At 41.9% G+C, this 288,358-nt stretch overlaps 1 protein-coding gene across 3 annotated transcripts; it reads left to right on the forward strand.

The window, feature by feature from the left end:
• The first annotated feature begins 19,039 nt into the window (after positions 1 to 19,039).
• Positions 19,040 to 171,834, forward strand: ZFAT (zinc finger and AT-hook domain containing). 3 transcript variants are annotated; one of them, XM_038389444.2, is made up of 16 exons: positions 19,124 to 19,282; positions 43,168 to 43,338; positions 53,535 to 53,798; positions 70,968 to 71,141; positions 90,944 to 91,097; positions 91,949 to 93,417; positions 94,789 to 95,021; positions 107,602 to 107,689; positions 110,584 to 110,733; positions 112,894 to 113,067; positions 119,023 to 119,111; positions 134,648 to 134,786; positions 140,945 to 141,063; positions 150,081 to 150,204; positions 155,196 to 155,326; positions 169,577 to 171,834. In XM_038389444.2, the coding sequence occupies exons 1-16, from the start codon at positions 19,264 to 19,266 to the stop codon at positions 169,814 to 169,816; spliced, it is 3,738 nt and encodes a 1,245-aa protein (XP_038245372.1). In that variant the 5' UTR covers positions 19,124 to 19,263; the 3' UTR covers positions 169,817 to 171,834. The 3 variants fall into 3 exon arrangements, with proteins under 3 accessions (XP_043363244.1, XP_038245372.1, XP_038245373.1); XM_038389445.2 differs by lacking the exon at positions 19,124 to 19,282 and adding an exon at positions 20,750 to 20,773; XM_043507309.1 differs by lacking the exons at positions 150,081 to 150,204; positions 155,196 to 155,326; positions 169,577 to 171,834 and adding an exon at positions 149,460 to 149,612 and having other exon boundaries at positions 19,040 to 19,282.
• Positions 171,835 to 288,358: the final 116,524 nt, after the last annotated feature.

A 288,358-nucleotide genomic window follows, 5' to 3' on the forward strand; every position in this document is an offset into this window, starting at 1 on the left:
CTACTCTTTAGTATACAATTAGGTAAGTGCATCATTACTAATACTTTCATTTTTACAGTATCTATCTTCCGAGGATCTCACTTCAACTGACAAAGTAATTATTATCCCAGTTTTATAGCTAATGAGAATAAGCACAAAAGTTTCATAGGGCTTCATAGATTTTTACAGTAAGAAGGATCCATTATGATAATCTAGTCCATTTTCTTTTATAATAAAGGCAAATGAAGAGCCCAGTCAGATCTTTGAGATAGGAACTAGCTTTACTTTTGTTCTGCATTGATCTTCAACAAATAATAGTGAAAATAATTCTAATCCTGCAATCCTTCACTTCCTCCAGGGTCCTTATTCAGGTTAAGAGTGTAACTGAAGCAGGCACAGTCAAAGTCCCCACCACAGAAATTGTCCTAACATGAGATTGAGATAGATCAAGTGCCTCATTGCTGAAGCAGCAGTTCCACCAGCCTGGAGCCAGAGGAAAGTTCCAGTCTTAGACATAAAAATTCCAATTCCCATCTTTAGAGGGTGTCAAATCAGACAAAACCCTCCTCTGTGTATGAAAGGGAATGGGGTCCTGATGAACCAAGAACTGATGTGAGGGTCAAGGTCAAAGGTACATCATCATGAAGAAGGCCTAGAACCAAGAGCCTGCCATAAAGATCTGGTAAATAGAACAGTGATCTGAGGAAATGAATTTTCCTGTAGAACTCTTGGCAGCAGTATATGCACCTAACACCAATAAAACAGAGGATTATGAAATATTCCACTTTCAACCTAGTATTTTCTGAGTTGCAATGGTCTGTAGTTGACAGGATGCCCTGAAACAGAGCCAAAGAAAGCCCAGAAATTGCATCACCTCTTATAACTTTGGTTCCAAATATTAGATGCTGTGAGAGGACATTTATGTTGGGTCAACAGGCAATGGTTTTCTAGAAGGTTCCTAAAGTTCAGCAGCTGTGGGGATGTGAAGCGTGCATCCCAGAAAAGGGAATATGCAAAGACCACTCTGAAGAACTAGCAGTTATGCTGACTGAGTGTTTATGCAACAGCCTGGAAGCAATCGTAAAAAGAAATCCATCAAGTACTGCTTATGCCAAAGTAAGATATGTTGTAACTACATGAAAGGGCAAAAACTTTGAATAGAAACATTTTACAGTATATTAATTAAAGAATAACATGACCAAATTATGCCCCAGCCATTAATCAGACTAATTCACGTGCTTATCTAGCAAAGCAAAAAATAGTTCTGTATAAAAATAGTCCCATTCATTAAGATTTTCCTTCCACATTTATCTGATCTGGATCATAGCTGCTTCACGCTTCAATGCCCTTTGTCAAGAAAGCAGATGGAAAAGTCCTAAAATCAAAGCAATAAAGCGTCCATTTCTGTTCAGAAAAGGCACATCTCAGTTCTCAGTAATCTGACCTTCCATCCCGCACCCTCCCCCAAGAATCACAAGGCCTCATTCTGACATATGAGAGAATTGTGCAATTACACCCAAAGAACTGTGTGTTCACAACTGAGTACAGAACATGTTTAGTAGAATTGCTTGGGCTGGGAACTGTAGGTGGCCATCATTCATACATGTTTTTTGTCCCTAAACTGTCCAGTAGGCATAGCTCAAACTAATTTGAAGATGTTCTGGTGATTTGTATTCCACCAGTTCTTTTGGAAACTCCTTCCATGTTCTAGTTTACTAGTAAAATGGTTTTGTATTTGGATATTTAAAACTGATTTTCTCTTACTTCAATTAAAATCTTATGTCTAGTCTTATCTTTGCTAAGTAGTAAGACCAGTTTCTCCCCTTCTTGGTGGTATCCACATATGTAGTAATATGCCAGAATTACCCTTTCTTCCTACCTCAACAGTCTCCAGTTTTCAGGTTATATGTATTTAATTAACTCAAGCTTTCCCCATAAAACATTCTCTTCAAACTATCTTAGCTGTTTTCCTGGGAACTCTACATAGTATTTTTATATTTTTCTATACAATAGTGGTCTGCACTGAACACACTTTCTAGTGGTGGTCTAACCAAAAATGTATAAACAGGAAGAAAATATCCTTGTGATACTTCTCTTAATATGTCCCAAGATTTTATTTGTTTTGGTGTTTTTTTAGCTGCAGTATCAAACTGAATATTCTTTACTTTTTGCTCCTCTTTTGTGCCCAAGATCTATTTCTGCATTACTACTTTATTGTATTAATATTTATTTGCATATAATTTACACTTGTTAATTTTAATTCCCCTCTGCATACTTCTCTAATTTGACCAGAACAGACTAGATCATTGCTGCTGCAATATCTTCTAAATGAACAGCTATTTCTCCAGGTCTTGTATTTGTTGAAAATTTCATAAAAGCATTTTCAACTTCTTCCTCATGACGACTTCTTAGTTTAGTCGTACAAAGAACAGTTGCTTCCATTCATAGGGTGGAAAAGGCTTGCTTTTAAAGATAAGTATTCACACTAATTTGGCTTAGGTTTGGGGGCGGGGGGAACAAAAAAAAAACAAAACAGTTTCTTTCCACTACTGAATATAATCTTTTTAAATTTTCACACACAACTGCTGAAGCACTGTTTTGGTTCAGACGTTCACACACTTGTGTTTGGAAACCGATCTCTCCTCATTCCAGGTCACCCTTTTGACATAAACAAATACAGGATTTTCCAATAGCTCTAATACGAGTATCCTTGAGAGCCACATTTTTTAAAAGGACTATTACTCCAAACCTCTTTGCCTGCAGAAATGCCTGAAAAATATTAACACTGTGGACCTGATTACTCATACAACACTCCTATTAAATCAGCAGAGCATTGGACTGGGACTCAGGTGATCTGAGTTCTATTCCTGGGTTGGCCACCAGTCTGCTGAATGATCTTGGACAAGTCACTTCATCTCCCTATGCCTCAGTTTCCCCATTCCAGGGCAGGATCCCAGGCTTGCTCTTCCCCTGGATCTCCTCCTTGTCCCTGGCCAACCCACTTTCCCTCTAGGGAATGACTACAGACCTCATTGTAACCCTCTTTTGTGTTCATCTTCCTGCCTTTATACTAACCAGTCTGTTCCTGCCCAACTGGACTTCATGATCAGTTGAGCCTTGCTCTCCCTGCAAGTACAGCCAGGTACCATAATTGGCCTTATAGGCCCATATTAACCCCTTCAAGGCATGGGTGGGAGTCCATCAAGAGGCCAAGAAGGGTGAAGTAGCCAAAGGGAGCAGAAAAATCTCTGGTGGCAAACACAGAAATAGGGATAGAGAGGGGGAGTAGAAAGGAGCTTAAGGAAATAGCAACAAGGTCTGAGACCGAGCAGATCTTGTTTGTCTAGTGATACTCCTGGTTCCAGCCCAGGGACCCTAGCAGGCGAGCCCAGATTCCCCTACCAGCCACTGGGAAAGTGGCACAGGACCTGGAGACTTGGAAGATTGTCTGAGACAACATCCAGGCAGATTGTCTGGTGGGACTGTGTTACCCTGCAATGAGAGGAGTAAATAGTGACCTGGGTGGAGGGCTGAATCACGAAGAGGAAGTACCCCATGTCCCAAAGAGAGAGTGGTACCATAGTGTGAGCACCTGATGGAAAGGGGTACCAGGCTATACGAGAGATCCAGCTATGAGGGGTGCCCCAGCAGTAGTCTACCACATTACACTGTCTTCAAAGAGTCTACGTTTGACAAGAAATGCAGAACGTAGTCACAGCTTCCAAGGGCAGAAGGGACCATTGTGAGCATTGTCTGACCTCCTATATAAAAAGCCACAGAATTTCCCCAAAATAAATTCCCAGAGCAGATCTTCTATAAAAAACAACCAGTCTTGATTTAAAAATGGCCAGTGATGGAAAAATTCACCATGACCCTTGGTAAATTGTTCCAATGTTTAATTACCCTCACTGTTAAAAATGTATACCTTATTTCCACTCCGAATTTGTCTAGCTTCAATGTTCAGCCATTGGATCATGTTCTACATTTCTCTGTTAGATTGAAGAGGCCATTATCAAATATTTTTCCCCATGTAGGTACTTATCCTATACTCAAGTCACCCCTTAAACCTTCTCTGTTAAGTTAAATAGAGCTCTTTGAGTCTATCATTATAAAGCATCTTTTAATAATGTTCATGGCTCTTCTCTGAACTCTCTCCAATTTATCAACGCCCATTTGAAATGCTGACACCAGGACTGGACACAACATTCCAGCAGTAGTTGCAACAGTAACAAATACATAAGTAAAATGACCTATCTACTCCTACTTAAGATTCCCTATTTATGCATCCAAGAATCACATTAGCCCTTTTGGCCACAGTGTTGCCACTGAGAGTTCATCTTCAGCTGATTATTCACAACCCCCAAATCTTTTTCAGAGTCACTGCTTCCCAGGATAGAATCCCCCACTCTGTATGTATGGCCTATGTTCTTTATTCCTAGTTGATGCAAGCAGACAATATAAATTTACGTTTAGATATATTAAAATGCATCTAGCTTATCGAGCAATGAAATTCACTCTGTATCATTGACCTGTCCTCTTCATTATTTATCACCCCCCCTATATTTGGGCCATCTGTAAACTTTATCAGTGATGATTCTGTTTTCATTAGGTCATTGATAAAATGTTAAATAGTGTAGGGCCAGGAACCGATCCCTGAGGGATCCCACTGGAAACACACCAGCTCAATGACAAATGTTCTGTTTACATTTTGAGATTGAATGTTTTCTAAAAGGTGTCTTTTTAAAAAATGAAAGTAAACCTCTGAAGTGTGGTTATGGTCAGAAAAGTAACTCTCAAAATGGCACCTTTTTACTCAGACTAGATACTTGTGTGAATTCAGCATCACAACTGCTTGCTTTAGTTTTCAGTAATTTTAATTTTGTTAGCACTGCAGAGCCAGTACAATTAGGTGGATTTCATTCTGGCCAAAGTTGAGTAATCTGAGTTGTAAATTCTCTGAATGTTGCAATTTTCTTTATTTGCCACATAATTTCTAGGAAGTATTGGTCTTCAGCTTATTTGAGAGCAATTTGTTGTAAGCATTCAATATGGGAACTAACAACAGGGAACAAAAATTCACATCCCCCCCCCCACACACACACTCCGCTTTGTTTAGTGCAATTCTCAGACTCATGTTGCTGCTGCAAATACTTGAAATTATAAACTTGACATTTGCTTTGTAATATTTGCTAAGACTAGCTGTTTTGGCAAATATTTCTGCAACTAAACTCATTTGCTAGAATATTTGCAAAAAGGGAACCCAAAAAGTGTGTGTACAGTTTTCCCCTATGGGTGCTTCACTGCAGGATGAGAGAGAGCCCGTGCATGCTTGATGGGAAATAGTAAATAGCAGTGTCCACACCTGAGCATAGCAGCACCCCATATTCCCAGGTGAGGGCATATAAGGAGGCACAAAGCAGACCTGCTGCCACTCCAGCTCCTTTTCAACCTCTTGTAACTTGATATGGAGCAACTGCGGTGTCTGCTGCTTTCAGCCACTCCCTGCCTTTATTTTCTTTCCTTATTTAATGTATTTAGCTTTTATTTTACTAAGTTTTTTTTTAAAAGTTGAAATGCAACTTGTGCTTGGGGTCTTTCCGCATCCTCCCGCCTGTCTGAACTAGTTGCCTCACCCTTTGTGGTCTATAGCACTTCCCGGGTTATGCCTAAGACCCTGGGGTTCAAGCACCAGACCTGCCACAGGTTTTTTCCCTGTAGCGAAAGGCACTCTAGCCATCTCCCATGTCTCGGAGAAACTCATGTTCCGTCCAAACAGTTCCTGCTAGAGCTAAGGAGAGCTCTGTTATGAGGAGTGTCAGACTAGCCTTTCTACCTTTCCAAGACCTTCCTTTAAACCTTGTGCAAACTTTACACCCCGCAGTACACTGGCCTCAATGTTTCAGGCCATGCCAGGAACTTCGAGAGTTCCAGGGGCAGTTCCAGAGATGACATTCTCTAAAAGACTCCTACTACAGACTTTAGAAAGAGGGGTAAGTCACATCACAGAGCCAACTCTCATGATCTATGCACCCACGATGAGTACAGCCAAGGCTGCGACAGATGCTGGTACCACCTAAGAAGTCCCAATCAGAAAGGTCTTCAGTTAAACAGCACTGTAAGGCCCCTATCTCAGAACCATCTGACACAGAGATGCATCCCTGATTTTAGACTCTTTTTAAGACTACCTCCAGGGCTCAACCCCTCAAAGCCATAGACACCACAAAGACCAGAGACTCTCTCTCTGATATGGTCCTCCTTGGGGCATCAGCACTCCTAGCAGAGAAACACTCGTCTGCTCCTCCGGTACTGCAAGCAGCATCCCCACTCCTGCATGAATCTTTGTTCTGAGGCCCAGTACCACCTCTGGCTTCTACTGCTCATTATCATGGCCCTTCAGATTCCTTTCCTCTAAGTATCTTATCTGAGGAACTAGAGTCTTCTCTCCTAAGGATACCATAAAAGCCCGTTCACTAGTACCACTTTGACAACTGGTGATGGAACCTTTTCCCACCAGGACAGGATCTGATCCACTGCCTCCTGTACTGGCACTGATGCTCAAAGCCCCTTTTCAACTTGGGGGATGACATCCTCACTCAGATTTTTGTACAGGGCTCTGTCTCAGCACTGTGTCATCACATTCCTCTATGGATGAATCCTGAGGACTTTTCAGAGACCAGCAAATGTCCTAGGTTCCCTGGGCACAAATACCTTGGGGACTCTTCCCCTATCCATTTGCACAGTGGGCCTACTGAAACCCCTTGACACATTATGGCTACCAATTTTATAGGGTACCTGCATGGAAGAAACACTCATCAGTAGTGCAATGGCTCCTGCCATCCCAAGATCGCTCGCTGGTACCACATGTTCCCTCTGTACCTGAAGAGCCCAAGAGGAGCGAGATCCACCAAACACAGAAGAGTCTCCACCTTCAGCCAAGTCTTTCTCTTCCCCAATGAGGCAGTAATTCCACCACCACCCTCTTATGCAGATGACTTTAGGGCCTTCCAGAACTTACTGAGGTATCTAGCCAAATCCCTCCAGATTCCACTGGAGAAGTCCAGGAGTCTCAACATTCCCTGGTGGACATTTTATACATTAACCTTCAAGGTAAGATCTCCCGACCCATCAATGAGGCACCAGCTCATGCTCTATAGCTCAGATACTTGCCACTATTTCACCCCTTGCAAATGGACAGACAGAAAAAAATATTACATTCCAGCCAAGGGAAGGTTGGATGGGAGAAGCATTACTCCAACTCCCTGAAGTCAACAAAAGAAACCATCAAGCACACTTCAGACCATCTCCTAAGAAGGAGTCTAAACACCTTGATCTCCTGGGCAAGAAAAGTTACTCATTGGCTGCCCTTCAATTTCAAATTGCAAACTACCAGGCCTTAATGACAAAATATGATTTTAATAACTACTCAACGTTTACTCATTTTATTGAGCTTCACAGGCTTCATAGTCCTTAGCCACTGCAGTAGTTATGTGACTAGCATCTTGGCTCCAATCTTCTGGCACTCAAGGGAGGTGCAAAATACTGCGGCGGACCTTCCCTTTGAATGACTCAAGCTCTAGCAGCAATACAGATTCCTCAGTCCATTCCCTCAAAGATTCAAGGGCAACACTGCTGTTGCTGGGAATATGTGTGCCTGCAACAGAGAGATATTTTAGCAAGTCTCAAACAGCACAATGCTCCTGGCTATTCCAATACCACCCACAAAAGGTCTACACTAAATCTACAGAGCCCCCAGAAGGAGATTCAGACCCCAGAAAAGGGGACCACCATCTTCCATGACTGCGCAACCTGCACCTTCCTCTAAGAAACCATATTGACAACCTGGTCAAGGGCTTTAAACAATTTCTTCCTCTAGATCTTCTGCTGCATGATTCTGCTATCCACCCTCCTTTTGGAGGACACCTATCCCACTTTCTGTCTTCCTGAGAGCTCATTACGTCAGACAAGTGGATCTTAGATGTGGTCAATATGAGATATTCCATCCATTTTCCATTCTACCCTCTCCCTGTCCCTCTTCAGGGACCCTTCTCACAAGGATCTCCTCAAGCAGGAAGTCCAATCACTCCTGCATCTGGGGGCAATTGAGCCAGTTCCCCCTGAATTCATCAGAAGAGAGTTCTACTCCAAATATTTCCTGGTTCCCAAAAGAAGCGGTGGCTGGAGGACAACATTAGATCTCAGGAACTCTACACCTATGTCCTATTGTAGCACTTCAGAATGGTGATGTTAGCTACCATAATCCCATCCATAGATCCAGAAGACATCCGGGGGACTGACTCAATTCCCTTTACATCCAAGAAACCTACTTTCATATTGCTATTCATCCCTCTGCATTTCCACTAGTAGGCTGGAACACTACTAGTAATGTGTCCTTTCGTTTGGGCTCTCCATGGTCCCAAGGGTCTTTACAAAGTTTGTCCTCATCTATGTCAATGGGGCATTGTAGTCTTTCCATATTTGGATGACTGGGTTCTCTGAGGTCGCTCTACCCAACAGACCCAGTTAGCAACAACCAGGGCCCTAACCCTATTTCAGTCTCTGGGCCAATGCATCAATCTAAAAAAGTCTTCATGCCAATTAACTTAATCAGGACTATGCAGTACTCCCTAACCACCAGGGCTTACCTTCCCAAGGACAGGTTCTCCAATATGTCCAGCCTCATCTGTATTCTCCAGCACAGCCCCCAGACAACTGCAAGGACCTGCCTGCAACTCCGGGACCACAAGTCAGCTCCCACATTCACTATGCCGCATGTGAGACTACACCTCAGGTGTCTTCAGGCATGGCTAATGACTATGTACAACTCAACAGTTTTTTCCAAACAAATCACTCTGCCTATACAACTCTCAGATAGTGCCAAGACCCACTACAGGTCTGTATGGGAACACCATTTTCATGTCCAACACCTCAAAATGTCTCATGACACATGCCTCTCTCTGAGCTAGGGGACACATCTATGAGGTGCCACAACACAGGGTAAATAGTCCTCACAAGAGACTCTGCGTTCAATATTCTGGAACTAAGGCCAGTCAACTACCTGTTTCAGCACTTCCTTTACAACACAGAGGGCCATTCTGTAAGGGTAATGTTAGACAACAATGGACTATAAAAGGATTGGGATCTTACTCCCCCTTGTTGGTTTATGTGAAGAATCATTAATGCTGCGGCACTGGTGCATTTTCCATCACAGAAATTTGACAAGGTCCTACACCAAAGGGTCTTAAGCAAAGTAAGCAGTCATGAGATAAGAGGGAAGGCCCTCTCACGGATCAGTAAGTGGTTAAAAGATAGGAAATAAAGGTCAGGAATAAATGATCAGTTTTCACAATGAAGAAAGGCAAAAAGCAGAATCACCCAGGAATATGTACTGGGGCCTGTGCTATTCAATATATTCATAAATGATCTGGAAGAAGGAGTGAAAAATTAGGTTGCAAAATTTGCAGATACAAAATTATTCAAAATAGTTAAATCCAAAGCTGACTGCAAAGACTTAAAAAGATATGGGGGACTGGGAGATAAAAATGGTGGGTGAAATGCAATGGTGATAAATGCAAGTAATGCATGTTGGGAAAAAATAATCCCAACTATACATATAAAACTAATTTAAACACCATTTTTGTTATCACTAAAGAAAGATCTTGAAGTCATTGTGGAAAGTTCTCTAAAAACATCTGCTTAATGTGCATCAGCAGTCAAAAAAAGCTAACAATGTTAGAAACCATTAGGAAACGGATAGTTAATAAAACATAAAATACCATAATCCCCTCATATAAATCCATGGTATGCCCACACCTTGAATACAGCATATAGTTCTGATCGCCTTATCCCAAAAGATGTTTTGGAACTGGAAAAAATACAGAGAAGGGCAACAAAAATAATTAGGGGAATGGAACAGCTTCCATATGAGGCGAGATTAAGATAACTTGGACTGTTCATTTTAGAAAAGAGACAATTAAGGGACAAATGTGGTAGATGTCTAAGAAGTTATGAATGTTGTGGAGAAAGTGAATAATTATTATTTACCCCTTTGCATAACTCAAACTAGTAGTCACCCAATGAAATTAATAGGTGCCAGGTTTAAAATAAACATATGGAAGTACTTCTTTCCACAGGTTAACTGTGCATTGTGTAATTTGTTGCCAGGAGATGCTGTGAAGGCCAAAAGTATAATTGGGTTAAAAAAGAATTAGATAAGTTCATGGAGAATAGGTCCATCAATGGCTATTAGGCAAGATGGGCAGGGACACAACCCCATGCTCCAGGTGTGTCTAAGTATGACAAGAGATTTTGCCTAAATTGTTCAAATTACCTTAAATTGGAGGTTTGCAGAAAAACATTGGAAGGGGGGTTAAAATTGTAAAATTATAACTTGCTTAATTAAACAGAGTCGTGGTAGTGTCAGGATACTTTGAGATGCTTAGACTAGTAATTAGTTTTAAGAATATTTAATAGATAGAAATTAATAGCAGTTTAAATTAGAAAAATCCAGTAAATTTTTTCCCACCAGCTATAGTGTGATGTATCTGAAGATTCCATTTCTAAGACACATACAGGTCCATTACCTATGATGTAATAATTTCACTTCCTGTGACATAATGGCAAATTCCACTTCCAGTGGGGAATGACTCAGCAAAATCCCACAGTGACACATTATAGCCTATAGGAATACATGGGGCTTCCAAACAGGAAGTAGCTGGGGTCATCCACAGATCAGCTGGAACCCTCCCTCCCCCACAGGAATATATTATAGCCCATAAGACTACATGGGACTTCCGGTGAAGAGCCGCTGCTATTTGGTGCGTGTGACAATTAGCATATGCAAATATGAAATTAGAATACACTAATGATTAGAAGCCGATTGGTTGAGCCTGAGCATCATACAGCAGTACACATGCTAATTTCTGAAAGCTGATTGGCTGAATCAGTAAGTGAATATGTTGATAAGTGGACCAAATCGTATACAAGGGCAACAGCCAGCAGCTAAACCCTGTAGCGGGATTGGGGACCCTGAAGAGAAAAGATGGTACAGGACACTTAGGAAGGAAAAGACGCACAATAAGCAGCGACAATAGCATTGACAAAACTCTGCAAAGCATAAGCTATCTGAAAATCAGTTACTACAGCAGCAGCTCCTCCAAGGTTGTGTCAAGCAATGGCTGTTTCTGCTACTCAGCCAACAGGGGGGCCCCACAGCAGCTACCAAGCAGGCCTCCGTCTCTCCAACCTGAGGAGCCGCTTTACCTCAGTAGGCAGCTGTTCAGCACAGCAGCTACTGGAGACTGCATCAGCAACAGCCATCGCTCACAAAGTGTGACAGAGCAGAAGGGCCTTTTTGTTGAGACAGTTTAGAGGGATTTTCTAAGAAAATTCTTGTAAGTTTAACCTTCTTCTATTTACTATCCAAGAGCATATGGGTTTTGTCCGTAAATAAAGCTGGGTGTCTGGTCTGAATGAGATCTTCCCCTACCCATCTAGTAACTGCCCGGCCAGCACTTACTGGATGTTAGGTTTTAAGTATTCAGTATTAATGTTTGAGATATTGTTATATGCTATAGACTAGAGTTAACTAAGTTATTATATTAGTGTGTTTTTTATTTGTTGCACTGCTTCATTTCCTCCTTAACTGTAACCATTATTTTATCTATTTCTATTCTTTTACTGTAACCACTAATTTCTAAATAAACATTATTTTTGTTTTCAAACATTTGCTGCTTACTTGTCTATCCTCGATCGGAGGGTTGTATCTTGTGTCCTTTCAAGGGCCAGAAAGGGTAGCTCATTTCCCCGGCAATTCCTTTAGGTTGGGCCACAACCTTGGTTACCAGTTTAGAGAAATGAAAAGTTAAGGTTTTAAATTAAAAGCAGTGTTTTTAGGCAGCATCATTGGTATAAGATAAACTGAATTCAAATCCTCCAGTAACATACACTTCTGACAGCAAGATGCTGACTAGATGACAGAGGATGGATCACCTGTAATTGCCCTGTTCATTGCCCCCCAAGCATCTTGTACTGGCTAGTGTAAGTAGATAGCATACTGGACTAGCTGGACCATTGGTCTGACTCATTATGGCCATTTTTATTTTCTTAACACATGCTAATAAGCTGACCAGAGATCACCCCCAACTCCAAATCCGCATGAAGGCTCTGCTCAGCGTCACTCCTTCCAACTCTACCCTAAGGATTGGGGCCCTCAATGTACACACAGCCTGTCCATTTGTTCGATCAGAACAAAAAGTCCTGAGCCTGTTTAAGGCTAGGTATTTATCCAAAAATCCTTTCTTTGTCTGTTGGTGTCTGGAGAATAGAGTCTTTGAACTGTCCTGTAACTGGTGATCAGTGGTGAAAAGCCTTCCCCACTCTCACCCCCACTTCCGTGCGAAGCTTCAAAGATTGAGTCCGTTGGTAGGAGTTTGAAATCACCTCCTCCCCAATACTTCCTAGGAATTCCACTTCACACGTTGTCCCAAATGATCATGTGGGTCTCCTATATGGTTCAACAGAGTCTTAATTCCCAGAGATTGCATTAAGTCTTCTCCCTCTTCAAAAAATTCCATAAAATCCCACAACAATACACAAATATTTGAATTTTCAATTAAATGGACCCCAAAGACATTTAACTTAATTCCATAAGATTTAGCCAGGATATTGCAGGATACTGCCAGATCTTTCACATGAGCATCTAGAGCTGATATTACCTTTGGTGACAGTCACACAGATGGCACACGCCTCTATGTTGAGATATGGCTTTGGAGTCTCTTATGTTGAAGTACCCATAGGGACATATATTCAAAAAGGAGATTACTCAGCTGTACAGTAGCTGGATTTCTTTAAGTTGTTTTGTTCATATGGGTGCTCCACCTCCCATTCCCCTCTGCTGCAGTCTTCCAGGCTTCATAGTCAAGAAAGAACTGGAGAGGTAGTAGATACATGCCTCCCAATATGCCCTGACTTGGGAGCACAAGGTGCTACTCTGTGCAAACCCGGAACCTCAGAAGCTGGTCTTTACAATCTCTGGTAGAGTTCGCATGGGCATGTACACATTCTGCCCATAGGGACAAAACATCCTGAAGAACTCAATACTGCACATGTAACTAACTTTACAATTCGGAATATTCACTGAATGATTTTTGCAGTAGCTGCCCAACTTAATTCCATTTCATGTATCAGAGCTGTGAACTAAGTTTCAGCTGTAGGGCCAAATTTTGCAATCAGTGCCATCCTACTTAGTGGCATAAGAGTAAATCAGGGCAGAATATGAAAAGCAAAATCTTTACTACTGATGTTTATGAAACATGTAGGGAAGAACACAGTTTGTTATTCACAGGTCAAGTTTACAGAGCCTGGCAGTCAGAGAAAACATCCCTTTACTTGTATACTGTGAAAACTGTCCATGAAGGTCATTAAGGCACAAATGCAGAACCGCTTTTCAGAGTATATCTTCCCTCTAAGGCCCCGATCCTACAAAGACTTGATTGAAAGGGATTAACTGCATGGTTAAAGTTAAGCACATGTGTTTAAGTCCCCATATGGACCCTTCAGCTGAAGTGGACACCTGTTTACATAGTCTTATTCCAATTAGTTGTCAAGATAAGTGAAAAAAAAATGGTGGTCACTTGAAGGCTAACACAAAGGGTTGACAGCATTGACAAGGACTTGAATGTCTCTTTTTAACTGTATGAACTTTCAATAAAAAGAAAAGGCACCTTAGAGACTAACAAATTTATTAGAGCATAAGCTTTTGTGAGTTACAGCTCATTTCATCGGATACATACAGTGGAAAATATAGTGGGGAGATTTTATATACACAGAGAACATGAAACAGGTGTTACCATACAGACTGTAACAAGAGTGATCAGGAAAGGTGAACTATTACCAGCAGAAGAGCGCAAGGGGGAGGGGGGAGAGAGGGGGAACCTTTTGTAGTGATAATAAAGGTGGGCCATTTCCAGCAGTTGACAAGAACAGTAGGGGGGAAACAAACAAGGGAAAATAATTTTACTCTGTGTAATGACACATCCATTCCCAGTCTTTATTCAAACCTAAGGCAATTGTATCCAGTTTGCAAATTAATTCAAATTCAGCAGTCTCTCATTGGAGTCTGTTTTTGAAGTTTTTTTTGTTGAAGTATTGCCACTTTTAGGTCTGAAATTGAGTGACCAAAGAAATTAAAGTGTTCTCCGACTGGTTTTTGAATGTTATAATTCACGACATCTGATTTGTGTCCATTTATTCTTTTACGTAGAGACTGTCCAGTTTGGCCAATGTACATGGCAGAGGGGCACTGCTGGCACATGATGGCATATATTACATTGGTAGATGTGCGGGTGAACGAGCCTCTGATAGCATGGCTGATGTGATTAGGCCCTATGATGGTGTCCCCTGAATAGATATGTGGACACAGTTGGCAACGGGCTTTGTTGCAAGGATAGGTTCCTGGATTAGTGGTTCTGCTGTGTGGTGGCTGGTGAGTATTTGGTTCAGGTTGGGGGGCTGTCTGTAAGCAAGGACTGGTCTGTCTCCCAAGATCTGAGAGAGTGATGGGTCGTCCTTCAGGATAGGTTGTAGCTCCTTGATGATGTGTTGGAGAGGTTTTAGTTGGGGGCTGAAGGTGATGGCTAGTGGCGTTCTGTTATTTTCTTAGTTGGGCCTGTCCTGTAGTAGGTAACTTCTGGGTACTCTTCTGTCTCCCTTCAATCTGTTTCTTCACTTCAGCAGGTGGGTATGGTAGTTGTAAGAACGCTTGATAGAGATCTTGTAGGTGTTTGTCTCTGTCTGAGGGGTTGGAGCAAATGCGGTTGTATCTTAGAGCTTGGCTGTAGACAATGGATCGTGTAGTGTGGTCTGGATGAAAGCTGGAGGCATGTAGGTAAGTATAGCGATCAGTAGGTTTCTGGTATAGGGTGGTGTTTATGTGACCATCGCTTATTAGCGCCATAGTGTCCAGGGAGTGGCTCTCTTGTGTGGACTGGTCCAGGCTGAGGTTGATGGTGGGATGGAAATTGTTGAAATCATGGTGGAATTCCTCAAGGGCTTCTTTTCCATGGGTCCAGATGATGATGATGTCATCAATGTAGCACAAGTGAAGTTGGCGTACTGTGGGGCCATGCGGGTACCCATATCAATGCTGCTGATTTGAAGGTATACATTGTCTCCAAATGTGAAATAGTTATGGGTGAGGACAAAGTCACAAAGTTCAGCCACCAGGTTTGCCGTGACATTATCGGGGATACTGTTCCTGACGGCTTGTAGCCCATCTTTGTGTGGAATGTTGGTGTAGAGGGCTTCTACATCCATAGTGGCCAGGATGGTGTTTTCAGGAAGATCACCGATGGATTGTAGTTTCCTCAGGAAGTCAGTGGTGTCTCGAAGATAGCTGGGAGTGCTGGTAGCATAGGGCCTGAGGAGGGAGTCTACATAGCCAGACAATCCTGCTGTCAGGGTGCCAATGCCTGAGATGATGGGGCGTCCAGGATTTCCAGGTTTATGGATCTTGGGTAGCAGGTAGAATACCCCTGCTCGGGGTTCTAGGGGTGTGTCTGTGCGGATTTGTTCTTGTGCTTTTTCAGGGAGTTTCTTGAGCAGATGGTGTAGTTTCTTTTGGTAACCCTCAGTGGGATCAGAGGGTAATGGCTTGTAGAAAGTGGTGCTGGAGAGCTGCCTAGCAGCCTCTTGTTTATATTCCGACCTATTCCTGATGATGACAGCACCTTCCTTTGTCAGCCTTTTTGAGTATGATGTCAGAGTTGTTTCTGAGGCTGTGGATGGCATTGTGTTCTGCAAGGCTGAGGTTATGGGGCAAGTGATGTTGCTTTTCCACAATTTCAGCCTATGCACGTCAGCAGAAGCACTCCATGTAGAAATCCAGTCTGTTGTTTCGACCTTCAGGAAGAGTCCACCCAGAATCCTTCTTTTTGTAGTGTTGGTAGGAAGGTCTCTGTGGGTTAGTATGTTGTTCAGAGATGTGTTGGAAATATTCCTTGAGTCAGCGACGTCGAAAATAAGATTCTAGGTCACCACAGAACTGTATCATGTTCATGGCGGTGGAGGGGCAGAAGGAGATGCCCTGAGATAGGAAAGTTTCTTCTGCTGGGCTAAGAGTATAGTTGGATAGATAAACAATATTGCTGGGTGGGTTAAGGGAATCATTTGTTAGTCTCTAAGGTGCCACAAGTACTCCTTTTCTTTTTGCGGATACAGACTAACACGGCTGCTACTCTGAAACCTGAACTTTCAATAGTCAGATTTGATACCAAATTCAAATAGCTCCCTTAAAAAAAAAGCCATCCTTGCTGTATTATCGATAGTATTCACAAAAATATTATGAACCAACCATTCCATCAACTAATCAATAGAGCCTTCTTTGTTTTTGTAAGAAAAAATCAACAGCAGGAGGCAAGCTTTTTCAGCTCAATTGCCTAGTAGTGACTTCCAGATTCAAAATCAAACCAAAACAGTACAGTTTTGCTGGAAAATAATCATAGATCTATTTCAGGATATTCAATGAAAAGTAATTACATCAATGCTAATAATTATTTTTGATTTCTTCTGCTTACGATGAAAGAACCTGACAAGATAATTCTAGTAAAGTAATATGGATTGGTATAGATTCCTATAAGTTTATAACAAAAGGCTGAAATGACAGTAACCTTAAGTGCTTTGCTAAAAAAGAATGGATTTGAGCACATACTTATGTATTTTGTTGGAGCCTGAGGCCTAGCTCCTACAATGAGCTCTGTGCAGGTGGATCCCTGTAGCTCACAGAAAGTCCCACTGATGACCCACTGCAGAAATCAGGGTTTGTGTTCATAGGTGTTACCTGTCCTTTAGAAAGCACATGCTTTTTCCTGATTTTGATAACTTATTTGTTCTAAAATGCTGTATTTATTATTTTAACTCAGTGTTATTCCCTTACAAAAAATTAAGAGGTTGGGGGAGAAAGGGATGTGGAGAACAATTAAAGATTCTGCAGCACCATAACAGAAGCCCATGTAAGATCCATCCCCCAGATTCATGCACTGGGAGGAACTCTTACACACAGTCCTCTCTCACAAAATTGGGTCTCAGCTTCCTCCGTAACACTGTCCTCATTTGTAGCACTGTACAGAGGGCTCCACACAAGATTGGGATCCACAAAGACAGAGGATAAAGACAGACAGTGGATGGAGAGTGGGAAGCCCCATTGGCATTCCCTCCCTCCTCAGCATTATGGAGCCAATCGAGAAAGAGTAATGTAGCATTTAATATAGTTAGGAATAAATACTTAATATACGTACAGTACTTTGAAAATAAAGGGCAAGTATTATTAATCTGGTCCTTATAGAGAACATTTTATTATATGTATCTATAACTGTTTTGAACATTATAAAAAAAAACAAAACCCCAAACCAACAACAACTGCTTAAAACAAGAGTTGGATAAGCTCGTTTTATAAGGATATGTGGTGAAGCAAGAAATGAAGCAGAGAGAGACTAAGTGATTTGCCCAAGGTCACACAGGAAGTATGTGGTACAGCAGGGAACTGAACCTCTATCTCCTAAGTCACAAGCTAATAAATTAACATGAAGATGTTAGCTATGGCTGCTCAGTGCCTCAAACTCAGGGAATTTTAGTTGAGGCAAAAGAATCCACATGTATATACACCTAACTTTGCCATTTCTCTATTTAAGTCTACAGAAAAAAAAGAAGTTCCTACCTGAGCTCCAAGGTGCTGTTAACATAAAATCATAGAATATCACGGTTGGAAGGGACCTCAGGAGATCTAGCCCAACCCGCTGCTCAAAGCAGGGCCAATCCCCAATTTTTGCCCCAGATCCCTAAACGGCCCCCTCAAGGACTGAACTCACAACCCTGGGTTTAGCGGGCCAATGCTCAAACCACTGAGCTATCCCACCCCATAGTACATCATTTGGGAGCCAGCAGCTTCCTCAAAACTCACCAACTACAACCACCATCAAACTCAAGCAATATCTTACCACTACAAACACCACCTCCCCCAGAAAATGAGCAGAGACGAACTTTGTAGTTTTCAGAGTAGCAGCCGTGTTAGTCTGTATTCTCAAAAAGAAAAGGAGTACTTGTGGCACCTTAGAGACTAACAAATTTATTAGAGCATAAGCTTTCGTGAGCATCCGATGAAGTGAGCTGTAGCTCACGAAAGCTTATGCTCTAATAAATTTGTTAGTCTCTAAGGTGCCACAAGTACTCCTTTTCTTTTTGAGAACTTTGTAGTGTGACCTGAAGATCAGATTCTAGCCCCAGGGGAGAGAGCAGCAACCTTGCCTTACTCCCGGCTCCCTTCTGTTATAAAGGGGGGGGGGGGGCTCCAGCACTTCCCCAACCTCCCCAACGTCAGTATGAGGGAAAGGGAAGCAGCGTCTCAGGGCCCGTCTGCACGGCCCTGGGAGGTGTGACTGCAGCCTGGGAATGCCTGTGCGGGCTGTAACCTAGCCCGCACGGCGACCGACAGCAGTACATATGTAGCGCCGTACAGGCTGTACCCGCCCACCCAGGAACCCTTCACCGTGGTATTTAGCAAGCTACCTCGAGTAAAGCTTGCACAGGTGGGCGCAGGGGAGCCGCAATCATACCTCCCACTGCAGTGCGGGCATCCTCTGACTGGCACCGCTGCCCGAGTTCTCTCCCGTCGCTACTGACAGGGCGGGAAACTGAGGCAGGGCCAGCTTCACCCCCGTCCCCGGCCTCCCCACAGGTGCACGGTGAACGCGAGGCTCCCTCCTCCCCGGGGCTCTCTCCGCTCCCGCAGCCCCCGAGCCTGGGAGAAAGGGCCGGAGAGCCCGCCGCTTTACTGCGCGGCCAGGGCGGCTGGGACCCCGCGCGACCCCAGCTGGGGCTGCAGCCTCCCCCGCGGCGCCCGGCTGGGGCGGCCGCGCGACGCCCCGGCGCTGCGTGAGAAAGGAGGAGCGAGCGGCCGGGGCTCAAGGGCCGGAAAGAGACGCGCACGCGCCACTCAACGGCCGCTCGCACGGCAGGGGTTGGGCGGCGCGCGCGCCTCCTCCTGGCCCTTCCCCCTCCCCTCTGCCCTCGCGTTCTCCATGCGACGTCGCTGAGCAAGAAGCCGCCGTGTCGGACGCGGCAGATTCGCCATAATCCGCCACCTCGCTTTTCTGACCCCCATTAAAAATAATAATTTCACGAGGCGCGGGGAAGCCAGCGGGGCGCCCGGGTGGCCTAGTCCACTGGGGGGCGAGTGCTTTAAAAACCCCCACCGTGGCCTTAGTTCACTGCTACCCACTCCCGCCACCGACTATGGAGGCTCCGGCTGCAGGTGAGCGGGGCGGCCCGGGTCTAAATGTGAGCAGCGGGGGAGGGGAAGGCGCACGCGGAGGGATTCTATCCTGAGAGGGGGAGGAGGAGAAAGCGGGGGGGGGGGGGGGAAGCATAAAAAGTAGTCCCGTCTTGCATCCCGTGATGTTATGATCTATCCGCCTATGAAGTAGTTCCCGCACGTATTATTCCCAGCGCCGGCATGGCCCCTCTTTCCTCAGCCACCGACCTCCCGGGAACTCCTCCAGTCCCCCCCTCCCTCCGGGCCGGCCTCAGCTGGGGAGGGAAACCGGCACCCCAGAACCAACGAACCCTTGGGGGAGCTGCTGCCCCCCCCCGCTAGTCAGCTGACCTCCTGCTCCGAGCCCCCCATCGCGCCAGAGCCTTTGGGGAGAGCCTGCTCGCCACGGCGTTTTTTGTTTTTTTTTTTTTCCTTTTTTTTTGGGGGGGGGCGGCGGGTGAAGGGGGCAGCCGAGAGTCTCCATGCACCCCCCCCCCGTGCCCCTCGTTGGGGCGGGAAAGGACAGGCCCTTGCCGGAGCCCTGGGGCCTTTGCCTTTCCTGGGCAGGGGCCGGGGGAAGGCCCGCCCCCAGCAGGGGTGGGGCTTCTTTCTGCGGCGGGAAATCCGCATATGGGCAGGGGGAATCGCCCGCCGGGGGGGGGGGGGGGGGGAGGGGAGCGAGCCTTTCCCGTGTGCGACTTCCAAGCCCTGGCTTCAGTTCCCCCCCCACGCCCCCCTCTCTGCCCATCGGAGCGAGCTGGGCCAGGAAGGGTGGGTTGAAGTGGGGTCCTGAGTACTTCCCCGCTGCCTGGAGATGGGGGCCAGGAGTCCCTCCACTCCTCCCCACGGCATTGTGTGCCCCACCATATAGGGGGAAGGGGTGGACGGACTCAGATGGCCTAGTAGGGTTTTTTAGCATATAATTTACTCTTAAGGAAGAAGTGCTGCTAAATCTTTATAAGGAAGCTTCTGTGCTGCTAGAAAGTATTTAGAGACAGCCCCGCATTGCTTACATTGAGATTCCTAAGGGTACCCTTATCTACCAAAGCCAGTGGTCTAAACCAGAGGAGCGCAAACTATGGCCCATCGACCAGATCTGGCCTGTCGGGGCTTTCAGTCTGGCCCCCGGGATTGCCAGCCCCATGGCACAGCGGGGCTAAGGCAGCCTCCCTGGCCCTGCGCTGCAGCTGGCACCACCTCCCAGTGGCCCCTGGAGGACGGGGGGGCAGAGGGCTCCATGCGCTGCCCTTGCCTGAAGGTATCGCCCCTCCCCCCCAGCTTCCATTGGCCAGGAATGGGGAACCGTGGCCAATGGGATCTTCGGGAGTGGTACCCGCAGACGAAGGCAGTGCGTGGCAGAGCCGTCTTCCTCAGCCCACCCCCAGGAGTCACTGCCGGACATGCTGGCTTCTGGAGCGGCATGGGGCTAAGGCAGGCAGGGAGCCTGTATTAGCCCCGCTGAATGCTGCTGGCCCCCTGGAGCGACTCGAGGTAAGCAGTGCCTGGCTGGAGCCCACACCCCAAACCCCTCTTGCATCCTAACCCCTGCCCTGAGCTCCCTAGCCCCCTGCCACACCCCTCCTGCACCCCTGCCCTGAGCCCCCTGCTGCACTCTGCACCCCCACCCCCTGCCCTGAGCCCCCTGCCACACCCCTCCTGCACCCCAACATCCTGCCATGAGCCCCCTCCTGCGCATGGTACCCCCTCCCACACCCCACACTTCCTCCCGCACCCTAAACCCCTGCTCCAGCCCTACGTTCATGGCCCTGCATACAGTTTCCCCATCCAAAAAAGTTTGCCCACCCCTGGTCTAAACTGCTTAGAAGGGTGCCAGAAAAAAGCAAAAAGTGGTTTCTAATGTTCATGTGTGAAAATAACTTACAAAGGGGAATAACTATAAAATGTCCTGCTAATGTGCACTAAACTAGTGTCATTTTTTGTATTTCATATGTCTATAAAAAAGCATATTATGGCTATCTTCTGTAAATAGCAGAATCAATCTACATAATGTTACGTGAGGGCATAGATTAAAATTGGAGACATGTCCTGCGTTATGATCGCAGTTCATTTGGGTGCCTTGAACTTGACTTTGGCCAACTGTTGTGCAGAATGCCTACAGTTCCAGGCGATTTCAAGTAGAATTATGGATACTCTGCACTTCAAAAAGTCAGGTTCAAGGCATCTCAAGTAGGGTACCCAAAAATCAGTGGCCAGTTTTGAGGATGTTGGTTTATATTCTGATGAGTGTCTTGCTTCCGGACATAGTATCTTGCAGGATAGGGTCCCTAAAGTGTAGAATGCAGCACCTATGTTTAGCCACAAGAGGTTGCAACTAGAACATGGAATCTAAGTTTTGTTGTCTATGAATATATTGTCTAAGATAACTATGGCCTTATAGAACACTTAGTTAGATGGTGCATGTTTTTAAAAAAATTATGTGAGAAAAGATACATATAATATAAACCAGATATTTATATCGTAGTGTAGATATTTTGTAGGCTCTTTTAGACAGTTGTCATAACAATAGGATCTCTACCACCATTATAATCAGCTATCCTATATACTAAGAACTTAACTGTTGGTTATATCCCTTGATAAGTAATGGATCTCTTTAAACTGCAGCAGTGTGCATATAGACTTGATTTTCTTCTATGAATTTTGTCATCTGTGTCAATTTCAGCCGTTTTTAAATGAAAGTTTGCTACATTTGATTCCTACCTAAATTGTTTCATGGTCAGATGAAAGCAAGTACCAAGCATCAATTTGCTTTGCCATCTTGACAGGCAAAAGCCTCACTTTCTGTATGTGATGAATAGGCCACATAAGCTTTTCATTGTTTAAATTTCCTGTTGACAAGGTATATTGTAATGCTGATTTTGAGATGTGGCATTGGAGTTTTTAGACTTGAGTCATCCTGTCTAGACTAAACAAGTAATTAATTTTTTTTTCCATCCAGTTCTGAAGTCTGTATAGTTCAGGCAGAATGTTTTTTAGGTTTTTTTTTTTTTTTTTTAATATGAGAGAGAATGTACTAACTCTTGGGCTACAAGGTACCTATGGGTTTTTCTTTGTTCCTCCTGCTGAAACTGTTCCACTTCATATAAAACACTTTGTATAAAACATTGATTGCAGCAGGGATTGGAACCTAGATATCCCAGGTGAGCATGTTAACCACTAGGGTATAGAATCATTTTCACTTTCTCTAACCCAGACACCTCACCACCTCCTCTCAGGTCTCCCACATTCCAAGGAGGATTAAGTCACAGTGAGCTAAGGTCACTTCAAGTGAGAGCATCTAAGACTTTTTGTACCTTTAGTTGATTTGTTATAATTTTCCTGAGAGTCCCTGTGTAGATAAGCCTTAGGACTCCCAGTGTTGCAACTAAATGTAATGTAGACCATGCTTTTGTAAGAATCAACAGAAAATATTGCACCATTTAGTATCCTACAGGATGCGTAGCATCTTGTGCGGAGCTTACTGATTAGAAACAATGAAATGATGATTTTCACCACACCAAAGAAAGAGAACTAAAATTAGTTAATGCCAGTATTTTTCCTCAACTTAACTCTAAAATGTTAATGGGTGGTGGTGGAGAGAAAAGGCCTGACGATCAAATCTTTGGCTAAGTGTCTGCTCTTGAGGCAAATGTATGGGTAACTGAAAATCATACTTGTGCCAATTGCATTTTTCCATCCTTCAAAACAGGAGCTTGGAACAATTAGTTGAATTTCATCAAGATTATGAAATGCTGCAGATTGTCTGAAGGTATAAAAATAAGTGCATTAGCATATTTCACAATATTTTGAAGAAAGTCTGACTTTTCTTTGTGTATCTATTTTAACCTGCTTATTTTCTATGTGGAATACCCTGACTACACAATGACTCAGCAGCAAGCCAACAAAACCCACAGCTACATAGTAACACATATTTGAATACAGATTGCAAATATGCAGCACAGTAGTGCTGCTGTCTGACAAGCCAAGAATGGTTTGCTGCCGTTTTTCTATGTCACTTTTGTTAATGCGTTCAGAGTTGAAAAGGAGTAGCATATGTGATACTACATATATTATAATTCTGTATATGTGCAGTTCAAAATATGTCTATTTACTTAATGCATCACAAAATTGTTCAGTTCTTTTTATGTTCAACTAAAATTATTGGCTTGCTACTTGTTACTCCTGTTAAATATTAGCATGAAACTTGAATATTTCTTGTTTGAGCTAAAGTAGTTACACCAAAGAAAAAATTGTATATATTCATGTGCGAGTCCCTCTCCCCCTTTTCTGGAAAACCCTGTAACGCTGCCTGCAGTGACTCAAGACCGCGAGTACCAACGTCAGGGTAGACATTAAGAGCAAGGCCGCAAACCCCAAATTAGTTATGAGTTCTATACTTTGCACAGTTTTGTCGTCAAAAGGCAGCTTTTGCTGACAGAACAGTGGAGGTGTACACATTATGAAGCTACTATTGGCAGCAAAACTCTGCTGTTTTGCCGACAGAATAAAACCATCTTGAGAAGAGGCATAGAGCTTTCTGCGGCAAAGTTAAAGTGACAAAGCATCAGTGTGGAGGTTGCTGTTACTAATGTCGCCATAACTGGCCTCCCCTAGTATCCCACAATGCCCACCACCGTGACCGCTCTGCTCACTGTTTTGAACTTGGCTGCCCTGCAGGCATGCACCCCTCACCTTCCAAAGCTCCAGTAAGCTTTGACATTCCTCACTGTGGAGAGCTCTCAGCGGTGCTGAAGATGCTGGTTATGGTGGCTGAGAAGGCTGTGGGAGAACTCGGAGGGAATCCCAGAACCATCAGTATGGAATTGGCAGGCAGAGCAGACTGTTGCTGCAGGAGTGACGGGGGGGGGGGAAGACTGCTGTACTGTGTAGAGCCAGGGGATGATGTGGGGGGGGGTGTTCCCCTCCCCCAGGATTGGTTGCCCAGGCTACTGTCTGAATTTAGAGACAGCATGCTGACACACTGTCTTTCTAACAGATGCACTCTCCCCACTATAATCTCTCACATACTTCCCCAATACATACTCTGTTTCTGTGTCTTTCCCCTCCACTCAACCAACACACACACACACACACACACACACACACACTCCTTCCCTCCCTCCACACTTCAGTTGAAAAGCAGCTGGCAATCTAGTAGGATGCCCATGAAACGATGGGATTGAGAAACCTGTATCATGTGATGCTGTCCCTGGCGCATGAGGCATTGCAAACCCTTTCCAAAGAACCCTGCAGCCAGCTGCATAATGGGATAGCTACCCACAGTGCACTGCTCTTTGTGTTGATGCAAGAGCTGCTAGTGTGGATACGCTCTGCTTGCACAAGGAACATAGTGTGGACATGCAACAGTGGTTTAATTAAAGCGGCATAACTTTTGTCAACAAAACTCTAATATAGACAAGGCCTGAGATGTTCCCCGCCAATCATCAAGTGTGAGCTCCTCAGGCACGATAACCATCTTAATATGGAGTCACAGACAGTCCCCTTGGGTACTTCAATCTATCTTGCCATCCACATGAACGTACCTTTGTGATAGATGGTCTCTTACACCAAGAATAAGAGAAATATTCAGGCTACTCCCAGTCCTCAAGGACCAATCGTGTCTCCCAAGTCAGTTGCACCTTGGATCTTACCTCAAACATAATGCTTGTAGCCAATCCTATAATAAACTATATAAAGATTTATTAAATAGGAAAAGATTTATTAAATAGAGATTTACAAAGTTAAAACAGGTAAACATAGATACACAAATGAGTTGCAATCTTGCATTTAAAGAGGTAATAAAAGCTGCTTTAATCAGATTCTGTATGTCCTTTAGGGCTAATTCAGGCTAAACTGTTGGGGATCTTTCTCTTATGCTGAGAAACATTTTGCCCCACAGAGTCCAAGCAGCACACAAATACCAACTTCCTTTTCTTTGTCGTTTTATCCCCCTTCTGCTGAGCTGAGCTGCAAACTCAGCTGATGGGAGGAGTCCACTTGCATGACTCACTTTCACAGGGAGGAGAGCAGAACAACAGAAGTCTTTTGTCCTCTTGTTGATGGTATGTAGGGAGAGACCAGTTGCAGTGTGCCAATAGTCTTTATGGTATCAAAAAATCTTTGATTTTGGAAAGGGTGTAACACTTTCTATTGAAGATCAGCCTTTTTTACTAATTAATATCTCTCTCCTGTGTAGTGATTTACCTGGTCACAGAGGCTCACAATACAGCTGTTCAAATATTACCTGAGGGATACAGATGTTGTGAGATTATAGAATGTCTGTGAGTTGCTGCATGCATTAGAGTCTAAACACATTCTTATAATTCAATTCCTTTTTTTAACTATCTAACACGCAAGTGAGCCAGACTGTTCCAGCTACATATTTGTCAGTGCCCAATTGAGACATGGGGAGCTTGGCATGAACTGGCACTGGTCTGCCAGTGTCACAAACCCCAAAATTGTTATTCTAGGTGTTTGGAGCTGAAAAGTCTCCTTTTTGTGTGTAAGTAGTTGTTACTAAAAGCATAATTTTGCAAGGAGAGCTATGTGTTGACCTTTTGATATAATGAAAGCATCAGTAGTTATACTGCACATGAGTTTTGAACATCAATCCTTTTCCGTTTATTTGCTCAAACAGTGATCTTTGTTAGTGTATTATCATTTTTTCTGTTACAGTGCAAAACTGCAATATGAATAATAATTCTAGCCTTGTTATATTGTGTTCAACCAGCTGCAGATTTTAGGTCAGCAGCGGTGGGTGTGTATAGGAAGCAATGCCAAAATAGCAAAGTTTTGTATTTTTGTAGCATGATGCAACAAAGTTTAGAAAGAAATTGATCACTTAGGGTATGTCTACACAGCAAATCAAAACCTGTGGCTGGCCCATTCCAGAAGACTTGGGCTGTGGGGCTGTTTCATTTCTGCGTAGACTTCTGGGCTTGGCTGGAGCCTGGGCTCTTGGCAACTGGTGGGAGGGTCTCAGAGCTCAGGCTCCAGCCTGAGCCTGGAATTCTACACAGCAATGAAACAGCCCCACAGCTTGAGCCTCACGAGCCCGAGTTGGCTGGCACAGGCCAGTTGTGGATTTTTCTTTAGACCCACCCTTAGTGTTTTTACAGCTAGGCTTGCCAGAGGCTGCATTGGCATGCCCTGCTGGTAGATGAGTTATAACTGGACCATGTTGCACAGGGCAGTATTGGTAAAGAATTCATGAGAACACTGATCTAGTTGCAGATATTTTCAGTAATATATAGGTGTTTGCAGAATATTTAAAATCCCTGCTTAGTTGTCATACTGTGAGTTCTCTGTGCAGTACAGTTCACGTGCTAAAATGTATTGTGGTGAAACTTTGTGGGATCTGAGTAGCAGCCGTGTTAGTCTGTATTCGCGAAAAGGAATACTTGTGGCCACCTTAGAGACTAACAAATTTATTTGAGCATAAGCTTTTGTGAGCTACAGCTCACTTCATCGGATGCATTTGATACATTTGATGCATCCGATGATCAAATGCATCGGATGAAGTGAGCTGTAGCTCACGAAAGCTTATGCTCAAATAAATTTGTTAGTCTCTAAAGTGCCACAAGTACTCCTTTTCTTTCTGTGGGATCTGTTCTTCACTCAGTCCACAATCATAGCTGCTTTTACAGGTGTGAGCACTGAGCGAGATTTGGAGCTGTAGCTCACGTTGAGGAACTTAAACCTGTTGGAGGAGGGATAGCAAGAACATTGTTGCCAAAAAAAGTTATTTCCAATTATTTTGTGTTTGTGATTAACATTTATTAAGCTCAGAAGCATCTCTTCACATTCTTGGCTAATCCCACATTATTTTTAGGCTGTACTCCAAGGATGTGCATGAAAGCAAAAAGGAATTTGCGTGCAGTGGTTTTAAGGGTTTTCAAACAGGAAATCTAATAGTATTTTTATAGGTCATTTATCTAATGATTGAATTATTGAGTGTTGTGTTTTATGTCATTTAATATGTGCTCGAAATGACTGGAGTACAGTCATGGATGGTTATAAACTGTTCAGGAAGGACAGGCAGGGCAGAAAAGGTGGGGGAGTAGCACTGTATGTAAGGGAGCAGTATGACTGCTCAGAGCTCCGGTACGAAACTGTGGAAAAACCTGAGTGTCTCTGGATTAAGTTTAGAAGTGTGTGCAACAAGAGTGATGTCATGGTGGGAGTCTGCTATAGACCACCGGACCAGGGGGATGAGGTGGATGAGGCTTTCTTCCGGCAACTCACGGAAGCTACTAGATCGCATGCCCTGATTCTCATGGGTGACTTTAATTTTCCTGATATCTGCTGGGAGAGCAATACAGCGGTGCATAGACAATCCAGGAAGTTTTTGGAAAGCGTAGGGGACAATTTCCTGGTGCAAGTGCTAGGGGAGCCAACTAGGGGGAGCGCTTTTCTTGACCTGCTGCTCACAAACCGGGTAGAATTAGTGGGGGAAGCAAAAGTGGATGGGAATCTGGGAGGCAGTGACCATGAGTTGGTTGAGTTCAGGATCCTGACGCAGGGAAGAAAGGTAAGCAGCAGGATACGGACCCTGGACTTCAGGAAAGCAGACTTTGACTCCCTCAGGGAACAGATGGCCAGGATCCCCTGGGGGACTAACATGAAAGGGAAGGGAGTCCAGGAGAGCTGGCTGTATTTCAAGGAATCCCTGTTGAGGTTACAGGGACAAACCATCCCGATGAGTCGAAAGAATAGTAAATATGGCAGGCGACCAGCTTGGCTTAATGGTGAAATCCTAGCGGATCTTAAACATAAAAAAGAAGCTTACAAGAAGTGGAAGCTTGGACATATGACCAGGGAAGAGTATAAAAATATTGCTCGGGCATGTAGGAAAGATATCAGGAGGGCCAAATCGCACCTGGAGCTGCAGCTAGCAAGAGATGTCAAGAGTAACAAGAAGGGTTTCTTCAGGTATGTTGGCAACAAGAAGAAAGCCAAGGAAAGTGTGGGCCCCTTACTGAATGAGGGAGGCAAGCTAGTGACAGAGGATGTGGAAAAAGCTAATGTACTCAATGCTTTTTTGCCTCTGTTTTCACTAACAAGGTCAGCTCCCAGACTGCTGTGCTGGGCATCACAAAATGGGGAAGAGATGGCCAGCCCTCTGTAGAGATAGAGGTGGTTAGGGACTATTTAGAAAAGCTGGACGTGCACAAGTCCATGGGGCCGGACGAATTGCATCCGAGAGCGCTGAGGGAATTGGCGGCTGTGATTGCAGAGCCCTTGGCCATTATCTTTGAAAACTTGTGGCGAACGGGGGAAGTCCCGGATGACTGGAAAAAGGCTAATGTAGTGCCCATCTTTAAAAAAGGGAAGAAGGAGGATCCTGGGAACTACAGGCCGGTCAGCCTCACCTCAGTCCCTGGAAAAATCATGGAGCAGGTCCTCAAAGAATCAATCCTGAAGCACTTAGAGGAGAGGAAAGTGATCAGGAACAGTCAGCATGGATTCACCAAGGGAAGGTCATGCCTGACTAATCTAATCGCCTTTTATGATGAGATTACTGGTTCTGTGGATGAAGGGAAAGCAGTGGATGTATTGTTTCTTGACTTTAGCAAAGCTTTTGACACGGTCTCCCACAGCATTCTTGTCAGCAAGTTAAGGAAGTATGGGCTGGATGAATGCACTATAAGGTGGGTAGAAAGCTGGCTAGATTGTCGGGCTCAACGGGTAGTGATCAATGGCTCCATGTCTAGTTGGCAGCCGGTGTCAAGTGGAGTGCCCCAGGGGTCGGTCCTGGGGCCCGTTTTGTTCAATATCTTCATAAATGATCTGGAGGATGGTGTGGATTGCACTCTCAGCAAATTTGCGGATGATACTAAACTGGGAGGAGTGGTAGATACGCTGGAGGGGAGGGATAGGATACAGAAGGACCTAGACAAATTGGAAGATTGGGCCAAAAGAAATCTAATGAGGTTCAATAAGGATAAGTGCAGGGTCCTGCACTTAGGATGGAAGAATCCAATGCACCGCTACAGACTAGGGACCGAATGGCTCGGCAGCAGTTCTGCGGAAAAGGACCTAGGGGTGACAGTGGACGAGAAGCTGGATATGAGTCAGCAGTGTGCCCTTGTTGCCAAGAAGGCCAATGGCATTTTGGGATGTATAAGTAGGGGCATAGCGAGCAGATCGAGGGACGTGATCGTTCCCCTCTATTCGACACTGGTGAGGCCTCATCTGGAGTACTGTGTCCAGTTTTGGGCCCCACACTACAAGAAGGATGTGGATAAATTGGAAAGAGTACAACGAAGGGCAACGAAAATGATTAGGGGTCTAGAGCACATGACTTATGAGGAGAGGCTGAGGGAGCTGGGATTGTTTAGTCTGCAGAAGAGAAGAATGAGGGGGGATTTGATAGCTGCTTTCAACTACCTGAAAGGGGGTTTCAAAGAGGATGGCTCTAGACTGTTCTCAATGGTAGCAGATGACAGAACGAGGAGTAATGGTCTCAAGTTGCAATGGGGGAGGTTTAGATTGGATATTAGGAAAAACTTTTTCACTAAGAGGGTGGTGAAACACTGGAATGCGTTACCTAGGGAGGTGGTAGAATCTCCTTCCTTAGAGGTTTTTAAGGTCAGGCTTGACAAAGCCCTGGCTGGGATGATTTAACTGGGACTTGGTCCTGCTTTGAGCAGGGGGTTGGACTAGATGACCTTCTGGGGTCCCTTCCAACCCTGATATTCTATGAAAACCCTGGAATAGAGCAAGTAGGGGTGTTGTGTCCATGCTAGGTAGCACAAGTACTTGCCTGCCTATCTCTGCAGGCTGCTGAAGGAGTGAGAAAACTGGGAGGAGCTGATTTTGGGGAATTAGGGAGGAGTAGAATGGCAGAGGAGTGGGGAGCTAGGAGGATCTGGAAAGAAGCAAAGGGAAGCTAGGAAACAAGGTATGGGGAACTGAACCAGAGACATGGCTGTGGGATTCAATGGGAAGTTGGGAGATGCTGAAGCTGGAGAGCTGCCAGCTGTGTTGCTGGAGCAGAGATCGTTGATCTGTGACTAAAACCTTGTTTACACTATGGCTTAGTTTTCACTGCCAAAAAGGTGTATGTTTACAGTGACATAACTATCTCACTGTGAAATCCTAGGGGAGACAAGGCACTATAGCTTTTACTGTGATGTGATTAGGCAGGCTCACCTATGAGAGAGGCATAGTGTTGACCTTGCCTGCATATATCATGGTAAAAAGTACCAAGTTGTGTCCACTAAGATTTTTCCAGCAAGATAGCTAATACAGGTTAATTATCACACTATAAAATACAAACTGAAAAGCCACCGTTTTTGACACTGAAGACAATGTCTAACCTTTTAAGTCGACCTGCTAACTCGTATGAAAACTACAAACTGTTTTGTCTTCACTAGGATTTTAACTTGAATAAAGAACACACTTTTTGCACACTAAAGCCAAGGCATAAATGGAAGAATGGAGAAGCAGGGTTGTGGGAGGTGCAAGAAAACAAGTATCCCGTGGCAGAGTAGATCTGTAGGTGAGTGAGCATAGAGGTGTGTACATGTAATTTAGGAGTATGTGGTCAGGTATAGAGAGGGAAGAGTAAGATAATTTGGTAGAGGGTATAACAGACATTGGGGAGGGGAAAGAAAGGGAAATGGCATGCATATATATATATATATATATATATATATATGGTAGAAAGCAAACAAAACAGTGGAACTGAAGAATGGTGTAAATTAAGGAAGGAAAGAGTTACTAAAGAGAGAAGAAAATATGGACTGAAGGAACTACAGTAGAACCTCAAAGATATGAACAACAGAGTTACAGACTGACTGGTGAACCGGACACCATGTGGAATGGGAAGTAAGCAATCGGGCAGCAGCAGAGACCAACAAACAGTAAATACTATATTGTGCCTGTATTGCATCTTAAAGGTAGGCACATCTGCGTTGCCTGTCCCCGCCCCCTACTCGCTACATGGAGGGCAGCCACTTACAGGTAGGAGGTGAAGACGCTGAATTTCACAGGCACAGCTGTGAGCCCTGGAGCAGGCAGAGCAGGGTTAATGCTGGGGATGGGTCTGCAGCTTTCCTGTAAACTGGGGCGCAGTTCCTTCCCATGAAAGAAACTTCACAAACTCCTGCTGGAACCTGGCCTGGAATCTTTGCTGCTGGAGCTGGAGCCCAAGCTCCTGCTTTCATGCTCCACTCTGGAGGAGCAGCTCAGTTTTAAAAGGCCCCAGCCTTCACCGGGTGCCCACTGATGCCATGGTGCCCCAGGGTGCCTCACTCATCACCCTTGCAGCCAGGGGGTAGAACCAGCTGCCTGTGCACACCCCCTATTGCCAGGCAGCCACTTACAGGTAATAGGTGAAGATGCTGAAGTCTGCAGGCACAGCAGGGAGCCCCCATTCCAAGCAGCCTGTCCTGAGGAGCATAAATGTCTTGTTCAGAGTTGGGAACGTTTCAGAGTCATGAACAATCTCCATTCCTGAGGCATCCATAACTCTGAGGTTCTACTGTATACGATACAATTGGGAGGAAAGACACAAAGGTATAATGTGATCTTGGGCATATTCATAAGTTTAAGCTTGTGCCTAAGTGCATGCAGGATCAGGCTCTTAATCCTGAGGTTAGCTTTGCATTTAATTAAGGAGTTACAGTTGCTTTTGACTCCTACAGAACTGCAAGAAGTGTTGTTAGATATATAAGTTTTAAAATATTGGCTGTGTTAATTTTAGGGAATTGCTTCGGATACATATTCCCATGATTTGTTTGATGTATTGGTATGTGTGCAGGGCCAGCCTTACGGAAAATGGCACCCTGGGTGAGGCTGGACATGGAGCAGAGTTGGGGGGTGGAGCTTGGCTGGGGGTAGAGTGAGGCAGGGAAGCGGGGGCTAGGAGCAGGCGTGTGGAGCAGAGGTGCAGATGGAGTGGGTGATGGGGGCGGACTGGGGCTAGAGGTGGAGCTGGGGGTGAAGCTGCAGGGAGGGGGATGGAGCAGAGATGCAAGCAGCGAAGAGAATGGGGGCGGAGCAGGGCTGGGGATGGACTGTGGCAGTGAGCTCGGGGGCAGAGCCAGATAAGGGCATCAGGGAGGGAGGGTTGTTATTGTAACACTCTCTTGACAGCACAACCCCCCCCCACCATGGTGCCCACATTGACTACTAAGGCTGTTCTTGTATGTATGTGTACGTATATATAGAGATAATATACCTCTTTCTTTCTGCCAAGCAACAGCCCTGGAAGGGTTTAATTTCAGTGAGTTTTTTCCCATATAAAATATTTTAAAATGATTACAGTTTGGTTGAAAAAAAATTTCTGGACTGTTCCCATCACACAATCACCGTGACAGTCTAAAAGCATATTTTGTGATCTTATCTCAACCATGTTTTTTAAAATTAAGCTCTGTTGTAGCTTTGAAAAGTGTCGAGTGTTACATGTTTGAGACCATTTTTTTTGTGGTGCTTTAAATCAAAAGGTAGGGAAGTTGTTTTGAGGTTAGTGGAGGGGACTGGGAGACGGAAAGCCTGGGTTCTGTGCCAGGGTATGCAACTTGCTGTATAACCTTGGGAAAGTCACTTAATCTCCCTGTGGCTTATGCTTGATCAGTAAAATGGAGATATTTTTCAGACATTAACTAATTAAGCCTCACCACATCCCTGGGAGTTAGGAAAGTGCTTGAGATATTTAGAGTAATATGAAGACAGAGTATAGAAACAGCTTGTTTATAAATTGTATTTGTTACTTGCTTAATTTGTAATGTTGGGTTTTTTGGAGGAAGGTTGTTTTTGTTTAATTCATTTTGGCAGTTTTTTCATTTAAAATTATATTAATTTAGGTTTACATCACTTGAAGCTTATTGATTATTAAAATAACACCTATCAAATATATTTAGCAAACTGAATATTTCTTAGTATTTTTGGCTGATATTCATATTATTTGTTTACCGGCCTACTTAATTGATTTACGGTTTCTTTGATTCTCTGCATACTTAATTTCTGTCTAATTGCTCTGTTGACTTCCCACCTAATTAATTATCCACTGCTTAATCATTAATTCTGTGCAGACTTAATTGACTTACTGCTTATTTGATGCATTACACTTAATTGACTATTTAATTCATAGATACTAAGGTCAGAAGGGACCACTCTGATCATCTAGTCCGACCTCCTGCACAGCGCAGGCCACAGAATGTCACCCACCACTCTTATGAAAAACCTTACCCATGTCTGAGCTATTGAAGTCCTCAAATCATGGTTCAAAACTTCAAGGAGCAGAGAAGCCTCCCTCCAGTCAACCATGCCCCATGCTACAGAGGAAGGCAAAAAAACCTCCAGGGCCTCTCCAATCTGCCCTGGAGGAAAACTCCCTCCTGACCCCAAACATGGCAATCAGCCAAACCCTGAGCACATGGGCAAGATTCACCAGCCAGATACCCAGGAAAGAATTTTCTATAGTAAATCGATCCCATCCATCTAATATCCCATCTCAGGGGATTTGGCCTATTTACCCTGAATATTTAAAGATAAATTACTTACCAAAATCCCATTATCCCATCATACCATCTCCTCCATAAACTTATCGAGTAGAAGCTAAAAACCAGATAGATCTTTTGCCCCCACTGCTTCCCTTGGAAGGTTATTCCAAAACTTCACTCCTCTGATGGTTAAAAACCTTCGTCTGATTTCAAGTCTAAACTTCCTGGTGGCCAGTTTATACCCATTTGTTCTTGTGTCCACATTGGTGCTGAGCTTAAATAATTCCTCTCCCTCTCCTGTATTTATCCCTCTGATATATTTATAGAGAGCAATCATATCTCCCCTCAACCTTCTTTTAGTTAGGCTAAACAAGCCAAGCTCCTTAAGTCTCCTTTCATAGGACAAGTTTTCCATTCCTCGGATCATCCGAGTAGCCCTTCTCTGTACCTGTTCCAGTTTGAATTCATCCTTCTTAAACATGGGAGACCAGAACTGCACACAGTATTCTAGGTGAGGTCTCACCAGTGCCTTGTATAACGGTACTAAAACCTCCTTATCCCTACTGGAAATGCCTCTCCTGATGCATCCCAAAACCGCATTGGCTTTTTTCACAGCCGTATCACATTGGCAGCTCATAGTCATCCTATGATCAACCAATACTCCAAGGTCCTTCTCCTCTTCCGTTACTTCTAATTGATGCGTCCCCAACTTATAACTAAAATTCTTGTTATTAATCCCTAAATGCATAACCTTACACTTCTCACTATTAAATTTCATCCTATTACTATTACTCCAGTTTACAAGGTCATCCAGATCCTCCTGTATATCCCGATCCTTCTCTGAATTGGCAATACCTCCCAGCTTGGTATCATCTGCAAACTTTATTAGCACACTCCCACTTTTTGTGCCAAGGTCAGTAATAAAAAGATTAAATAAGATTGGTCCCAAAACTGATCCCTGAGGAACTCCACTGGTAACCTCCCTCCAACCTGACAGTTCGCCTTTCAGTAGGACCCGTTGCAGTCTCCCCTTTAACCAATTCCTTATCCACCTTCTGATGTTCATATTGATCCCCATCTTCTCCAATGTAACTAATAATTCCCCATGTGGCACGGTATCAAATGCCTTACTGAAATCTAGGTAAATTAGATCCACTGCATTTCCTTTATCTAAAAAATGTTACTTTTTCAAAAAAGGAGATTAGGTTGGTTTGGCACGATCTACCTTTTGTAAAACCATGTTGTATTTTGTCCCATTTACCATTGACTTCAATGTCCTTAACTAATTTCTCCTTCAAAATTTTTTCCAGGACCTTGCATACTACAGATGTCAAACTAACTGGCCTGTAGTTACCTGGATCACTTTTTTTTCCTTTCTTAAAAATAGGAACTATATTAGCAATTCTCCAATCATTCGGTACTATTCCTGAGTTTACAGATTCATTAAAAATTCTTGCTAATGGGCTTGCAATTTCAGGTGCCAATTCCTTTAATCTTCTTGGATGAAGATTATCTGGGCCCCCCGATTTAGTCCCATTAAGCTGTTTCAGTTTCGCTTCTACCTCTGATATGGTAATATCTACCTCTATATCCTCCTTCCCATTTGTCATGCTACCATTATCCCCAAGATCCTCTTTAGCCTTATTAAAGACTGAGGCAAAGTATTTGTTTAGATATTGGGCCATGCCTAGATTATCTTTAACCTCCGCTCCATCCTCAGTGTTAAGCGGCCCCACTTCTTCCTTCTTAGTTTTCTTCTTATTTATATGGCTATAGAACCTTTTACTATTGGTTTTAATTCCCTTTGCAAGGTCCAACTCTACTCGACTTTTAGCCTCTCCGACTTTATCCCTACATCTTCTGACCTCAATTAGGTAGCTTTCCTTGCTGATCCCTCCCATCTTCCACTCCCTGTATGCTTTCTGCTTCTTCATAATCACCTCTCTAAGATGCTTGCTCATCCAGCTTGGTCTACAACTCCTTCCTATGAATTTTTTCCCCTTTCTTGGGATACAGGCTTCCGATAGCTTCTGCAGTTTTGATTTAAAGTAATCCCAGGCCTCAACTGCCTTTAGATCCATAAGTTCTTCAGTCCAATCCACTTCCCTAAATAATTGCCTTAATTTTTGAAAGTCAGCCCTTTTGAAATCAAAAACCCTAGTTGCAGATTTATTTTTGTTAATCCTTCCATTTAGTTTGAACTGAATTAGCTCATGATCACTTGAGCCAAGATTGTCCCCTACAACCATTTCTTCTATGAGGTCCTCGCTCCTCACCAAAATTAAATCTAAAATGGCATCCCCTCTAGTCGGTTCAGCAACTACTTGATGAAGGAATCCATCAGCTATCGCATCTAGGAAAATCTGAGCCCTATTATTATTACTAGCACTGGTCCTCCAGTCTATATCTGGGAAGTTAAAGTCTCCCATGATCACGCAGTTTCCATTAGTATTTACTTTATTAAAGACATTAAAAAGGGCTCTATCCATAACCAAATTAGATCCCGGAGGTCTATAGCACACCCCAAGCACTATCGCAGGAGAGGCTTTACTAGTTTTCTTCCCCAATGTAATTTTTGCCCAGACAGACTCTGTCTTATCCATTGCATCGCTTCTTATTTCTTTACATTCTAACTCATCGTTGATATACAATGCTACTCCACCCCCTTTACCTTTGTTTCTGTCTTTCCTAAAGAGCACATACCCTTCAATACCTGTAGTCCAGTCATGACTACTATTCCACCATGTTTCTGTTATCCCTATAATATCTGGTTTCACTTCCTGCACCAGTAGCTCTAGTTCCTCCATTTTGTTACCTAGACTCCTCGCATTGGTGTATAAACATCTTAATTTTGCTGTTTGGCCTCGCTCACATTTTGTACCCTATTAGGCACAGTCATTCTACAGCCAGTATAACCTATTAGACTAGTATCCACACCGCCCTCGCTCCTTATATACATTCTCCTACCCATGGCTGTATCCTTTCTTACTTCATCTTCTTCCCTCTCAATGCTAAAATCTGGCGTGGAGATTTTCTGGACATCTCCCATCCATCTCCCCCCAATTCCTAGTTTAAAGCTCTCTTTATCAGTTGTGCCAGCCTCGATCCTAGAAGTCTATTTCCTTCCCTACTCAGATGAAGTCCATCCCGAGAGAACTGACCTCTGTCCATGAATGCCTCCCAGTGGCCATACATCCCAAAGCCCTCCTTATAGCACCACTGCCTAAGCCATCTGTTGACAGTCATAATCTTGTCACACCTTTGTTGCCCTTCTCTAGGAACAGGAAGGATCCCGCTAAAGATCACCTGAGCCTCAATTTCCTTAAGCGTCTTCCCCAGCCTAGCATAGTCTCCCTTGATACTTTCCAGCGAGAATCTGGCTGTATCATTTGATCCCACATGAAGGATAATTAGGGGATTCTTTCCCGCTCCCTTGAGGATCCTTTTCAACCTCAGGTCTACATCCCGTATCTTAGCACCCGGAAGACAGCATACCCTTCTATTCTCAGGATCAGCTCTAGTTACAGGCCTGTCTATTCTTCTCAATAAAGAGTCCCCGATCACATAGACCTGCCTTTTCCTGGTGACAGTGCTATTCTCCAGTCTCTCCCCTGTTCCCTCTGGCTGCAAGTTCTTTCCATTCCTATTTTCCCTTACAATTCTCTTCAACCCATCCTGTATCCTCCTGGGGCTCATATTTGGTGTAGTCTCCCTTGACTCTTCCCCTTTTTCTATAGGGCTAGCCTCTCTTCTCTTCTTCCTTACCCTTCCACCTTCAGCAACTACCTGCTGAGCCCCTTCATTTTCCAACTCTGCAAACCTGTTCCTAAGCTCTATTTCTCCTTCACTAGCCCATTTTTTCCTCTGCCTGGTTCTTTGAGTCACATGTTTCCACTGACCACTTTCCTCATCCAGTCTCTCCTCAAAATTCCCCAGCCCTGCTTCCATCCGTGAGTCTGAGCTTTTCCCTTCAGATACCTCATATCTTTGCTCCATCATCTGCTCAAACCCCTTCCTAAACTCAACCAGACTTTCCACCTGCATCTCCAAACCTCGGATCTTTTCCTCCATCAGCTCTATCAGACAGCATTTCATGCAGACAAAACTCTTACCGGTTCCCCCCTCCAGGATCATGTACATACCACAGCTTCCACATCCAGTCATCCTCAATGTGTCTTTCACTGCAGGAGTCACTCCCACAGCTTCCTCTGTATCTGTCATCTCCTTCCCACCTAAATCCTGTTAATCTGGGAAACACAAGCCACACCAAAAAGACCACCCCCCCAGCAAAAGCAAACCCCAAACAAGCACAATCCAAACTCCCCTGTTTAGAGCTCTGTGTGCTAGCTCCTGTGCCACTGCAGCTGTCTGTGCCGCTGCCTGACTGGCTGGCTACCTTTATAGGGCCCCTAGTCAGAAGCCCCACCCCCTAGGCAGGGCTCAGCTGCTCTCTCAGCACAAAGCCCCACCCCCTAATCAGGCTCAGCTGCTCTCCCAGCACAAAACCCCTACACACACACACAAATACAAATACAAATACTAAAAATACAAAACCAAGTACAACTACCTTCTCCTCCAACAGAACTCCAACAGAATTAATCGCCCTGTTTCTTCACCACCTAATTAGCACCTGGTTGATCAACTGTCTGTTGCTTACTCATGACCTAATTGTTTAAGAACTATGATCAGCGTACTTATTCTCCTGCTGCCTGGACCCCGCCCTCCTCCTCTGCCCATTCTTCCTGACATTCTCCTTGTTTTCACTTCTCTACTCCAGTTTTATTGCCTTATATTTCCCTTCCTCCCTTCACATCCTGCCTCTTCATTCTACTCTCAGAGGGGTAGCCGTGCTATTCTGTATCCACAAAAAGAACAAGGAGTTCGGTGGCACTTTAAAGAATAATACGTTTATTTGGGCATAAGCTTTTGTGGGTAAAAAATCCAGATGCATCTGAAGAAGTGGGCTTTTTACCCATGAAAGCTTATGCCCAAATAAATTTGTTAGTCTGTAAGGTGCCACCGGACTCCTCATCATTCTACTCTGACATTTCCCCATTACCACAATCCACATTCTTCATTGCCACCCTTTCTGTCCTTTGGCTCCATATATTCCAACTTTTCCTTCACTTTATGGTGTTGGTACATTTTTTATTATATCATGTCTGATATCATCTTGTAAGCTCCTTCGGAGAAACCCTGGTTTTTTTTATTATTGCCAGACACTTATTTCACTTTTGGGTTCTGTAAAAAATAATAATAATAAAAAAAATTAATATTATTTGACTGTGTTTTTTGCATAAAAACATCATTAGTCTTCTACTAGCAGCTGGTCACTCTTCCTCTAGGACTCTTGCTGTTAAAAGTGAGAGGGGAAAAAGATGACCCCAAAGACACTTACCAGGAAAATGTAAGAAGGGATGAGGAGGCAGCAGAAAGTGGGCCAATCAGTCAGTTTTTCCTTTCCCCAAAGATTCAGGAAGAGGAGAGCAGACCAAATGGAATTCGAGTATCAACTAGAAGATAATAAGACTCCAGAAAGTGAATGTCATCTGAATACTGGAGCATTCATCTCTCTCTAGTAGCCACTGCATATTAACTTTTTCATTTTTGTTTAATGTTCGTAGGTATTTTTACTCTGCATAGCACGAATCTTAAATACATATTTACATTTAGAAAGAACAGTTTTGACCTGCTGAGTAAATAATATGCTTCATCTTATAAAATGAATACATACTAAGCAAGTAGAGTGGAATCTATTCAAGGAGCATTTCTGTCATGTACCTAATATGCATTTTTAAAAATTTCCATAATATGTATGTGCCCAAGACTGCAGAATGGCTGGGAAGGAGCCATACTGATCTTTTGAGAACACATTATGCGCTTTAAATAACAGCTTACATACATAATTTAATGAAACATAATTTTAAGAGTTTTCCTGCAACATATGATATTAAAGAAGTTGTAGATGTATGCTCTGTGCATTAGTTTGAGAATAATGCAACTATCTCCAAAGACAAAATGAGAGGATGCTGTCATTTTAAAAAAACAAAACAAAACGAAAACCCACACACACAGACAAAACAAACAGAACCCCCCCCCGCCAGAGTAAAAATCATGCACACGAGTCCAGCAGCAGAGGGGAGGCTATCAAGTTTATTGCACTGAATGCAGCATGTATGATACTCCTGGGGGAATTCTGTGCCACTGTGCAATGCAGAATTTTACAGAAATTATTGTTTTTGGCCCATTATTTCCTTTCTGTGACATAAATGGGCTGCAATGCTACTGGCTACCACTAGGGTCCGCTGGACCCAGGAGAGTGCAGCATCTACATAGAAGACATTGCGGGGGGTGGGGGGGAGACGGCGTGAGAGTAGAGAGTAGCTGTAGTTACCCACATGCCCTGAGGGAAGGGAGATGATGGTGGGCAGGAAACTCCACACAAGCCTGGGACTCAGCAACAGGCTGTTTCTCCCTCTGGATCTCTGGGTGGTAGGGGAATGGGTGTCTGGGTTGGGGGTGGGGGTCACGGCTGGGCTTGCGGGGGGCGGAAGAGGGTTGTTGTCTGGCTTGGGGAGCCAAGGAGGGAGGGAGGCTGGTGTTTGGGCTGGGGGACCACAACTGGGCTCGGGAGGGAGGGGGTGGCTGTCTGGCCTGGGGGGGCCACGTATGGGCTCTGTAGGGGTTGGGGCTGCTTGTCTTGTCGGGGGGGAGGCTGTGGGTAGAGTCAGGTGGAGGGGTTGTGGGTATTTGACCCCCTGGCTGGGCTCAATGGGCGGGGGGAGGAGGAGGAGGAGGGAGAGAAACAAGAACTGGGGTGTCGTAGTGGTTTCTTTAACTCTCTACTCCTGGGGGAATTTTTCTGTTTGTTTGTACTGTTACAGGCATACTTGCTAAAAGGTATTTTTTGAAATGAATTACCAAAATAATTGAAACTGACATGATTATGTAGTGTTATTTTGACAAATAAAATTTGCAGAATTTTTAAATATTGGGTGCAGAATTTTTAATTTTTTGGCACAGAATTCCCCCTGGAGTAGTACAGTTATTTGCCTTGTGGGCAGGTGGCATACATGTGCATTTGTGCAAGTAGTTCATGGCCCTAAGAGACTGAGTATGGGCTCTTGAGACCAGAGTGATGGAACTGACAGAATTAAGGGAGACAGAGAAATACATAGGGGAGACTTTCTGGGACACAGCAGAGCAGTTCCACCCCAATCTGATGTTCTCTCTGCTTTTGAAAAGGATGAAAGTCTTGGGGAAGGAGAACATCAAGCTAGAGTGGAGGGAAATGATCCCATAGTTGGGACCCTCCTTCCAGATGATTTTGTGGTCCTCGCACTGAAGATACCTCTCCAGGGGAGGGAACTCCTGTTATTAGGAAGAGCCAGGTAATAGTAATGGGGGATTCAGTTGTTAGAAATATAGATAGTTGGGTTTTTGATGACCAGGAGAACCACATGGTGAATTGCCTGCTAGGTGCAAAGGTTGCAGACCTCTTGAGACATCTAGACAGGCTTATGTACAGTGCTGGGAAGGAACTAGTGGTCGTGGTACATGTAGGACCAGTGACATAGAGAGAGGTAGGAGAGCGGTTCTGGAAATCAATTTTAGGCTGCTAGATAAGAGATTAAAGTCCAGGACTGCCATGATAGCATTCTCTGAAAGGCTTCCATTTCCATGCGCTGGGCCAGTTAGATAGGCAGAACTGCAGATCTCGATGTGTGGATGAGACGATGGTGATCAGAGGAGGGATTTATGTTGATTAGGAAGTGGGGAACCTTTTGGGAAAGAGGAGCTGATACAGGAAGGCTTGGCTCCACCTAAATCAAAATAGAACCAGATTGCTGGCATGTAAAGTTTAAAAGGTCATAGATAGGACCCTACCCAATTCACGGTCCATTTTGGTCAATTTCATGGTAAGAGGATTTTAAAAATTAGTAAATTTCATGATTTCAGCTATTTAAATCTGAAATTTCCCGCTGTTGTAATTTTAGGGGTCCTGACCCACAAAGGAGTTGTCAGGGGGGTTGCAAGATTATTGTAGGGGGAGTTGTGGTACTGCTACCCTTACTTCTGCGCCGCTTCTGGCGGCGGCGCTGCCTTCAGAGCTGGGCAGCTGGAGAGCGGTGGCTACTGGCCGGGAGCCTAGCTCTGAAGGCAGCGCCACCGCCAGCAGCAGCGCAGAAGTAAGGACAGCATGGTATGGTATTACACCTTTACTTCTGCGCTGCTGCCTGCAGAGCTGGGCCCTCAGACAGCAGCTGACGCTCTCTGGCCGCCCAGCCCAGAAGGCAGAAGTGCAGAAATAAGGGTGGCATGGTATGGCATTGCCACCCTTCTGCTCTGCTAATGGCAGGGCACTGCCTTCAGAGCTGGGCACCTGGCCAACAGTCGCTACTCTCTGGCCACCCAGCTCTGAAGGTAGCGCAGAAGTCAGGGTGATAATACCATGATCCCTTCTAAAATAACATTGTGACCCTCTGCAACTCCATTTTGGGTCAGGACCCACAATTTGAGAAACACTGGTCTCCCCCGAGAAATCGGTATAGTATAGGGTAAAAGCACACAAAAGACCAGATTTCACTGGGGGAGACTAGATTTCATGGTCCGTGATGTGTTTTTTCATGGCCGTGAATTTGGTAGGGCCCTAGTCATAGAGGAATTTTAAAAATAACAGCTAGGGGAAAGCTGAGTGGTATGGAGAACTCTTGGGATGATCAATGGGACATGATAATACCAGGGTATAAAATATATAGGAAAGACAGAGTAGGTCGCACGGGAGGTGGATGGGGAGTGACACTGTATGTGAAAGAAAACATAGTCAAATATGGTAAAAATCTGAAATGAATCACACAAAACCATAGAGGTTGAAAAATGTACCAAACACCTACCAATTGGAAGGTGAGACCTACTAGTTAGAGGCAGATACAAAGAATAAGTGAGTGGGAGGTGAGGTCCAGGTGCATAAACCCGGTGTGATGCTCAGCTTCCCTTGCCATACAGAGCTGTTAACAGAGCGTAAGATGCTGGGATATTTATCAGGGTGCTGTCGCTGGAATCTGTTCAGGACACCGTCTTGTATCATCTTTTGACTAGTAGATGTCTGATAAGCTTGAAGTGGAATCTCACAGTGATACTGAAAAAGAAAAGGAGCTTTTAATTCTTTTGCCTCTTGGAAAGCTTCTCTGTGTGTGTCCATCCATATCTCTCTCCTGGCTGTGAGGAGATGGAGGGGAGGAAGTGTTCTCCTTTACTTTGCTCTTGACCTACCTAATGTTGTTTTCTATAGAAAACGCTCATTTAAAACTATAATGTAGTCCTTCTCGCAGTTGGTGATTAGCTGGTTTGGGTAAAAAAATTAATCTGGGTGACTAGTAGGTTTTTAAGTAAACAGCTGATGTCAGAAATGTTAATGATTCTCTCTCTATTTTTCAGGAATCAATTCCATCTTCATGTGTAAACTTTGTAACTTATTTTCACCGAATCAGTCAGAACTGTTGTCTCATGTCTCTGAGAAGCATGCAGAAGACGGGATTAATGTGGATGACATTGTTATTCCTCTCAGACCACTTACAGCACCCGCAAATACAAGCAAAAGTGGAGAAGGTACTGGCACAAACTGACAGGGATGCAATTTCCAATTACTAATTTAATTTAAAAAAATGTGCTGTAATGACTAAACTGTATAATTACATGATTTGTTTCTGTAGAGATCAGTTTTCAGTACTTAAAACTGAGTTTTGTTCAGTACGAAATGGATAGGAAAAGGGACTTGGAAAAACTCAACATGTGCTACAGAATGATTATATTGGTTTATTGATTTTAAATGTCAGGTGTTTCTGAGCCTTCTTCCTGGAGCTTTAATTTGGAGCTTTGTGACTAACATTGTCTAGCACTAACAGTGGAAACAGTTAAGTTTACCTAGACAATCAGCCAGCACATCAGAAAAAAAGCATCTACAGACTTTGCCAAGGTGGCTGATTGAATGTTGCCTCAATATGTCTAACTCTGTGTGAGTTCCATTTCAGATATCATCACTCTATGCAAAGATGGAAATAGCATGATTCATAATTTATAATTGTGCATAGACACTAGTACTATTAAATTAAGCCATCCAATAGTCAAAGGTTGAATTAGTTTTACACAAAATAATTATCATCAGCTACCCGTGGTAATAAATGTAATTTCCTCCACTGCTGAGAGTAATTGCAAATCTTTGTGATAATATGGGGGTTAAAATAATTCAGATTTCATGATAGCACGTTCTTTCTTGAGCCCTTGTGTACAACTGTTCTATATTTTTGGCTAATCCTTTATTTTACAGAACTACCAAGATTTTGTGAATACCTGGTCATGTGATTGCTAAATTCTATCCAGAGTATATAAAAACATATTTAAAAAAAAAAAAACTGAAGCCAGTTTAAATAATACTTTTTATATCTATAGTATATGCACATTGTAGGTCTTCATTTATTAATTAGCAGTCTGGATTGATGGCTTTATAATTGGGTTAAATCTATACAGAATGAAGATCTCAGGCATGCAGAATACATCTTCCTTTGTCATAGTTTTGTTCCCAGTAACTCTTCACAAATTGTGGATAGTATCTCTGAACACAGTGAAACTTACTTCCATTTTACAATATGTATGTATTTTTTAATATTTAGTTTTGTGAACACTTTTTTGCATGTGTGGCAGGGACTGTCTGCATTTTGTGTCTTGTAAGGAGCTAAAGACACTGTCAGTGCTTAACAAATAATAAATAAATAAAGAGGTATCAGACTTACGCAGCTTTACTTAAGAAATGTTGCCATCACTACTTTGCATATCTAATTATGATGAAAAGTAACAGCTGTGCTATTTTTTTAAAGTTGTCTTCTCATAAAGCTGTCTGAATAATTCTTTTCTGTTAGCCTTAATTTGCTTTATCTAGACCATATGGCTGCAGCTTTTTCAAATGGCATATAACAACTCCTACCACCCATAAGAATATTTCAGACTTATTAACTGAGTTCCCCACAACTTAAAGATTTTCAACCCATATAAGTATTTGCTATTTTACAACAAGCTTTTTGTTGTAGTTTTCAGTAGTCTGTTGGAAAATGTAGGATATTTATAGCACTCTTCACTGGAGTGAGGTAAGGGATTTTGTGGGAAATATTCCTTCATGACATTACATTTTCCTTTTCTGTAGTGAAATCTACAGTGGGCAAATGGGGTGAACATCTTTTTTCTTATAAAATTCTGCTCAATCAGCCCAGATGTGCTTCTCTTCTGTGTACTTCAGCCAGGTTAATACTATAACAGATGTGACTGGGTATGACTGAGGGCTGGTCATCTAGAAATGACAATGTCTTTTAAGTGCTGGTTGAGTGGTATACAACAACATTGTACTTTGCTAGACAGAGTGGTCTGCATTGTAAGAACAGGAAAAAGCCAAGGTTATTACAGGTGCCTGAGTTGGTGAATGTTGAGGTTTTATTGGAGCCTTCTCTGGAGTATGTACCTTTTAGGAGTTCTAGCTGAGGAATAATTTAATGTTTTTGTAGCATTATGAAACTGTAAAAACTAGGTAAGTATTAAATGTTGTTGTTGTTGTTGTTGTTCCTCCCTATCTCAGTTTTATAAGATATACATGCTTTTAGTAGTTAGATCATGCTGCCTTCAACAATTAGTTTATCTTAAACATTTTTATCTTCAGTAATACTGATTTTACATTTTTTATATTACCTCTTGTTCAAATGGGTCCCAATACCCTTTGACAAATGTTGCTACTGATAATACAGATTACTCATAAATATTGCTGTGTCCAACACTGAAGTACAGACATCTCTGACATGGAAAATGGCAGCTATTTAAGTAAGCCTGCATGACAGATTAGGATACACTGCTTCTTTTGAATGCACCACTCTCACTAAACTTTACTTTAAGGCCAGCATCTTCTAGCTCAGTAATTCTTAAACTTTTGTACTGGTGATCCCTTTCACATAGCAAGCCTCTGAGTGTGACTCCTCCCCCCTTATAAATTAAAAACTTTTTTTATATATTCAACACCATTATAAATGCTAGATGCAAAGCGGAGTTTGGGTGGAGGCTGACAGCTCATGACCCCCCATGTAATAACCTCATGACCCCCTGAGGGGTCCCAACCCCCAGTTAGAGAACCTTGTCTAGCTCTATGGGAGAAGTATCATGTATGTATTTGCTGGTGCTATGGGGCCTCTGTTCTTCTGCAAATATAAATATTAAGTTATAAGAAGAAGACAAGCTTTTCCAGTTGAAACTCCAGGGGGAATTTAGATGAGACAGAACACATACTGCCCACATTGGAATTTAGCCAGGATTCTTGAGTTAACACTAATAAACTTACAAAAAGTGCAGTGCAATCTTCTTCTAGCAAAAAGTCAGGGCCCCTTATTTTTTGTCTCATTTGAAAGACACCCTCAGCCCTTCTAACACCATGCTGAGGTGTTTGTTCATACCAACTCAAGAAAGAATGCCATCTCATGAATCACCAGGATCATTTTCTACGCTACCTAACCCTGGTTAGGCTGAGATCCTTGAACTGCCACTGCATCAGCATGGTTGGTGGTGTAAGGAGATGCAGGGTCAGATTGTCACTACATAATCTACATATTACATAGGATTGAAAGAGGGGTGAGAGGTAGAGAGAAAGAAGGAATGAAGAATAAACTGATGCACCTAAAATGCACAATCTTTTCATCCATTCGTTAAACTGTCCCCCACAGAATAAAAAAACAAAACTTTTCTCCCAAGGCTTCTGCTCTTTGATGTACAACTGATTTTTCGTTAAACTTTCCTGTTAAGTTGTATGGTACCATGTAATTCTGTGCTAAAATAATACACGTCTATGTACAAATTTGCCACATATATGTAGTCAGCTGCATAGCCAGGTGGAGGGAACAGGGGGAGCAATCCAAAAAAAAGGCACCACCCACTGCGGCACTTTTACTCACCCGGCGGTGGGCCCTCACTCGCTCCGGGTGTCTTCGGTGGCATTGAAGGTTCTGCCGCTGAGGTGCCGTCGAAGACCCGGAGCGCTGCCGGGTGAGTACATCCAAAATATTTCACTATTGAGTGGGTTGGGGGTAGGGGTAGGGCTAGTCTTGGAGGTAGTCAGGAGGGCACGTTGGTGTCTTTTTGGATTATTTATTGCAATACAACACAAATAATTCCTGGATTTTTTACAGTGCTCTGTATAATTCAACATCACACTTAGACAATAATAACTCATACTGGGTAACTTTTTGAAATACAGCCTTTTCAGGAAACAGTAAAGTGGAAAGGGAGAAGAGGAAAGCTCTTACAGACATCTAAAGCCTCTCAAAATTTCCAGGTAATGATTAATTCATTTAAACCAAAATTTGTGTGAGCCCTCATGTTCCAGGGTATTCTGCTACCAAGAAATTATCAACAAGCCCCATAAAAATATTTGGGAATCTCTGCAAATCAAACCCTATCTCCCTTGATGGGGAAGGGACGTTGCAGCCTCATTTGGAGGGAGAGTGCTTGAATTTATCCACAAATGCCTTGTCTCATGTATCAGATCATTACCTTAAAGGCAGCCCTGCATTCCAGAGGCAGAAACTACTACCAGACCTCTAAAGAGTTAGACTGTTTAGTATCTTAACTGTTGTTTCATTTTTTTAAAGTAAATGTAAATTTAAAGAAAGCAGAGAGAATAAAATACATCTCTTAAAATGTTAGTCATCCAAAAGAGTTGTCCCTCTTCTACGTACTGCTTGTCTCACTTGATTTTTTTTGGATAACATGCTTAATAAGGTTTTGTATAATATCCTGAAGGTGGTGACTGTTATGGAAGAACAGTAAAAGCCTTATGGAAAGAGAGAAATGTAGCTTTATTAACATATTAAATCTCTGGACTTACTTATTTCATAGTAACCTGAGCTTTATCCAAATCTATATTCAGTGTGTTAGGTTTGACACATTAGGCCCATGAAGACCTTTTTATCAATAGATACAAGGAGAAATCTTTTTCTTTCTTTTTTTTTTTTTTTGGGCAGCATGTTAACTCAAGGGGCCAAATACTGATTGCTACACTTGTCTCAACTGACATGAGCATTAAAGGCTGTATGTGGAGGTATACAGAAAATTTTGAGGGCCTCCAAACTGCCTGTCTTTTCTTGACTGGTCATTTTTAATGATTGGAAAAGCTGTATTTTCACTTGATTTGGATAACCTAAACCTTCAGAACACAGATGGTCAAGGGCTGTTGAAGGTAATGTGCAAAAGTAATTTTTTGTCCTATTTACAAGGAGGTTTTCTGGGCTGTGCTTAACAGCTAATGCTTGAGGTACTCAGTGAAAACTTTACTGTATTCCTTAAACAGTCAAAACTGCAGCTAGACACAATGTTTTCCTCTTCCCTTGAAAATAGTAAAATGATTACTGCTACACTGTATTTCTTTCCTGCTCTTTTGGATTTTGAATAAATCCTCATTTTTCTTCCATATTTTCTTGTTCTTTCTTTCCCTCTTCTCTTCCCCCACTCCCTCCCATTCTATGTGACTTCATTTATTAATTATTTTTCATATGGCCTAGATTAACCTACTTCATGAAGTTTTTGCCCCATGTATTTGAAAATCATCATGACTGTCCTTTTAGCATCTCCTTTTTATGTCATTTAAGAATTTTACATTTACATGTCAGTCTCAATTTTTCACATAGAGGAAGGGCTTTGGCTTAAACAAATACTTGATAAAGAGCTTTAGACACTCATCTTAATTATTAATACCACTTTGTGAAAGCTCTTGGAAGGAGAGCAGTGGAAATCGAAATTTCTCTGTAATGAGCTCAGTTCAGATTTAACTTTTGGAATGTATTTTAGTTTGAATGATACTCAAAATGTCCTAATTAAAACCATTGGAATGGCAGTAACTGACTACTTTGCACTTCTCCTTCTGCAACCACAAAACTTCTATTTTATGGCTTTTCCCTCTGTTTTGATTATGTACAGCTTTTAGAAGAGGTGGAAAGAGAAATAGCAGTATATGGGTAAAATTCCAAGCAGAATAATCTAACAGATTATTCCTTTTTTTCTACAACAGTATGAAGAGAATAGTAAGGTTTTGAAACATATCTAATTTAGACGCTTAGAATTAAAGGACCTCTCCAGTATTGCCTCCATAAATGTATCTTAAAATCCTGCATGCATCTTTTTTGTTTGCTTGCTTTCCCTGAACGCTTAAAGTAAGATTATTGGCACAATATAAGATTTTTTTGGGTTCTGGTTCATTGTTCTCTTCTCTGTGATATTTTAAAGATCACTGGCTGTGCTTTTATGCCACCTTCATTGCATTTGTCACAAATCAAAGTTACTGTGTGCTATAATAAAACTCTGAATACTCTTCTAACCCTTCCATTAATTCCAAAGTGCTGAAGAAGGCTCCACCTGTTGTAATGTTGATTTTAAATTGCACAAGGTGAACTCTTCCAGACACATGCACTGATTTTTCTATAACTCCCAAGAACCTTTCTTGTCTGGTCCATGAATCCTGCTGAGAAGTACAGTAGAGAGGGTTTTTTGAGTCTGATTATTTTCCAGATGCTCCTGCCCTTCTATCCAGAGTCCTCTGAAGATCCAGATGGGATATAGCACCCTATCATATGCTCCTCCTCTCTCACTTAGTGTCAAGCTAGCCCCACTATTCTGGGAAAAGAAATAGACAACCTAAAAATATAAGTGCTGCTATACTGGGTCAGATCATGGTCCATCTTGCCCAGTATCCTGTCTCTGACAGTGGTCTGTACCAGAGCTTCAGGGGGAGTGTACAGAACAGGATAATAACCGAGTGCTTTACCACTGTCGTCTTCTCCTTCAGGGAGTCAGAGGTTTAGAGTTGCCCTGAGAATGGGATGGCTTTGCTGACCATCTTGGGTAATTGACCTATCCTCCATGAATTTAGCTATGCTTAGTTTTTTAACCCAGTTATACTTTTGGCCATCACAACATCCCATGGCAATGAGTTCCACAGGTTAGTTGTGTGAAAAAGTACTTCCTCTTGTTTCTATTATACCTGCTGCCTGTTAATTTCGTTGGGTGACCCCTGATTTTTGTGTTGTGGAAAAAAGGGTAAATAACATTTCTATATTCACTTTTTCCACACCATTCATAATTTTACAGAACTCTGTTGTATCCACCCTTAGTTGTGTCTTTTCTAAGCTGAACAGCACTAATCCTTTTAGTATCTCTTTGTATGGAAGCCTTTCCTTAACTTTAACCATCTTTGTTGCCCTGGTGTGAACCTTTTCCAGTTCCACTATCTCCTTTTTGAGATAGTGGAACAGGACACAGTATTCAAGGTATGGGTGCACTGTGGATTTACATAGTGGCGTTTTCTATGTATTTCTATGTATTTCTATGTATCCCCTTCCTAGTAGTTCCTAGAATTCTGTTAGCTTTTTTTGACTGCTGCTTTTTTGACACTGTGGATATGTGGTCAGAGAACTGTTCACGATGACTTCAAGATCTTTCTAGTGTGGCAACAGCTAATTTAGACCCCATTGTTTTGTATGTATAGTTGGGATTATTTTGTCAAACATGCAATACTTGCACTTATCAACATTGCATTTCATCTGCATTTTGTTGCCCAGTCATCCAGTTCTGTTAGATCCTTTTTAACTCTTTTCAGTGAGTTTTGGATTTAACTATCTTGAATAATTTTGTACTGCGGCAAGTTTTGCCAATTCACTGTTTACCCACATTTCCAGACCATTAGTGAATATGTTGAATAGGACTGGTCCCAGCACAGATTCTTGGGGGACCCCATTGTTCACCTCTCTCCATTGTGAAAGCCAGTCATTTATTCCTATCCTTTGTTTCCTATCTTTCATCCTTGAGAGGACCATCCCTGTTATCCCATGACTGCTTAGTTTGCTTAAGAGTCTTTGGTGAGGGACTGTGTCAAAGGCTTTCTGAAAATCTGAGTTCGCTGTATCAACTGTATCACCCTTATCCACATGCTTGTTGACATCTTCAAAGAATTTTAATAGATTGATGAGGCATAGCTTTCCTTTACAGAGGCCATGTTGACTCTTCTTCAATAAATTGTGTTGATCTATGTGTCTGATTCTTTTTTTTATGATAGTTTCAGCTAATTTCCCTGGTACTGAAGTTAAGCTCACCAGCCTGCAATCACCAGGATCTCCTCTGGACACCTTTTAAAATAATCGGTGTTACACTAACTACGTTCCAGTCATTTGGTACAGAGGCTGAGTTCAGTGATAGGTCACATACTAGAGCTAGTAGTTCTACAGTTTCATATTTGAGTTCCTTTAGAACTCTTGAGTGAATACCTTCTGGTCCTGGTGACTTATTACTGTTCAGTTTATTAGTTTGTTCAAAAATGTCTTCTATTGACAGATCAATTTGGGATAGTACTTTGGATTTATTGCCCAAAAAGAATAGTTTTGATCTGTGTATCTCCCACACACCCCCTACAGTGAAGACCAATGCAAAGAATTCTTTCAACTTCTCTGCCGCGGCCTTGTCTTTCTTGAGTGTTCCCTTAACACCTTTGTCATCTAGTAGCCACACTGCCTGTTTGGCAGGCTTTCTGCTTGTGATATACTTACAAAAATTAACAATAAGAATTTTTTATCTTCAGCAAGTTGATTCTCAGATTCTTTTTAGGCCTGCCTTACAATAGTTTACATGTTATTTGCCAGAGTTCGTGCTGCTTTCTATTTTCCTCATTAAGATTTGACTTCCAAATTTTAAAGGATGCCTTTTTTACCTCTAATGGCCTCTATTACTTCGCTGTTTAGCTATGGTGGTGGTCTTTTGGTTTTCCTACTGTCTTTTTTGATTTGGGGTCTACTTTTAATTTGAGCCTCTGTTATGGTGTTTTTAGTAGTCCCTGTGCTGCTTGCAGGCATTTTACTCTTGTGACTGCTCTTTTTAACTTCCATCTCACTAGCATCTTCATTCTTGTATATTTCGCCTTTTTAAAGTTAAATGCTACTGTGGTAGGCTCTTCTGGTATTATCCCCTCTACAAGGATGCTAACTTAAATTACATTATGGTCACTATTACTGAGCATTTTGGCTATAGTTACCTCTTGGACAAGATCCTGTGGTTCATTTAGGACTAAATCAAGAATTGCCTCTCCCCCTTGTGGGTTCCAGGGCTAGGTGCTCCAAAAAGCAGCCATTTATGGTGTCTAGACATTTTATCTTTGCATCACATCTTGCAGTGGCATTTGCTCGATCCATATGGGGATAGTTGAAATCACCCATTATTATTTTGGTTTCTGGTTGTGTAGCCTCTCTAACTTCCCTTAGCATTTCGCAATCACTGTCACCATCCCGGTCAAGTGGTCGGTAGTATATTCCTGCTGCTATATCTTCTTATTCAAGCATGGAATTTCTGTCCATAGTGATTTTGTGCTTCAGTTTGATTCATTTAAGTTTTTCACTTTATTTGACTATTCTTTTTTAAACATATAGAGCCACTCCCTCACTAGCATGATGGACTCCGTCAGTCCGATATACTTTGTACCCTGGTATTACCATGTCCCATTGATTATCCTCATTCCACCAAGTTCCTGTGATGCCTATTATAACAATATCTTGCCTATTCTTCCCCAGACAGTACTGTATGTAGAACTGGTAGGGCTATAAAACCACATCCAGCAGGGGAGATGTAGATCCATGTCTTTTATAGTGTGAAAGAGGGGATATGATGGCTAGCGTGAAAGAAATCCCCTTAAAGTAGTACCTGAGTGCCCCCACCACTCAATGGATTACCAGACATTTTCCCTTCACAGTGGAGTACCTAGTTTCACTAGATAAAATTTCCTATTGAGGATATGGGTGCTTCTGGTCTGCTCAGACTATAACAGGATGGCTCCAAATGTCCTCTTGAGGTGACCAGAATGGTGAATGAAGAAATCTAAGCAGTAAATATGATTTCAGTGAGAGGAGGGGTTCCTTTTATATCTCGCTCTTTTCCAGGGCTAATATTTCTCATTCATGTATCTTACTTCAAAAATAAAAGGGTACTCAGGAAGCCTAAATTATATAGTAGTTATTTAGCTTTGTGAAGGGCTTCGGGTTTTAACACTTTCCAGTGTTCACTAAGAAAAGCGTATGGGGGGGGGGAGGAAATAAATTTTAATCTCATTGCCAACAAGATTTTTTTTTTTCACTTCTTCCCTGCAAGTTTGGTAATAATTATGAATCATGAGAGTAATCAAGGAATAGTTGTTATAAAGCAACTTGTTATATTTTCTACAATTTGTTATAAAGCCATCAGCTTTTGATTAAAAAAAATTGACTTACAGTTAAGTTGCCTTTCTTTTTCTCAACACTTTTCAAAGAAATACTTAAGCAATTTTTTCGAACTAATCTAAATTAAAATGAGATTTAAGCAAGGACTAGAACTTGTGATCTGTGAAGTGCCAGTCAGAAAACACAGAGCAGAAAGTCTTTCTAGAAGGAATGCACACACTGATAAAATAATGTGCTGTAATTTAAAAGAATGCCTACATTTTAATTTTTGATGAATGTATAGTAATTTGAATTTGGTATCAATAATACAAAGTGTTATTGCTTTGCAGCTGGCAGAAATACTATCAAATGTCACTCCTAAAAAAGAAAAGTCTGAGAGTGAAACTTTAACAGTACTTTAGCATTTCAAAAGGAGAAGCTCTTGAACTTTATTTAGCATTTTCCATTTTCAAGAAGCTGTACATACATTAATTAATCCTCCCAATAACCAGCAAAATTGCATTACAGCTTCTTTTTAATTTTCCTATATAGAGCTTCTTGTAGTGAAGAGAAAAAGGGGCAGACCAAAAGGGTCAACTAAGAAGTTCTGTGCAGATGAAGAATCAGCAGAAAACAATAACTGCATTCCAAGCGAGGAAACACAGCAAGGGCCAGAGGAAGGAACAGAATTGGCTGAAGTTTTACCAGGCAACTTGGAATGCCGGAAATGTAGTCGGAAGTTCTCTAACCCACGTCAGCTAAGAAAACACATCTGCATTATTGTTTCAAATGAAGGAGAGGAAGAAGGAGATCCAGGTAAGCAAATGTCTTACAAAAGGACATGTAACCATGTGGACCAATCTTCTTCCCTTTGAATATGATATGGTAGATAAAACTCCTAATACTAGATTGTATTGTTTTTAAATTAGAGCGGAATACTAGGTGTAGATTTTGTTTTACATTTAGATATATATCTACTTAAAATGACAGCTTGATAATCCCTTCAAGTCATAGTGTGGTGGGCACGTGCTGATGATGACCGAAACAAAAATTCTTCAAGTCGTTGCACATGTCCATTCCACCTTAGGTATATGCTCCAGTGCACCGAGTAACTATCGGGCTAACTATCACAGTCGCACCTGCGCCCTCTGCATGCTCGTGCTGCTAGCTGAGGGCAAAAAGGGGCAGAGCCATCCTGATTCCCTCAGCTCCTTCTCATCACCCATGATTGGAGTGCAAGTGTATGCTTGCTGCACTCTTTTATCTATCTTCTTTTAAAGAAAGTTTTTCTACTCCTTATTGTACATAGTTTGTTAGTCCAGTGAATTTTTGTGATAGCAGTACTCATTTTAGACATTTGTTTCATTTTATATATATATTTCTTTGGGCTTTAAGCTTAGTACCAGGGCATGTCTTTGTCCTGGGATTTAAGTGCTGTTTTGATGTAACAAATTTATGCCAGTCATTCTAGCTATTTAAAGGGTTTAGGAGAGGGTCACGTAAGGCATAAGTACCCTATCTATAGAGGGTTTAAGACCAGGTCTAAGAAGTTGAGGGAAATTTGACTTTGGCATATCCTGATGGAGGCAGCTTTGCATCCCCACTTGGAACCCAGCCGCTCAGTAGCAGGGGTTCAGACTCCATCTCAGAGTGCACTATCAGACTTGGTGGGTTCCGCTCATCAGAAGGAACTAGGGAGAAGGTGTGATCCTTTTCCAGTTTCATTAAATGCTAGAAGTCAGGTATTTCGAGTTCCTCTAGCCAGAAGTCCACTTCTTCTTTGAGAGTGAGGTGCCTAATGGAGACTCGTAGAAAGAAGTCTGGTACTGAGGTTAGAGCTAAATCAGACCCAGCTAGCTGCTCCCTGGTACTATAGTCATCTAGCAATGTAGAGGTGTAGATTCTGGCACTTCTTTCGGTATCGTTGAGACAGACTCTATTGCCAGAACCTTCTACAGCTTCAGCTTAGTCTGTGGTACATTCTATGCTCTTGGTACCAACAACACCCGAGTCTTACATGGTGACCGGGGACCATCTTTGACTTTTGGTTCTGGATTCATTGCTGATGCAGGAGGAGGTTCAGGTGCCTGTCCCTGTTGTACAAGCCCCGGTACTGGGATAATCTTTGGCACTCACACTTTCAGTGCCATGAGGGTCTGGACGCTAGCTGGATGCTCAGTGGTGCAGCAAAGCTTCTGTGTAAAGCCTCCAGTAGTGTCCACATCTCGTTGGTCTGTTTAAGTCCTGGTCCCTTGCCACTCCACCGTACCACCTTGGCCTTTGGACTATGCTTACTCCTCTTCAGAGTCAGAGGTGGGATTCATGCATCAGGAGCCCATTAAAGAAGGTCTACATCCTCTCCTCTTTTTGCAAGTCAAGATCTCAGTAGCGTCATTCTTATAGAAGCAAGTCCAGGAACAAGATGCATTGGTGTTAGGACCGGGTATTACATCAAGTCCAACAGTGACCCTTTTAGACTCCTTGGAGATTTTCTCTGGACTTTAGGTCCTCATTGTGTAGACTGCAGACATTTTATAGAACAAAGTATGGAATGCAAAGCACCTCTTGTGGTGATTTGTACAGATTTCCAGAAGGCTTTTGACAATGTACTAAGAGAAAGTCTTGGAAGAATTGTGGCGTATTATGGAATACTTGCAAAAATAATTAGCATAATCAAGGATATATAATAATACTACATGTGCAGTCAGAAATGGTGACAGCATCACCTAATGGTTTGCAGTGTCAAGTGAACTAAGACAAGGGTGTATTATGTCCCCAATATGGTTTGGACTAGTCATTAACTATATCATGAGAAAAGTAACTGCAGAAGGCAACCAAGGAATTTTATGGACAAATGATAAAGCACAATAGGATGACCTGATTTTTGCTGATGACATTGTTTTTCTTAGTTCAACACATTGCTTAATGGAAGAAAAGACACAGCATATACAGCAAAATAAGTAGGTTTGTTCATCAACAAGGGAAAGACAAAATGTATGGATATCAATGTCCCAAAAGTAACCATTAGTGTGGCTGAAGAAACATTCAACGAAATAAGTCATTTTCTCTATGTAGGGAGTGAGATGTACAATGATAATGACATCATGCTAGAGTCAGGCAATGAACATCAAAAGCAGCAAATAACTTCCATAAACTTGAGAAGATTTGGAAAAGTAGCATGATTGGCACTAGCACAAAAATAGGAATTTTTAACACCAGCATCATGTGTGCCCTTCTTTATGGAGCACAGTCAAGAAAATCTGCACCAGAAATTGATGAGAAGATCAAGTCGCTTCAAAGTAAATGCCCACGGAAGATCTTCAGAGACTATTGGAAAGAGTTTCTTGCAACATCAGAAATTCTAAGTTGAGCAAACCTATCTAAAGCATCAAAGGTGGTAAGAAGACATCAGTGGGTTTTTAAGGGTGCTACCAACTCGACTTCTACCACAAGTGATAATATAGACACCACCTGGAAAGAAAAAAGAGGGTGACCTAGAGAAACATTACACAGAATAATAGAAAAAGAAGCCAGATCCATCAACATGACATTCAGAAGCCTGAACAGACTGGCACAGGATGAAAATAAATGGCAGAAACTGGTGGACACCCTATGCACCTGTGGTATGGGAGGGTAAAGAAGAAGGTGCGGCAGTCCTAATTAGCATGCAGTAGCTTAGTATGTGTCAATTCTATGTGCAACCATTTCAATTTTATATGGCAGTTCAAAATTTCGCTATTTTAGTCTTAAAAAATAAAAGCACCAAAAAACTTAAAAAGCCCAAAACACTAGTTGAGAACTTGCACGCACACAAAAGCCAGTTAATTCAGTTATGGTTTCCATAGCAACTGTAACTCTGCATATTGTCATTTATTAAGGCTTAAATTAAAAAGTGTATTCAGTAATATTAAAAAACCCTACATACACTCTCTCTGGTGCCAAATTATGATTGCTGTGGCAACCATATCTTTGAACTTCCTTATTTCTGTGTATGGAATGGTATAATACTATTCTACTTTTAGTTGATAATTTCAGCTGTTATTCTTATGAAAATAAGCTCATGATTATAAAGTGCACTTACTGGTTAAAAAAGTGGTAAAGCTAACATATACCTTTTTGTGTGATTCCTGGGTTGAAACCAGGTAATAAAAACACATTATTCACTTGCTCACTGAGGAAAAATTATTTTGGTTAAGATATGATTAAGGGGGTTATGATAAATTTACAATTATTTAAAATGTGTAAACTCAACTGTGATGGGCATTATTGAAGTAAAAGGGAAAATATCAAGAAACTTCTAGGCAGTAAGATGCATTAGGCTGTGGAGCAGTCTCTTGAGTGAAGTGTCGGACATATGGGACCTTTTAAAACTAAACTGGACAAAACATTGCCATATTGTACTGGAGACAGTTCTATGCATTGTTCACAAGGAAATGAACTGAGAGACCTAACAGGTCTCTATCATTTCTCACATCTATAATTCTGTGATCCAGATGGACCTCTCAAAAATCTCTTGATGCCCTGCCATTGTTTCACAGCTGATAATCACGTGGTCACCAGAAGCTGTGGTGGTGCAATAACATTGCCAACAATGGACATAGACTGAATATCCAGCCAGACCACTTTAAGGCCTAGCTAGAGATTGATCTGGGTGGTGCTTTATCTGCAAGGAAGCTACATTCCTTTGCATTTGTGATGATTATGATTGTTTCAGATGTGAACAGCCACTCTCCTCTCTCCCCCCAGCAGGAACACAATTGCAGAGGCGGGGTCCAACTCCATGTGGCCCTGTCCATGGCCAGCACCAGCAGCGAAATAGCAGAGAATCCCGCGAGTCCTTAAAGGAGCCGAGTCCCTGCTCCCCCAGCCACTTCTCTTACCCCTTGGAAGAGACACAGCTCCAGCACAGCAGCTGAGTCTAGCTCTAGCTGCCCCTTCATGCAGCCCACACTTGGGGGAGAGACGTGGGAGAACCTTCTGGCACTCTTCACCTTCATCCACTTCTCACTTTTCAGAAAATTTGTGTCAATTCTCAAAAGGTTCAGTGGGGCTGTGATTCCCCTCTCTGTCCCTCCCTCAGCTCAAAAACCACCACTGGGAAGGAAGCTTCCCAAGGGCTCTGTTTTTCTACAAGGGAGCAGTCCCAGCCCTGCACCTCCAGTCTTCACTGCCACCCACTTTTTAGCTCTGGCTCAGAAACAAGATTAAATAAATAGTAGGTGCTACTTCTCTTCCTCTCTCCTCTCCACCTCCGCCACAAAGCAGGTAAGAATAACAGGGACATCATGACAACAGAGACAGCTTACTTCAAGGAAGTGGATGTGTGAAGCGATTTACACTTCCTCTTGAGGGGCTCAGACCTACATTTATTACTATTTCTACTGTTGTTCCATCATGCTTCCAGCACACATACCAGTACTCCAGAACACACTGTTCCCGGTCCACCCATTCCAAGGACTCGGCCAGGTTATGGCTCCAAAAGATATCCAACCAGACCTGCCTTTCCTTGGGCATATGGCAAACTAGGTAACTATTTTTCCACTTGGAACATCTAATGGCAACATTTACTTCATCTCCTGTCACAGTTCAAATTGAGAGGAACTGTCCAAAGAAACAGAAAAAGCAGAAATAAGAAACCAGATTCTGACACTTTGGTTTACTTCCCCAGAACAGAGGATCTCTCTGAGGCTTGAAAACTTGTGCCTTCCACCAGCAGAAGTTGGTCCAATAAAAGATATTACCTCACCTTCCTGATGTGTCTCAGACCAGATTCTAGACATCTAACATCTGTACACGCTGCACAGGTCCACTGGGTAGGCACAGGTCAGAAGTAGACAGCAGAAAGTATCACAAACTAAAGTTGGTGCTGATTAATGCAAGATCTGCTGCTAAGAAACAAAAAACAACACACAACATTATCAGTTATGAAGTACCTGATATATTCTGCATCCCTGAGACCTGGCTAGATAATCCTGCAAACACTATGCTAGCCCCCCTCATCTCCCCAAGGGTACTCAGCACACCACAGATACAGAGAAGCAGGTGGTACTGTATTCATCTTCTCTGCAAACATCAAAGATAGGAGAGATGCCTCAGTAAGACAACTTCATTCTGTTGACAGTGGAAACCAGAGCCAATGCCAACATAGATTTTGATGATTATTTACAGGCCACTACAGACATAAGGATACAGAAAAGTGCTCACTGACACTTTGTCAGTAATGGTGGTGAAATACCCCAGACTCGTTGTTCTGGGAGATTTTACCAATCAAATCGATATGGCTTCACTTTCTTCCCTAGGACTTTCACAGATTATCTCTGGTCCACCCCACACAGCTGGTGATTGCTTGGTCCTGATATTAGGCTTAGATATCAAGATAAAGAACATTACAACCTAGTCACTGTCTTATCAGACCATCACCTCATTAAGACAGTGGTCAGAAACCTTCCAGCACTCAGGCAACAATAAAGACCAATGATCCTGATTTGACTATGAAGGCTCATGGACTCCAACACATTCGAAAGCCTGCTAAAAGGACAACAGCACGCCACGCAGAGGACAAGGAGTCTGAGAATAGGTGAATCGTTGTCATTCTACACTGGCCTTGGCCATTGGCACACTTGCCTCTAAACAGTCCCTTCCTTCGCATCACCCACACAGAACTTCTTGATTTTCCGACAGTCTGCACTGGATGAAGAGAGGGTGTGGAAACTTGAGTGTTGATGGTAGAAAACAAAGGCCGATTTAGACAGGATGAAACATGATACATTCTTCAGAGCCTACGGTCAAGCTGTATTACCAGACAAAATACCTTCCTATGAGCCTCCCCTGGGGTTGCCAAATCCTACCTTAAGGTGCTGTCGAGGGTGGTAAATTGTTTCATCAATCCCGAGTGCCTACAACCTGCATCAGAGCCAAGCACCACACGCTGTGAAGAACTATCCTACTTTGCTGAAAAGATCACACATTTGGGAAGCCTTCTCAAACAGCATAGATTTGCTCCACCTGCACCCACCAACCCACAGCTCACCTGCATTTCCCAGAGTTCATGCATCAAGAAATTTTGAATACCCAAAAAGAGTCCCAACCCCAAATTTATGAATCTAGCTCATGCCCTTCTTTGCTTGTGAGAGAGAGAGAGAGAGAGAGTCATGAATACCTGGTGCCACTTCTGACCAAGATAAGCTATTCTTAAGCCAAAATAAGTGTCTATGCAGGAGGCTGTACCAGTTTAAATAAATCAGATTAAAATTCAATTTAAGTTAAACAGGTACAATTTTCTTATGTAGACAAGGGATAACATTTTCAAAGATTCTAAGTCACTTAGGAACCTAAATCATTTTTGAAAACTACTTGCTATCTTAAGTCACTTTGGTGCTTTTGAAAAGTTTACTCATGACTGTCGACAGATAATTCTCACTTCTCACTCAAAAAGTGTTTTATGCAAGTGTAATCCCATCGGTGTTTAGAGAGCTCGGCTCCTTTAAAACCTCATCCTGAGGCAGAGGAAGTGTTGGTTGCTCCAGGAAGAGGAAGTGCTGGTTGTTTCTGGGGGAGGAGAGTTGAGGTAGGGAGAGTGACAAGGGTAGGTATGTGTCTGTAGCTCCAAACAAGAGGCCTACAGCAAACAGGTCCTTCTCTGGCGAAGCAGCTGAGCCAGCCCAAAGCCCAGGAAGGCAGAGTGGTTGACCCGGGACTTCCTGGGACAGCAGCCAGGAGGAGCACTGTTCCAGGAAGGAATCACCTGAGATGGACAAACTGGAGCCAGACCCAGTATCCCATTTACCCAGAGCTGTACGGGGCTGTGAGTACTGGGTCTTGTGACTGCATTGGGAATAAGGAGGGAGGCTGTAGTTAGCTAAGTGGGGAGGTTGTCGCTCTCTGAGGGTTTGCAGATTGTGGCAGAAGAGGGCACCCAAGGGGTTTGCTGGGGAAAGTATCTTGGTGCCGAAGACGACTATGAGTGCCAAAGACTCACTGCCAGATGGGAACTCTCTAGGATTCCTGAACTCTGAGTCTAGATGCATAGGTCATTGTCTCTCCTTTTATATTGTGCCACTGGGCACATGGGTCTCCGTGTTGGTTGTAATCTTGTTTTATCGCCTCCCGCTCCATCCCTGTTGTTTTTCTCCATTCATCCCTCTGATTTGTGTGAGTGAGAGTGTGTGTGTGTGTGTGTGTGTGTGTTTAGTCCAGGGGGGTTAGAAAAGGACCCCTTGGGGTAGAAAGGAGTTTACCTGCTGTGTTTCTGCACGCGCCTTTTCTTGGCCAGAGTGGCCCTGCAGAGCAGACTCCATTTTGGTGACAAAGACGCTATAGCAGGTGTGGCCAAACTGTGGCTCGTCTTTTTACAGTTAAAGTGCAGCTCGCAGAGCCCCCCACGCACCCGACCCTATTCTCCACCTACCAGACTGGGTGCGGGGGAGCGGAGCTTGGGGCTTCAGCCCTCTGGCAGGGTGGTGGGACTAGGGGCTTTAGCCCTACTGGGAGCATTGGGGCAGATGCCCCATTCCCTGGCAGGCACCGCCCCGTGGGGCAGGTTGTGCACATCTTGCAGCTCTTGAATTCCTGAAGATTATTGCATGCGGCTCAGAGGGTCAGTAAGTTTGGCCGCTCCTGTGCTATACTTACTGATTGTAATTACTGATTTCACATAACATTTTTGCATGGCCAGTTTTGAAAATTTACAAGAGGAATTTCCCCTCCTCTTGGAGCAGTGCAACACCAGCATCCTGTAGAGGCCTCGTGGAATAAAGAAACCCTTTATGAATAGCACTCCGGCATGCCATTTAGGGACTGGTAGTGGTGCCTTGAGGATGCACCAGGCATACCTCCAATTAAGGCTGCACGTGGCAGCACCTCCAATTAGGGACTCTGTTCAACCATCCCAATTTTCTGATCAATCTAGTTTGAAATAACATTGAAAATATTGATACTTATGGATTTGACAGTAGCCTTCCTCATCACCACCAATGTGAACATTCCTTAGATGAGGTATAAAGATCTGGCACTGCATTCTATTACTTGTACAAGCACAACTGGGATTTAAAATGCCTGTCACTGGATAGGGAAGGTCAATTTATTAGTCTGTTTGACTCCAAGGGCCAGTTGTTCAGACTCACGGCGTGATGTGCCTTAGCAAGGGGGAGCTGAAGTGAGGACCTTCATTTAAATAAAGCTGTTATGAACAAGAAAACACTTTTTTGCTTATCATTTGGCAAAACTTTGTTTGGACCTTCTAAGCTGAATGCATTTCATTTTCTCTTAAATCAACTTAAACCCACTCATGAAGCTTCATTTATAATACACTTGGAGTAATATGGGATGAGGTGTCCTATTTGGAGAAAACAGAAAACACTGCTGCTAGAATGCATAAACTACAACAGTGAAGGCAGAGTTGTTTATTCCAATGAGAGAACTAAATTATTGCTGAGGTAATCTCATATTAAAGAGAGCCAGTATCCTCTCCCTAGTTAACTTCGAGACTGGCTGTCCATTGTAAAGCTGTTTCCCACACACCACCCCAGTATCCACGAAACAGGTCACTTCCATTTCAGATTTGTACGTGTGGAGGGTCTCAGAAAAAATAGGCATTAGTTATGTTTTGAAATTTTTTGTCATGCATTTTTGTCAGGTCTCAACTCAGAAATAGCATGGCCTTGGAAATTGAAATTGAGGTTTAGTCTAAAGATCTTGGCGGGATCATTCTCCACTCTTTAGTTCCTGACCTTGGGGACCCTGGAGCAATTGGAACTCCCATTAAAGTCAATGAGACTGTGCAAATGAGTGAGGATTGCTTATGTGAGTAAAGGCTGCAGGATGGGACATGAGAAGTTTTGTAGGACTTGGCTGAGACCAAACATTGTCTAGATACAGAAGTTTATCATATACACATTGTTTCAGGCTTGCCTCATCAATGATCACAACACTGATATTCAGCATTAACTGTAGCTTTTAAATTACTGATCCATCACATTTTACCTCTTACCAATTCTTGACCCCTAGTTGGATCTTTTTTGATGACAGCATTTCTATAGCATTTAACATATTCTAAGTACCTTTGCAAATACTTCGTCTAGTTCTGCAAGGTGGTGAGCATCCCCAGCTTCCACTGAATACAATGGGAATTGAGGTGCAAGACCTTGTTTGAGGCACTTGACACATTTCAGGATTGGGCCCACTATTGAGTAAAAGTTATTTTTCACTTTATAATTATTTCGTCATGTTTAGCTTTTAGCAGCCTGCTGCAACTTTTTTACATACTGCATTTAAAATGAGATTTTGATAAAGCACTATTGTTACCCTGAGAAATTCTATAAGAATTCTATATAGTATTAAATTGATCTACTCTATGCTGGTCTAAGTTAATTCTTTACTTCTGCACACCCATTTTTAAGACTGTCCTAATTTACGGAGGTTCAGAGGTGAACTGTCACCTTGATCACCTTGACTGATACGTCCTTCAGCCCTCATATAGATTGCGCGGATCACAACACATTTTCCATTTTTCTCGTATCCTGGCCTTCCTTCTCCATGTGCGGCCATATCTTTTCATGATAAAATCTTCCCGTCTCTTTGGAGGTTGGCTGAGTGGTTGTTTCAGTTCCTGTGGGCACCATTCAGTGACAGCTGCAGTCCATCGATTCAGTCTCACCTTATGCCTGGCCCATTGCATTTTACTGTGCTTGCTCTCACCATGTCCTGCACTCCACTCTGCTGTCTGATCACTTCACTGAGGATTCGGTCACAGATTGAAATTCCCAGAATTCTTCTTTACATTGCCCTCTCTGTGAAGACAGAGGAGCAGCAACTGTCTGTCGTCAGAACCCATGTTTCGCTGCCTTACAACATTGCTGGCAGTACTGTTGAAAAGGCTGGCGCATGTTGCCTTGTTGATTTTTTTCCTTGGAGGACATCCTTGATAGAATTGAATGCACACCAACCTGCTTTCTTTCTTCGTAAGAGTTCACGTTCCTGATCATGGCACATGTTAATTTCTTGGTCCAAATAGACCTATTACTCAGCTTCTTCTATTTGTTCTCCCTTGATTGTTGTTTGGACTTCTGGGAAGGTTTCAGACTGCATAAATGACCGCAGGTGAACTGTATATAACATAATGCATGTATTCTTCTTTGATCTTTTCTTGTGTATGAACTGAAGGAACTGCTGAGTTTCTTCAGACTACAATTATTGTATTTTTCCAATTAAAAACCTCTTTGAGTTCATTGCTTTCTTTCCGAATAGTGTTTGGTCACCTTCCTCACTTCCTATTCATTGATTGGAGCTTTATTGAATTTTGTACTATCTTGTCAAGCTATTTTAAATTCCTAACAGATTTCTGGTCACTGACTTACTGAATCTGTCAGTATTGTCCCATCTGTTAATTACATTTTTTTCCGGTTAGAAGACTAATATTTTTTCACTCTTATGTTAGCTATAGCCCACATTAATGCGTTGTGCTAGCTTTCTCCATCCTTTGTATCTAGACCTGAGTAGGAGCCCAGGGAAGGATTTGTGCCTCAGAGAGGAGACTGCATTTACTATATGAGCCTTAAACAGGGTGCAGCCGCTGTTCTCCATGCTCCCCAGCCTCCAGGGATTCTAGTGACAGATGTTTGACAGTTGTTGTGCTCAGCCCTTCCATGAACAGGATGGATCCTTACGCCCTCCCTTAGGGAGAGTTTTATTTAATGAATTTAGCTCTATAAAATGAGACCAAAATGGTGCCTTGCCTGAAAACCGAACCAGACAGATCAAATCAATAGTGAAACTCCACCATATGTAGCAGTAACTAATCAGATTTCACAGCATATGGAAAAGTTTCACCTTTCCTGAAAGTTACCCAATCAAGCGCTCAGTGGTTTGAGCATTGGCCTGCTAAACCCAGGGTTGTGAGTTCAATCCTTGAGGAGGCCATTTAGAAATCTGGGGCAAAAATTGGGGATCGGTCCTGCTTTGAGCAGGGGGTTGGACTAGATGACCTGAGGTCCCTTCCAACCCTGATATTCTGATTCTGTGACATTACTTCTGTAAAAGCCCCCCATAAGATGAAATTACAGGGACTTTGCATTGAATTGCAATGTGTCCAAAGATCTGAGGACATTTCAGCCCTACCCAGGCTTACTCCTACTGTTCTCTGACTCCGTGAAGGGGTTTAGGAATGAAGGGACCCTCTGCCTCAAACTTAGTAACAGCAGTGGCTCTGCAGCTGTGTTAGAGTAAGAGATGATTTGCTAATATCTTTGACCCTGTGTACAAGTGAGCTCCTCTCAGAGCAATGTATGATGATATTCTGCTATTGAACGAGACAAAAAGAGCATCTGACTGTAATAATTAATAATAAAAAGAGACATCTACATATATTGAAAAATAGGGGGAAACAATCACCTCTTTCAGTTATAATTATCGTAGGTATTACTTGTTGGCTGTGTAACCCTGTAAACTTTTGTGATTTTACAGTCACATTTTCACTTTTTTAAAATTCCCTCCCCTGGCCACTCTCTATAGCTGTATAAAAAGTGCGGAGGAAAACTGACTATACCAGGCAGAGGCCAGTGAAAATAACTATATACAAAATGGTTTAAAATGCACAAAGTAGGGTTGTCAAGCTATTAAAAAAATTAATCGCGATGTTAAACAATAATAGAATACCATTTATTTAAATATTTTTGGATATTTTCTACATTTTCAAATCTATTGATTTCAATTACAACACCGAATACAAAGTGTACAGTGCTCACTTTATATTTATTTTTTATTACAAATATTTGCATTATAAAAAAACAAAGGAAGTAGTATTTTTCAGTTTACCTAATACAAGTACTGTAGTGCAGTCTCTTTATCATGAAAGTTGAACTTACTTTTTTGTACATAATTCTACATTTGTAACTGCATTCAAAAATAAAACAATGTAAAACTTTAGAGCCTACAACTCCACTCAGTTCTGCTTCAGCTAATCTTTCAGACAAACAACTTTTGGTTACAATTTACTGGAGATAATACTGCCTGCTTCTTGTTTTCAGTGTCCTTTGAAAGTGAGAACAGGCGTTTGCATGGCGCTGTTGTAGCTGTTGTCTCAAGATATTTACATGCCAGATGCAGTAAAGATTCATATGTCCCTTCATGTTTCAACCCCAATTCCAGAGGACATGCATCCATGCTGATGACAGGTTCTGCTCGATAATGATCCAAAGCAGAGCGGACTGACGCATGGTCATTTTTATCATCTGAGTTAGATGCCGGCAGCAGAAGGTTGATTTTCTTTTCTTCGGGTTCTGTAGTGGAAGAGTGTTGCTCTCTTAAGACTTATGAAAGCATGCTCCACACCTTGTTCCTCTCAGATTTTGGACAGCACTTCAGATTCTTAAACCTTGGGTCGAGTGCTGTGGTTATTTTTGGAAATCTCACATTAGTACCTTCTTCACGTTTTGTCAAATCTGCTGTGAAAGTGTTCTTAAAATGAACATGTGCTGGATCATCATCTGAGTTTGCTATAACATGAAATATATGTCAAAATGCCAGTAAAACAGAACATGAGAGATACAATTCTGCCCCAATACAATTCAGTCACAAATTTAATTAACACATTATTTTTTTAACAAGTATCATCAGCATGGAAGCATGTCCCTTGGAAAGGTGGCCAAAGCATGAAGGGGCATGAAGGGAATGTTTAGCATATCTGGCAGGTACATATCTTGCAACACCAGCTACAAAAGTGCCATGAGAATGCCTGTTCTCACTTTCAGGTGACATTGAAATAAGAAGCAGGCAGCATTATCTCCCATAAATGTAAACAAACTTGTTTGTCTTAAGCAATTGGCTGAACAAGAAGTAGGACTGAGTGGACTTGTAGGCTTTCAAGTTTTACATTGTTTTGTTTTTGAGTGCAGTTTTGTAACCAAAAAAAAAAATCTACATTTGTAAATTACACTTTCACTGTATAGAGATTACACTACAGTACTTGTGGGAGGTGAATTGAAAAATACTATTTCTTTTTTTATCATTTTTACGGTGCAGATATTTGGAATAAAAATATGAAGTGAGCACTGTACACTTTGTATTCTGTGTTGTAATAGAAATCAATATATCTGAAAATGTAGAAAGATATCCATATACATTTAATACATTTAAATTAGTATTCTATTGTTTAACAGTGTGATTAATTGTGATTAATTTTTTTAGTTAATCGCGTGAGTTAACTGCGATTAATCAACAGCACTAGCACAAAGTAAATTTTAAAATGAAGACTTACCTTTCAGTTATCATAATCTTAGTTATTTGTAACCATAGTTCGTGGTGTGTGTGTGTGGGTGGCACCTATCATCATGGGGGTCCTGGTCCAGGGCTAGGGCTCCTAAGTGGTACTGCAATACAAATAATAATTAATAATAAAAATTCCACACAGAAGCCTGAATTTTAACTTCATGTCCCTTTAAATGTTTACTTTCTTTCAATAATAATAATAATTGTTTGGGTCACTTACCTTTTTGTTTCAGAGTAGCAGCCGTGTTAGTCTGTATTCGCAAAAAGAAAAGGAGTACTTGTGGCACCTTAGAGACTAACAAATTTATTAGAGCATAAGCTTTCGTGAGCTACAGCTCACTTCATCGGATGCATTTGGTGGAAAAAACAGAGGAGAGATTTATATACACACACACACACACACACACACACACACACACACACACAGAACATGAAACAATGGGTTTATCATACACACTGTAAGGAGAATGATCACTTAAGATAAGCCATCACCAGCAGCAGGGGGGGAAAGGAGGAAAACCTTTCATGGTGACAAGCAAGGTAGGCTAATTCCAGCAGTTAACAAGAATATCAGAGGAACAGTGGGGGATCATAGAATCATAGAATCATAGAATATCAGGGTTGGAAGGGACCCCAGAAGGTCATCTAGTCCAACCCCCTGCTCAAAGCAGGACCAAGTCCCAGTTAAATCATCCCAGCCAGGGCTTTGTCAAGCCTGACCTTAAAAACCTCTAAGGAAGGAGATTCTACCACCTCCCTAGGTAACGCATTCCAGTGTTTCACCACCCTCTTAGTGAAAAAGTTTTTCCTAATATCCAATCTAAACCTCCCCCATTGCAACTTGAGACCATTACTCCTCGTTCTGTCATCTGCTACCATTGAGAACAGTCTAGAGCCATCCTCTTTGAAACCCCCTTTCAGGTAGTTGAAAGCAGCTATCAAATCCCCCCTCATTCTTCTCTTCTGCAGACTAAACAATCCCAGCTCCCTCAGCCTCTCCTCATAAGTCATGTGCTCTAGACCCCTAATCATTTTCGTTGCCCTTCGTTGTACTCTTTCCAATTTATCCACATCCTTCCTGTAGTGTGGGGCCCAAAACTGGACACAGTACTCCAGATGAGGCCTCACCAGTGTCGAATAGAGGGGAACGATCACGTCCCTCGATCTGCTCGCTATGCCCCTACTTATACATCCCAAAATGCCATTGGCCTTCTTGGCAACAAGGGCACACTGCTGACTCATATCCAGCTTCTCGTCCACTGTCACCCCTAGGTCCTTTTCCGCAGAACTGCTGCCGAGCCATTCGGTCCCTAGTCTGTAGCGGTGCATTGGATTCTTCCATCCTAAGTGCAGGACCCTGCACTTATCCTTATTGAACCTCATTAGATTTCTTTTGGCCCAATCCTCCAATTTGTCTAGGGTGGGGTAGGAGGGAGAAATACCATGGGGAAATAGTTTTACTTTGTGTTTACCTTTTTGTGTGTGGCTTTTGATAAATAAAGCTTTAAGTAAAGTACCTTAAATTGCCAGAGAAGCATGAGTATTCTTGTGTAATCTTAAGTCTTGAGGTGTGGTTTAGGTTTATGTTTCTTTATGCATTTTTTTTTAAATAAAATATTTTCATATAATGAATGCAGTGAAGTAAACTGTCAGGGTTCCTTCCCCACTCTGAACTCTGGGATACGGATGTGGGGACCGGCATGCAAGATCCCTTAAACTTATTTTTACCAGCTTAGGTTAAAAACTTTCCCAAGGCACAAATTCCACCTTGTCCTTGAACAGTATGCTGCCACCACCAAGTGATTCTGACAAAGAATCAGGGAAAGGACCACTTGGAATTCTATTCCCCCAAGCCCTACACCCCCTTTCCTGGGGAAAGTAATATCGAGTAATATCCTCACCAGTTGGTACAGGTGTACAGAGACCCACACTTTGATTTTTCATTGTTCTTAAGATCAAATTTAGAATTGAAATTAGATGAAGGTTTCTAACCATCAGAGGAGTGAAGTTTTGGAATAGCCTTCCAAGGGAAGCAGTGGGGGCAAAAGATCTATCTGGCTTTAAGATTAAACTTGATAAGTTTATGGAGGAGATGGTATGATGGGATAATGTGATTTTGGTAATTAATTGATCTTTAAATATTCATGGTAAATGGGCCTAATCCCCTGTGATGGGATATTAGATGGGTGGGATCTGAGTTACCCAGGAAAGAATTTTCTATAGTATCTGGCTGGTCAGTCTTGCCCATATGCTTAGGGTTTAGCTGATCGCCATATTTGGGGTTGGGAAGGAATTTTCCTCCAGGGCAGATTGGAAGAGGCCCTGGAGGTTTTTCGCCTTCCTCTGTAGCATGGAGCACGGGTCACTTGATGGAGGCTTCTCTGTTCCTTGAAGTCTTTAAACCACGATTTGAGGACTTCAATAGCTCAGACATAGGTAATGTTTTTCGCAGTAGTGGGTGGGTGAGATTCTGTGGCCTTCGTTGTGCAGGAGGTCAGACTAGATGATCAGAATGGTCCCTTCTGACCTGAGTATCTATGAATCTATCCATCAGCTTCTTAAAATAAATTCTTATTTAAAAAAAAGATAAAAGAATCACCTCTGTAAAATCAGGATGGAAGATAACTTTACAGGGTAACAGAGATTCAAAACACAGAGGATTTCCCCTCCAGGCAAAACTTTAAAGTTACTAAAACAGGGATAAACCTCCCTCTTAGCACAGGGACAATTCACAAGTTAAAACAAAAGATACTCTAAGGCATTTCCTTGCTATTACTTACTATTTCTGTAATATTAGATGTATCATTTCAGTGGGAGCTGGATTATTTGCTTGGTCTCTCCCTTTGTCTCCGGGGAGGACACACACAGAGCACCAAACAAAGCCTCTCCCCTTCCCCCAGATTTGAAAGTGTCTTCTTTCCCCATTGGTCCTTCTGGTCAGGGGCCAACCAGGTTATCTGAGCTTCTTACCCCTTTACAGGTAAGGAGGGATTTTATGGTACCCCAGCTGTATATTTATGACACAAATGTTTGACTGTTCTGGGTCCAATATAAATAGTACCCGAAGAACCCATATTCCCTGGCAACCAATAAAGCTCTTCTCTTCTTTCAATGTATTTTTCTAAAGCAAACAAGTTAGCAGTGGAGGAGGACATTTTTTATACTGGCTGCTGACTGCACAGTTAATATCATGGCCAATAAGGGCCTGATCCAATAAGGGCTTGACTTTGATGGACAATGGATCAAGCCCTTGAGAAATTAAGCAAAGGTCATCAAGATAGTTATGCACAGAAAGGGAGAAATGGTCTTCAGCACCAATGAAAAAAACACATCAAGTTGCAGAACCCTTTTGGTGGAAAAAGTGCATCTGTGATTTAAGAATACACATGATTCCAAGAGGGACTTGTGCTCCTAAATCACTCGTGCTTTTGAAAATCCACCTTTTATTTTTAAATCTACTTTCCCTAATACATATATTCCTTATGCCACTCTACATATATTTTTATGCTGCCTGTTTTTTTTTTTTTTTGCATTACAATTGGCTAATGCATGGGGGAGGGGGAGATTGTCTTGAGGACTGATGCAACATTGCCCCATTTTTAAAAACAATTTTTTTTTTCTTCTACAAAGGCATTAAGTATCTCCCCATTCTTTCCAGGGTGTAAATATATAACAACATTTCACTTGTACATAGTTATGTTCTTTTTGATGTTTGCTCTTTAGGTAATGATTCTGACGTTGACCTTGACAGGAAGGAAGATGAGCGAGAAAAAACTCCGAAGAGGCCACGGATACAGAAAACGGAGAAGACTCTATCCGCAAAGGAAGGCGACCAGATTTCAGGAGCTAAAAATCCTATTATAAGTGTGGTTTTGACAGCACATGAAGCTATTCCAGGTAACCATAATTATTTACTACTATGTAATCAGATTTGTTTTTAGTTCCTGGGTATTATTTAATGCTTACAAAATATAAATAAAGTAATTGGAATAAGATTAATAAATGTTCAGAATATTTGTGATCTGAATATCAGCAATATTTAGCATCCTTTGGTCATTTCTTATAAAGGCGCTCTCCTCATCTGGCAGTTACATAACATTCAAAGCTGTCCTCAGATTTCTTTAAGGGTCTGATGTAAAGGTATGAAAGGGAGTTTGGGGACTTTGGAAAAATAGCTGAGTTTATATAGAGTAATAAAAGCACATAAAGGATACTAAAGAAGGAGCTGAAGATATGAATTATAAATCAATAGAAGAGTAGAAAACCACTCTTCTCCCCCCCCCATCAGGTCCTAAAAATATGATGCTGCTATTAATGTGTACAGCTACCTTAAATGACAGGTTCCAGAGTAGCAGGCATGTTAGTCTGTATTCGTAAAAAGAACAGGAGTACTTGTGGCACCTTAGAGACTAACAAATTTAATAGAGAATAAGCTTTTGTGAGCTACAGCTCACTTCATCGGATGCATAGAATGGAACATATAGTAAAATCTATCAATCCTAATCTAATCTAATCTATCTATACACACACATACAGATAAGTTAGAAGTTACCATACACACTGGGAGAAGCTAATTAATTAAGATGAGCTATTATCAGCAGGAGAAAAAAACTTTTATAGTGATAATCAAGATGGCCCATTAAGACAGTTGACAAGAAGGTGTGAGCATACTTAACTTAAGGAAATAGATTCAATATGTGTAATGACCCAGCCACTCCCAGTCTGTATTCAAACCCAAGTTAATGGTATCTAGTTTGCATATTAATTCAAGCTCAGCACTTTTTCCCTGGTGTCTGTTTTTGAAGCTTTTCTGTTGCAAAATTGCCACCCTTAGATCTTTTACTGAGTGGCCACAGAGGTTGAAGTGTTCTTCTACTGGTTTTTGAATGTTATGATTCTTGATGTCAGATTTGTGTCCATTTATTCTTTTGTGTAGAGACTGTCCAGTTTGGCCAATGTACATGGCCGAGGGGCATTTCTGGCACATGATGGCATATATCACGTTGGTAGATGTGCAGGTGAACGAGCCCCTGATAGCGTGGCTAATGTGATTAGGTCCTATGATGGTGTCTGTTGAATAAATATGTGGACAGATTTCAGAGTAGCAGCCATGTTAGTCTGTATTCGCAAAAAGAAAAGGAGTACTTGTGGCACCTTAGAGACTAACAAATTTATTAGAGCATAAGCTTTCGTGAGCTACAGCTCACTTCATCGGATGCATTCAGTGGACAAGGTTGGCATCAGGCTTTGTTGCAAGGATAGGTTCTTGGGTTAGTGTTTTTGTTGTGTAGTGTGTGGTTGCTGGTGAGTATTTGCTTCAGCTTGGGGGGCTGTCTGTAAGCGAGGATTGGTCTGTCTCCCAAGATCTGTGAGAGTGAGGGATCATTTTTCAGGATAGGTAGTTAATCTTTGATGATGCGCTGAAGAGGTTTTAGTTGGGGGCTGAAGGTTACTGGGAGTGGCTGGGTCATTACACGTATTGAATCTATTTTGTTAAGTATCCTCACACCTTCTTGTCAACTGTGTAAATGGGCCATCTTGACTATCACTACAGAAGTTTTTTTTTCTTCTGCTAATAATAGCTCATCTTAACTAATTAGCCTCTCACAGTTTGCATGGTAACTTAGATTCATAGATACTAAGGTCAGAAGGGACCATTCTGATCATCTAGTCTGACCTCCTGCACAACGCAGGCCACAGAATCTCACCCACCCACTCCTGTGAAAAACCTCTCACCTATGTCTGAGCTATTGAAGTCCTCAAATCGTGGTTTAAAGATTTCAAGGAGCAGAAAATCCTCCAGCAAGTGACCTCTGCCCCATGCCTCTTCCAATCTGCCCTGGAGGAAAATTCCTTCCCAACCCCAAATATGGCGATCAGCTAAACCCTGAGCATATGGGCAAGATTCACCAGCCAGATACCCAGGAAAGAATTTTCTGTAGTAACTCAGATCTCACCCCATCTAGCATCTCATCACAGGCCATTGGGCCTATTTACGATGAATATTTAAAGATCAATTAACTTGTGTGTGTGTGTGTGTGTGTATATAATCTTTCTATATGTTCCATTCTATGCATCCGATGAAGTGGGATGTAGCTCTCGAAAGCTTATGCTCTAATAAATTTGTTAGTCTCTAAGATGCCACAAGTACTCCTGTTCTTTTGGCAGCTACCTTAAATGTGAGTGCAAATCAGATATTTTCAAGCACATATGGTTAGTTAGGTATCTAATTGGACATTTATGCATACAGATAATGTACACATGCAGTATTTGAGTGTACAAATTAGGAGTGCAATAACAAATATTTTTATGACCCTCAGACAGCAGACACCACTCTCCAGCTGCCCAGCTCTGAAGGCATGCAGAAGTAAGGGTGGTAATACTGCAACCCACCTAAAATAAACTTGTGACCCCCCCAGCCCCCCGCAACTCCATTTTTGGATCGGACCCCCTATTTGAGAAACCCTGGTCTCCCCCATGAAAACTGTATAGTACAGGGTAAAAGTACACAAAAGACTAGAATTCATGGCGGGAGACCAGATTTCATGGTCCGTGACGCATTTTTCATGGCCGTGAATTTGGTAGAGCTCTAGATATGAATGTTAGGATTGTATACATAGGATTGTGGCTCTGTTTACATGCTTCGGGTTGTGTGAGAATATAGGACATATGGGAGAGAGAGAATGTAGGGATAAGAAAGAATAGGAAGGGAAAGTAGACTGTTACTGAATTGTGATTTTTATTGTACATATTGTCATTTTTCTTCACAACCCAGCTACTATAGTGAAGTGATTTTTGTGAGAGTTTTGGGTGTGTGTGTGTGTGTGTGTGTGTGTGTGTGTGTGTTTGTTTAAAGTAAATTTTAGGCTTCATATTTGCAGAGAAAACCCTGAAAAGGTGACACGAATATACCCTAATGGCTCAGAAGCAAATAAAACAAACCTAATATTTTATTATTTTTAAGCCAAATTTGTAATTTTGAGGTCTGACTACTGATTTTTTAAGGTTTGCAGTTGGCAATATTTTAAGTATGAAAAAATTAGGAAGAATGCAGAGTTAAAGAGAAGTGAAAGGAGAAGAAATTAGACTAAGGGAAAACATACTTTTAAAAAGATGGAAGCAGTGATGCCCAATATAGAAGGAAAGGAAAGAGGGACAGAAAAGGGAAAAGGTAAGTAAGAAAAGCAAGAGTGACTGACTGTTACTTTATTTTTATTTGATAATCTTTAATGCCAAAATTTTACAATAAATAAAAAGGCAAATGTTTGTTATACACATACATGATCCTTTGAATGATCCATAAAATTTTAACGTAACTTGCTTCAGCTTACCTGAGATGTTTACGTATAATATCCCCTAGATAGAAAGAGCTCAATAAATTGAAAGGAGTTATGGTAATATATTATTCTTCAGATAGATTTGAAGGTGTCATTTACATGAATAAAAATTAGCATTTGCATGAACCTGAAGGTCCTAGCTATAATATATGTAATAAAAATAGAATCACTGCCATTGGAGGCAATTGTGGATTATTATCCTTGCTCATGATCCTTACTCATTGTTAAAAGAAAAGGAGTACTTGTGGCACCTTAGAGACTAACAAATTTATTTGAGCATAAGCTTTCGTGAGCTACAGCTCACTTCATCGGATGCATTTGGTGGAAAATACAGTGGAGAGATTTTTATATACACACACACACAGAGAACATGAAACAATGGGTTTTATCATACACACTGTAAGGAGAGTGATCACTTAAGATGAGCCCTCACCAGCAGCAGGGGGGGGGAAAGGAGGAAAACCGTTCATGGTGACAAGCAAGGTAGGCTATTTCCAGCAGTTAACAAGAACATCTGAAGAACAGTGGGGGGTTGGGTGGTGGGGAGAAATAACATGGGGAAATAGTTTTACTTTGTGTAATGACTTATCCATTCCCAGTCTCTATTCAAGCCTAAGTTAATTGTATCCAGTTTGCAAATTAATTCCAATTCAGCAGTCTCTCGTTGGAGTCTGTTTTTGAAGCTTTTTTGTTGAAGTATAGCCACTCTTAGGTCTGTGATCGAGTGACCAGAGAGATTGAAGTGTTCTCCAACTGGTTTTTGAATGTTATAATTCTTGACGTCTGATTTGTGTCCATTCATTCTTTTACGTAGAGACTGTCCAGTTTGGCCAATGTACATGGCAGAGGGGCATTGCTGGCACATGATGGCATATATCACATTGGTAGATGCGCAGGTGAACGAGCCTCTGATAGTGTGGCTGATGTGATTAGGCCCTATGATGGTGTCCCCTGAATAGATATGTGGACAAAGTTGACAACAGGCTTTGTTGCAAGGATAGGTTCCTGGGTTAGTGGTTCTGTTGTGTGGTGTGTGGTTGCTGGTGAGTATTTGCTTCAGGTTGGGGGGCTGTCTGTAAGCAAGGACTGGCCTGTCTCCCAAGATCTGTGAGAGTGATGGGTCGTCCTTCAGGATGAGTTGTAGCTCCTTGATGATGCGTTGGAGAGGTTTTAGTTGGGGGCTGAAGGTGATGGCTAGTGGCGTTCTGTTATTTTCTTTGTTGGGCCTGTCCTGTAGTAGGTAACTTCTGGGTACTCTTCTGGCTCTGTCAATCTGTTTCTTCACTTCAGCAGGTGGGTATTGTAGTTGTAGGAATGCATGATAGAGATCTTGTAGGTGTTTGTCTCTGTCTGAGGGGTCGGAGCAAATGCGGTTATATCGTAGAGCTTGGCTGTAGACAATGGATCGTGTAGTATGGTCTGGATGAAAGCTAGAGGCATGTAGGTAGGAATAGCGATCAGTAGGTTTCCGATATAGGGTGGTGGTTATGTGACCATCGCGTATTAGCTTTGTTAAGCCTCACTCGTGATCTTACGATAGAACTCTCAAATGTGTGTCAAACATTTGAGAGTTCTATCCCAAGATCATGAGTGAGGCTTAATTTAATCTAGAAATCGCTGTCAGCCCCGGGCAGCGGGACTCTGGCTGTCAAGCATTTAAGAGTTTTGGCAGGTATTAGAAAGGTATTACATCTGTAACATTCACAGGAAAAATATTTCATTTGATAAAATTGTTTTACTTTATTTTTCTTACAGTGCATTACATTTATGGTCTTTCCTTCTATATTTTACTCCTGAGGGAATTATGCGCCAAAAATTAAAAATTATGCACACAATATTGTAAAATTCCGCAAATTTTATTTGTCAATAAATAAATGTGGCTCCAGCATGGCAGTAGGGAACACAGGCCACTGGCTGCATGGAGGTGGGAGATCACCCTAAAGCCCACCACCCCCAGTACAGGGACTCGGCAGTGAGCCTGCACCTGACAAGTGCAAGGGCTCGGCCTGCCCCAAAAACACTCCAGAGTCCTGCCCCTCTGTGCCAAGCGCACCAGGTGTGGGTAAGCAGGCTCAGCCCAGCAGGATCCAAGTGTGGAGGGGCTTAATTTGGCGGAATTCATATGTGGAGTGAGAAGTTTCTGTGTGGGGCAATCTGGGTGTGAGCAGCTCAGGGGAGATCTGGATGCACAGGGGCTCTTTTGGGGGTTCCGGGTGCAGGGGCAATGGGACTCTGCAGGGAATCTGGGTGATGGTGGTTGGGTTCAGCGGGGGGCGGAAGGGGTCTGGGTGTGGGGAGATGGGGCTTGGCGGGGGGGTCTGGATGTGAGGGTTTGGGGGGATCCGGGTGCTGGGGGAGTGGGGCTTGATTGGGTGGGGTTGCAGGTGCAGCTGGTTGGGGCTCAGTTGAGTGGGGGTCTGGGTGTGGGGGGCTTGTTGGATGGGTCCAGGTGTAGGGGGTAGGGATTGTCAGGGTGAGGGTTTGATGAGCCTGCTTATTGGGGGAACCCCAGCTGCTGCTGCTGAGGGGATGCTGCATGCCAGGATCCCGCTTTCCCCACGATTCCCCATCCCCTTTTTCTTCTCCATCCCCACTCTGATATTCCCCTCCCCCTGCCCTATTCCACCCTCCTTTCTTTCCCCACTGTCTCTCTTCCCCCCCTCCAACCCCTCACTTACCCATTCACCCCACCCCCTTGCCCAGTCCCACTGCGAGCACTCACTGTTCCACAGAAAATAGGAAGGCTCCCAAAACAGAGAAGTGGAACACAACTGGCAATAGGACTCAGGAGGCTGCGTTCAGCTGCAGAGTCAGCCTTCCAGCTGGGCAGCTCTGCTTTTGCGGGGAGCGGGGGAGAGGGGGGGCAGTGGAATGTAACCCCCCATGCCTCACCTCTGTTTGGGGGGTAATCCCCCCCAAATCTTGACACATGGCTTCCCTTCTCTCCCCCCCGCCCCCCAGCTTCCCTGCTGTTTTCTGCAGGTAAAAGCAGGAAATGTGTGGGGGTGTTTTCTGCTGTAGGCGCCGAGTCCCGCAGAATCCCCCCAGAAGTAAGTCACTGGCACGCATGTACACTTAGCCCAGCCCCAGGCTCCCAATGCAGGAACACATGCCCAACTTGCCTCCCCTGTCTCTGAGGCTGCTCCAGGCACGCTGGAACAGACGCACTGCTGGGGAAGATGCGCATGTCCCCCGGCAGCTCTTTTTTTGGTTTTCTGCACAGGGGGCCATATGAATCCCCCCAGGAGTAATAGTTGTCATTCATTTACGTTTCTGAGCTATTTTGATGTCTCTGTAAATTCTTAGGTCATTCCTTTTCTCATAAATGCTTTTATGTGTACAATACCATAAAGATGGCTTTTAAAGCCTTTCCTTTCATTTCTGGAGATCTTTCTTTAGTAGAAAGTTAGTTTATTGCTGCAGACTGTTGCTGAAGAATTACAAAAAATGTTTTTCCCCCTCTGCCTACATTATATCAGTGGTTCTCAACCTTTCCAGACTACTGTATCCCTTTCAGGAGTCAGCTTTGTCTTGCGTACCCCAAGTTCCATCTCACTTAAAAACTACTTGCTTACAAAATCAGACATAAAAATACAAAAGTATCACAGCACACTATTACTGAAAAATTGTTTACTTTCTCATTTTTACCATATAATTATACAATTAATTGATTGGAATGTAAATATTGTACTTGCATTTCAGTGTGATACTTGAGCTTATTTTTCACTTGTGAGACTTGTCTAAAGCCTGAGCCCCAGGCAGCGCGGCTGAATCATGTAATGTAGCTTTGCTGGGCCCCTGTGATGTGGAACCTCAGACATTTGCCCTACTTGCCATCCCCTAATGCTAGCCCTGCACTTGCGACTCCCCCCCCCCCCAAACCTGTCCCATGACACCACTTGGGGCTGCAAACCCCAGGTTGAGAAACACTATCTAGATGAGGTGATGTACCCCCTGGAAGACCTCTGAGTACTCCCAGGGGTACACATACCCCTGGTTGAGAAACACTGAATTAGATCATGTCAAGTTCAACACTGTTTAAGTGCTGTCACTGCAGCATTTTCATCAAGCATTAGCACTCTATAGCCACCTGTCATCTAAGCTGAGAACTTTGTATAGATACCCCTTTTTTCTTAATGTGCAGTGTTATAAAATCCTTGTTGAAGATGCTAGATAAGCTTTCTACCAGTTATAAAAATGGAAACTCAAGAATTAGTAGGTTTCAGAGTAGCAGCCGTGTTAGTCTGTATTCGCAAAAAAAGAAAAGGCTATAGCCCATGAAAGCTTATGCTCAAATAAATTTGTTAGTCTCTAAGGTGCCACAAGTACTCCTTTTCTTTTTTCAAGAATTAGTAGGGTTTCATCTATAGTTTTGAGAAAGTAATCATACTCATGGCTTTTCTAACTTTGAAATGCTACAGTGGCACAGCTACATCTTGTTACCCGGGGTTCTCTCAACCGAAAGCTCTTGGTAACTTTTACTCTGTGCGAGGTGGCGGCAGGAAATAAATCAGGGGAGACACGGCTGTCCGACCAGTAGATGGCTGGTAGAAACAGGACAACACAAGAATGCTTTCACTTAAAGCTAAACTTTACTTAGTCTCAAGCACTTACACACGTTCGCAAAAGGTTAGTAAAACACCCCCCAACCCTCGATAATTACCGAAGCTGAGTGTGGCTCTCGAATGGCACAGTGGCAGCCCATCTGCCGGTGGAGAACACAAGATGCATCCAGAGGGAGAGTCCAGTCCTGAAGAGTCCCACTACCTCAAACTTTCCGCCTTATTTATGCATTAGTAATAGAATGACGTGTCCCTTAAAGAAAACTTGTTAAGCAAGCCGTTTCAATGGTCAAGCAAGAGGTTCCTTCTGATTATTGATTAATCAGGTGTGGGTTTTTCCAGAGTTTGCAGCCTTTAGGCCCCAATAGACATTCCTGGGTCACATCCTGCTCTTCTAAAATGCATGTCTCAGCAACTTCAACACAATTCTTATCAGGAAGGATGCAGGGTTAAGCTGCCCTTTCTGTGGCACCCAAAACCCCTTCCCCTCCTTCCTTGGTCAAGCTGAGTTTGCTACATGGCCACTTCATGGCCTGCTGGCTTGGCTGCTTTTAGCAATAAACCATAGTGGTTTCAGGCACTTTACTGGTTTGCTGACATCTCCCCGTTCAATCTCTGCAGTTGTGTCAGTGTAATTCCTCAGTGTAGACACTACTTACAGTAGTGGGGAGGAGTTCTCCTGTCAACATAAGTAATTGCACCTCTCTCAGAGGTGGAAGAATTCTTCCATCAATTTAGCCCTGCTACACTGGGGTTAGGTTAGCTTAATACATTGCTCAGGGATGTGGATTTTTCACACCCCTGAGTGACATAGCTGGGTCAGCCTAACCTTTTAGTGTAAACCAGGCCTCAAACGGTGTGTCTCCTTTTTCTAATGCAAGATGCTTTCAAAATTGTTTTATTAGCTGTTCAATAAACTTTTATTCTGCACTATTTAGGATGCTGTTTTATATCGTGTGTACTGTAGAATATAGCTAAACTGATCTTTGACAATCCCTTTAGAACAGATCAGGGGAATTCTAATTTTCCTACAAGGACAGCTAGACAAGGTTTGATTAATTTTTCTTTCATAGAATGAATTTAGAGCTCAGGAAAGGTAATGGATTGACAGCCGTAGAAACTTGAAAGCTTATATTAACCAACAGAATAAGTATAGCTTGAGCAACAGCATTGCAAATGCCTCTTCCCATGGCACTGAAGGACCTTATTCGTTAGTAGGAGGGACCCCATGTTCGCAGAGGTGAGAAGGAAGGTTAATCAGTCCTTGACCTCTGCTTAAATTGACTAGTAGGCGTTTGTTGTTGTTAGCATTTCTCCACTAGAAATTGCACTGACAACACACAGTTATGCTTTCAGTTAAAAGTATTTACTCTTAAACGTGACTGACTGGTGTTTTTCTTTGATAGTGTGTTCGAATGTGTTAATGGCCGCCACTGGGTAAATAAAGTGTCAACTCCTCAGTCTTCTATTTTCTGTTAATTTAATTTTCCCCTGTATCATTCCTCCAGCCTGAAGGGGCATGTATAGTTTCTCTGGCCACTGCTAATGCTAGGCCCTGTAGGCTTAGGGTACATCTACAGTATGAAATTATTTCGAAATTATTCTATTTGAATTTTCAGAAGCTATTTTATACATTCAGTCTTCTGTGTCCCCACTAAAGCGCGTGAATTCGGCAGATTGCATCCACAGTACCAAGGCTAGCATCGGATGTCAGAGTGGTGCACTGTGGGTAGCTTTCCCACAGTCCCTGCTGCCCATTGGAATTCTGGGTTAAGCTCCCAGTGCATGATGGAGCAAAAACATTCTCGTGGGTGTTTCTGGGTGTGTGTTGTCAGAAAGCTATGGCAGATAATCATTTTGCGCCTTTTTGGCGTGCAGACACCATACTGCTTTTAGCAGATGGTGCACCGCTGCTCTCCTGCTACTATGAATCCAACCTTCCAACTCAACTCTGCTCAGCCATCGTGAACCGAGCAGCACAGCTTCCGCCGCCCACTCTGCTCTCCCACTATTGCCATGCTTCCGAGCTTCTCGGCATGTCGTCTGTCCTGGGTTCCCACCTCCGTGAAAGCCACAGAAGACGACCATTTTCTGCCGTTGTTCAGCTACCGTGAACCGAACAGCACAGCTTCCGCCACCAACTATGTTCTCCTGCTATTGCCACTCTTCTGAGCTTCTCCATGTTGTCTGTCCTCGGCACCCGCCTCCGTGAAAGCCACAGAAGACAACCATTTTCAGCCTTTGTTCGGCTACCGTGAACAAAACAGCACATCTTCCGCTGCCACTCTGCTCTCCTACGTTTTGCGCCCTTTTTTCAGGATTACCCGTGCAGGCGCCATAGCCATGGAGTTCGATCAGATCTCCGCTGCAGTTTTGACCATTGTAAATATCTCACGCATTATCCAGCAGTATGTGCAGTACCTGCAAAACCGGGCAAGGAAGGAACAACAGCACGATTACTTTAGTGATGAGAACATGGACACAGACGGCCGATTCTGGGCCCAGGAAACAATCACAGACTGGTGGGACCGCATAGTGTTGCAGATATGGGATGATTCCCAGTGACTGAGAAACTTTCGTATGCGTAGGGCCGCTTTTATGGAAATTTGTGACTTGTTGTCCCCTGCCCTGAAGTGCAAAGACACCAGAATGAGAGCAGCCCTCACAGTTGAGAAGCAAGTGTCCATAGTCCTGTGGAAGCTTGCAATGCCTGGCAGCTACCGGTAAGTCCGGAATCAGTGGGGAAATCTACTGTGGGGGCTGCTGTGCTGCAAGTAGCCAACACAGTCATTGACCAGCTGCTGTCAAGGGTAGTGACTGTCAAGGTTCCTTCCCCACTCTGAATTCTAGCGTGCAGATGTGGGGACCTGCATGAAACCTCCTAAGGTTACTTTTACCAGCTTAGGTTAAAACTTCCCCAAGGTACAAACTATTTTACCCTTTGCCCTTGGACTTCCACTGCCACCACCAAATGTCCGGGTTTATTTTTTGAGAAAGAGTTGTTTGGAAATGTCTTTCCCCCCAAAATCCTCACCAAAATTTTGCACCCCCCTGCCTGGGGAAGGCTTGATAAAAATCCTCACCAATTTGCATAGGTGACCACAGACCCAAACCCTTGGATCTTAAGAACAATGAAAAAAGCATTCAGTTTCTTACAAGAAGAATTTTAATATAAGAAAAGGTAAAAAGAATCACCTCTGTAAAATCAGGATGGTAAATACCTTACAGGGTAATTAGATTCAAAACATAGAGAATCCCTCTAGGCAAAACCTTAAGTTACAAGAAAGACACAAAGACAAGAATATTCATTCTATTCAGCACAGTCTAATTTCTCAGCCATTTAAAGAAATCATAATCTATCACATATCTAGCTAGATTACTTACTAAGTTCTAAGACTCCATTCCTGTTCTGTCCCTGGCAAAAGCATCACACAGACAGACCCTTTGTTTCTCCCTCCCGCCAGCTTTGAAAGTATTTTGTCTTCTCATTGGTCATTGTGGTCAGGTGCCAGCGAGGTTATCCTAGCTTCTTAACCCTTTACAGGTGAAAGGATTTTTCCTCTGGCCAGGAGGGATTTTAAAGGTGTTTACCCTTCCCTTTATATTTTATGAGAGTGACTTTGGGAAATGTGCAGACCATTGTGGATGGCTTTAATGCGCTGGGGTTCCCTAACCTTGGTGGGGCGATAGACGGAATGCATATCCCCCCTATCTTGGCCCCGGAACACCGGGGCGGCCAGTACATAAACCGCAAGGGGTACTTTTCCATGGTGCTGCAAGCACTGGTGGATCACAAGGGACGTTTCACTGATATCAACATGGGATGGCCAGGAAAGATGCATGATGCTCGCATCTTCAGGAACTCTGGTCAGTTTGAACAGCTGCAGAAAGGAACTTACTTTCCAGACCAGAAAATTGTTGGGGATGTTGAAATGCCTATAGTTATCCTCGGGGACCCAGCCTATGCCTTAATGCCATGGCTTATGAAGCCATACACAGGCACCTTGGACAGTACTAAGGAGCAGTTCAACTATAGGCAGAGCAAGTGCAGAATGGTGGTAGAATGTGCGTTTGGACGTTTGAAAGCGCGCTGGCGCAGTTTACTGACTCGGTTAGATCTCAGCACAACCAGTATTCCAATTAAGTTTCAGAGTAGCAGCCGTGTTAGTCTGTATTCGGAAAAAGAAAAGGAGTACTTGTGGCACCTTAGAGACTAACGAATTTATTTTATTATTATATTATTTATTATTTTTATTATTTTATTCCAATTGTAATTGCTGCTTATTGTGTGCGCCACAATATCTGTGGGAGGTTGAGGCAACTCTCCAGTTCACACAATCAGATAACAGGGTGATTAGAAGAGCGCAGCAGGGCGCGCTGCACTTCAGAGAAGTTTTGAAAGCCAGTTTCATGACTGGCCAGGGTACAGTGTGAGAGTTGTGAGAAGGGATGAGCCCTTTAAACTAAACGTGAACAGCCCAGCGCGGCTGGGTTTCCCCTCCACCCCCACCGCATGGCTCTGATCAAGCTCTTACTAACCAGAAGTGCTTTCTCCAAGGTCATGGTCCAGGAGCATGCTTTGGGAGTAGGGGGAGGCTATTGGCTCCAGCGTTAAGAATAGTTCCTGGCTAGGGGGGAAAACAGATTCCCCACTTGCCGCCTGTGCACTGTCCTCCTCCTCGTCCTCCAAAAATTCATCTTCCTCGCTCCGTGCTACTCCCCCTTTGCAGGTGTCCACAGATGGTGGGGTAGTGGTGTCGTCACCCCAATAATTGCATGCAGCTCATGGTAGAAGCAGCATGTATGGGGATGTGACCCAGAGTGCCTGTTCGCCTCCCTGACTTTTTGGTACGCTTGCCTGAACTCCTTGATTTTTGTACGACACTGTTTTTGTGTCCCTGGAGTAGCCTCTTTCCGTTATGACCCTGGAGACTTTAGTGGATGTATTTGCGTTCCTTTTTTTGGAACATAGTTCTGCCATAACAGATTCGTCTCCCCAACATGCAGTGAGATCCAGTACCTCCCGTTCGAACCATGCTGGAGCTCGTCTGTGAATCCGGGACTGTGTGGTCTCTTGAGCTAGTGGACTCTGCATGGTCGCCTGTGATGGTGGACTGTGCTGAAGGTCACCTGTGCTGATGGTGACCAAACAGGAAATTCAAAAGTTCCTGGGGCTTTGACTGCCTACCTGGCTAGTGCATTGGGGTTCAGGGTATTTTCCAGAGCGGTCACAAGGGAGCATTCTGGGATAGCTCCCGGAGGCCAATATCGTCGAATTGCGTCCACAGTACCTGTAACCTGGAACTGCGATCTTGATTTTAGCGCTACTCCACTTGCCGAGGTTGAGTACAGTAATCGGAGAAAGAGCCCTTTAAATCAAAAAAACTGGTTTGGTTGTGTGGACGGAACCAGTTTTATTTCGAGGTAACTCAGCTAATTCCGAAATAACCGCGTACTGTAGACCAGGCCTGAGTGTTTCCATCTTCCACACCCATGGGTTGGGTTGGGTTTTTTTTTTAGTAATCTGGCCCTGAAACTGACATCATAGTTTATCCCTGCTAGGCTGATGGTAGAAAGCACCTTCAGCACAAGGGACTATCTGACTTACAGGTCACAGGAAAGGTTTCTAAACAGGGAAAGAAGCTTTCATGCTTGGCAACCTATTGGACTACCACAGACTATCCAAAAGTCCCCTTTACCATTGAAAACAAGAACTGCTAGCCAAACAAAAAGTAATGTAGTACACAAGAAATTAGCTACAGTAGATAAATACCATGTCAGGAATTACAATATTAATAACAGCATATCCCAGCAGACAGAATCTGTCTAGAACCAAGAATATGATATCCCCCAGGAACTATCTATAATGTAAAAAGATAACAAATTCACACCTTTTATTCCCTACTTGATCCACATTCCAATTGGTTTTGAGAAGCCACAAGACAAAAAAATCCTGAATCAGGAAAGGCCACAGCAACTTGTTTAGAGGTTTGCTACATAACCATACAATACCAATCCTTCACACCCACCCAGGCAAAGGAAACAGGGACCACCTCAGCAGTCTGTTTGAAATTACAAAACATGTTGGAGCCATAGCTGAGTCATTTTAGGTGAAGGATGCCTTCTACCACAGAAGATCAAGATGAACTCAGATCTTGTCTCTCTTAGAGACCATCCACACACTTGCTATTTAGTGTTAGACTTTTTTCAATAGACCTTGTGACATTGGCTGGCGAGAAGGGATAAATAAAATCTAAGAATCTAAAATCTTTTCTGAGGTTGAAGCAGAGAATATAGCCCTACTAGGCTTAATGAAAATTAAACTTCCTGTATTTGGCACCAAGATAGTATACTGATTAGTGCAGTTAACCAGCATCTGATCAGTAACTGCAAGAAATCAGCCAATATGTGATGGTTCAACTGAGAGACAGGAATGTTGAAATTTCTTTTATGTAATGCCAATTTTTTTCTTAAATGGTAAGCATATATAAAATATGTTTGTCTGTCATTCTACTTTCCTTCATATGCTGCTTTTCTTCTTTGATGGTAAGGTTTTTGGGACTGTGGCAAACATGGAGCTGCTATATAATAATCTAAAAGAGTACTAAGATACAAACATTTTATGACAAGGAGTCCAAAGAAGTGGAGTTTTTACCTACAAAAGCTTACGCTCAAATAAATCTGTTAGTCTTTAAGGTGCCACCGGACTCCTTGTTGTTTTTGTGGATACAGACTGGCACGGCTACCCTCTGATACTTGAAATCATTTTATGAACACTGTACGTGACCTGGTCAGTGTGGTGAAGTTCTTGTATAGCTGGTTATAGACTTTCCTATATGAATGTATTGATCTAGCTCAATAGAGGGCTGTCAGAAAAAAACAAGCAGAAAAGCAACATGACAGCTATAAATAAACAAACCTCCCAACAAATGCTGGGGGGAAATAACAGGACAGTGACATACTGCCAGGTTCCAACATGAAGTGGCTGGAGCCTAGAGATCATAAGGACACTAAACCCTTATAAAGCCCTCTCAAAAGAGGAAGGGGGATCAGTTCCCAGGGGCTCTCCAGGGAGACAAGCCGACAGAGAGAGACACTGTAGCAGGAGTCTGGGGAAGTTGGGTCTTACCCTTACCATTCCCTGGATCTGGGAAAGAAGAACCCTGCACAGATATAAAATTTGGATCTGCATCTATCCGCAAACATGGTCCACAGATGTCCGCATCCATGGATAGAAAGCATATTTCCGCAGATTTGTAAGGCTCTAATGGTAAGCCTTGATATCACAGTCCTGGCAAAGCTCCCCCTACTGGACACTCACCAGGCTGCTGTGATTAGGTCCCACCTCAATGAGCCCTATGCACGTTAAGCTTCCTGAATGAGTAGGCTCCAGGATTGTCTCATTTTAGGCCTCTCTGGCACACTCCCTGGGCACAAGCTCTCTATCTACCCCTTCAAGAAAATGGAACCTGGCAGTCCAGCTGCCCTATGCTCCGAGGAGCTGTGCTGATCTTCTTCACATTAAGACGCACCTACACACCATTCCCTGCCTCAGTTTCTTCACCATTCTGGAGCATTTTATGGGCTTAGGTTAGGCTACTTTAGGGTGTCCAGTATCCTCCTCCTGCAGCTAATGGTTCTTCTCCGAATCATGGAATGTATGTCTCTTTCTCTCCCCCGCCCCCACCCAGCCAGCTTCCTTTGACCTTTGCTGGTCCTGCAGTCAGAAATCCCCTCTGCTACAAAAGCATGCCTCTTGTACCTCTCCCTTGCACTAATTTTCCTCTCTCCCTCTAACTGACCCAGTCTCTGTTTTAAAGGGCTCATCTTTTTGTTCCTCCTTCTGGGGAAATACTACTGCTTCAAACCCCAGCCCTCTACAGAGAAATTGGGGCGGAGGGGAAATGGTTCTCCTAGCTTCAACCAACCCATTGTGCTAAGGTGCTACCATTTTAATTGGGCGACCATCAAGATAAATTAAGAAGAATGAATGGTCTGGGAGATGTGTGGCACAGCTCTGATAGCAGACGGTGGATTCTTCATATACTGAGGCATTCAATGAAGCAGCAATTTTAGAAAATCAACTCATATTCATAAGTTGGTTACATATAGATTGATTCCCCAAGTTGTTACAGTTGGGAATAGCAAGATATGTTTTCTCTTTGGTTCTAAATAAGTAGTACTTTGCTTTAAGAAGGCTATTTAGCCACTGTATTAACCATTGGTCACTGCTTCCCACGCAACAGAACTGCAGGGTCTGAGTCCAAGTCAGACCTGCTGAGATAATCATGGTTAGTACCAGGGGATGTCAGCTCAAACCCAGGTCTGAGAGTGGGAGAATCGTATAATTCCTCCCAGGTCTGAGACCTGAGTGGGTTGCACTTGAGATCAAGAGGGAGTCTGAGATACAGATAGTTTATGTTCCCAGTAGACACAGTCCTTGGACAAGTTAGTAGGCTATCTGGCACAATGGGGCCCCTATTCCGATCAGGGCTTTTGAGTGCTACTATTCTCTAAATGTGGTGTGCATTGCAGCTATTAGAGAGCTGGTCAGAATTTTTTTATTTTCTGTGCTCTGGGCTCCCTGGCTAAACTACTTCTCTCATGATGCACTACTATCTCACCTCTTCGTGAGCAACCTCAGTGCATCATAGGAGTTCCTGGCCACGATACATCATGGAACATGTAGTCTTGCTGGGAAACCTGGCCCATAGAAGAGAATATGGGTAGAGCCTGCAAATCTGTGGATATCTACTGTGATGCAGCATGGCCAGAGGGCAGCAGGAGAGTATTAGAAGGGAGCCTTATTCCCGGTAGAGGGAAGAAAGTTTGCTATAAATTAATTAAAGCACCTGAAGCCAGTCACAGGATAAAAACTCCCTGCTTCAGTCAGACAAGAGGAGTTGAAGCAGAGTGGATTGGTGTTGGAGCAGAGAGCAGTTTGGAGGGAAGCAGAGGAGAGTTTGGAGAAGTGCTGTGGTGGGCTAAGAAGACCAAGACCTTAGGTAAAGGGACACCTGGTTTGTGCAGAGGGAGGGCAGGAGACCCCACAAGCTGAAGGGCAGGAGAGGGAAGTAGCCCAGGGGAAGGAGCCGCTAGTTCTAGTGGTTTACTGCTCTCCCTAGGGCCCCTGGATTGGGACCCAGAGTAGAGGGCAGGTCCAGGTCCCTCCCTCTCCACTCCCCCTCCTGTAGTACACTACTGGGGCAGTTAATACCGCAGTTCAGGGCAAGAAATGGTGCCCTGAACCCCCACCCAAGAAGAGAAAGCACGAGACCCATCATAGTAGTGCTGGCAATTTGCCACACTACTTTGTATCTGCGGATATCCATATCCAAATTTTGTATCCGCGCAGAGCTCTAAGTATGGGCATAAGGATTCTGATTTCATACTCCTAGGAATTGCTGTGGTGATATTTGGATTTTTTTGATTTTTGGAAGTTCGTTTTTTCAATTAAAAGTCAGAATTTTCCTGTGGAAAGCAAACACTGGAAAAAAACCCAAACAAAAAACCCCAAACCTTCCCTCCATTAAAAAAACATTTTTGATGGAAAATTTTTGACCAGCACTAGTTATTTGCCTACAGCCTAGCTTTCCTTCACTCATAGAGTATCTAAGATTTAATCTTGGGCTTTTTACAGTTTATTTTTCAACTAAGTTCCCCCCCCCCTTTTTTTTTAAAAAAAAAGTATTGCTTATTTTTTTGTAAAGGATAATTTTTTTTAAAACCAGCTGCTTGATGGGTGGGAAGATAATTACCTTAATTTTGTTCCTTCATGATGAAAGGAATAGTTCATATGCATCGTTTTGTTTCTTTCTCTCTCTCTCTCATATAACATAGTGGGAGTCTAGATTTACAAAAAAAATCGTTCTTCTTACTTTATCTAAACTGGGCTATGTGACTTTACCTTTTAATTTTGTTCTCTGTGCTTTATTCTATTATTTCCAAAATATATTCACATTTCATTTCATCTGTGTTCTTCCTTTTGCCACAAAAAGAAACAAGCTTCTGTCGTCTTTCTCGGTTAGATCTTTCTTAGTTTCTAATGCTGTAAATCAAAATGTGATCAAATGCTGACATAAACAAACAAAATCTTTGAGACTTAATATAGCCAACTGTGCATGAAGTAACTTTATTTCAGCTAAGCTGTTTTAGGTCTAAGGTCTCTCTCTCTCACACACACACACACGCGCACGTGCGCTGTTAAAAGGATATTAAGTTTGCAAAGTCAAGCACTCAAAAGTTAGGAAATGTGAGACTTAAGGTTGCACAGGTAACCTTAATTTGTCCCTCTTGTGCATATGCATTATGATACAGTCTTTAATTACATGATCATATGCTACTTTTTTTCATAGGACCATTACCTTATTCAGTGCATGGAATGGACAGGACTCACTGAATAAGCAACTATTCAATATTTATTTTCTCCTTATTGTACATTGTGTGTCTTCATGCTTTATTTACTGCCCACTGTTCAAACCCACTAAAGACAGAATTATTAAATTTCTCATGGGCTTTTCTGTGGTGCTCCTCACTATTGTTTGAGTTCTTCACAAACTTTTTTTTTTTGTCTTCCCAATGCCCCTGTGAAGTGAGGAGGTGGTATTGTCCCAATTTACAGATGGGGAGCTGAGGCAAAGAGATTTTCTTCATGCAGTCCCCTTGCCTCATTCACTGCACAGCTTCCAACTTCCGCAACAAATGTGTTAAGGGTCATACAGACATCAGCCTCCTTTACTGTGCAGTCCTGATTCATTCGCAGAGCAGGTCCATTCTGTGCACTGAATGAGTTAAAACAGAATGTGACCATTTCCCGCACCAGCTTCCAGTCCTGGTCAACTTGCGCAGCCAGTCCCAGGCTCCTCTTTCTATTCTTTCCCACGTTCCTGGTCCGGCTTTTGTCCCCTCTGCATTTTATTTGGACAGCTTCCTCCTCCTTGCTGACTGTTATCCCTCTGCTGGCACTAGAGCACTGGAGACACAGGCTCCCTGCTCCTAGTTTCAGTGTCCAACCCTACCCCATTTGAGAAATCATTACAGGGAAAGTTCAGCTTTGCTTCTGTAGCACTGAGCTGGAGCATTCTCAGTTGCACTGTGGGGGTGGTGCATATGCAATCTGATCAGCTATTGGGTCTGTAAGAGGCTGGAGCATGCTCAGCAAGCAAGTATGGGATATTCAGAGGTCTCAGCTGCTAAACTCAGTCTCTACTGAGCATGTGCAAAATATGATCTTTAAAAAGGTTTACAACTTGTCCACATTTGGGATGATTTTTGCCCAAAGATACATCTCTGACAAAAACACACTTTTCCCCCTTCAGCCTCACATTTTAATTATGTTAAAAGCAGGAGGGGTCTAGAGCTGTTGGTTTGTTTTTGTTTTTTTTTAAATAGTTGTTTGTTTGTTTATTTTTTAATACTGGTAAAAGTTATTTTTCTCTAGCCTCATTCTTGGAAATGGTTGTATCATTTTGGCTGAAATTCTCCCAAAAACTTCAGCCTGAGGCAGATACCCTGTCATGTAAAATTTCAGTTCAAATGGTTAAAGTCTAGCAAAGATCTAAGCAACTGAAAACAGGATCTTATAATAGAAGTGTCAGGCAGCCTTAACTGGCATCACTATGCCCACCTACAATACAACAAAGATCTGCAATGTTTTACTGTAAGTCTCTCTACTATTACATGCAAATAAGTAGAACAAACCAAAGTAAAATAGCATAATAGTCACAGGACAACTGCATTTTAATATCACTATTTTCATAAGCATTATTATGTTTTATTTTATGTTTTATTTTAATTTTAGGAGCTACAAAAATTGTTCCAGTTGAGGCTGCTCCCCCAGAAACCGAATCAGCAACAAATCCTGAGACAGCAGTACCAGACACAGCTCAACGAAGAGGGTATCAAGAATATGCCATTCAACAAACTCCATATGAACAGCCAATGAAATCAAGCAGGTAATTTTAAAGTACTTGAGTTCATGTTAAACTTAGGAGTGAAATGTTTCCTTATCCAGCATCATGTAAATGGAAATTCCTCCATTTGTTTCCGTTATTTCAGCAAACAGAAACAGATTATACATCAGGTGAGTCAGAGTAGCTAGACCATTAGAGTCTGTCAAATATTAAGAGTTACAACAGTATAAGAAAATAAAAATAGGTAAACAATCATCATAACCTAAAATAGCACCTTTGTCTATTGGAATTTACCCCTTTCTTTCATTATCTTTAAATGGTTTAATATCTTCTCCTTCAGCAACTTCGTGAGGCAGATGTTAGCTTTCTCTCAAGACAACCAATCTTGTTGTTATAAATTGAATAGCTACAAGTTCAATGAAGTAAACTATTACTGCTACCAAAACTGAGTCTCCCGAATGTCATATTTCCACAGCTGAGACTGTAAAATTTAACTGAGTTACTGTAAACATATTTGCAGAATTTGCCCCTTAATTTTTCTAATAGTAATAGTTCAGCACAATAAGGTTAGAAACGTAAACTTTAGAATGGGTTAGTCCTGAATTTAAAAAAAAAAAAAAAAAAAAAAGATACAGGGTTTTAAAAAAAAATTTTGATGTGCAACATATGACAGTTAGTTTGTCTGAGTTGTGGGGGGGGAAGTAGCGGGGGAGCAGGTGTGGTGTGTGAGGCATATCTGCTAATTAAAAAATTAGCATCTCCTCCCATCCATAAAATGAAGACTTTTATATGCCTTAGTCGATAATGCACGGCAAGGCTGCTTTGGCATATTTTGCAACTATATATCAGAATTCTAAAGATAACTATATTCTGGTTGTTTGGCTTCTTTCTAGGTTAGGTCCTACTCAGCTAAAAATTTTTACATGTGAATATTGCAACAAGGTGTTCAAATTTAAACACTCTCTTCAGGCTCATTTGAGGATTCACACAAACGAAAAGCCTTACAAATGTTCTTACTGCAGCTATGCCAGTGCTATAAAAGCCAACCTCAATGTCCACATGCGGAAACACACAGGAGAGAAGTTTAGTTGTGATTACTGTGCATTCACCTGTCTCAGCAAAGGCCATCTCAAAGTCCATATTGAGAGAGTCCACAAGAAAATTAAGCAACATTGCCGCTTCTGCAAAAAGAAATACTCAGATGTTAAAAATCTAATTAAACATATCAAGGAAACACACGACTTGCAAGACAAAAAAGTGAAAGATGTATTTGATGAGCTCCGCTTGATGACCCGAGAAGGCAAGAGACAACTGCTCTATGACTGCCATATTTGCGAACGTAAATTCAAAAATGAACTGGATCGAGACCGACACATGCTAGTCCACGGTGATGAAAGGCCCTTTGCTTGTGAGCTATGCGGCCATGGAGCCACAAAATATCAAGCACTCGAACTTCATGTCCGAAAACATCCATTTGTGTATGTTTGTTCTGTGTGTTCGAAGAAATTTGTCAGTTCTGTAAGGCTCCGTGCACATATCAAAGAACTGCATGGACATTTACAAGAGACTTCTGTTTTTAACAGTTCTATCAATCAAAGTTTCTGCCTTCTGGAACCAGGAGGTGATATCCAACAGGAAGCACTTGGAGAACAGTTATCACAGAGTGCAGATGAGTTCACTCCCCTAAGTGCTAATGCTCTTAGCGTACCAAAGCAATCTACTTGTAAAGATGAATCAAATACCATAGATGGAAGCCATAATGATCTGCCGGGTAGTCTTCTGAAAATTGAGACTGCCCCTTCTTTAGAATTTGAAAACTTCCCGGTGGAGAATGTACCAGAAACACCACATCAACCATCAACAGACCTAGCAGCACCAGACTCTCAATCAGAACTGGCTTCAGATTGTTTCTTACTGAAAAATGATACCTGTGCTTCTAATGAGCTAAAGGCTTCTAATGAAAATGTACAGAAAGTCAGTCATGATAGTTCAGTGAATATGCAGGGTGAAGAAATTCAGCTGTTGTTGTCTGGAGGCAAAAGCTCTAATATAAGTCAGAAAAATATAGACATTGAGAACCTTTCAGCTTCCAAAGAGAAAGTTCAACCCTTTTGTCTTAATGAATTAGAAACTAGCAAGTCACCAAATCAAAACAAAGATGAGTCCACAAACCCTCCTACAGCATCAGATTCCAATACAGTCATCAGTCCACAGCTGGACTCTCATAATATGGCTTCTGATAATCGAAGTGGAGCTGTTGCCTTTATGCAGATATTGGACAGTTTACAAAAGAGACAAATGAACACAGACTTGTGTGAGAAGATCAGGAAGGTGTATGGAGACTTGGAATGTGAATACTGTGGTAAGGAGCAGTGGAATACTGTGAGTTAGTTCAAATAAGTCAAATAGCTGTACTTTTTTCATTGCATTCTGGTTTATAGTTTGGTGCATTTGTCTCTCTCCATTTGTAGCAATAGTAATTTCTGACTTAAGTACAAAGATTCTGGGCTGAGTTCTGGTTCACTGAAATTATTTTGTGCTGTATAAGAAGTGCAAAATTAACTTAAATCTGCCAAGGAAACCTTGGAAAAGGGAGAAGGCATGGCAAAGTGAGGTTCTGCCTGATTCTCTACTGGGGTAACATCCGTCTGGGATGGTATGTTTGCAACTTAAGTTAAAGCTGCTGTTTTCTCTTCCTTTCCCGTGCCCCTTGTTGCTTTAACTTTTTTGCTGGGGCCAGGAAGAGCAGAACCAAGGAGTTGCAATCAGCTCACCATCAGCCCATGCTCTCCATAGTGCTCAAGCTCTGTATGGACCATAGTGGAGAATTCAGCCTTCCATGTTTCTGTAGTATGTAGAGATGTGTGTGTATATATACACCAGACATGTCTGATGACCTCTTCTGATAGCAAATAATGTAATGTTAAATTACTGAGGTGGTTTCCCTTTGTCATAACTTTCTCAAACAAATTCCTTTTGGGGTAGAAATTTTCATTACTTAGTTTGAGACCAAAGTTGTTGTTGTTGTTTTTGTTTTGATGGAAGTTACAAAAGTGGAGAGTAGCATACACTTGTCACCGATGTTCTGACGGAAAGTTTTGTGCTTGCATAATTCAAAAATGGAGAAAGTAAGAAATTCTGAACTTGTCTTGTTATACTGTTCATCGCTGAGAAGGGAAAGGAATTCAAGTTTGAAGACATTCAATAATTAAATGTAGAGTTATTCTTTAAAGTCAGCATATTTGTACAGGCATGTTCAAAGATTTTCTAATCACTTTTTTTCCTGGAGTCCTTATTTTAGAACAGTTTGGAACAGAGGGGCAAGCGTCAACAAAGCCTCCTGACTTATGGTTGGTTCAGCTAAACCATATTTACTACGAATTCCTGCATTTTCATGTTTTAATTAGGGGCACACCTTTTAAAGAACTTCCTCATTAGGAACACATTTGTTATGACATCCTGCATGATGGGGTCCCTTGTTAAGATTTCTTTCTTTAGCACATGTCAATTAAGGAGGTGCCACAATTGTTGCTTCTAAATATATTTGCATCAGTGAGATGTCTTAAGATAATTTTAACAGCTAACCTTTCATTAAATACAAAAGGAAAGGATTCAGATGTTGTGGTTTGAATTGAAATTAAATATGTATTTGAATTCTTTACAATATCAATTTAAAAAAATTCTTCAGAAAAAAAACTTGTTTTCATGTTTGATTGTTTAATCTTATTTTTAGGCAAATTGTTTTGGTACCAGGTGCATTATGACATGCATGTTCGTACTCACACTCGAGAGCATTTGTATTACTGTTCCCAGTGCAATTATTCCTCCATCACCAAAAATTGCCTTAAGCGTCATGTCATTCAGAAGCATAGTAACATTTTGCTGAAATGTCCCACTGAAGACTGTGACTACTCCACTCCAGATAAATACAAGCTCCAGGCACATCTTAAAGTTCACACCGAGCTGGTAAGTACAAATGAAATAGTATTTTTTTAATCTAAGTTCTATGTCATCACCATAATTTTCAAAATCAAATGACAATATTACATGACGTGGATAGTTTATTTCAAGTGCAATTGGCTATAATAATAATACAATACCTTACCTGGACCCACATTTGTAAAATATTATTTATGCTTGAGAAATGATATATGTATTAAATAAATACTGATATAATTCAGGGTAATGCCATTGAGACTGGTTTGGCAGTCAGTCTTCTGGTATGCTACCTCCAAGTTTGGGTTCCTTCAGTTGTGGTCATGGAGTTTTTTTTTTTAATTTTTAGTAACTTTAGAAAACTTTTTAAAATGTTAGTTTCTTGTTCCCTTTGAAGATTCAGTGTAGATACCCACTTTTGGATTCCACAGGTACCCAGGTTGTTGAGATGTAACCTTCTAGTAAGCCGTAGTTGTTAGGGCAGAATGCAATTCCTTTGTGGTGCCAAACATCAGACATGAAACCGTAAAAGGGATTGTAACCCTAACGGTCCCATAGTGTATTTTTATTGTCATTAGCCTTTAGAAAGACACCACACAATTGTGCAGTTTCCAGGATCTGTGTCTTATTTATTTACATAGTTCTTATCACTTATGGCACATCTATGTCCAATTCAGTGCAGGCTTGTCAGCCCTATTCTTTGGCTTTATTGGGCATGAATATACCATTGAGCATGGTGGATCCCATGAGAAGTTCCCATATTTGTGAGAAGTGGGTGTTTGAAGCTTAGGGTCCTCTTGCTTGCAAAGGCATTTCAGGCACCTGCTTCGTAAGGACCTGGCGTTTCAGAACCTGGAATGTCATTTGTGTGAAGGTTGAAGACTGGCTCCAAAAAGTCTTCAGATTCCAAGAATTGAGTTTGACACAGACTACTTCCTCCTGTGCGTCAAAGAAGAAGGAAGCGGAGATGTGACTGTTCCACTCACCTTCACCTATACCCCCATAAGAAGTTAGCGATGAAGCTTGCATGAGATGTAGATTGGTGCAGGAGAGAATTTCGTTGTCAAGGGAATTGGCACTTGGAGATTCTTTCTTGTCGGGGATACTTTTATACTGTCTGATTCCCTTTTGGTTACCTTATCACCTACCTCAGAGTTGTTTGGGTTTACAGCACCAGTGCTGCTGAGTAGCCAAAGAGAGCTTAATCTAGCATTGTCTTCTCTCCAGTTTTCTTTTTGAGCCTGTAGTCAGGATCCATTCCTGATCATGTCTCAATTTGATATCAGACATTTAGAAGCTACTTTGGTTCTGAGGCTTAAGGCCTGAGAGCTTTGCCATGTTGCCAATGGGACGGAATTGTAGGCCCATTCCAGGGAGTCCTTAGGCCTTCAAATCTCCTGTACAGTATACTTTTTGCTTGCAGCTTCCTTTTAAAAGGCTGAGGCATTCAGAAAGTGCCTTTGTCCTGCAGGTCATATGGTTATTCCTCCTTTGGCTTCATATTCTTCCTGATGTTCTATGATGGGTCTCTTATATGGAGTATAGTCTTGCTGGCCTGTGTAACTAACACATAATTGAATTTGCTGTTTCAATGAAAAATTCCCCAGAGGGATCTTGAGTAGTTTTTTTTTTTTTCTTTTTTCTTTTTTCCTCCCCTCCCCAACTGAATCAGTCTGTTAACATCCTTCTGTTTCCGGGAGACTTGAATCTCCGGTACTTCACATCTGTCCTAGGGAAAATTCCAAGGGAAAATAAAAATATAAGGGTTAAGTTGAAGAGGATTCTTTGAATCAATTGACTGGCCCTGCCTCTTCCTCCTCTGATGAGGCTATGGGTGCTTCATATTCTTTTTCTGAAGGATTTCAGAAGCTTTAAACTTGACCACCAGGATGGAAGAAGCTCCAAGTACAGAGTTATTCAAAAGTACGTGAGAAGTCCCTTTACTTGCTTGATATTTTAGAGTAGCAGAGGAAGGGCAGCTAGCTTTTTCTATTAATCTTCTGAAGCTGATAAGATACTTCTTGCTGACTTCTGCCTCTGTTCCCAAAACATATCTAATCTGTCTAACCTCTGTTCTTGTATGACACCCATATAAGGTGGTTCTTCAAGTGTTGGTCCCTAGGTGTATTCCACTGAGGGTGTGCATGCGCTCTGCTACTGAGATTAGAAGATTTTTACAGGCAGCGTCCATTGGTCCATGCCTGAGCCCTTTTTCCTCTTTGTGCTCCAAATCGAAGGTATAAGGTACAGGATGGATTGGCTTCCTCTCCAGTTCCTTTCTACCATCCTTAGTTTGTGACAGAACTTCTTCAATGACTGCAGTGATATCTTGCTCGACACGCCTCAGTCGATGTGGTGTATATGGCCTTCTGTTCGATGGTGACAGCTATAGTCATATGGAGGGCTTTGTGGCTCCTATCCTCTGGGTTCCCTGGGAAGGTACAAGTTACAGTTGAAGACTAATCCTGTGAGGAAGACAACCTGTTCTGTGAAAAGACGGATAATTCATTAGATTCATTGAAAAACTCAAGGGCAACCCTTGGTCCACTGGGAGTCTCCACTTCAGCACCAGAAAGTAAGTACCACAGGCCTCAGCCATATATTTGGAGACCAGCACCTCAAACATTTTAACCAAAGGGGATATGAACCACCAAGAAAACAGCCCAGTGTTCAATGTAGCAAACCTAACATTCCCCCGCATCCTCCTTCCAGCCCTCACCTCCGCATAAGAAACTTCTGACATGACTTTGAGGGCTGCCAAATTGTAATCTATCCAGATGTGCCTGTGAATTAAACTTCATAACTCTGCTAGACACCAAAGCTCTGAACAGAGAGACTGGTTTTATGGCTCATTACAACAATTTGTAAAAAGAAAAGGAGTACTTGTAGCCCCTTAGAGACTAACAAATTTATTTGAGCATAAGCTTTCGTGAGCTACAGCTCACTTCATCGGATTCTCACGAAAGCTTATGCTCTAATAAATGTGTTAGTCTCTAAGGTGCCACAAGTACTCCTTTTCTTTTTGCGAATACAGAATAACAGGGCTGCTACTCTGAAACAATTTGTAAAACACCCTGCTGCTGCTAACCCTCCTTTTGTCCTACGACTGTAAAGGTGTTAATTGCCCATTTCATTTTAAGTGGTCCCCTACAACATGTGTTAATTCCTTATACTTAACAATCAGTCCTGCCTTGTATTTAGCTGTGACACACTGGTTACCTTCTATAGACAGGAAGAAGAACTCTGTGAAGCTCAAAAGCTTGTCCCTTCCAGTCCACCAACAGAAATTGGTCTAATAAAATATATTTCCTCATCCACCTTCTCTCTCTAAATACAAAAAAGTCCATTGTAGCTCCCACAGAGTTTATTGGGACAACATGCGTGTTTTCCTCAGGACAGGTTCCAATCCATAAAGGAATTTGTCACTTAGCTCCAACTGAGCCCACAGATATCAGTCCATTCATGTCTCATTCTTCTAGGTTACATCTCTTCCTGTAGATATGTGACATCCTTTTGTGAAACTTCACCTTCATTGCCTGCAGGCTTGACTTCAGGTGGTTTACTTGCCAAGCAGACAGTCTGGACAAACTAGTCTTGCTTCCCCTACAGAGTTCGAGCTTCTCTGACTTGGTGGGGGAGCAAGTGTGTGTGTGTGTGTGTGTGTGTGTGTGTGTGTGTGTGTGTGTGTGTGTGTGTGTGGTCCCCTTCATTCCTCACCCGAGAAGACCATAATCGTGGATGCCTGCTTATTGGGATGGGGCAGCCATCTAGACGAGAGTGCAGCCCAAAGGACTTAGAGTCCTGGTTGCATATAAACCTCAGAGAACTGTGTGCAAGTCTGCAAGCCCTGCAAGTGATTCTCACGTTTCATACAAATGCTACATGTTTGAGTGATGTCAGTCAACATGACAAGACTGTTCTATATCAGAAAACATAGAGAAAGATCCAGCCCTCTGTGTATAGAAGCTGTCAATCTTTGGAACTGAGATAGTCACCATCAAAACACTATGTCAGCAGTTCACCTTCTAGGGATACATAACATGCTGGCAGACAGCCTCCGCAGATCACGAATGGCAGCTACATGTAGCTGTAGTGCAGAGCATATTTCGCCAGTGGTGGTTTCCATCTTGGGATCTGTTTTTCCATCTCAGTAGAACTAAAAATGCATAATCAACTGCTCCAATGGAGCTGAAGGTTAGGGCTCCAGAGAAGAGACACTTCTAGTCCCTTGGTTGAGACAATTGGTGTAGGCCTTCCTGATGAGCAAGACAGAGCAGTGGTCATCCTGATTGCTCCCAGATTGTCCAGATCCAGACAGTTCCTCAACATTCTTCAGATGTCAGCATGCCATACATTAGTATCCAGTCCTTCCCAGACCTATTGACCCAGGACAGTAGCAAGGACAGGCATCCTAATCTTGCTTTCCTCCCCCTGACAGCTGGGTATTTTGATGAGTGTTGAACCTAGACATGATACATTCAGAAGCTGTTCAGGCTATCCTGAACAATAGTAGGAAGGAATCCATTAGAGAGTACTACAAAACTAAGTGGAAAAGGTTCCATGTTTACGGTTATTTGGCTATAATGACATTAGATAATTTTGACACCCCACCATATCAGAATACCTTATTTCTTTAAAGTCTTCAGGTCTTTCCCTTCACTACCTATGAGTACACTTAGCAGGTATTTCCACCTGTCATGTTCCTATTGACAACCACTCCATCTGCATCCATCTTTTGACTGTATGGTGTTTGAAATGTCTGGTCAGAACCTTCCTTCCTGTGACGAATCCTACTCCATCATGGGACCTCAATCTGGTTATCTCAGCATTAAAAAGGCTTCTGTTTGCTCTCCTTGCCTCATGCTCTTTGACCCACTTATCTATGAAGCTTGCCTTTCTGGTCTGTATCACCTCAGCTGGATGGCTAGGTGAGCTGGGGGCCCTTATGGCTGATCCACCATACACAGTCTTCTATAAAGACAAAGTTTCTCCAAATTTACTCCCAAAGTAATCTGTTTTCAGAGTAGCAGCTGTGTTAGTTTGTATCCGCAAAAAGAGAAGGAGTACTTGTGGCATCTTAGAGACACATTATTTGGGCATAAGGTCTGTAATCGAGTGACCAGGGAGTTGAAGTGTTCTCTGACTGGTTTTTGAATGTTATAATTCTTGATGTCTGATTTGTGTCCATATTGTCTTTTATGTAGAGACTGTCCAGTTTGGCCAATGTACATGGCAGAGGGGCATTGCTGGCACATGATGGCATATATCACATTGGTAGATGCGCAGGTGAACGAGCCTCTGATAGTGTGGCTGATGTAATTAGGCCCTATAATGGTGTCCCCTGAATAGATATGTGGACAGAGTTGGCAACGGGCTTTGTTGCAAGGATAGGTTCCTGGGGTGGTGTGTGGTTGCTGGTGAGTATTTGCTTCAGGTTGGGAGGCTGTTTGTAAGCAAGGACTGGTCTGTCCCCCAAGATCTGTGAGAGTGATGGGTCATCCTTCAGGATAGGTTGTAGCTCCTTGATGATGCGTTGGAGAGGTTTTAGTTGGGGGCTGAAGGTGATGGCTAGTGGTGTTCTGTTGTTTTCTTTGTTGGGCCTGTCCTGTAGTAGGTGACTTCTGGGTACTCTTCTGGCTCTGTCAATCTGTTTCTTCACTTCAGCAGGTGGGTATTATAGTTGTAAGAATGCTTGATAGAGATCTTGCAGGTGTTTGTCTCTGTCTGAGGGGTTGGAGCAAATGCAGTTGTATCTTAGAGCTTGGCTGTAGACAATGTATCGTGTGGTTTGGTCTGGATGAAACCTGGAGGCATGTAGGTAGGAATAGCGGTCAGTAGGTTTATGGGATAGGGTGGTGTTTATGTGACCATTGCTTATTAGCACCATAGCGTCCAGGAAGTGGATCTCTTGTGTGGACTGGTCCAGGCTGAGGCTGATCGTGGGATGGAAATTGTTGAAATCCTGGTGGAATTCCTCAAGGGCTTCTTTTCCATGGGTCCAGATGATGAAGATGTCATCAATGTAGCGCAAGTAGAGTAGGGACATTAGGGGCTGAGAGCTGAGGAAGCATTGTTCTAAGTCAGCCATAAAAATGTTGGCCTACTGTGGGGCCATGCGGGTACCCATTGCAGTGCCACTGATTTGAAGGTATACATTGTCCCCAAATGTGAAATAGTTATGGGTGAGGACAAAGTCACAAAGTTCAGCCACCAGGTTTGCCGTGACATTATTGGAGATACTATTCCTAACAGCTTGTAGTCTATCTTTGTGTGGAAGAACACTTCAACCACCTTAATCACTCGATTTCAGACCTAAAAGTGGCAATACTTCAACAAAAAAACTTCAAAAACAGACTCCAATGAGAGACTGCTGAATTGGAATTAGTTTGCAAACTGGATACAATTAACTTAGGCTTGAATAAAGACTGGGAGTGGATGTGTCATTACACAGTGTAAAACTATTTCCCCATGTTTATTTCCCCCCGTACTGGTCCTCATGTTCTTGTCAACTGCTGGAAATGGCCCACCTTGATTATCACTACAAAAGGTTTCCTCCCCCCACCGCCCTGTGCACCCTCCTCTGCAATTAATACTGCTTCACAGTCACCCACAGAGGAATACAATAAGGACCAGCATATGAAGAAGTTACTTACCTTGTACAGTAACTGGAGTTCTTCGAGATGTGTGGTTCCTACCCAACTACCTGTATTCCATGACCCGCCGTCTTCCCCTCTGCTTCAGAGCCTTGCATATGATACACAGTAGAGAAGGAACTGGAGAGTTGGTCAGCCCCTTTTATCTTCGGTTCAGAGTGCGAGGAGAGGAAGGGCTCAGGCACAAACCAACAGACACTGCTAGCAAAGGTCTTCTGGTCTCAAGTACATGGAGTGCACATACTCCCACAGTGGAATACAGACAGGGACCACATATCTTGAAGAACTCTAATTACTATATAAAGTAAGCAACTTCTCTTGTTCATTCCCTTGTGGTGGCACCTGCTGCATCTAACCAGGCTGCCATTATCTACCAGGTAACATCTCAAGGCTTCGAATGTATATTTAAGGCTTCAAGTATATTTTTTTTTACTTGCCTGGTAACTGATTTTTTTTGTAGTTCCTGCAGCTAAGGAGAGATCAGAGAGGAAAAGGATGTTGGGATAAGGAGTCTAGAAGGATGACCTGCTTGTTGGTAAAACGTGATTTCTTCTCCTGGGGTGGAGGGTTGGTACTAGAAAAATACCTTTCATCAGGGCTAGAACAGCTTCTGTGGCATATGAGAGAAATGTTTCCGTGTATGAGACATACAAGGCTGCTACCTTCAGTTAACTTCACACATTTGTACTACATTAGTCTCTTCATTTGACAGCTTCAGGAGATGCCTACTTCAGAACAGTCGTGCCCTCCTCAGATCCACCTTGTTAGATGGTGGTTGTTGCTAGTAACAAGTGTGAAGTTTTATGCTGACAATTCTTGAAAGAGACAAAAACTTATTTACCTATTAACTCTGGTTCTTTGAGTAGACTGTCAATATAGATCTACAATCCCTTCCCATTCCTTCCATGTCTTCATAATTTGTATAGTTTTTGAGTAAATAGTTACCTGACGGCAGCTGAGACAGCAATACCTTTTTTATTCCTTTTGGTGTGACAGTTTAGCAAACTGAGTGAGAGAAAGTATATACAGTTCCAGTGGTATCTGCTTTCTAGAGGATTCAGATTTGACACCAATTATGCGTATGCACCCAAGTAGTGTAGATCTGTACTGGCAATCTTTTTAAAGTGCCAGAGTTAGCAGAAAGCAAGTTTTCTTAGTTCATGCCAGTTTGCCAAGTTTCATACTTTTATCTGAATTCATTACTATATACTGAAGAATATTTTCTACATAAGGTTGTTCAAATTTATATCCCAGGCATGAGTTTAAAGTGTATTTCAATATCATGAGCTAGGGTTTTAAATTACATAAGAAATATTTGATGAGCATCTAAGGAATATAGGATTTTTCTTATTGACGAGGTGCAGAATTTGTAATAAGACCATTACTAGTACTCGCGTGACATATGCATCTTTATATATAATTGGTTTAATACAGTATTTTACAAATATCGGTATTAATTTTTACAAGGGTAAAAATACCAGTTCTTCTTAATTCCTTGAGATGAATATGTTTATTAGTAAAACTGGTTCTGAATAAAGCACAATTTCTAATTGCATTGCACATTTGTAAGCATCGCTGCCTAAGGGGAACATTCACTCTCATACCTTTAAAAACAAGTAAATATCCAGCTAATGGATCCTTCTAAAAAGTGAGGGGGACGCAATTAGTAGCCAGATATGAAAATTTTGGTTACAGTAACTTGCCCAGCATTATATGGGAAATCTGCGACAGAGGCAGACATAGAATTCTTCTGTCAGTCTAGTGCTGTTGATACTGGGGTTAGGTCAGTTTAACTAGGTTGTTCAGGGGTGTGGATTTTTCACACTCCTAAGCAATGTAGCTGGATCGACCTATTTTTTTTTTTAGTGTAGACCTGGTTTAAGTCTCAGGAACTGGTTGTAATTTTGAAATTGAAGTGGATGGCTGGATTGTGCTGCCAATCTAGAACAAAGGTAGAGCTATCTCTCAGAACACTTTGCCTTTTTGTGTCCTTCAGAAAATCTTCAAAGGCATTTAAAAGATAGGTATACTGATAAGGCATAGGATAAATTACTTCTGTTCTTACAAAAGGGGAAAAAAATCACACATTGTGAATGTGCTGGGGGCTTTATTATAGCCTCCATCCAATTCCTTTTAACAGCTTTGTCATCATCCATGACAAGGACACTCAGAAGAGCAAGAGCTGTGATGGGGACCCTCTTTGGGACTCTGCATTTGTGACCTGGCTAAGCTCTGAAATGCTTGATTTGTAACAGAGGAATTCTTAAGGGCTGGTTCTGAGAGTGACGGGGTTACTCTGAAGGACTAGTGCTGTAACAAGCTCTCAGAAGGAGAGTGACAGGAATATTCTTAGACTCGGAACTAGATGATGCAACCCTGTGAAACTCTGTGGACGAATGACTCTGAAAGGTTCAGCTTCAGCTGGATGCACTCCATAGGATTATGGAGGTTGACAAGCCGTACTTTTAAGGCACTGTGTGCTGAGAAGTGCAATCTCTGTGTGAGACTACAAAGAACATGGTTTTTGAAGAGCATATATTATAGAACTTGGTAAAGATGACTTTCTAACTGCCCAAGGGAATAGATTTTGACTACATCTTTTTTGAAAGGCTTTGATGTTAAAATCAGTCATCCTGAAAAATATTCTTGTTGGTACTGAAGCTCTGCATGTATTTACTGGTAATTTGAAAATAAGTTTCTCTGTCAGATATATAGGTGTGTATTTATAAATTTGCATAAAGTATATGTGTCTCTGTATGTTCTGTACAAACACCTCTGTGTTTATAGGCCCAGAAATATCTATGAGTTCATATAACTCAACTTAATACAGTATTTACCTACCAAAAACTACATCAGAAGAATGTTCCCTTTGTGTCACCAAGCAAAACAAGAGTGAAATGTGCCATGGCTGCCATTTTCAAACTTGGGGCCTAAATTTAGATACCTAAATTTAATGGGAGCTGCAGGTGCCCAACACCTCTTATAATCAGAGTACTTATTTAAGTGCCTAACTTCAGGCAACCAGTTTTGATAATTATGGACTTGTATGTTCCTCAGACCTGGAAAAATAGATACAAGTACAACCATTTGTGCGCTGATATTAGTGGGTATGTTTTTCCACTTAACTTTAATATCCTTACTATTTCTTTCTGTAATGAACATAACATTTCTTGGAAAGTAATACCTGATGAGTTTTTCATTTTATTTAGACTTCTAAAATAAGCCTATCTAAATGTTCCAGACACCTCTGAAAATACTTAACAGTACAATGAACCGGAAGAAAAGCTCAACAGCCTATGCTGTTAATTATGATATATATATTATTTTTTTGTTTAAACATTATGTCTAATAGGATACTGTGTTGAGATTCAGGAATAAATTGAGATCCACAAATTCATTTCACATAGGCCACTGAGCAGCCACTAGATCAGAATAATCTTAGCATTGCATATGTTTTTAAAATTCTAAATACACACACTGAAAAGCAGGGGGTTCTCAAACTTTTTTTTTTCTGGGACCCCCCTTTGAAAATATTTCAGGCTGTTACAACCCCCCTCAAAAACTGAGAATCCCCTCCCTCCCCCCATACCCCACACCATCTTTACTTCTGCACTGCTGCTGGTGGTGGTACTGCTTTCAGAGCTGGGCATCCGACCAGAATCCACCACTCTCATGATTCCCCTACAATAGTCCTCCTTTTGGATTGGGCCCCCCAGTTTGAAAAACACTGCTGAAAAGGAATCCAGCATTTGGAAATTTACAATTCCACACTAATATTTGTAGTAAACGTTAACATACTAATGTCTATCATTTTAGATAGTGTGAAGTCTGGTGTTGCAAAGTCATTTGTGGCAGATTGGGGTCTAATGGGGCTATGTCACTCCCTCTTGCTCTCATCTCCACCTCTCAAATTAATAGCTCTTTGAGGTGCCTCTGCATATTCTCCATTTGTGAAATCACGTCACCTTCACTGCAAGCCTCCAACATCTTCTAGTGAACATTGTCCACTGGGGCCATTCACTCCTCCCTCCTTTTCCCCCTTATGGAAGCTTTTGATGATGTAAAAGCGTGAGAGTCCCCAGCCACCTTTAGTTTCTAACTGCCAGAGTTACAGCATGCTCAGATTGTATGCAGTATCCTTAATGCTTGCTTTTGCCATTTGGGGAATATTTTTGTTTTTCTTCGATTGTCAGTTAATTAGCTTAAGTTGAAGAAGAAGAAGAAGAAAGACAATGCCTGTTCAGCATGGGCATTGCCTGAACTCACAAAGGTAGGAAGGCTGTGTAATGCCCCTAAACCTGGAGAAGGCTTTTCAGGTTCAGTCAACTAAGTCTGGCATTCAGGACATTCTAATAGAAAGGAGGAAACCATCCACCAGATTCCTTTCTAGGATGAAATAGGAAAGATTCTCCATCTTGGATACTTAGCAGGCCTGTATCCTTCATATCCTGGACTAGTTCCTCTATTTGAAGCTAACAGGAAGACTGTCTGTTCAATTAAGTGTTGTTCTGTGTGCAACGTTGGTATGTTATCTTTCCAGGCTTCATACTATTTTCACTCCCCACAATCAAAGGCCTGATCCATGCTTACCCACCAGTTCGAGAGTCACCTCCATCATGACTGGCATCTCTCTTGGAACCCACAAAGGACTGCTCATTTTACTATTTTTATTCTCTCTCAAACCTGCTTTACTGATGACCATCACCTCGGCAAGAAGGGTTAGCGAGATTCCAGCTCTACTTGCGGACCCACTTTATAGATTTCAGAGTAGCAGCCGTGTTAGTCTGTATTCGCAAAAAGAAAAGGAGTACTTGTGGCACCTTAGAGACTAACAAATTTATTAGAGCATAAGCTTTCGTGAGCTACAGCTCACTTCATCCGATGAAGTGAGCTGTAGCCCACTTTATAGAGTGTTCCATGGGGATAAAGTGCAGCTAAGATCCCTTCCAAAATTCCTCTCCACCTCAGAGATGAAAAATGTTATGCAACTATTGACAACTAAGGGCTGTCCAACAATTTGTTTATAATGGCTTATGTTTTTATTAGTGAAGATAAACTCATGATATGTATCCTGATTTATTAAAGCACTTAAGCATTTGTTTCTGTCCCCTGGAACTTGGGCAAGAACAATCTCTGACTGTGTGTTTATGCAATACCTAGCACAAAAGGATCCTAGTCTTAGTTGGGGTGTCTAGTGCTACAGTAATCAAAAATAATAATAATAATGTTACTTATGTAAAAGACAACAAAGATCTTACTAGCACTCTCCCTAATTCCATTTGACCTATAGCATCAATAATGTTTTTATAACACTTATGAAACTCTGACAATTTTTTTTAACTTGAAATAGTTGAATAATAATCATGTATTTGTATTTAGTGCCGAATATTTATCTGGCATTTAGAAACCATAGACCCTGGTTTTCTAATGAAATCTGCTATAATCACCTTATGTTCTAGCAAAGTCCCACTGAACTGTGGTAGAAAAACATGTCCTGGCTGAGGCCTGCAGAATTAAGGCAACAATGAGATCTGTTCCTTTGGCCTTGGAAAGATGGCTTGATCAAATGATGAAAAAAATTGAATACTCCTGCTCACATCAAACCCTTCATCTTTCCTTCTGATTTGTGACTTGTACAGTAATATTTCACCTCCCAATTCTGTAAAGAGCTAGGTAGATCATAATGCTTTAATTTATTTAACATTTTCCCCATGTGCTACAAATCAAAGCTCTAAATCATCCCTGAATTAATGATGTAGGGTTTTTAGAATACTTTTATATTAGTCCTTCATTATATTTCATTATAATAACGGCATTAGCTTTCCATAATGCTCAGTGAGATTCACATCTGAGCATTTTGGTTGTAACTTTGTTGGGAGCCATATATGATTCAGTGTGTAATGAGTGTAGTAATCAGCCCAGTGAACTCCTAATGTAATCTCTTCCTTTTCTTTAAGGACAAAAAGAGTTATTCCTGTCCTGTGTGTGAGAAGTCATTTTCTGAAGATCGACTTATAAAATCACATATCAAGACAAATCACCCTGGTAAGACACACCACAATAACATTTCTACATCTAGTACAACAGAGGAAGACTGTCCTGGAGTAAGCAATATAACACGATTGCTCTGTGGTTTAAAAAAAAAAAAATACATCTTATTCTAAATTTAAAGTTATATTATCTAAAGTTATATTAGAACTTCAGTAGAGTTTTCAGATGTTTAGGGATTGAATTGTAAATCCATAATACACTAGTTTGTGGAGTGGGGACACAGTAAAAGGGCATGTTGTGTGATATTTATGGGCTTTACACTGCAACATGCTGAGTCCTTTGTCCCTGATTCAGCATAGCAATTAAGCATCTGAATTGTCCCATCAAAGTAAACTAAACTATTTATGTGCTTCAATGACACTGTTGGAATGGGTTCTGAGCACTCACCACCTTGTAGGATCCAGCCCTTCTTGTCTGTTGAATAAAAATCTAGCTTTTCATGGTGATACTCTTTGACAATTCTGCATGCTAGTGTCTATTTTATTTATACATCAAGGGATATTTATTATTCAGTAATATCTACTGTTCAAGCCAAAAAGGGCCCTGATATAAAAAAGGGTGAATCACAGTGGCCCTGTCTAAACTTGGTAATTGGGTACATTTAAAAAAAAAAAATCTTAGCTGACACATTTTTATTTACGCATTTTTAAACACTGCTTAGCACCCCAGCATAGACATTGTTGAACACCTTTTAATAACGTGTTAGCTGGTCATGGCCAAGCCTCTAGTGTGTCTGTGGTGGGGGGGAACCAGCTAGTTTAAACATAACTGTCTGAAATACAGCACAACAGGTCAGGCCATAGTCCAGTGTTATCCTACTGATAGTAGTCAATACGGGATGCTTACTTTCAACCGTAACCACTGCAAGATTTTCCCTACCTCTGTGTCATATCAGCATCACATGCTCTATATTACTGTTGTTAATTTGTATTGTGGATGGTGCCAAGAAGCTCCCAATCAGAACAGGGACCAAATGTGCTAACTGGTGCAAACATGTAATGAGACATGGAGTGGGTAACATTTTCAAAAGCACCCAAGTCCCACTGAATTTCAGTTTGACCCATCATTCCTGCCCTGACGCGGTCAGGATGAAAAGAAAGACAAAGAATCATGAAGGGTGAGGGAAAAGGGTATATCAAATATATATACAAATTATTGTAGACAAATATACAATTGCTTTCTTAAGAGAAGTAGTATGCCATATACATTAGTACAAGCCATCCCAATTGCTAGAAAACATAGTCATTGTTTATTTTCTGAATCATTTTGCTTGTGTGTGTACTGGAGGGTGAGCTGGTTGGATCAGGAAACATTCTGTAAACGGCTAGCCCAGTGCTGCATACTTAACTAGTAAAAATAAGGAAGGTTAAAAATCTGCTCAATCTTAGTATTTAAGATAATTAATCTATAATTATCCTATAATTATTAATTAACCTATAATTTTTTTCCTTAGATGAAGAGTGTATTCTATCAGAACTTTGCAAAAATTACAGCATGTTTAATAGATTCAGTGATTATATTTAAAGAAACGTTATGTCTAAGATGCACAGAACCTTTGCAAGCAAATATACAATAAAAGGCTATTTGTAATCTAGATTTTAAAAGAAAAATATTTGCATAACACTTTCCCAGGTATCCTCTCTTTGTGGTCATCAGGGATTATTATTATTATTACTATTATTATTTTATCGCAAGCATATTACCATTCAAAACAAAATTGACATTAAGGGGTGCTAAAGGCCCTGATAGCATAAAGTGACAAGTGCTGGAACTGAGTGAATGCAATTGTTTTTAAAAATGCAGAGGCAAGAGAATAAAGATGACAGGCAAAACAAGATAATGTTCAAAGGATTTGAGTTATAGAAGAACTTATCAAAAATTAATTTAAACCAAAACCATTTCTTATTTATCATAAAGTGATATTTCTGACCGCTTCTCCCTCCCTATGACTCTGATGTCAGCCAATCTGCTCTCAGTCTTCACTGTTTTTCTTATTCAGCAAGGAGAAAGCCTGATGCTTTTGCGTCCCCAGCCAGCACTTCTGCTTGTTCCAAGTTTCTGGACAAGAGGTGTAAAATCTAGGCCCAACTGACATCACTGGGGCTAGGATTCCATTTTAGATTCTTTAGGATTCCACCTGTTCTCAATGCTTAAAGTTTCTGGTCACAATTAGAGTCATATACACACAACATTTAACTATTATAATTTAGTGCCATGTAGTAGGAAAGTACTGAAAGTCCATCATTGATAATTGGAACTTTAAAGAATGTTGGGTAATGTCTCTTAGCATGTGTGGTTAGGATTTTTAATTTTTAAATAATAAAGCCTAACTATTTAAAGCTATTTTGACATCTCTAGAGTATTAGGCTATTCGTTTTTTCCTTTTAAATGAAAGACCAGATTTTCAGAGGGGTTGAATGACCACAACTCAAACTGAAGTGTAGAGAAGCTGCAGGTGATCAGCACTTCTGGAAATCTCAAGTGAACCCTTTAACAAATGTTGTAAACCTGTTCAAAGACATTGAAAATTATAAATATTTGCATATAAATGTTGCCTTGTTACTTATTGGTGTACTGAGAATATTCATAGCTGGAAAATGACTTCTGACCCAGTGGTGCACGCAAGCTCTAATTTGACAATGAAGCAGTAAGTCACTGCGGGGATACACAATGAATAAGTCTGTGTTTAATGCAGGAAAAATACATAAATTAATAAGGCTGTTTTCTTTGAGCTGTCCTTGTCATGTGAAAAGTTTAAAAAAAAAAAAAAAAAAAGCACAAGTAGGAACAATCTAGATCTGCAATATTTTATTTTATATAATATGTCTCAGAGCAAATTCTGTGCATGCCTGTCTGGAATGCCTTGTTTTTGTGCATATTTTTTCCAGAGGTCTCAATGAGCACTATCTCAGAGGTTCTCGGCAGGAGGGTTCAGTTGAAAGGATTAATTGGAAAACGAGCTGTGAAATGTCCCTATTGTGATTTCTATTTTATGAAGAATGGATCAGACCTTCAGCGTCATATTTGGGCTCATGAAGGTAATGATGTTCAATTTTAAACTTTAATCCACATTTATTTATTTATATATTTTATATTCCTTGCTTATGGTCCCTTTAATTAATATAATAAATAATAAATTTAAAGCGAATGACATTTCCATCCTCCTAGAATATCAGGGTTGGAAGGGACCTCAGGAGGTCATCTAGTCCAACCCCCTGCTCAAAGCAGGACCAATCCCCAATTATTACCCCAGATTCCTAAATGGATCCTTCAAGGATTGAACTCATAACCCTGGGTTTAGGAGGCCAATGCTCAAACCACTGACCTATCCCTCCCACCAAAGAATCTGGTGCTCCAGGTGGGGCTTGAACTCACAACTTCAGCATTGCTCCCCCAGCACTGCTCTGTAAGTACTGTGCACTAACCAATTGTGCCAGTGGAGCCCATAAAAAATAAGTTTAACCACAAACACTATAATGACCACCTCAAGGATTGAACTCACAACCGTGGGTTTAGCAGGCCAGTGCTCAAACCACTGAGCTATCCCTCTGCTGTTCATGTTTGTCTAGTACTCTGTACACAAGCCAGCGCTGTAGGAGAATTTGAAGTTTCCTGCTGTCTCTTTATTAAAGTTTTTCTATTTTAAGTTAAAGTAAAAGTTCAGGTTTCAAAGTAGCAGCCGTATTAGTCTGTATTCGCAAAAAGAAAAGGAAGACTTGTGGCACCTTAGAGACTAACAAATTTATTTGAGCATAAGCTTTCGTGAGCTACAGCTCACTTCATGCAGCATCCAGTGAAGTGAATTGTAGCTCACGAAAGCTTATGCTCAAATAAATTTGTTAGTCTCTAAGGTGCCACAAGTCCTTGTTTTCTTTTCTTTTTTTAGTAAAAGTTTAGTAAACCTGTTTTGGGTTCTAGTTCCTACCGAACTACACGTCTTGTGATTCCCCGTGTCAATAGACAAGTCATAAGTAACGCAAAACTTGTTTCTGATCCCTCTTTGTTTATGAATGAATGAATTGCTGTAAATCCATAAAGAGTTGCCTGCTCAAATAAATCTGAATAAGGAAGGATGAACTAAATTCATACTATAGTCAAAATAAAGCTAATGATTTGCAGTCATTCTTCAAGAATAAATTCACTCCATTCACTTGTCCAGAAAAACATGAAATGAAAATGTGTGAATAAAACAATTGAAATTCATTTGCATTTGTGAATGTTAATCACTTACACACGTCAATGAATAAGATGGAGAGTGTTTGTTAGATGAGTACAGTGAAGAAGGAAAATGACAAAATGCTGCTGGTGTGTCCACATTACAAATCTTAAGACTGCGGATAGAGCTGGGTCTGGAGAAAGCTGGCTCATCCTTAGGCTGATAGGTTAATTCACTAAGTGGAGGATGGTAGCCATTCTACGCTTTTTGTGTCTTTGGTCTGTAAGTAAATCATGTGTCGGCATCTGATTGTGACCTAGAAGTGGAGTGTGTTTTCTATACTATATTCGTTACTTCCTGTATAAAGGGTATAATGGGCTGAATACTGACTGACTAGCTAGTATACTGGTTCCCAAATATTAGACTCATAACAGTATTTCAGGCATTTATACTAGCACACTAGGTCCCCATCCCTGCCTTAATGACGAGCTGATATGCCTGGTCCTTGTGAACAACAGTTCCTGCCTCTCATCAGTCTAGTGTGCTTTAACCCACAAAGGCTCTATCTGCCAGAAGGTTGGAAGCCATCCACCCTAACTTGTGGAAGAAGAGGGTGTGTGGGAGAAATCCATCTTGAAATAACAAAGTGAGGAGGAAATAAGTCTCTAGGCCAAAATGTTCAAACTCTCATGCATATATAAGGCACCCGAATCCACACATAGACACCTAAATAAGTGGTCTAAATTTCTGAGATACTGAGCATCCAGTACTTCCAGTTAAGTCAATAGGTGTTGTATGGACTCAGCATCTCTGAAAATCAGGCCACTTATCCATCTTACTGAATCTAAGTATAAATTTAGATTCCTAAATGTAGGCATCCAAATTTGAAAATGTTAGTCTTATTGTCTAGGTTGCTTATACAGTTGGAACAATTTTTCTCTCCAGTAATCGCCACTCCCTTTCCCCCACTAGCTCCAGCCCAAATATGCAGTTTAAAAATTTTATAACGTAAGTGATGTATTTTTTTTAACTCTGTTGGTAGGTGTCAAACCATTCAAATGTTCTCTTTGCGAATATGCCACTCGCAGCAAGAGTAATCTGAAAGCTCATATGAATCGTCACAGCACTGAGAAAACGCACCTGTGTGATATGTGTGGAAAAAAATTCAAATCAAAAGGCACTTTGAAGAGTCATAAACTCCTCCATACTGCTGATGGTGAGTGGATGTTTGACAGATTGAAGCTTATGCATTAGAGTGCTAGATATTATCTAAATTTTAGCACATTAGTGGCAATGCAATTTTTCTGTGATCAGTGAGCCTGCATATATCAGATTTTCTTTACTCACAAGTAAAACTTTGAAATATGGAGTGGCACGGTTAAGGGCAACTACACCTGTATTTCCCCTCCGTAGTCCCTTAAGGGCATCCACTCTAGGATCCCAGTTCCTCAGCCATCACCTCTCTTGAGCACAGACCTGCGTCTCTGTCCTTCCTGACTGGGGCTTTTCCAGGTTGCAGAGTTCCCAGCCTACATGACAATATTCTCAACAATCCAGACTGTCTAACAGGCCAGTATCTGTGCTTTGCTTTCCCTCCCGAGGCTACGAACGACGTAATTTCCAACAGTTATAAGTTACCATACAGCTCTTTCTAAGCTAGCACATATATTCTTAAGGTGAAAAACATTACAGAGAAGACATATTAAAAACAATAAAAGAATGTAATGCTTACTAAAAAACTTTCCAGAGGTCACCCAACTCTAACCTAAAGCTCTGGTACGTCAGTCCTTCAAAACCACAACTGGGTTTCCCTGTGGTTATAAGTTCATAACTGTCTCAGATTCAGAACCAGATCCACCATGAATAGTTCAGTCTTTCCTTTATACAGCTTGGGTTTTTGATCTTGGTCTCATATAACAGGTGATGAGACAAAGGCCCACTCCTGAGGCATAGCTTCAAAAGCCTGGGTTTTTACCTAACCTGACATGGGGAATTTGTATTCACCTCCCACTAGATATTCTCCAGGAAAAACACTTAACACTTTTTTGGTTCCAAGAGTCCATTCTTCTCTGGCACATGGTTCAATATAGTCCTCTGAATTCCCAGGTCTCCCATGTGTTGCATCTCCCCCCTTGAGAGGTTACGTAAAATCCCAGCTCACGCTAATATATAAGCCATTCACTTAATACAATAGATCCTAAAGATACTTAAACTTAATTCAATAAGATCTCCCAAGGATATGGCAGAAAATTGCCATATCTGTTGCATGGAGCCATTGAAGATGTCTCATGATTAATTTGTATAAATGAAGAGACAGCTGACTACCAAAGATTTGATCTTCTAAAATGCTAGTTTGGCTTCTTATCCTTTAGATATAAAATTCCATACACACAGCTCCTGCTGATATCAGTGGGAGTTTGGCAAATGGAAGAATTGCAGGATCAGAACCTTAATCTTTTTCTTTATGTGAAGATGCGTTCTTCTGTTGCATTTGTCACACATAGTTAGCACTCAGAGCTTAGGCAGTGCAGTGTTGGGTGGTACAGAAAAACTTGACACTGTTCACATTTGAATCTTCAGTCTGATTAAGTTTTCAAATGTGAAGAATATTATCTCATGTTAGTTGAGAAAATATACACAAAATATAAAAAGTAAAACAATGTTTGAAATAAGATATTACATTTCAAAATATGACAATTTATTCTCTTTGAGTGGGATTTTCAAACAGCACTCGGTGATTTAGTAGCACAAGTCCCATTGACTTTTACTATGTATTCAGTAGCCTGTGGTATGTTTGTACGTTATAATTGATCTGGTCTTGTCAAATATAATTCTATTCTATCTTTGTCAGGTTTTTAATATCAGTTTTATTTTGTATATACATTTTTGTTAATGCACTAACATTGTCTTCTAATACTGCTACTCTTTTGCGATCTCCCTTTTCCATCACATTTTGATGATTTATTTTGAAATTAGATTTTCATTTCACTGTATACTTCACAATAGAGGATTTATATTTTAAATTATGGTTTATCCCAATGTCCCAATGAAACCAAAATAAGAAGATGTAAACAGAACTGTTGTGGGCACATGTAATTATTGTAATGTTCACTAGAATCACTAAATCACTCCCAATTGCTATTTTCCTAAAATAATAATCATAATAATTCAATAAATAATTGTACTTTCCACTCATCCCAATGTAATTGGATCCACATGACCTATTTTTCAAGCCTGACCCAAATCCAAGCACGGCCAACCTGACCTGAGAATGCCAAGTCGTTTTGGAACTGACCCAACCCAAACCTGCCACTTCTCCCGCAAACTTGGTCAGCGCCACTGCCTTGTTCTGGGGCTCATCCTGGTAAGGCCCCAAGCCTGTGATCCATCTCTGACTGCCTCTGTGTGCACTGCAGAGTGAGAGGTTCTGTCACTCATTGGCACACTCATTTTGCAGTGCATACAGCATAGCAAGGTGGTGGTAGCAAGCAGGAGCGAGGCATGCCAACTCCGCACCAACACCGCAGGATAATAGGAGGTGTTCAGAGGTTACTCGACCTGAGAGGGTTAGGTTGTTTTCATACCTGATCTGACCAACACTTGTAGTCAGGTCCAATTGAGTTGGAATCAGGTTGCAGAGCTCTAACCGGATTAACACTAGCACAATAATGAGTCCTCTAAATGATGTAGTATGGCTGTATTTTGGAATAAAATGAATAACTAACAAATTAACCGTCCTATGCCGAATTGTTTCTTTGATTTTTTTGTTTATATAATTGAGTCAAAAGGAAATTTTGAGATGTCATTTACAAAGAAGCATCTTCTGTTTTTGACTGCATGCTCATACTTTGTATAACCAGCTATTAGGTAAGGGTAGGTTTTACTATGAAAATCTAGTAGAATCTTATTTTCTCTTTTGCTCTTACGGCTTAATTTTAAAAAAACTACTGTTTGTGTGTTCATTCACAGATTTTCATGTACAATTATTTTCATGTGCAGATAATAAAATTTGGACATGAAAACGTTATTTGTGTTTGTAAATCATGCAGTTCAATGTCTGATCTATTTCATGTGTGCAAATAAGTGATTGTTATGCTACTTTGTAGACTGGGAGGACCTTAACTTGACCCAAACTTGACCATAATGAGAATAGGGCTATAGCCACACAGACTTTTCCTAGACTAGTTTATAAATGTGTGGTGGTAGGACATGTTAGTTAAGGTGTTTCTATTAACATCTTCAAAAATTCTAGCATAGACTAGGTGCTATGTACTTTTAACACAAGAACTGGTTGAGTTGAAGCCTTGGCTACAGGTAGGGTTGCCAACTCTCCAGGATTGTCCTGGAGTCTCCAGGAATTAAAGATTAATTTTAATTAAAGATTGTGTCATGTGAGGAAACCTCTAGGTATATGTCCAACCAACCCTAGGTACAGGAAAAACAAATATGTGCCCAGTAGCCTTTATTGTTAGGGCTCAGACTGCCATCTTCCTCTGGAGTATATGAGATGGCTTGTTTTTCCAACTGCTGCTGTTTCTCAGTGATATAAATGGATCTGGGTCTTCTCCCTTTCCATTGCCTGCTTTTTCTCTTTATTTCCTTTCCAAAATTCTATATATAAAATCTTGCCCCGTTGAAATCAGGGAGTTTTGCCATTGATTTAATTGGTATCAGGATTCCATCTTATATACGTCAAACCTCCAGGATTTTCAGTTATCCCCATCCTTAATCTCACCCCTTCTAATGATGCACATATTTTTAAGCACTGTGGCAAGTGGGATAGCATTTCTAGCTGGAGATGTGTTGTATGATTTGACAAAGGATTTTCAGCCTCTTGAGTGGTGACACCTTCTATTGTATGGTTCCTCCATTCCTTCAAATATTACTAATACAGTCCAGTGTTGTTCAGTTATTCTACAAATAAAGAGAATGGGTTTGAAAATTGCTTCACTGTTTCTGTCTTGTCTTCCTGGCTTATGAAATCAGGCATTTTTTGTTCAAACTTCAGCCCTGCAGGGTCAGTTTAACCCACTAGAAAATAAAGTGTTTGTTTTTTTCTCTTCTTTATTCCTCTCAAGAGTGTTATGACAGAAAACAATTCAGTCGTCTAGGCTGATTACAGTTTATAACTAGAAATGAAGCACAGAACCTGACTTCCATTATTTTAATTAGGTAGCAAAAAATTGTCAAGATTTTTCGTAGCTGTTTTTATTGGAGCTGTCACTTTCAGTATAAAACATTTGCAATTTTTATTAGCAAGATTCTGAATGTAAAGAAACTGCCTTGTTTCATGACAAGCTGGAGTGAATCTGCCTTTTCCACTTTTGCCTTGGTTCTTTTAGTTTTTGACAGCTTTTCTAACAAGCATTTAAAATTGTTTGAACAAATAAAGCTCTGTGGTATGGAAATCCTGGAAGTAGAAATATCTCTCTCTCTCTCTTGCTCTGCATTTTAATATTCCCCATACTTGTGGTGTCTGAACTCATAACTAAGGGAGGAAGATGAAGAATGGAGGAATAGAGAAGAACATGGAGAAGAGAGAATGAGAGGAAAGAAGGAGAATATTTGTTTTCAAATCAAGAGGAAGGAGAGCATAAAAAAAAAGAGAAAACAAGCAAATGTTTTAGGGGGGAAAAAAGTGAATGGTGGGGAAATAGGGTCATAGAATGAGTTTGAGAGTTCCAACATAGCACATCCTAGCTTTAAAAAGCCTCAAACAAGAGATCCTCTCCTTGAAATGTAAGAGAGATTTCAGTCCCATTGGTGAATAGGGTCATCATGAAATACATTGTTCCCACATTTGACTATCTCGATCCCCTTCAGAATGCCCCTACTTCATAGACTCATAGATTCAATATTTTCATTAATGATTTGGATAGTGGAGTGGAGAGTGTGCTTATAAAATATGTGGATGATGCCAAGATGGGAGGGGTTGCAAGCACTTTTGGAGAACAGGATTGAAATTCGAAATGACCATCATGTTTCTAAGTAAATAATTCCAATACTGTAGTTAATTACAGCTATTGTTAAAAATGTTGTGCCTTATTTGTAGTCTGAATTTGCATAGCGTCAGCTTGCAACCATTGAAATTCAGGCTACGTCAATCCATGACTACATTCTCCAGTGTTCCAAATGGGTGACAGCGAAATTATATCTTTTTGGTCACTAGAAACACAAGTACATGGCATATGACTCCAAGATAACTCGCTTGTTTTCTAGGCATCAGCAATAGCTTGAAGTTGCTGTCATCTAGGTGACTAGGTAATACGGTGACCAGATAACACTTTTACATGTCCCTGGTTTCTAGGTAATAGATATTTTTCCAGTCTGCCTACAACACTCCTAGTCTTTTAGTTATGGGCTCCTTTTGAACACAGACTGGCAAGGTAAGGTTAAAAAAAAAATCACATTCATTATAGTTTGGTTCCTCAGTCACACATTGAACCCAGGTATACAGAAGTGAAAGGTCTGAGCACAAAGCCTCAGTACCGCTTGGCATGTTAACATACTATTTTATATTTATTTTGCTTATTTCTGTTTGGCCGCTTTGGGGTTTTTTTGTCTTTGTTTGCAAGGATCCCTTTCAAGACTGTTAGAGTCATTATTTTAAGATAGTAGTAAACATGCCAATAAAAATCCATTTGTTGAAGATCAGCCGCAATAATTTATAGTATTCTAAAAATAAATCCAGTGAGTGTCAAAAATAAAAAAATGTGCATGAGTCATAACAGTTGGAAGATTGGGACAGAGATGAAACGAACACCTGCAACAGGCATGTCTGAACATCTGTCTTTTAAGAACTACGTTATTTACAACCAAATAAATGTGCTTGCAGCTATATGTTTGCAAAGCAGCAATGATGTCCACTGGCCATTTATGATAAAGAGTGTTCTTTCCCCAATGGCTATCCCAAGTAATATATCCACTGTTTAACACTTGTAATTAAAAATAGCAGGCAAAGGCTCATTCTGTCCTATTCTGTTCATCCCTATTTGACCAGAATTTTGCAAAACTTGGCTGTCTATTGATACTAAATTCTAACAGATAAGTTTACAATATTTGGTTGTCCTTACTCTGAGAATCATCTTTATAATAAAATATCATTGATAGATTGCCTCTTCATATTTAAATACAGAAAGCTATTTGAACACATTTTCCATTTCTGTTTCAGGAAAGCAGTTTAAATGTACAGTGTGTGACTATACTGCAGCCCAAAAGCCACAGCTCCTACGTCACATGGAACAACATGTCTCTTTCAAGGTAAGAGGCAAATAAGCCATGATTAATTAATGCTCATGGAGTGCAATAATCATTCCAACTAAAGTGCCCCTGGAATAAAATGGGTTCAAATCAGTTAAAGATTTGTGCTGGTCGAAGTAGAATAGATATAAATAACTGTTGTTTTAGTGTGTCATACCATTGTATGATATTATGCGGTCAGGTTGTTTGTAATGTACTTACTGTTTTTACTTGTCACAATTTTTGGACTTTAAATACAAAAATAATTTGTAAATACTCCTTGTATCCTTGTAATAGAGCGTATTTCCCCCAGCCCATCCTTGATCACTGCAAAAACAGCTCAGACTCTCTTCTTTTAGTGTCCACTTCCTGTAATTTATTCAAGTCCCCTCCACTGCCATTTGTGCAATACTACACAACTATTCTAATACTTAGGATCCTATTATCTTCAGCCCCTGTTTGTCACAATCCTGGGAGAAAAAGAGATCTCTCCTCCTTGGAATTTCTTTCAGTCTGGGCACAGCTAGTCCTGTTCTCCCCCCGGCTAACACTTCTTTCCATCCTTTTATCAAACTAGTCAGCTGATGGCCAATTAGTTCCTTAACTCACCCAGCCACCCTCTCTGATTAGCTAATTCCTCCCTATTTCCTCAATCAACCATCACTGGGGAAACTAATTGAGGCTACGGAGATCAGAGTGCTGATCCATGTATTGGACCTCAGTATTTTATCACACACCTCACCAACAAGTGTTGTTTTTTTTCCCTTGCTCCCTCCCTCCTTGTAGGAGGCGCTTGCTTTTTTATATTCTAGTTTGCCCCCAGAGTGGTCTCGTAGGATCTCCTTTCTGGGTCCTTCAATCCTCCACCCATAAATCATGTTTTAAGGGTGGAGGACATCCCCATAATTCAATCTCGGCCCCTAGATCTTCACACCACTGAAAAACTGTAGGCCTGTTCTCCTTATCTTCTTCCCCCTCGTCTTGGGATAGGAACTGTTGTTGTCCCTTGTTCTCCTCCTCCCTAAGATCTCTGGTTCTCTCAGTCCCAAAAACTGACCTCTGGGTTCCAACCCTCCTCACCTTTCCTGCAGTGTAGGTTCTCAGAACCATCCAACTCCTGGGACTGAGCTTGGGCTGCTCTTCTCCCCCAAGCCTAGTTCTACCTTTTCCCTTTTTCTCCTGGTCTTCCCCTGGTGCGGTTCTGTTTTCCTCCTGACTTGTATCATTCCATCTCGGGTATCTGATTCTATAAACTCGGGCCCTTCTTCCTCATTTGCTCTTGTTTTACCCATACAGGGCCCCAGTTGCTTGCTTTCTTTCTATAGGTGAAAGGGCTCCAATCCGCACCTACTATGATTGAATGGGGGAGCCTCTCCATTATCCCCACCTGCTTCCACCTAAACTTCTCCTTTACCTATAGGATTACCTCTGCTATTGGATAGAGACTCTTCTCCCCATGGATGCATTCTAGCTCTGCTTTTTCTTCCAGGAGTCTCCAGTGGAGCTTCACTAAATCCCCTGGATCAATGAATATCCCAAGATAGTATTCACAATCACCTCCTTCCCACTTTTACAGGGGACAATAGCTGATTTTCTTTTTATCCTGCCCCCAAGAGTCCCATCTATTTGCAGAATTCTGCAAACTCTCATTCCATCTTAGGGCAGTGGTGTTTTATATGTCTCGGCCTTCCACACTGATAGTGGGCTGTTACCTACAAGAGTTCCTTTCACCTCCTCCCTTTTCTTCTTGGGGCTTTTCAGTTCACCGCCCCCCCAACTCTGCACCCTAGGTGACTGGACCTCTTTTCTCAGAAAATTGGCTTCTTAGGAACTCTTTGGCGAGTTTAATCGCAGCCTCCAGAAGTTGGAGTGGTGCCTCCTCACCCAGTCTCTGTTATTTTCCTGTTGTTTGTGTGTATCTCAGGAGAGCGCCTTCCTGCTTAGATAGAAAAATTTCCTTAGCTTGCTTTCTTTTTCTGAATGCTGCCCCAGAGAGGCGTTTTCTTCTTTCACTCATGACTGCTGTTCTGTGCCAGCTATAGTGCCTCTGAACACTCAATTGAAGGGGACAAATAAGCAGGCTGGCAGCAGGGCCTGAGTGAGGGAAGATATCAGTGTCTTAAGGGCCTAACTGGCTCCTGTTGTTGAAGTCAGTTGACTTCCTGTTCTCCTCAGGTGGGTTCAGGGAAGCAGCAGGAAACAGGAAGCTCCTTGAGAAGCTGGTGTTAATCAGTCCAGGCTCCTGGGGGTGCTAGAGAGGTACATAAGAACATAAGAATGGCCATACTGGGTCAGACCAAAAGTCCATCCTGCCCAGTATCCTGTCTACCGACAGTGGCCAATGCCAGGTGCCCCAGAGGGAGTAAACCTAACAGGTAATGATCTAGTGATCTCTTTCCTGCCATCCATCTCCACCCTCTGACAAACAGAGGCTGTGGACACCATTCCTCACCCATCCTGGCTAATAGCCATTAATGAACTTAACCTCCGTGAATTTATCCAGTTCTCTTTTAAACTCTGTTATAGTCCTAGCCTTCACAACCTCCTCAGGCAAGAAGTTCCACAGGTTGACTGTGCGCTGAGTGAAGAAGAACGTCCTTTTATTTGTTTTAAACCTGCTACCCGTTAATTTTATTTGGTGTCCCCTAGTTCTTATATTATGGGAACAAGTAAATAACTTTTCTTTATTCACTTTCTTCACACCACTCATGATTTTATATACCTCTATCATATTCCCCCTTAGTCTCCTCTTTAAGGAGAAGCTGAAAAGTCCTAACTTCTTTAATCTCTCGTCATATGGGACTGTTCCAAACCCCTATTCATTTTAGTTGCCCTTTTCTGAACCTTTTCTAATGCCAGTATATCTCTTTTGAGATGAGGGGACCACATCTGTACGCAGTATTCAAGATGTGGGCGTACCATGGATTTATATAAGGGCAATAAGATATTCTCCGTTTTATTCTCTATCCCTTTTTTAATGATTTGCAACATCCCATTTGCTTTCTTGACTGTTGTTGCACATTGCGTGGACATCTTCAGAGAACTATTCACAATAACTCCAAGATCTTTCTCCCAAGTAGTTGTAGCTAAATTAGCCCCCATCACATTGTATGTATAATTGGGGTTATTTTTTCCAATGTGCGTTACTTTACATTTATCCACGTTAAATTTCATTTGCCATTTTGTTGCCAAATCACTTAGTTTTGTGAGATCTTTTTGAAGTTCTTTACAGTCTGCTTTGGTCTTAACTATCTTGAGCAGTTTAGTATCCTCTGCAAACTTTTCCACCTCGCTGTTTACCCCTTTCTCCAGATCATTTATGAATAGGTTGAATAGGATTGGTTCTAGGACTGACCTCTGGGGAACACCACTAGTTACCCCTCTCCATTCTGAAAATTTACCATTTATTCCTACCCATTGTTCCCTGTCTTTTTTTTAATCAGTTCTCAATCCATGAAAGGACCTTCCCTCTTATCCCATGAGAACTTAATTTACGTGAGAGCCTTTGGTGAGGGACCTTGTCAGAGGATTTCTGGAAATCTAAGTACACTATGTCCACTGAATCCCCCTTGTCCACATGTTTGTTGACCCCCTCAAAGAACTCTAAGAAATTACAGAAACCATGTTGACTTTTGCACAACAATTTATGTTCTTCTATGTGTCTGACAATTTTATTCTTTACTATTGTTTCAACTAATTTGCCCAGTACTGATGTTGGACTTACCAGTCTGTAATTGCCAGGATCACCTCTAGAGCCCTTCTTAAATATATGTATTACATTAGCTAACTCTAACTCAGGAACCAATCCATGCAATAAACCTCGATGCCAACTCTGCCCACATACCTACACCAGCGACACCATCACAGGACCTAACCAGATCAGCCACACCATCATCCGTTCATTCACCTGCACGTCCACAAATGTAATATATACCATCGTGTGCCAGCAATGCACCTCTGCTATGTACATCGGCCAGACTGGACAGTCCCTATGTAAAAGGATAAATGGACACAAATCAGATATTAGAATGGCAATATACAAAAACCTGTAGGAGAACACTTCAACCTTGCTGGACACACAATAGCAGATTTAAAGGTAGCCATCCTGCAGCAAAAAAACTTCAGGACCAGACATCAAAGAGAAACTGCTGAGCTTCAATTCATTTGCAAATTTGACACCATCAGCTCAGGATTAAACAAAGACTGTGAATGGCTAGCCAACTACAAAAGCAGTTTCTCTTCCCTTGGTGTTCACACCTCAACTGCTAGAAGAGAACCTCATCCTCCCTGATTGAACTAACCTCATTATCGCATATTTATACCTGCTTTTGGAAATTTCCACTACATGCATCCGACAAAGTGGGTATTCACCCACGAAAGCTTATGCTCCAATATGTCTGTTAGTCTGTAAGGTGCCACAGGACTCTTTGCCGCTTTTATAGATCCAGACTAACACTGCTACCCTTCTGATAACTAATAGATTAGTAAAACATGATCTCCCTTTACAGAAACCCTGTTGACTTTTCCACAACAATTTATGTTCTTCTATATGTCTGATAATTTTATTCTTTACTATTGTTTCAACTAATTTGCCTGGTACTGATGTTAGACTTACCAGGATCACCTCTAGAGCCCTTCTTATATATTGGCATTACATTAGTTATCTTCCAGTCATTGGGTACAGTAGCTGATTTTAAAGGACAGGTTACAAACCATAGTTAATAGTTCTTGAATTTCACATTTGAGTGATTTCAGAATTCTTGGGTGAATGCCATCTGGCCCCGGTGACTTGTTACTGTTAAGTTTCTCAGTTAATTCCAAAACCTCCTCTAGAGTCACTTCAGTCTTAGACAATTCCTCAGATTTGTCACCTACAAAAGACGACTCAGGTTTGGGATAATCCCTAACATCCCCAGCCATGAAGACTGAAGCAAAGAATTCATTTAGTTTCTCCGTGATGACTAAGTGCTCCTTATGCATCTCGATCATCCAGGGGTCCCACTGGTTGTTTAGAGATGTTAGGGGGCTTATTCCTTCACCCACTTCTCGCATTAACAGAAAGCAACAATACCCGAAGTCCAAAGGTGCAAACACTTCGAGGTTTATTGGGGTGAACTTCCAGCAAGCATGATTCCAGTTTCCTTCCTTAGTGTCCACCTTCCCAGCTCTGACACCACAGAGCCTTACACCTGTGTCCCTGTTCCCATTCCTGCCCTTAGCCAAACATGATTCCAATTTCCCCATCCCCATTCCCTGTTCCCATTTCCCCCTTTAGCAAAACTTCCTCCCACACTCACACACCCACTTCCTGATTGACTGCAGACTATATAGTAAAACTTGAGTTCTGCTTAGCTATACCTTAACCAATCATTTTCATGAAACCAATCCTAACATATTGTAACATGATTATGTAACCAATTATATCCCACCATCTTAATTCGTTTACACCCAGCAAAATTAATTATACAGCAGACAGAAACAATCACAGAACCAGACAGAGATTATACAGACAAACAATAGCAAAGTGGGAACTATAATGACAAAACAGTACAGAAGTGAGGATTTCACATCCCAGCTATTGATAAGTGAGTTCTTGCCAGACAGGATGCTATCAAACTAAGTTTCCTTTTACATCTTCTAGGCACTTCCCTTTCTCTGGAGGCGATAGGCATGATCAGGACAGGATTGTGTTCCTAACAGCCCAATAGCACCTTATTTCAATGTGACTAATTTGGAATGTGAGGATGTGACCGGTCGCTTCCCAGCTTATGGCTGCCTCTGCTGCTTAGACAAAGATCTTAGCCTAAGAACAGGGCCTCAGACTGTCACAATAAGAGAAGGGCCTTACACCGTCAGACAGTGATTTTGATTCTTTCTTTTATACCTCTGTAACTAGCCAAGTGATAAGAATACACCTAAATTCTTATAGACCTTTAGTGACAGGCCTGAATATCTATATCCTAACAAGCAGGCTTCCTGCTTCTGATGTACTTTAAAAAACATTTGTTATTACCTTTTCAGTTTTTGGCTAGCTGTTCTTTAAAGTCCTTTTTGGCTTTTCTTATTACATTTTTACATTTAATTTGGCAATGTTTATGCTCCTTTCTATTTACCTCACTAGTATTTGACTTCCACTTTTTAAAAGATGCCTTTTTATCTCTCACTGCTTCTTGTACATGGTTGTTAAGCCACGGTGGCTCTTTTTTAGTTCTTTTACTGTGTTTTTTAATTTGGGGTATACATTTAAGTTGAGCCTCTATTATGGTGTCTTTGAAAAGTGTCCATGCAGCTTGCAGGGATTTCACTCTAGTTACTGTACCTTTTAATTTCTGTTTAAGTAACCTCCCTCATTTTTGCATAGTTCCCCTTTCTGAAATGAAATGCCACAATGTTGGGCTGTTGAGGTGTTCTTCCCACCACAGGAATGTTAAACGTTATTATATTATGGTCACTATTTCCGAGCAGTCCTGTTATAGTTACCTCTTGGACCAGATCCTGCGCTCCACTCAGGACTAGATGGAGAGTTGTCTCTCCCCTTGTGGGTTCCTGTACCAGCTGCTCCAAGAAGCAGTCATTTAAAGTATCAAGAAATTTTGTCTCTGCATTTTGTCCTGAGGTGACATGTATCCAGTCAATATGGGGATAATTGAAATCCCCCACTATTATTGAGTTCTTTATTTTGATAGCCTCTCTAATCTCCCTTAGCATTTCATCGTTGCTATCACTGTCCTGGTCAGGTCGATAATAGATCCCTACTGTTATATTCTTATTAGAGCATGGAATTATTATCCATAGAGATGCTATGGAACATGTGGATTCATTTAAGATTTTTATTTCATTTGATTCTACGTTTTCTTTCACATATAGTGCCACCCCTCCCCGCCCCCATTCCCCCACGACCTGTTATGTCCTTCCAAGATATTTTGTACCCTGGAATGATTGTGTCCCATAGATTGTCCTCACTTCACCAGGTTTCTGTGATGCCTATTATATCAATATCCTCCTTTAACACGAGGCGATCTAGTTCACCCATCTTATTATTTAGACTTCTAGCATTTGTGTACAAGCACTTTAAAAACTTGTCACTGTTTATTTGTGTGCCCTTTTCTGATGTGTCAGATTCTTTATGTGAATGTTTCTTGTCTGATCTGTCCCATACTTTGTCCTCTTTCATCCCCTCCTCCTGACTAAAACCTAGAGAATCTCTATCAATAGACTCTCCTCTAAGAGACGTCTCTGTCCGATCCATGTGCACCTCTGCAGCAATTGGCTTTCCCCCATCTCTTTGTTTAAAAACTGCTCTGCAACCTTTTTAATGTTAAGTGCCAGCAGTCTGGATCCACTTTGGTTTAGGTGGAGCCCATCCTTCCTGTATAGGCTCCCCTTATCCCAAAAGTTTCCCCAGTTCCTAATAAATCTAAATCCCTCCTCTCTACACCATCGTCTCGTCTACGCATTGAGACTCTGAAGCTCTGCCTGCCTACCTGGCCCTGCACATGGAACTGGTAGCATTTCTGAGAATGCCACCATAGAGGTCCTGGATTTCAGTCTTTTTCCTGGTTTCAGAGTAGCAGCCGTGTTAGACTGTATTCGCAAAAAGAAAAGGAGTACTTGTGGCACCTTAGAGACTAACAAATTTATTAGAGCATAAGCTTTCGTGAGCTACAGCTCACTTCATCGGATGCATTTTTTCCACCAAATGCATCCGATGAAGTGAACTGTAGCTCACGAAAGCTTATGCTCCAATAAATTTGTTAGTCTCTAGGGTGCCACAAGTACTCCTAGTCTTTTTCCTAGCAGCCTAAATTTGGCCTCCAGGACGTCTCTCCTACCCTTCCCTATGTCATTGGTACCTACGTGTACCACAACCACCGGCTCCTCCCGGCACTACACAGAAGTCTATCTAGATGCCTCGAGAGATCCGCAACCTTTGCACAAGGCAGGCAAGTCACCATACAGTTCTCCTGGTCATCAGAAACCCAACTATTTATTGCGACGGGGCAAGGCCAGATGGCTATGGAAGAGTAATGGGAGATAGATAGATAGATAGATAGATATTAGCTCCAGGCTAAACAAATCCCTGGTACCAGGATAAGTGAAATGGCAGCTGCTCCAGGTCAATTAAGACACCTGGGGCCAATTAAGAACTTTCCAGAAAGCAGGGAGAAGGCTAGGTTGATTGGGACACCTGAAGCCAATCAGGGGCTGGCTGAAACTAGTTAAAAGCCTCCCAGTTAGTCAGGCGGGAGTGCATGTCAGGAGCTGTGGGAAGAAGTTGCGCTGTTGGAGAGGCTTAGTAGTACACACCATATCAGGCACAAGGAAGGAGACCCTGAGGTAAGGGTGAAGTGGAGCTTGAGGAAGTGAGGGCTGCTGTGGGAGAAGTAGCCCAGGGAATTGTACATGTCATGTTTCTAAAAGTCAGCTATCATAGCTGATACTATTAGGGTCCCTGGGCTGGAGCCCGGAGTAGAGGGTGGGCCCAGGCTCCCCCCCCCACCTTTGCTCCCTGATTAATCACTGAGACTGGAAGACAACAGAGACTGTGCAAGGAAGGATAACTTCTCCTCACCTCCCTCGCTGGCTTATGATGAAAATGGCTCAGTAGACTGTGACCCTTGTCTCTAGAGAAAGAAGGGTTACGTGGAGGGTCACGGTGAGCCTCTGAGGCTAGTGAAAACCACCAGGAAACGTGGGACCCACGGAGGCAAGGACAGAGCTTTGTCACACTATGTTTCTAATGATCTAATCTCCCATTACTAATACCTGCCTTTTTCTAATGAGTGGAATTCCCTCCACCAGAGAGGTAACCTCAGCATGAGAGGACACCCCAACATCGTCTGGAAGGAGGGTCCCAACTATGGGAAGGTTTCCCTCTGTTCCCGTTGACTGCTCTCCTTCTCTGGGCCTTTCATCCTCCTTTACAGCGCAGGGGCTGTCTGACTGGAGGTGGGACAAATCTATAGTGTCCCGGAAAGCCTCATCAAAATACCTCTCTGCCTCCCTTAGCTCCTCCAGTTCTGTCACCCTGGCCTCCAAAGCCCGTAAATGGTCTCTGAGGGCCAGGAGCTCCTTGCACCAAATGCACACATACTCCACCCGCCCACAGGACAGGTAATCATACGTGCTACACTGAGTGCAATAAACAGGATAGCCCCCATTCTGATTCTTGGCTTCTGCCTGCATTTTCTCCTACAGTTACCTAGGTTAATGGTAGGGTACTTGTTTAAATCAAGAAGTTTTGATTATAGTTTAAATATTCTTAAAAAAGTGTACCTCGCCCCCTTCCCTCTCCCCTTCCCAACTCCCTGTTAGCAGCCCGTTTACAAAGAGGCTCTTCCTCCTCTTTCTCCCTGCAGCTCCTGCTGCTTTCTGTTATTCCTTCTCACCTTTTCTCCTGCCTGTCTGTTATGTCTCTTGTGCCCTCCTTCCTCCAGCACAGCACTCCACCACCTCTGTGCATCTGGAGCAGAGAGAATGCATATGCACCAGCAGCAGACACAATTTTCTACACTCTGGGTCCTAGTGGCGCCCCCGCACAGTCTGGCACCTGAGGTGGCCGCCTCAGTTCGCCTCATGGTAAAGCCAGCCCTGTTCCCTGGTGAGATAGGGTACCACCTGGATGGCCCACATTTCCTTACCCCACACGGTTCCTGTGGCTACTCTCTCGGATGTTACCAGGAGCACAGCTAAGTCATCAGTTGGGCCCCACGTTGCATAGAATCACTCCCTGTATATGATTCCTGGTCTCCGCACTGGGACTCACCAACTTCTGTACCAGCTGTCATTGCACCTTCTTCCTGATGACTTCCTGCAGGTTCTGCTGCTCTGGCTGCCACACCAGAAGGGGTTGTCTTTCAGGTTGGTGTGATTCTGGAAGGTATGCATCATATTTTGCTGCTTCTTCTGCCATCACTGCAGAGTCTGCTCTGTGTCCAGGCACTGAATCTTCATACTGCCCCCTCCCACTCTCCCTCAACAAATTTTCAAGTACCACGTGCATAGCAATCAAGATCCCGGACAAGCCCCCACTTGTAATAGGACATATGTCTGCCCTGTCCTTGATCGCCATAGAAACCACTCAAACTCCCTTCTTTTAGTGTTCACTTCGTATAATTTATTCAAGTCCCATCCACCAACACTATACAATGCAATACAACTATTTAATACTTGTGACCTTCAGCCACTGTTCGTCAGGGCCCTAGGAGGAAAAGAGACCTTTCTTCCTTAGGTTTCAGAGTAGCAGCCATGTTAGTCTGAATCCACAAAAAGGAATACTTGTGGCACCTTAGAGACTAACACATTTATTTGAGGATAAGCTTTTGTGAGCTACATCCAAGGAAGTGAGCTGTAGCTCACGAAAACTTATGCTCAAATAAAGTTGCTTTCTTCCTTAGTATCTTCTTCAGTCAGGGTATAGGTAGCCTCCCTCCTCCCCCCAACACTTCAAGGTAGTCAGATTAAGGGCAGTTGGTTCCATAACTCTAACCCAGCTTTCGCCTCTGAATAGCTAATTCTTCCCTATTTCCTCAATTAGCTGTTGCTGGAGAAACTAATTGAAGCTACTGTGATGAGAATGCTGACCCTGCTATTTGGCTTCAGTAGTTTGTCACAACCCTTCTCTAATATTTTTGTTGTTTTCTTGGAGCTAATTGTGGTAGAGTCAAATATCTCTTTTGGAAGCAGCAAAACAGTAGTTTATAAATGGAAAAAAAACTATAATTTTGTATGTTTTAAAGAATTTTTAGGGCACATTTACAGCATTTCTAAAGAAAAGATATGACATTTACATTAAGTATTCCTTGGCTATTCACTCCTTCCTCCATTCTCAGGAAATATTGTATGTGCCAGTAAAATAACAGGAAAATCCCTGAGTTGAAAATATCCTTTTTGAAGTTTTCATGCCAAATCTTTTAGAACAGATTGATTTACTGCCACGTAGTGTGCCTAAGTGCTGGACAGTTTTATGATTTTAGGAGACATTCAGGTATTAATAGGCACATAAATACACATAGGTTCCTGTTGTTTTTCATCATCTGTTCACGCAGAACTAAACATACAATTAGATCTTTAAAAATAAAAAAAATAGTGGATTTTCCCTGTTGGTCACATTAGTGTTTGGTTAGAGCAGCCATTGACATATTTTGAGGGCTACCTGGGTTATCTGCACAGGCCACTATCCAAAGTCTGTGTTATACTGAATAGTTCCTTTTTTGCAAAATTAAGGACTAAAATTAATGCTAACAGTGTACTTGTCAAGAGCCTCTGTAATCTTTTAATGCTTCTCTTAATTAAAGGAACGGTAATATTAATTACTAGTTCCTGCAGGATTTTCCCCCCAACAAATCTTTATTAAATGTATAGAATAACAGAATATTTTCACTGAAGTCTAGAGGACTGTTAGAAAAAATTTCCAAACCTTTTTCACTTCACAGAAGATAATCTGTGCATCCAGTTGCAGAGCCATAGTCAGTTTCTTCTGTTGTTCATGTGGATTTTTCACATAGCAAATGGAGAGCAAAAAGCATTTAAAACAGTAGAAAAATGTGACTGTAAAACTCAAACAATTAGCAAAGGGCTTGGGTGCAAATGTGCCAGAAACTACTTTTAACTCATGTTTGGATATATTAGATTTTTAAGATGATGGTGACCCTTTAAGCAGTCAATCCATATGTTGTCACCATGATTGTCTCAAAATGGTTCTGTGAATTTATTCAGTCTCTTATAACATGCAAGTCAGATTTACCCAATTGATTAGAATTATTTTGCATAGGTTTAATAATCTGCTGTCATACAGATATTGTACTCTGGTGAACAGTCAGGCTCTCAGATGCGCATACAGCACTGATACTTAAAGATCAAGATTTCTTGGTCTTTTGTCACGGTCGGCAAAATTCATCTTATTCCAGCTATACTGCAGCCTTCGGTCTATCTCTGGTCCTTTCTATGGTAAGGAAATAATAAATTTCCCACCATTGCTCACTCCTAACAGAGCTTGGAGTGTTGAGAGCCATAGCATAGTAGAGCTTCTGGTGTTGCAACAACTTTATGAAACCTCGCCTAGAGCACATAGATCGACCCTGTGTTCAGAAACTCCTGCAGCAACCAGCAGCCCTTCTTTCTATATTTGGGCTCCTAATGTTGCTAACACTGGTGAAGCTGTGAACAGATATTGACAACAGGAGGAAGTTTTTAGAAAAATTCTCTACTGTAGATAGGGCTTCTGTGTGTGTCTGTCTTCCTTGCACTCCTACCCCTTCAGAAACCTAGCTTTCATATTCCCTACTGAGTTGAATACTGTAACTTATTATAATTAATTGCTTATCAAGTTTCAGAAGATGACATTACATTCTATCCATACTATTGGTTACCCTTAGACAAATGTGGAATAATGGACCCAAATTTAAAGAGGCGGTTGTTTACTCTGAATACTTTTGACAGGCTAATTAGCATAATTAGCACAGCAAACACACAATTGAAATCATTAACTGCAGAGAGCAGACTGTTAAGAGAGCTCTTTTTAATTACCTGAAGAAATACAGGTGAAAGATCTGCTCTTTGTGTGCCATTAAGTTACAGATCAAATAGCTTTGATCCACTGCTGATTAGTATGTAATGACAAATTAACTTTTTGAAGCTTGTATCCTGTGTTACAGTTGGAGAATGACTTTAATTTGTCTTGCTTTCAAAATAACATGAAATATTCATGGTGGAGCTGGTAATGATGATGCCCATTAGAAGACCGTCTTGAGCATAAATATATTTGTGTTTTAAGCACTATTTAAATTTTTTAAATGTTGGCAGAAAGTTCAGGCAGTGTGCTAAATCAGCTGGATTCTCCATATATTTTTTTTACTCTGCATCTTCATAGAAACAGAGGATGCCTTCAGAAATTGTTTGCCTTTGTTTACATTTTTTTTTTTAAAAAATGAGGTGTACATTACAGTTTAGTATTTCTGTTTTCTTACAAGGTTTACTGACATTTCTCCACCTGTTTTGTAAATGTATAGGTGTAATGGTAGTTTGTTACTGGCATCCTTCTACCCTATACATATATTGTCTTTGTGAACATGTAAGGTTAATATTTAATATCAAGCACCATGGTGCACATATACAAAATAATGGGTCTAATTTTCAAAATTATGTGTTTAATATTTGGCACATAACTAGAGATTTGGATGCCAAATAAAAATTTTAGCTGCTTAACTTTAGGGTACTGTAATTGAAAGTTGGGATAAATACTACTTCTGTAGAGTATTTCTTTTGTGGCTCTTTAATGGGGTTTACAAACCCTCACTATGGCCAAGATAGTGGGAAGCCTGGAGCAGTACTGGGCCAGGAAATTTCCACCCCAAAGTCACTGCTGAGCATACTCCTGGGGAAAGGAGCTGTATAAAGAGAGCTCCAGAAATCCAGGCAGTGAGGTGGAGAGAAGCCATTTCCTGGAGGACACTGCTTTGCAACAGTAGAAGAAGAAGCTCTTATCAAGGAGGTCCAGCTGTGATCTTTCCCCCTACTTTTTGATATCACACCAGAGGTAGGGAGTACCTTGGGCAGGGGCACCAGAGTGTCACCTGCATCCATTCTGAGACTCTGGGGTTTGAGAAAATTACTATAACAAAACTGTAGCCATGCACCAGACTGCGGCATCCAGTGTGGTAGGAAATGTCCCAAGGGAATGTGAGCAGGAGGTGAGTTGAACATAAGCCTTGCCACACTATCACACTTCCAAGGCCGTGGGCCAAGTCCTAGTGGATAGCGAGAGCCCAAGTCCCCCTATCCACCCCAGATTCCTCTATGCTTATCCCTTGGGCAGAACTTGGGGGTTACTGACTAGGGGGTTACTGACAAGGAGGGTGACCCAACTGAATCCCATTCAGGACACATTAACTTAAAATAGATCCTGGAGTAGGAGGCCCTACCAGTAGACCTGCTGACCAAACAGTCCCTGCTATAGGCTCTGAAAACGCATTGCAAGAATTAAGCCTCACAACATACCTCTGGTGTAGGTAAAAGCACAGCAGCTCTATACTATAGTTAAGGATGAGAAGAGAAGAATACTGCATCCGATTAGAAGTACAGGGATATTGCAGGTAGAAAAAATGTATTTATCCAGTGAATTTGCTAGAACACTGTGTGTAATGCTCTTTCCCTTGCATAAAGCACTATGGGAATACAATACTTCTATACTCATCTGTCATTAGACCTCAAAGCACTTCACAAACATTTAATTAGTTTAGCCTCACAAAACTACTGTGTGATAGTAATATCCCCATTTTACAGATGGGAAAACAAGACATGGAGGGCCAGATCCTGAGGCCTAATGTACATTTAAAAGTATTGCTAGCATAGTTTACCAGCAACACCTTCCTAGTACAGATACAGTTTATGCTGTCAAAAAAGCACTTTCTTGCCAGTACTTTTTATGCCAGTTGAGCAAGCAAAATAGTCTATATTAGCAAAAGAACTTTTGTGCTGATATAACTGTGTCTACGCTAGGGCTTTTTCCAGTATAGAAATATTGGAAAGAATTGATCCCCTAATAACCATTTCTATACCTGCAAAAATTTCATGTCAACCTTGGCATAAGGCTGTTTTGCACTCGGGGTGCTGGTACTATGTGTGCAGGGAGTGAAGCAGCACCCCCTGGCTTGATGTGGTTTCCATCATATACAAGGCTTACAGTTTTGTTCAGTGACTTTCAGCACCCCCACTTTAAAAAGTATTCAATATTCCAACTGTTTTGCACTACTCTGGAAGCTCTTAACCTGTCTCATCTGGTTAATTGGGGATTCAGCTAATCTGCAGGAATCTCCCTGTGAATTAGAATTGCCATAGCAGCTCATACATCGCCCACTATCCAGACATGAACAGACATGAGGTGTAAAGCGTTACAAGACAGAATACATTAAATTTACACTCAAGAAATATGCCATTAAATTTTCAGAGCATTCATTTCACTGCTATATAGTTTAATAATACTAAAAATGCCTATATTGTGACTTTCTTAATGCTTTCAACCTGTTTTACCCTGCACTTGTAATTTTATAGCCGTTACTAAAACAAAACCCAAAAAACTTATTTATACATAAAAATAATTTTTATTTACTGACCTGGACTCAGTTACTTCTGTCCTCCTCCTTTCCCCTTTCAAATCCAGATTATATATTGCCTACAGAGGTGAGAGACCCTGATCCTACTCAAGGTGGCAAGCAGTATGTTTGATAGCGTGAGTTTGCTTGATGAGACCCATAATTACCAATTGTGGAAAATAATTACTTATAAACACAGTGTAGCTGTTTGTACTTGTGAAACAGTGTTGTGAGGATACATAGTTTAGAGTAAATGATTAAAAAAGCAACACATTTTCTGTAAGTTAGCTAAAACATACTTGTGTGTTGGTTTGAAAGCTCCTGGAATAAATGAGATAGATATATGCCCTAACCAATGTGAACCCTCTTGAATTTTGGGGAAGTTTGAGTCTGAATACTGTAGCTTGGACCCATCTCTACAGAAAGCAGATGTGCATGACAAGTTGTAACTTTTTTTTTTGCTAGCCTTTCCGTTGTGCACACTGCCATTATTCCTGCAATATATCTGGCTCCCTGAAGAGGCATTACAACAGGAAGCATCCCAATGAAGAGTATGTTAATGTAGGTACTGGTGAACTTGCTGCAGAAGCCCTTATCCAACAAGGTAAATTTCCAGTTAAAAGCAGCACATCTGTCTGTCTATTTTCACTGTTGAAGCAAAGTTGATTTGAAGGTGAACATTGAGGAGTGAATTGAACAGTTTAATTACCTGTGTGAAAAAAGTATTTCCTTTTCTAGGTTCTGAAATGGCAACATTACGATTTCATTCACTGTCCCCTATTCTTAGGTTATGCGACAGGGTGAACAGAAGTTCTCAATCTGTCTTCTCTGCAGCATTCATTATTTTATATACTTTTATCAGGTCTCCTCTTACTCATCTCCTGTCTAAGGTAAACAATCCCAATCTTTTCAATCTCTTTTCAAATGAGTGATCAGCTGATAAATTTCCATGATAGTTTTGAAAGATTGAGCTAATCCTGAAATGAGAAATGAGACTGAATGGCACCAAGTTAATCCCCCAATAAATAAGTCAAGATAGGTAAACGAGTGCAGATCTGTTGTAAATGGAAACTGCTTTGGCCTCACACTTAAGGATAATTTTTCAAAGCATTGAATGGGGTTTTTAACCATTCAGCTCCCATTGATTTAGGGGGAGATATTAAAAGACACAAATTGAAGTTAGGTTCCTATGGCCCATTCACTTTGTGATAGACCCAGGCCAGTTGGGTACAGCAGAGTAGCAGAAGGCAGATATACTGGCCATTGGATTAACAGTTTTCTGTTCCCTCACTGACCAGAGCAGGGGCTGCTCCAGGCTAATGAGAACACCTGACTCCAATTAACCTGCAAAGAGTGAGGCCATTAATCTAATGTGACCACCTGACTCTAATTAAGACCCCTCTGATAATATAAAAGGGCTCTCTCCAGTCAGGCAGAGAGGAGCCAGATGAGAGGAAGTGCAGCTGAAGGGCTGGTTAATGAAGACACTCTCAAGTCATTGGTAAGGAAGCCTGAAGGTAAGGGTGAAGAAGGGAGAATCAGGAGAGCTGTGGGAAAGTGGCTCAGGGAAATGTAGCAATTCTGGCAGTAAAAGGTTGGCTGCCAATAGCTGCTACAATTAGGGCCCCTGGGCCAGGGCCCAGAATAGAGGGCGGGCCCGGGTTCCTCCCAACTCACCACTACAGAAACACCACCTGGGAGGGGGAAAACAGGCCCCTGTCAGGACTGGAGGCTAAACTGTTTTGACATGAGGCGTAGGAGCAACAGAGACCGTGGGAATTCTCTCACCAACCTCCATTGCTGGCTTATGATGAAAAAGGCTCAGAAGACTGTTTCCATGGCCCTCAAGATAGAAGGGCTACGTGGAGGGTTAAAGTGAGCCTCTGAAGCTAGCATAAACTGCCTGGAAGTGCGGGACCCATGGGGACAAGGTTGGAGCTCTGCCACAACTCTTAATCGGAGTTGAGTGCCTCACTGCCCTTTATGCCATTGAATATCTTTCCCTTTAATGGCCATTTCATTGCTAAAGCCCAGTATGCTACTTTGAAACTGTTGGGGTTAGTTACTTCTCCCTCTTGCCTATGCAGGTGGGGTAAAAATATGCTTGGTTTTCATTTGGAAATGGACTCTGTACTCTTGAACTGAAAGTATGTTCCACTCTCAGACAACTGTCTTGGTTTCGAGAGTAGAAATTAATTATCTTAGATGGCCAACTAATATTGGTGAAAACTGATTACCCTAGCTTCTTGCCTGCAGCTGCAGTTGATTTGCATTATGTATGCTGCTGTGGGATATCAAATGAACTGGAAATTGGTGAATGTAGGAAATGCTTGACATTCAAGATTAACCCTCAGAACCAAAGCAACAATCAAGGGAAGAGAGAAGTGTGTTTATACATATATATTCATAGCATAAAATAATTCTGTTCATTGCAGATTTTTCTAAATCTAAAAGCTTTCATTCAGTTGACTTCTTACATCCTTTTTATAAACAGTGGTCAGTGCTTCTAGTTGCTGTTATCTGATTATTTACATTTGATAGCCACCATGTTGTTAATTATTTACTTAGAAACCATAATTCTTTCTTTGCAAAGTAGCTATACCTAGATGGTGCTAAAGCAGATAGGTACAAGTCTACTGTTTCCCAAGAGAGGTTTTGCTATTGTACACTTGGCAGATAGTCCAAAGCGAACAATCTAATTGTGCAATCAGATAGCTCGTTGAGTATGAAGTGTATTTAGACATTCAGGAAGCACAAAGCTCGTACAGTTCTGGTTCCTGAAGGGGAAAAAAAGGGAAACTCTATGAAATATTTTGTTGCATTGTGTTGAAAGTACTGAGCTGTTTGGTAGAGTCACATTTCTTATTTTATTTTTGATCATTTCTGATGTTTGTTTTTTTCCATTTTGAATGGAACATACAAAACTTTTTTTTTTTTTTTTAAATAAGTGCTTTTTGGAAACTTTAGAATTTCCCTTTGTTACAGAATAGATACCAGAATAATGCAAAAATATTAGATAATGAATAAAATATAATTCTCCCAAGTGTGTCTTTATTTCTAAACAGCATTTCCAAATTATTCTTTTTACAAAGAATCCTTGTCCATCAGAAATGCTAAACCACTTTTAAATAACACTGAAATTGTGACACAAGGAAAGACATTCAGAATTAAAAGTTGAGAATCCATCATTTAACTTGTATAAATACCTTAATTGAAAATGTTATTTTCATGTAGACTATTAAACTCTTCCCAAAGCCTTCTGAAAGTGTACATACAATACAAGAGGTGCTATGCTAATCATCCAAGCAATTACACAGCCAAGTGACACACAGCAGTATTTTATTTTTAGACTGCTATTAGAAATTCATAGCAGCAGCGAATGGCAGAAAAGCAGATACTTTCATACACCTCAGCTTTATAGAATTATGTAACTTACAACAAAATTGATTTTTAAAAAATGTTTAACAGTGGAAAATTAATATTCTAACAGTATATCCAGCCGGCATAAGGCTCAAAAATATCTTGTGATACACTGTACACACTTCAGAGTGGTAGCCGTGTTAGTCTGTATCAGGAAAAACAACAGGGAGTCCTTGTGGGACCTTAGAGACTAACAAATTTATTTGGGCATAAGCTTTCATAGGCTAGAACCCACTTCATCAGATGTAACGAAAGCTTATGTCCAAATAAATTTGTTAGTCTCTAAGGTGCCACAAGGACTCCTCATTGTTTTTACTGTACACAGTTTTTAATGTTTTTTTTTTGTTTTTGTTTTTTGTTTTTTAATTGCTTTCGGAACCTTGGTCACTTGCCTGGTTAGGTAATCAAACAGGAAAGCATGATATGGAGATCATGCTTCCTGACTCCCAAGATCAGGAGATTGAGTCTGTCCCCAATTCTGCCTCAGACTTTCTTTGTGACCCAGGACAAATCACTTATCCCTTCTTTGTCTAAACTACAGATGACCCGCTTCCCCTCTCTTCACCCTGTTTCCCTCATATCCATAATCTGTCTTGTTCATGTGGCTTATAGACTTTATAGGACAGGAACTTTCTATTTCTGTGTTTGTAGAGCATCTTGCAATCACAGCTTGATCCTGTTGGTGCTACTGCAATACAAATAATAATACCTATCTCATGGGGATGTTGTGTTAGTAAATTAATTGTTTTAAAAGTGCACAGAGATCCTGTGATGGAAGGTGCTTTGGAAGTATATATTACATTACATTATTTTATAGACACAAATATTGGTGTCAAAAGTGGATACGTCAAAAGGTACGTCATTCACTGACCTTTTCTATATCTGTCCCAAGTATTTAATGAATTGAGTAGAATTTAATTTTCCTGAGCTTTGATGCCAATTAACTGACACAGTTGTACATTAGCAATTTGTGTATTTCCATTTGTTGTTCCTTAATTAGAATGACAAAGGTTGCAGCTTTAATTAACGTGGTGTGGTGGTCTAGTAATTTTAATTTAGAAGTAATATAGAAAGGCCTTTCTCCTAGATGATTTTTTATTAAAGTGTGATATGGAATGAATATTTGATTTCCCTTTTTTGCAATGGAGAGTATCTTTGTCCTAACCTGAACTAAAGGTAGTTTGCTTTTGTACTCTATTGCATATTATGCCCATTAATAGAGAAGCAATTTCACTTTAGTTATAAAGACATAGCAGTGAGCCTCTGCTGTAATCGGGAGGTTTGGTAAAGATTAGATTGTCTAGGGAGAGGGAGGGAGTGGCATCCTTGAGGATTAATAAGTGTCAGTGAAAGAGGCTGGCAGTTAAACTAAATTTTATTCTGTTTTATCAGAATATAAAGTTTAATTTCATTCCATCTACTGAATACCATATGCTGGCTTTCCATTGCTGTACAAATGAATGTTCTAGCTAATCACTTTATTCATGCAATATTGTGTGCAATGAGAACTTGACTTGTAATCAGCCTACCAGAGTACGCATCAAGCATTTAATTAGATAGCACTAGCCGGAGCCATCATTTGCCAGGGGAATGGATGATGATGTCTAAAGGGCCATCTGGTGGTATAGTACTTAAGAAGGCACAGGGAACTCCCCTAATATTTATATTTATTTAATTTAGTGTGGTCTAGTCATCTGATACAACATACCGTTGTGTTCAATCTATTTTTGTATTTTGGTTTAGTGATGGAAAAAAAATCCAGTGAAAACAAATACTAATTTGCATAACTGCATGCATCTAAGTTCTGATATTTGACCAAATTACTTTCATAAGAAAAAAGGCAAAAAATTGATGAAATCTAATGTAGAAATCGGAAGTTTGATTTTGTCATACTGTACTAGTTTTTTTTAATTATGCTGCTGTGAAGACAGACTGTAAACAACGTACCATATCTGTTTAAAGACCATAATGAAAAGATACCTGTATTTACACTTTAAAAATGTTAAAATAAATCTATAGTTCAAACTCACAAAAGCAAAGCTATTTAGGGTAAGGTGCAGTTTCCATTGTATGTTATCCTTGTTTTACTTTGGTATTGCAGAAGTCCCAGAAAAGTGAATAATGGATGTTCTGGATGTACTGCTAAGTCTGATAATGCTGAACAACAGCATTAAAGGAGGTTGTTGTTGTTTTGTTTTTTTAAACAAAACATGGACCCAACTTTGGAAACATTTACAATATTAAGAGCATGACAGTATTTTAAAAAATGGTCAAACATCTACTTGACAGAGAACGCCACCACTCATAAAAGCACGTCACCCTACTAAGGCCTTGCTTCATACTTTGAGGGCCAAGAAACTGGGGCTGTATCAAGAAAAAGGGGAAACAAAATTCAGAGACAAAGGCTGCCATGGCTCCAGTCCTGCAAGACATTGGGTTGAGCATCCAAATTGCTTTTATCTGCTGGGATTATACATAATGTGGAGGTTCTCAGATACCTTGTTGATGAGTTCATAAAAAAAAAAGTCTCTAACTGATCATCCTTTGAAGAGATAGAAGATTGAGTAGCCTTTCCCCCTCCCTAAATATTGTGATTCACATACAAGGCTTTATATTACAGATGGGCCTAAATCAAAACTCAGAATATGGATACCCCCAAACTTGGAAGAATTTTGGGTGTGAATCTAGATGTAAACTTTTGGCTCATGCCTATCTCTGCTTTTTAGATTTAAAATCATGGCACAAATTCCATCTAGAAACAAATTGCTAGCCAGTACAGTCTACAAAGTATAATTGTATAAGTGGAACCAATGGATTCTGCATTTTTCTTTTAAGTCCCTAGTAGGTTTTTTTTTTTTTTTTTGGGCCCAGCAGTGGGATGCGAAGGTCAGGATCAGTGTAGTCCTCTTTGGTGGAGAGGTTCATCTCTCACACATGTGTGCTCACCGCCCTTCAGAGGGTTTCCAGTTGTGCAGCAAACAAAAAACACAGGTCCTTGCCAGTCAATAGTTTGTTTACATTCTACCCTGGGGCTCACATTCCCCTCAAAGAAACACAAACTGGGTGAGGAGAAGATCCACTCAAAATTGTATCATACACATTGTAGTGGTTCAGCTAGTCTGATTATATTTAAAATAATAAGTGTTTAATACACGGAGAAAGCAAAATCTTATGAGTTATTGCTGCTTAGGTTGACAGAAAAAGGCACAAACTTGAATAGACTTGAATAGCTTTCTTGTATCCCAAAAATGTAAGGGTAGTAAGAGGGTACTCTCTGGGATCATTGAAGTTTAAGGGAAATTATACCAAAAATATCTTCTTTTGTTTTGTTTTTTTCCCCAGGTGGCATTAAATGTCCAGTTTGCAGTTTTGTGTATGGTACAAAATGGGAGTTCAACAGACATCTTAAGAACAAGCATGGCCTGAAATTAGTGGAACATGACGGGGAAGCAAAGTGGGAGGTAAATACAAAATTGCTACATCTTTGCCCCAAAATTTCCAAATTCTCTAAAGAGAAAATACAAAGTATGAAATAGAATGTGTGTAAAAAGTATATTATGGACTTCCTTACATGGTGGAAAGTTTTCTTCTGTCCATTATCTCTGGCTTGATTGCATACAGTTACTACTGCGGGAATTCTGCACTAAAAAATTAAAAATTCTGCGCACAATACTTTAAAATTCTGCATATATTATTTGTCAAAATAACACTATATAATCATGCCAGTTTCAGTTATTTTGCTAATTTATTTCAAAATACCTGTCAGCAAGTATGTCTGTAACAATGCAGAGACACACAAAATTTCCCCCAGGAGTAGAGAGTTAAAGAAACCCCTATAACAACCCATTTCCTGTTTCTCTGCCCTCCTCCCCACCAGAGTCCGGATGTGGGGTGCCCCCAGCCCAGACACCTGCACCCCTCCCCCTCCAGAACCCAACCGCAGACCCCCCCAACCCAAACACCTGCACCCCCTTCTTCTCCCCTCCCCCCCCAGCTCAGGACCCAGAAGGAGAAACAACCTGATGCTGGGTCCTGAGCTCGTATGGAGTTTCCAGCATGCCGCCACCTTCCTTCAGGGTATGCTGAGAACTGCAGTTCCCAGGAACCCTCCAGCTCCCTCTCCCTCCCCCGGCAATGTCTTCTGTTTGCGAGCTGGGCTCTGCTGGGTCCAGCAGCCCCTGCTGGTGGCCAGCAGCTCTGCAGCCCATTTCTGTGGGGGGGGGGGAGGAAATTCTGCGTGCACAACATTAATTTCTGCTCAAATTCTGCATGTGCAGCAGTGCAGCATTCCCCCAGGAGTAATACAGTGCTAAGGTTAACTACTGTAACGTCTAGCAGGATTAACAAGCTAATAATTGGTGGTTCTTCAAATACTGTCCCTGTGGGTACTCCAGTTCAGGTGTGCCTGTACTCTACATCTTTGATCAGAGATTTTTGGTGGCCATGCCCATTTGGTCCACACATGCATGCTCACACCCTCATGCCCTGTACCAAAGATATAAAGGGCCATAGACAAACAGCCCCCAGTCCCTTGTCAACGTCCTTTGGCCTGAGATGGAGTCTGCTGTGTGCCTGTTCTCTTTAGTATTGTATTTAGCAGTTAGTATGTAGTTAGTTCTTTGATAGTGTTTATAGTTGTTGGAACAGTTGTTCCCTTTTATATTTTTCCTTTAAAAAATTATAGATATACAAAGATTGATTTAAAATCTTTCCCTATTAAGGGGTAATTTTTTGTTATTTTGCTTGGAGATGCTGGGCTCTTGGGATTTAAAAGGTGTCTTTCCTGCTGCGAGACTATCCTGATAAGTGATGGACATTTTCAGTGCCTCCACTCTTCGGAGATACTTGTGTTCCCAGTGAGTGTAGGATCTGCACTTCTTTCAAAGGTAGATCCCGAAAAAATAGGGGGATCAAGTTTTAAGTCCTGATGATGAAGCAAGCCTTAAGACCAGCTTCAGGGCCAGAGCTCCCCCCCCCACGCACACATAGACCTCCCAGTAGGGCTAGTGCCCTGTCCACCTCAAGATCTCGGTCATTGACGGCTACTTGAGACGTAGGCAGTACTGGTTACATCTACAGCACTGAGACCTCAGCAAAGGTAGCATCGACATCTACTGCCTGGATTCAGAAAGAGATAAAGACTAAACCTCTGAGAGAGTCTGGGTCTCCGATGCACAAGAAGGCTATGGAGATCTCCATCCCAAAGGGAATTCAGTGCAGGCTCTGAGTGCTTTTTGTACTGCAAGGACAGTGAAGACAGATTCAAGAAGTCAGTCATCAGACAGACTTGGTACCGAGCTCAGGTACCCATACCCAGAGCTGCAGAGCCACTTCCAGGAGTATTCTATGCTTGTCCTCAAACAGTCGGTGCTGATGATATGGAAGTCTATGATACCGAAGGCTGTTCAATTGCCTATGTTACTGATCTAATCGGAGTCGACTCTTTCCAATGCCAAGCACTGGGTGCAAGGTACCTTGGTACTAAAGCCATCGTCTACAGGTTCTTGCTCGACCCATTCTTTGATGCCATTGGTACCTCAAGAATTTGGATACTTCAAGGACCTTCTAGTATCTTTGGAACTGAAGTCTCGTCTGTTAACTGGTACCGGGGGTTTATCCACACCAAGACTTACTTAGTTACCACCCCGCATTAGTTAAAGTACCATACTCACTGTTGTCTACCGTACAAGTTGAACAGTTATTCCCCCCGGCCCCCTTGAAGTATGTTTAGAAGGACTCCTCAGACTCTCAGATGGTTTCCCTGTCTACTCTAAAACACACAACTCTTACACTGATTAATTGGAGGAGGATAGACCTCAAACGACACCCATATGGCAAGAACACAGATGGATGCCTCCATCGATATCCTTGTTGGGACCCTTGGGCATTCTGTTGTCAAAAATTTGCAGCAATTCTTCACACCAGTGGAGGGAGCAAAGAAGGGCTCATTCCCCACAACCACCTCTGCCACAAGCTATGCTAGAGGAGGAGACCTTAGTGGTGCAAAAATCAAGGGCAGACAAGGAGATGATGCCTTTTAAAAATATTTCCTCCTCATTGCCTGATGAAGCTGTGATGCCTCCACTTCCTTCTGTGGCAGATTGCTTAATCAGTTCTTAGAACTGCCTGAAGTTAATTGCTGAAATGCTTCAGATTCCTTTAGAAGAGGTTCAGGTATCCAACCATAAACTCCTGAATATTTTATAGTGAAACTCTTATGGAACCCACTAAATATATTTGACAAACCCCAGCTACCACACCATCTACCTACAAAAGGGCAGATAAAAAGTATCCTGTCCCTGCCAGGGAATCAGAGTTTTAATTTTCTCACCTGAATCCAAATTCCCTGTAGTGGAGGGTGTTAATGAACAAAGCAGACAACATACCTCAAAGTCCACCCTGTGCAGCAAGGATCATAGGAGGCTTAATATTTTTGGCTGCAAATCTTACTCTTCAGCCACACTTCACTTTAGAACAGCGAACCATCAGGCACTCATGGCCACATTTGACTGTTTGAATGGCAACAAATTCTATTTCTTTATTGATCATCTGCAAAAGGAACCAATTTCAGGCCATTATTCAAGAGGGTCAGCTCCTGGCAAGAACATCACTCCAGGCATCCTTGGATGCTGCTGACACTGCAGCATGTTCAATGCTCAATCGGTGTTTATGAGAAGAGCATCTTAGCTCCAGCTGTTGGGCTTCCCAAGTGAGAATCAGAGCACCACTGAGGACTTTGCCTTTGACAGTCGCACTCTCTTTGCAGATTTGACAGGTACATCTCTCCACATTCTAAAGTACTTGAGCTATGTTAAGATCCTTGGAAATTTATACTGCTGTAAATAAAAGGAGATTTAGCTGGTCTCAGACAGCACAAAGAGCATGCCCAACCCAGTATTCAACTTATTGTGGAACAGCTGAACCCTGAGCCAAGAGACCAAAATACTCTAAAAAGAAACCTCCCTCAGCTACAGCTACATCTTCTCAGCCATCCACAACCTCTAAGTGACAGTTTTGATGGCTTGGTCGAGAGTCTCAACCCCACGATTGACTAGGATTTACAGCTGCAATATCAAACCCCATCCCCTCCTTTCGGATGTCACCTCTCCCATTTTCAAGCTGCATGGGAGAATATAACATGGGGCAAATGGGGTTTGAAAGCCATAACATTTGGCTGCAGCATCCATTTCAGTTCTGTTCCCTCCTATCCATTCTCCCTCCCCTTCCCTGTTCAGGGAACTATCTCATGATTAATTGCTGACATGAGGTTGCCTCACTTCTGTGTGTAGGGGCAATAGAACCAGTTCTTGTGCAGCACAGGGGAAGGGTATTCTATTCAAAGTACTTCCTGATTCCAAGTGGATTGGAGGTTGGAGGCCAATTTTAGATCCCGATATCTAAACAGATATGTGGAACAGCACAAATTCAGGTTGGTGACCCTTTCAGCAGTAATTCCCTTGTTAGATTCAGGAGATTGCTTTGCGATTCTCAACCTACAAGATGCATATTTTTATGTGGCTGTTCACCCTTCACACAAGGTTTCTTTTATTTTCTAATCAACAATGATATCTACAAATACCAGGTGCTTCTTTTCACCCTATCTTCTGCCTCCAGGATTTTCTCAAATGTTCTGGCAGTAGTTGCCATCCACCTACGTCATCGGGATATAAATGTTTTACCATATCTGGACGATTGGTTGAATGGGGCAGATCTTATCAGGAAGTGGTGGTGGCCATAAATGTGACACATTCCCTCCAGAAGACATGCCTACAAGAAATTGACATTGAGAGTCTCAGGAAGAGTATGCTTCTTCATCATAACCATTCCCTATGTAGGGCACCCTGGGGGATTCAGTACAGGAGAAAATATCATCTCTGCTTCTGCTTCCAAAATCAGGTGGTCTTTCCCTCACAGACCACCTCAGGAAGAGAAAATGGTCCACTGGGACATTGAACAGGATGACATGCAAGAACCAGATTGCCATTAGAAGAGACTGGACATATCTTCATCTTTCCTGGATGAAGCCATTGCTCCAGTGGTCCCAACCTAGCCAAACAATTATCACATCTTTCAAGAGTTCACTGAAACAAACAATTGACACAATGGAGATTCAAGTACAGGAGGAGTCTCAGAACCAGTTGGTCGTCCTGCACTCCTTGATCCCTGGCAGGTGTGCAGTGCCAATGAACGAGGATGTATTTGAGCCGGCCAAAGAGCTCTGGTCAGCCCAGCTATCATCTCCCCTCAAAGGGGCTTGAGTACTTTTATAACCATCCAACAACTGGGTCCCTAGTTCATGAGAAGTCTAAACTTCAGAGAGCACCCAAAATGACACTGGGGTAAAGATCCAAAGAAACTGGACTACTTTGGCAAAAGGCTTATTCCTGAGCCACCTTTTAGATGTGTCTGTTGAATTACCATGTGTTCCAGGTTAAATAAGACTTCTTGATTTGGAGCCAGATGTTGCAGCTCAGGGGCACAGAGAGGAGTTAAACTTCTTGATAATGGAGGGACAACTAGCAGATCACTCTTCTCTGCAGGCTTCCCTCAGTGTCTAACACAGCAGCGTGTTGTATAGCAGCTCCTGTTACAATGTGCAGGGCTTCATGGTTCCAGTCTTTGGGAATATGGAAGGAGATTCAAATGACCATGGGGGGACCTTCTCTTCAAAGGCTGTGACGTATTTCATACACACACTGTCAAAGCCCTGCACACTTTGAAGGACTTAAGGATCACTTTGCAATCGCTAGAAAAGTATACCCAAACCCTAAGGAGGGAACACTACAAGCCTCACCTATCAGAGGCAATCCTCCCCTAATATTATGGATAACTAAGATCTCTAGCGCCCCTGAGGAAAAGAGAGGTTGCAGAGAAGAAGACCCTTCTGCCACACACTCTGCACTGACGTCATGCCAGAAAATTTGACAGGATGGTTAAGAGTCTGCATAGAATAGCAGGATCTACTTTTTCCCCCACTTAGAACTGTCTTTTATTTTCAGGAGGCCTGAAACCAGATTATCTCAAAAAAGTAGGTCATGGAAATTGTGGTTAAGAGGTACTCTGTCCAGTTCCAGTCCCTCCCTCTCTGACACTTCCCTCTCTCATTCTCTTCAGGGACACCCTTGATAAGATACTGCTAAAGGAGGAGGAAGCCTTTATGCAATTCAGAGTAGTGGAAGTCCCTGTAGAATTACAAGGTGAGGAGGGTTATTCAGATTATTTCCTAATTCCGAAGAAGAAAAGGGGCTGGCATCCCATCCTGGACCTCCAATGACTCAACCAATTCATACATTGCTTCAAGTTCAGGATGGTGATCTTCGCTTCTATAGTTCCTACCCTAGATCCTCAATATTAGTTCACACTCAATTTACAGGACACCTGTTTCCATATAGTAATTCACCCGGCCCATAAGAAATACTTTAAATTGGCTGGTTGCTAGTCACATTACCAATACAGCATGATTTCTTTTGGTCTCTCCACTGGTCCCAGAGTAGTCATCAAGTGCCTAGCATTCATGGTGGCTCCCTTAGGGAGGAAGGAAGTGCATGTCTACGTATACTCCAACGACTGGTTAATTCAAGGACAGTCTCCTCAACAAATGAGCAATTCATCAAAGGTATCCTTCGTGTTCTTCGCTGCTTTGGGTTTCGGAGTGAACAAGGAGAAATATAGTCTGACCCTCACTGAAAAGATTTCATAGGGGCAATATTGGACTCCGCAGTACCAAAAAGCCTACTTGTCACAAGACAGATTCCTCACTCTTTGGAACGTCATCAATCAACTCCAGGCTTACCCAACATCAATAGTTAGAGCATGTCTCAGACTCATGGAAAACATGGTTTACTGCTTCTACATGTCGCAGTTTGCCAGACTCCACCTACATGCCACGCAGACTGGTTGAGATCAGTGTAGCTACCTGGAAGACCCCATATAATCATGATATTCATAGTCCCACAAAAGTCGTCACCTCGTTAGATTGGTGGAAGGACCCTCCTACAGGTGTACAGCAGAGGATCATTGTCACCATTCCTACCAACCAAGACATTGGTGATGGATGTAGCCACTCTTAATGCTTGTCTACGCAGTGTGCTAAAGTGCACCGGAGTGCACTCACTAAATGCCCACATGGGTCCTGCTGGCGCTCACTAAAAATTCCTTAGTGTGCATTTATGTAGTGCAGTACTGTGTCAATGCACCGTAGGACTCTTCTAATGTGTGCCAGCAGGGTCCACACAGATAGTTACAGTTAGTGCAGGACATGCTGGTGTGTACTAGAATTCACACCCCAGGTGGTGAGGATTAGGTCATTGTGTAGACAAGCTCTTGTAAGGGGATCTCCTCTAGACCAAATTCAGACACAAGGCCTCCCCAAGAACTAAATCTCCACATAAATATGCTAGAGCTAAGAGCCTTTTGCCTAACATACATGGTATTTCTACTCGCACTCTGAGGAACCACTATCCAAATACTGATGGACATCACTATGTGCTACGTCAACAGGCATCGATGGGCTCAATCATTGCCTCTTTGCCAGGAATCAGTCCATCTCTGGGAATGGTGTGTTTATCATCACCTCACTCTAATGGCCCTACACGTCAGGTTTTAAAAACATGCAGGTGGACCAGCTTAACAGACAGTATTCACTCACTCATGAATGTTCTGTCAGTGACTCAATTCTGTGATGTGTGTTCTGTAATGCGAAGAGACCTGTTTGCCATGGACAAGAACAGCAAATGCTAACTATCCACTCTGGGAGTGAGCGGGAGGCTGGGGGAGGGGGAGAATCAAGCCCAGTCTCCCTGTCGGATGTCTTACTCATCCCCTGAGCACTGGGACTCATGTATGTTTATCCATCCATTTCACTCATACTTAGGGTCCTGACGAAACTTGATGAAGGTGGGATGCAGTCCATAATATGCTGCTAGCCCCAGCATGTAACAATTTTGGTTACATAATTTTCACACACCCTATAGTTGGTAGGTTCTTCAAAGGATTCATCCATTTCTTTCCTCCAATCATACGGACCCCAACCTCCTGGGACCTCGACATTATGTAATAAGGCTGATGGGGCTCCCTTTGAACATTTAGCGACCTGTTCTTTGTACCAGCTGTCTATGAATATTGCTTCACAGTGATCGTAAACTCAGCCTGAAGAGTAGGAGAGATCCAAGCCCTCACAACAAGACCACCATATACAGTATTCCATAAGGAATACTGAGGCTTCACCTAACATTCTTGCCCAGAGTTGTTACTGACTTTTTCCTGAATCAAGTGATTTGCCAGTTTTATTTCCCAAGCCTCATAACGGTCAAAGAGAAGCTTTCACACTTTAGGTGTAGTCAAGATTGACTGTTCAGGAATTTTCCAATACATTCCTGGCCTTTGTTGGCAGGATGAAGAATCAACTGATATCTATAAGAAGTTCCTGATTGTAACTGATTTACAATAGCTCAGTTGGACCAATTTTCACAGATAAGAGCCCATTCCACCACACTATAAGCAGCTTCTCTAATATAAAGTACTTTTCAATATGACATTTGTAGAGAAATTACCTGGAGTTCAGTTCACACCTTCACTCAACACGACTCCTGACAGAGGACTCCAGGTCAAATGCCTGATTTGGCTGCATTGTCCTGCAGTCCTTGTGTTAGCAGATTCTGAATACCACCTCCATGAAAAGAGATTATTGCTTGCGAGGGAACAGGAATGGGATCTATGTGGACAGTCAGTTGAAGAAGAGTGGTTTCTCGCTCTGTAGTAACTGTGGTTTTTCAAAATGTATTATCCACTTGTATTCTACAACCCATTCTCCTGCCCTGCTACTGCAAAATCCTATATCACTTGGATTCTGCTTTAGGGAAGGAACTGAAGGGTCATTGTGACTGACCCAACGACTATGCCCTTGGCTATTGGGAGCAAGTGTGGTCCCAGCAAGCACTGCTCTTTAAAAGAATCTGATCTCATGTGCATGGGGCACATGCAAACCGGAAGTTGGAATACTTGTGGACAACATAACTCTTTGGCTACTTACCTTGCAAAATCTTCTTGACACAAAGGGTCATTTTCTGGCTTCAAGGGAATTTGTCCAGATTTATATTGGCAGTGTAGCTAAAAGGAGAATTTGGCCCAAAATATCTTCCTTAGAGTCTAACAAGTATGTAATTGGGTTATTAATTATAAATTACATGCACAATAAAAATAAAGTCAAATTAACATGGCATTTTGTAAATGAATTTGATGCAAATATCTGGAAGTCTAGTAGAAGTATTAATAAACTTATGGGGTTAAATCCTGGCTTCCATTGAAATCAATGGCAAAATTTCCATGAACTTCAATGGGGCCAGGATTTCTCATGTTCTTCCATAAAGTATGTTGTGTTAAATCTGTCATCCAGTTTTTTCTTACTTAAATTTGGGGCACCAAGTGCCCTCTGTAATTCTCAAGAGTTAAAATGAGATCATTGACCTGTTTTTTTTAGCTTACTACTGAAATTTCTGAGGAAGCATCCACTCAGTATCTGCACATCACAGAGGCTGAAGATGTTCAAGGAACTCAAGCTGCTGTAGCTGCATTACAGGACCTAAGATATACCTCAGAGAATGGTAACGGATATTTTTAGTTTGAAAGGGTAGACTAGATCTTCTTTTCATCAGAGTTCCCAACTCTTGTGAATACAGTGAGAAACTTGAAAAGGAAATATTTATTCTTCTGTGTTGATTTTTAAAAAGGTATTTTCTATATGGTAGTGAGGTACTAATACTGTAGTGTGGTAAACATTTCTTTGTAAGGTCATCCGTAATTGGTTTTTAAAGGGACAATGTCAAGTTTTTGGGCCCACAGTGTGGTCTACCACAGGAGTTCTCAACCTTTTTCTTTCTGAGCCCCCCACTCCTCCAACATGCTATAAAAACTCCATGGCCCACCTGTGCCACAACAACTGGGCCTGCATTGGGAGGGCAGAGAGCAAGCAGGGCAATTGCCTGGGTCCCCATGCCACAGGGGCCTCTGTGAAGCTAAACTGCTCAGGCTTTGGCTTCAGCCCCAAGTGGTAGGGCTCAAAGCCTCGGGCTTCAGCTTTCTGACCTAGGCCCGAGCAAGTCTAATGCTAGCCGTGCTTGGCGGACCCCCTGAAACCTGCTTGCAGGTCCCAGATCCCTGGCTGAGAACCACTGGTCTACCATAAAGCGGTTAGAAACTGATTAGGCATATCAACCAAATTTTTTTTTTCATTTTTCATTCATATTACTCTTTATAAGAAATTATAAATAATTACCACTGCACACACGAATAATTACCAATGCGCACACATCTATATATACAGTGATCATCAATAAATCATCAACATTTATTACACCACTGTTTTTGACCTTACTATGGTATTTGTGGAATTTTCTGTATGAAATATAGAAAATATCATGGCAGAATAAATGCTGAATGTTTAATTGCAATCCTCTAGATAACATTTGTGCCTTGCTGCAAGAGTCAACCAGCCAGCAGAGGACATACAGTTGAATACAGTTAATCTACCGTGTTCTCAGTTAATTATGATGGTACGCAAACAAGGAAGTAAGCCCACCAGAGCTGTATTGGCTTGTGTTTGACAAGAAACAGGGGAGCACTAATTAATATTTGCTAAATGGAAAATGACAAAATCGGGAGGGAAAGAAGAAATTATTTTCAAGCTTCTGAGAGTACTAAAACAGCAGAACAGAGTGTGTAGGTATGTGTCTGATGAAAAGATAAACAACGGTCTCTGTGATGCTGCGTAACAGAGTACTTATCACAGGATCCCACTTTTGCAATGGATCCATTACTATGACTTAGTATACTGACAGGTTTCAGAGTAGCAGCTGTGTTAGTCTGTATTCTCAAAAAGAAAAGGAGTACTTGTGGCACCTTAGAGACTAACAAATTTATTAGATCATAAGCTTTCGTGAGCTACAGCTCACTTCATCGGATGCATTTGGTGGAAAAAACAGAGGAGAGATTTATATACACACACAGAGAACATGAAACAATGGGTTTATCATACACACTGTAAGGAGAGTGATCACTTAAGATAAGCCATCACCAGCAGCAGGGGGGGAAAGGAGGAAAACCTTTCATGGTGACAAGCAAGGTAGGCTAATTCCAGCAGTTAACAAGAATATCTGAGGAACAGTGGGGGGTGGGGTGGGAGGGAGAAATAACATGGGGAAATAGTTTTACTTTGTGTAATGACTCATCCATTCCCAGTCTCTATTCAAGCCTCAGTTAATTGTATCCAGTTTGCAAATTAATTCCAATTCAGCAGTCTCTCGTTGGAGTCTGTTTTTGAAGCTTTTTTGTTGAAGGATAGCCACTCTTAGGTCTGTGATCGAGTGACCAGAGAGATTGAAGTGTTCTCCAACTGGTTTTTGAATGTTATAATTCTTGACGTCTGATTTGTGTCCATTCATTCTTTTACGTAGAGACTGTCCAGTTTGGCCAATGTACATGGCAGAGGGGCATTGCTGGCACATGATGGCATATGTCACATTGGTAGATGCGCAGGTGAACGAGCCTCTGATAGTGTGGCTGATGTGATTAGGCCCTATGATGGTATCCCCTGAATAGATATGTGGACAGAGTTGGCAACGGGCTTTGTTGCAAGGATAGGAATTCCTCAAGAGCTTCTTTTCCATGGGTCCAGATGATGCAGATGTCATCAATGTAGTGCAAGTAGAGTAGGGGCATTAGGGGACGAGAGCTGAGGAAGCGTTGTTCTAAGTCAGCCATAAAAATGTTGGCATACTGTGGGGCCATGCGGGTACCGATCGCAGTGCCGCTGATTTGAAGATGTACATTGTCCCCAAATGTGAAATAGTTATGGGTGAGGACAAAGTCACAAAGTTCAGCCACCAGGTTAGCTGTGACAGTATCGGGGATACTGTTCCTGACGGCTTGTAGTCCATCTTTGTGTGGAATGTTGGTGTAGAGGGCTTCTACATCCATAGTGGCTAGGGTGGTGTTTTTACGAAGATCACCAATGGACTGTAGTTTCCTCAGGACGTCGGTGGTGTCTCGAAGATAGCTGGGAGTGCTGGTAACGAAGGGCCTGAGGAGGGAGTCTACATAGCCAGACAATCCTGCTGTCAGGGTGCCAATGCCTGAGATGATGGGGCGTCCAGGATTTCCAGGTTTATGGATCTTGGGTAGCAGATAGAATAGCCCAGGTCGGGGTTCTAGGGGTGTGTTTGTGCGGATTTGTTCTTGTGCTTTTTCAGGGAGTTTCTTGAGCAAATGCTGTAGTTTCTTTTGGTAACTCTCAGTGGGATCAGAGGGTAATGGCTTGTAGAAAGTGGTGTTGGAGAGCTGCCTAGTAGCCTCTTGTTCATATTCCGACCTATTCATGATGACAACAGCACCTCCTTTGTCAGCCTTTTTGATTATGATGTCAGAGTTGTTTCTGAGGCTGTGGATGGCACTGTGTTCTGCATGGCTGAGGTTATGGGGCAAGCGATGCTGCTTTTCCACAATTTCAGCTCGTGCAAGTCGGCGGAAGCACTCTATGTAGAAATCCAGGCTGCTGTTTCGACCTTCAGGAGAAATCCACCCAGAATCCTTCTTTTTGTAGTGTTGGCAGGAAGGTCTCTGTGGGTTAATATGTTGGTCAGAGGTGTGCTGGTCACTCGATTACAGACCTAAGAGTAGCTATCCTTCAACAAAAAAGCTTCAAAAACAGACTCCAACGAGAGACTGCTGAATTGGAATTAATTTGCAAACTGGATACAATTAACTGAGGCTTGAATAGAGACTGGGAATGGATGAGTCATTACACAAAGTAAAACTATTTCCCCATGGTATTTCTCCCCCCCACCCCACCCCCCACTGTTCCTCAGTTGTTCTTGTTAACTGCTGGAATTAGCCTACCTTGCTTGTCACCATGAAAGGTTTTCCTCCTTTCCCCCCCTGCTGCTGGTGATGGCTTATCTTAAGTGATCACTCTCCTTACAGTGTGTATGATAAACCCATTGTTTCATGTTCTCTGTGTGTGTGTATATAAATCTCTCCTCTGTTTTTTCCACCAAATGCATCCGATGAAGTGAGCTGTAGCTCACGAAAGCTTATGCTCTAATAAATTTGTTAGTCTCTAAGGTGCCACAAGTACTCCTTTTCTTTTTATGACTTAGTATAGTCATTCTTGAAATGTATATTGTTCAGCATTGATCCCTGACCTGAGTTTGGAGGGATTATAATTTTGGGTAGCACATATTTCCTTTGCTAAGCATGTTAAATTGGTAGCAGAATGGAATTTTCAAGCATATTAAATGAGGAGGTATCACTGACAATTTTTATATATATATTTTTGCATTTTCTCCCAGTGGGAATTCTGAATGAATCGGAGGAATCCTTTGCAATCTTTGCCCAGTCATGCATACATTTAAATTTAAAATAAGCATAACATGGGTTAAGTTTAAGCATAAAGCTTTCAAAACATATTTTGTTAGTTTACTGTTTCAGACTTTGTTTAGAATATTTGTTTGACATATTTCCTTTGGAAAAACGTGAAGAGAAGTAACATCTTGTCCAGAGGCAGAGTTATATAGTCGCACACCAGAACAAATTAAAACACACCTTAAAACAAGCAGAAATAAAATAATGTTGACTCATACAAATAACAGCATGTCAACTTCTTCATATTTGAAACTTAAGTTATATCGGCCACGTTCTCCCCTGAGAGGAGTTTGGGGTTAGGGACCCAGTTATGGCCTGCTTTTTTCTGTGGGCTGCTCTGTCCCTGTCCCAGCATGAGCTAAAGCAGCTTAGTGGCTGCTCTAACATATGCAAACTGAGTATCAACATCACGTAGCTGTGTCAGGTTCTTTCCTTCCAGACGCATCTAAAACGCAGATAGGTGGGCAGAAGGGATAGGAATTCCTCACCAAAAAAGGAATTTTTCACTGACTTAGCTATGGCCATGTTCTGTCCCCTTCATGCTGCTGTAGGGTCATAATCTCAGTTCTGTATATTCTTCCTCTGTCAGAGCCCCACACACTCAGAAAATGAAAAAGTGTGGAAAATGCTATACAAATAGAGTGATCATGCATGATCTTTCTAAAGCGAATTCATTTTCCCCTTCAGCACATTACTGACAAGGGTGGTTGTTCTGGGCTGAGAGGAACTGCAGATGGTCAAACAGATGACAATGGTAGACGAACAGTATACTAAATAGCTGTCCTGGTTATTATAACTTCAGAGTTCAGATTCTCTTAAAGCTGAACCCTTAGCAAATATTCATTTGGAGTCATAAATCTTTGCAGCTTTGTAGTTTACAGTTACTGCTGTAAGTTCTGTCTATTGATTGTTTAATCAATAAGTTCTTCTAGATCACTTTCAGATACGGATAAAAATAAACTATGCAAATGCCCGTCCTGTTCCTGAGGACACTTATTTTGTGAATACTTTCTCCCATGGATCCACTATTAAAATGCCATGTTATTGAGCTGCTTTTATATATAGGAGGAGTTCTATATGTGAGGGTGGAGGCCAGAGAGAGAAGAGCATTTTGATTCACTGAGCCTTAGAACTGTCTTGGCTATAATTGTCTTGTGCCCATTATCTTTCTAATAAGGTGAGAGACTTGACTCTACTGCTGTAAACATCCTTCAGCAAATCATTGAGTTGGGGTCAGAGACCCATGATGCTGCTGCTGTTGCTTCTGTAGTTACCATGGCACCTGGAACTGTTACAGTGGTAAAGCAGGTAAGAGCTCTTCTGTTTCTTAGAAAATACACATTTTATTCTCATTAATTTTTTCATAAAATATTTATTTCACAAAGGAACTTCTATCTCTTTAAATGAGAGTACAGTGAAGGCCAACTTTTCAATAAGAATTAAAGGATTGACTCATTCAGTATAATTCCATATTCTGCTGCAGGTGGGTGGAATTTTTTACTTGTGTGCATAAAGGTTGGCTATTTGCGCATACTAGTTGTTGATTTACTTTCTCTGAGTGTGAGTTTCCAGCTTTTTTTCAACCTAAGATGTCAAAGAACTTACTTTCAGACTTTTTAGAACAAAACTGAAAGTAGTTTGTTTGTAACTTTATTCAGCATGTCTTTATTTTACATTAAGCTAAGGTAGCATTAGCTCTTAAACAGCAATTTTTTTCTAAAAAATGACTAAACTTTACTGTAAATGGAGCATATTTTGTATTCCCCCCCATGCAGTCAGCTCTACTGATATTTGTAATAAAAATAAGGTTTTGGTTTTTATTTGATTGATTGATTGACTACTTTTCAGACTCTTAGTGCTACAGAACCAAAACCACTCAGGGTTTGTCTTCATTGAACAGTTAGCTCAAGTTGTAGTTCAAGCTTTAACCCTAACTCGAATCCTGTCCACACACAAAACCACTTAACTTGAATGTGGTGGTAACTCAAGATGACTGACCCCTCTGGGCCCTCACCAGCTGTTAACGCAATCACTGTGCAGTAATCCAATCATTCTTTGTATCTGGAGTATTATTTCACAGCAGGCTGCTTTCTTCTAAGGTGAGCTGAGCTAACTCTACAGGATTTACTTGAGTATAGATAATTTGAATTTACACTGTAGTGAAGACATAGTCACAGAGAATTGAGCTGGATTCCGATCATCCTTGTGCATCATTAAGATAATTGTTTACCAAGTTCCAATCAGATATACCTGTGCAATCCACTGAAGATGACAAGATTACATAGGTGTCACTCAGAGCATATTTGACCTGAAAAATTTGATTGCTGGTGATAAAATGTGAAGAAAAGAAGTCAAGCATGACTTTCAGAGCCCATGTGGAATTAGCAAGGTAGCTATGGTCAGTTTCCTTTTTTCATGCGTGTTGTCTGGTGGTACGGAAGTCTAGAATTCAGGTGCCTGTAATCTGATGCTACAGCTTCTTTATATGTATAACAAGGTACATGCACTAAAAATGTAATATACTTTACATTGCTGTCTATATCAAGAAGCCATTTGGAAAAAGCAGAAGTGGTTTCACTAACCTCTTTCCACTTCTTTTTCTTTCCATTAGAGGAATGGCAGCCCTCAGCTAAGGACTAAACTGAATTTGGACTCAGCTCCCCTTGCCGCAAGCTCTTAATGGCCGATACTATTGTTGAAGTCAAACTCTAGTTGATTAGGTGACAGCAGAATTCCCTTTCTGAACTAATACACTGTGCAGAGTTGTCATTAGTTTGAGAGGTAACTGCAGAAGCAAGGAGACAACTAATTACCAGCCAAGTTTAGAATGCACCTTGGTTCTAAATGCACATTTAAAGAGCTTCTTTTTTTTTTTTTTTTTTTTTTTTTTATGGGTAGATGTAATCAAATCCACACTCTGCCAACATGCATTGGTTACCTGTTCTCAGCAACTGCACACAAGTCCTTACTGTTAGTCTTTAATGACATACAACTACAATATTTGAGGGGCTTTCTGTTGCCCTATTTCTCCTTGCAAAGACTTCAAATGAAAATTTGGGATTTTTTAAGAAGAGTTTATTAGATAGTCAAAAAGCTATGATTTTGCAGTCAAGAAAGAGGACAACTTGGGCTAAAAAGCTGTCCTGGTTCAATGGAGAAGTGAAGGCAACGATTAGAAATAAACAAATTATATATAACAAATATAAGGAGAGAAAATAGATAGCAATTGCTATTTATGAAGAGTAGAAAATTGATAAAGTAATTTAAGACAAGGAAAATCTATAGCTGACAGAGCTAAGGACAACAAGGAGTTTTTAAAAGTATATTAGAAACAAAAGAAATCCTAGCAATGGTAGAGGCCTGCTACTAGAGGAAGATGGTAAAATTATTATTAATGATGCAAAAAAGACATTAGTGTTCTATAAATATTTCTGTTCTGTACTTGAGGAAAAGCTGAATGGTGTGTTCGAATCACTTGAGGATAGAGTACTTATCAGTCCATTAGTAACTAAGGAGGATATAAATATTTTTAAAGCAGAAGGTCCAGATAACTTGCACCCAACAGTCCTGAAAGAGTTGGTCCTGTAAGAAATCTCTGGCCTGCTGATACTAATTTTTAATAAATCTTGGAATATTGAGAAAATTCCAGAACACTGGAAGAGTGATAATGTTGTGGCAATATTCAGATTAGCAAATGGGATGACTTGGGTAACTACAAGCCAGAGACTGACATAGGGTCTTGGTGGCTGCTATCTGGGCCTGTTGGGCGGAATGGTCCTTGAAGACCCAGACAACCAAATATGGAAAGAGACCATGATGTCCCACTGACATAGGTGGGCTGCTGCTGCTGAGTGGGCCTTCCTTAAGACCCTCAGGACCATGGAGAACCCAAAGGGAAGCACACATTATTGGTAATGATCTGAGCCTATGACAAAATGCAGAATGCATTTGTGGGAGGGATAAATAGTCACATGAAAGTAGGTGTCTTGAAGGTGAAGTGCGATGAACCAGTCCCCTGGATCCCGGGATAGGATTATGGTAGCTAGCGTCACCATCCTGAAGTGCTACGATAGGATGTTCAGGTTCCTGAGGTCTAATGGCAGCCTTCAGCCACTACCTGTTTTGGGAATCAGGAAATATAAACAAGGTAGGAAGCAGCTGGAAACAATAGACACCACAATTGCTGCATCTCAAGCTGCGGGTGGGTGAGAAGGAACTAGAGCAGTGGTGGGTTTGCACCACTTTGTATGCCCTCACTTGGGAGCATGAGACTCTGCTTTGTGCAGGTGCAGACCCTGCTATTTATAATCTCCGATCAAGGGTGCATGGGCGCGCACACATCTTCTGGTGGAGCGTCCATAGGGACATATGTTCAAAGGAGAAGTTGTTTACCTACGCAGTAATTTGTGTTCTTTGAGATGTTTTGTCTCCGTGGGTGCTCCACCTCCCATTGTCTTTCCCCCCTGCTGTGGAGTCTTCTGTGCTTCATGGCCAAAAAAGTACTGGAGCTGTGGTGTGTCTGCAACGCCTAATCTGCCCTCAACTTGGGAGCACGATGCACTGCTCTGTGCAGGCACAAATCCACAAACGTTGCTGTTTACAATCTCCGGTCGAGAGTGTACTGGCACTCAGTTTAGCACCTGTAGGGGCAAAACATTTTGAAGAACTGAAGTTACTGCCCAGTTCAGCAATGTCTCCTAGCTAATCTAGTAATCTTTACTCAGTTTGGCATAGGAGCACTAAGCTCCTCCTCACCCTGTGCCCCTGCACAGATCGCCCCCACACCCAGTACTATGACCTCAAATCTTGGTTCCTCATAGCGCCCACACATCCCTATTAACCTTCTCCTGGTTTCCCAAAGCCCTATGCAATCTCTCGTGCCTTCCAGGGTTATGTCTACACAGCAATATAAGCCTAGGGTTAGTGGAACTCAAGTCAGCTGACGTGTGTCAGGGAACCCTGGGCTTGAGAGTCTACCTTTCATTTTAATCCCAGGTTAAGGATTTTCTGATCCATACTCAAATTTAGTGCTCTGGCATCCACAGTGCAGTGCACAGGCATGAGTCACAGTAACCGTATCCCGGAGTGGCTAACGCTGACCTCCCTCCCCCCAAAGTGTTGACACTCTAGCCCTAAGAATGTGTTGCACTGTGGGAAAACTCTACTGCCCACTCTGTTTCCTAACTGTGAGGGTGTTATTGATGGGACTCAGGTGCCCATAAGGAGCTCATGAGTACATACACCACATAATTAGCTTCTCTAGTGGCTGGCTCAGTAGAATAACTGCAGTTTGAGAAGGCTTTATACTGAACTACCACCTAATCTGAGAATTGGGCTCTCCACCTCTAAAATGAGTCACATTGGCAGGAAAATGCCCATGTGCCTCTGTCCTGAGAATAATTAGGACATCAGTCCCCAGGGCTGTCAAACTAGGTAAAATGAAATTTTGCAATTCTTAATTTTTAAAATGGGACGTTCAATGAAGATGTTTTTGTTTGGTTGGTTGTTTTTGTCTGTCTGTTTTGAAGTTTGACATAAAATGTAGGTTTCAGAGAAAAACGCACACATACACCAGCCTGGCTGCAGTGTGGATTCAAGTGTCGGCTCCCAATGCGTTCCCTGGGTCACTTCCTACCCTTGAGCCCACTTCAGGTCTGTCCTCCGCAGGCAGCAGCTTGGCATCTCGGTCTATCCCTGTAGCTGGTGGACTTTCCATAGCATAGTCCGGGATACCCTCCTCAGCAGTCTGGAGAGCTGACGGTCCTTCAGCAGGAGCCTGCGACACACATCCATCCTCTTCCTCAGCCAGCCACAACTGAGCTGATGAGTTTCCTTTTATCTGTTCCCTCCACAGAGAGCATGGGCAGCAGGGACAAGGGGGCAGGGCCTCTTGCGCCCAAAGTGATTGGTTAACCCCCACTTGACCAGTGCAGGGTTGAGACACCCCAGCACAATCAGTATTAATGAAAATTACTGTGTTTTAAGTAATGGGACCTTTTTTTCAGTGAAAGAGTGAGAAGGAGAATTAATATTGTACTGAAATGCTGCCAATAAAACTGCAACTGTAAACCACAAAACTTTTAAAAAAATATATTGCTTCAATTACTTTCTCCCTCCAAGTATTAAATCAAATCAATTTCTTTCTTATCTTAAACACAAACATCTAGTGCTTTGGACACTCCTACTTTCTTGCTATATTTGTAAAGAAAGGCAGCTTGTATTAGAAAGGAATTTACTCCTTCACTTTTCAGCCTATGGCCCCTTGCCACTGAGTTTACAATCTTAAACAGCTTGACACCAATCTGTTCTTTTTCCCTTCCCTTTTACACTTCAGTGTGATCTCTCTTTGTTCTTTTCTGCTAGCCCTGATGCCAAATTAGTATAAACACTGATCCTGTATCAAATCCTAGAATTCTTTTGCTCCCCTTTCCTGCATCTTTTTCAATATTTCCATTGTCCTACAAACATAAAAGACCAATTGTGTCCTGAATTGAGGTTGCATAGAAGCAGAACTGGCCCATGAAGAAAAATGGACCTGAAACAGAGTCATGATAAATTACCTCATTCTATCCTTGGAAAGTACAAATACCAATTTTTGATGCTTAAAGCAGCATATATGTGCATTCTTCTGTAACAGATTTATTCATTCTGATGTAATTTGTGTTGTAGATTCACAATCTTTTCCTAGACCTACTGTGAAACGTACTTTTTTTTGTGTACCAGTGAGATTCTGTGGCTTGCGTTGTGCAGGAGGTCGGACTAGATGATCAGAATGGTTCCTTCCGACCTTAGTATCTATGAATCTATGAACTACTTGCTTGTCCGCAAGCATGCTCTTTATTCCCTGTATTCATGCTGATAATCTTTTACCAAATTCTGTATATTCAGTGTAGTCATATTATCTGGCCTCTTGTTTGTCTTCCCTCCAGAGAAGGTTTTAAGATTATAATCCAGTCCATTTTTCTTGATCTTTTAAAAACTTTAAACAGCAGTAACATGACTCTGCTGAGTCATCTGCTACTTGCCTAACCATGGACAACAAAAGCCTTGGACAGCAAATTTTTTTTTATAGCTGGCTGAAGCCTGATGCTTTGTCAACTTTTAATTACTCTGAATTCCTAACTGTTCTCCCTGTTGTGATTTTAAGACATTTCACTTTCCCACTGAAAATTTTATTTCACTTTCTATCCTATAACCTTGAGTTTCTCATGTGCATTGTGGGACAAAAAAAATCACTCAGGGTATCAGCATCATCTGTCACTAAGTTCCCACTTTGGTCTTTTAATGGCCTGACTGAGTCCTTGCTTAGAAGTTTGGTTCTTGTTTTTCTAAAACAGCATTTATTTCAGATACTTCTATTTCTTGTATTATTTTTATGTAATTTTTTCATTAGAAACTCATTTGTCTTTTCTTTTTCATGCACGCTGAAGGTGTGCTTTCAGCCTTTTCCCCAAATATTTGTTTGTCCTTTAAAGTTGTTTTCATATTTCTATATTTGCATTATGAACTTTCTTCTAAGCCTTAAGTGCTTAGAATACATGGAGCTTTTAAAAATAACAAACTCTTGCTGCAATTTTTCCCACGCATTGTTACATAATAGAATAATCTCTTTCCACTGTCCTCCCTGAGTCGTCTTCTCCCAGTACATTGTTCCTTCCAACTTTTATCCCGGAACTAACTCAGTCTTTCATACCTGACCCCTGGAAGTTTTTTGCCCTTGTCCCTCAAACCATGATTTTTTAATTTCAACTGTAATGAAGGCATGTTCAGTACTTGCAAAATCCTACATTATGAGCTCAATCCTGCTCCTCTTGAAGGGAATGGGATGTTTGCCATTGACTTGAGTAGGACCAGTCTTATCTTTGCATTTTGAGTCCTGACAGTGTATTACTAGATATCAAATCAAATCTAATCATCCTTTTTGGATTGTGTAGTCATTTCTTAAATTCTGGTCAGGTGGCAAAGCTTTATAAGACTACACTTCACAGCTTTATGTAGGGTGTATTTTACAAGATGGAGGTATGCTATGATGCAGCTGAGAGCAGGACCAGATTAAGAGATCAGGTTTCAGAATGGAAATAGAGGTGCCCCTCAGGCATCTGTACTGGGACCCGTGCTGTTCCACAGATTCATAAATGATCTTGAAAAAGAGGTAATCAGAGAGGGGGCAAAATTTGCAGACAATATAAAATTAGCCAAGATAGTTAAGTCCAAAGCTGACTGCAAGGAGTTGCAAAGGGATCTCACAAAACTGGGTGACTTGGCAACAAAATGACAGATGAAATTCAGTGTTGATAAATGCAAAGTAATGCATATTGGAAAACATAATCCGAACTTTATATACAAAATGATGAGGTCTAAATTAGCTATTACCACTGAAGGAAGAGACCTTGGAGTCAGTGTGGATAGTTCTCTGAAAACATCCACTTAGTGTGCATCGTCATCATGTTCCCATTATGCCTCTGGCGTTTAGGGCAGCAACGAAGCTCCTCCACTCCTGTCTGTTTCTGGCAAGTGGTTCCCTAGCTGTGCCCAAGGTTTTTCAGCTCGGCTTCCACAGCTCTTCGCCATGTTCTTTTCGGGCAGCCTCATTTCCACTTGAAAACAACATGAACATGCAGCAGCTGTAAAAAAGCTAACGGAATGTTAGGATCCATTAGGAAAGGGATAGGTAATAAGACCAAAAATATCATAATGCCATTATATAAATCCCTGGTACGCCAACACCTTGAATATTACATGGAGTTTTGGTTATCCCATCTCAAAAAAGAGATGTTAGAACTGGAAAAGATACAGAGAAGGGCAATAAAAGTGATTAAGGGTCTGGAACAGCTTCCGTATGAGTAGAGATTTAAAAGATTGGAACTTTTCAGCTTGGAAAAGAGACAACTAAGAGGGGATACGATAGAGGTCTATAAAATTGTGACTGGTGTGGAGAAAGTGAATAAGGAAGTGTTATTTATCCCTTCACATAACACAGGAACCAGGGGTCACCCAGTGAAGTTAATAGGCAGCAGGTATAAAACAAAAGGAAGTACTTTTTCACACAGCACATAGTCAACCTGTGGAACTCCTTGCCAGAGGATGTTGTGAAGGCCAGAACTATAGCGGGGTTCAAAAAAGAATTAGATAAGTTTATGGAGGATAGGTCCATCAATGGCTATTAGCCAAGATGGTTAGGGATGCAATCCCATGATCTGGGTGTCCTTAGCCTATGATTGCCAGGCGATGGGATGGATCACTCAATGATTTCCTGTTCTGTTCATTCCCTCTGAATTACCTGGCATTGGCCACTATTGGAAGACACGATACTAGGCTAAATGGCCCACAGGTCTGATCCAGTATAGCTGTTCTTAAGGAATAGGCTATCTAATCCCACATGTGTCTCCTGGAGTCACATGAGTGGATTAGAATCTCAGTTTTCATTTAGAAAGTTATATTTGCAACCCTTGTGGGTGCATAGAAAATGTGACCCAAGTGTAACCAATTCCAGCCTAAATCAGCAGATGGCCTGAAATTGTAGGGCCAAAAGATATGAGCTGGTCCCATTCATCTTAACTCTGAAAGCTGCTGCTGCCCCAAAAAAGAACAGTCCATGACAGGGTGAGGCTATGGCGTAGGTGTGAGGCCACTGAAGGGCCCCTGTGGGTTGTACCTGTGGCCCTGAATTGCCTTAGTTCAGCCCTTGCTGAGAGCTAGTATAGAAAATGTTATCAAGCTTAGGAGTATATTGATATCTACACTGGGAAAAATTGATTGCGTGACAGCCATGAAAATGTACAGCTGCTACTAGGAAATATGCATCAAATGCCTGAGAAGAAAGGAAGATGTCAGTCTGGAGCATTACCACTATGGTTTGAAATTGACAAGACTCTATGCTGCAGGTCTGACAGCTTTGGGGGAACAGAAGCTTAATCTTGTCAGTTTCAAGCCACTTCAGCACTAATGCTCCAGGAGAAGATCTGATGAGGAGCTTTCTTTATGGTACAGTATTTGAGTTATTCTGGATCTGTTAAAGGGAGGGTAGAGAGACAGTAGTGAAGCAGAGAAACAGATTGAAGAAAGAGGGAGATTTAGAACTAAAGAGTGATTGGGAAATAAACAAGTTTAGAGAGATTAAGAAGTAGTTAATAAAGGATGGTAGATATAGACAAGAAACAATGTGGTGCGCGGGGGAAGAATTACAATTCAGTGTGAACAGAGGCTATAACAAAAAAGTGGGGAAGGATGAACAGAAAATAAAGAATGGAGAACACAACCCTGTACTGTTTAAGGGTTTGGGTTTTTTTTGTTTTGTTTTTAATTCAAAATTTTTTTGCTTGACCCATTTTAAAAGCGCATGGAACAAAACAAGGAGATTGCATGCCAGGAATCAACCATGAACTGGCCACTCTTAATAATCTGGTGCCATTTGCAGTTCAAGGATGGATATATATTCTTTTCTTTTACTTGCTTGTAGTTTCGTGTGTGTGTGTGTATATATATATATATTTATATTTATATTTATGTTTATTGTGGTGTCTTGAGACTTAAAGTGACTATGTGGATACTATTTTGTCTGTTTAGCCCAGTGTTAGGTCTGGAATTAATTGATTCAGTCTGCTTAAACATGCTCCTCTCCTTTAAATTGAGGGGGGCCTGATGGAAAGCCCACTGAAGTCAATAGAAAGACTCCCATTGACTGCTGTAGCCTTTGGATCAGGTCTTTAGATGTTGAGCACCCACAAGTCCTGCTGACTACAGTGGAAGCTTTTGGATGTTCATTACTTCTTTGGGTCAGGCCCTCCCATCAGAAGAAGACAACATTACTGTTTTGTTGTTAGCATTTCCTTTCCCCCTTCTATAGTGGTGAGGCTTTCATGTCTATTATTAAATAGCTTTTTTACTCAAATTAAAGCAAAAATAGACTTTCTTGGTGTATGATTGCCTAGTGTTCGAGGCTGTTATTTCTTTAATAGCTATCCATACTTGTATGTTATTTATAGGTACATACAAACTGTTTTTTAGATATTTGCACTTAGAGTCAAATCCTGGTCCTATTGAAGCCAATGGTTTTGCCTTTGAGATTGAGACTTAGTCCATAAAGCATATCTGTGCAGGTACTGAATTGATTTAATATGCCAGCAGGGCATATTGTCAAATTCCTGTTGCCATTCTTTAAGGAGAGAGAAAGGACCAGATGCCTTTCAGCTGCCTCTCAAACAGAGAAAAGAGGTTGTGGTTGGTAGTCTTGGAAAAAATGGAGATGCCAATAAAAAGAATTGAAAGTGGTATCTCCATTCATTTTGATGGCAGGAGCCCCACTGTCTCTCCCATTTTAAGGATGTAAATTAACAATTTGAGAAGATTATACCTGTCGAACAATCTTAATAGGGACCAAGTAGAATGCCTTTAAACACTGAGTTGAATTGAAATGTAAACACCCCAAGTAACACAGCAATTTGTCAAACAAAGGATTACCGATAGCTGTCCCAAAGAGATACCAAAAGAAGGAACACAAGAATAAGGGCAATAAGTGATCTTTACTCTATAAGCCCAGGGCAATAAAAACACATGAATAAAGGCAGGTGGGGTGGTCAATTTAACTTTCTGTATGCGCCATTTTCATTTCCAAAGAATATAATTGAATAAGTATTAGATTGCTGCCATTGAATTGAATGAGATTGTGTTCTTTTCATTTTCATGTCAACTGTGCTACATTTATGTACACACAGAAGATTGTTAAAAATTATGTATGGGTTTTGATTTAGGATGACTAACACAAGGCAATCCATTCAGATTGCATTATGCTTGCTTGCAGCTGTCAATGAATGTAATGCCACTCTCCTGAGCCCATTGTTAGAAGACTGTGTGTGCTGCAATAACAAAGCACAAGTTAGAACGAACTAGAGTCTTTTTCTAAATACTACTAGTGTCAAGCATTGCTGTTTGTGTGCAGGTTTCACAGCCAGATGTGGAATTTTAATTGCCCTGCAAATTCAGCTCCCTATCTGAATCCTCTAGTGATTAGAGGTTTGTCTGGCCTTTATAGTTTTGAATAGTGCATTAGTGTGGAGGCCTTCCTTTCACAGTGAATCGCTACTGGAGCAATTAGTCTCATGAGAGGAGGAGGTGATCATGCAAATGGAGATTTCTGTCTGGATTCACTTCTCTCTCCAAAATTTAAGCGTTCATCTTTTTAAAATAGTCAGCCTTTTCTGTTTGTGTAGATATCCTTCCAAACATAAACAAAAGTGGTGCTGGTGGTGCTGAATGTAGGTGAACAATGGTGTGCATATTTTTGCAAGTGGACTTGGTCTTCTACCTTTCAAAAATGTAGACCAAGATTTTCAGTAGTGACCAGTGCCTCTGTTCTGAGACACCGTAAATAGGCCTGATTTTCAGACAGCGGGTGCAGAGTCTTTAAACATGTTTCAAGCGGGGCTTCCAAAATCACTTCCCATTCTTTAAAATTTTTGCCTTAGCTCTTGGTTTCAACTATTTTAGAGCTGATTATTTTAGCAGTAACACTCAGCTACTCTGGTAATGTGAGCAGAACCTGGGTACAGTAGAAGAACTTCTCTGTATCCCTGTCATAAATATAAAGGGAAGGGTACTCACCTTTCTGTATACAGTGCTATAAAATCCCTCCTAGCCAGAGGTAACCTGGCTGGCACCTGACCCAAAGGACCAATAAGGGAACAAGATATTTTCAAATCTTGGGGGGGGGGGGGAAGGCTTTTATTTGTGCTCTTTGTTTATGTGGTGGTTCTCTCTTGGGACTGAGAGAGGCCAGACAGCAATCCATCTTCTCCAACCCATCCTAATCTAAGTCTCCAATATTGCAACCAGTATAGGTAAGCCAGGCAAGGCGGATTAGTTTATCTTCTGTTTTATGTGAATTTTCCCTGTGTCAAGAGGGAGGTTTATTCCTGTTTTCTGTAACTTTAAGGTTTTGCCCAGAGGGGGATCCTCTGCATTTTTAATCTGAATATCCTGTAAAGTATTTTCCATCCTGATTTTACAGCGGTGATTCTTTTACCTTTTCTTTAATTAAAATTCTTCTTTTAAGAACCGGATTGATTTTTTCATTGTTCTTAAGATCCAAGGGTTTGGGTCTGTGTTCACCTGTACAAATTGGTGAGGATTATTATCCAGCCTTCCCCAGGAAAGGAGGTGTAGGGCTTGGGGGGATATTTTGGGGAAAGACATCTCCAAGTGGGCTCTTTCCCTGTGCTTGGTGGTGGCAGCATACTGTTCAAGGATAAGGTACAAAGTTTGTACCTTGGGGAAGTTTTTAACCTAAGCTGGTAAGAATAAGCTTGGGGGGGTTTTCATGCGGGTCCACACATCTGTACCCTAGAGTTCAGAGTGGGGAAGGAATCCTGACAATCCCCAACTCTGCAGTCTTACCCAACTTGTCATCCTTACTCAGGCAAAACTTCAGCTGAACTCGTAGAACCAAATTCTGCTCTGTTACCTTGTGCTAGTCTATTAAGGTAAATGACAATAGCAAGAATTTTCAGGAGTTAAATCCTTTACCAGATGGAGCCCCATGTATTCCCACCAGTATGTCACAGATATACAGACAATGAGCCCCTTCTGGATAATTTAACACCTGAACTTCCTTGTTATTGTTTGACCAAGGGCTTTGTGTAGCTTGCTGAACTGAGTGCAAGTTTAAAGGGGTGTGAATTCAAGTCCTAAGGGATTGTGGGTTTCTAGAAATGGTGTGACCAAAAGGATTTTAATATGGAATAAAAAGTTAAAGGAGAAGTCAGTGTATAAAGAGAAGGGTGAATAGTTAGAAAAACAGTCAAATTAGAAAAGACTGTCAAGAAAACATGATGCATGTAGAACTTCTTCTATCCTTGCCAACCTCTACCACCCAGGATTCATAAGCACGTGCTTCAAATCTTCATTGTAGAGTTTTTCCCCCCAACTAGTGGGGATAAGAGTATTGGCCTTCAAGTGTTTCCTTGAACTTGAGTGTTTAATATTTGACATTTATATAGCAGTGTGATAGAAATGAGAGTTTGAAAAAACATATTGGGTCACCACCTTTCTGCTAATTTAAATAACAAGCCCTTTTTCTAATCTGCTTAATTTTGTAGAGGACATGCTTACTACCTGTCTGACCCTTTCTTTTTCTAAGTTGCTGTTGTTTTGTATATGTTCAATGTTACTATCAGATATGGGGCCAGACTCTATCATCAGAGAAAGAAGAGTCTCCTGACTTTGTGCTATAGTACACAATGGGATACAAGAAAATGATAATGTATCAATCATTTGTTATGTCCTCTTTTATTATGCTTTGTGTATTTGCCTGAAATGCTGTGGACTTTTGCTGTCTATCCTGAGATCTAGCTAAGCTAGCATTATTCCCATTTTTCCATGTTCTTGTTATAAGTAGGGAATTTATAGATATAGTTGGAGATATGAGACTAGCATTCATTGTAGAATATCACTTTGTATAAATTCTGTCAGTTACCTTCGAGTGTGAAATAAATCATTGTTTATCGGGATGGGGGTCATTTCACAAAACGTTTGTTCAGGTTAAATGAAACCGTTTTTATTCAAGCTTGTTTCTAACTTTCTTTTTTTAAAAAAAGACAATCTAAATTAATGACATGGAGCTGTAGACTTGTCATTTATGATCCTGCTTACAAATGAAACTGTCCCTTTATTGAGCACAGCAATATTATCTAGAAAACATTTTTTAAAACCCTGCACTTTTCTTTTATCCAGAAAAATGACAGTTCCAGCCTCTTGCTGCCCCCTGTACTTTTTTTTAAAAAATTGTTACTGTTTGAGAGATTGTGCTTGTTGTAAATGACTGAAGCATCATGACATTCTTTTACTTTCAACTGTGGACTGGAGCACTGTCTTCAGGACTATAAATGAGCTCTGCATGTTGTATGGATCTGGTGGCGAATGAAGATCTGTTCTTGAAATTTAATACGTGCAGTGATATCTCCACTGAATGCATCCGATGAAGTGAGCTGTAGCTCATGAAAGCTTATGCTCAAATAAATTTATTAGTCTCTAAGGTGCCACAAGTACTCCTTTTCTTTTTGTGAATATGTGCAGTGTTACTGATGTGATTTTGTGACTGACTCCCAAACAGAGCTGGTTGACGTACTCTGAATTTTTATTTGTCAATGAATTTTTTGTCAAAAATTGACAAAAAATGAGGTTTTGCAAAAATGTTAAATTTTCAACATTTCTAGTCCCGAGCATTTTGTGTGTAGTATTGTACAGGCTATTCTGATGTACACCATAGATAGAGCATTATGGGACAGATCCTTATTTAAATTATGTCACTGAGAATCATGAATAACTCCAGTGATTTCAATTGAAGTATTCCAGATTTACATGTAAATGTATAACTTAAAGAATTGTGATAAATTCATGTAGTCAAAGGTACTTACTATAAATTTACAGTATATATCTGACAGATTCTTTCAAGAAATACCTGTTTTGGTTTCTAGCTTCATCTAATACAAGTGCTTTGATCACCACAGGACCCTTTATTTATTTTAAAGCTGGAGCTTGTATAAACTCTTTATTTCCTTTTAGGTGAAAGAAGAGGAACAATCAGCCAATCACACTGTAATGATTCAAGAGACTTTGCAGCAGGCATCAGTGGAGCTGGCTGAACAGCATCACCTAGTAGTCTCATCAGATGAAGTGGAGGGAATTGAGACTGTGACAGTATACACACAGGGTGGAGAGGCCTCAGAGTTCATAGTTTATGTGCAGGAAGCTATGCAGCCCGTAGAAGAACAGACAGTGGAACAATCTGTTCAGGAAATCTAGACAAAATATTTGTAGGCAATGGCTACACAGTACTGCTGAAGCCAAACTCTGAATTTTCAATGAAGACTTAAGGAAGGATATGAGCTGGTACAAGCAAAACTTTCAGCTGCTCCCTAGTCCTCTGGTTATTGATCAGGCTGCTGGCCTTTTGCCAATCAGTAACACATTCTATACATTGAGCCTCATATAGGCTGCTGAAAAAATGCTCATGGTTTTTATACTTTCAAGAGGAAATATTCTGACACTTCTAAAAAATTATATCCTGCAAATCCTCAGAAATATAGTTGGTGAGTTAAAAGCCATTTCCCCCTAGGGTAACAAAACAGTATCTGTCATCCTTCAACAAAAGGTAAGCCAGAATGCAAAAGAAAAGTGGACTGATGGAGACTTTGGATAGCTTCCTAGGAAAACTTCCAGGTTTTGGTCTTTTGATACCTGCCTTTAGTTTCATATGCAGTTCAAGAAGATGGTACACCTGAACTCAGCCACATGGATTTAGAGGTCGTTCAACCCTTTTGCTGGGATTTTTTTCAGCACCTTTATCTTTTGAGGGTGTTCTTTTCCCCACTCATGTTTACTCAGCTATGAATTGTCAAAGAAAGAAGTGCATTACGTGAATAGTAGTGTTCCTGTTCTAGATCTGGATGTGAAATTACAGCATACAAGCCTGTGAACCTGCAAACATTTCCACACGTGCTTAACTTTATTCAGGGGAGTAGTCCCCTTCAAGTCAATGGGACTACTCGCATGCATACAGCTAACCATCTGCCTGCGTGTTTGCAGAATCAGGGCCTAAGTAGCTTTAAAAAAACACAGTACACACATGAAAAGCAGTTGTCTGAATTGTTGTCCCTGCTGAATTAGTGCAGATTTGGTGTAATGACTTTTTTTCAGCCACAAATTGGGATTTTTCTTTTCCTTCTTGAGCCTGGTGCATTGTTTCAAGGAATGAAAATTATACTCTTTCAAAGCAACAGAAATCAAATGAGAAATACAAAAATGATTTGATGGTTTGGATTCTTTAAAGTTCTAGATGACTTTAATCGCACATCTGTGCTATGCCTCCCTTTACGTATGGGGGGCATAGCAACAAAGTAGAGCTGTGGCACCTCTAATAATTCTGCACCATATTGTCCTCCCTTTGCTCACATTGAGTAGTGCCTTACTTCTTGAGTAATCCCATTTATTTCAATGGAGACTAATCTTGAGTGAGGGTGGCTGAATATTAGCCTTGATAATTATAAAGAACTCATGTCTGATGGCAGGATACAACTTAATTATTGAACTGTATAAAAAGGCATTAAAAGGGCATAATATATTCTGAAATGTTGGTGAAATGGGAAAATAAACCACTCACACCTTCCAAATATACTAAAAATAAAACTTCTAACAAAATTAGACTCCGATCTTATAAATATATAGGCACATGCTTCACCTTACACATGAATGCTTTCACTGAAGTCAGTGGAACTACTCATATGTAATGCATGTGCTTACGTGTTTGTAGGATTGTGGCCCTGGCAATCAAATTGAAACCCTTGAGCTGTAATCAGAAGAATGTCACAGACTGACACTGGTATATGCATGTAAGATGATGCTTTGGTACTGTGAGGTACTGCCAGCAATATACATTAATTCTGGATGGCAGTGAATTGGTTATGATCTAAATACTTGGATAATAAGAACTATCAGCATCTCCTTGAATAATGACTGTCAAGTACCATACAGTGAAACCAAATCAGTGTGTCAACTCAGTGAAACATTGTTTTGTTTTAAATGGTCGAATAGCCAGTATATGCCATAAAAGATTTTTGTTAATATGTATTAAAATAGACATGTTTGTAAATATACAGCTATGATGGTGTAAAAGAAGTTGTACAAAAAATATGAAGTGTATACTGAAAGAGTTTAAAGATTCTTAGTCACTACCTGTACATAGCTTCAGATTTTCATCTTGGGCCTTGCAGTTATTTCTGATAAAATGTTTTTGTATCTAAGCTATAAAACTATTAATAATGCAGACTTGTCATGTTCCATTTGTCACCGTGCCTCAGTGGGTCACAGCTGAGAATACCAGATTCAGGACAAACTGCTGATAAACAGGGCAGACTCACCCCAAACTGGAGGTTATTTTATCATGAGTTATACCAAGCCAGTAACAAAAGTAAATTTCTGTCTCACCACACTGGTTAACAAGAAGTCAAAAATGCAGTTTCCTTAGGCGTTCTGGGCCCTATTTCACCACCCAAACGCCAGACTTTATGATGAGTAGTTACTGAAAACCAATTTCATCAAAGGGTTCTCCTGATCTCAAGAAATCAGTCACATACCCAGGTTAATATATAACTTGGATCTTACCCAATAATCATGCTGTTGTCAAACCTTTAGTAGCTAAAATCTAAAGGTATATTAATAAAAAGGAGAGTTAAAATGGTTAATAGATCCTATACATACATCAATGGCAATGCTCTTATAGCAGGTTTGTAGCAGTGATGTTATAGACTGCTGGCTTGTAAAGTCTCTGGTAACTTCCAAAAGACTGGAAGATCCTCAGTCAATAGTCCAGTATCCTCCTTTTCGTTGCAAGTCCAGAGAATCAGAGCAGGGAAGAGACAAAAGGGAGTTATTTCAGGGATCTTTTATACCCTTTCCCATGTACCTGGAAATGTACTGGTTCAAAACACAGCTCACCGCCTCTGTTTGTGGACGGTTACTGGCACAAGATGGAGTCCAGGTCATATGAGCATATCACATGTCCTTACATGGCTTGCTGACTCACAGGCGGTAACCATTGGTGCCCTGGAGGCTGAGGCTTTAGCAGGAGGAAGTAGCTGGGCTATGGCCCATTGTGAGAGTGAAGTGTCTTTGATGGGTCCTCAAGCTTGGATATAAACAACCTTGTGGGTGTTACCCCAAGAGCAACCACATATGAGATACAGGTATATAGTCAATATTCATAACTTCAGCTACAGTGGTGATACATGGATTTAAACAGGATAATCTTATTTAGCAAATCATAACAATTCCATTGACACCTTACAGGACATACTTTGTACAAGATTTGTTGCAATTGTCTTACCAGTAGCAATATCATTGATATACATGGTCATATTTCAATCATACAGCATCACACCATTCTTTTGTTTAAATGCGGCTAATTTCTATACGTCTTTTACAAGAAATACTTCCTTTTTGCAGTGAGCTGGAGGGTGCTGCTTTGTGCCGATGGGGTAAAAAGTGTCTGCTCCTGCAAACACTTTTTTATTCCAGCAAGTAATCCTTAGTCAAGGAAGTAGCCACTGAAGTCAGCGTGACCACTTCCTTGAGTTAGAGGTATTCCTAACCTTTCTGGTTGGAAAGCAGCACTTGAATATAGATTCATAGATACTAAGGTCAGAAGGGACCATTCTGATCATCTAGTCCGACCTCCTGCACAGCGCAGGCCACAGAATCTTACCCACCCACTCCTATGAAAAACCTCACCTATGTCTGAGCTATTGAAGTCCTTAAATCATGGTTCAAAGACTTCAAGGAGCAGAGAAGCCTCCCTCAAGTCAACCATGCCCCATGCTACAGAGGAAGGCGAAAAACCTCCAGGGCCTCTCCAATCTGCCCTGGAGGAAAATTCCTTCCCAACCCCAAATATGGCGATCAGCTAAACCCTGAGCATATGGGCAAGATTCACCAGCCAGATACCCAGGAAAGAATTTTCTATAATAACTCAGATCCCATCCATCTAATATCCCATCTCAGGGGATTTGGCCTATTTACCCTGAATATTTAAAGATCAATTACTTACCAAAATCCCATTATCCCATCATACCAATATGGCTGAGTAAGAGAGACAAATGACACACTAAGTTAGTGCCTGCACTTTGCTACTGTCCTGTGTCGTTTGCCTTAAATTATATTAAATTGCAAATGTTCAATGACTGCTTCTGGCTGGGAGTCCAACCCTGACCTTGCCACTGAGGGATGCTCCTTATGATCCACATAACATTTGTTGGAATTTAGACCTAGATGCATTTACAGTAGCTTCTTAATTTCAAGTGGAATAAAAATCCTGCATTTTGGAGCTAGCTGTAGTTGCTGTGGACCCAATCTTGAAAATGCTTACATATGTGCTTCCCTTTAAGGACACAAGTAGTTTCCATTGACTTCATGTTTACAGGACTGGGGTCTGTCTGCTAGACAGTGTAACTGTACCAGCTACATGTGATGCTTGGTTAAACTAAACCTAATGTGTTTTTTTCCTTAAGAAACATCTATCTAACTTTAAATGGAAGTAGCCATGAATTGCTTGGTAACAGTTTAACATAATATAAAAGGAACTGATGCATTTAGTATATGGACTGAGGTAATCAAATTAACGTGTATTGTGGTTTACAATTAAAATTTCTTGTTAATTGCAAATATGACTCTTGCCATTACATGAAGGGCACGTAACACAGCTGCAAAAATATTTTTCTTTTTAAAAATTTTCAACTACTAACTTCATGGCCTGTTTGCCATTAAAACCACATTTGGAGGAGCATCAACATCTTAAATGGTAACAGATTCACACTATTAGCATGAACCCTTTCTGAATTAATTAAACCATTGCTTGCAGTAATATCTGGCTGTGGGAAAAAATGGAAAAACTAATTTGCCATGCATCACTTACAAATTCTCAAGTAAATTATTTTCAAATAGACTTTGCACATCTACTATCCATGACAGATTTTTTTAAAAAATTCTAATATATCACTGTCAGGCAAACCTACAGCAATGTAAAGGTTGAATTGCTTTGTATTAGATAACAGTATTTATACTTCCTGCAGCTGGGGAAGGAAATTACTGTTTATCTTACTAAATATGATTAATTCTACAACACAAAAATAAATGGATAAATATGTGTAAAGGTTACACTATAACCTGAATGCAGCATGGCTAGTGTTTGACTTCTCTTTTCTTTTGTTTTAAAAACATTGTGTCCCAGTGTTTTCTTTACCTAGAATTCCAGTGTTCCTTGTATATATATGAATAGATAATTTGGCCCTGAACTGAAGTTGTTGGAGTTGCATGGGATTTAAGATCAGGAAAGAATTTGACCTATCATAGTATTACACACTGATTTGCACCACATTCTTCCCTCTATAAATTACTGTATATTCTTATTTCTAGAATGTGTAGCATCATCATGGTGCTCTCATGATGTAAGTGCTTCCTTTTTAATGTAAACCATTTTACGTGAAGTGAATGTCTCAAGATTTTTATTATTGAAACGTTATAAAAAGGAAAACAAATGGACAGAATTTCATATATGCAAGGCACCAACTCTGAAAGACCCCAGCTGGGGATCAGGTCCCGAATGTCTTCCACCTGGTTCCCTGAAGCTCAGAAAGGTAAGAATCCACTCCTTTCCCTAGCCAGTTCTTCCTCTATGGTGTCCTAATCATCACTAAACTTTTCAGTGTGGGTTTGTGATAAATGAAGGGATGGGGGGAAGCTCCCTTTTATGGACACCCAGCCAGCAAGTTGCTATAAAAATCCCTCTTAGAAGCTGTTTTCTAATTTCTCTATCTGTAAAGGGTTAAAAAGTCTCACTGCTATGCATAGGTAAAAGGAAGTGAGTGGGCACCTGGCCAAAAGAGCCAGTGGGAAGGGTAGAACTTTTACAAATTGAAAAAAGACTCCCCTATTGTCTGTCTGTCTGTCTGTTCTGGGGAGAGACGGACAGGGCAGCAGTTATGCTGTTCGAAGCTTGGGCCACTTATGAAAAAATCATTAGTATCATACCTAGAAACTACTCATTTAAAACCCTAGATATGTAAGTAGATCAGGAAATGTCTAGGAAGACGTGATTCGGTTTATCCCTTTTATTTCATTATGGCTTGTGGATTCCTCTGTGCTAACCCCAGGTGCTTTTTGTTTTGCTTGTAACCTTTAAACTGGACCTCAAGAAAGCTATTCTTAGTGCTTAATTCTTGTAGTTGCTCTTTTAAAATCTAGCAATAGCCTGAAATCCCAGATGTATTTTCTTTTTTTATTAATAAGATTTTAAGAACAGAATTGGATTTTTGTGTGCTAAGAGATTTGTGCACCTGTTGTTCAATTAGTTTCCTTTTTTTTTCTTTCTCAGCTCTTCCCTGAAGGGGGATGAAAGGGCTTAAGGGTGCCCCAGAGGAAGGAATTTGCAAGTGCTCCTTCCTGAGCTCTCAAATGGGTTCTGCACTTGGGTGATGGCAGCATCTACCAATCCAAGGTCAGAGAAAAGCTGTAACCTTGGGAGTTTAATACAAGCCTGGAGTGGCCAGTATTAATTTTTAGAATCCTTGCTGGGCCCCCACCTTCTGCACTTGAAGTGCCATAGTGGGGAATTAGCCTTGACAGGGTTCAACCCCTTTTATCCCATTATACTTTTTTAATTTGGAAGAGACAAGCAGCTGTAGATCTAACATGGCCATATAGCACCTGATTTCTGCAGATTGCGCCTTCCTCCCTACCAACTCGTAACATTTCTGAACTCCTCCTGTAGTACACTGTTCCCAGGTTTTCTCTTTCCTCTTATATCTGAGGAGATGATGCATCCTCACAGGGCACCATTAAAATACTCAGCATTTACTAACAGTTACCATATATTGGTATCTGAAATTATAATCTCTATGGTTTTTCCCTAGATTAAGGAGGTATCTGTTCTGTGTGGAAATAGTTGGTAAAAGCTGGCCCTTTAGGGCTCCTACTATATGCATGAATTGTATAACTGATCTCCAAGGTTAAAAAACACAGCAAGGGGCTCTGACGACTTGATAAGCACAAGGGTGAAAAATGAGTGGTGAGTAATGTCCTGAGAACCCCAGAAGTATTTTAGGAACGACTGGAAATAAAGCTGCCTTGGTAAATGGATGTGACCCAAGTATGACACCCTCCCCCCCTTACTTTGACAATGCTGAAAATACACTCTCTCTTCCCCCCCCACCCCCCCCCAGGGACACAGGGTTTGCCTCTTCCCAGTGGAAGAGGGTGTGGGGCCTGCCCTCAAACTTGGTGCATTCTAGGGATACGTGAGAAACCACCAGGCCTATCTATGCTGTGTCCTGCACCAACCCTGGGCCCCCCAATCTTGCTTCTGAGCTGCACTACTAGGGACTCCCTTTTGGCTACAGTGGTTTGTGGACCTGCTTTACCTTTCCTGGGAAAGGTGGGTGGGCCAAAAGACTTCTTCCCCCATGTGACTCATGGCCTGTATGAGGAGGGTGTTAAGGGCCACAGATCCATGGGGCTTTTAGGAGCTAGAAAATGCCATCCTGCCACCCAGTGACTAGTTAAGTTGCCAGAACTACAAGCTCAGCACTGACCGAGGACTCCAGTCCTGGGATGTGATAGGTGGAACCCTGGGGATCCTAATTGGGTCCCTGCTTCTATTTAAACCAAGCAGAGGAACAGGAAGGAAGTTGTTTGTGCATCTGGGTTTTTCCTACTTAGGACAGCCTCCCTGCTCCTGCTGCGTGATGATGACCTCCTGGTAACCTGATCCTACCTGCTTCCTGACACCTGCCTTGCTTGTCTCAGACTCTGATTTCCTAGTATCCTGACATCTGACTCATGCTCTGACTACTACACCAGACTGGCCCCATCCCGGTGGTGACTGAGGGCCCCTCCAGGTCACAAAAGGGGAAGGAGATGGCTCATGGGTGGCATGATCTGACCTATCATTCTTAATCAAATACAGTTGTGTTCTTAGGATATAGGCACTTAGAGAGACATTTTTAAAGCCTCAGTTAATTAAAACTACAGAAGTGACAGACTTACTGTTCTGCAAATTTCCTATAGGGAACTAGTTTTTGAAAAAAAAACATGACAGGAAGTTTAACATCTCTCTCAAGTCCTCTATTTCCTAAATCATTATAAAGTCACTTACTAAATGTTAGGAATGGCTGAAAATCCACAAGTCTTATTTTACTAGTGCTACTTAAAATAGGGGCCTGAGCCATAAGTTCTTACGGCAACAAAATAACAACACTTCACTCTCCTATGAATTCTCCCATCTGAGTACCTCCTTGCGAGGAGAATGAAGAATCAGGAAGAATGTAGCCAGATTTTCAGACAGAATCTAAAGCCATAACCTTGCAAAGAGCTAAGCACGTGAGGATAAACAAAAATAGATCTGTGACTAGGGTTTTTTATTTCAAAAGGGCTAACTTTAAAAAATTAAGGAAATTAGTTAGGGAAGTATACTGGACTGAAGAACTTGTGGATCTAAAGGTGGAGGAGGACTGGAATCAAGTCAAAGTTGCAGAAACTATCAGAAACCTGCATACCAAGAAAGGGGGAAAAATTCATAGGCAGGAGTTGTAGACCAAGCTGGATGAGCAAGCATCTCAGAGAGGTGATTAAGAAAAAGCAGAAAGCCTACAAGGAGTGGAAGATAGGAGGGATTAGCAAGGAAAACTACCTTATTGAGGTCAGAACGTGCAGGAATAAAGTGAGAAAGACCAAAAGTCATGTAGAGTTGAATCTTGCAAAGGGAATTAAAAACAATAGTAAAAGGTTTTATAGCCATATATATAAGAACAAAACAAAAGAAGTGGGACCGCTAAACATTGAGGATGGAGTGGAGATTAAGGATAATCTAGGCTTGGCCCAATAGCTAAACAAATACTTTTCCTCAGTCTTTAATAAGGAGTTTAGGGATAATGGTAGGATGACAAATGGGAATGAGTATATGGAGGTAGATATTACCACATCTGAGTAGAAGCCAAACTCAAACAACTTAATGGAACTAAATCGGAGGGCCCAAATAACCTGCTCTCCTTCTTTGAGAAGGTAACAGATTTTTTAGACAAAGGAAACACAGTGGGTCTAATTTACCTCAATTTCAGTAAGGCATTTGATACAGTTCCACATGGGGAATTATTAGCTAAATTGGAAAAGATGGGGATCAATATGAAAATTGAAAGGTGGATAAGGAACTGGTTAAAGGGGAGACTACAATGAGTCATACTGAAAGGTGAACTGTCAGGCTGGAAGGAGGTTACTAGTGGAGTTTTGGGGACAATTTTATTTAATCTTTTTATTTCTGACCTTGGCACAAAAAGTGGGAGTGTGCTAATAAAGTTTGCGATGATACAAAGCTGGGAGGTATTGCCAATACAGAGAAGGACCACGATATCGTACAGAAAGATCTGGATGACCTTGTAAACTGGAGTAATAATAATAGGATGAAATTTAATAGTGAAAAGTGCAAGGTCATGCATTTAGGGATTAATAACAAGAATTTTTGTTATAAACTGGGGACGCATCAGTTGGAAGTAACAGAGGAGGAGAAGGATTTCAGAGTATTGGTTGATCACAGGATGACTATGAGCTGCCAATGTGATGTGGCCGTGAAAAAAGGTAATGCGGTCTTGGGATGCATCAGGCGAGGTATTTCTAGTAGAGATAAGGAGGTGTTAGTACTGTTATACAAGGAACTGGTGAGACCTCATCTGGAATACCGTGTGAAGTTCTGGTCTCCCATGTTTAAGAAGGATGAATTCAAACTGGAACAAGTACAGAGAACGGCTACTAGGATGATCCGAGGAATGGAAAATCTGTCTTATGAAAGGAGACTCAAAGAGTTTGGCTTGTTTAGCCTAACCAAAAGAAGGCTGAGGAGAGATATGATTGCTTTCTATAATATATCGGAGAGATAAATATCAGGGAGGGAGAGGAATTATTTAAGCTCAGTACCGATGTGGACATAAGAACAAATGGATATAAACTGGCCATCAGGAAGTTTAGACTTGAAATTAGAGGAAGGTTTCTAACCATCAGAGGAGTGAAGTTCTGGAACAGCCTTCCAAGGGGAGCAGTGGGGGCAAAAGACATATCTGCCTTCAAGACTAAGCTTGATAAGTTTGTGGAGGGGATGATATGATGGGATAGCCTAATTCTGGCAATCAATTGATCTTCGACTATTAGCGGTAGATGCCCAATGGCCTGTGATGGGATGTTAGATGGGGTGGGATCTGAGTTACTACAGAGAATTCTTTCCTGGGTGTCTGGCTGGTGAGTCTTGCCCACATGCTCAGGGTTTAGCAGGTCACCATATTTGGGGTTGGGAAGGAATTTTCCTCCAGGGCAGATTATCAGAGGCCCTGGAGAGTTTTTACCTTCCTCTGCAGTCACTTGCTGGAGGATTCTCTGCACTTCAAGTCTTTAAACCACGATTTGAAGACTTCAATAGCTCACATAGAGGTTAGGGGTTTGTTACAGGAGTGGGTGGGGGAGATTCTGTGGCCTGCGTTGTGTAGGAGGTCAGACTAGATGATCATAATAGTCCCTTCTGACCTTAAAGTCTATGATTCTATGAAATTATGTTTAAACAGTTTGCAGATTCAGGACCTGCCACACTCCAGAAAGTATCTGAAGGATTTAACCACAGGAGAAATGGGGATTGTTTGTGTAGTTCAAGAAATTGTCAGTTGGAATGAAGGGGTCCAGTTGAGCAATTGAAATATGCTAAGTATCATGTTGGGAAGATCTATTGTATCATGGGATAGTCACCCAATCAGAGAAGCTCCTCTGCTTGCATCATTTTACAAAGTACAGGATAAAGTACAGGAGAACACATGGACCAGTCTTGCACTATCACAGAGATGGGCTAGAGGACCTCCCAGGTCTTTCTTACATCTCTAATTTATATGAGTTTAATAATAAGAAAATGGCAGGGGAAGCAAAATGACAGGACGGGTGATCTATATTCAGAACTGTGCCTACAGAAGATGCTTTTCAAAGTTTGTTCCCTGGCGTATTGATAGGATCTTAAATGAGGGTAAGATTGTCACTTACGTTTTGTTTTTCCTTTTCAAAAATTCATGCAGAACTTGAAGTGAATGAAGCCTGCCAATAATTTAAGAACACAGGAAAATAGGTCAGACAATGTTGTAAATGGCCATTTTACTTTCCATAATAGTTACTTTTTTGGTCTTATTTACAATGGCAAATATGGACAGAGAAGGAAATTGCTTTCTAAGCACTGCACCAAGGTCTGATTTACTTTTAGCAATGCTGTAAATTCTTCTTTAATTCTGGAAATAGCTTTATGAACCTAAGTAAATTCATGGAGACCAAAGGGCCTTTGGTGTTTTGGAAGGAAATCAACCTCTTTCCGTGAATTTATAGAACAGTTATTTTTTTTCTTAAGTTCAAAGAATAATATCCTCTTGAAAATAATGGTTCTTTTTGGGTCCAAACCCAGATGAAGGATGGTATAATTGACACTGGAAGTTTATTTTAAAGCCACATGCAAGATATATATAATAATCTCCTGGAAAGCTGGCAGCAGAAGCATTCCCATCTATAATGCCACCTCTAGATTTGCAGCACAAGACAGGGGACTATTTACTACAATGGCTCATACAGCAGTTGAAATTATTCAAAATCTTCCATGAATATGTTTCTTTTATTTTGATCAGTCTGCACAGCCTTCAAAATGTCATATCAAAGCCCAGCCCAGAACTAGTGTGACAGGTATGGCAAATTTCCTACAATAGCCAGAAAAAATCATCTTGAATTAAGTGCAAGTATTTTAGGAGTTCATTGTGTTAAAAATGAAAATGTTTATCTATTATTGTGGGATTATGTGGACTATCTCCAGGGGGAGGCATAACTAATATGAACCTTGGTAAGTTCTATGAGCTTCAAAGGACTAATTGAAACAATGCAGTGTAGTTGTAGCCTGGTTGGTCCCAGGATGTTAGAGAGGTTTATTAGACCAACTTGTCTCTCTCAACAGAAGTTGGTCCAATAAAAGATATTACCTCACCCACCTTGTCTCTCTAGCTGAAACCATGTGACTTTTTAAAGGTAGGTGAGAGATGTATCCAAGTGTAAACCCTCTGGTTATGCAAGAAGTCAGTCACTTCTTTATACCATTTGCGTCTTTGATCTGTCCTCATGTACCAGATGATCAGCAAACAAGAGGTCCTCATGGCAAGCTTCAAAAGACTATCAGATTCATGGCTGTGCTTGTTCTGAGCCCAGGTGGTTATGACCTTGTAAGTAAGGACAGAAAAAAAACTCTTGATGTGGGGTTTGAAGAACTGCTCACCTGCCAGTGCCCTGGCTGGAGATGCGGTGATCTCTGGTCAGCTTATCAGCATGGGTATAGGTTCTTTTATTGTTTATTTTAACCTTAAGAATAAATGTGCTTGGTAGAAGGGAGCTGTGTGGTCACTTAATTGTGGGCAATTACTATGTGTATAGCCTCTGAGGAAGGAAGGCAAAGCAGGCCTGCTGAGGCCGTCTGACTTGCTGGGGAATTCACAATGTAGGAAGGGACCCTGTGCAGCCTGGAAATACCTGTCACAAGAGGGAGAGATGCAGGTCTCCACCCAAGAAAGATGAAAAGGAGTACTTGTGGCACCTTAGAGACTAACAAATTTATTAGAGCATAAGCTTTCGTGAGCTACAGCTCACTTCATCGGATGCATTTGGTGGAAAAAACCAAGAAAGATGGTGGCTGGGGAGCTGGACACTGAAATGTGAGTGCCCTGTGGATCACAGAGGGAGAATACAGGTGCAGTTGCCCTGAACAGTGACAGCTAGCTTGTAATTTAATTGCTATTCCCTGACTAAGCCAAAATCCAGCTGAACTGCACATTCTACTGATTTATTGGTACAACAGAATGTGCTTGCCACTATCTCAATGCTTTCACATTTCTTAAACATATTTTGTTCCGGTGGCAGCTTAGCTTCTAGGCTGCTCCTTTTCTAAATCACATTTCATTGATAATTCATTTTTCCCAGAAAAAAACCTAGCCATTAGGTTAAAAGATGGAGGATAACTGAAGGATTTGGTCCTGTCTCTAAGACAGTAGATCCTGCCTTGTAAAACAAAAAGATCTAAGATTGGGGGATTGTCATGCTTAAGGATAAGATTTTGTCACGCATATTTTTAGTGAAAATCACAGACAGGTCACAGAAAATAAAGAAATATTCATGGAAGCCCATGAATGGAATATTCATGAAGCCCAAAATGGGGAGCTGTGGGGTCCCCAGACCACCCCTGAGGGTCTGGCTGCAAGCTGCAGGTCATCCCTGCTGCCTGTGGCTCCCAGCTGTGGGACACCTCCGTTACCCCTCTGGCCGCTCACAGCAGCTCCCAGGAGGCCCGGACGCCCGCAGCGGCTCTGAGCTCCCCTGCCTGGGGCGGCTGGGAGCTCAGGGACCTGCAATTCCCAGCCATCACCGGCGATGGGGGGACCCTGCAGCTCCCAGGCGCTGCGGGCTCAGGTCAGAGATCTCTGGAAGTCACAGAATCCTTGACCTCTGTGACAAAATCGTAGCCCTTGTCATGAGTACCAGACCTACAAACAAACACTGTCTTGCCCCTGCTGATGCACAAGGGTAGATGGAATTGTGTCTTAGTTCATGTTACATCACCATCCTGGCAATTTAAGGAAGAAAAACACTTTTTAAAATAAAAAAAACCAATGTCAGCTGAAGAAAGAAGTCACTGACCCTGTGCAAGAAGGAAGTAATACATGCAGTAATTGCCGTGTGCTAGCAGTATGTAAAATTAAACGGATTATGTTACTTCTCAGGAGATTTTGCAGGTTTATTAGAAGATCAGCTCATTAGGTTAAAAGTACCATATGGGGCTGGAGTTGATAAAGCAACTGCATATATAGAAAAGAACTAATTCTGCAGGGTGCTGAGCAACAGCAATACTCTTGAGCAGAGGGTGCTCAACATCTGAGTGGATTGAGTCATGAGCCTTGTGGTCAACATCAGACTTGTCACAGATAGGGAGGACTGTCATCGGGTCAGGGATGCAAGATAAAGCCTTTATAAAGATGTTGAGGAAGTGCAGTAGGGAGCTCAGAATTTGCCTAACAGAGCTGCACTGGTGATTTCTCAGGTATTACCTTATTTGCATAAAATGGAACATTGCTACTGTCCTCATAATGTGATTCAGAAAGACAACAGATACGGCATGTAATACTGCTTTCTGAGCTAACTGGTCATATGCGAACTGACTGTCCTTGTAATAAGAAAAGGAGTACTTGTGGCACCTTAGAGACTAACAAATTTATTTGAGCATAAGCTTTTGTGAGCTACAGCTCACTTCATCCGATGAAGTGAGCTGTAGCTCACAAAAGCTTATGCATAAATAAATTTGTTAGTCTCTAAGGTGCCACAAGTACTCCTTTTCTTTTTGCGAATACAGACTAACATGGCTGCTACTCTGAAATCTGTCTTGTAATGTTTTTCTTTTTGGTGGTGGTTGTAAGCAGCAGCTCAGCACCTAAGAAATCACTCTTGTCAGAGACTGAAGCAGTGATAAATTGCTACTAGTGAAATGCACAAGTTCTAAAAAGAACTGCACCACAACTATCAATACAGCATTTTTCCCATTGTCTAACTGACTATATAGTCTATTAAACAGAACTTCTAAGGCTGTCTCAGGAGTGCCATCTGTTGACTTTCAGGAATATTGCAACCTTAATTGGTTGCTCTTGTTAGTTTTTTGCTTTATTTGAAGGAAGGGGGACTGTAGAATTTAACAGAGGTGGAACCAATATGGTTCTAGTATTGGCCAGCAAGTAGCTGCACCACAGTTAAGGTTGTAAAATGATTTCTGTTTATAACGGAATTTTCAGTCCTCCTGTCAGGGAAATGGATCAGGTTTTGTTTTGAAAACTGTCATTAATATTAGGCATCTAGCTTGAGATGCCTAGGGGTTGATTTTTAGAGGTGGTACCCAGGACTCCCATTTAATTTTCTGCAAATCAAGCTGTAAGTGATACAAAATGGGCACACACAAATTAACGCATCCAAAACCAGTGGACATGTCAACATGTTGGCTCACAACCGCTTTGTGCCTCAGTTTTCCCATTCTTAAAATGGGGATAATAATACTTATTTACATTTGTAAATGCATTGAGATCAATGCATGGAAAGTGTGATATTATAACTTATTATCAAGTGACACATTTTTCAAAAGTCCAGTATATTTATTTAGCTGTTTGGGACATGGACTATCTTGTGTTCTGTGTTTGTACAGAGCCTAGCACAATGGGGTTATGGTCCATGACTGGGGCTCCTAGGTGCTACTACTACTAATAAAAATAATTAGCTTTAGCAGTTTAGCATATCTAGTGTACCTAATTGAAAACTACAAACATAAACCAAATCAAATGTACACAACACTAGCTTCTTTCATCTCTAGCATTAAGTTATTTGAACAATCATCTTATCACTAATTCCTTTTAAACCTGTTATTGCAAAACTGGAACTTTAATTTTTGAAACCACACTAAACTCTTTGAAAATTAAAAAGAATGACTAACAAATAATCAGTTTCCTAATGCTTAAGTGTATTAAGGAAAAGATAACCCAATCTATAATTATTTGTAGATGGGCACAAAGACTTGAAATGTCACTGGCATTTTGAAAGGAAATATTTGCCTTAATGCAAAATCTACTACTCTGTTTTTTTCTAAACTGCATATTAATTACTATCAAACAACTGATATGGTGTGTTCAGGCTAAAGTCATCTTAATTAAGTCAGTTTAATCCTCTGGAAGCTTGCAAAAGTAATTATGCTGCAACTCCATCTAACCCTGTCTAATCAAGATTTCATTTTGTTCATCTGCTGCTCCTGAGCTGGGTGACCTTTCTTCTTGCATACCGGCCACACTAAATAGAATGAGTTTCTTTGTTAGCCAGAAGGAACCTTTACCACTTTGATCAGCTCTTCATAACTGACTGTGAACTCTTATCACCAGGATTAGCCTAGTTAAAATAAATTAATAAAACCCAACAGCACTGACTGTGCCTTGAATTTGACAGCAGGCTTTTACTGAATTGGAAGCAATGAAGGTGCAGGCCATATTTATATGTATTTATGGATATGTTTCTTAGCTTTGACCTATGGGGCCTCACAAAGGCAGAAACGTCTTTGTGCACTGTAATATATCGCTGTGTCTATATTCTGAACAGAATTTGCTGCCATGTGCTCTTGTACATTCCATGATGCTTAATCCCATCCTGTACTGTATCTGAACAGATCTGCCTGATCCAATCTATTTTAATTTGAGCTATGTAATTTAGGTAGCATGGTCTAGTGGATAGGGGACTGGGGTGGGAGTCAGCTAAACTTAGTATAAATCAAGTGGCTGAACCTCTGCTTTGGAGTAAAAGGTTTGAGTTCCATTCCACTTCTGATAATAAAATCCTTAGCTAATCACACTAAATCACTCCCTCCTTGAATCTCTATCTCCATTTGTTCTGAGTCCTTCTTGCAAAATCCTTTCCCAAGACAAACGTCCGTTCGATCCTCAGCCTTTCTGCCATAGCTGCCATTGCAGGTGGCTAGTCTCCTGTCCAAGGATTAATATTTTACTTGCTTATGGGAATGGGGGAGACAGGAACACAAATGGGATGGTGTCATATATTTGCATGGCATCCTTGTAACCCTGGGGGAAACTTACCCATGGCACTGTTGTTAGTAGGTCGCCCAGCCGAGAAGGTGGGATTGTAATATTCTGGTAACCCTCCTTATGAGGAACAGATAAAGTCGATTTGTTTTTCTAAGCAACGAAGATGGATGGATGTTTAGAAAATATGTAACTTCTTAAAGGATGGCAAATTATGAATCTTTCATCCTTGACAGTGAGATCTTTGTGATGGTTTACTGCAGGTTTTGTCTCAATCTTAATATTGTAGCCCATAAAGCTAGCTTTAGCATTATTTTTATTTAGCAGTAATACAAGGAACCTACAGGTTTGTCTCCTGTCAGACGTTCAGCAGTCAACATAAGGAGGCCTATTAACTTTGGCACAGATAAGTGGCCCAATAGTCACCCCAAAGTTTTGGGGAACTGGAATAGAGTGTTGTCAGGGTTCCCTCCCCACCCTGAACTCTAGGGCACAGATGTGGGGACCCACATGAAAGAACCCCTAAGCTTATTTTTACCAGGTTAGGTTAAAAACTTCCCCCAGGCACAAATTTTGTCTTGTCCTTGAACCATATGCTGCCACCACCAAGAGATTTAGACAAAGAACAGGGAAAGGATATTTCCCCAAAATATCCCCCGAAGCCCTTAAACCCCTTTCCTAGGGAGGCTTGAGAATAAACAAAATGAGCACAAACTAGCTTTGGATTTTTAAGACTCCAAAAACCCGGTCAGATTCTTAAAAAACAGACCTTTATTAGAAGAATAAAAAAAGATAAGAGAACAACTTTGTAAGATCAGAATGGAAGATAATCTTACAGGCAGTCAGATTCAAAACATAGAGAATCCCTCTAGGCAAAACCTTAAGTTACAAAAAGACACAAAAACAGGAATACACATTTCCTCCAGCACAGTGAATTTCACAAGCCAAAAAAAAAAAACCCTAATGCATTTTCTAGCTAGATTACTTACTAACTTTACAGGAGTTGGAGGGCTTGCATCCTTGATCTGTTGCCAGCAAAGGTATCACACAGACAGACCAAAGCCTTCCCCCCCTGCCCCCGATTTGAAAGTATCTTGTCCCCTCATTGGTCATTTTTGGTCAGGTGCCAGCCAGGTTACCTGAGCTTCTTAACCCTTTACAGGTAAAAGGACTTTGCCTCTGGTCAGGAGGGATTTTATAGCACTGTATACAGAAAGGTGGTTCCCCTTCCCTTTATATTTATGACAAGTGTGTAAGGGGGAAGTTTATTCATGACACCAGTCAACCATAGGAACTTGAACTAACACCAGTTTTTGGATATTGTAGGATAGAACATTTGAGGATGTCTGAGAAGTGTGCCATGGCAACAAATTGACATATACGATAATAAATTGAGATCATTTAATATACTAACCTAGAGGAGAAGAGCACCCAAACACTAGTAGGGTGATGAAATACAAATAAGGAAGAGGGGAGAAACCCCTACTGAATATGCATTAGACATAGTGATGTCAGCTATTATAAAAGTTCTATCTCAGCCTGTGTACGGGAGGAAAGAGAGATGAGGAAGATGGTGGTTAACATTTCAGGTTGTTCTGCAAGGGATGGTGTACGTATATGGATGTTCAGATGTACATTCTGTAGTATCTCTATCTACCTTGCTGGGTTAGAGTATTTATAACTTTGCTAAATGTATTAATAAACTATTGTAAATACAGACGGGTTCCTAAAGTGTGAGTGATGCAACTCTGCACTTAGGGGTTCACAACTGAACAGCACTTTTAATAATACTGCGACTGATTTTGGGATAAGAACCTGTCAAACCTGAGTGATTACTGGGAATTCTTGAATTGTCAATACAATTAATACATAATCTATATATCAGGTGTGACAAAGCTCTGTCTTTGCCTCCGTGGGTCCTGCATTTCCTAGCGGATTTTGCTAGCCTCATGGGCTCACTGTGACCCTGCATGTAACCCTTCTCTCTCTAGAGACAAGGGTCACAGTCTACTGAGCCATTTTCAACATAAGCCAGCGAGGGAGGTGAGAAGTTATCCTTCCTTGCACAGTCTCTGTTGTCTCCCAGTCTCAGTGATTAATCAGGGGGCAAAGGCCCACCCTCTACTCCAGGCTCCTGCCCAGGGACCCTAATAGTATCAGCTATTGTAGCTGACCTTTTAGAAACGTTACATGTACAATTCCTTGGGCTACTTCCCCCACAGAAGCCCTCACTTCCTAAAGCTCCACTTCACCCTTACCTCGGGGCCTCCTTCCTTGTGCCTGATATGGTGTGTACTACTCAGCCTCTCCAACAGCACAACTTCCTCCCACAACTCCTGACATGAACACCCACCTGACTAACTGGGAGACTTTTAACTAGTTTCAGCCAGCCCCTGATTGGCTTCAGGTGTCCCAATCAACCTAGCCTTCTCCCTGCTTTCTGGAAAGTTCTTAATTGGCCCCAGGTGTCTTAATTGACCTGGAGCAGCTGCCATTTCACTTATCCTGGTACCAGGGATTTGTTTAGCCTGGAGCTAATATATCTATCTGGCCTTGCCCCTTCACATATCTCCTCCTCCACCCCCCTGCTCAATACCATAGAGTTGGGCAACTTGGGATGCCAGGCAGTATGCTCGTGACAGACCATCAGCGTTGCCATAGTGGCATCCAGCCCTGTGCCGTATGCAGAACTGGAATCGTTGGAGGGATAAGAACCACCTGGTGATCCTTGCATTCTTTTCCTTATTCCGCTGTATCTACTGGAGGGGTGCATGGTCCGTCACAAGAGTAAATCTCCGGCCTAAGAGGTAGTAACGCAGTGTCTCCATAGCCCATTTGACAGCAAGGCATTCTCTCTCGACTACTGCATATTTCTGTTCTCTTGGGAGAAGCTTTCTGCTTAGGTAGAGGATCGGGTGTTCCTCTTCTCCCACCATTTGTGACAGAACTGCCCCCAACCCCATCTCGGAAGCATCTGTTTGTAAAATAAATTCCCTGTTAAAGTCCGGGGCTATAAGTACGGGGTCATTACAGAGGGCCGTCCACAGGTCTGTAAATGCCCCCTCTGCTGCGTCGGTCCACTTTACCATGTCTGGACCTCGGGCCTTCACCATGTCCATTAGGGACTTGCCCTAGTGGCAAAGTGGGGAATAAAACGTCAGTAGTAGCCTACCACGCCTAGGAACGCACGGACCTGCTTCTTTCGGGTTAGCCGGGGCCAGTTTTGAATTGCCTCTAGCTTATTCATTTGGGGCTTCACTATGCCCCTTCCCACAATATATCCCAGGTACCTAGCCTCTGCTAGCCCTATGGTGCATTTAGCAGGATTAGCAGTGAGGCCAGCCTGCCTTAAGGTGCGCAGTACTGCCTCAACTTTCTCCAAGTGGGTTCCCCAGTCTGGCATATGGATGATGACATCATCTAGGTATGCAGCTGCATAACTAGTATGGGGGCACAGCAGCTTATCCATGAGGTGCTGGAATGTGGCTGGGGCCCCATGTAGCCCAAAAGGGAGGACGGTGTACTGGAATAGCCCATCCGGGGTGGAGAATGCTGTCTTTTCTTTAGCTTCTTTAATCAGAGGAATCTGCCAGTACTCTTTTGTCAGATCAAGCGTAGACAAGAATCGGGCACTACCCAGTCAGTCAACCAGTTCGTCGATGCGTGATATGGGGTATGCATCAAACTGGGATATTTCATTCAGTCAGTGAAAGTCATGACAGAATCTCATGGTACCATCAGGTTTAGGCACTAGAACAATTGGACTGGACCACTGACTGTAAGATTCTTCAATAACCCCTAATTCTAACGTTTTCTTTACTTCGGCCTTGATTTCTTCTCTTTTGGCTGCTGGGATTTGGTAGGGTCTCAATGCTACCTTGGTTCTGGGGATCATGCGGATATGGTGATAGGTCTCAGTCGTCCGCCCTGGTTTTGTAGAGAACACATCTCGGTTGCGATTAATCATGTCAGCTGCCTCGATCTTTTGGATAGGCATCAAGTTGGATGATATCCTTACTTGCTCGTGTAAGTTAAACTCCTGGGGAAGGGTCTCCTGCATGACTAAGCATGCCTCTCGATCGTGCCAAGATTTTAGAAGATTGATGTGGTAAATTTGCTCCGATTTCCAGCGGTCTGGCTGCCGCACCTTATAGTTCACCTCTCCCACAGCTTCGATTATTTCGTAGGGTCCCTGCCACTGGGCCAACAGTTTACTTTCTGCTGTGGGCACCAGTATCATCACCCGATCCCCTGGTTGGAACCGTCGAAGCTTCGCTTGGTGGTTATAATGGGTTCGTTGGGTCTCCTGTACTCTCTCCAAGTGTTCCCGTACAATGGGTGTAACTCGGGCTATCCGATCTCTCATCTGCAGTACATGCTCAACTATGTTCCTTCCGGGATTTGGCTCCTCTTCCCAGGCTTCTCTGGCTATATCCAATATGCCCCGAGGGTGGCGCCCATATAGTAGTTCAAATGGAGAGAAACCTGTGGAGGCTTGCCGAACCTCCCAGATGGCAAACATGAGGTAAGGCAATAGGGTATCCCAATCTTTCCCATCCCGGCTCACCACATTCCTGATCATGGCCTTGAGGGTCCTATTGAACCTTTCCACAAGGCCATCTATTTGCGGGTGGTATAGAGAGGTCTGTAGGGCTTGTACATGGAGCAATGAACAGAGATCTTTCATCAACTTGGACATGAAAGGTGTCCCTTGATCAGTCAATATCTCCTTGGGTAGCCCAACCCGAGCAAAGATCTGTACTAGCTTCTTAGCTATTGTCTTGGAAGCTGTGTTGCGCAGGGGAACAGCTTCCGGGTAGTGGGTTGCATAGTCCAGAACAACAAGCACATGTTGGTGTCCCCGAGCTGTCTTCTCTAGGGGCCCTACCAGATCCATGGCTATCCGTTCGAAAGAAATGTCTATTATTGGAAGAGGTATCAAAGGAGCCCGCAAGTGCGGGCTAGGGCTATGTAACTGACACTCCAGACAAGAGGTGCAGTATCGCCAGACATCTTCATGTACTCCTGGCCAGAAGAACCTCCACAGAATCCGTGCCTGGGTTTTCTTTATCCCTAGGTGTCTTCCAAACAGGTGACTGTGGATGAGACTCAATATGACTTTTTGATGTTTTCGTGGCACCAGAAGTTGTTGCATCTCTTGCTCCTGCATTTGCACCATGCTGTACAGGAGATCTTTCTTTACTATAAAGTAAGGTCTGGGACCCCGGACCTTCCCATCTACGGGTATCCCATCGATCTTGGCCCCCTCTTTCCTGGCATTATCATATCTGGGGTCCTCCGCCTGGTCCCGCCCAGAAGTCTCTCTCCCAGGACTAACCTGCCCAAGATCCCAGGGGCCGGCTTCTGCTTCTTCCAACGGCTCGCCGCCGTCATGGCTGGGGGCAGCTTCTGGCTCACCTTCTGTGGTGGAAGTTTCTCTGTTGGCTGCTCACGTCCATCTGCCTACGAGGGAGGTCTTCTGGCCCTGGGTCAGGATCCGGGTTCTCAAGGCCTTCGCGGACTTCCTCTCTATTTTTGTCTTCTGGGTCTTTCGGGGGGCTGAGAACAGATCCTGAGAAATCTCGCGAACATCGGGGGTTGACGTTCTCCCGGTGACGAGTCACTATCCTCAAGGTCCCCACCTCCCTCCAGCCTGTCCGAGGGGAGTAAATTATCAAACCCTGGATAGTCCCTCCCAATGACTACAGGATATGGGAGTTTAGGAATTACACCCACAGTCACCTCAGTGGGGTTTCCCTGAACCTCTATCTCCACTGGGATGGTGGGTTAATGGTTCACGGCCCCATGCACTCATGTCACTGCTATGCATTTGGCTTGTAGCAGCTGACTATTTTTTACCAGCTTACCAGATATGAGGGTGATAGCACTCCCAGAGTCCACAAGCACTGTTGTCTCTGCTCCATTTATCCTCACTGGCCTGGTGTAATTATGCGGGGCTAATGCGACCCCCACAAGGTGGATAAGGGAGCATGGGACCTCCCAATCCCCCAAGTTACATTGCATAGGCTCCTCGGTGCTGCTATGTGTCCCCACTCCCCACATGCATAACATCTATAATTGCTTTTAATCATTCCCCTATCCCAGGGGTTAGGGGGTTTAGTCCTGGGGTTCCCCCCACTCAGGCCAATCCCTTCCTTCTGGGGTCCCTGCTGGTTTTTGGCCCCCCCTTCTTCCACCTAGTACTCCCCGGAGGTTTGGCTGCCCAAACTTCCAGGCTTGGGGTTGGGTGCTTGCTTCGAAAGGGGCCTTCCTTGGGTAGGGTCAGTTCCCTGGCTGTCATCTGTCTTTCTACCAGTGTGATCATCTCGTCGTATGTGGACTGATCGTTCTGGCCTACCCATCTGCAGAGATCTAGCGGCAGTCCCTACATGTAATGGTCTATGACCAGGGTCTCCAATATCTCCTCTGGCCTGCACACCTTGGGCTGTAACCACTTCTGTGCGAGGTGTATGAGGTCGAATTGCTGGGACCTTGGGGATTTGTTCTCCTGGTATTTCCACTCGTAGAACCTCTGGGCCCTTACTGCTGCCATTACCCCTGATCGTGCTAGGATCTCTGCCTTCAAGCGGGTATAGTCAGTGGCATCCATGGCAGGCAAGTCAAAGTAGGCCTTCTGGGCCTCTCCACACAAAAAAGGGGCAAGAATACTGGCCCACTGCTCCTGGGGCCACGCCTCACGCTGAGCAGTCCTTTCGAATGAGAGGAGACGTGCCTTTATGTCATCATCTGACATAATCTTTGGCAGACAACCAGTGGCCCTCAGAGTTTGCGTCCCGTCGGACCCATGGGCCTGGGTGGTGAGGATCTTCAGCTGGTCCACAACCTCTCTCAAGAGAGCACGATCTTGGGTCGCCTGGCTCATCAATAATTGATTGGTTTCTTGCTGCAGCCACATAGACTCCTGTTGTGCCATTGCCTGAACCTGGGTGGCCTCCTGCTGGGCTGCCATGGCTTGTACCAGAGCTCTTACCGCCTCCTCCATTGTGGTATAAAGCAACCAAACAAAAACCAAAACAAAAAAAAATCCAAAATCCCAGTGCAATTTTTTTAAACCTCTTTTTTTCTGCCACGCTGTGAATGAAATCCTACTTCTGACACCAGTTGTGACAAAGCTCTGTCCTTGCCTCCATGGGTCCCGCGTTTCCTGGTGGATTTTGTTAGCCTCAGGGGCTCACTGTGACCCTGCACGTAAACCTTCTCTCTCTAGAGACAAGGGTCACAGTCTACTGAGCCATTTTCAACATAAGCCAGCGAGGGAGGTGAGGAGAAGTTATCCTTCCTTGCACAGTCTCTGTTGTCTCCCAGTCTCAGTGATTAATCAGGGGACAAAGGGGGGGCGGAGCCCGGGCCCACCCTCTACTCTGGGCTCCAGCCCAGGGCCCCTAATAGTATCAGCTATTGTAGCTGACCTTTTAGAAACATGACATGTACAATTCCCTGGGCTACTTCTCCCACAGCAGCCCTCACTTCCTCAAGCTCCACTTCACTCTTACCTCAGGGCCTCCTTCCTTGTGCCTGATATGGTGTGTACTATTCAGCCTCTCCTACAGCGCAGCTTCCTCCCACAGCACCTGACATGCACACCCACCTGACTAACTGGGAGACTTTTAACTAGTTTCAGCCAGCCCCTGATTGGCTTCAGGTGTCCCAATCAACCTAGTCTTCTCCCTGCCTTCTGGAAAGTTCTTAATTGGTCCCAGTGTCTTAATTGACCTGGAGCAGCTGTCATTTCATTTATCCTGGTACCTATACTATCTCCCACTACTTTTCTTTAGCCATCTTGCCCAGTCACACAGGCTACAATATTTTCTTATATTTCTCTTTTCTTTGTATATTTAATTTCTTCCTTTGTACAAACCTGGATCTTTGAAAACCTTTTGTAACCCAGATTAAACAACCTATCTGCACTAACACAGAAACGATTGTTTTTTAAAAGGGCCACCTTCTATTTATTTCCTGGTTGCCTTTGTAATCTGTTAATAGATGGCATAGTGATTGCATTGTTCCTACCTTAGGGAAGGGTTACCTTTTTATTGACTTTATGTGCAGCACATATATTATGTCCTAATGAAATACTGCAATGCTTTATATACCCTCTTCTATCCAAAGAGCGCAAATCACTTTAAAAATATTAATGACATCACCCCAAGGAGCTGGCCGGTTTGGCCGTTCAAAGAAGGCTAAACAAAAGCATGGAGAGGTAAAGGCCCAAACTTTCAAAAGTGGTGTCTAATGTTGGTTGCCCAAGTTTAAAGCACCAGACCAGGGGTTCTCAAACTGGGGGACGGGACATGGGGGGTCGCAAGTTGTCAACCTCCACCCCAAACCCCACTTTGCCTCCAGCGTTTATACTCGTGTTAAATACATAAAATATATAAAAACATGTTTTTAATTTATAAGGAGGGATTGCACTCAGAGGCTTGCTATGTGAAAGGGGTCACCACTACAAAAGTTTGAGAACCACTGCACCAGACTGTGATTTCCACAGGTGCTGAGCACTCACAATGGGAATTACAGGTGCCCAGTACTTAGGCCGTTTGTACTGAGGTGCCTAATTTCAGAGACCTACATTTGAAAATGTTGGACTTAATCCCTTTGTCCTTAAGTGAAGTTCACATACAAACAAGGCTCCTGTGCCAACCAAGCACTTAGACATGTGCTCACCTTAAAGAATGTGATTAGTCCCAGTGAAGTCATTGAAGCCAAAGGAAGTACTTATGTGCTTAACGTTGAGCACATACCTAAGTTCTTTGTTGGGCCAGATTCTGTGATCTTTAGGCAACAGTGAAGGGAAGAGGGCATAAAGAACCTCCGCCCTATTCTCTTGTGTTCTGCCAGCGCAGGGACAGTGCTCTCTGCAACCTGGTGATGGGAAAAGAAAAAAAATACTCGCTAGAACCATGGTAAACTGAGCTGGTTGGCAGATGATCCTTGACCACATCAACGATAATCATAGAAATCTAGTACTGGAAGGGACCTTGAGAGGTCATCTAGTCCTGTCCCCTGCACTCAAGGCAGGACTAAGTAATAACTAGACCATTCCTGACATGTGCTTGCGTAACCTGTTCTGAAAAATCTCCAATGTTGGAGATTCCCCAACCTCCCTAGACAATTTATTCCAATAATCTACATTTTCTATGATACAATAAATAATCCAAAATCAAAGGAATTGTGAAACAACAGCAGTCTTTTCAGTATTAAGCACAAGTCTTCCTTGTGGAGGGTTTTCAATTCTCCAGAAAGATTTGCTTTACCTCCCAGGGAGCAGTCAAATTCCAAACCAATTAAGAAGACACAGACTGTGTCTCAGATTTGGAGCTCAGATTTGGATAGAAAACTGAGCCCGATCTTGTGATCAGTGTGGGAGAACTGGCAATTGGGCTATAGGCAGTGATGAGCTGCCAAAATCTTAACAACCGGTTCCCTATAAAAAGTTCTAATTTAAGGGATGTGCCCTAGTATGTATTTTTTGTACAAACAGGGTTACCATACATCCGTATTTTCCTGGGAGGAATTTTTAAAATTTAAAAATTCCTCCCGGATGGCGATTTAAGAACCAAAAAGCCTGACCTGTCCGGAAAATACAGATGTATGTTAACCCTGTCAAAAGTTCTTTTTTAAAAAGATGGACCTGAACTAGAAATGAGCTCTGTTTCACATGTGTGGGTCCCTGCCACTCCCTGGGGGTGTGCTAGGGTGACCAGATGTCCTGATTTTATAGGGACAGTCCCGATTTTGGGGTCTTTTTCTTATATAGGCTCCTATTACTCTCCACCCCCGTCCTGATTTTTCACACTTGCTGTCTGGTCACCCTAGGGTGTGCACATGTGTGGGTCCCAGCTGCTCTCTGCCCCCCTCATTGAAGCAGGTGTGCAGGGTTACTGCCCTGGGAACTGCAGGGCACCAGTGGACGTGCGGCCAGCTGCCGAAAGGGCGTGGACTAGCTGGAGGCAGGGAGTGCAGGGCTGGCTGCAGGCAGGGCGGGGGTGCCGAGCTGGCTGGAGACAGGATGGTGAGGAGTTGGCTGGAGGCAAGGGGGTGTGGGGCTGGCTGGAGACAGGGTAGGGGCTGACTGGAGGTAGGGGCTGGCTGCAGGCAGGGCAGGGGGGTGCAGGCTAGCTGGAGACAGGGGCTGGCTGCGGGCAGGGCAGGGCAGAGGGTGCAGCCATGGCTGGCTGCGGGCAGGGCAGGGGATGTATGCGGCAGAGGTTGGCTGGATACAGGGCTGGGGGTGCGGTAGGGGCTGGCTGCAGGCAGGGAGTGCGGGGCTGGCTGCAGGCAGGGGGTGCGAGGCTGGCTGCAGGCAGGGCAGGGGGTGCGTGCGGCAGGGGCTGGCTGTGGGCAGGGCACGGGGTGCAGGGGTGGCTGGAGACAGGGGCTGCAGGCAGGGGGTGTGCTGGGGATGGCTGCAAGTAGGGGATGCGGCAGGGGCTGGCTGCAGGCAGGGTGATGGGTGCTCACGGGGAGAGCAGCAGGACGCAGCCCTGGCCCAGCAGAGCAGCTGAGAACCCAGCAGGCAGCAGCGGGAGCCCCAGGGCCAGGGGAGCAGCAGCAGCAACAGGGCTCGTGCCCAGGGCCAGGCGGCAGCCCATGTGGCTCCCACAGCGCAGCGCCCCCGGCGGCCGGAGGAGGAATTATATCACTTCCCGACTGGAGCCCATCAAAGCCTCAGCGCCCCTGCAGGGAAGCGGGTTAACAACTGGTTCTAAAAACTGCTTCAAAATTTAGCAACCGGTTCGCACGAACCGGCTCCAGCTCACCACTGGCTATAGGTTCCACTCTTAGTGCCAGAAGATCTGAAAATGAAAACTGACATGTCCAAGATGGATCTATTAGTATCACCTGGGCCTTGTCTGGTTTGATCTTCCTTATGATACTTGGAATAAGAGGATATGGAGGGAACACCATGCAGGAACGTATGATTCCAGTCTCAGAGGAACATCTCTATGTTATCCTGAGGCTGAGACATTACAGAAGTTATTGATTTCTGAATTTCCTAGAATTTGTTGTTTGAACAATAGGCAACTCGGCTCTAAGTGATTCAGTGGCAGAACCAGAAAAAGGACCTAGTCACCTGTTCTCCCGACACCCCCATCTCCCATATGTGATTAATAATACCAAACCTTGGTGTATATACAGTGCCTTCATGCCAATGATGTCAAAGTGAATCACAATCAATCAGAGAGATGGTCCTGAATCAAAACTGCAGAACTGAACGCTCTTGACCTTGGGGAAGTTTGTATCTGATTGGAACTGTGCAATATGGAACCTCTTTCTATCTACACTGTCTAGGCCACATAACATCTCTGCGAGGTAGCCAGAATAGTTTTTGTTCTGATCCAATTTAAAGTACAGAAAGGTTAAGTGATTTAACCAGAATCAGTATCAGAGCTGGGATTAGATAATACATTATTGTCTGTTGTTGCTATTTATTATATTTACTGTACCATACAGTAAGCACTTTGTGGAGCAAACAGGCCCTGCCCCAGAAAGCTCACAATCTGAGACTTAATGTGATGAATGGGGGTTAACAACTGTACAAAAAGGATGGGGAATGGAAACATGGGGGTACTAAAATAAAACCACACTACTGGTGACTAGGGAAGACCTCGCAGAAGAACTGGTTGTAGGGGGCAATCCTGGTTTGAGTGATCATGAGCTAATTCAGTTTAAACTAAATGGAAGGATAAACAAAAATAACTCTGCAACTAGGATCCTTGATTTCAGAAGGGTAAACATAAAAAAAAAATTAAGGCAACTAGTTAGAGAAGTAGACTGGATGGAAGAATTCAGTGATCTGAACGCAGAGGAGACTTGGAATTAGTTTCTGCAACTTTGACTTAAAGTATCTGAAGCCTGCATCCCAGAAAATCATACGGAAGGGTTGCAGACCAAGATGGATGAGCAAGCATCTCAAATAGGTTATTAAGAGAAAGCAGAAATCCTCCCAGGCATGGAAGATGGGATGGATCAGCAAGGAAAGCTACTGTTTGGAGGTCAGAAAGTGACATAGGGGAAAAGAACTATCAAAAGCCAAGCAGAGCTCGACTTTGCAAAGGAAATTAAAACCAATAGTAGAGGGTTCTACGGCCATATAAATAGAAAACAAGGAAAGAAGATGCGGGACTTCTAAACACTGAGGATCAGGTGGAGATTAAAGATGACATAGGCATGGCCCGATACCTAAATAAATACCTTATCTCAGTTTGTAATAAGGGTAATGAGAAGCTTAGGGGTAGTGGCAGCGTGGCTAATGGAAATGAGGATATAGAAATTTACCAATGTGGAAGTCAAACTCAAACAGCTTAATGGAACCAAATGGACCAGGATAATCTCCATCCAAGAATATTAAAGAACTGGCACATGAAATTGGAAGCCCAATACCAAGGGTTTTTAATGAATCCATAAACTTTAGGTTCATACCCTATGACTGGAGAATTGCTAATATAGTGCCTGCTTTTAAGAAAGGGGAAAAAATGTGATTCAGGAAACTAGAAGTCTGTTAGTTTGACCTCAATTGTATGCAAGGCCTTGGAACAAATGTTTAAAAGAGAAAGTAGTTAAGCTCATAGGTAAATGGTAACTGGGATAAAATACATTATGGTTTTACAAAAGGTAGATTGTGCCAGGCTAGCCTGATCTTTCTTTGAGAAGATAACTGATTTTTAGACAAAGGGACATGCAGTAGATCTAATCTACCTGGATTTCAGTAAGGCATTTGATACAGTTGCACATGGGAAATTATTAGTTAAATTGGAGAAGATGGAGATTAATATGAGAATTGAAAGGTGGCTAAGGAACTAGTTAAAGGGGAGACTACAATGGGTCATACTGAAAGGTGAACTGTCAGGCTGGAGGGAGGTTACTAGTGGAGTTCCTCAGGGATCAGTCTTGGGACCTATCTTATTTAACATTTGTATTAATGATCTTGGCACAAAAAGTTGGAGTGTGCTAATAAAATTGGCGGTTGACACAAAGTTGGGCGGTATTGCCAATATAGGGGAGGACCAGAATATCATACAAGAAGATATGGATGACCTTGAAAACTGGAATAATAGAAATGGGATGAAATGCAACAGTGCAAAGTGCAAGGTCACGCACTTAGGGACTAACAAGAATTTTTGCTATAAGCTGCGGACTTAACAGTTGGAAGTGACAGAGGAGGAGAAAGACCTGGGTGTATTGGTTGATCACAGGATGAGTATGAGCTGCCAATGTGGTGCAGCAGTGAAAAAGACTAATGTAGTTCTAGGATGCATCAGGCGAAGTGTTTCCACTAGAGATAAGGAGGTGTTAGTACTGTTATACAAGGCACTGGTGAGACCTCATCTGGAATAGTGTGTGCAGTTCTGGTCTCCCATGTTTAAGAAAGATGAATTCAGTCTGGAACAGATGCAGAGAAGGGTTAGTAGGATGATCTGAGGAATGGAAAACCTACCTTATGAAAGGAGACTCAAGGAGCTTGGCTTGCTGAGCCTCTATAAATACATCAGAGGGATAATTACCAGGGTGGGGGAGGAGTTATTTAAGTTAAGCACCAATGTTGACACAAGAACAAATGGATATAAAGTGGCCATCAACAAGCTTAGGTTGAAATTAGGCAAAGGTTTCGAACCATCAGAGGAGTGAAGTTCTGGAACAGCCTTCCAAGGGGAGAAGTGGGGGCAATTGACTTCAAGACTGAGCTTGATAAATTTATGGAGGGGATGATATGATGAAACTGCCTACAATGGCATGTAGCTGATCTGTGACTGCTAGCAGCAAATATCTCAATGGATGGTGATGGGACACTAGATGGGGAGAGCTCTGAGAATTCTTTCCCAGGTGTCTGGCTGTTGGGTTTTGCCGAAATGCTCAGGGTCAGCTGACTGCCATATTTGGGATTGGGAAGGAATTTCCCCCTGGATCAGACTGGCAGAGACCCTGGGTTTTTTCACTTTTCTCAGCAGCATGGGGTCACTTGCAGGTTTAAACAAGCATAAATGATGGATTCTCTGTAACTTGCAGTCTTTGAATCCTGATCTGAGGACTTCAGTAACTCAGCCAGAGGTTATGGGTCTATTTACAGGAGTGGGCAAGGTTCTTTGGCCTGCAATGTGCAGGAGCTCAGATTAGATGATGGTCCCTTTTGGCCTTAAAGTCTCTGAGTCTGAATCTGAGTTCCTCCATTTAGCCACATGCATATCTGGGAGGATTAATTAACATATATAATGCCACTGCCTCATTTCTTTGGGGCATTGTTGGAGGAATGATCAAAACATATTTATTTAATGTTTGTATAGCTAGAGCTCCCCAAACTTAGATTGGGATCCTTTGTAATATGGTGCTGTATAGACATACAGGAAACCATAGTCCCTGTCTTAAAAAGCTTTCTATCTTAGCCCTGGTCTACTCTGGAGGGGACGGGGGAGGATTGATCTAAGTTACGCAACTTCAGCTACGTGAATAATGTAGCTGAAGTCGATGTACTTAGATCGACTTACCGTGGTGTCTTCACCATGGTGAGTCGACTGCTGCTGCTCCCCCGTTGACTCCGCCTATGCCTCTCACGGCGGTGGAGTACAGGAGTCGACAGGAGAGCGCTCGGGGGTTGATTTATCGCATCTAGGCTAGATGCGATAAATCGATCCCCGCTGGATTGATCACTGCTCTCCGATCTGGCGGGTAGTGTAGACATACCCTAAGAGTTAGATTCCAGTATTCTTACTCCCTCTGAAGAAGTCCAAGGTTACATTCCCATTGAAGTCACTGGGACCATATTTACAATAAGGTGCTACCCAATATGAATAAGGGTATCAGAATCTGGTCCTAAATAGACAACACAGAAAAAATCGATAGACACCGGATGTTTCAGAAGCTCTCAGTGTTGGTCTAATTTGGTTGTCAGTGGGAGTTTTACCTATGACTTCAGTAGGAGCAGAGTTAGACCAACTCTGAACTCCTTTAAAAAATAGCAGCTTAAATCTATAGCACTGTAAAACAGAGCAATGCAGGAATGCTAACTGGAGTGTGTTATATCAATTAAGCACATCAACAACAGGTTTCACTGAACATTCTGTTTAAGAAAAAAATCCATTTAGCATCTCAGGCTGACTCACAATGTCAAAGGTTACTTGATAATTGACTCTTTTGCTTGGAGATTGCTTATTACCTTTCAGCATAGCCCTCCTGTGAGACTACCAGATCTTAGAGCAGTACATGGAACTGCCATTTGGGAATTCTAATGGAAAAATCATTCTTTTCAAAGCACATCAAAGGGTCACTCCTGTTTTCTGTTTTACCTTCTTCTGGTCCCTTTTAATTTCCAAAAGCTCCAGGCCTGACATGCAGCCATTTAATTTACAAATTTAATTTTGTAAACTGACTGGGCTGAGAGTGACCCAAGCCAACAGGGTGTGTCCCAACTTTGTCTCTGGAAGCAGTGCTGGGAGATAACAGGCTTTCTAGTCACCAATACACGACAACTGAGCAAGAAGAGGAGGAGGAGAAAAGACTTCTGAAAAACCTTAGGGCCTCTTAGGGCCTGACCTGATGCCCAATTGAGATCAAGGAGATTCTTCCCATTGACTTCAATGGGCTTTGGATCAGACAATTTTCTCTAACAAGCTTCTATGCAATATAGTATAGTTGTCTCAGGATATTAAAGAGACAAGGTGGGTGAGGTAATATCTTTTACTGGGACAACTTCTGTTGGTGAAGGAGAAAAGCTTTTGAGCCACACAGAGCTCTTCTTTGAGTCAGGACCCGTATGGCTCAAAAGCTTGACTCTCTCACCACCAGAAGTCAGTCACACACATAGTCTCTCTATTTAGCTTTGGCAGTTCTCCTCTAGTTATTATAACTGGTAACAGCACTGCTGCAGGTTGGGATAAAGGCAGTAGCATTGTATGGGGCCATGGGGAAGAGAAGGCCCACAGAGAAGTATTTGGTTAAACCCTTGTAACATCTTTGCCCCCTTAGGTTTATCATGCAAATATCTACCATGTGCTGTTTCAGTTGAGTATGGGATGTGCCCCCTGCAAGGGTACTATGGCCTGCACTTGGGGTAGGATGGATTCAGTAACCTGGTAGGGCTTTTCCAAACCTAACATGATGCAATACTATTTAGCACCTACAGAGAGCATTTCAGTTGTGATCAAAGTACTGAACAACCATTAACGCTTATGATACTGCTGGGAGCCAACTACGGGAATGAGTGCTTGGATACCACTATGATGGGCACTGCATAGTAAGAGGACAGATTAACTATGTCCAGGTGACTGAATTGATAAGGTATGCACTCCCAGTTTACTGGCAGACGCAGGCAGAGAGTAGAATTGCTAGCCAATCCGTGTCAGAACCAGGAAGAGAACTCCGGAATCTCCAGTGTTCTCCCCACTTTCAAAGAGTTTATTTTTTACAAACCCAAGCAGAAACCTTTTCGGCAGCTCACAGTGCATGAGTGTAGAGGGCCTGACCTTGCAAGATTGCATCCTGCACAGATGCCTGAATGTCCTCAGCGTTTGTGGGAAGTGAGGGTGCCGAGTACCTTCCAGGATTGGGCCCAGAGTCAGATACCATGACGGAAACAAGTACAATGCTTTTTGTCTGTATCCGTCTATAATAATTCCTTGTTCCAACATTCTGAATCCAGTTCTATTTCTTTGGCTAAAAGAGTAACCTGGAGCTCCTGGGGGAGACCATTATCACACTGGTTTTACCTCAATCTTGCTCCCCAAAGCAGCCATTAAAGGCTGCTGCTTTTCAAAGCGTGTTTGCTGAAGATAGGTAGCCATGGGGAAAAATGCCCAATAGAAACAGCACTGTAGCTCACGGAGAAGCATTAACATGCAGCATCACCTTTGGGATACAGGAGTGCAACGCTCAGATTGAAATGTGGCAGGTTTCTTTCATCCATGAAAAGAATGGCAAAGGGATGTCAGCGTTTGTCACAGCTATGTCAGGGGCTGTGTTTAGTGTTTTAAAGCGAATCAGAGATTTGTAATCTATTATTTCGTACAATTGCCACTTCAAAGCCTATGCTGGCTATATAATTTCTTTTTGAATTGATGAGGCACTCTGCTTTTGCTAGCCTTTACTTTTTCACAGTTGCTTTTGGGTCTGATTTGTCTCACAGAGATATGAGACGTTGGCTTTGACAGCATCAAACCATACCTGGGTTAAAACTAGTCCCTTTTCTTCCTTCTTTATGTAAGCAGAGTCTGAATGAGCTCTCTCCTGGCATCTAGTGGTGCACAGGGGGAACAGACTTCAGGAACAGACTATGTTTGCATAGACACACCTACTTTGCCTAGGTGTGCAGCATTTGAGCAGTTTTGCCAAAATGATCAGTTTTAGCTGGTGTTAGTTACAAATCATTCTAGTATTTGAGTGCAAGGGTAGTGAAATGTTGTCCTTATTGTACGAGGAAAGGGCAGCAGAACTAGGCCTAGCATGCCCTGATTGACGGGGTTGCCCTAAACTCAGCTTCACTTGCTAAACAGTAGGTAGGGATGCCTAATCCCAGTGAAGATGAGCAAGTGTGGGGACAGGTGTTCTTATCTGGTGGTGTGAACTCTGCCTAAACAGTCTCACTTCTTCTGTACCAGAAGGGACACTGCAAGGTTAGACCTGAAATACTATTGTGAATCAAAGCCAATATCTTTCATACAGAAGTGTAGCACTTCTGAGACTCTGGACACCAAGAGGGGCATAAAAATGAAAGCTTATTTGGGGCAAAGGGGAGATGAATCTAACTGAATACATAGCATCTTCATAGTTCTGGAAATAGTCATAGGTTCAAGGGGTGTGTGAGCGTTGTGCTTATTTTTTCCAAACCTGGTTCACTTGTCTGATCCAGAATAGCTAATCTACTAACCTGCTGATCACAGTGCAGCTGGAAAGGGATTCCTTCTCACTCTACTTATGTCTATGGGCTATGTCTAACTAAATTTCTTTATAACTGTATGATAAATAAATAAGTAAAAGTTACTCATGCTCTGTAGGAGAGAGGAGGAATTGATTCATCTTCAGTGTTTTTTATTTTATAGAGGTGTCTTCCAAAAATAGTTTCCTTACCACCGAACCTGCCAGGAAACCTGCCAGTCTTGAATCTCTCTGTGGTATGCAGGGAACACTGCTTCCTGACCCTGAAGAATGGAACCTTCTCACCCGTCCCAGATCAAATCTTGTGACATTCCTGCCCTGCTCAGTTCTGCCTCTGGGCTTAATTATACAAGCCAGTAAGAAAACTAGTTGAAACAGTGTATCTTTTTGTTAGGTCTCAGTTACTTCAAGCCAATAGATAAATGGCAGGCACATAGGGAAGGTCTACACCGGAGCTGGAATTGTAATGTCCAGCATTGGCAGAAATAGTGTGCTAGCTCTGATGAAACTAGTAGGCTAAAAACAAGAGAGTAGCTGTGGTGGGTATAGCCACCTGAGTATCTACCTAAGGTTTTCGATGGGATTGAATGCGGGCAGCCAGCCCATCCCACCCACCATAGCTACACTTTTATTTTTAATATGCTAACTTGATCAAAGCTAGTACAGGTATGTCTACCTGAGCTGGAGTTTATACCTTCTGCTCCAGAATAGACATATCCAACAAACTCAAGGGCAAGCACCCAGAGGGGTAACTCACTCCTTAGTTACACACTAACTGGTAAAGCAAGTTTATTATTTTTAAACATAAGAACGGCCATGGTGGGTCAGACCAAAGGTCCATATAGCCCAGTATCCTGTCTTCTGATAGTGGCCAATGCTAGGTGTCCCAGAGGGAATGAACAGAGCAGGTAATCATCAAATGATCCATCCCCTGTCACCCATTCCCAGCTTCTGGCAAACAGAGGCTAGAGACACCATCCTTGCCCATCCTGGCTAATAGCCATTGATTTTTAGGCTTTATAAGACCTAATGTGAAAAGATTTTTTTTCAGGAGGCAAACTTCCCCTCCTCCCTTATATTTTGTTTGAATTTAAACATCCTATAGCAATACTGGAAACCCAGACAGAATCATATGTATGGAATCACAGACCTCAAGCAAGAGGCATTTATTATTTGAAAAAGAATAAACTAAAAAAGGCTCTGAACCATAGATAAGCAAACAGGTTTCTGCACAGATTGAATTCCAGTTTTGTGTCTGAGCTTTATTTGAGATAATGTCCTGTCTGGAGCTCTATACAGAATACAGAGGCTGTATTTAGCAGCTGAATAGTATAATGCAAATATCATCACCATCATTGGCGATCCCTTGATTCGAGGATGACCACAGATTTACATATGGGTCTTGAGATGACTCAGGAGTCTGATCCTAGAACCACAGATCCACTTTCAGTAGGTGCTGACATTTCCTGGCATTAATTAAATTCAAGGCCTTGTGCTCATATAGAAGAGCCTGTTAAGTCTAGCTTCACTGTCGCAAATGAATGAAATGCAAAAAAAGGGTGCGGGGGAGAGTATAAATGGTAAATTAGATTTTAAAATAAATTACTCATTTTATTAATCTATGGAATTACTTTCTTTAAAGTTAAGAGATAAGTAGTTCAGAGCCACTATATAAATTCATTTGTAATATTTTCCTGTTACAAATCCTGTTACTTGAATATGTTAATCAGAAACACATAAACACAATGTTGGTGGAACTCCCTTGTCCCCCTGATCTCAGATCCTTCTGGGGATACAGTGTATGTGAAAAATCAAACTATATCCTTTCTGCTTGAGACAACATCATTTAGCATCACAACAATACTAATTTGAAGAAAGGAACTTGATTTCCATTATCTAACTCTGGATGCTGCTGTTTGAAATGAACAAGAAATTCTTTCGCTTCTGGCTCTTGTAAGCTGCAGTACCTCCCCACTGCTGGGCTCAATGTAGCAAAAACTTGATTTGTCAAGTAGTCTGGAGAAACATTGACATGAAGCTTTTAAAAAGAATACTTAAAGAGGTGTCGATCCATAACATGTGGAGTTGAGAGACTAAAGTGGCACTGGAGTTTTGAATAGTTGTCTACTTTTCAGCCCTATTCCTAAAGTGATTTATTTTTAGGGGGGGAATGGAGCCTCCAACTCATGCTTAGTAAGGTGACTATAACATGCAAGCTTGTTACTTTTATGCGTGCTATTGAGGACTAATGACTTTCAGAAGGCAAGTGCTCAGTGCTGTCTGAAAAACAGGCCCTTTCAAGGCTTCTTAAACTGAAGCACCCCAAATCACTAGTTCCTGTTTTAAAACATAGGCTTACATAACTGTTAAGGGGCCTAGAAATACACAATGGGCCCCCAAGTGCACATTCAAAGTGGGTGCCCCATCCCCTGAATTCTGAATTGGTCCCTTCCAATGACTGACCTCTTAGACATAAAAATTTTCAGTACCTGTAATGTGGATGGGTTAATGCTAGCTACTATTACAATATTTCCTGAGAGAATATGTGCCCCCCAGAGAGCCATGTGACCTCTGGGCCATTAAATAGTTCCCCCCCCCTTGAATCTAATTCCTTGAACCCAAAGAATCTTATACACATTAATACTTACAGGGCCAAATTCACCATTGATGTTGACTTCCCTGGAGTCCCACCAGTGAATTTGACCTACTGCCTCTAATTAAAAATAAAGGTATTTTGCTTACAGAAACATTTATCTAACAGGCACCTCTAGAAAATAAATGTCTAATTTACAGGTGACTTGACTCCCTCCAGCTTTAAGACTCAATCAAGTAAATAGAAATGTAGTCTGTACATCATCTTAAATTAATAGGAGATTAAACCTTTAGCTTAGTGCTGGGCAAAAAAATGTCCTTACTCATGTTATTAGCAACATCTTAGATTACTAGAAGTGTACAGATGATTAAAAAATATAATTTACTTTTCATCCTTTATGTTGCTTGTTTACTATTTCCATTCCCCTCAGCTTGGACAATGAAAAAAGAGGAGAAACTTTCACTTTTTAGTTGCTGCTAGGTTTTTTCCAGTTAGGTTCACTTCCTGGTTCTCATGCACTAACACTGAAGTAGGTCTACACTTGAGCTGGTGTGTAGAGGACAGATACTGCATGCCCAGCTAGCCCTGGGTAAAAATAGTGCTGTAGAAGGCAAGGCACTGTTTAGGTGAATAAAAGCAGATGCATGCCAGAATCCTAGGGTATATAGCCTACATGGCTTTCAATATGACCAAGTAGTGCCGCCCATGTCCACACTCCTATTTGTAGCAGTGTAGTGTCCCACTGCCGCCCGTGCTGTTGGAGCCTTTCTCTGCCTCAGTGAAACACTCCAGCAGTGGGGAAAGGCTCTGGCAGCTTTCTGCTGCCTCGCAGCTGCCAGAGCCTTTCACTGCATCATGGAGCTACACACTGCAGTGTGGACACAGTCTGCCTTCCATGACGGCACATGGCTACATGTTCCCTACGCCCAACCACAAGTGTAGACAAGGCCAATGTGTTGATTCTGGCTTTACCAGGCTGCAGAAGAATATTAAAATGGAATTAACGTTTCATTGAAAAATTAAAAACATGTATTTTTTAAGCAGAGGCAGGATGGTGTTTTGGTTAAGGCATTGGATGGGAATCCGTGAGATCTGTGTTCAGTTCTCCCCTCTGCCACAGCTTGTTTGGCTTTAGGCAAATTGCTTAATCTCTGTGTCTTGGTTCCTCAGCTGTACCATAGGGATCATAATCCTTTCCTTGTCCGTGTTGTCTTTTTTAAAAGACTGTAAACTTTTCAGGAGAGGAGGTTTTGGAACAAATTGGTAAATGGATCAATAATAAGTCACCAGGACCAGAGGTATTCACTCAAGAGTTCTGAAGGAATTCAAATATGAAATTGCAGAGCAACTAATTGTGGCATGTAACCTATCGCTTAAATCAGCCTCTGTATCAGATGACTGGTGGATAGCTAATGTAATCACAATTTTTTTAAATGCTGCAGAGGTGATCCTGGCAATTACAGGCCAATAAGCCAAACTTCAGTACCAGACAATTGGTTGAAACTGTAGTAAAGAACAGAATTATCAGACACATATGTAAACATAATACGCTGGGGAAGAGTCAACATGGCTTTTATAAAGGGAAATCATATCTCACCAATCTAGTAGAATTCTCTGAGGGAGACAACAAACATGTGGACAAGGGTGATCCAGTTGATATAGGTTACTTGAACTTTCAGAAAGCCTTTGACAAGGCTCTCCAGCAAAGTAAGCAGTAATTGGAAAAGGGGGAAGGTCCTGTCATGGTCAGTAACGCATTAAAAGATAGGAAACAAGGGGTAGGAATAAATGATCAGTTTTCCCAATGGAGAGAGTTAAATAATGGGGACCCCGAAGGATCTGTACTGGGACTTGTGCTGTTCAACAGACTCACAAATGCTCTGGAAAAGGGGGTGAACAGTGAGGTGGCAAAATTTGCAAACAATACAAAATTACTATCATTAAGTCCAAAGCTGACTGAAAAGAGTTACCATGGGATCTCCCTAAACTGGGTGACAAAATGGCTTATGACGGTCAGAGGTTAACTCCATGCTCCGGGTGTCTCTAAACCTCCAACTGCCAGAAGCATCTACCACTGTCCAGTGTTAGAGACAGCATACTGGACTAGAAAGACCATTGGTTGGACATGGTATGGCTGTTCTTAAGTCAGTGGAAAGATTCCCATTGTCTTCAATTGGCTTTGAAGGCCCATGGTCCTCCTTACTTAAAATGGTGAAGGTTTTCTCATCTTAGGCTATCAACATAATTATCACACACACACCCCTATAGAGATTCGACCTACTACTAAATACATATATGTTTAGTAATACACCCAATCTCTACAAGCCCTTTTCTTTTATATGAGAGGACAATCGCTTCCTCTCCAGAATTCAAAGCCTGAAGATCAGGTTTGATTACATCTTTGAAGTTCATGTATCTGTTTCCAGCAAGAGAGAGGTAAGTTTAGTATCTAAAAAGAGTTGGTATTGTTCAACCTTGCCCAAAGATTTTATTTTATTAATATTACTGCTCCTGCCCCTATGTCCGTGACATTCTTTGAGGTTGCTCTTGAGATCTTTCTGCTTCTAAGGTCTAAGTTGACAGAAAAGTGGGATTCTCTAGTCCTTAGAAGTAGAAAATGCTCTGAAAAAAAGGCCTATTCTTTGTAGGGATTAGAATCTGCTGCCCTGGCATTTAATACATCTTCCTACATGCCCTTTTAATCCTAGATAAAAAGCCATAGTGGTCTCAATATATTCTGAGTTGAACTGCAGCAATTTCCCTATAATTTTGTTCTTTCATATTTAGCTATAGGAGCTTAAATAATAAATTCCACCGGAAATGGAACTGATGGAATGTATTACCCCACATCAAACATTATTTTCCTATCAGTGTGCTTTTGAGCTAATAAATCCATCACAGCTGTTACCAAGCTTTAAAATGATATCTCCTCTACCCGAGATGGTTGGCATTGATTTTCAAAAGCACATGATGTGCATGAAATATGGCTTTGTATATTACAAGGTTTAAACTTTAGAGACTCCTGCTTTAATTTACTGGAGTTCTCAAATGCTTTTGGCAAAGGAAGCAATCTGCCATCTGAATAGTTTAATGTCTGAAGCCAAACATAATTAGAAATGTGTCCCCATCAGGATTCAGTCGTGGCTCTTTTATCTACTTTTTTTCTACAGTAGTAGTGCTTTTCTTTGTTTCACCATTTTCCTGTGAAATAACATTTAAGTTAATTGGCTTGCTCTCGATTTCTCGGCCTTCCCTAAACTATCACTGAATGGGAGTCTCATGCCGTTCAGTGGGAGGTGACGACTATGAAGACAAAATGTTCCAAATGATGCTGATTAACTTTGTATATATATTTTGTTCCTGCAATAGAAATACTTGATTAACTCACTGTTGTATGGCATGCTAACTGAGCAGTAAATGCAATATTACCATGAGAATGTTAGGAGCAGAGAAAGGCAAAAGAGGCCTGAATTTCTGCTAACATGGCTGTAAATCTAAAGTAACTCCCATACATGTAAAGTTTGAAGGTCTCACAATTTGAAGATTATATACAAATGATATGCTTTTATTTGCATATTTGATTAATATTCAATTTTCTCATTTACATAAATGACACCAACATGCATATTGCTACCTTATCCCCATCACCTGGATCAACAACATCCACTCCTCTCAGACTTGCCTCATTTTGAGGAACCATTTCACCCCACAGGCCTTTCCCATATATAAAATTCAGATGAGGAGGTGGGGTAGAATTAACTTTGGATGAGGTTCAGGCTGGGGAGTTAGGGCATTTAGTAGGAAGGAGAGAGCTAGAATGGATGGGTAAAGTGGGGGCATGTGGCTTGAGGACTGGGATGGGGTAGGATTATGGTGTGGGGAGAACAGAAGGGCTGGATGGGGTTAGAGCTGGCATGTGTGACCAAGGGCATTGGGATGGGGCTAAGAGGCATCAGATGGGGTGGGTTAGACTTGAAGGCTTGGGAAAATGGTTGTCGTGCACCTGGAAGAGGTGAGGTCTGGTGTGTTGTGAAGGGGAAATGGGAATACAGCTTTGGACTGAAGTGCCTTCTTAGCTTCCTGAGCGATCCTTCTCCCAAGAGAGCTGATACTTATTGTGGATCTGGTGTGGGAAAGACAAGGGTGAGAGCCAAAAACACTTGGGTTGTCAGGTCTCCCTCATGGAACTAATGGCAGTTGTGAGCAACTGCCTGAATCTACCAGATAACAGAGGGATGCCCGGGGCCTAGAGTGGTGACTACAGAACTGAGAGATGTACCCAGCTGTCTACAGTACTGCTGTCCACATGGGAAATACCATAGGGTGACCCTTCTAGGGAAAAGGTTCTCTCTTGACTGAGCAGTGGCACTCTAGGCATCTTACTGAATCTCTATGCTCCCTGTAGTACTTTGGTTTCTGCCATTGGTGCGAGATTCAGGCAACCATGTGGAAACCCAAGCAGAGGAGCCTTAAACAGGAGTGTCCTAGGGAAAAGCAGGCGACTGCACCAAGTGCAAGTCAAACATAATAAATGAAGGGTGTGGGTCAAAATCTTCTTTTCTGAACATTTTTCTTCCTGCCCAAACCCATATGCCTCTGATATCAGCACCTGTATCTCTCCAGCTAAACCTTTGACAACCTGTGTCGCCACAGCACTGGTGGAAGTTATTTGTCAACCATTTGTAAGCAAATCATGAAAATGAAGCATCAAAGATTATTGGTGCACAGCTGTTCAGATATTATTGAATGAACTTGGCTACTAGAGAATATCTGAGCATATCCAATATTTAAACCTAACTTACGTTCCCAGCTCTCACCTGTTAACTATTGTGAAACATAAACTGGGTTTCATCATATTTCCAAAATGCAGAACTACAGTTCTTTATAAAATATTCATTGCTTTAACTTGACTGCACTTGCCTATAAGAAATAACTACAATAACTGTAGGAATTCAGTCATGCAAAACAGCATGATATTGAAAATCTTTAATTCTTTCAAGACCTTCTTTTGATCATGAAGTTAATAACTCTATAGACTAACTGTACAGTCCATGTTTTAAAAAAGGAAAGAATCTGCTTAGTTGGTGAACTGAGTGAAATCAGAATGCTTTTTCTCTCTTTCATTTGTTGTCTTTTTGGCACATCACATATACAGGGAATAAGGCATTTGACAAAGAGCTATAGTTGTTTATGTATTCCATTCCGGTTAGAAAACTATGGTCAGTAGTGCCTCTGAATGGGCTAAGCCTCTGCTAGATCAGACAGAGTGAGAAGCTCACCAGCCCTGCAGAAGACTTTAAATGATATTTAATCCCATGGAAGTTCAATCAATGTGCAGGTTGTGTCGGTAAATTATTTCCCCCACCCAGATATTTTGAAGGGTCCTTGTTAGGTGAGGTAGCTGGTGTATCTCTTTATCACTCTGGTACTATATTCCATCCAATCCTGAGCCTATCAAAGGGCCAGATCTTGCTCATCTTATTCACTGCACACTCAAACCTGAAGACATGGGGACAGCATAAAGTAAATAGGATCTAAGATCAAAATGAGTAATGCAGGGCCTACTGTCCTTTTCATTTTGTTCCGTTTCATATTTAATTAACTAATCCCCCCCTCCTTTTTTTTTTGACAATTTACATGAAGTTGGCGCAGAACTTCTAATCGGAACAATACAACTGGTACTATAGCCTCTGTGATGCTTTTTTGGGTCTTAAATTCAATTTATTTTATGCTGTTCCCATATTTTTAGCATTAGAATAATAGAATCATAGAAGATTAGGGTTGGAAGAGACCTCAGGAGATCATCTAGTCCAACCCCCTGCTCAAAGCAGGGCCAACCCCAACTAAATCATCCCAGCCGGTGCTTCGTCTAGCCGGGCCTTAAAAACCTCCAAGGATGGAGATTCTGCCACCTCCCTAGGTAACCCATTTCAGTGCTTCACCACCCTCCTAGTGAAATAGTGTTTCCTAATATCCAACCTAGACCTCTCCCACTGCAACCTGAGACCATTGCTTCTTGTTCTGTCATCTACCACCACTGAGAACAGCCGAGCTCCATCTTCTTTGGAACCCCACTTCAAGTAGTTGAAGGCTGCTATCAGATCCCCCCTCACTTCTCTTCTGCAGACTAAACAAGCCCAATTCCCTCAGCCTCTCCTCAGAAGTTATGTGACCCAGCCCCCTAATCATTTTCATTGCCCTCTGCTGGACTCTCCAATTTGTCCACATCCTTTCTTAGTGGGGGGCCCAAAACTGGACGCAGTACTCCAGATGTAGCCTCACCAGTGCTGAATAGAGGGGAATAGTCACTTCCCTCGATCTGCTGGCAATGCTCCTACTAATGCTGCCCAATATGCCGTGTGCCTTCTTGGCACACTGTTGTCTCATATCCAGCTTCTCATCCATTGTAATCCCCTGATCCTTTTCTGAAGAACTGCTGCCTAGCCAGTTGGTCCCCAGCCTGTAGCAGTGCATGGGATTCTTCCGTCCTAAATGCAGGACTCTTCACTTATCCTTATTGAATCTCATCAGATTTCTTTTGGCCCAATCCTCCAATTTGTCTAGCTCACTCTGCACCCTACCCTCCACTATATTTACCTCTCCCCCCAGCTTAGTGTGATCCGTGAATTTGCTGAGGGTGCAATCCATCCCATCATCCAGATCATTAATGAAGAAGTTGAACAAAACTGGCCCCAGAACCAACTCCTGGGGCACTCTGCTTAAAACCAGCTGCCAACTAGATATTGAGCCATTGATCATTACCCATTGAGCCCGACAATCTAGCCAGCTTTCTATCCACCTTATAGTCCATTCATCCAATCCATACTTCTTTAACTTTCTAGCAAAAATATTGTGGGAGACCATATCAAAAGCTTTGCTAAAGTCAAGGTATATCACATCCACTGCTTTCCCCATATCCACAGAACCAATTAACTCATCATAGAAGGCAATCAAGTTGGTCTGGCATGCCTTGCCTTTGGTGAATCCATGTTGACTATTCTTGATCATGTGTTCCTGATCACCATTCAATATGTCAAGATTTTTGTATAAACACAATGTTGCATTGTAAAAGTTAATTTTTGTTAATTAAGTGGATTAGCCTACCTCAGTCACCACTAAGGCTCGAGTTCAGGCAGCACTTAAGCATATGCATATATTAAGCACCTGCTTAAGTGCAGTCCTGAAGAAAGGATGCTTTCCTAAACTATGGCCAAGTACTATACTTGGTACCTCCAAGGATCATACCCTAACTGTGTTTTACCTAGCCTTGGTTACCATGCTCAGCAAATTATTCCAGTGTCTAATTGCCTGTATTGTTAAATTCCACTGATTCTCTCCCAGGTAGAGCTGGGCAAATAACTGATGTTTTTGGTTCATTGCCTGTTCTGAAACAAACAAAAAACAGGTTGAGGTTGAACCAAATCTAAAATGCTTTGGAATTTTCAGTGAATCAAAAAAGTCTGCTTTGGGTGTGTTCCAGAACAGGAATTTGAACCTGGGTCTCCCGTACTCCAGATGAGTGCCTGTACCATGGCACTAAAAGTTATAAAGTGGGCAGGGGAAGGTGTCAGTGCCACATCCATCTCCTCTTCTAGACATTTTGTGAAAGGACAAAATGATTCACCTCAAATTTGCGAATAGTTTTGGGTTGACCGAAACTGCATTTTTTTTTGTCCAATAAACTATTTTTCTGAAAAGCTTTGTCTAGCTCTACTTCTAATATTTCACTTACTATATCCTTTCTTAATATCATTATTTTACCATGGCCTTCCCTTATCTGCTGTACACTACCACATATTCTGTCTTTTTTTCTAGACTGTACATGTTAAACTCCCTTAAAATTTTTCATGTCTTACTTGCTAATCCTATCACATTTGTGGCCCTTCTTTAGATTCCTTCCAGTTTCACTCTCTCTCATTTTACAGTGAGAAGCCTGGCTCTGTGTTTGAAGGAGTCCGTGAGGGTCAACAAGAACCACTGCACTGTGTAGTGTCCTACCCTATGCTCTATGTTAGCCCCAATCAAGACTGTATAAGAAGGCTGAGTTTTGGAGGGTCAGGTAATTTCAGGTGAGTACCTAACAGTTCAGCTATTTCACTAAACTTTATTTGAATCCTTGGGCCAATGTATGGAAGCATGAAAACTAAACTGAAGGCTGCCACAGCCATCCCATCTTTTCAATAGGTGGCCTTTTTCCCACAATGGACTGTGTTAAACTGGTGCCTTCTAGGAATCCCAAATTCCACTTCAAAATATACTTTGATGCTTCCTGGGGGTGCCAGGGTTGTGAGGAAGCTTGATATTGCCTACCCATAATGTGAGGAAGCCTTGTCTGTGCCTGCTGGAGGTCAGCTCCCCAACTCTGCTGGCCACAGGCAACACAAACTCTCCCCTCTAGGCTTCAGAGGCCCTGGTCTCGCTCTACAGGTTAGCAAATGTCCCATTCCAACCCTCGAGCTCTCCAAGTAATTTCCTGCAATATCCAGCCCCTAGTCCACTGGAAACTTGCAGTATTCACAGATTCTCTGCTTCCAAAGAAACTTTACACCCAGTTTACCAGTTCCACCTCAGATGACTGCTCCCCTGAACACATAGCACCGAGATATGTTTATAGTGAAATCAAGTCTAAGTTTATTTAATAAAGCATAAAGATTCAAGTGGTAGTAAGAAGTAATATTGGAAACAAATTGTTACATATAAATCATCAATCATAACATGCATTCTAGAGCTTAGACTTAATTGACAAAACCCAATTAAAATAGATGTCTAGTAGAATATTGCTCACCCCAAATCCTTGCAGCCCTTTATAGCCAGGTTGGCTATGACCCTCTTTTCATGACACAAGCCCACTGTCAGTTTTCCTCCTAGCTGAAGCACCCAGTGTGTTCTTTTGCACTCTAAGATATACCAGAATGATCCTTTCTCTTTATTTATAAACAGGACTCCCTCTTGCTGATTGGTGCATCCTGTAGATTTCCTCTCTCATATATTTTACTATCTCTTATTTAGCCTTGGCTCAGTATGCAAACAGACATACATTGAGAGTCATATGGTATACATATGGCCAGACAGGGGAGAGATGTCTGTTACCTTCTGCCTGAAAGGAACATCTCAGAAGTATATCACCTCCTGATGACCTGCCTTACCTCAAAGACCTCAAGAACATAATTTTCAGTACAGATACATAACTCCTTAAATATTATCTGTACATACATTTTGCAAAGATTATGATGACCAGTGTGCTACAGGCTCCCAGTAGAGACCTCACATGCTACCCTTCAGTGAACTATTATACATACTGCTGACCCAGGGGATCCCTGTGCAACCCTATGCACCCCGTGCCCTCTGCCAACCAGCATCCAGGGATACCTCGGTCACATATACTTCTATGAAAAAACTCACCAAATGAAAGAAGTCCCCAAGACACATTAAGCACCAGTTTCTTAAGGCCCATAAAATAATTTTGTAGTGGTAGAAAATAGGATGAAGATGCTCCCTTCTTTGTGAAATATTGTGCTCATTCCAATGAATTATCCTTTTACAGAAGTGATCCCGTAAGAGGATAATTATCACATGTCTGGAATTGCATCAGCAAAACTAATCCATTTTAATTGTTTCTGTATCAGTGAACTGCAGCACAAGATATTTTTTTTCTAGCCACAAAACACATTTAATCAACTGCCAAGTAAGTAATTTGTGGCCTGAAAAATGAAATTGTTTATTTGTATTGTCAGTGGAAAAGAAGATTTACCATATGTCTGCATGTAGAAGTCTACAAAATACACCCTTAACTCAGTCAAGGGAAAATAGATTTAAAAAAACATTCACATATACTCATGAAATCCACTTATACTGGGGACTCGCTCATTTCAGAAACTGTGCCTGTACGATTGGTCCTGAAAGCCATGTATGCTTTTGCCCCTCATCTTTCTCAGGAGAAACAGATGTTGTTAATTGGATCGAACTCCTGCAAATTTGAGGAGCTTTATGTTAATGAAATTCACCTCTGTGCCAAGGAAGACCTAGGACATCTTTTGGTGTCTTCATTGGCTTCCACTCACCTCCACACCAAATATGAACATCTTATTTTTATTTTAAGGCCCTTTATAACTGAACCCCACTTTACCTAGATGGTCTGGTTACCTACTGTGATGTGAACTCTCACCATTGCTCTGTTAACTTTTACTACCCCCCTCTCTTCTTTAAACACCTCTGTGCTTTTTACTATGCTGCCCCTACAAGAACATAAGAACGGCCATACTGGGTCAGTCCAAAGTTCCATCTAGCCCAGTATCCTGTCTTCCGACAGTGGCCAATGCTAGGTGTCTCAAAGGAAATGAACAGAACAGGTAATCATCAAGTGATCCATCCCCTGTCACCCATTCCCAGCTTCGGCTAATATAATGGTTAATAGCCATTGATGGACCTATCCTCCATGAATTTATCTAGTTCTTTTTTGAACCCTGTTATATCTTGATTTTCACAACATCCTTTGGCAAGGCATTCCACAGGTAGACTGTTCATTGTGTGAAAAAATACTTTATTTTGTTCCCTTTAAACCTGATGCCTATTAATTTCATTTGGTGACCCCTTGTTCTTGTGTTATGAGAAGGAGTAAATAACACTTCCTTACTTACTTTCTCCACACCAGTCATGATTTTATAGACCTCTATCATATCCCCCCTTAGTTGTCTCTTTTCCAAGCTGAAAAGTCCCATTCTTGTTAATCTCTCCCCATATGGAAGCCTGGGGAAAACTCCCCAGTGAAATCTGAGCCATCACTTCCTTACCCTCTTTCAAATACCCCTAAAGTCTCATCTCTGCCTTGATGCCTACAAAACCCAGCCTTCTGATCATAGTTATATAAACAGAGGAATACTAGGTAGGAGTAGGGAGGTTATTTTTACTTCTGTATTTGTCCTGTTGTGACTGCTGCTGGAACACTGTGTCTAGTTCTGGTGTCCACAGTTCAAAAAAGATATTGATAAACTGGAGCGGGTTCAGCAAAGAGCTATGAAAATGATTAAAGGATTAGAAAATCTGCCTTATAGTGAAAAACTCCAAGAGCTAATCTATTTATTTTATGAAAGAGAAGATTAAGGAGTGACTTGACCACAGTCTATAAATACCTACACAGGAACAGAAGTATGGTAACCAAGAGCTTTTCAGTCTAGTGGACAAAAGTATAACAAGATCCAGTGGCTCAAAGTTGAAGCCAGACAAATTTAGTCTACAAATAAGGCAAAAATTATCCTTTGGAACAATGTATCAAGGGTTGTGGGGGATTCTGCATCATTAGACATTTTTAAATCAAAATTAGAGGTTTTCCTAGAAGATCTGCTCTAGTTCAAAGAGAAATTAATTCAGGGAAGTTCTCTGGCCGGTGTTATACAGGTCAGACTAGCCGTCCCTTCTGCCTTATAATCTTTGAATCATGGTTAGAAAAGTGACAAGTTGTGATGCCTCCTTTCCTTTCCTTTCCTTTCCTTTCCTCTCCCCTCTTTGACAGTAATAAAAACAAACATAACACAACATCCTACAATGCAGGTAGCTAACCAAGTTGTGCCAATTTTCCATCAGTTTCATTCATTTGCATATTGTATCCCCATCCCCCATTCTTGTATGTTTGTATTGGACTAGATGCTATTGTCACTGCTTCCAGGACAAAATGTAGCTTTGGAAGATCTTTATTTATTCTGGGAATCCAAAACCATTTTTGGAAGCGTCTTATAGGTTGAGACCTCCGCAGCGCCCAGCTACAAGCCAACCTCCTGGCGCAGCAGCACACGCACACACACATCTGCTCGCTGGGCCCTACAAAAGCTGCCTCCGAGTGCCCCGCCCTATCTTAAAGGGACATCCCTCATTTCTCTGATTACAGAATTTATTTAGCTATTCACAAAAATAGCAAATACATATAATACAAATATAATACTAAATATTCAAAATTGTTACTGTTGTAAACAGCAATAACCGATTTCTAAAGGACCTAAAGGATTTCAGGGACCTCCTACTACCGAAATATAATTAATAATAATGATAATATAATGTAATAATAAAAATGACAGGACAGCTGGACTAGCAGTGAAATCTGTCCCAAACGTTTAGAATCATATAACTGCGAAAATCACCCCCTCCTCTTTTATCCTTTCAACTCATGGTCACAGGATCAGAGTTTGGGGCTGGGAAGCATAACTCTGGATGTTGCTGGTAGCCTGGTAATTTGGCCACTAGTAGACTTCATGCATTTTCTTTCTGTCCAGTCACTGTAGTAAGTTGGAGCTGCCTATGTAGAGACCTCATTGCATCTTGCAGCAAGGAATTGGAAGAGCTTGTCTCCATACAACTCTGGAAAGACCCCCCTCCACAACCTAGAATGCTATTCCATGGTCTGGTAACTTCGGTAGCATAAATTTTAATAGCTGGAAGAAGTATAGATGGGAGCAAGTTCTCAGAAACACACAACAAATATTATGAAGCTGTTAGAGCCAAATTATGAGGACAATTATGGACTCAAACTTGTCCACAGTGCCCAAAAATGGTAAATAAATAGAGCTTGGTCAATGATGACTAAGAGCTAGATTCTGCTTTTTGTACATTGAGTAGTACCTTACTCTACGAGGTAATCCCACTGAAACTAAGGAGATTACTTGTGGAGTAATGTAATATTCAGTGTGAGCAAGAGTGTCAGAATCTGCCTCTAAATGGGGAGATAACAGTCAATGCATTTGCAGGGTGTAAAACCAAAGAGGAGGTATATTTGTAGCACGACAACAGGGTGTGTGTATGTAACTGCTGTAGGAGTAAAGGGATGAAATTAAGAACAGAGAAATTTAGGATGACTATTGAGAAAAGAGAAATGTAGGCGTAAAGCTTGTGTTAACCTGTGAAAAAATTTCCCAAGGGAAACATGGGAAACCGTATCACATGGGCTATTTAAAACAAGACTGAATAAAGCACTAACCCATATATTGTCAAGAATGCTGGGGAATGAGCCTGATGATCTAATAGGTCTCTTCTTCTGCTCATCTACAGTTCACTGTGCCACATTATCATATGATTATACCTAACCAGAACCTCTTAAAAAAGGCTAATGCCTCTCATAGGGTCCCATGGACCTCAGTGGAGTTTTGCTAATTTAACACTAGCTGAATACCTGGCCTAGAACGTTTGTGGAAAGCAGGAAACAGAGCCCCCTCCCCAAACCATTCAAGTGTTTTCCCAATGTGCATCTGATTGTTGGTTACTATTACGTGCCTGAACAGGAGCAGAGGAGAATCTGGCAATTAAGATGCTGGCAAATGATGGCTGTGCCTTGGTTGAGATTCAAACTGCTATTCGGCATGTATGGCAAGCTGCTGTCAGAGTGTGCTGATCGAAGATGAAGCTGGTGTCTGGGTCTTTCAGTAAAGAGGCCTCTTAGGACAGTGACCATGGCAGCAGTTGGTCTGTGCAAGTGACTTTGACCTGGTGCACAGCGATGAATAAGAATAACTGGAAATGGAGAAGATTTATCTTTTGCCAATGCCGAATTATTCCTTGTAGTGTGGCTGGATTCACGACTATGACCCCAGTTTTATGCTAGAATAGCTTCATTATTTCAGTGGCATAACCAGTGTAATACTGGAGTGACATAGTGGTAAATCAGGGATTGGCAACCTTTGGCATGTGGCCTGTCAGGGAAATCTGCTGGCGGGATGAGACAGTTTGTTTACCTGCAGAGTCTGCAGGTTCGGATGATCGCAGCTTCCACTGGCCATGGTTCACTGTTCCAGGCCAATGGGGGCTGTGGGAAGCGGTGTGGGCTGAGGGATGTGCTGACCGCCGCTTTCCGCAGCCCCCATTGGCCTGGAACAGCAAACCATGGCCAGTGGGAGCTGTGATCGGCCGAACCTGTGGACGCTGCAGGTAAACAAACTGTCTTGGCCCTACATTGGATTTCCCTGATGGGCCGCATGCCAAAGGTTGCCGATCCCTGAGGTAAATCATGCCCTGTAAGTACCCCTCAAGGGAATGGGCTTCTACCACTTCCTTTGGGAGATATGTTCCCACATTTTAGCAGACTTCATTGTTTGAAATGATTCTTAACAGTCAGCCTACAGTTTCCTTGGCACAGTTGCATTCTGTTAATCTCTTGGACTACCCAAAAGAATTCCTCTCCCTCTTTGGTGTTTGTTGTCACTTGCGGATTCTCAGGGTCACCTTTTGAAGGGATAGAAGCCCATTTGTGTGCTCAGAAATACAAGTGTGATTGTGCAGTTACAACAAAAGCCTGGGCAAATGGATATTCAGAAGTCTAAACAGCCATACGCAGGCTGAGTCATAGAAAGCTACATAGAGAGTACGTATATATTTTATACACGTAAGTGGACCTCTAGTCATTAACACTTGGCCCTCTATTCTGTTCTGCATTAGTCACCACATAGACAAGTTCTATATTATTAGGGTTTTTAAAAATTTTTACTAATAAATAAGTTCCTCCAGCTTCTTACATGTTTTTGTTGGGTCTCTCTAAATTCTGTCTAATTTGTGAATCTTTTTCTGGCTCAGAAAGAATAAGCAAATAGGTTCTACAGAAATGTAGGTCATGATTAGAACTGGTCAGTTTGTCTTTTAGACAAATGTTGTCATTTCAACATTAAACAGCATTTCCATATTGTTCACATATTGCTTTATGGGATTTGTAGTTCTGGTCTCCATTCTCCCTTATGGGCCAGGATCCTTGGAGGATACATCTCCCAAATGCAACATGGGGATCAAGCGAGGTGGTGCACCATTGAAGTCATGTGACTCTGATGCATTATGAGAAGTGTAGGGCAGCCAGAAAGCCTGACCCATAGGGAGAGTGGGCACTGGAACTACAGTTCCCATAAGACACTGTGTGAATGATAAGAAAATGAAGTGTTTCAGGTCATTTCAACAAATAAAAACAAATCATTTCAATTTTGGTAATGTTCAGCTGTTTCATTTCACTCAAAACAAAACATTGACATTTTGCAAAATTTTGAAGTTTGTACTTTTTGGCCCAAGTTGGAATGAAAACAAATTTTGAAATGTCAGAATTTCCTAGGGGACAGAAATTCTGTTTTCTGACCAGCTCTAATCATTACCAATATTATAGTTACCTGCTTTCAAAGTGCAGCCTGTTCTTCAAGCATTAGCACAGCAAACAAGATAAGTGTAGTGTCTGTATGTGGATTCAGCCACACATCTTTACAGTACCTGCACATTTATCTCTCCCTCCTCTTTCCAGTTTGCTGTCCAACCATTGCAAGGTTTGCTGATTATAGCAGGAGGAATGGCAGCTAGGACTCTTGGCTTCCAAGTCCTGGTTTTGCTACAGAATTTTTAAGTCCCCTTGGGCCAAAATTTTGTTTATGTTTATGTCGCCACATCAGGCCTGCCAACCTAGGCAGCACATGCTATGCTTGTACTGCAGGGCCTATCCTGACAATTTGTCAGTTCCAGGGTCTTATGTTAGTTTCCACTGGTTCAGTTATCCTCCATTCATTTTCCATTATGTTCTTCCCCTTGTCCCTGAGATACTTGTCTATTTGTAATGAGGAGGCTACACCCTGGGTTATACTTCATGGTGGTCACTCCCTGATACTCCTGGGTTATGACTGGCATATGCTTCCCCTGAACCAAATGATCCTATCCCAGTCATGCTGGGTACGGAGCCCTTCCTTGCCTAGCTATTGCAAGGGAGGACCTTTCATTATGGAATACTTTTGTTAAGTAAAAGTACTGAAACAAGACCATCTATTTAGTTGGGGATTGGTCCGACTAGATGACCTCCTGAGGTCCCTTCCAACCCTGATATTCTATTATTCTACGCGCTCAAGGAGACATACACGTTAGTCCTGGTTCAGGTCAGGAGGTATGGGGAGTACATAGACAAATAGATGGGGAGGGGCAGTCAGATGTACAAAGTGGCCCTTCTTGTCACCAAAGGTTTCTTCCATTGTACAGGCTCATTTAAAAACGACTCTCTTCTTCAGTACACTCATTAAGTTTTCTCTCTGGAAAAAAAGTCATTTGACTTGTGCACATATAGTATTCAGTGGCTTCCTCATTGTTTGTAATGATTTCCTGGCAGGAGTCTCATACGTTTTTGAATCAATGGCATTCTATTTGCTAGTTATGATGTGTTATCAGCCCACCTAGGGATTGCTGAAGCTAGAACAGTTGGTTTGCTACAGAATTTCAAAGGTAATTTAAAAAATAACTTTACAGAGAGAAGACAATGGAAGATGCATCTTCTTGAATGCTTTGGGAGTAAACAATGCACTAATGATATACATAGCCTACAATAACTACCATAAAATCTGTCCAGCCTACAATATCTACCTATCCACCTTAAAATCTCAGCCTGTCTCTTGGACATCCGCAGGATGTCTAGCTATCAGATCAAGCTCAACATGGATAAAGCAGAACTCTTAATCTTCCCTCCCTACCTCCTTTCTTGATCACTGTGGACACCACCATCCTGGGCAGCATCTTAAAGTTGGACTTCTCTTTAGGTCCTGACATGCAGTTGATGTCAATATCCTGCTGATTCTTTCTGCATAACATCTCTAAGGGTGTGTCTGCACCCAAGCTAGGTGTGCAATTTCCAGCTTATGTAGATGTGTGTGTGCTAGCTTGGATTGAACTATCATGATAAAAAACAGAAGTGTAGCCATTGTGTGGATGGCAGCATGGGCTAGCTGCCCAAGTAACTGTCCCAGGCGAGGTTGTACTCACTGTGACTAGTCTATCCTGCTACCCACACTGCTGCGGTTGCATTTAAAGTACTAGTTCGATCAAAGCAAGTGCACGTTTGACTAAGCAAGCTGGAAATTACACCTCCAGCTCAAGTGTAGACATACCCTGAGAAACAACCATTCCTGTCCGGACACATAAACTCTTGTCCAGGGTCTCATCATCTCATCTCGATTACTGAAACATCCCTTTCTCTGGCCCTGACTAATGCAGCCTTGTCTCGCTCATGTCCATTCTGAGTGCTGCTATAAAGATCCGTCTCCTCTCTTGTCACTTTGATCATGTCCCCCCTCTCTTTGATTCCTTCTCTGTTGCGTGAAATGTGAGCTGCTTCTCTTCACTTTCAAGGTCCTTCACAGCCTCTCCCCACCCTACCTATCCTCTCTTTTATTCTGTACTTAGATGTCAACTGCACCTCTAATTGATCCTGATTTCAGATTCCATTGTCTGCTTATTTAATTTTCAAACAGGCACTTTGGAGCTTTCTGCCAGGCTGCCCCTGTCATTTGGAAGGAGCTCCCTGGAAACATCCACACAATGAAAGCTTTATCTTCAGAACCCTTCTTTGCTGTGAGACCTTCAAAAAAATTTGATAAGAGGTAGGCTGCTGGAAGAAGCAGTGTGAAACCCCACTGCTGATCACATGGACCAATGTCATTTCCTTGTGCTACCTCATCTGTCTGTATCCACCTCTTGTCTTCTTGTCCTACTTAGACCAGCTCTTCATAAGCTCTTTGGAGTGGGGACTGTTGTTTTGTTCTGTGTTTGTACCGCACCTAGTGCAATGGTGCCTTGGGCCGTGACTGGGATTCCCAGCTGCTATAGTAATAGAAATAAATAAATTAAATTAAATAAATACCATCTGATATGCAACCATTTTGATTTGTAAATAATGCCAGCATTGCTGCTTCCCTTTTTCTTTTTTCCTTTCCAGTTTGTGCCTTCTGCTGTGAAGTCTGCGTGCAGATTGCCACCCCCTACCCTGTCCCATTGTGGCAGGTTCCCCTCCCCATTTCACTCTCCCCTAAAGACTCACTTCTTTCATGAGATCTTGTTTGCCTTCTAGATTGAAGCTCTCTGGGCAGGGACTGTCCAGAAGGGATCACTATGTTTATATAGTTTTACCTCCTGAGTAACACAGACGAGTAGGACATCACTTGCAATGGAGAGAGGTATTGTTCCTCTCTTTGTAAATGAAAGATGTCAGGCTCAATAATTTATGGTTTCACTAGAGCATATCATTTAGGAAGGCATCCGGTCTTGATTTAAAGAATCAAGATGGTGATGAATCAACCACTTCTCTTGGCAAGGTGTTCCATTGGTTAATTGCTCCCACTGTTAAAAAGTTGCATCATATTTCCAATCTGAATTTCTCAGGCTTCAGACATCTGAACTTATTATGACCCCTTCTCTATTTTACCTGCATTCTGCCATATATTTCATGTTATAGCGATCTCAGATGATGACACAGCACAGGTTGTTCATTTTAAGAACACTTTCACTGCAGATTTGACAAAACATAAAGAAGGTACCAATGTGAGATTTCTAAAGATAGCTACAGGACTCGACTCAAGGTTTAAGAATCTGAAGTACCTTTCAAAATCTGAGAGGGATGAGATGTGGAGTATGCTTTGAAAAGTCTTAAAAGAGCAACACTCTGATGCGGAAACTACAGAACCCAAACCACCAAAAAAGAAAATCAACCTTCTGCTGGTGGCATTTGACTCAGATAATAAAAATGAACATGTGTTGGTTCTCACTGCTTTGGATCATTAACGAGCAGAACCCATCATCACCATGGATGCATGTCCTCTGGAATGGTGGTTGAAGCATGAAGGGACATATGAATCTTTAGCACGTAAATCTCATGGCACTGTTGTAGCAGCGGTAGCAAGATAACACCTGTTCTCACTTTCAGGTGACATTGTAAACAAGAAGCAGGCAGCATTATCTCCTTCAAATGTAAACAAACGTGTTTGTCTGAGCAATTGGTTGAAAAGGAAGTAGGACTGAGTTGGCTAGCAGGCTCTAAAATTTTACATTGTTTTATTTTTGAATGCAGGTTTTTTAGTACATAATTCTACATTTGTAAGTTCACCTTTCATAATAAAGATATTGCACTACAGTACTTGTATTAGGTGAATTGAAAAATACTATTTCTTTTGTTTTTATCTTTTGTGCAAATACTTCTAATCAAAAATAAATATAAAGTGAGCACAGTAGACTTTGTATTTTGTGTTTTAATTGAAATCAATATATTTTAAAATGTAGGAAACATCCAAAATATTTAAATAAATGATATTCTATTATTGTTTAACAGTGCGATTAATCGCACAATTAATTGTGATTAATTTTTTAATTACATGATTAACAGTGATTAATTTTTTTAAATCGCTGGACAGCCCTAATAATAATAAGTAATAATGCCAGTGGGATTCATTATTCATGGACGAGACAATGCACAGTAGAATCAAACTGTACAGAACTGAAAATGAAGGTTTGAGCACTGCCCAATCCACATCATAAGCTAGGACTTAATTGCTCTTAATGTCCCTTATCAGTACTTTTTTATCTTGAAGAGGCCAGATGATGAAGTGCCAAATGATTTATCATGGTTCTTTTGTGTTTGGTTCCCCCACAACACACACACATTTTGGATTGTTTCTCTATTTTAATATTTGCAAGTCTACACACTTTTAAATAGTGAAGCAGTCAAACCATGGGAACCAGAGGTCCCTACACTCCTCTGTTGTCTGGACTAATTATTAGTATTATCTATATTTTTGTAGCACCTGGAGTGCCCAGTGATGCTAGGTGCTGTACAAACACATAGTTCCTGCTCTGTGGAACTTACACTGAACAGCTCTGACAGACAAATGGTGGGAAAGAAAACAGAAGTGGTGGCTTGCCCAAGGCTGTACCGGAAACATGGGAGAGAGCTGGGAATAGAACTCCCTCTCCTCAGGTGCCTTAGCTGCCTTGCCTCTGCTCACATTCTTTCTTTACACCCTGAATACCAAAGCTGAAAATTAGGAGGTCCTTAACCTGCCTGTGCCCAATCACATTGTGTTATGTCACATCACGTTTGCAATCAACATGACATGTTTGCATTGACACAACATGGAGGTCCATGTCCCTTACATGTTTTAGACTAATGGTCCAAATCACTACAGTTTAGTATTGCTCCAATGTGTTGTGTCATCACTGTCAAACACTGCAGTATTTTAAATAAGGGATGATACAGCCCTTTAAAATTTATCCTGTCTGCATTAAAAAAAAAAAAAGGAATTCAGTGTTATTCAGTTGAATTCACCCTGCAGGACGGGAACAATTGTAAAGGTCTAGGATTGTGTGTCACGAAATGAAAGACATATGATACGACAGCTGAATGGCTATTTGCTAAGAGGGCATATTTTGATTAATGATTCCTATTAACTTTTAGTCCCTTCTGTCATATTCCATATCTATCATGGTGTGCTGAAAACCTAAAGAAAATAGCTTTCTTTTCTTCTCTTCAGAACTGTCATTTGCTTACAAGGCTGAGGATATGCTGGAGTTCTAATTAAAATGGAATAAATGTATTTTGCATTTCTCACCTGAGAGGATACTTCAGATCACAATCAACAGAATGAATTCAGCGTGTGTCTCCAACTGAATTCCTAGGCACTAATCAAAAGGCATACTCCAAGCAAAGACAAACTATTTGTTCAAATGAAGAGTTAACAGTGATCTTACTAAAACAGATATGAAAATATATGTCCTTAGAGCAAAACCTCCTCGTCTTGATTTTGCTGCTCTCCTCCCCCTAAATAAACCTGTGGAACCCTCAGGCATACATAGATATAATCATAGTATTTGTAAAATCTAAAAGCTGAATAGTCTGCTTTATAACAATACTAACAAGGGAACTTTTAGTATTGATATGGAGCTATATATAATCCCACCAAAATTGTGCTAAAATGTTATCTTGTTTGGTTATTTTGGGGAATGCTATACTATTCATTTTCCTTCATTGTTTCTCCTGCAGACACTTCTCAGTGAGCATTAGAACAACCTACCTGTGATGTTCCCCTCTGGTGTTATCTGGACCGGTGATCTGCTAGGTCACTCCAATCCTTGACTCTGGGAGCCAGCCTTACCCTGCTCTGCTGTGAGAACCCTCACTCCTGGGCTGTTCATGCACAGCCTCTGGCATGTAAGCTGCTCCTTGGATTGTGCAACCAAATAACACTAGCCAATATCTCTGGTCCCAGACACAACCCAAGGAACCTCACTGTAGTCCCAAACTGACCAAAGGAAGGGGAGTGACTCACTCGGGAGTCCAACAGATCCTTTGTGGCTGCCTAGGTCAGTGTCCTTTGTTCCTGTGAGGCTGGGCTGGGTTTGTCCCATACATGCCCTGATGAGGTGTGAACTGCCCCTCTACTCCTGGAGAGTTTTTGCCTGGGCTTGTTTTAAGCCATGAGGACACATTTTCAGCCTCATAAATATATACATGAAATGACAACCTATAACATTACTATAACAACCATGTTCAGTACATCATGGGCCTTCCGAAGACACCTAACATGACAAACTTTGCATTGGATACCACACAATCATATTATAAGGATGAACATGGCGGTGCAGGGTGTTCCCTCGAGGTACAGAACATCACACCATCCTAGGCAAGAAAATCTGGCTCAGTTCACACCAACACATACTGAAATACAAATAATGATAATGCCCAGAGGCTACCATCAGATTGGGCGCTTACACATAACCAGTAAGAGACGGTCCCTGCCCTGGAGAGTTTACATTCTAAGACAGGAAGCAGCCAGTGGGTATAGCAAAAAAGCGGAGGGAATGGGGGATGAAAGACAAAAGTAATGGAGACAAAAATTCATAGTTATACAGGCTAGCTAGGTATAAATTTGCATGCTGATTTGGGTTTGCTTCTAAAGATGCAAATAAAGAATAGATCTTCCCCCATGACTGAGCACAGCATGTGAACGTTTATCCTAGGCAACTGTCAGTGCTTTCCTGTGTCATTATTTTATTAACAGATTAGCTTGGCAACTGTCAGGCTGAGCATTTAGACATGCTGGCATCATACTCACAAACAGGAATTTTAAATTGCACATAAAAATCAGGTTTGTTACACTGTGTGTGTCTGTATAAATATGACATCTTTTTAAACACATTACTCTAGGGGTTTTGTAGAAAAAGACTGCATCAACCATCCTGGGAAGGCTATTCTTAGAGGATTAGTGCAGGGGAGTGACCATCACAGACCAGGACTTGGAATGCTAGAATCCAAAGCAAAGCTAAGGAAAGGAACAAAACAAGTTAAGGAAATGGGATGAAATGATGTGCTGGATTTTAGTGACATGCAAAGAGTTTTGTAACTTGTAAAACCATCCTATAAATACTCCTACCTGAAATGTGTAAGTCTGGGAGCACACCATCTATGCAAGGTAAATGTAACAAATGTAAATGCCCAAGACGGATTCCTGGAAACTAGAATCATATTGAACCTTTTTCCTGTGCTATACTATTATTGGGTTATAGCAATGAACCAGACTGATACCGGTTATTTGGTCTCTTGGATTTATTTCATAATGAACCAAAGCATGGCTGAGCAACGGACTATACAATGTATCAACAGAAGTGAACAAAAATGTGTTTCTGAAACTCCTTTGTGTGTAATTTTTCACTGTGGTTACCCAGTGGTACTGGATTCTGTATCTTAGGTTTGTGTAACTCAAAAGCATGATTGAAAGGACTTTTCCGACTTGATATTACTAAAAATTGTTTGCAGTGTTGTTGTAGTCATGTTGGCCCCAGGATATATGAGAGACAAGGTGGTTGCGGTAATAGCTTGTATTGTACCAACTTTAGTTGGTGGAAGGTACCAGCTTTCAAACTATGCAAAACTCTTCTTCAGGTCTGAGGAAGGAAGCAGAGTGTCTGCAGGCACTTCAAGATAAAAATAACTTACTTCTTGCCAGCTACCTCATATCTGTGTATCTAGGTTATTGTAGCTGATTAACAAGAACATCCCAACATCAAATGTCTTTTCAGCAGTAAAAGATAAGCTTTGTTATTTTTTTTTAAATTGGTGAAATTAAACTCTGTCTTGATCTGTAGGGCTTTAACATTATTCTGCTTAACAGCTTGCTGTGAAATGAAAACTGGCTGCACCTAGTTTATCCCTCGTCAACAAACACCAGGCATATTCTTTATACAAGGAGCGCAACATCTGGCATGATCATTGCTGTGGAGAATAGTGGAAACTGCAAATCCCATCAAAGCTTCTGTTCAAACTAGAGGTATCCCCATTTACCCTATCAGCCTAACTTTGCTAAGCTCATTTTAATGAAGCACAGAAAGACGTTTTGCCCCTCCTTCTATGAGTATATTGTAATCAGCTGCCAGAGCAGCTGTATGGTACTGTGAGATGGCATTAAGTGATGTGACTTTGCTGATATTACTTATATTAAAAATGATTTTTGAGATTGGAAAGTAAGATTTGATTGCCTTTTATGGCAATGTCTAAAGCATAAAGGAGATCTGACACATGAAGGGAAAAAAAAAACCCTTTGGAAGCTTTACGTCAGCAATCTGTGAAGCACATCTGGAAGCTTCAGAGTAGCTCTAACCTAACCTTTATAGTTATTTCAGTCCCACCAGTTATTCTCACATTTTTTGGTCTTCAAATGTTGTTTAATCTTCATTCTGAATGTTAATATCAAGGGGGAAAAATGACAATGCACAGCATCAGTTGATATCATTATTGCAAGAAATGGAAATGCATCAAATAATTTTCCTGACAATTCAACACCAAGAGTTTTATGGCTAACCTGAAAAAAAAATGCAGACTAAGACTAATAAAATGTTTTATTAAGAATCAGCTAATAAAGCTAATCTTACTGGCAACGAAAATGTCTAAAAGCAACCGTGAGAACAGTGAAATTCCAAGAGAAATATTAGTAACACATCACCTTCAAATAGAAGCTTCTATATACGGCCTTTAAGTATAATCATTTGTCTAGATCATTGACTTTGCTCAGAATTTTTTGGAATTTTGTATTTTAACTGTCACACTGAGCATAGGAGCCCCATCTTTGGTGTCTAAAAGTTGATTTCTAAGCCTGAGAGTAAAACAAATTGGTATCTAAAGTAGGTTACTAAATCCACATACAAGCAGATAAATAAGTGCACCCATTTTTAGAAGTACTGAATACACAGCAGCTCTCATTGAAGGTAGCACATGCTCATCCTGTTTGGAAAAATGGCTGCTTATTTAGGCACCCAAATATGAAATTATGGCCAGGATTTCAGAAGTCAGTAGTGATTTTGGGTGTCTTGGAGCCTGATTTGCTGAACACTTTTTGAAAATCAGGCTCCTTTTAAGGTATCTTAAGTTTGGTATCCGAAATCACTAGGCACTTAGGCTCTTAGTTTAAGAGTTTCCAAAACAATAGGCACTACTTTTTTTTTTTTTTTTAAGTATAGATGCTTCAGATTCAGCTAAATGAATGTTGAATGTTTCCTCTTTTGTTTTTAAACAAGACAGAAAATTACCACATGTATTGGGAGAATTTAACCCTTTTACATTCCATTATAGCTATTTTAAGGGTTTAGCCATGACTTGTGAGGGATTTATGCAAACTGACCATCCTTCTCCAGCTTTTTAGTAAGGAGAGATTTGCGGGACAAAAGACAACAAGCAAGGTGCAATGTATACTGCTACCTAGTCACGTTCAATATCCAGCCACAGCACAGAAACACACTAGATGGCTGCTTAGGGACAAAGTATTTTGTTACACATTTTGGCATATGGGTCATTAGTACTAACAAGGACAGTTAACAAAGAGATGTGACTGGAGGAGAAGAGGGGAAGTACTCTGCCCGGTTCTCATGCGTTTGCCAAGGCCTGCAAAGGTGGCCAGGGTGGGAGGAGAGAAAGGGTTCTGAAAGGAGAGAGAAAGGGTTCTGAAAACCTAAGCTCAAGTTGAGTAGGGTTGTCCCTGTGCTCCATCCTGACAGCTGAGCTCAGTAGAGATGTGCAAATTAATAATCCTCCCACTCTTAAAATCTGGAGGAAGGGAAATTTCTTGGTGCAAGTTCCAGAGCTGAGGACTTTTCTTTTGCATAAGGCCCAACCGAGCTTGAGTTTGTAGGCCTTTGTGATCAATACAAGGAGGGAGGCAATTTCTGAGGCTGACTTCCATAGAGCTATGCCAATCTACACTAGCTTTGGATCTAGTCTGTTGATCAAGAATTATTTCATAGATCAAGATCAATACTTTGCATCGCACCCAAAAACTTCACATAAGTCAGGGCAAGGGACTGAGGAGAGGAGTAACCACAGATAAGTAAGTGGGCATCTTCCCTGTCCTCAGTGTGAAGTTTCTGAGTGGGTTCAGGTGTTGGCTCATGCAGAACAGGTTGCAGTTATTTAATCTGGAGGAATAATGGCATGGATAACTGTGGCAAAGTCCACATGCAAACAGAAAGGTCATAGCCTCTTGGATATTGCTAGTACCTCATCATCCAAAAATCACATGAGGACCAGGATTCAAGCTATGCTGGAATGCTCAGGAACACTTTTTTGGGGGGGGGGGACCTGTAATGGCATTCTGATACTTCTGGTACTATCATTTAAGGGAAGTGCATTCTGGCACTTCTTCTTTTAAGACTGGAATACTAATGAGGATCCTTTAGTCTCCTAGGTTACAAATCTTAATAACTAAAGTTATATGCAACACAACTCCCACTGACTTCATTGGCAGTTTCATGACTGTAATCTGAAGTCAGAAATGGACCTTCAGTATCTATTCAGCTGTTAGCCACACAGCGTATTGAAAATGTCAAATGTACGAGTCCATTACTTTTAAACAGACATGGGGGAAATAAATGTTCCCATTTTTTTCTTGTTAGCAAGAACCATATTTGAAAGATGAGTGAGTAAAACAGCCATTGGGAAAAGTAAGACATAAATGTACATGCTGTACATCAAAGATATCTATGTTATTTATGCCATTTCAGTAAAAAGCAAGGGATTCTCATTTGTTAGGAAATGCTTTTGTTATTCTGTAGTGGAGGTATGTGTATATGCGTAATGTCAGTTCATTAGGTTTTGTACTAGTCAGAATTTCTGGAAATGGTTAGCATTTGTTCTGTTTTGCACGCTGGTGAATAGGAAATAGTCCTGTTTGAAAGCAAGTACTCCATTAAAGAGTGTTCCTTGTGTAGGAGTTGGTTAGATTTGTTGCACACTGTAGCAGACTATCTAGCTAAATGAAGTTAAATATATGGCAGGTACTGTACGCCCATTCTATTTCACTGAAAATAGAATCACACACACATATATCCTATATGCAGTAAATATATTATAAAGAGAATATTTTTCACATTTCTTCAAAATGGTTCATTGTCTCATCTGTTGCAAGCCCCTTACCTGATCTTCAAAACATTAAAACCAAAAAAACTACTGAAGCATTCCAGCTAATATGTTCACAGCACACTCTGGGTCAAATACTGCCTTCATTTAAAACAAAGGAAGCTCCCACTGAAATCAACTATGATTGTGCATTTAATTAAGTGGCATATTACCTGTGATCAGACCTGCTGCCTCTGACTGGCCCATGCTAAGGATAAGAGTCAGCTGCTAATGCAGAGCAAAGAGAGTTACTGCATTACTGGATTAAGTTTAGAAGTGTGAGCAACAAGGGTGATGTTGTGGTTGGAGTCTGCTATAGATCACCAGACCAGGGGACAGAGGTGAAAGTAAGCCGGTACGCTCCGGTGCGCCGTACCGAGACCGGCTTTTCCAGATGGCAATTTAAAGCCCTGGGGTAGCGGCAGCGGGGCTCCAGTGGGGATTTAAAGGGCCTTGGAGCTCCAGCCACCACTATGGCCCAGGTCCTTTAAATCCCTGCTGGAGCCCTGCTGCCGAAGCCCTGGGGTAGCAGTGGTGGGGCTCTGGAGGGGATTTAAAGGGCTGGGGTGGTAGCGGCGGCTGGAGCCCCGGGGCCCTTTAAATCGCGGATGGAGCCTGGCCGCCGCTACCTGAGGGCTCGGGCAGCAGGGCTCAGGTGGGGATTTAAAGGGCTCGGGGCTCCGGCAGCCGCTACCACAGCAGAGCCCCAGGCCCTTTAAAGCTCTGCCAGAGCCCCGGGGTAGCAGTGGCAGCAGGGAGCCCCCAGGCTTCTCATTGATTTAAAGGGCCTGGGGCTCCACTGCGATATTGGCAGCTGGAGCCCTGGGCCCTTTAAATCACCCCCGAACCCCGGAGCTCCCAGCCGCCTCTGCAGCTGGTAGCTCAGGGGTGATTTAAGGGCCCGGGGCTTCCAGCTGCCACTACCACAGCTGGAGCCCCTGGCCCTTTAAATCAAGATTTAAAGGGCCTGGGGATTTAAGGCCCTGCCTCTTCCGGTTGAGGCCACACCTTTTCCAGTTGAGGCCACGCCCCCTGCTCAGGACTCCGGCGTACCGGTAAATCCTCTAACTTACTTTCACCCCTGCCAGGGGATGAGGTGGGCAAGGCTTTCTTCAGAAAACTAACAGAAGTTACTAGATCACAGGCCCTGGTTCTCATGGGGGACTTCAATCACCCTGATATCTGCTGGGAGAGCAATACAGTGATGCACAGACAATCCAGGAAGTTTTTGGAAAGTGTAGGGGACAATTGCCTGGTGCAAGTGCAGGAGGAACCAACGAGGGGCAGAGCTCTTCTTGACCTGCTGCTCACAAACTGGGAAGAATTAGTAGGGGAAGCAAAAGTGGATGGGCACCTGGGAGGCAGTGACCATGAGATGGTTGAGTTCAGGATCCTGACACAAGGTAGAAAGGAGAGCAGCAGAATACTGACCCTGAACTTCAGAAAAGCAGACTTTGACTCCCTCAGGAAACTGATGGGCAGGATCCTCTAGGAGAATAATATGAGAGGGAAAGGAGTCCAGGAGAGCTGGCTGTATTTTAAAGAATCCTTATTGAGGTTGCAGGAACAAACCATCCCGATGTGTAGAAAGAATAGTAAATATGGCAGGTGACCAGCTTGGCTTAACAGTGAAATCCTTGCTGATCTTAAACACAAAAAAGAAGCTTACGAGAAGTGGAAGATTGGACAAATGACCAGGGAGGAGTATAAAAATACTGATCAGGCATGCAGGAGTTAAATCAGGAAGGCCAAATCACACTTGGCCTTGGCAGCTAGCAAGAGATGTTAAGAGTAACAAGAAGGGTTTCTTTAGGTATGTGAGCAACAAGAAGAAAGTCAAGGAAAGTGTGGGCCCCTTACTGAATGGGGGAGGCAACCTAGTGACAGAGGATGTGGAAAAAGCTAATGTACTCAATCCTTTTTTTGCCCCTGTCTTCATGAACAAGATCAGCTCCCAGACTACTGCACTGGGCAACACATCATGAGGAGGAGGTGACCAGCCCTCTGTGGAGAAAGAAGTGGTTTGGGACTATTTAGAAAAACTGGACCAGCACAAGTCCATGGTGCCAGATGCGCTGCGTCTGAGAGTGCTAAAGGAGTTGGCGGATGTGATTGCAGAGCCATTAGCCATTATCTTTGAATACTCATGGCGATCAGGGGAGGTCCTGGATGACTGGAAAAAGGCTAATGTAGTGCCCATCTTTAAAAAAGGGAAGAAGGAGGATCTGGGGAATTACAGGCCAGTCAGCCTCACCTCAGTCCCTGGAAAAATCATGGAGCAGGTCCTCAAGGAATCAATTCTATAGCACTTTGAGGAGAGGAAAGTGATCAGGAACAGTCAGCATGGATTCACCAAGGGCAAGTCATGCCTGACTAACCTAATTTCCTTCTATGATGAGATAACTGCCTCTGTGGATGAGGGAAAGCAGTGAATGTGTTATTCTTTGACTTTAGCAAAGCTTTTAATATGGTCTCCTACAGTATTCTTGCCTGTAAATTAAAGAAGTATGGGCTGGATGAATGGACTATAAGGTGGATAGAAAGCTGGCTAGATTGTCAGGCTCAATGGGGCAATGGCTCCATGTCTAGTTGGCAGCCGGTATCAAGTTGAGTGCCCCAAGGCTCAGTCCTGGGGCCGGTTTTGTTCAATATCTTCATAAATGATCTGGAGGATGGCGTGGACTGCACCCTCAGCAAGTTTGCAGATGACACTAAACTGAGAGGAGTGGTAGATACGCTGGCGGGTAGGGATAGGATACAGAGGGACCTAGACAAATTAGAGGATTGGGCCAAAAGAAATCTGATGAGGTTCAACAAGGACAAGTGCAGAGTCCAGTACTTAGGATGGAAGAATCCCATGCACTGTTACAGACTAGGGACCGAGTGGCTAGGCAGCAGTTCTGCAGAAAAGGACCTAGGGGTTACAGTGGAGGAGAAGCTGGATATGAGTCAACAGTGTGTCCTTTGTGCCAAGAGGGCTAACGACATTTTGGGCTGTATAAGTAGAAGCATTGCCAGCAGATCGAGGGACATGATCATTCCCCTCTATTCGGCATTGGTGAGGCCTCATCTGGAGTACTGTGTCCAGTTTTGGACCCCACACTACAAGAAGGATGTGGAAAAATTGGAAAGAGTCCAGTGGAGGACAACAAAAAAATGATTAGGGGACTGGAACACATGACTTATGAGGAGAGGCTGAGGGGACTGGGATTATTTAGTCTGCAGAGGAGAAGAATGAGGGGGGGATTTGATAACTGCTTTCAACTACCTGAAAGGGGGGTTCCAAAGAGGATGGATCTAGACTGTTCTGAGTGGTAGGAGATGATAGAACAAGGAGTAATGGTCTCAAGTTGCAGTAGGGGAGGTTTAGGTTGGATATTAGGAAAAACTTTTTCACTAGGAAGGTGGTGAAGCACTGGAATGCGTTACCTAGGGATGTGGTGGAATCTCCTTCCTTAGAGGTTTTTAAGGTCAGGCTTGACAAAGCCCTGGCTGGGATGATTTAGTTGGGGATTGGTCCTGCTTTGAGCAGGGGGTTGGACTAGATGACCTCCTAAGGTCCCTTCCAACCCTGATATTCTATGATTCTATGGTTAGCTGAGGTGGCTGGGGCTTGTACTTTCAACAATAAAGAGCCCAAGGTTGAGTCTCCCTGACCTAATAGAGTTTGTTATGTTCTGATGAGTGTAACAGAGGTCAAAATGTGGCATTTAGTAATACAAAGTATTTACTAATACAGTTTAGATTTGGGACAGAGACCTGTTATTAGGTTGGCTAGGCATTACATAAATAATAGAGTTAAAATTTCAGAAAGAAACTCTACATACATAACAATACTTAATGTTTCCATGGGGCCTTCTGTTGAAAGACCTCAGAGAACTTTAGAACTTTAATATGAGTTAAGCTTATTCTCTCCCACTATATAGCTGGGAAAACTGAGGCCAAATTTTCACTAATTTTAATTACTCAATTTTTGGGAGCCCAATTGGAGCTTGCTACGACCTGATTTTCAGAGATGCCAAGCCCCACAACTCCAACTGTTGACAATGGCAGCTTCAGGAACTCAGCACCTCTGAAAAACAGGCCTGTACTCGCCCGATGGTAGGCACAGAAAATTTGGGCCTAAGTCACAAAAGATAGCTATGGCTGTGAGGTATAGATGAGATTTCCTGATCCTACACTTGTGCTTTAGTTACAGAACCATCTTTTCTCCCTAATATTATCATTGCTAAGATATTTGAGAAGATTCATAGATTTTAAGGCTGAAGGGACCATTAGATCATCTAGTCTGACCTCCTATATATCAAAAACCATAGCATTTCATCCATTTACACCTATACTGAGATCAATAACATGTCTTGACTGTGGTTCTAAAAACTCAAAGCTCTTGGTAACTATTACTCTTGGCAAAACGGTGGCAGGAAATAAATCAATGGAGACACGGCCGTCTGACTGACAGATAGCTAGCACAAACAGTACACTGCCAGAGTAATAATTACCAAGAGTTTGGGGTTCTTAGAATCACGGCAACAGAATTGGAGGCCCCAGAGAGGATCTGGTGGAGAAAAAGGGCACATTTGGCGCAGACAGATTGTCTATTCCAATAGGAGGTAAAAGACGGTGGGGTGGGGTATCTCCGTACAAGTGCCATTGTCGTAGTTTGTGAGTCAATTTATGGATAAATTCCATGGCTGGGACTTAGAACTCAGGCTAATAGCCTGCTCAAGTGAGGAATTATGTCAAAAGGAAAGGAAGCATTTGGAAATGGAGAATAGTTTTGAAAATGATGTTGGGAAACAGCTTGACTGATTTTGTACAGGAAGCTGTGAGTAAAGGACCTGTCATTGGCCCTGGTGCCTTCCTGCAGCTCCATAAGCAATGGGAAGTCTGGGTTAGTGCAGGGAAATGGGGAGGCCGAAATGTTATGGCAAAGAAGGGGGCTGCCTTGCAGGGATTGTGGATGGTAGCGACAGCACTGGATGAGGAGATAAATTAGTTGAAAGATAGGTTGCAGGAATTAGGAAGAATTAGAACTGAAAAGAAGAGAGGGAACTAATTAATCTGGTGGACTTGCAGTTTCTCAGAGATACTTCCCTGACCCAAGCAGTGCAGAGTGTAGGAATGCAAAAACAAGCATGTGGCAGCAAAAGGGTCAGTGGCAGGTCGCAGGAGGAAGTGTCTGAGTTAAACCAGCAGACAACAGAGAGCGAAGCAGCTGTAAGAGCCCTTTTGAAAGATTCCCAAAGCAACACCCAGGCAGACCACAGGGATTGCTGGAAATAAATGTGTGCCAATACCCCTATTACACAGAAGGAGTAGCCATTTTCATGGACTCAGATTGGGTCCACCAATCCCTGCTGGACTGGCTTCTCGAGTGGTAAAAGAGAAGTATGAGGTCACCAGATGGAAAACCTGTAGTTCACACCGACAAGCTGGCATACGTGTGGGCATGGGATACTGTGGTACATTTGGGGAAAATAAGGGCACACAAGAAGGGGACTGAGGAGGTAAAATGAAGAATCAGGCTGAACAAGTGATAACCAGATAGGGTATCCCAAGATAAATTGATTCGGACCAAGGATCCCACTTTATTGGGGAAATCACAGAAGGAATCTGTTAAGTATTTGCAATTAAGCAAAGGTTACATATAGCTGGAAACCCCCAAAGTTCAGGCCAAGTGGAACGGAGTAACGGCACTCTGAAAAAAGAAAAGTAGTGAACCAGCAGGGGAAGGATTGGGACCAGAGATTAACATTTATTCTCTGTGGCATTGGGATCTGTGGCATCTCATGGAGTAACTTCATTCAAAGCGATGACTAGGAGGGATATGCGTCTTGCAGAACAATGGTGGGTAGTTGGAACACCTACTGACAACCTGTAGCCTCAAGTCCTTATGGATCAGTGGATGCAGCAGCTGTTAAAAGCTGTCACCAGCACCCACTGGCAGGTTGCTGTGGCCTTGGGAGCCAATATTCGGAAAATGGATAAAAGAATGGGTCTGATGCTAAACCCCCAGGAATGGCAAGTAGGGGATATGGTTATGTATCAATTGGCTAGGGAAAAAGCACACACTCTCAGTCCAATGTGGGTGGGACCTGTTAGAATTTGTAACAAGGCAAAGTCCACTGTCTATCAGCTAGAAATCCAGTCTGGGGAAAAGAATATACTGAAGTGGTTTCCCTTCTCACAGCTAAAACAATGGAAGAGAAACAGTCCCAGCCAGCCCTAAGTGAAATGATTGCCTGTTTATGATTAATTGATTAGGAGGGTATAATTATACCAACCCTCCCTCTCAAAGCGTGTGTGTGTGTCACAGTCTACAACAGTTTTGTGTTGCAGAGTTCTCCATGAGTAAAGGTTGGATAGCCTTGTCAACGATGTGATCCTGTGGGTGGTCCTACTCGTGTCTGCTGCTGTCTGGGGTCTTGTATTTGCAAGTCTATTCTTCTGGTTTTCATGTACCAAATGCTGCCATAATCAAGACATGGGAGATGAATGGAGGACAGTGGAGTGTAAAGTGAACTATCCCTTGAAAATACTCCAAATCCCAGCTTTCCCTCGAAAGAAGGTGTTACTCTTCTAGTCTTCTTGGATGGATATAACCCCACCTACATAACATTAAAAGGCTTGGATAGAATAAACATCAGTGTGGGAATGAACGGGACCTGTAAGTGTATTATGGTTTGGACTGTAAATGGTAATATACTTTGGCAACTACGGAATCCTAGAATGATCAGCGGAAACATCACCATCCTCATACATTCACTGCACCTCCAAGACTCAGGGGAGCAGATAGGAAATTAGGTTGTTACTGAGTGGGAATGGACAGGCTGTTATATGATTGTAGCCAACCTAAGTGTACTCAGTTGTGGACTAATTTGCCTGAGAAAATAACCCCTGGAAACAAAACTGTCAGATTTAAATTAGACTATGCTGCTACATAACTGAGAAGCAATACATTTGGAAAAGATAAAACTGTAAATAGTCACACTATGAGGGGAATGGCAGACCCTCTTGCCCTGTTCCAGTGGCCTCCTGAGAAGGATCCCCTGTCTCCATGATGCAGGAAGCAACATCAGTTGGGCTGGTGTGCTAGTAAGGAAGTTATTAACACGTGGGCTAACATGATGGGAGAATGGCTCCTACACGGTTCCCATAGGGTAAAAACTTACAATGTTTGGGTCACTGAACCTGCATTCACCAAGTTAATTAGGCCCTATGTTGTCCAAACCAACATAAAAAAAAACAATTGGTAATTGACCCCCTACACTCCCATTCTGAACCTAAGCTTAACAAATAGCTCAGCAATATCTTATTTGAGGGTTGGAAAAATGGATGAATCTACATGATATCCCGAAATCTGGCAAGGGACAGGTAAAAAGGGATCTATAGGGAGCACTTGAAATAGGTGGAGCAATCCTTAGCAGCATTAATGAGGAGGTGCTAGCAAATAAAACGAATGCACTGAGAGCTCACATAAAAGACTCAGTGATACATATCAAGGTCTCATTCAACCATTTAAGCTCCCTACAGTACCGGGTGGCACATATCCTAGAGGAGTGGAGGCAATCCCAAGAGGAAGATAACCATTGCCTCTTGCAGGCTGTCGGCACCCTTCAAGCAAATGCCTCTTTGGCTATGGCATGTATGCAAATACAAATGTGGATAATTGATGTGGTAAAAGATATGATCCATGATGTTATGAATGGGGTACTCCCAGTAGAAATCAGAAGCATTATTTGGAAAATTCCACCCAAACTGAGAGGGAGTTACAGGCCTGGTGGCAAATGGTGAATTTCACCTATAGCAAGGAGTCAGAAATAATCACAGTCTTTGTTTTGCTAATGTCAGAGGCAGAAATAAAATGGGTCTCCCCTATTATGGCTTTAGGCCTCAATATTAATCAGACCATGATAGAGCCCATAGATTATAGAGTAAAAGAGGAACAAGAATGGAAAACAGTGGAATTAGGAGCCTGTTTAGAGCAGGGGTTCTCAAACTTCATTGCACCACGCCCCCCTTCTGACAACAAAAATTACTACCTGACTCCAAGAGTGGGGACTGAAGTCTGAGCCCCACTGTCCCAGGTGGTGGGGCCAAAGCCTGAGCCCTGTCATCCAGAGCTGAAAGCCTTGGGCTTTGGCCCTTGGTGGGGGGGTCTCAACTTTGGTTTCAGTTTCAGTACCAGGTGGTGGGGCTCAGGCTTTGGCTTCGGCTTCAACCCCGGGCTCCAGCAAGTCTAATGCCAGCCTCGGCGACCCCATTAATATGGGGTTGTGAACCTCTTTGGGGTCCCGACCCACAGTTTGAGAACTACTGATTTAGAGGAACTGGAAATGGATATGAATGTAACAAAAATGCCCTCCAGCCACATGATGTGTTCTTGGAAACAACTGAAGGGAAATGCCACTCTGCTATTAACCCATTCACAAATAATGAGTCTATGCTTGCGTATGTAGGTGAGCGTTGTGTGTGTCTTAGAAGCTGGTGTCTTACGCTTCTTGTTAACTATGTGCATAAAATAGATCATAATCCTCATGAGAATATATGTTTTTGTCATGTAACAATTAGGGGATGTGATTTTGAATTTCAAGTGCCTGTGCTTAAATATAATCAGTTAAAAGTGACATATACTTTATATTCTTCTGTCAAACCTCTACACCTTGGGATGAATTTAATTGTTTTACAAAATTTGCCTGTACACTCTGATTTTCAGAACCAGTTGCACAATGCCAAACAGGAGATGAACAGAGTCATGGCTACTGTGCATCATAATGCCAACAAAATTAAAGGAGTATTTGAGAGAATTGGCCAGGGACCTAACATTCCACTGGTGGGAAGAATTATTTTGATGGTCCCCAACTGACATGGGAATCTTGCATTTGGCCCTACACTCTTTTGTAGAAATTTTGGTGTTCCAAATAGTAGTGGTTTTCTTTTCCAGTCTAATGACATGCTGGACCTGGTGCAAAATTCGGCAACCACAAATTCTCTGAGAGATGAGCTACTGCCACCATTACTCCTATCCCCAGGAAGGGAATATATTGATCTTGCCACCCCTCCCTCAAATGAGATTTAGTCAAAGATTGCTGCTCCTCTGTTATCACCGGCTAATCTGGTGTGCTGAATTTGGGATCCCAACAAAAAGCTCATTTGGCTAAGAGCCTTGACCTTTCGTTGGATCACAGATTTAGTGCATTGAGAATAAGTATGACGTTGGCGGTTATGTAAAGGCCCCCTTGTATAAAAAGGTGACCTTTAAGGAGGGGAACTGGACAAGGAAATCTTGGTGGATCAGTAAATTGCCTGGACCACTGCTGCTAGTTGGAATATTGATTGTCATGCTTATTTCCAAAACCGCCCAAGTCAGTAGGCTTTAGTGGGTCTGTGCATCAGCCATAGCCTATCTCAGCCAGGAGGGTTTGAGTGACCACAAGAGGGGAGCCTTTCCCTGCATTCTTCCTAATAAGATCTCGGTTGAAGTTGCTGAGGAATGTGTTTTTAGAAAACAGGAAGATTATCTCTATTTTACCTCTGGGATGTGTTTATCAGGACCATCGAGCATGCAGACTTTGCAAAAACACATCTGTCTAATTAATGGTCTGAGGAAACCGCTTGCTTAACAAGTCTTTTTGCTTGACATGTTATTGTCGTACTAACACAATAAATAAGGGGGGAGCAGTTTGGGCTAGTTGGATCATATCTTGGGGTCCCCACTGGCAGACAGAAGACTGGCCATTGGAAGTTTGCTGCTGTACCACTCGAGAACCACACCGAGACTTCGCTAATTATTGAGGGTTGGGGGTGTTTTAGTAACCTGTTGTGGATGCGTGTAAGTGCTTGAGACTAAACAGAGTGTAGCTTTAAGGTTAGAGCACTCTTGCATTGTACTGCCTGTGTCAATCGTCTATCAGTCAGACAGCCATGTCTCCACTGATTTATTTCCTGCCATCACCTCGCCAAGAGTAAAAGTTACCAAGAGCTTTGGGGTCAGAAAACCCCAGGTAACAATGTATCTGACTAAAACATATCCTCCAGAATCATCAAGTCTCGATTTAAAGACTTCAAGAGATGGAGATTCTACCACTTTCCTTTGTAGTTTGTTCCAATCATTAATCACTATGATTGTTAAAAAAAATCTGACTTATTTTTAATTTGAATTTGTCTATCATAGAAAGGCATAACAAGAACCAATGGCTGAAAGTTAACAAGCCCTTTTGTGCCTGGTTTTATGTCCCTGTGAAGGTACTTATACACCATAATCTAGGTTTCAGAGTAGCAGCCGTGTTAGTCTGTATTCGCAAAAAGAAAAGCAGTACTTGTGGCACCTTAGAGACTAACAAATTTATTAGAGCATAAGCTTTCGTGAGCTACAGCATCCAATGAAGTGAGCTGTAGCTCACGAAAGCTTATGCTCTAATAAATTTGTTAGTCTCTAAGGTGCCACAAGTACTGCTTTTCTTTTCACCATAATCTAGTCATTCTGTTCAAGATCTTTTTGTTATGATAAGCAGAGTGATCTTTAATCTTTCACTGTAATGCATATTTTCCAGAGCTTGAATGATTTTTGTGAATCTTTTCTTCGCCCTCTCCAATTTTTCAACTTCCTTTTTAAAATATGGATGCCAGAACTGGTATTCCAATACTGGTTTCTCCAGTGCCATGTACAATAGTAAAACCACCACTGCTCCTACTCACTACTTCCCTGTTTGTACTAGGCTCATGCTAGTGCTTTTGTCATATCATTGAACTGGGAGCTCAGATTGAATTGCTTGTCTACCCTGACCCTTAAATCCTTTTCAGAATACAGTCCCCATTCTGACGGTATGGCCTGGTATTCTTTGTTTCTTGATATTTGACCTCGCATTTGGCTGAATTAAAATGTGTTTTGTTTGAATGGCCCCATTTACCAAGCATTCCAGATTGCTCTATGTAACTACCCTGTCCTCCTCATATTTACCAGTGAATCGATCTTTGTGTTATCCTCAATTTTTATCAGAAATGATTTTATATTTACTTCCAGGTCATTGATAATACTATTGAACAGCACGGAGCCTGGGACTGATTCTTGTGGAATGCCACTAGAAACACCCCTATTTGATGAAGATTCCCCTTGACTTATTAAGATCTGTCAGTTAGCCAGTTCTTAATCCTTTTCACATGGTCCTTTTCTGACTGAATAGTGCTAATGCTTTGGTGAGAATATCGTGCAATATTAAGTCAAACACATTACGGAATGTAAGTATATTACATCTACAGGTTATCAGGATCTGCTGACTGAAAAATGTTCATCCCTAGTAGATGCTGTTAAACACCCTCCTTATTACTAAGGGACTGGGGATATTAGTTCTTAGCCCCATTATTCTTCCTGCTTTGGAAGATGTTAGTCGTTACAACATATCTCACAAGGATAAGAAAACCTGTCTGTGTTCTGAATATCAACATCAGTCAGTGCTTTTCAACATGATTTTAATGTCTTCTTTTTAATATTTTGATGGTTGTATAATCAGACATGATAAGTAGTAAATGTGCTATCAAAAGACGTGTGGTATAGAGAACATTAGCAGCCTCGCTGCTCCTAGTTTTAAAAAAAACCCTCTCAGATGATTAGAGCTGTTTTCTTAAGTAATTAAACCAACCAGCTCATTAGCATTAGCCATATTATGCATTCTAATACCGCAATTTATTTCAAACTACAAATCCGAGCAGATCTAAGTCAGACAAGGCTATGGTATGATAATTCTAAAATAACTTCCAATTTAAACCAGCCTTCTAGGCACTAGCTGTCATATCAGATCATGTGCTATTACAAATAGACTCAATCAGCAGACAGAACCAGTCAAAAGGTGTGGAATTCAGAGTGACAGTGAGAATTTGGAAGCATTTGTTTCCATAACAGGTCTTTGTGGACATTCACTAGAATTTCTTTTAATTTAAATATAGGTAAGGAACAGGCAGTAAAACTATTATAGAAAATGAACGTTTTGCTTTATGCTGTAGCTTCTCTCTCTTCCAGGGGCAATGGCTGGCAGATGGCACAACACGTCCAGCTGGAGTACAACTCCTTTAATTTAATGGTCAAATTGTAATTACAAAGGTAAAGTTTATTGGATGATTTTTTTTTCTTTTTGACTCAGCATTTCAAAAGCAAAAAATAGCCAGTCTGCTTGAATATGCTACAGAACAGGAGATGGGAAATCCTAGATGAGTTCCCATGATTTACATATCTTGTATTGCAGAAGGTTGCTATAAGCTTATACTCTAGCGGCCAGCCCAAGGGAGTGGATTCCAAAGATGGAGTCCCTCATTTAAAAGGGCCTGGCCATCAGACAAGTTGTGCTTAGACATCTCTTCACTATGGGCACTAAAGCAGTGCAGCTCCAGTGCTGTAGCTACACCTCTGTAGTGTCATGATGTAGATTCTTCCTACATTAGTGGGAAGGGGTTTTTTATGTCGATGTAGTTAATCCACCTTCCCGAGGGGCAGTAGCTAAATTGATGGAGGAATTCTTCTGTTAACTTAGTGCAGCTACTCTGTGGATTACGTTGGCTTAACTACGGTGCTCAGGGGTGTGAAAAATTAGCGACATATCTTGGTTGAGCCGAATTTTAAGTGTAGACTGTGTCTTAGTGTCTGTTGCACCTCTTTGACCCACGTGGCTAGTCAAAGTCATAGACCTGGGGATGTTCCAGTCAGAAGTCTAAATGGATGGAGTCTGATATTTTCTTTGATGCAATTTTGTTTATTTACAAAGTGGGTACAAAGTCCAGTGTCTCTGTACTTAGAAGGAATCAAATGTAAAAGGAGCAGCTTCTTAGCTTGCAGTCCCCAGCCTCTTTAGCCAACATCAGATCCAAAGGTCACACTGTACTCACCAGCTATTGCTTGGCTTTCTTGCTTTTTGCCTCAGCCTGTCTCTGTTTTTTTGTCTGTTCTCTTACTCCTCTGCCTATTCAGGCCAAATTCCTGGGTGGGTTCACAACCCCTTTTGTCTCAGTTAGGGGGGCTTCTAATTAACTCATCCTGACAGTTATGTTATTTGAAGGATGCATTCACATCCAGTCTACAAGAGGTTGGTGATTAAAGCAGTCTCAGTATAACATGAGCAATAACAAGAGCTTCCCAACGCATCTTATAAGCTATTATGGGTTATTGGCTGGCAGGCATACTATGGCCTAGAAATATCATTCCAGGCATTACACACCATCACCAGTAGAGCCTTGGAACCCAATCCAAACCTGAGGGGACCTGACTATAAGTGTTGTGAGATGGGGAAACAACCAGACTCTCTTGATTTTGGGTTGGGTTGGCTCTCCTCCTCCAGCCTGTGGGGTTGGTGGTGACAGCATACCTTACCTTTGCTGAATGGCACTGCTTTGCTGTGTGGTGAATGTGCAGAGGATGGAACCTCAGTTGTTCTCACTCTGCAGTGCACAAACAGCCCAGGAGAGGGTGGTAGATGGCAGGAGCAGGGCATGCAGACGTCGTGGTGCTGGCCCCATGGGTAGAATGTCTGGACATACATTTATGTCAGACAAATGATAACAGGCAAGACAGAACTGATAAATGGGCCTAAGTTACCACATTCCAGATGTGACAGTCTATATCCCCATGTTCACCCCTTTTTCAAGACTATGATAAATTTTGAACAAGTTATGCCTTTTAAGGTATCATCTGAAAACTCATGATTTACTGATCTTTATTGTCCTGGTAAAATATGTGTGGCAACATTGTATGTAAAATTATAATATTCTACTGTATGAGGTTATTAAGACATATTCCAAATCTGGGGAAGCAGCCACAGACCACTTCCTCAGAGTTAAAAGGCTAACCAATGCCTTGGCCAGGTGTCAAGAAATCAAATGGACTATCACCTGCTTAAGCAGCCATTCCTTGGCAGGAAAAAAAGTGTGTGTGAGAAAGTTACATCTTGGCAATGAAATAGCTGGAGGTTGCCATTCACCACAGACTTTCAGTCTCCTGAACCCAAGCTGGAGATGATGCTGAAAGAAGAGGAAAAGGAATAAGAATGGGGAACAGATTCCCCATGATATCCCTCCCTTCATCTCTACTCACGGCATCAACAACACTTGAAAGACAAAGGAAGCATCACTGGACTGGGGAGGGATCCTGACAGAAAGGAATTCAGCTGGTAAGACTGCTAGAACATGTGCTGAGAGACACCTTTGCTTTGAATTCACTCTAAGTTGTGGTTAGGTATTAGTTGCCTTTTACCTTTTATTTACTTGTAACCAATTGTGATTTTTATGCCTCAATAACTTAAAATCTCTTTTTCTGAAGTTAATAAACTTATTTTATTGTTTATCTAAACCAGTGTGTTTGGAGTGAAGTGTTTGGGAAACTCCAAATTTGTTCATATAATTTTCTATTAGCAAATGATGGACTTTATATGAGCTTGTGTTGCCCAGGAAAGGGCTGGGGAGTACAAGATGTATATTTCTGGGGGAAAGGCTGGAACTGGGAATTTATTGGTGTTACTCTGCAGTATAATTCAAGAGTGACTAGTCCTAGCACTCATAAAGTATAGCTGGGAGTAATTTACATGCTGCAGGCTCTGTGTGAGCAGACCAGGGGTGGTTGCTCTCACAGTGTAAAAAGCATTCCAGGTTGCAGAAATGAGGGGACACAGCTGTTTAACAGTCCAGATTGTATTGTAGGTAATGTCACACTGGGGCACTGGGAAGTTCTTTCACCTTCCATGACAGTCATCACCTTCTCTGATCCCATGGTCTGCTCCTTCAGTCAGTTCTTCAATTTCTGGTCTAGTGTTGCTCCAGTTTTGGCCTATCTTCCCTTAGGTCTTTTATACATTTCTACTTTACAGATTACTTCATTTTTATCTAATTGGCTTTTAGCACATCAACCCTTTGGATTGTAGGTAACCCATACAGATGTATGCACAAACTTCAATTATCCAACTTCTGTATTTTTCCTATTGGGTTTGTAATTTCCAGATCATGTTGTTTTTGTGTCACCCTTCCTTGGGTATTCCTAGAAAAGGGGGTTTTTATTTAGCAAGTTGGTGGTCTTTTACTTACATCTTCCAACATGTTACCTTTGTTCTATCAGCAATATCATTTCAAGAAGATTAACAATTCCATGTAAAAGAAGAATTGGCAAAACCACACAAATGCCAGCAAAGAATAGGCCTAAATGTCACCTTATCTGTACTCATACATTATACATAGTTACAAATCATTAAATTAAAACTAACAAGCTTTTAATTTTCCCAATCCTTCATTGGATATCAGGGTTGAAAGGGACCTCAGGAGGTCATCTATTCCAACACCCTGCTCAAAGCAGGGCCAATCCCCAATTTTTGTCCCAGATCCCTAAATGGCCCCTCAAGGATTGAACTCACAACTCTGGGTTTAGCGGGCCCATGCTCAAACCACTGAGCTATCCCTTCATTTTTATATTTCAATGTTATATGTCAGTATATGTTATTCTGTGCTACCCTTAATCTATCAGAAAGGGGAGGAGGATTTGTGGAATATATGATGAGTCTTTAATGTTCAACATTTCTTAATATTCTTTAAACCTGGGTTTTTCTTTCAAAGTCCAGTTTTGTTTGTGAATCATTACAAGGAAACATCATTAGAAATTTTACTGTGAATGCATTTTGAGGAGGTGTCTCAATTTTAGGGCCGGTTTCAGAGTAGCAGCCGTGTTAGTCTGTATTCGCAAAAAGAAAAGGAGTACTTGTGGCACCTTAGAGACGAACAAATTTATTAGAGCATAAGCTTTCGTGAGCTACAGCTCACTTCATCGGATGAAGTGAGCTGTAGCTCACGAAAGCTTATGCTCTAATAAATTTGTTAGTCTCTAAGGTGCCACAAGTACTCCTTTAATTTTAGGGCCTTGATATTTAGTTGCTTTTAATAGTACTCCAATGGAGTTGTATTGCTTTACCGATAACAGTAATCTTTCTAGTGTAGACAAGCCCCTAATTACACACAAACTTCACCTACGTTACTTTTAACTAACACCTTTTTTCATTTCAGTGCAATTCTCTGTGTGGACACTTTTATTTAAAAAACGTGTCCTAGTTCAATTTTGCTTAGTCACCAGCTTGTGCTATGTGGCCTCACCGTCTGCTTTGCCATAGTGTCTCACAACACAAGGTGACTTGTACATTTGTCAAGTGTCTTCTCCTAGCATTATTAAGAAGGGATTCTGAATTAAACACTGTCAGGTCAAATACAAAGGGAAGGTCAGTTTGCCATGCTCATGGCAAGCAGTTGCCTTTCAGAAGAGTTGAATTGAAATGAAAAAATATGCTTCTCATTAGGGAAGAATATAGCTCAATATGCTAAAACTCTACATCCAGGTATTGGCTCTAGACACACTTGATAGACAGAGTAATTTAAATGTTTACTGTATCTAATCTTTCATTAAGTGCATTTGAGTGTTTCATAAGCTAATTTACCTTTAGGTATGGGACGATCAATCAGGAAAGATACAAACCATGTAAAGTATTATGAGCAAAAGCATCAGATCATGACATTAATCTCCTTTCTAATTTTCTACATTCCCATTTTTGTCATACAAGGTGACATCCCTCATAGCAACAAGATGATTTATACCATGGAGGGTAATTCTTAACTATTTTTAATATCACTGCAGTAGCTCATCAACTGAAAGACAAGAGATATAGCCAAGTTTATTTATTCAGGCATTGAATCATTAAAAAGAAGGCTCATTCATGCATGAATCTAGTAAATCTGTATTTGCTGCCCTGGTCTCAAGCAAATATTGTTTGTGCTGTATGGAAGGGAGCAAACCTCTATGCTAAAATCCTATGGGGAAACACTACTCACAATAAAATAAGGGGTTAGGAATAAAACTCAAAGGAAATAGCCCTCCATTTTCTGGAGAAATAATACATTTTTCAACTTGTAAATGTTACCATGACACCAGGGAGGGGAAAAAAGATGAATAAATCAACTCTTTAAAATTTGTAGTGGTGTTGTAACTCTGTTGGTCCCAGGATATTAGAGAGACAACGTGGGTGAAGTAATATCTTTTATTAGACCAACTTCTGTTGGTGAGAGAGACAAGTTTTAGCTTGAAAGCTTGTCTCTTTCACCAACAGAAGTTGGTCCAATAAAAGAGAGTACCTCAGCCACCTTGTCTGTCTTTAAAAATCAGTGTAATCTAATCTGGGACCACAGATTTTTTATGTGTATAAATCGTAATTGCATGGGCACTGCATGGCATCGCTAAAGGGCAGAGTTAAGGTCGTTTGTGGATATCAATTCAATAACAAGTTTGGATTACTTTTAAATGTAACCTTAACTCTGAATTTCCTGGGTAATGCTTGTTTTTAGGGAGGAGAAAATTACAACATTCCTGTAATGTTTTGTACTCTTCCGGGGCAGGAAGAGGTGGGGTGGAGTGAAGCAGGGCAAGCTGGGGCTGGGTCACTAACTGATGCCGGCGCCAGGCTCCCCACTAGCCTCCCAGACTGCCCTGGATCCCATGTCCCCCTGCAGTGTGGGACCCCCCAAAGCACGGGGCCCAGGGCAGTTGTCCCAGTCCATCCTATGGATGGGATGGCTCTGAAAATATGAGCCCAAACATTGGTGAAGCTGGGCCCACATTCCTGAATTGTGGTGGAGCATGGGCACCACGGGCCCATATAACTTGCCACGTATGCTCTGCACATAAAGGACAGTTCTTCCTAGAGAGATCCCACATGGGAGAGAAGATCTGCTCCCCTTCCCAAGACAAGTATGGCGAGAGGGGAGAAGTCCCCTAGCCCAGGTCCCACTGTGAAGGAGTTGCGGAGACTGAAGCAAAATCACACAGGGTCACTCGACCCAGAGGGGAGTGGGCAGGAGAGAGCCCTGCAAAGAGGGAGAGTCAGGCGTATCTGGGTCCATTTTCCAGTCCTGTTGCAAAGGTCACAGCGAGGTGAGGCTAGCAGAGGATACGCATTCTTTAAAGGGCAACATCATCCCTAAATCATAGGACATCAGAACTGGGAGCTATGCAAGGGTAATGGTGGGGACACTAGCAGCAGGTCTTCTTGTGCACCCTCCAACCCTATGGCTTCAGAGCAGGTGCTTTGAGCAAAGCGCTGAAGGAAGATTTCCTGGGGTGAAATGTGATCTCCCAGAACTGTAGCCCTGTCATCTTGTCACCCTCAGTCCTCCAGCTGGCTGAGGAACTTGGAGCAGGAGGACTCTATCAGGGATTCTTCAGCGTTGCAAGACCTGGTGGGGACAGTGGTGTCTGTGAAGCCTTTGAAGCATCATGCCAGAGGAATCTGACTCATGGCATGAAGGTGCTGCTCACTCCAAGCCACTTTGGGCTTCTTATGCCATGTAGTAAAGAGCCTGGAGTTCACTCCTGGTGACTCAGGTGTTGCCAAAATATCCCCTCACCCCAAAATCCACACACAAAACCCTATCACCTCAGTTTGGGAGTGCTTTCAATCCAGGCTAGTTGGCTCGGCTGGGGAGGTACAGGCTAAAGTCCAAGTGCTGTTTCACTAGGGCTGGTGACTTGACCCCTATGCAGTGAGGCTACTGGCTAAACCACTCAAATGCTGATAGTCCTGCAGCGCCTTCCCATAAGAAGTCATAGCACCTCCCACAGGTGAGTACAGTACCAGTGAGGGCTCAGTGACTCGGGTAGGGCTTTGTAGTGTGGCTGCTCACACCTGGGCTAAGCTAATGTGGGTACTCAGACCCGGCTGCCGAGTTCTTGAGTTAATTCTGCAGTGAAGACACACCCTAAGCCTCAAAGAACTAGTATAGCTGCAATAATACCACAGAATAGGTTTTTCCTCCCAGACTGTCATTTTTGAATTTGCTTAAAAAGTCTTTCCAATCAAATTACGATAGCCCTCAAAACCTGCAATAGTGCATGGATACATACCTTGTCCTCAGTAACAGAGATTTAGGATGTGAGGCTGGAGAAACAGCAGCTTCATCACAGTCTGTGTTGCTAACACGCTTGTAGAGACTGACGTGTCACAGTTTGCACATGCAGAAAAGGCCATTTGCCAAGAAATACACAGGGAACAGTGATGATGAGCATTAATTCACCATCTGGTTTAGAATTTTGACATTCTCCTTTTTTTTGTGCCTGTTCTATTGCACTTTCATAGTAATCTGTCACAGATCATAATACAGTGACAAGGTGGGTTGAGGTAATATCTTTTTTTTAGACCAACGTCTGTTGGTGAGAGAGACGAGCTTTCGAGCCTACACACAGCTCTTCCGCAGATCTACTACGTTCGAAAGCTTGTCTCTCTCACCAGCAGAAGTTGATCCAGTAAAAGATATTACCTCCTCCACCTCATCTCACTAATATCCTGGGATAGATCCCGGCTACAACAGCACAGCATATAGCTCATAATAGTATTTTATAGCTCATTTTTCTATAGCTTACCGAAGTCCACAGACAGACTTCCATTGATTTCAGTAGTCTTTGGAGTAAATCTTGTGACCTTCGGAACATAAATGAGCACAGATATTCAGTTCTGGGTCCTCGCACTGTTAGTTCCTTGGGTGGAAAATAGGCCAGATTAAAAATGTTGAAAATGTTTAACTGAAAACCAAGTTTTTGATTAAATGTGCAAAATGGCTGATTTCCATGGAAAATTTTGACTTTTTTGTTTGAAAACCAGATGGCCCAAACCCTAAAATATTTCTACAAATAACCTGAAATATTTTAGTTTGGAAATTCTACCCTCCGACTGTTGTAATGATATGGATCTCAAAGGCCTAAGAGTTCAAGGTGTTTATAAACTCTTTCACTGTCAAACATTAAACAGTGATAGAGAAATTCAGGGGTGGTTGTTTTTCCCCCTACAAAAACTTTAGGTTACTTGGCAAACACTCAAAAGCATTCATCGTAAAATTGAAAGTTTATTGATCAAACTCAAGAAATTAAAACAAACATTTAAACTGAAACTGAAGTTGAGTGATTATGGAAACCAAACAATCAAAACCTTTAAAGTCTGTTCTTTTGAAGGCAAAATATTAGAATCTCTTATTTTCAAAACAACCTTTCTTTGATGAAAAGGAAAGGGTTAATTTTCCTTTCAGTCCTGAGGTGTAAAGCATAATCACTTCTGCTTCTAGCAAACAGAAGTACCCAAGGTGAAGGCGAGAAAGGATACGAAAGGGGGCGGGAAATACAGCTTTTGTTGATGTCTTTGGAACACTGGATAGCCAGTCAGTCACAAATGGGTGCATTGGTTGGCAGGTCAACCATGGCATCTGTTGTTTGGTCCCTGGTTCACATTCCAGTCAGGGACATCATCTGGTTGGGTCTTCTCCCCTTAGATGGGGCAGGGTTGTAGTAATCTCATCTCGCTGTGCTAATGCAATGCAGTTGATTTCAGGGTTTGATGTAAAGCCAAGAGAAATAGGAGCAAAGAAATAGTAGGGCAAAAAGTAACACAGCAGAAAGGGAGGCAAAACAGCATCTTATGTGTCTCTCACATGCTGGCAATTAGATATTCCCACTGATGGCCGGAGGACTGGAAGTCATGATGGGGGTTTTCAGAACGCACAGGTAAAAAAAAGTTCCTTAAACTTAAAAGCTGGCCTTCCTCTTGAAAGGAAGCCTTTCTGTGTGGTTTGTGCCTTCAGTCTTGGGTTCAGGGAAGATAAGATGAGATGAGACAGGATGCAAGGTGGCATAAGAGATGAACTGGGAGAAGCTGATTCTTCCCCCCACAACCAAGTTCTGTTTTTAAGCCCCCACAAAAGGAATAAAAGTGGGTGGCATCTTTTATTCTCCTTATTTGGTCCACCAATTCAATCTATTTCCATAAGGTAACTTGGCATAGGTAACTTTGTTCCCACATTTTTTTGTTTATAAAGTATGAGCTCATTTAGTTCTTAAATGTATATCTGTTGGCCCTGGTTATTTGGACTACTACACTTTCTTTGTCTGGTTTCTTGTGCCTATTATAACATTCATCACTGTAAATAATGGACTTATTTTTCATGGTTACTGTAACATCTTATGAACGTACACATACTTTTTACAACTGAGTTTGGGTAACTTTTTAGGTCCCATAACCACAACAGACCTCATGGAAGTTGTATTTTTTCTGCCTCATGTCCCTATGCTCCTCTGTGGACTGAGCTCCCCAGCCAGACTACATCTCCCAGGATGCAGATAGCCAGGCATTTCCATAATGTGCCCATCACCTCCTGTCTGCAAGAGGGGGAACTGTAGTGCATCATGGGAGAGGTAGTCTGAGCAGGGAGCACAGAAGAGGAGCTTTAGGCACTCAGACTACAACTCCCCTGAGGCATGGAAGCAGTGTTTCCAAATTGCAATATTTTGGTTTGCAGATGAAATATCTTGGTATTCAAATTTCTGTCCAAACATTGAATTTTTCCATGGGGAAAAACCACAGCCTTTCTCCAACCAGCAGTGGTGTGAAATCTGGTTACTTTGTGCTGATGTCTGAGATGAGAGAGACAGTACACATCAGAACTAGCCCTATGATTTCGGGGATCCCATGCAGCTCTTGGGCCTGATTCAAAGCCCACTGAAGTCAATGGAAAGACCTCAGTTGGCTTTGAATCAGCCTTTAGTGAGAGAGGCCACAGTCACAACTGTGAGACGCACAGATAAAACAATGGCATAGTTTGAAAGACGATATTGAAAATGCTCATCTAGGATTTATTAAGGTGTCAACAGTGCTAGTCACTGCAGTTTTCCTTTTATGGGAATCTCACAGGTAACTTTTCGCTTTGAAAAGTTGGGGATTAATGTTTTGTGACATCTTTTATCTTTCTTTTACAGGAATTGCAAAGCACATAAACATACATGTTTGAAGAAATAAAATCGATCAAGACATAATGACTAATTCAATAGCATAGACTAGGACTGCTGGCGGAAAGAGGGCAAAGCACCAAAGAATAATCAGAGATGCACTGGACCTGATTCTTCTGAACTGGGTAGCTGCTGCTCCCATTGGTGTAACTGAAGGAAGAATTGGGTCCATTGGCTCTATGATCCTAGGCAAAAAACATACACCTGATTCTCCTCCCATACTAATTTTACACCAGTGTAATCACATAGATTTTAAAGAAGTCATTCCTGATTTACACTCTGCAAGTGAAAGAAGAATCAGATTCCATAAAAAATATCTTCTTTTTAAAAGGAAAACAAATCATGTATAAATAGAATACAAACAATTTTTGCAAGCATGACACTTTTCTTTTCTGATCTATGGTACCATAAAGACTTACAATGGTTGTTCGGTAAAGTCACATTGTCTGTGACATTCATTTGCTATGATATCAACAAAATATCAGACTAAGGAGGGAAAAAACAAATAAAAAACATTGATTATAACAAGGATGTCAAGTAAGTTAATTTTTTTTCTTAATAGCAAGCAATTTTGGTGGTTTTCCTCTTGAATACTCTGCAATATTTTCTGTATCTAATATTTACTTAATCGGCATTCAAAGAGCTTTTCACTAACAAAGTTTCCCTTTCATCCCCTCTCACCTTGTGAAATTTGCATAAATTACAAATGGCAAATTAAGTCAGGTCAAAACAATATTAACAGACCAGTGCTACTTTCATAATTAAATCTCAGCAGATGCAGTGGGATGATGGCTATACTGGTTGTAAATATATCAAGTAGTTCTGATGACACTAATGCACTTTATTAGGGACAGGTACCATTATTTCTACGATTTAATCCACATTTACCCTTTTCCTGCCCTTCAATTACCTGGCAGGACATATGGTAAATTAGATTTCTGCATGTTAATGTTTTTTTTCTTAATTAACAGCCATTAAGATTATATGTTACATTATTTAGTGGATGATTTTGTGCCTCTGCTAACTAAACTTAGTTTGAGAAAATCATCTTTTTTTCGTAAAGAGGTATTTTGTAACCTGCACTCGGCTCTCCTCACTCAGTGTTACAATCCCTTCCTCTTTGGCATTATGGTTCAAAGGAGGTGGGGTTGCCCGCCTACCCTATAGAGGGAAAAGTTAAGAACAGTAATAAATGAACTTATACTAATAAAAACTTGGGAGACTATGCAATCAGTTGGCCAAGCTGTAATTTACAATGCAACCTTAATTACATACATATATATAAACACAATTACACATAATTTAACCCAGTCTGTGAGGTTCTGTGCTTGTTTACATTATACTCACTTTTTGGGAAAAGATCCATGTAAGGAAAAAATCAAGGCTCACTTCCACAGATTGGAGCAAACAAAAAAAACAATTTCCTTTCATTTCAAGTGGAAAATGAGAGGGACACATTGGGATGAAGTTTCCCTTTGATCCCTGTATGTATTGCCAGTTAGTGGCAATGGAGTTACTTGTGCCATTCCCAGATGACACTTCACAATGACTCCTTTATTCTTAAGTGTGTACTAAATAATGGTTTGGGGTCTGAGCAGATGCTGATGTTTCTGTCCCCAAAAGGCTACTCGGAGAAAGAATGGGATAACATTAATGTGGACTAACAATGGCTGGCTTAAGGGCATCCAACAATGCTCTGAAATGTTTTCTGGGCATAAAATTACAAAGTGGTAGTTAATGAGATAAGAAAACCTCTTCATTCAATTCACTCTTCATGCAGGGCTAATATAAAGTTCAAAGGGCTAATATAAAGTTCACTGTTGATGCAAGGCTCATATAAATATAATATAAACCTTAATGATTCAGATCAGCAAAGTCATCATGCAGGCAAGTTGCAAGATGGGGATTCAATGGGAATAAACCAAATAATATGTAGCAGATCTCACATATCTGTATGTGAATACCTCTCCTCTCTTCATTAGTCTCCCTCTGTTACACTACTATAATGTACTGCCTAGTGCAGGGGTGGGCAAACATTTTGGCCCGAGGTCCACATTGGGTTCTGAAACTGTACGGAGGGCTGGCTAGGGAAGGCTGTGCCTCCACAAACAGCCTGGTCCCTGCCCCCTATCCGCCCCCTCCCACTTCCCGCCTCCTGACTGCCCCCCTCAGAACCTCTGACCCATCCAAACCCCACTGCTCCTTGTCCCCTGACCGCCCCCTCCCAGGACCCCCTGCCCCTAACTGCCCCCCTGGAACCCCACCCCCTATCCAACCCCCCATTCCCCATCCTCTGACTGCCCCCCCGAACCTCCACCCCATCCAACCGCCCTTTGCTCCCTGTCCCCTGACTGTCCCCCGGGACCCTCTGCCCCTTATCCAACCCTCCCGGTCCCCGCCCCCTTACCATGCCACTCAGAGCACCAGGACTGGCAGCCACGCCGCCCGGCTGGGGCCAGCCACGCCGCTGCGCTTCTGGGCAGGAGCTCGCAGCCCAGAGCGCTGGTGGCATGGCAAGCTGAGGCTGCAGGGGATGGCCCGGGGGCTAGCTTCTTTGGCTGGGAGCTCAAGGGTCGGCCAGGACGGTCCTGCGGGCCATATGTGGCCCGTGGGCCGTGGTTTGCTCACCTCTGGCCTAGTGTATGTATGCCTGCACCATTGCCTTCTGTTGGATGGAGCCAGAAATACATAAATCTTCTAGTACTGATTGTAAGTGTTTCAGTAGAGCTGAAGTAATCAGCACCTGGGCCCAGATCCTCAAAGGTGTTAGGTGTCTAACTCCCACTGAAATATCTAAATACCCTTTGAGGATCTCAGCCCTGTTCTTTAGGAGCAGAGGTGTCTCCCTGCTTCTGACATGACGGTTTGAATGGGCTTTGGGCACAGGATAGAGACATCTGTGAAGTTTTAGATAGCTGTGGGGGTCTTTTACAAAAGTGTAAATAGATTAACCTTTTCCCCCTTGGATCAGTAACTTTTGTTGGCATGGAGGGGCATTAATTCTAACTAGAGGAAGAAAAAGGAATTCCTCATATCAGATTAAAACTGAACCAAAAAGGTTGTTTTTAAAATTACGAATGAAATCTGAACTCTTCTATCTGTGACAAACTCTAAGAACTTCTTGATTTTAAAGTCATGGGCGGTGAGGAGGCTAAGCCTCCCCTAAGGCAAGCCTTGGCCACATCCACGCTCTGCCCTCTCCCCCAAGGCAGTGGGAACCCAGCTCCAGTCGGAGGCCAGCAGGCGACTGGGGTGCCGGGCGACCTGGTGCTGGGGCAGCGCTGGGGGTGGTCGGTGGCCCAGAGCTGGGGCCGATGCTGAGGCTGGTGGGTGGCCCAGCCCTGGGGCCAACGCTGGGGCCAGTGGGTGACCCGGTGCTGGGGCTGATGCTGGGTGGCCAGCACCAGTGCTGGGCCACTGGTTGGCCTAGTTCCATCCTGGCAATCACCCTCCCACCAAAAGAAGCTCCTCCTCCCTCTCTTGTTTGGGACCAACTTTCCAGTGAAGAGGAGGCTCGGGGGGTCCCAGTGGCCTACTCTGTTTCAAAGACTCCAGTTGGGGGTGGGGGCGGAACTGCACCCATCCTGAAGGTTGAGAAGAGGTTTAGCTATTTCCCTCCAAAATATCTGGAGGTGCTGTAGGCTAATAGCCCATTGGCAGCCCCTAGCTTCTGAAGATAGCCCCAGGCAAGGAGGGGAACAAACAAGGGCACCCCCAGAAAGTTTTGAGCTGGTATGCTCTGTCAATCCCTGTGGAGCTATCCCGCTGCAGCTCCTGGCCCAGCACCTTGCCCACCAATTCAGCACTACCTTCAGCCCTTGCCTTCCAGCCCGGTCTGCTCAGGTATAGTGTCACTCTGCATCCCTGAGAGGAGACATGGGGTGTTGGAAGTGGAGTGAGGACATGCAGACCCCCTGAAAGGGAGCCCGCATGCAGGAGCTGGCCCCATGCCAGTGGCGTAGAGGACCAACACTGGCTTCCCCATTGTCCACTCAGATTTGGCCCTTTGGCCCCTCCTTCATGACAGTCTGGGCCATGGAGCCAAAATTACCTGTGTGGCATAGTGACCTGTGCACAATCTGGAGGAGCAAGGATGTTAATGCAGCTTTCCCTCCTCCCCAGTAAGTGTTCTAACCATCAGGCTATGAGATACACTAGGGTGAGTCACTCACTCTCTCCTGTTGAAGCTATTTCACTGTCTATAACATACTTAACTTTTCATTAGAGCAGGGACTTCAGCCTGATTCCCTCATTCCACAAGGAAGCTCTGCAGGGCTGATAGATGCTCAAAGCAGTTATCACTAGATACGGTATAACAGCAAGTAGCTCTTGTTTTTAAAATAACCCAGCAGGGTGAGTTGTTTTTCTGGCTACTAGGACAAATCAAACAATTGCCGTGTATGGCTCCAATCCTATTTATTATCAGCAAAAGATTTCCATGGCAAATGAGTATGTCTTTCTGGACTTTTGGTTTTGCTCTGTGGGAGCCGATGTCAGCAGGATGGGAAATGAAATAACCAACTTTTGGAAATGCTTCATTTTGGTTTGCTACCTCCTTTTGTTTTATGAACACAACCTCCATAATCCTTTTGGTTTTGAATTTGGGGATTCACATGAAAACAGTGCCTGCTGCTAGCTGTGTCATATCCATTGCAAAACTCTGCCTAGTCTACACCTAAAACACAGTTTGACCTAGCCACGTTGCTCAGAGGTGTGAAACATTTGCATTCTTGAAAGATGTAGTTGAGCTGACCTAAGACCTGGTATATAGGCATTGCTGGTATATAGGTATATATATACCACCTAGCTACCACCTCTCAAGGGGGTGGATTTAATCCTGTGATGGAAAAAACCCCTTCTGTCGATGCAGGCAATGTCTACACTAAAGAGCTTCAGCAGTGGATCTCCAGTTCTTGTAGTGTGGACACAGCCTTAGTTCTTGTGTGATGTTTACAAAACTCATATATGAATTTGAAAGGACGTATTCTGGAAACATAGTGACTTGCTCTTGACTGTATTGCAGAAGACTGTAATCATAATGAAAGGGGGTAAAGCCTTACTTTTAGCACACTAGGTTTTTATTTGTTAGCCTGCTCTGGCTGTGACTGGCCAGCTGAGAATTCCCTCAGCAGAGGGGCATTTTCAGTTGTGAAAAAGACAGATGAGCTGGTCTTGTGCCAGCTGGATCCCCACCACTGTAAGGGGGCATGACAGAGAGAGGGGAGGCGTGGGGCATAGCTTCATTCTGCCAATCATCAGCTAGCCTATCATCTCCCCTGGTCTGACCTAACTTAGAACAGGTCAGAGCCATTGCAGGCTGGCCCACAACATCAAGGAGCTGTAACTGTCTCCCTGAAGAGAATAAGCCCAGTGGGAATCAAACCCACTCTGTGGAGAAGGCCAAATTACAATTTTAATTATGGCCCATGGACCAAGGCTACAAAGTTGGGGGCCACATACTACCCTCAACCCACAGCTGATTTGCCTCCACTAACTCTAGGCCACTTGTACATGCAATTACAGTACCCCACATGGAGCAAACATTGCTGTGACTGCATCTACAAATTGGGTGAGTAATTGCCTTTTGAAAAATCTAGTCCTTATACCACCAACATCACACATAAGAGTTAACACACCACTGAACTAAATGGATCCGTTCACACCTATCTGTTGCTTCAGGCTGTCTCTGGCTTTGCACCATCTGTTCACATTCAGAAAGCTATCGTTCCAAGCATAAGGGCAAAGGATACAGGGCCTGGCTCGCCATGGCTTTGCCCCTTGTGTGGTCATTTACACCCAAATAAAGAGAAAGTAAAGTGGGTATAAAATGATAGTGCAGAATGGGAGCATTTACAGCCCCTTTGCATAGGTATAAGTGACTGCATAAGGGGCAGTGGAGAATAAGGCCCTTTCTAAGATCAAAGTTGTGAATCTGTAAAGGGGGCTGGATAAATCCATTTAGCAGGGCAGGAATACAATACCCCCCTCCCCTGACATACTGTTTTGTATTGCTAAAGATCCAAAAGTTCTTTACAAAGTACTTTATATACACACAAAACACAATCATATCTGGGGTGGAACCCAGCAGGCATGGAACAGGTCTCAGGGATGCTACACATAACTCCAGAATAAGGAGAGAAAACTGCCACATCCAAATGAAGGGATTTCAGGCATGTAGAATGTAATTCCGTGAATGGCTTGTGGACATTACATGGGACATACACCGCCACCACTCATGCAGAAAGGAGAATTTTAATGACCAGATACAGTCAGGAACTCTGTCTCATCTGAAATTGTTCGGCAACTTTCAGAAAGGAATCAAATCACTTTTAGTTCTTTTTCTTCAGTCTTAGGAATTGCCCTGTCCTAAACTACTTGTTCATTTCCCTCTTTCAAAGCGTTGGTAGCACCCTGCCACAGAATCTAATAACAAGCACTCGCCTTCCCCTAATCATGAACCTAGACCTCTTTTCTCCATTCCCTCCGCCCCCATTATTATTATAACTATTGTTGATCTTTCAGATGAGACAGAGTTCCTGACTGTATCTGGGCAGTAAAACTCTTCCTGGAAGGCAAACTAACAAATCAGACTGATAGTGAAACTGTGCTGAAGTCGAAGTTGACAGGTGGTAGGTGGAAACAGGGTAAAAGTCTCTTACGGGAGTTTATAATGGGCTCTGTGCAGAACTGACAGGATTCTATAAACTTGAATACAACATTCTGGCAACTCTACAAAGGATGATAGGAAGAAAACTCAACAACCTTCGAGCAGTTCTCAGTAGGACAGGGTCTAGGGAGTAAACAAATGCGATGTTTCTGGTTCAGATATGGTCAGCAGTAGGAATGTCCATTTACACGGGTACCGTCACAGCAACGGCATTGCAGATCAGCGTTAAGGACAGTCAAGAAGCTATTATTATTACTAATATAAAGTCTCTAAGGTGCCACAAGTACTCCTTTTCTTTTTGCGAATACAGACTAACACGGCTGCTACTCTGAAAGCTGCTCCTAACCAGCACAAAGAAGCTGCTAAATGAGCTTCCCCAGTGAACTGAACAAAAAGTATACAATGAAAACAGAGAGAGTGGTCAACCCACAAGCCACTCTTTGGAGAATTTGCTTTGGGACTAGAAAGGCTTTCAATTTGATTTTTTTTCCAAGTCAGGAGGACACAAAACTCAGACAAACCTGTGGCTGTCTTGTTTGCCCTCTTGTAACCCCTCAGACTATTCCCCCTACCCCAATGGTGCTTATTTTTCAAAAAATATTGCAGCACCAGAACACAAATTAAATACAGACAAAACACAACAACAAGGAGTGTGATCCTGCTATTCTCAGTTTCAGTGAGAACTCTGCCATAGATTTCAATGGGAGAAAAGTTCTTTAAAAAGTGTGCTAAGCATCTGACAAAATGAGAGCCTGACACTGCCAATACTTCCATTAACACACTAACAGTGGCTATGCACACAGAGAGAACCAGTACATTAGTGCTGTTGTATCAAGTCTACCACCAAAGCAGATACATAGAAAATAAAACAACAGCTTCCCTAGGCATTGCCTGCTCTGTCATTCTGGAGTTCAGAAAACGTAAAAAAGAGGGAGATCCAAACAGTGTCATATGCCATGATCTTTACAAAAATTGTAAGCAGTTCCTTCTGTCCTTAAAAATAAATTAATCCACCTGGGAGGGTTTTAAACTCCATGTTGCTCAGGAAGAAGAGATGGCATGAAGTGCAAAGAAATGGAGACTCTACGCTCAGCCTCTGCTCTAACCAGTAGCCCACCTTCCTTGCCCAGTGAAGAAAAGTGTTTATTCATTCCAGGGATGAATTTTCCACAAGAGGTTTGAACTCAGTGGGAAGAAGATGGGGAGCCAACGGAGGGAACAAGGTAGGAGCTACCAGAAGAAGCATCTCTTTGTTCATGGGATACAGAGAGGTGAGGATATGCAGGGAGGTCAGGGTAAAGATGAAGAGATTGCCATGCTAAAGGTGAGAGCTACCAGCCAAAGCATGAACTGTGGATTGGCAGCAGGGACACAGTGGAAGGGACATGTTTGCATACGTTAGTTATGTCATGGAGAAATATGCTTGAAGATTTTAAGTTGCACTAGCTTTTAGCTGGCCAGAGCACTCAGCATGACCATGGATGATGTAATCAGCTTCCCATTCAGCAGCTGTTGGGGGCCAGATTTTTAGAGGGATGTAGGTGTTGCTCGACTGAACAGCACAATGCCTAAACCTTAGGCAGCCCACCACCTACTCAAATGTATTCCATGTTGCCTACGCTCCCTACAGAGTGCCTGGGGACAGCTTAGTGCCTAAGAAATGCTGAGCAGGTAGCCATCTATGCTAGCCTGGAATGAGTTTCAGAGTAGCAGCCGTGTTAGTCTGTATTCGCAAAAAGAAAAGGAGTACTTGTGGCACCTTAGAGACTAACAAATTTATTAGAGCATAAGCTTTCGTGAGCTACAGCTCACTTCATCGGATGCATTTGGTGGAAAAAACAGAGGAGAGATTTATATACACACACACAGAGAACATGAAACAATGGGTTTATCATACACACTGTAAGGAGAGTGATCACTTAAGATAAGCCATCACCAACAGCAGGGGGGGGAAGGAGGAAAACCTTTCATGGTGACAAGCAGGTAGGCTAATTCAGCCTGGAATGAGATGCCAAGGAGAGGCAGGGCAAGGAACTTAGGCACCTAAATGGCTGACCTGGTGTGCATGGCTGTCAGGCATTTTCCTGCACTCATTAATGCAGCCAGAGGTTATGGATCCATTACAAGAGTGGGTGGGTGAGGTCCTGTGGCCTGTGATGTGCAGAAGGTCAGACAAGATGATCATGATGGTCCCTTCCGGCCTTGAAGTCTCTGAGTCTATGAGATCCTCAGCTATGAAACCTGCCCTGGGGTTAGGCACCTAAGACAATTCAGCTGCTTGGACAGCCCCTGCCCTAGCATTCAAAACCTTTTCTCTCTCTCTCTCCCCACATTTCTTGTTCAGACTTAATTTGTTTCTGATGCTCATCCAACACTTCCTGGTGCCCCCCAAGCTGTCTTTTGTATGGCTGCTGTGCTGCCCTTTGTAGTGTCAACAGATCCTGGTCGTCAGCGGGCAGGATCAAACTGTGGCTCTCTGGAGTGTAGTGCATGAGCCTCTATGGCATGTGCTAAAATCCAAGGGCCTATTAGCTAAGGCTGTAGAGCAGACTCATTTAACTCTCTCTAAGTGGTCTTGGTGCCACTAGATGGGGCAGAACACCACACCCAGGGGATGTGTGGGTTACACCTCCACACCTATCTGGGGCCTGCATTTGGACTTCCTGCTGCAGAGTCTTCCAAGTATCAGCATTTGGCCTAAACATAGGACACTTACACGATTGGCTAGGTGCCTCCCCCCCACCCAACCCAGTTTGAAAATGGCACTTCAGGGCCTCTGGGGCTTGAGGTAGAGTTCTCAGCAGCTCTCTGGGCATGGGAATGGCATCAATGCTTATGCAGCTTTGAAAATGCTGACAGGCAGAAACTTTGGTGCCATAGGGATTTAGGCAATCTGCTTCATTTCAATCAAATGTCTGTCTCCAGGACACAACACATTAACTAAAAGCTGCCAAAATGCCAGGGGTGTTCAGTTTCTCTAATGCTAAAAAGGATACCAACCTCTTTGGGAATTTATAATTGACAGAAGATGATTAAATAGCAAATGGAACCAAGTCTAATAGAGACAGGAAGAGGCCTAAGTGTTAAATACATAGAGCCAGTTTGCTTTATTGTGAGTAAATTGAATCAATGCTCTACATCATTATTTAAACACTATATTTAAATGTGGAATTCGGGTGTTTAATGTGTATACTGGTCCCCAGCCAGAAAGATTTTGGTCAAGGGAGAGAAGCCAGAACCAGAAACTCAATCAACTCTAGGGCACTGAAGAGCAGGGACAAGTTCATCCCTGGGGTAATACCAATGAAATCAATGGAGTCAAAGCAGGGACTAATCCATCTGCATGAATTGAGAGCATCCTGTTCTCATTTTGTGCTGGATTAGAAACATGTTTTCTGGCCTCTTCTGCTTCCATCCTGTGGGTCATTTTTAGGATAAGATGCTTGACTATAAATTAAGATGCCTGGTTTCAAGGGCCTACTTGTGGAGTCAGGTACTAGTCAATGTACGTTAAAGGTGTCAGATTCGAGCTATAGGTACTTCTGATAATCTCACTTGGCCACCTAGCTGTATTTTAGGCACCTAAATACTTTTACAAATCTGGCCATAAGTGCCTAATCACTTTTGAAAACAGGACTTAGGCTTTTAGGTCACTTAGATACTTCTGAAAATGTTACCCCCAGGTGCCTAAGTAAGCATTTAGGAGCCTACGTGCAGGCAGCGATTAAAAAGAAGATAGTGGCAAAGGAAAGTTAGGGGTAGCAATGCTTTCAAGTTTATTTTAAAATTTTATATGGAGAACAAGTTGCTCCCTTCTATAATTCACGTGGGGTCATATGACTTGAGCTTAGACGAGGATAAGGTGCACCCCATGAAGAGGTATAGTAGTGTGTGGCCAGGAGAAACTATGGCAAAGTGCAACTTACCTAACCCCCAGCTCAGGGCTATGTGTATATGACATGGTCAAACCCACAGATATTAACAGGGATCTCCTTAATCTAACTTGGCTCACTATTATATCTCTTATACGTATTGAGAACACATAAGTGTTCAGTGGCTCTAAATTCAATTATTAATGAAGGCTATTATTTTGGAGGATGGTAGACAATAATTATTGCTGTGATAAGAAAGGCAAGAGACTTAACTGCATGTCTCCTATTAAAGAGAGGAGAAAGACAAATATATCCAAGTGCAGTGGTGCAATGAGATTTCCATGGCCATTAATTTGGAATGCAAGAAAGGATGTAGCAAAGCTTTTAGACTTTCAATTTAGCATAATTGCTACAAGATTTTTAAGAAGCTGAGTGTGGGGCACCTGAACAGTCAATGATCCAGTCATGTGTATCCTTCCTTTGGTGAAGATGCCGCCACTTATTACTTGACAAGAAATATTGTGGGACATGATTTGTAAGGGAGTTTTTCATTTTTATTTGACAGTTTTTAAGGTCAAGCTCAATAGCTTGTAATTGACAGGCTCTTTAGTCACTCTGAAGAACTGAGAACAAAGAGCAATCAGCAATTTTCAATTTGTCGTCACATCACCAATACATTTAAAGAGAGATGTATCCTCATTCTGATACTTGGCTTTTTTCGTGCATATTTTGAAAAGGGAAAATTGTTTTGAGCAATCCATCCAAGGACCAGGAAAATACAGATACAAGAAAACTGCATAGAGATACTTCAAAGTTGTTGCTAAAGAAGAGATTACCTTTTGGAGGTGATCTTTAATGCAAATTCCATTGTACATATAAACCATACTAATAAGAAAATATTTCCCCATCTCTTTCAGATCTTCACTTACCAAATCATAGGGCTAGATTTTTGCCACACTTACACTAAGTAGTACCTTACTCTATTAATAGGACCACTGAAAACAGTAGAACTACTTATGAATGACAAGGGTGGCAAAAATTGGATCATAACAGGTACCTTGTACAATCAGAGGGCTGCAATCCTGCAAGGTGCTGAGCAGCTACTGTAATGTACTGAGTTCCTTCAGTTCCCATGGAATTCAATTGGAACTGAGGGCATTTAGCACCTTGCAAGATCAGGTTTCTAATTACTGGGCTTTGACTAGAGTTACTCCCTGAGTCTAACTTCTCGATTGTGACTTTTCCTCTATTGAGGAATCCTTCTATCTTTCGTTTCCTTATTATGGCTTATGCAAATAGTCACCAAATAACTCTTACATATTATCTGGCATGTAGAGGTATGAGTACCTTTCCATTTATTGTAGGGGGTACTTCTGCAATACTAATTAATACTAATACTAATTAATCCCAGTGAATGACACCCTCCTCACCCAGCCAAAGAATAAAAATGTTTTTCAGATATACATTCCCACAAACATGTATTCAGGTGGTGTCGGAGAGAAGGCTTTGGATTCTTTGACCATGGGATGGTGTTCCAAGAAGGAGAAGTGCTAGGCAGAGACAGGCTCCACCTAATGAAGAGAGGGAAGAGCATCTTCGCAAGCAGGCTGGCTAACCTAGTGAGGAGGGCTTTAAACTAGGTTCACTAGGGGAAGGAGACCAAAGCCCTGAGGTAAGTGGGGATGTGGGATACCGGGAGGAAGCACGAGCAGGAGAACGCAAAAGGGAAGGGCTCCTGCCTCATACTAAAAAAGCAGGACAAACAGCAAGTTATCTCAAGTGCCTATACACAAATGCAAGAAGCCTGGAAAACAAGCAGGGAGAACTGGAAGTCCTGACACAGTCAAGGAATTATGATGTGATTGGAATAACAGAGACTTGGTGGGATAACTCACATGACTGGAGTACTGTCATGGATGGATATAAACTGTTCCGGAAGGACAGGCAGGACAGAAAAGGTGGAGGAGTAGCACTGTATGTAATGGAGCAGTATGACCATTCAGAGCTCCAGTATGAAACTGCAGAAAAACCTGAGTGTCTCTGGATTAAGTTTAGAAGTGTGAGCAACAAGGGTGATGTCGTGGTGGGAGTCTGCTATAGACCACCGGACCAGGGGGACGAGGTGGACGAGGCTTTCTTCTGGCAACTAACGGAAGTATATTTGTATACTGTGGTACAATGTGTGCATTGTCACAGGCCATGCTTAATAGAATAGAAGTCGAAAGTTTATAATCTCATTGTGAGCATAACCAGCCACTTTGCAGATTGGCAATAAAAAAAGTCAAATGAAGCAAAACATACACTGTAAAATACAAGTGTAGTAAAGAGAAAGAGCAAGAACAGTTGTGTTGCAGTGAGGAAGTATGCACGTATTGTATCATAGACTCTACTTTGGAGGAAGGGAAGTGGGCTGAAAAAATGTATCTTTTTTCCCCTTCCAGACTAAATTAACTTTCCATACAGTTTCACTTCACTGTCACAGTGAGTCTCAATCAGCCCTTTTCCTACTCTGTGACGTCTCTCCCTTCGCTGACCACTTCAAAAAAGATCATGTCCACCCTAGCTGGACAGTGGTAAACACAATCTAGGGTTACCTGATGAATTCATTTTACCTGAGTTTGCAATATTCGGATTCATTTTTGTTAGAATTCACATTACGCATACAGTGCTGGCATACAATTGTTTCAACATTAGGGTGTGAGATCCCTACAACATCCTCATTAATAACATTGTTAGATGCCTCCCAATATAAATTACATAGCCCCTACTCCAAAGAGCTTCAGTTTCTTACATAACATGATAGAAGTAATCGATCACACGGGTATGGGATAAAGGATAAGGTCTATATCAAGAAAGTCATGTGGTTACTCAGAGATGAGTAGTGTACACATGGGAGAGTCTCATTCGATGTAATGGCATTTTTGGAGAGTTCCTAATTGTGATAACTGAATTCACTGTCACCACTGTGGGTAATTTACTCCAGTTGATGAAAATGAAATGTTTGTGGATATATTTAAACTTATATGATATTAAAAGTGTTTCATCATTAATTTTGTGTAATGTGCAGTGGATACTTCAGCTTAATGATTGATCTCAGATGTACTTGAATGGCTGACCTTGAACTCAATTTGCCTTCAGTGGTTTGAGACTTACTACCAGACAAATGTAGATCAGTTAAAATTTTCAGAAGCATCTATTTAATTTAGGAGCCCTAAACCCCACTGAAATTCAATGGGATTTTGGCTCCCATGTAACTTAAATGTTTCAGAAACTTTTACTCATCTCCTCAAACTTTCAGAATAGGCCAAATACAAGCAACACTTTCATTGACTTTATTTAGCTGATCCAAATTACTTCAAGGGAGCATAAACTACAGCCCTAATCCAAAGCCCACTGAAGTCAGGAATTTGGACTGGATCCTAGGTAAGGTCTGCAATGTTTGATGTCTATCAATATAATGGGAGTATATTGACAGCCCTGGAAACTGAAGTCTATCGATAGCACTAGTCTCCCCTTTTGCCTTCTTTCATTTTGGCCCTACCTTGATCTGCAAGACTACCTCTGTGACTGATTCAAGCTTTTTGCCTCTGTTGAGGCTGCCAACAACATTGCCAATTGCAAGGGCAGTTGCTCATGATGATTGGCATTTCCAATTTTGTGATGTAGACCACTTGTCCACTAGAAACTAGACACAGATGTGCATTGTGAAATTTAATGTTATGTTCTAACAGCCCTAACTCTGGGTCACTTTTGACATGAGCTGGATCTGAACTAGTATCCTAGAGACTGTGGTGTTAACCACATTAGGAATGCTCAAAGACTGAGACAGAACTTAGAAATGAAGGACTCTATGTATCACTACCTACCAATGCCCTAATACTCCATTCGTTACAGAGTATTTAGTAATAAATGTTTTGTTATTATTATAACTCACCAGGAGTTTCAAAGCTTAACCATAAAGTATACAATTTTTTTGACTCAGTGTTATGCAGTTATGAGCCTAATAAACAGAAGTACAAACTATACACACTAACAAGAAATTTGCTTTATTAAGTGCCTGATATTTTAACTATTGAAAAATACTCTATTTAGTAAATCTATAGTCAGTGATGTTTTCTTTAAATAAAGTATTACTATTTTTGGATCACTTTACCATGGTCCCATAATTCAAAGACACTTGGGGGAAAGGATTTTGCCTTGTGCAATGGTGCTTATCCTTTCAGCAACTGCAATAATGGTCCTTTCATTTTGCATTATGCATCTAGTGCCATTGCCTTTTATTAATCCCATGATGAGGTCTGGCATGGATCTGTTCAGCATCTTCATTGATCTGACAAAAGCATTTGATACAGTCAATAGAGAAAGATTATGGATGAACCTGAGCAAACTTGGTTGCCCACCAGAACTGGTAAGGATCATTTGTTTATTCCATGAGCAGATACAAAGTCAGGTACATTTTAATGGAGAGCTCACTGACTCCTTTCCCATTTCAAATGGAGTCAAACAAGGTTGTGTCCTTGCCCCTGTACTGATCTCTTCTTCACCCAAGTTCTCAACTGTACTACAAAAGGGCTCAACAGAGGCATGTACATCAGACACAGACATGGAGTCTCAGTCTTTAGTCTTATAAGGCTTAAAGCAAAAACAAAAGCAACAGAACTACTAACAAGAGAAGCACTCTTTGCGGGTGACAGTGGCCTCCTAACTCATACAGAGGGAGAGCTCCAGTGCATCCTCAATCGCTTTACTGAAACATCAAAATTGTTTCGTCTGACAATCAGCCTGGAGAAACCTGTGGGGTTGCATCAGTCATCTTCACCCCTCCAGGCCATATCCCCTGGCATCTCCATGAGTGGAACCCAGCTAAAGCAAGTTGATAATTTTACCTATCTCGGCAGCAACATTTCCAGTGATGGATCTCTTGACAAAGAGATCATGAACAGGATACAGAAAGCTTCTCAGTCACTAGGACCAAAGTCCTGAAATCCCACAACATAACCCTCTCAACAAAAATAAAACTTTACAATGCATTTGTGCTCACATCTCTCCTCTATGGCTGTGTGACCTGAACACCATGCAAATGGCATATCAAACAGCTAGAGGCCTTCCATATGCGGTCTCTGTGCGCCATTATGGGAATCTGCTGGCAAGACAAAATTACCAGCCTGGAGGTTCTCCAAAAGTTAAATGTCATAAGCATTGAGGCCATGCTGATAAAAGCCCAACTACGCTGGAGTGGACACGTCATTAGGATGCCTGAACATCGACTCCCCAGAAAAATTTTCTATGGAGAATTGGCACAAGGATACTGGAATCAAGACAGCCTCAGAAAGTGCTACAAGGACAGCAACAGCTTCAAGAACAGCACACACTTTGGTGCAATAAAACCAGATGATCTTGAGAAGGCTGCATCAAATAGATCAGCATTGTGATATACAGCACTCAGACCTTTCCAAGCCTTTGTAGAGGACAGAAATCATAGACTGTTAGCTGCAATGGAAAAGCATCATAACACTGCTATAGCTACCAAGATGCTCACCAATGACTTTGTCTGTCCAATCTGCTCATGAGTATGTGTGTCACACTTTGGACTTCAGAGTCACTATAGAATCCACAAAAAGAGATATCATGAAAACGTCACCGTCGAACCGACGGACTACGCGAGAGATGAGGTCTGTAGCCCACACTGGTACTAAAAGGGTCAACTGGAGCTCTAGAGCTCAATTAAGGCATCTGGTTGAACCTGGAGGGTGGACCAGGCCCAAATGAAGATGAGGCCCAGCTCTGGGAGGAGGTGGGTTCTGAACATAAGGGGAGGAAGCCCAGTAAAGAAGGAGATGGACAAGGGATATCAATCCCCTGACAGTATGTCTACACTCCAATTAAACACCCACAATTGGCCTGTGCCAGCTGATTTGATCTCTAGAGGCTTGGGCTAATGGGCTGTTTATTTGCGGTATAGACTTTTGGGCTGGAGCCAGGGATCTGGGACACTGAAAGGTGGGAGGGTCTCAAAGCTTGGGCTGCTGCCAGAGTCCTAATGTCTACACTACAGTTAAACAGCCCCTAAAGGCCAAGTCAGCTGGCACCAGCTAGCTGCGGGTGTCTAATTGCAGTGTGGACATACCTTGAGTGTGGCAGGCCAGGTCACAGAAAGTGTGGGAGCTATAGTAAGAGCTAAGAAACTACCTGGTGGAGACTTGCTAGTGGAATGTAGAAACAAAGAATAAGTAAGGAAGCTCCTTAAGACAAAGGGGCTAGGTAAAATAAAAATATTCTGGACTCAGCCCTATATTCTTCCTCCTGTGAGATGCTACAGGTGGCAACGATTTGGTCACATAGCAAATAATTGCAAAGGGAAAATACACTGCAGGTAAGTGTCGGGGTGAACACTCATATGATAATTGTGAGGAAGGAACAGAACAAAAATATTGCAGCTTTGGAGGAAAACACAGATCAACATATGGAGGATGTATTGAGGCAAAGGGAACAAGAGAAATACAAAATAACCTAAATATCTAACAGCATCAACATCTCATATGCAGAAGCTGCTAGCAAAGATCTAAAAAGGAAAAAAAAAAGAGGAAAAAAGAAAACTTGATATAGGCAAAGGGAATAGCCAGCAACAAATTAATGGGTAGGAAGTAATGAGTGACACTGGGGTAAAATGAGATGACATACTACTTATAGAAACAGAGAGACTGAGTGCATTTACAATTGAAGTAATAAATTGTATGTCTTAAACAGGAAAGAAAACAGAGAAAATGAGAATTGTAATTAAAGCTACTGAAAAGTACTTATGGGCTAGCAATCAGTTGAACGACTTCATGCTTTCCTAAGTGAAGGCAATATTGAAGGTTAAAAGAATGATGGTGACTATTTTCATCTGGAATACATCAATAGCCTAATAGTGCATGGGAAGTAATTAAAGAAAAATATTATGGATATGACAATGAAGTCTGATATAATATGCACACAGAAGACTTGGCTAATCAACTATAAAATCCCAGGATATGGCATATATAGACATGATAGAGAAATAGGAAAGGGGGGGTATCTGAACCTTCATTAAGGAGAACCTGAACTACCTTGAAGTAGAGGTTAAAAAGCTAAATATCGAGTATAGTGCTGTTGAGATACTGATACAAAACACGTCTGGGTCTCTAAGTCTTTTACAATGCCTAGGAAACTAGAGGCTATGGACCTGAAAAAATTAATTGTAGATGTCACTTGACAGTTCATTATCTGTGGTGATCTGAATAGTCACAACAGATTGTGGGAAAGTCAGAAAAATGATAACAATGGAAAATGTTTAGAGCGATTCTTTGAAGAGTATAATTTAGTAATATTAAATGATGGAGCACCTGCCAGGTTCAATACAGCTAATGGAAGCGTCTCATGCTTGGATCTGGGAATTGCTTCTTGCACCATAGCAAGAAATTGCAGCTGAGAAATTTACAGAGAAGAGGGAATGGATAGTGACTGATTCCAGACATTAATTACATTTCAAGGCAAAGGAAATACTGAAGATGAGGATAATAACCATACTTGGAATGTAAAAAAAGCAAATTGGAAACTCTTTAGAAACAAAAAGTGAGTCACATGTGAATGAACAATGTATAAATGAAGATATCGAGGAACACTGTAGCCATGTTACTAGGGAAACCATAAAGACAGCCAGCCTAGCTATTCCTATCATAGATTCATAGATTCATAGATACTAAGGTCAGAAGGGACCATTCTGATCATCTAGTCCGACCTCCTGCACAGCGCAGGCCACAGAATCTCACCCACCCACTCCTACGAAAAACCTCACCTATGTTTGAGCCATTGAAATCCTCAAATCGTGGTTTAAAGACTTCAAGGAGCAGAGAAGCCTCCCTCAAGTGACCCGTGCCCCATGCTACAGAGGAAGGCGAAAAACCTCCAGGGCCTCTCCAATCTGCCCTGGAGGAAAATTCCTTCCCAACCCCAAATATGGCGATCAGCTAAACCCTGAACATATGGGCAAGATTCACCAGCCAGTTACTACAGAAATTGATTCACCCACTGTATAAACAGAGCACAGACAGATCAGGGGAAAAGCACATTAGGTTACCAAAACACAGGCCTACTCTGGTATTACGGTACATATACCCAATAGTCCCCACACCGAGCAACATTAAAAGGATAGGGAAAAACTATTTTACCATAACAGGCTAACAAGTACTGTTTCAACTATAATTTTAAAATATACCACAATACCTTAGTTTAGATTAAAGCTCTCAGCAAAGTAGACCCAATCACAGTTGTAGAACCCTCTGAGAAAAAGATCATGTATTACAACATAGGCCCTAACAGGGTAGCCTCAACTATTCGTTTCTTTAGTTGACTTTTGTTTCAACATTATCGTTAAATTGGAAGAGCAGTAAATTTAATTCCAAGTCTTATGTAAGACTTTTTGAAGGAGTTAAGCAGGTTACACCTTACGAAACAAAATGCACTCGGGGTTAACAAATATCATGTAACTGGATGTGTGAATCAACTTACTGGTGTAAATCTGGAGTAACCCAATGATTTCAATCACAGATTTATACCAGTGTAATTGAGAGCAGCATTTGTCCCTAGAATTCTAATCAGTTTCCATTTGCAGACCATGTGTAAAAATTTACCTTTAAAGATAGAAAAAGTGTTCCTTGATGGAACAAGTACTGTGAAATGGTAATTAGGGAAAGGAATAAGGCATAGAAGATAGCAAAAAATTCCTTAAATAGTGAGGACTTTGAAATATTTAAAAGTAATGCAGTTGCACAAAGGGCTATAAAAAGGGCAAAAAGAGAAAGTTGGAGAACATACTGACAGATGTTGTATTGCTATCTATACATAAATACAACAGAGGTATATAAACAAATTAGGAAAATGAATGGACTAAAAAGTAAGAGCCGCATGATACCAAGCCTTGTTGTTGCAGGGCATGTAGTAATAAGCTGCAACAAAGAAAAAGTGGAAATTCTGGCCACCATGTTTCAAAAGTTGAGCAATGAAGAGGATCAGAGGACAGAAATTAGTGAAAGGAAAGAACATTTGTTAGGGATAATTATGAGATGATGAAGGGGCAGGAGGAGGATGTGGATATTATTTTAAATGAAAACTTTAGTATCAGAGAACTCCAAAAAGTGATAACGATCAAAAGCACTGCACCAGGCAAGGACGAAATGAGCATGAATTGCTTAAATATCTAAATGAAGGAAGCTTGTGGGTTGTACTAAAAGGATATAATAACATATGTTGAAAAGGTGAAATATTTAAGGACTGGAAACATGTGATTACTGTCCCACTTAGGAAGCTGGGTAAGTTGTGCTTAAGACCTGAGGCATACAGACGACTTGCCCTCACACCAAGTCAAAGTAAAACCATGGAAAGAACGGTAACAGAGAGATTAGTAGCATGCCTAAAAAGAAATAGGTTCGTAGATGGAACACAAAGTAGGTTGAGAAGAGATAGGAGTGCTATTGACCACATTGTAAGGATAGAAAAAGAAACATAAAAAAGCACAAGAACCAAAGAATTCATGATAACAGACAAAGAATCATAGAATATCAGGGTTGGAGGGGACCTCAGGAGGTCATCTAGTCCAACCCCCTGCTCAAAGCAGGACCAATCCCTAATTTTTGCCCCAGATCCCTAAACGGCCCCCTCAAGGATTGAACTCACAACCGGGGTTTAGCAGGCCAATGGTCAAACCACTGAGCTATCCCTCCCCCCAAGCCCATGATGTGTTATGAAAAGAGGGACTACTTCATAAAGTGGGCTCCATAGGTGTTATAGGAAAATGTGCAGATGGATAAGGGACTTCTTAAGCAACCCTCCTCCCCGAAAACTATACAAGTCCAAATAGGGAAAGCTTTTTCCAAGGTACATTCAACTGCAAATGGAACTCCACAGGGGAGTGTAATTAGTCCAACCCTCTTTAACATCATGATAAATTGATCTCTGTAAAGAGATGAGTACGGGAATTGGGATCATATTATTTGTTGATGACTGTGCCATCAGGACCAAAAGTAGAAACCTTGAAAATACCACCAAAAGAAGCAATGATTCATTTAAGAAAAATGCAGAATGGGAAAACATGGGGGCTTCAAACTCTCCATAGACACAACTAAGGGAATGATCTTCACAAGGAAAATCCCAAAAGATGTAAAGTGACATCTATATGCCCAACACATTAATATAGTGAAAAATTATAAATTCTTAGGTGTGATATTTAATAACAACCTCTGACTTGGAGAGACCATATTGAAAATATTAAAGATAAGTGCAAAGATAGAATTAATTTACTTAAAAGTCTCTCTGGAACATCCTGGGGAATAGATAAGAAAACACTGGTAATTCTATACAGAGTGTTAATTAGACCACTTGTTGGATCAGCAGTGAATGCAAATCTGAGAAAACTAGACTATATCCAAGCACAGGCATTACATATTGCAAGTGGTTCCTTCATTAATATGCCTCTGTGTGTATTACAGATAGCAGCCAGTGAAATGCCTATCGCTCTTAGAATGAAGCTCTGAGACTTATCCTTGTGGGCCAAAGTACTACATAATAGTGAAGATGCCATCATGAAGCTAGTATATAACAATTGCTGGAATTAAGTGGAGGGTGGGTAGGACAAAAAAATAAAAAATTCCCCGTTTAATAGGGCATAGAAGCAGATAAAGGATCTTAATGAAAAGAAAGGATTGAAAGAGACCAAAATCTATAGTTATGGGAAAATACTCTATCACTAGGAAAACATTCCCCCGAGATAGACAATGAATTATATAATGAAATAAACAAAAGGAGAAGACTGATAGATATACAAGATAGAGTAAATCAAAATATTTGTGATAAGTGGGGACACTGTTGACAAATATATACAGACTGCTCCAAAGAGGAAGGAACAGAAGGAGTGGGACCAGCTTTTGGCATCCCCTCCCTCAGACTCAAGAAACTCATGAGGCTAACCAAGTTTATAGCTGTCTTTGTGGTTGAGCTAACAGGGATTATTGCTAGCACTAAATTAGGCTTTAGACGTGTGGCCTGCTGCTGTGGCCATCCTGTCTGACTCCTTATCAGGGCAGCAGGCAGTTTACAGTGGTAAGACTGACAGCAGAGATGATATTCTTAATGAAATATTACTGCTAACAACTGAACTGGTGCAACTGGATATAACCATAGTAATAAGCATGGATGCTGGTGCACATAGGGATAGCAGGCAACGAACTGGCATAAAGTGCTATTAATCATGAACAAGTTGACATAGGAATCCCCTTAAACAAATTGGAACTTAAACACCTAATAAAAAATGAGCCAAGGAAAGAATGGCAAGAACTGTGAGCAAATGAAACAAAGGGGAAAAAATTCAGAGAAATATGCCTGACAGTTGACAACGTTGACATAATCCAAGGCCCTGGGAGGAAGAGAAAAGTGGCTCTATTTAGAATTCTAATAGGGCATTGTGGATTAAATAGTAATTTATTTCTAATTAACATGCACAAAAATGGATTATACATATTATTTAAGGACCAGGAAACAACAGACCGTGTCCTTTGGGATTGCAGAGTCTGTACCAATGAAAGGAGGTGTTTATATAGAAAATTCAGAAGCCTTAAAGTAACCAAGTTTTCCTTGCAACATCTATCAAAAATACAAGGAAAATGGGTCCCAATAAAAAAAAGCTCGTCTGTAATTCTTTAAGAACTCCAGCAAAGATGCGAGTATCTAAGTTGTGAAAAATATACTAAGTTCCGTGCCGGTGATCATAGACCCAGGGAGCAAGTCTTCTACACCACAAAACTGAAGGAGGAGACTGGAGGGAGAAAGGGGAAGAAATCTGCAGTTACACTCTTGTTGTTTGAGAGTGGAGGAAAGGCCTAAAAAAAGGCAGATGTACAGTGAGGCCAGGGAGGGGCTGTGGAAAAGAGCCTGAAGGAAGGCCAAGGTAGAAAGAAAACCCAGCAGTCAGCAAGGAGTTTGAGGGACCAGACCTTGGCTGCTTGCCACAGGGTCACTGGACTGGAACCAAGAGGAGAGGGAGGGCCTGGGTTCTGCTTCCTGTCTACACTTGGCATGGAAGACCCTGACACAAGTGGGAGATGCATAGACCATGAAGCTGGGCATCCAGGACAAACCTGAGTGGTGCTGCAACTCTGTGCCAGGTCATCACACCATTCACTCAGATTTGGTGGGGGTGGGTGTAAGCACTTTTGGGCCAGGAGCATCAGTCTGATGGTGGTGGTGGTGGGGTGTTCCTAAGAGAGTCAGGTGTGGGGGAAATCTATGTCCCCCTCCAACTTTAAATGGTGTTCTGCAGTCCATGGGGAGGAAGAAAGCCCTGGGAGGTGCCGCTCCACACAAGAGCAGGAGGACAACCTTGCAGAGCACAGGAAAGGGCAAAGAGTCTGTGGAAATGTGAACCTGAGTAGGGTTGAAGAGTTATATTTATTTGGTTTTAGTTTAGAGACTTTACTTTGATCTGGCCAGAGAGCTGAGTCATGAGAACAGGCAGACCACCATGGGACCAGAGTTGTTACCCCAAGAACAGACTCAGGGGATCCCAGAATAGCCCTCCTATTGCTTACTTCTGGCTTCCCCAAATACTGCAAGGTGAGAGGAGGGGGCCTGCCCTAGCAAAATTGCCAGGGTTTACCCAGGGTTTCCCTAAGCCCTTCAGGAAATGCCCCCAGAAGAGACTAGATCTGTTCACCTCTGGGAGGACATGGATACAGCCCTCTGCTCAAAGGATTGACATCCAGGCAGTATTTTTCCAAAACAAAGTGTTTTCTTTATTTAGCGTAACCAACCTTTCCTGATACAAACCTAAATTAAAACATAAACATAAATCCCTTAGCACAGGAATACAAGTTAAAGTACCCAAGACCATAATGTCATACAGTTGGAATGGCAGGTTTCAGATTAGCAGCCGTGTTAGTCTGTAAGTGATTATGTTCTGCATATGGTAATCAGACATATGCAGGACACTGACAGCAATCTTAATAAACCCTAAACTTTATACACAGTAACATAAATGTACACAGCACAGATAATCATTTTTATTATCCCAAGCATACGTGTTTATGACCTCTATTTATATTCTATATCCTATATGATGGCTGGCATGCTTATTTTCTGTAGGCTTCTCTCCCTCTGTTCTGTCAGGGTCCTTTTGCTCTGTCCCAGCAATATCACTGTCGCTACTCTCAACCTGCAGTTGCTTCTGATTCCTTTGTTCTTTTAGGTTTCTTCTGATCTTTTTCTGGTTCTTCTTCTTCTCCTACTCCTAACTTGACTAACTTTTGCCTGACTGCTCTCTGCCTTATATACAGTTTTTGGCCTTATCTGATTGGCTTCTTTTTCACCCCTAGCATTAGCATACCTATCCTCCAGCCACCTTCAAACCCTCTCCGATTGGTTCATACTTACTGGCCAATCATAACTGCTAAATCTGTCAATCAAAGCTGCTACACAACAAGTCTTAATATTATGGGATGGTGACTATTATGGGATGGTGACCCTACCTAGTTTTGGACTGAGCATGCCTGACTGACCTCTCCCTACAGTTTTGGAGTGATCTTTACCTGACCTCAGTCCACACCCTGACCAGCAACACACCGGCCATAGGCTAACCTGCTTAAACTGCCAATTCACTGTCCTTGGCTATGTGCCAACATTGTATGCACACTTAAAATTAACAGAATTAAATTTAATTAAAATTAAATTACTTAAAATTTAATGTAATTTAATTAAAATTACCAAATTTACCATCACCTTATTTCTTTAATATGTAATTAATTGTTAAGTTATGTATCTTCATGTTAAGGTCTACTGTTGCCACTCCATTTCTTACCAGTTTAATTAATTTTATTTTGGTTTTCCCCCGCTTTTCAGTTAATGGTGGCAGAGCAATGTTTTCCAATGCTACGCTTAAAAAAGAAAACAGAGCAGTGCAAAATCCTTCATATCTGAGTGACCATTGACAGGCGGTGCTAGGGGAGAAAAGAACAATTATGCCACCCCCAGCTATGAGGGACATACCATCCATGAATCAACTCTTCCACAAACACCCTCTGTTATTTTCCAAATAAATTTTTAATAAGCATCTCTGACTTTTTCAGGTCAGCCTTCCATGTGCCAGCTTTTACTTCTTTTTAATGGATGGCTTTCAAAACTGGAAAGCCAATTTCTCCCCTTCAACATTCCCCATTCTGGCTCATTAATAACAGAAAATTAAGATTCAATCCCATACTGGATTTGCAAAACAAAATAGCAATATCATTACCTTCCTTGAACATAACTCAGTGTAGGCCTAGGTAATTAAAACTCTCATTATTACCTTAGTAATTATGTGCCTTTTTCATTTGGGAAATTATTTCCCAATCCCATTACCATACACGAGTGATCTATGGCATAATAAAATCAGTTAATTCCCTGAGACATCTCCAACCTCATATCACTAAGATCCCCACCATTCCCAGTTTTCTCTCTCAGATCCCTGCTATTCGAGTTCTCAAATCCTCATTAGTAACTTATCTTTAAAATTTTCCATCTAAAACTTTAAGAAACAATTCTCTCAGTATCATGAGTCCCAATCCAAATTTGGGTTACGTACATCATTTTGACATTTGAATTCTATGGAAAAAATAGAGTACATACTTTCCTTTGTTTTGCCTTTTTTTTTCTAACAGAGGCTCCATAAAGCCTCTGAGTATAAAACAGGTCTTCCAAATTAGTGCCAGTACATCTTCTATTTCATCCAACAAAGTTCTGTTCAATAGGTTTGTCTATTTACTTTTCATCCACCTATACATTTTTCTACTAGACCTTTGAACATTTCTCTTTCAAGGTCATCCAACTCTCATCTTTGTAACTGGCCTTAAGTGCTTCTAGAATACTGAAAAATCCTGTCCTGCTATTCTCTAGTTGTTACCAATATCACTGGTTTCCCATTAGTTCAAACTGGGCTTGATCCAGAGCCCAATGAAGTCAATAGAAAGATGCCTGTTGACTTCAATAGACTTTGGCTCAAGCCCGCTAAGTCTAACTCAGACGTATACTGTCTATCACTATAATATCCCCCATGCTTATAAAAATGAAGTCTTTCTCATTCTTTCAGCACGAAGGGTGCTACAGTATATTTATACAATGTCTCAAGCCCTTTGTCCAGGCACATAGCCTATGTTTAACAGCAGTTTCATTCCCAGCTCTCTCATTTTATAAATAGAATCACTAAAGACCTAAAATCTCCCCACTGTATTTTCCACTACATGCATATGCTGAAGTGAGCTGTAGCTTATGCTCAAATAAATTGGTTAGTCTCTAAGGTGCCACAAGTCCTCCTTTTCTTTTTGTGGATACAGACTAACACGGCTGCTACTCTAAAGACTTGTTGTGCACCTGTTGTTTTCTACTTAGCATCATGTTCTGGAATTAAGTACAGAATGTGACTTTCATAAGAGAACCTCTGGTTTCTTTAGAGATTAGTGCCAAATTGAGGATGTAATCTTGGGATGCATTGAGTCCTACTCACAACTCCTGTTGCACTTAGTGGGTGCCAGGTATATTCAGTAGCACTTCTTAAGATCCAGCCCAATATTAAAACTTCATTTTCTTTTACTTAAAAGTTCAGCAGCACTCATTCTTCTCAACTCAGGCCAAGGTTTTCAGAACTGGGTGCCTGAATCCATATTATTCTGGTGTCAAATAAGTGGCCTGATTTTTTTGAAGTGCTGAATAGCCACCATTACAACTGAGTTCCATAGGAACTGCTGAAGTTGAGCTTCAATACTGTACTTCTTTTGTACTTCTAAAGATCTGGCCACATATTTAGGTGTCTGAATAAGAACTTAGGAGTCCAATTTTAGGCATCTGGGGCTATATTGGCAAAGAAATAGGGGCCATTTAGGGATGTGAGGGAAAAATTGGGGATTGGTCCTGCTTTGAGCAGAGGGTTGGACTAGATGACCTCCTGAGGTCCCTTCCAATCCTGAAATCTATGATCAAGTGATTCACCCCCTGTCACCCATTCCCAGCTTCTGGCAAACAGAGGCTAGGGGCACCATCCCTGTCCATCCTGGCTAACAAGATAACTAACTAGGCAGCCCCCTAAATTTAATCTCTAGAAATTGTGTTATGGTTTTGTTTTATTGTTAACCATTTGTTTCCATTTCACATCGATTTTTATTTTGAATCTTTATTCTTTCTTAAATAAATTTCCTTTGGCTTTATAATTGAACTCAAGTGCTGTGTGTAATACAGGAGGGGTGGGCTAAGGTAAAACTGGTAAACAGTGGTACACTGTTCCTTTGGAACAGAGGATCTGAAGTCTGTTGGTACCCAGTGATTGGGGACTTGATACCACAGGGGGACACTTTGAAGGGACTTGGGGCCTGGGGTGCCATCTGTTGTCAACCTGCAAGGCAAGGAGAGGGCTGGTTTAGCCCAGAGGAAAGTGCTTGAGTGGCTGACAGGCTGATGATGGTATGTAGCTAACAAGTACAGGCAAGACTCCCTCAGGTTGCAGGCAGGTGATAACAAAAAGACTCTCTGCCCTGCGTGCCCCAAGAATCATTACAAGTGCCTTTTAAAAATTATTTATCCACAGTGAAACAACTTCAACAGGAGAGACTGAGGGAGCCCCACATCAGAATACCCTACAGTCCAGTAATTAGAACACTCACCTGCGAGGCTGCAGATCCTTGTGCAAATCCTTTCTTCCCCTCAGGTGGAGGGGGGACTTGAACTGGGGGGTCTCCCATAACTCAGGTGAGCACCGTTGGCACTGGTCTAAAAGTTGAGGGAGCTCTTCTCCCTCACCACCGTTTGTGGAAGCTTGTCTCTAGGGGCCCCACTCTGATAGGCAAGGTACGAAGTGGATTGGGCCCCTACAGGAGAGTCAGGTGGAGGAACATCTATCTTCTCTTGGTTTGTGAAGCATATGGCCACAGGCAGAAACAGGTTCCTAGGGAACTTTTACTGCAAAAATGTAGATACTGAATGATTTTAGGCAACTAGAAGGTTGTGGGGCTGCTAAGTGGGGGTTTTGTGAATCCCAGTGGGGCCTAGTTCTGGGATGTAGGTGCTTAAGATGGCAGTTAGCTTCCTAAGTCCTTTGGTGAATCCAATTCCGAGTTTTGAAAGTGTTGGCTTCAAACTTGTGCTGCTCAAAGGCTTTCATTTCAATGATCTAATAAAATCCCTGCCACGTTGTTTAGAAGAAAATTGTTCCTAACATTGATATATTGTGCAGTAAAAACCAGTAAAAGGCTCAGTGATGTTTATATGCATGTTTGCTTGAAATAGACAGGTATATAAATTCCCTTATGAGTCCATGGTGTGTGTTCGTACCAAAGGCAGTTCCTTTCATATTTCATGTACTATTCTCCGTTTGCACTCGATCTATTTAATTCATTATGCGCTTGATCTACTGCATTCAATATGTAGCTAGCATTTTAGTATTGCTTTTGGTATTTCAAAGAGTGATGGGCAAACCTCAAATGAATCATGGGCATCTACAGTCTAACATAATTCACTAATAGGTAATTTTTCCTGCTATTTAGAAATTGTACAGCATCTAGCACAATGGACTCCTCATCTATGACTAGGGCTCCTAAATGCTACAGTAATACAAATAAATTGCTAAAGTGTGCGCAGTGCCATAATCATGTAAATTCCTTACAGTTAATACACCGGCAGCACAATGCTTCAGCCATTCCAGTGGGTGACTCATTTAAATTTCAACCCCACTATTTAGATAGAGCTCCCCATCTCTGCTTTGGTGGAACTAACTAATAAACCAATTAAAAGCCTGATTAAACTAAAATGCTTTGCATCATGCCCTGAAGATCACCAACTTTATTCAGCAGTAATTGCTTTTTAAATTAGTGTCTGCATTTTAATATTCATATGATTTGGTGATTAAACTATTTACACCCTTTCAGTATTCTGCATACTAAGTAACATCTTCCCTTCTGTGGCCTTTCTTTTGGTCATTATTTTGACAGCCTGTCACAAGGCAGAGTTATCTCAGCCTGGATTCTTCGCTGCAAACAGTCATCACACACTCCCACGGCAAGTTCAACACCATTTACAGTGTGCCATAAAGGTGCTTGTTCCTCACAGTGTTAGACATCAGGTAAGAGTTGGAAGAGATCTCAACTCCCTGAGGGCAGGTCTACACTACCGCTGCCAGCCGACTGAAGCTATGCAATTTGAGTTACATTAGCAGCGTAACTCAAGTTGACGTACCTTAGATCTACTTATTGCAGGGTCCACACTATGCTATTTTGATGGGAGACGATCTCCCACTGACACTGCTTCTGCTTCTCATTGAGGTGGAGTACAGAAATCGACGGGAGAGTGCTTTCCCATCGATTGAACGTGTCTTCATTAGACCCACTAAATCGATGCTGCTGCATTGATTGAAGCAGCACTGATTTAATTCCGTAGTGAAGACAAGCCCTGAGATCTTGGGCTTCTTTGGCCAGTCCTTCCAGCCTTTCACACTCCTTGTTAACAGATTAAGCATCAGATGATTAATCAATTATTTTATGGAACATTGTTGTAGCCCTGTTGGTCCCAGGATATTATAGAGACAAGGTAGGTGAGGTAATATCATTATTGGACCAACTTCTGCTGGTGAGAAGGACAAGCTTTGGAGCTGGAGAGAGCTCTTCTTCAAGTCTGGGAAAAGTACTTAGAGTGACATAGCTAAATGCAAGGTGGAACCGGTTGTTTAGCGTAAGTATTTAATACATATCTGAAGGGACCATTCAAGGTGAAGTGGCCAGTTAACACATTTCCAGTGACAGAGAGGAAATGGGGTGGCAGGGCTGCGTGTGGAGGGATTAAGTGGGTTACAGATTCTTGTGCATTGATATATCTCAGGTATATCATTGGTTTCATGGTGCATTTGTCCAGAAATTCTTCTTCAAGGAGGCCCATAAAGAGGTTGTCATATTTGGGAGCCACCCTAGTACCCATGGTATGCACAAAGTGTTTGTTGTTGCATATAAAATTGTTATGGGTGAGGATGAAGTGAATGAGTTTGGTGATGTGTTTGGGGTGGATATCTTAGGGTGTCCATTATCTTGTAAATATTTGAAACAGGGAGATATGCCGTCATTGTGAAGGATGCTGGTGTATAGGAAGGTGACATCCATGGTGGCAAGGATGATGTTCTGAGGGAGATTGTTAATGTTGCAGAGTTTCTGGAGGAAGTTGTTTGTGTCCTGGAGGAACCTGGCCTTTTGTGTTGTGAGTGATTTGACAGGTTTCAGAGTAGCAGCCGTGTTAGTCTGTATTTGCAAAAAGAAAAGGAGTACTTGTGGCACCTTAGAGACTAACAAGTTTATTTGAGTATAAGCTTTCGTGAGCTACAGCTCACTTCAGTAGCTCACGAAAGCTTATGCTCAAATAAATTTGTTAGTCTCTAAGGTGCCACAAGTACTCCTTTTCTTTTTGAGTGATTTGAGGTTGCTTTCTATGAGTCCCCATAAGAGTGAAGCACTTGTGTGATCAGCACAAAACTAACGCTCAGGATCTCTTTGCTCCTTAAATATGCCATCAGGCCAGGTACGAACTGCACATGCCTGGCCCAGCTGATGGTCAGAGATTGCCAAATGCCCATATCCAATGGTTTCTGGTTCCTTTTAAAGGCATATTTCAAAAACAGATTTATAAAAATGCCATATATCTATTGCTTAAAACTTTGGGCACATTATCATTAAAAACATAATTATTCAAAATGTAACAGCCTCAGTTTTTAATTTAATTTATCAGCTTTATTAGCCAGAATAATAGTCTCCTAGGAGAACTTGTGAAAGTCCATTGTTTGGCACATTTAAAACTAGACTGTATGAACAACTAACAAATGTGCACTAATGGGGAATAATCCTGCATTGGCAATGAGAAGGAACAGTTGACTGAAAAGGACTTTTTCATCCCTATTTTCTGTGATTTGATAGCAGCATCCTGCCAATAGTTGGCTACATCAAAAAAAACCCCAACAATCCACAAATTTCTAAGCATCGTTGGACCACTATAAAAGCACTGAATTACAGGCAAATTGGTAGGTTATCTGAGCAATCTATTAAAGACAATTTCCTAACGACAAAGCTAATGGTGTCCGAATCTTTAAGAAGGGTAAACAGGATGACCCAGTTAATTATAGGCCTGTCAGTCTTACATCGATCCCAGGCAAGATAATAGAGCAGCTGATATGGAACTCAATTAATAAAGAATTAAAGGAAGGTAACGTAATTAATGAAAAACAACATGAGCTTATGGACAATAGAGGTTGTCAAACTCACTTTATATCTTTTTTATGAGCCCATAAGTAAGGCTAAGATTGTGTCATGGTTATTTTTAGTAAAAGTCACGGACAGGTCATGGGCAATAAACAAAAATTCACAGAAGCTGTGACCTGTCTGTGACTTTTGCTGCTGCAGCTCCATGGTTTTCCCCACCACAGTGGTGGCTCAGAGCTGTGGGGTTCCCCCTCCACCCACAGTGGCTGAGAGCTACTGGGGAGCCCCCCTCCGCCCACGTCAGCTGGGAGTTGCTGGGTGACCATATTTCCCAAAAAGAAAATGGGAGACCCCCAGCCATTCGTTGGAGGCACCCCCACTAGCACATGAGGCTGTCACTCATCGCTGGAACCCTGAAGAGGGCCCCCTCAGGAGTCTGTCACCTGTCACTGGAACCTTGCAGGGGACTCCCTGTTGTCTGTCGCTGCTTTTGCCTGTCACTGGAACCCTGCCAGGGCCCCGCTGGCTGTCAGCTCCAGAGTCCTGCAGCCCTGGGGGCTGAAGCTGAGAATATCAGGAGGTCTCTGGAAGTCCCAGATTCCATGACTTCCATGACCTGTGGGACATAAACGTAGCCTTAATCATAAGTTTGATAAAGATAATAGTGTTGACATAATATACTTTGACTTAGTACTGCAAGACATTTTGATTAAGAAACTAAAGAAATATAAAATCACCAAGGCGCCCACTAAGTGGATTTAAAACTGGTAAGTGATAGTGGTAAGCTCAACATTAAATTGCAAACGGAGACTCATCATCAAGCAGTTATGTTTCCAGTTGGGTCCCTCAGGGATCGACCTGGGCCCTAAACCATTTAGCACCTTTATCCATGACCTAGAAGAAAACCTAAGATTGTCACTGCTAAAGATTGCAAATGACACAAAAATTAGGGAAATGGTAAATAATGATTCTCTGATTCAGAGGAATCTGGATCACTTGATAAACTGGGCTCAAGCAAATGGTATGCATTTTAACATGGTTAAGTATAAATATATACATCTAGGAACAAATAATGTAGGCCATACTTACAAGATTGGGGACTCTATCCTGGGAAGCAATGAGTCCGAAAAACATTTGGGGGTGGTGGTGGATACTCAGCTGAACACGAGCTCCCAGTGTGACGCAGTGGCCAAAATTGCTACTGCAATCCTGGGATGCATAAATAGGGGAATCTTGAGTAGGAGTAGAGAGGTTATTTTACCTTTGTGTTTGCCACTGGTGAGACCACTTCTGGGATACTGTGTCCAGTTCTGATGCCCGCAGTTCAAGAAGGATATTGATAGATTGCAGAGGGTTCAGAGAAGAGCCATAAGAATGATTAAAGGATTAGAAAACATGACTTACAGTGACAGACTCAAAGACTCAATCTATTTAGCTTAACAAAGAGAAGGTCAAAAGGGTGACTTGATTACAGTCTATAAATACCTACCATGGGGAACAAATTTTTAATAATGGGCTCTTCAGTCTAACAGAGAAAGGTATAATTTGATCCAATGACTGGAAGCTGAAGTTAGACAAACTCATACTAGAAATAAGGCATACATTTTTGACAATGAGGGTAATTAATCATTGGAATAATTTACTAAAGGTCGTGGTGGATTCACTAGCACTGACAATCTTTAAATCATATTCAGATGTTTTTCTAAAATATATGTTCTAGAAATTATTTTGGGGAAGTTCTGGGGTCTGTGTTATACAGGAAGGTCAGACTAGATGATCAAAATAGTCTCTTTAGGCATTGGAATCTATGACTCTTCATACACAAGCTTAATTCTGTCATCTCCCAACTTCTGATTGCTTGACTTTGCAATCTAACCATTCATTTAATGTACATTTTTTTCCTGTAATTTCCTGTTTATTTTTAAACTATCTGAAACCCCCCCAACAGAATTTCAGTCATTGTGGAATCATATTGATTCCAAACTTGAGTTATCAGCAGGGTTCAGAACTTTAGATGGGTAGCTCAGAACCTTACCACTTGAGTTAATAGTGGCAATATAGGCTTCTGTCCTCTACATAGACCAACCACTAGATGGGGGGAATGAGACACATATTTACTTAGGGGGTTTCACAGATGTTTGCTGGCACCACACTAAGGTACAGAGTTGGAACTTCTGGGTTCAATTCCAGGCTCTGAAGGGGAGTGTTCTCTAGTGGTTATAAATCCTTCTACCCCAAGCCCCCAGCCTGTCTCTGTCTTCCTCTGCCCCGTCTAACCTCCCCGAGCTCCTCCCTCCCTCCTCCTCCACTCCTATCAAATTTCCCACATGGGGAGAACCAATACAAAACAGATAGAATAGAAATTACAGGCTAGATTGGGACATGGACTACACACTCAAAAAGTGGAGAAAGGAGAAATCAGAACCCACTTTACATTTCTATGTGGGCTAGCTGGCTCTTGAGTCTGGGCACATCAGAGTAAGGGCGGCTACACTCCCTCTTACCCATTTCCTGAAGCAGGTGAGTAGCAAGTGAGCAGAGAGGAACGGGGTATAGATGAAGACTTGGCTCTGTCCTGGAGAGGAGGTAATAATTCACTGTTGAAATAGGCCAGCAGCAGATTGTTTCTCTCCTGGAGGCCGGGGGAAATTAGGGAAGGAGTTATGACTCACAAAACCTGCTGAGGTGGTGCAAATTCCATCCCACCCCTTATTTACGGCTGTGCTGGAAGTCACTAGCTAGGCCTACATATACATATACAAATGAGATGCCCTTCGCTGAGCAACCTGGGGACTTTGCACTCAGAAAGAAAATAAAGCATTTACCAAATATAG

Source organism: Dermochelys coriacea, chromosome 2 (genome assembly GCF_009764565.3).
Source record: "Dermochelys coriacea isolate rDerCor1 chromosome 2, rDerCor1.pri.v4, whole genome shotgun sequence".
In the NCBI taxonomy this organism is placed as follows: domain Eukaryota; kingdom Metazoa; phylum Chordata; order Testudines; family Dermochelyidae; genus Dermochelys; species Dermochelys coriacea.

Excerpts from the sequence above, each read along its gene's own strand:
- ZFAT (XM_038389444.2), top strand. Across the intron at positions 107,690-110,583 it reads TATCAAGACAAATCACCCTG|AGGTCTCAATGAGCACTATC; the intron begins GTAAGACACACC and ends TATTTTTTCCAG. Across the intron at positions 134,787-140,944 it reads AGAAGCCCTTATCCAACAAG|GTGGCATTAAATGTCCAGTT; the intron begins GTAAATTTCCAG and ends TTTTTTCCCCAG.